The sequence below is a fragment of the Vipera ursinii genome (genome assembly GCF_947247035.1).
Source record: "Vipera ursinii genome assembly, chromosome: Z".
Taxonomy (NCBI): Eukaryota; Metazoa; Chordata; class Lepidosauria; order Squamata; family Viperidae; genus Vipera; species Vipera ursinii.
Genome location: NC_139517.1, coordinates 17892200 through 18168650, shown reverse-complemented (window position 1 = coordinate 18168650; position 276451 = coordinate 17892200). Strand labels below are relative to the sequence as shown.

The 276451-nt window shown below is 43.6% G+C and overlaps 6 protein-coding genes and 1 long non-coding RNA gene across 17 annotated transcripts; 4 read left to right on the top strand and 3 right to left on the bottom strand.

Annotated features, from left to right (window-relative positions):
• Positions 1 to 12829: 12829 nt before the first annotated feature.
• On the bottom strand, positions 12830 to 69278 carry ALDH16A1 (aldehyde dehydrogenase 16 family member A1). Of its 6 annotated transcripts, none has more exons than XM_083376539.1 (18): positions 68379 to 69278; positions 65288 to 65673; positions 61021 to 61123; positions 60198 to 60324; positions 58071 to 58249; positions 55334 to 55411; positions 52620 to 52804; positions 50114 to 50266; positions 48912 to 49109; positions 48132 to 48230; positions 42736 to 42872; positions 40865 to 40970; positions 40621 to 40787; positions 37769 to 37936; positions 32292 to 32496; positions 30395 to 30580; positions 20369 to 20494; positions 12830 to 13105 (listed from the first exon to the last, which is right to left on the bottom strand). In XM_083376539.1, exons 1-18 carry the CDS (start codon positions 69217 to 69219, stop codon positions 12932 to 12934), a joined length of 3618 nt encoding a protein of 1205 aa, XP_083232665.1. In that variant the 5' UTR covers positions 69220 to 69278; the 3' UTR covers positions 12830 to 12931. The 6 variants fall into 6 exon arrangements, 4 of the variants coding, with proteins under 4 accessions (XP_083232665.1, XP_083232667.1, XP_083232666.1 ...); XR_014494118.1 differs by having other exon boundaries at positions 12997 to 13105; positions 32390 to 32496; XM_083376541.1 differs by lacking the exon at positions 50114 to 50266.
• A 5164-nt stretch (positions 69279 to 74442) lies between these two features.
• On the top strand, positions 74443 to 96812 carry PIH1D1 (PIH1 domain containing 1). Of its 3 annotated transcripts, XR_014494126.1 has the most exons (12): positions 74443 to 74555; positions 77317 to 77459; positions 78580 to 78689; positions 83656 to 83722; positions 84868 to 85053; positions 87832 to 87893; positions 89014 to 89098; positions 89255 to 89351; positions 91051 to 91141; positions 91273 to 91416; positions 92071 to 92228; positions 96538 to 96812. XR_014494126.1 is itself a non-coding variant. In XM_083376624.1 (11 exons), the coding sequence occupies exons 3-11, from the start codon at positions 78606 to 78608 to the stop codon at positions 96583 to 96585; spliced, it is 864 nt and encodes a 287-aa protein (XP_083232750.1). In that variant the 5' UTR covers positions 74447 to 74555; positions 77317 to 77459; positions 78580 to 78605; the 3' UTR covers positions 96586 to 96812. The 3 variants fall into 3 exon arrangements, 2 of the variants coding, with proteins under 2 accessions (XP_083232750.1, XP_083232751.1); XM_083376624.1 differs by lacking the exon at positions 92071 to 92228 and having other exon boundaries at positions 74447 to 74555; XM_083376625.1 differs by lacking the exon at positions 92071 to 92228 and having other exon boundaries at positions 74452 to 74555; positions 77408 to 77459.
• A 1598-nt stretch (positions 96813 to 98410) lies between these two features.
• Positions 98411 to 99941, top strand: LOC310648341. The gene is made up of 3 exons (XR_014494073.1): positions 98411 to 98702; positions 99507 to 99598; positions 99693 to 99941. It is a non-coding gene; the product is annotated as an uncharacterized lncRNA (long non-coding RNA).
• Positions 99942 to 120540: 20599 nt separating this feature from the next.
• Positions 120541 to 178041, top strand: SLC17A7 (solute carrier family 17 member 7; the record flags this gene model as incomplete). Its single annotated transcript, XM_083376585.1, has 12 exons — positions 120541 to 120791; positions 158117 to 158369; positions 159191 to 159309; positions 160035 to 160149; positions 163330 to 163417; positions 164226 to 164312; positions 165916 to 166058; positions 167068 to 167217; positions 168276 to 168408; positions 170357 to 170467; positions 174568 to 174695; positions 177694 to 178041. The coding sequence occupies exons 1-12, from the start codon at positions 120730 to 120732 to the stop codon at positions 178039 to 178041; spliced, it is 1737 nt and encodes a 578-aa protein (XP_083232711.1). The 5' UTR covers positions 120541 to 120729.
• An 11740-nt stretch (positions 178042 to 189781) lies between these two features.
• On the top strand, positions 189782 to 198171 carry RPL13A (ribosomal protein L13a). The gene is made up of 8 exons (XM_083376732.1): positions 189782 to 189899; positions 191912 to 191984; positions 192848 to 192913; positions 195150 to 195251; positions 196068 to 196153; positions 196367 to 196426; positions 197507 to 197629; positions 198039 to 198171. The coding sequence occupies exons 1-8, from the start codon at positions 189885 to 189887 to the stop codon at positions 198123 to 198125; spliced, it is 612 nt and encodes a 203-aa protein (XP_083232858.1). The 5' UTR covers positions 189782 to 189884; the 3' UTR covers positions 198126 to 198171.
• Positions 198172 to 201581: 3410 nt separating this feature from the next.
• Positions 201582 to 231721, bottom strand: DHDH (dihydrodiol dehydrogenase). Of its 3 annotated transcripts, none has more exons than XM_083376618.1 (7): positions 231150 to 231721; positions 218847 to 218954; positions 214246 to 214409; positions 207944 to 208196; positions 207217 to 207368; positions 204383 to 204533; positions 201582 to 201733 (listed from the first exon to the last, which is right to left on the bottom strand). In XM_083376618.1, exons 1-7 carry the CDS (start codon positions 231175 to 231177, stop codon positions 201615 to 201617), a joined length of 975 nt encoding a protein of 324 aa, XP_083232744.1. In that variant the 5' UTR covers positions 231178 to 231721; the 3' UTR covers positions 201582 to 201614. The 3 variants fall into 3 exon arrangements, with proteins under 3 accessions (XP_083232744.1, XP_083232742.1, XP_083232743.1); XM_083376616.1 differs by lacking the exon at positions 231150 to 231721 and adding an exon at positions 223250 to 223374 and having other exon boundaries at positions 207217 to 207341; positions 218847 to 218935; XM_083376617.1 differs by lacking the exon at positions 231150 to 231721 and having other exon boundaries at positions 218847 to 219354.
• A 236-nt stretch (positions 231722 to 231957) lies between these two features.
• Positions 231958 to 271424, bottom strand: LOC310648631 (tubby protein homolog). 2 transcript variants are annotated; one of them, XM_083376580.1, is made up of 16 exons: positions 271324 to 271424; positions 270874 to 270920; positions 266975 to 267010; positions 260653 to 260704; positions 258751 to 258907; positions 254748 to 254873; positions 250432 to 250539; positions 248193 to 248387; positions 245750 to 245932; positions 245137 to 245279; positions 243901 to 244083; positions 241804 to 241916; positions 237607 to 237721; positions 236548 to 236646; positions 236293 to 236464; positions 231958 to 232873 (listed from the first exon to the last, which is right to left on the bottom strand). In XM_083376580.1, exons 3-16 carry the CDS (start codon positions 267004 to 267006, stop codon positions 232740 to 232742), a joined length of 1812 nt encoding a protein of 603 aa, XP_083232706.1. In that variant the 5' UTR covers positions 267007 to 267010; positions 270874 to 270920; positions 271324 to 271424; the 3' UTR covers positions 231958 to 232739. The 2 variants fall into 2 exon arrangements, with proteins under 2 accessions (XP_083232706.1, XP_083232705.1); XM_083376579.1 differs by lacking the exon at positions 271324 to 271424 and adding an exon at positions 271071 to 271311.
• Between the last annotated feature and the right edge of the window lie 5027 nt (positions 271425 to 276451).

The window sequence follows — 276451 nt, the reverse complement described above, 5'->3', positions numbered from 1 at the left end:
TTGTCAGTCAAGAACTACCTATAATCTTCTCTGTGGTGCTCAAAAAAGTGAGGGGAAAATATAGTGACCAAAAAAGAGTATTAAAACTATTGAAATAAATTACTAAAATATAGACTACAGTATTGGCATAATTGCCTTGAGTGCCCCCTTTCAGCCTTCAAAATACACCAGTTTGAAGACGTCTGCATGTGCCAAAGGATTTGATTTTCTAAATGCTGAAATTGATCTGGAAAACTATTTCCCTTGTTGTTATTAGCTGCAAAGCCGTGTCCGACCCATCGCGACCCTATGTACAACGTTCCTCCAGGCCTTCCTGTCCTCTACCATCTTCTGGAGTCCATTTAAGCTCACGCCTACTGCTTCAGTGACTCCATCCAGCCACCTCATTCTCTGTCGTCCCCTTCTTCTATTGCCCTCAACCTTTCCCAGCATTAGGCTCTTCTCCAGTGAGTCCTTCCTTCTCATTAGGTGGCCAAAATATTTGAGTTTTAGCTTCAGGATCTGGCCTTCTAAAGAGCAGTCAGGGTTGATCTCCTCTAGGACTGACTGGTTTGATCGCCTTGCAGTCCAAGGGACTCGCAGGAGTCTTCTCCAGCACCATAGTTCAAAGGTCTCAATTCTTTGGCGCTCAGCCTTTTTTATGGTCCAACTTTCACTGCCATACATTGCAACTGGGAAGACCATAGCCTTGACTATATGCACTTTTGTTGACAGGGTGATGTCTCTGCTTTTTAGTGTGCTGTCTAGATTTGCCATGGCTTTCCTCCCAGGAGCAAACGTCTTTTAATTTCTTGGCTACAGTCCCCATCTGCAGTGATCTTGGAGCCCAGGAAAATAAAATCTGTCACTACCTCCATTTCTTCCCCATCTATTTGCCAGGAATTGAGAGGGCCAGATGCCATGATCTTGGTTTTCTTAATGTTAAGTTTCAACCCAACTTTTGCACTCTCCTTCTTCACCCGCAACACGAGGCTCTTTAGTTCTTCTTTACTTTCTGCCATTAGAGTGGTATCATCTGCATATCTTAGGTTGTTGATATTTCTCCCGGCAATCTTAATTCCAACTTTTGATTCATCTAGCCCTGCCTTTCTCATGATGTGCTTTGCATATAAGTTAAATAGGCAGGGTGACAGTATACAGCCTTGCCGTACTCCTTTCCCAATTTTGAACCAACCAGTGGTTCCGTGTCCAGTTCTCACTGTTGCTTCTTGGCCCACATATAGGTTTCTCAAGAGACAAATAAGATGGTCTGGTATGCCCATCTCTTTAAGAACTTAACACAGTTTGTTATGATCCACACAATCAAAGGCTTTAGCATAGTCAATGAAGCAGAAGTAGATATTTTTCTGGAACTCTCTAGCTTTCTCCATGATCCAGCGTATGTTGGTAATTTGATCTCTAGTTCCTCTGCCTCTTCAAAATCCTGCCTGTACTTCTGGTAGTTCTCAATCCACATACTGCTGGAGTCTAGCTTGTAGGATTTTAAGCATAACTTTACTAGCATGAGAAATGAGTGCAATAGTGCGATAGTTTGAACATTCTTTGGCACTGCCTTTCTTTGGAATTGGAATGTAAACTGACCTTTTCCAATCCTGTGGCCACTGTTGAGTATTCCAAATTTGCTGGCAAATTAAGTGTAGCACTTTTACTGCATTGTCTTTTAAGATTTTGAATAGCTCAGCTGGAATACTGTCACCTCCACTAGCTTTGTTGTCGCTCAGCTTTTCTAAGGCTCACTTCACTTCACATTCTAGGATGTCTGGCTCGAGGTCAGTGACCACCTCATTGTGATTATCAGGGACATTATGCTCATTCTTGTATAGTTCTTCTGTGTAATTTTGCCACCTCTTCTTAATCTCTTCTGCCTCTGTTAGGTCCCTGCCATTTTGGTCCTTTATCATGCCCATTTTTGCATGAAATGTTCCCTTCATCTCTCCAATTTTCTTGAAAAGATCTCTGGTCCTCCCTATTCTGTTTTCTTCTATTTCTTTGCACTGTTCATTTAAGAAGGCATTCTTATCTCTTGTAGCTATTCTCTGGAATTCTGCATTCAATTGGGCATATCTTTCTTAGTCTCCCTTCCCTTATATAGATTTATATTTATGATATCATCCATATCAACTCAGCTACTGGAGTTAGCATTATACATTAATCTGTTTTGAACTTCTCACCCTAAAAAAGGAGTGCATCCCTTGAATAACACAAACAATTTGTAAGTAAAGTTCATTATTTGTTAGAAGAGAGGCTGCCAAACGCGTTCTGCCAAATCCAGAGAGTGAATAATAGGGTCAGTGGGAAGGCCCCCACTTTTTAAATCTCTCTCCTTCTGCTGTTAAACTGAAATCCTTCAGACCTATCCAGTATCCTTAAGGCAAAGCATCTGCTCCTTGACAAGTTGGGATAGACTCAACCTCTCGAAACAATGTAAGAAGAGAGCTGTGTTACCCTGGGGTGGCCCAAAATCAGAACAATTAGAATTATGTACAATTAGAATAATCCTAATCAGAAACATGTAGAATTGTACAGTTATGTACAGGTGGTCCTCGACTTACGGCCATAATTGAGCCCAAAATCTATGTTGCTAAGTGAGTGGTTCAGTGAGTTTCACCCCATTTTGCGACCTTTCTTGCCACCGGTGTTAGGTGAACTGCTGTAAGTAGTATCACGGTTGTTAAGGGAATCCCCATTGACTTTGCTTGGCAAATGGTTGCAAATGGTGATTGCGTGACCCCAGGATACTGCAACCGTCATAAATAGGAGTTAGTTGCCAATCATCTCAGGTGTGATCACATGACCCTAGGGATGCTGCAACGGTTGTATGAAGGAAAAAACCCCGGTTATAAGTCACTTTTCCCAGCGCCATTGTAACTTCGAACAAACTCTAAACGAACTGTTGTAAGTTGAGGACTACATTTAGAATTAGAGGATAGAGAATCCTGCATTGGTCTAGCCCAGGTTTGCTCAACCTTTAGCAACTTAAAGATTTGTGTACTTTAACTCCCAGAATTCCCCAGCCAGCATGCGGTGAGCCCAACAGCGCTAAAAGTGATGGACTATTATGCTACCTTTTGTGATCCTGCAATAAGATTAATGGGGAAGCTGCAGTTCTCTGCCACTGTTTCATTTCTTAATTTTTGGAGTGTTTGAAATGAAAGGCAAACATTTCCACTGTGGTCCCAAGGTACGGAAAAAAACAACAGGGTACCAAATGGAACAAAACACACAGTTTTGATTAGGGAAAAACCCGGCATTGGCGCTCTAGCACAGTTTGCCTGTTCATGAGGATATGATCTGCTGTGTCCTGACCCTGACACAAGGGCGAACTTCATTCCCTGAGATTAGAGCAGGGCTCTTCAAACTTGGCAATTTTAAGCCCTGTGGACTTCAACTCCCAGAATTCCTCAGCCAGCAGGGGAAATTGAAGTTTGGAAATCCCTGGATGAGGCTTAGCTCAGTTTTCCTTAGCAGCTTTTTCAATTGGCTGGACTTCAGGAAATCTAAATTACCATCCTAGTTTGTTAGGCAGCATCCTATACGATACGATACCCTGCTTATGTACATGTAGCCCTCAACATTTAAACCCAAAATTTCTGTTGCTAAGTGAGACATTTGTTAAGTGAGTTTTATGACCTTTCTTGCCACAGTTTTAAAGTGAATCACTGCACTTCTTAAATCAGTAACTCGGTTGTTAAGTGAACCTGGATTCCCCGTGGACTTTGCCTGTGAGAAGGTCACAAAAGGTGATCATATGACCCTGCGACATTGCAATTGTCATAAATATGAGTCGGTTGCCAAGCCTCTGAATTTTGATCACATGACTCTGGGAATGCTGTAATGCTTGTAAGTGTGAAAAACGGTCATAAGTCACTTTTTTCAGTGATGTAACTGCAAATGGTCATTAAATGAAGTGTTGTAAGTCGAGGACTACTTGTAAAGGATGCTGGGCTTGGGGAAACTGCTCCTTGTGCAAATAAGGAACTAGACAATGATTAAAGACAATTTTGGCTTTGAACGGCCTAATTTCTTTCCATTCCACATTTAATTTAACTTTGCTGTAGGCTATGCCTACTCACTTTGTGATAAATCGCTAATAATGAAACAAGCCCAATAAAGTTAGCAGTTGCAAGCTGAATCCTGTAACTAGAGCTTATGGCAATGTAGCAATCTTGATTTATGCATGCCTATTATGCAGCCACCTGATGAGAAGGAAGGACTCACTGGAGAAGAGCCTCATGCTGGGAAAGGTTGAGGGCAAGAGAAGAAGGGGACGACAGAGAATGAGATGGCTGGATGGAGTCACTGAAGCAGTAGGCGTGAGCCTAAATGGACTCCAGAAGATGGTAGAGGACAGGAAGGCCTGGAGGAACGTTGTCCATGGGGTCGCGATGGGTCGGACACGACTTCTCAACTAACAACAACAACATTATGCAGCCGGTATGTATTAACCCACAGATGCATCTCACTGGCATTTGTGGGGATTCCAAACACTTATGTATATGTACCTATAACACTAAGGAGATTCTCAATCATGCAGATCATGGTTATCCAAAGGTGCTTTTCCAAAAGAAAACTGGACTTCCTTGGTTTTTTTGTTTGAAAATGTTTTGCTTCGCAGCCAAGAAGCTTCTTCAGAACTGAAGAACTTTCAGAAACTGAAGAAGCTTCTCGGATCGAAGAAAAACAAACAACAAAAAGGTCCGGTTGTCTTTTGGAAAAGGGCCTTTGGGACTTAAGAATCACCTTCTTTGATAGAACTGGAATTCAGGGAGCTGTAATTTCAGTACTTGCATTGCCCATGAGAATCAAAATGGAATCAGTGGCCAAACAGTGAAGAGGAAATAAAAGATTTTGAATTTAATTTAATAAAGTTTTCCATAAGATCAACCAGCACCTGGCAAGGCATGAGGGAATGGGTCTTTACAGCAGTGCATTCCTGCTCTAAATAGATTATTATATAGATAGGAAAAAAGACAAAGAACTTCAAGGCATTGTTTACCTTAAAGAATCTTTTATTATACTCGCGTAGCTTCGGTGCTTACATATTAGAAGCCAAGATTTGAATTCTCCTCCCCTGAACACATCAAACACAATTCCCTCCCTTAATTTAACGTCATTAATCACATTCTCCAATTTGTTTAAAATGCAAACTTTCCCTCCTGTTTAACAACCCGCCAAATTCTTATCTTCTCTTATGACAAACAGTCTTGAGATACATTCTCCCTACTCCCCCCCCAGCGTCCACTAATTCTAGCTCTAAAAATAATATATGAGTTAAAGGAAGGCTACATCTCCCTATGTTGTCAAGCAAGAACATCTGATGTTAGCAGCATTGACATCTGCCCCCCCCCCCGTAGGATAGACCCTGTAGCGTAATTAAAAGCCCACGTTAGGGATTGCCTTTCGGTTTGTTGGGGTGTTTCTCATAAAACCTTTTGATGAGTCGGTCGGCTTTCACATCGCTAGATTTCACCCAAGTGGCTTCAGACAACGAGTATCCATCCCTTCCATTGTACTAGGTACTGCAATGTCCCTTTAAAAATTCTAGAATCGAGAATACGCTTTACTTCAGAGTGGGTTTGACCCACCACTACGAGGGGCCCGGGTGCCTTCTTAGAGGGAGGTCTTAAAGTGGATTCTCAAAAAGGTTTCAACAAGCTGCAATGAAAAACAGGGTGAATTCTCCCTAAAAGCTTAAGGGAGTTTCAATTCTACTGTGACTGGGTTGATGATCCTTACGATGGGGAAAGGCCCCAAGAATTTTGGTCCTAATTTCTTACTGGGTAATTTTAGGCGTAAATATTTGGTTGACAGATAAACCTTCTCCCCAACTTGGAATGTTCTTTGAGGGGCTCTCTTTGTATCTGCCTGCTTTTTATAAGTCTCAGAAGTCTTTTTCAAAGCAGTTTGCGTGTTTTTCCAAACTTCTTCCCACCTTCTCACCCATTGATCAAGTGTCTGGGAAGTGGAGGGCAACTGAGGGTATTCAGGCATTGGGCTGAATTCTTTTCCTGTGGCTACCCTGAAAGGCGTGTAGCCGGTGCTGCTGTGAACAGAATTATTGTAAGCCACCTCTGCGAAAGGGAGGAGGTCTGCCCAGTTTATGACCACAACTGAACCCAACATTTCTGTTGCTAAGTGAAACATTTGTTAAGTGACTTTTGCCCCATTTTATGACTTTTCTTGCCTCAGTCGTTGAGTGAATCGCTACAGTTGTTAAATTAGTAACGTGGTTGTTAAGTGAATCCGGCTTCCCCACTGACTTTGCTCGTCAGAAGGTTGCAGAAGGGGATCACATGACTCCGGGACGCTGCAACCGCCATAAATATGAGTCAGTTGCCAAGCCTCTGATTTTTTGATCACGTGACCATGGGGATGCTGCAGTGGTTGTAAGTGTGAAAAAATGCCCTACGTCACTTTTTCCTGGTGCCGTTGTCACTTTGAGTGGTCACTAAATGAACTGTTGTAAGTTGAGGACTACCTGTACAACTAAGATAACAACAATGTGTTCTGCAGAGTTGAGGTTAAGGACAGTGGCTTTTACAAGAAAATTATGTGGAAGGGCAATATTTTGAAAGCTTTTTACAGTTCCCAATCATAGCTAATGATAGGCTGAGCACATCTTTTCTTAGAAATGAACAGGGCCATTAACCACAACATGTTCCCTCTCGCTCTGATTGTGCTCCAGCAGATAGCACCTGCATGAAGCATGAAGTTCTCCAACTGAGATGAGAGAGTTCTGTTTTACCAAGCCGGAAACTCTAGGAAAAAAACAAAAACAAAAGAAACCCCAAAGCCAAATACAGTCTATCAGAGTGGCCCACAGAATGTGCACCGACAGACACCCAGTGGGAAAGTATGAGTGGGTGCTTGTTCTCAAAGGCCAAGAGTGGTGAATCAGATGAAATCAGCTTGAGTAGCATTCTTCTCAACCTGGCTGCCTTTTTCCATCTGCCCTGGCGTGATAGGTCCTTACGAATGTCACGTTAATCTCATACTCAGTACACCCTATAAGCAGCTTCTCAAGCTTGGCAACTTTCAGACATGTGGACTTCAGCTCCCAGAATCCTCTAGCCAACAAGTTGCCATGCTTGAGACTTGCTACTCTATAGCTGTTCCCAGTGCTTTTTTTGTAAAAGAAAAAGGTGCCGGAACTCACACGTCATACAACCCGCCTTGCCTACCCTACAAGGTTCCATCCAAAAAAGGTGCTGGAACTCCGTTCTGAGCGTTCTATGAGAAAAAAAAGCCCTGGCTATTCCAGAGTTAAAGTGGGGATTTTCATCATCTTTAAGAATAGGTTTTGCCATAGGAATGATCTCCCCATAAAAACAGCCACCTCTTTCCTCTTCTCTTGTTGCCTTCAGCATATTCCTACGCTCAGGGCTTTTTTTCTCATAGAACGCTCAGAACGGAGTTCCGGCACCTTTTTTGGATGGAACCTTGTAGGGTAGGCAAGGCGGGTTGTATGACATGTGTGAGTTCCGGCACCTTTTTCTTTTACAAAAAAAGCACTGCGCTACGCTCCTAGTGTATACAGCAAACCTCCTGCCAGCTGTCCCAAAAGTGCTTTTTCAAAAGGCAACTGGACTTTTTATTTTTTATTTTCCTTGAAGACGTTTGGCTTCTCAGAACTGAAGGAAAGGAAGAAACATCTACAAGGGAAAAGTCTGTGGTGTTGTTTTTTTTTGTTGTTTGTGTGTTGGCTTTCAATCATACTTTTGGAAAAATCTGTTTACCTGACAGTACGCCTTGTACGGTTCTGAAGCCAGGTGTGTTCTCCTTGTCTAGGTTTGTATCAGCCCATAGGACATAAATGATTTAGTGGCTGATCAGACACAAGTCCTGGGGTGAGGATTTGGTGTAGATGCTGGCTGGGGAATTCTGGAAATTGAAGTCCATCTTAAAGTTGTCAAGGTTCAAAAAACAACAACCCTGATTTAGGCTCTAAAAATTAGATCACTTAAGCATTCAAGAAAAAAGAAAAACCAAAATTAAAATAGATGGGTTTATTTCTGTACTTTTGTAATCTTACCACTATGGACCAGAAATATATATAATTTTGCCTGAAGATAGTATATTTGGAATAAAAGTGTTTTCTTTTTAGGCATCAGAAATTGTTCTGGTTTTTAAACTGAGAATGGCATAAAGATGGGGAAATATGAATAGCATTTATGGCTGGATTGAGCTTTCAGATTCTTGAAGGTTTAGATTTTCCTTTTCAAGAAAGAAAATGTAAATTTATTTATTTATTTATTTTATTTTAATTCCATTTATATCCCGCCCTTCTCCGAAGACTCAGGGCGGCTTACAAGAAATGTGTATGTAAATCCATGCTAATATTCAAAAGGAAGTATGTATCAATGTATCTATGCAAATATCCTGGACCTAAGAAGTTTTTAAATTGCCATACCATCATTTTGACTTTAAACAGCACCCAGAATTTTTCCTTTCCTTTATTCCATGATTTAAGATGACTTCAGATTCGTAATATATTTCAGCAGGGTTATTAGTGGTGTTCACAAAAATGCATAGCTGCAGCTTGCAATAGGTGTAGAGCAATGTAATGTTAAGTAATAATCTCAATTAATGTAGGCAACTAAAAAGAGCCAGTTTAGTGCACTGGTTAAAGGCACTAAAGGTTTCTTAGAAACCAGGAAATTGTGAGTTCTAGTCCTGCTTTAGGCATGAAGCTTGCTGGGTGACTTTGGACCAGTCACTTACTTTTAGCCCTTACATGCAGGTAATAGCTAAATCACATCTGAAATATTTCCAAGTGTACAGCACATATACTAAAACTGGAACGATACAGAGAAGATTAGCGTGAAATATTGCCAAGAAAACTGCAGACCTTGTCCAGGTAATCATCAGGAGTTGACCCTGACTCAAAGGCATATAGTTAGATAGATATAGATAGATATAGATATATATTTTATTTTATTTATTTTAATTCCATTTATATCCCGCCCTTCTCCGAAGACTCAGGGCGGCTTACAAGCTTAGCAGTAGCCTTCATTCTATGCATATGCCTGCTTATTAGGGCTTTCACCCCCCCCCCAGCGCCATTATTACAAAGTCAGCTTAATTGCCCCCAACAATCTGGGTCCTCATTTTACCTACCTCGGAAGGATGGAAGGCTGAGTCAACCTTGAGCCTGGTGGGATGCGAACCTGCACTAATTGCAGGCAGCTGGTGTATATGGAAATAGTATAGATATAGATATATAGATATATACACACAGAGACAAAATACCCAACTAAAGCATAGCAGAATGGTTGTATCCAATTACAAGAACTCAAACACCTGCAAATGGCTCAACCTTTTTACATTTACATTGCTGATTGGGTGACATTTGAGTTCATAACATGGACTTTAACCATACCGTCTGGTTCACATGTAATTATAAGCCCAGACCCCTAGCTTACTGGAAACAAACCAGGTGTTGCAAACCAGTGACTTGCTCCTGCTTGGCAGCATCTGCTTGTGGAATCAGCTAAATTAGAACAAAATTACTGTCTGTAGTTGGCTTAGTGTTACTTCGATGTGGGGATTCTTATCTTGCTCTTTCTTTGACAAACCAGAGCTGTCGATGAAAAGAAAAACCTCGCACTTTCTGGGCAAATTGAGTGGGTGGGTCCGTTGTGTCCTACCTACATACCTTTCATCTTGGACTTCAGACCCTCCTCCCTCATGTACCCATCAAGTTAATTTCACATACTACTTGGCTCTTGAGAGAGAGAGAGAAAAAAGGTTCTCTGTTTTATCCTCAGTTTACACATGAGTGATGAGTTGAGATTAAAAGTAATTAAATAAATAAATATGCTAGAAGCAGTAAGAGTCCCCCACACACACACTTTAAGCCATACTTAAGAAGCCAATCTGTCATTGCCCTGTCATCAATCTGTTAAAAAAAAGTATTAAAGCTTTTTGGATTAAAATGTGGTGGAATATTCAAAAGATTTTTAAGAGAAAGATAAAATTTTCTCCACAATTGTTTTTATTGGGTATTGTTATAGATTGTGATACTAAAGAAACAAATTTGATGTTGAATTTGATAACAGCAGCAAGGGTCTTGGTAGGTCAATATTGGAAGATAGTTTGCCTGCTATAGAAAATTGGTCACTTAAGGTGTCAAATTTGGCAGAAATGGCTAAGATTTCTGCTTATTTGAAGGATCATTCACAAGAAAGATACATTTCGGTCTGGAGAAGATGGATAGATTATATTTAGAATAAATATGGGACTAAAAAGTTTCATCTAGCTTATGAATGAATTATAGAATGATATTATTAATATTAGTATGTTTTATGGTATTTTTATTAGTTTTTATTATATTTTATTATTAGTATTGTTTAATAATATGGATATTATCTTGTTTTTATGTTTATTATTATTATGTTTACTTTTATTTTGTTTGTGTTCATGTTAAAGGGGAGTTAAAGTGTGTTAGGAACTTGGTTACATATATAGTTGGTTAATGTTATTTAGATTTTGATTGTTATTTTTGTAACCCTGTATTCAGTTCTGGGAAGTGGGGGAAGGGGAGGGGGGGTTTGGGGGTGGGTTTGTATTGTAACTTTTATAAAACCTTTTAATAATAATAAAAAAAACTTCTGGTGCCCCAAATAGACAGCAAAGGATGATGTCTAAAACAAACTTTAAAAGCTGGGGCTTTCTACCTACTGTCTGAAATATCAAGGCTTCTGGGCAGTGAAGATAAGTAGGTAAGATCAACAGAAGAGAATATTTGCAGCTCTGGGCTGAACTATTGAATCCTTGGTGCTGTCTGAGCTTGGCTGTTTTCTCGTAGACATTTCGTTACCCAACTAAGTAACATCATCACATTACCTAGTGGGATAATGAAACATATACAAGAAAAGAACCAAGCTCAGAGAGAGCACCAAGGTCTCCACAGGTGTAAGTACTAGAAATATGGAAAAAATAATAAAATTTAAACTGAAAAAAAAAATAACACTGCAATATGGCCTTAAGTTAATGTACACCCCCTGGTCAGTCTAATCCAGTGTTTTCTCAATCTTGGCAACTTTAGGATATGTGGACTTCAACTCCCAGAACTCCTCAGCCAGCATGACAGCAGATCCTCAACATTTTAAGTAACATTATTAGTGAGCGTAATTATTTGTTCTCTGTTTATATACAGTAACTTGCCTTACCTGTTCTGGTGGAGGTGTGGTTTTTCTCCTTGATAGTTCTTCGGTTAGGGTATTGTTTTCTGCCGGATTGGTATTAAACCCTGCTTACCTGGTCTTGGCTGCTGGAGAGGATGTGTTCCTATCTCTTTCCTGCTTAACTTTTTTTATTGTCTCTTTTGAATGGTGCATAAATGTGTTTGTATGTCTAATGATGGCTGAATGCCTATGGAGATTCTCAGTCATCCAGATCATAGTTATCCCAAAGGTGCGTTTTGGCAAGGCAACTCGACTTTCTTGTTTTTCTTTGAAGACATTTCACTTCTCACCCCCACTTACTTGCATTGATGATGCTACCTAGTTTAGTAACGAAACCTCAGCAAACAACCAAGCCTAGAGAGCACCAAGCACTCCACAGTTCAACCCTGAGCTATGTATATTCCCTTCCATTGGAGTTGATGTTCTTATCTGATACTGTTTTCTATCTTATTTTAATTGTGAAGTGGCTCACAGTTATTCTGGAGTTCAAAGACCTCGACATTTGATGAACAAGTGAAGAGAGATATCACAGATGACAACCTAGAACTTTCTGCACACAATAAATCATATTACCACTGAACTATGTCCCTCTCTCTCCCTTCCCTAAGCTGAGCAATGGAAAAAAAAGTTTACAAATAATATTGAGTTGCGCTGAATAGGAAATGGCAATTTTTGTTACAAAAAAAGGCAATAATCTTCCGTCTTTTCCAACTTGGCTCTCTTTTAAGTTATAACTAACTCAGTTGCAATTAGACTAAACTTGGATAAGAGACACACATTTAACAAATTAATCCAGCTTCTGAAATATCTCATTTGGCAATCCTAAATCTGACCTTTTTTTTACTGGGTAACCGTCTATTCCTGGACTAAGCAATGCGAGACACATTGGAGCTTCTGACGACTACACTTTTCCATAGACCTTGCAGGCTCCTCTCAGCACAGTTGCCAACAGGTGTTGCCCAGTGAGAAAAGTGTGAATACTGTACTGTAAGCCATAAAATGGGAGAGTTGCAAATTCTACAAAAAGAAAGAAACCCTGTAAAATTACCTGATAAATCCACCAGAATCCCCTTTCAAAAATCCACTTTGCAGCTCCATCACCTGTACAATAATCATCCTATCTATTCCCCTCCCTCCCTCTGCCACATCCTGCTATAAATTCCATGTCACTTTCGCCCATTATTTCTTAACCTTGACAACTTTTAAGATGCGTGGACTTCAACTTCCAGAATTCCTCAGCCAGCATGGGGAACGGCTGGCTTAGAATTCTGGGAATTGAAGTCCACACTTTGCCTCGGTTGAGAAACGCTGCTTTAGCCATCCATGCATCTGACGAAGTTATGTGCAACTCTGAACAGCTTAGGCATTTATTTATTACAGTGGTCTGAAAAAGGTGCTAGGAAATTCCTTGTGATTTTTTTTGGCTACTATGGCTCTTCCTACAGCCTAGGGTGGCCCTTCTCCTTTCAAAAGAATTGAGGGTAGCCCCACCCGGCAGAACAGTTACCTAACATGACACTTAACCTGGGGATGGATGAGGATATATGAGAGGGAGGCTCTGTTGTCTCACTGGGAATGTGAATTTGCTAAGGGAAAATACCCAGAAAGAACCACCAATTCCATTCAAAACGGCTCGATACCAGTTTAAACAAAATGGAGAAATGCTCTTTTATTATCAACAATAGGGGTGGGTTTTGGTTTTTGTTTTTTACCCTGCCCCCCCCTCCCAATTACTTCCCTGAAGCTCAGTTGGCAAATATGTCACCCATAGGCATCCAGACACTTTTACACTGGGTGGCCTGGTAAAGAAATTCTTCTCCTGATTCTTCGTGATCACTCCAACAATGTTTATCAATTCCGTAATTCACCCATGTCCTCTTCAGATTCCCAGCAGAAGCCCATTCCACAAGGCCGGAACCCTGTTGGTGAAAGAATCAACATTATTATGATGCCATTGTATGTTTATTTACCTGACAACAGATGGCTACAAAAAGAGACATGGTAGTGAGTGGCCTGTCGGTTAGGAGATACCCACTTCAACAACCTCCTACAAGACGGACTTTAAAAGAGCCTTGGCGGAGCAGTGGGCTAATGCCTCCTTAAGTAACACCAGCTGCCTGCAATTAGTGCAGGTTCGCATCCCACCAGGCTCAAGGTTGACTCAGCCTTCCATCCTTCCGAGGTAGGTAAAATGAGGACCCAGATTGTTGGGGGCAATTAAGCTGACTTTGTAATAATGCCACTTGGGGGTGTGTGTGAAAGCCCTAATAAGCAGGCATATACATAGAATGAAGGCTATTGCTAAGCACATTGTGCTTTAGATTGTAAGCCGCCCTGAGTCTTCAGAGAAGGGCGGGATATAAATGGGATTTAAAAAAAAAAAAGGACGGTCCAAACATAGCAAAAGAAAACACTGTTGAAGTTGTTTGGATATTAATGCCATCTAGATGAATAGAACAATAAAGTGATAAAGCAAATAGAGCTGTACTGATTTAGGCCCGAGACTTTCAAAACCTTTGCATCGTTACAGTAGTGGCCAAAATTGTGGAAACCTTTTGGGAAAAGTGTACAGTAGAAATGCCACCTTTGGTTAAGTTTCCACCAATTTTTTTCTTCTAATTTCTTTATAACTGTAGCCTTGTTCACTTAATAATACTATTTTACATCGCTTTCTGGGCAACCAGTCAACTCTTTGCACCATTACTTTAATTTTATTACGTTTTACAAGCTCACTAAATGAAAGAACTTGATAGCGATCACATAACACACTGACAAATGTCCTCCTCTCAGCTTCAATACATGACATCAGTAACTGGATCCCAGTGTGATCTGATTGGCTCATTGCCAAAACAAGATGACACCTGATTGGCTCTCTAAACACTTGTGGCTCATTGGCTACAATCAGATGAAGGAAAGCTACCCGTTATCAACCTAAACAAGTTGTGCTTCCTTTTTCTGGTTATTTGGCTATAACTTTTCATAGAATACAGTACAGATAATTGAACAAACTATGTTGATTACATTCTTGATTAAATTATCTTTCCATTGATATATAATTTTATGGTACTACTTCCCCCCCCCCCAAAAAAGTGGTGTTATTAGCCATCAAACCTCAAAAATGCACTTTTCCCAAAAGTTTTTCACAATTTTGGCCACTACTGTAGTGTCCAGAGTCATCTTCTAGGGGAGAAGGGTGGCATAAAATTTTAATAAATAAATAGAATTTTATATATAAATTTAATAAAAAAATTTCTCCTCTTCCTCCTGTTTGTTCTGGAATGTTTATACCTCTTCCTTGTAGGATCCTCCCTGATGCATAGCATTTGATTCATGGCAAACACTTTTTTAAAAGTTTCTTGAATAGGCCTTACTCTGTGAGTATTCTCAAACATTGTCTCTCAGCTAGTGTCAGTATCATAAATGCGTTTCAACCTTTTCTCCCTTCAGGGTTAGAAAAAAACAAACCTGAAATAGCATAAGGGAATTCTTTTAATAAAAATTATGATAAAAGATTAATGAGTAAACAGAAGTTTATATTATTCTCCACAGCTAGGAGAAGCAGAGATGGTCAAATTGATTCTTTTACCCAAAGAGGAGAATATATTTAATTTTGTTTCTATTTGGAAATTGCTTCTGGATTTTGAGCTGGCAATGAAAAAAAAAAAGAAACTTTGATTTTGTCTTTGCTTATTAGATAGGTTTGTTATTATAGAAATGGCTAGTATATACTGCTGTGTAAAAGTAAAACGTTGAGGTTATAATGTTGTTTTCTACTGTGCTAAAAAGAGAGTTGGAAGTCGGTGCCTTGTTCTTTACTTTTTACTCTTTACACCGTGTTTTTTTTCTTTTTCCTTCCCCCTCCTCCTAGTTTTCTATTACTTTTCTGAATTTCCTTTTGTATTTTATATTTTGATGAACTAATAAAAAATGTGATAAAAAATAAATAAATCTGATGCAACCTTTTCGAACATGAGTGGCTTATGGTGCTTTCTGAGCCTGGCTGTTTTGTTTCGTTACCCAAACTAGGTAATATCACCCATACTAGCCAGACCAGACATGTCAAACACAAGGCCCGGGGGCCAGATCCGGCCTGCGAAGTGGTTTTATGTGGCCCGCGAAGCCATCCTGGAAACAGTGAGGGAACGGCCCCCACTGCCTTGGCCCTGGCCCAGAGACCCTCCTTCTGCCAGAGACCCTCAGATCTGTCCCACTCCTGCCCAGGCCCCCATAGGCACCCTTCATGCGAACGTTGTAGACCTGGCCACGCCCACCCAGTAGGCCATATGCACTTTAGCCACGCCCACCCAGTAGGCCACGCCCACCCAGGCCACACACACCCGCCCCCCCCGAGGGCAACCGCAATGCTGATGCGGCCCTCAATGAAACTGAGTTTGACACCCCTGAGCCAGACTAATGATAGACTAGGTCAGGGGTAGGCAACCTTGGCTCTTTTATGACTCGTGGACTTCAACTCCCAGAATTCCTGAGCCAGCCACGCCTACCCCTGGACTAGGTAATGAAACGTCTGCAAGAAAACAACCAAGCTCAGAGAGTATCAAAGACCCTCTCATTTCAATCCTGAGCTACGTATATTTTCCATTATTGGTCATCTAACATGGATGCATTGTTTTCATATTATCGATTGCCAAGGAAAGGATCGAGTACAGTGGCTCCTGCTAAGTAAAGATATAATGTCACCTAACACTTTATGAAGGAAGAGGAAGAGACGGCTGGTAATTTAAAACAGATTCCATTTTAAAAGACAAGACTTGGCTCACAACCCTGAAAACGGTGGCTCGGGAACACCCAGTTTTCTTCTGCGACTATCTAATACAGTGTGTCTCAACCTTCTGAAGTTTAAGATGCTAGCTGGGGAATTCTGGGAATTGAAGTCCATACATCTTAAGAGTTCACAAGGTTAAGAAAAACAAGGAGAGAAAAGTATCTTGGCTGCTTCCAGGTTAAGGGGGACCTTGTCGGAATACCTTGAGTTGGATTGCCACTTATATTTCTCACAGGGATCACGAAGCAGCATGACCAAAGATTTTCATTCATTCAAGACATTGAACCAAGGTTTAGTTCGGGCAAGGAATCTAAAATGGAAGCTGTTTATAAATTATGCTTGTCATTCTAAGCCTAGCATTTATTCCTGGTCTACTGTCATCCCTATGCATCTCTTATTGAACAAAGCAAAAATAGCTTAAAAAGATATCCCTCCTTAATCTGTCCTTTTTTTGCTCTTCATTCAAACCCCTAAAGATCGTGTCTCCAAATGCCAAACCACATACAAGCCCCCAGAAAAACTCATCTCCCATCAGGGGACTTAGTGACTTAAAAAAAAAAGAAAGACACATATCTTGCATGATATTCCACAACTATCCCCTACAAAACCCAACAAATATCAATCCTCACAATGCTACCAAAATATGCACCCGCAAAAGAAAAACAAAAATGACAGACCTATCCCCCAATAATCCCCACAAAAGCAGAAACCCCCCCCCCATATGCTTCAAACTCAGAAGCAGACTCACACCAACTATAAATAAGAGGTAAACCTCAAAAATGCTCATTTCCAAAAAATTCCACAGCACGCAGGCAAAATCGACTAATGCGTGGAGAAAAACCAACAACCCTTCACCGTATAAAAACCTTATTGTTCTTAACTTGTCTAGTATTTATTTTATTTTATTTTATTTTAATTCCATTTATATCCCGCCCTTCTCCGAAGACTCAGGGCGGCTTACAAGCTTAGCAGTAGCCTTCATTCTATGTATATGCCTGCTTATTAGGGCTTTCACACACACACACACCCAAGCGGCATTATTACAAAGTCAGCTTAATTGCCCCCAACAATCTGGGTCCTCATTTTACCTACCTCGGAAGGATGGAAGGCTGAGTCAACCTTGAGCCTGGTGGGACTCGAACCTGCACTAATTGCAGGCAGCTGGTGTTGTTACTTAAGGAGGCATTAGCCCACTGCTCCACCAAGGCTCTAGTATACTTGGGATACCACCTGAGAACTGACAGAAGAAAACCGAGAGAAAATAAAAGTAGTCATTGGCTGAACAAACCAGGGCTTTTTTAATCGGCTTGCTGGGAAGGCTGACTTTGGCTTGCTCAACAAACCAGCTGTGGAACTCAGCTACATTTGAAGATGGACAGGGCACAGTGCAGTACAAGTAGTCCTTGACTTACAGCAGTTCATTTAGTGACTGTTTTCAAAGTTACAACGGCGCTGAAAAAAAGTGACTTATGACCGATTTTCACACTTTACAACTGTTGCGGCATCCCCAGGGATCAAAATTCAAAAGCTTGTCGACTGGCTGACGTTTATGATGGTTGCAGTGTCTGGGGGGGGGGGGGGTCCCGTGATCAGCTTTTGTGACCTTCTGGCAAGCAAAGTCAATGGGAGAAGCCAGATTCACTTACCCACTGTGTTACTAATTTAACAACCGCGGCGATTCACTTAAGAACCGTGGCAAGGAAGGTTGTAAAATGGGGCAAAACTCACTTAACAAAATGCCTCGCTTAGCTGCAGAAATTTTGGGCTCAAAATTTAGGCCTCAGTTGTGGCCGTCGGTCGAGAACTCCCTGTAGTGGGATTTCCTGGAGTCCAGTGACCCCAGGACCTGTTTGAACAGGTTGCCTTTGAGTCATTTGCTTTTCAGGAAGGAACCCATGGTAATTTTTCGAGTTTTCTCACAACAAAATACAAACCCTGTAGTATCAGCATTTAGAGTTGCAAGGCACTGACAAATGGGGAATCCCAATATTACGGCTTTAAGGGTAGGAGAAGCCATCCCTTCCTGCTCCCTGGGCTACGTCTTGAAGGCAGAAAGAGCCTCTCATTACGATTTCATTAGACAGCAGTTCTAGCCTTTAACTTTCATTGCCAAAGCTAAACGTTAAGGCTCAGAAAGAAGGTTAAGAAAGGAGCAACAGCAATGGCGTGCTTATAAAGTCAAAATTTGCTAGTAGTAATAACAACAACTTAAGAAAACAGAATAGGCTTGGGCATGGTGGAGCAGTGGGCTAATGCCTCCTTAAGTAACACCAGCCGCCTGTAATTAGTGCAGGTTCGCATCCCACCAGGCTCAAGGTTGACTCAGCCTTCCATCCTTCCGAGGTAGGTAAAATGAGGACCCAGATTGTTGGGGGCAATTAAGCTGACTGTGTAATAATGCCGCTTGGGGTGTGTATGAAAGCCCTAACAAGCAGGCATATACATAGAATGAAGGCTACTGCTAAGCTTGTAAGCCACCCTGAGTCTTCGGAGAAGGGCGGGATATAAATGGAATTAAAATAAAAAATAAATGTTTCATGTAATTTTTAAATAGGGTTTGTGCCCCTACAGAAGGCTGTACAGTTGGCAAACTCAAGAACTGAGAACAACGTGCATTTCAGAGTGGGCAGCCATATAAATTCTATAAACAAACAAACAAACAAACACATAGTTTTCATAGTTGAAAACTGTCAACCTGCATTCCCAATTTCTCTTTAGAGAAAAGAACATACCGAGCTTTGCTTCTGCTCAGAAACCATGTCTGGGCTTTGTGCTCGAGACAAAAAATAAAATAAAAAATGAACTCTTGACTTTGGGGTCTTGTTGATTAATATAATTTGTTGTTATAGAAATGGCTAGTACTTAAGTTGGTAAAAACCTGAGGCTGTAGTTCTGTATTTTACTGCACTGTGGCCAACAGCAGGACAACTCACCACACTCACCACACTAATATTTATTTATTTACCGTATTTTCCGGCGTATAAGACGACTTTTTAACCCATGAAAATCACCTCAAAAGTTGGGGGGTCGTCTTATACGCCCAGTCGCCTTATACGCCGGAAAATCAGTGGGTGGCGTCTGGCGGGAGCCGGCAGGGCAGTCCTGCGTGCGCGTGCGTTTGCAGGACTTCCCTGCCAGCTCGCTCTTCCCTCTTGAGGCAGCTGCTGCCTCAGGAGGGAAGAGCCGGCTCGCTCTTCCCTCTTGAGGCAGCAGCTGCCTCAAGAGGGAAGAGCGTCGGACGGGAGCCGGCAGGGAAGTCCTGCTCCTGTCTGACGCTGCGCTTCCGCCGGGCAGTGCTGGCCGAGACGAGCCAGCAGGCAGCCGCCGTGAGCGCGGCGCTGAGGGGCAGCAGCCCCACGCGCAGCAGCAGCCGCCAGCTCAGCAACAGGTCCGAGCGCAGGAGCCGCACCGCCAGGCTGCCCAGGAAAAGCAGCCACACCGAGAGGCTGCACGCCCAGTCCAGCTCCATGAGGGGCAGGGCGGGAAGCCGGCTGGGAAGAGGGACCGGGAGCCCGGGCCGAGCACGCCACGGCCGACGGTGAGAGGGAAGCGGCACATGAAAAAGAGGCTGCGGGCGGAGCTGCCCCGCCCTGCGCCGAATGGGAGAAGTTCAAGGCCTGGGGGGGGAAAGCAGGAGGGGCGCCGGCCGTGGCGGGGTGGCGGCTGCCCTCCGGCGCTGCCTGCCGCCCGGGAAATGCTGCGTCTCGGGGGCCAGCAGAAGCGCGGGAGCAGTGGGAGGGCCAGCGGGGCCAGTCGGGCCTTCGCCTCCTCTGCGACGGACAGGGAGGGCAGGGCATGTAAGTATTTTCCGGCGTATAAGACAAAAAACCTTGAAAAACTTCTTAAAAGTAGGGGGTCGTCTTATACGCCGGGTCGTCTTATACGCCGGTATTTATTTTTGGGACTTATATGCTGCCTTATCTCCCGAAGGACTCAGGGCGGCCAACAACAATAAAAAATACAATAATATAAAAGTTAAAAAAGAATTAAACTAGCAGCCCCAATAACAAAATTAAAAACATTTTAAAAATCCCTGTCGTCAGTCCAGGTCAGCCTGATGGAAAAGGAATATTTTAAGGCCGTGGCGAAAGGACCGGAGATCCGGGGCCATCCGGAGCTCAAGGGGAAGTTGGTTCCACAGGGCTGGCGCTCCCACAGAAAGAAAGAAGAAAAGGTAGAACAGAATCATTAAGAAGGAAGGATACAAAAAGAGGGACAAAATGAAATGGGAATGACAAAAATTAAAATATTTTTTAAACTATTTAAAATAATTAAATTGAAATGTTGAATTGTCCCACGGCAAGTTGACTGCGATGAGCTGTGCCACAGCACGATGGCCACGGTGAGTTGGTTGTGGCAAATTGGCCCAACCCGTCCCACAGCCTGCAAGGACACTCACCTCTTTAGAGCCGAAGTACCACATGGCTTGGACATCATGATGCTCAGATAAACTTCGACTCAAATAATCCCGGGAGCCAGAGATGATATTCACCACCCCAGCAGGCACGTCAGAGGTGTCGAATACCTGTTAACAATAAAGAGGGATGGGAAAGTGGATGCCATTAACCACCTATATGATAGGAAAATAAGCCAATATGCTCTCTTTACAGGGTAACACCTATCCTTGAATGTGTAGCTGTCATGCTTTAAAGATGATTCATGTTGTGACTGTTTTTTGGTATCGGGGGGGGGGGGGGAAAGCTGCCACAGAAACCTAGCTGCAAAAAATGAAAACACAATGACTGCTATAATGCCATATTGACAAACATTTGAGATTTCTAGACTGAGCCTAAGTGAGCCCGTATCTACCATTTTTAGTACCATGTTCCTCATGCGCGTATGAACCCTCAACTTGTTTCCTACCGATAGTCCTTGACCTATGACCACAGTGGAGCCCCAAATTTCTGTTGCTGAGACATTTGTTAAGTGAGTTTTGTCCCATTTTACAACCTTTCTTGCCACAGTTGTTAAGTGAATCACTGCAATCGTTAAGCATGCTTGTCAAGTGAATCTGGTATCCCCATTAACTTTGCTTGTCAGAAGTTTATAAATGTGCGCCAGGTGCTGAGCGTCTAAATTCTGATCATGTGGCCCACGATCACGTGACCCTGGGGATGCTGCAACAGTTGTAAGTTTGAAAAACGGTCATAAGTCACGTTTTTCAGTGCCGTTTTTAACTTTGAAGGGTCACTAAACAAACTGTTGTAAGTCGAGGACCACCTGTACGTTCTTTGATAAATGGAAGAGAAACAGTGTGTGTGTGTGGGGGGGGGGAAGCCTCATTTTAGCCAAAATTGACAGATTTGCTTCTTGCATATTGTTTCTTCCTTACTGCTTCTCCCCAAATTATTCATAAGTTCACACAGAAATAAAAATAAATAAAACACTCAAAAACCCAGTAGATTTTTCTTTCCATCAACACATCTCTATCAGAGCCATTAGGTTTCTAGGAAAGGTCACTCCAAAACAAAGCATGACTACCTGTTTGGGGCACTGACAGTTACAATGTAGGATGTCACTAACTTAACAACGGCGGTGAGTCGCGTAAGAACTGGGGCAAGAAAGGTTGTAAAATGAGGCAAACTTAACAATTGTCTTGCTTAGTAACAGAAATTGTGGGGTCAGTTGTGGTCGTACGTCGACAACTACTTGTATCTGCAGGACAGACCCTAAGTCGGAGATACCTGTCCCATGCTATAAAATTCTTGCTGCAGTACATTATTGTTCAAAACAATCGTGTTTTTTTTTGGATAAATTGAGAAGTCTTTCTTTAGAAATCAACATCTCTTGTCAACTTTATTAAAAACAGCAGAAGAACACTCATATACTGCCATAAATGTCAGGATGATTTGTAATACAGCAGAGCTTTGGGCTTTCAATGATCTAACAAAGATGAAAAAAGGCAATTCCTCCCATCTCCTCCCCTTAAACTAAAGTGTTTGAAGAAGATCTCTGGGGAGAAAAACCAGGAGCGTACTCATTATACTAGTGAGTTTGGTTCTCCTATTAGTAATAAATTCTGTCGCAGAGCAGGAGCTCAGTCAATTAATCATTTAATTTAATCAATTTATAAAGCTACCCATCTCAAGAAGTGATTCTGGATGGTGAACATTATCAAGTAGAAATAAAAACAATTACATCATAAAGACAAACATTCAAATACATAGCAACTAAGTAAAACACCAGTCAACAGAGCTAATATAACCAGGAGATGGATCCTTCCACACTCTCGGGGCCTAGTAAATCTGTAGTTCAATTTTGATAAATTTTGGCCCAACGGTGCTTTTTCAAGAGGCAACTGGACTTTGTTTTTCCTCTGAAGACATTTTGCTTCTCATCCAAGAAGCTTCACGCAACACAGTCCTTTCAGCAGTTCCAAGATGGCTCCACACCCATTTGCACTACTTAGGTGACCCTGAGGACACAGATAAACCTCCAAATGGCCTCAACGACTCTCTAAATTAGGGATGTCAAACTCAATTTCATTGAGGGCCTCATCAGCATTGCCGTTACCTTCAGGGGGCCGGGTGGGTGTGGCCAGGGTGGGAGCAGCCTACTGGGTGGGCGTGGCTGGAATTCGTGTGGCCTACTGGGTGGGCATGGCCAGCTCTACATCATTCGCGTCAAGGGTACCTATGGGGGCCTGGGCAGGAGTGGGACAGATGTGAGGGTCTCTGGCAGACAGAGATGGGACCGGGGCAAGTGCCAAGGCACGGTCCACTGGAGGAGCCTCACTGTTCCTCTCAGGCCATGCGGGAGGGGCTGGACGGTGGCACGGAGATCAAATGCCCAGCCCAGTCCTCAAACACCCACGGCACTAAGCTCAGCCTCACTTACCCAAGGGGGTGCCCAGCTGCACTTACCTCCTCCTCAAGGCTGCTTCTGCTATGCTTGTTCTCCTTAGCCAGGTTGCTCATGATGGGTACGAGAGCAAAGTCAAGAGGGAGACCCACTCCCTCTCCATGTGAGGAGACCTGGCTTTGTATCCAAAGCTTCCTTAGCAATAGGATGGGAGACCCCAGGAGGAGAGGCCAAGGGGATGGTGAAAGGGCAGCAGGGAAGGACTAAAGCAGGACTTCCCTCAGACCCTCCCTCTCCTTCCTTCCTTCCTTCCTTCCTTCCTTCCTTCCTTCCTTCCTTCCTTCCTTCCTTCCTTCCTTCGAGTGGTGGGAAAATATTTGAGATGAGGGAGGGAGAAAAACAGGCAAGAAACACAGCTGGAGAAGTGTCATCCTTCATGAGGAATGAAGAAATGCACCATCGCCTGGAAGTGGCCAGGACATGGCACTCGCCTACTTCACATATCCGGCTTGGTGGGCTCTGGGGGAGGGGATGCCATGAGCAGCATGAGAGTCGACGTTACCTGCGCAGTGCTGCCCAGCCCCCAGCCTGCCTGGTTTTGGCAGGCAGCGGGGTGCTCTCCTCACAGTGCAGAGAGGCTGAGCCGGGTGGCGTGAATCTGAAGAAAAGTGCAATGCTGCCCAGTCCCTAGCCTGCCCGAAGTAGGCAGGGCCATGTGCTTGCCACTTCCAAGCAATGGTGCATTTCTTCATTCCTCACAAAGGGTGATACCTCCCCAGTGTGCGCCCAGGGGGCGGGATTGACACGGCAGGGGCTGGTCCCTTGATGTGTCCAGATGGCCTTGTGGAGCTAAGACTGAATGTGTTTCAGCATAGATGGCCACCACAAAATTGTACATTGGCTCCCGGCCAGCCTGGGCCAGGGCCAAGGCAACAGGGGCTGGTTCCTCACTGTTTCCAGGATGGGTTCACGGGCCACATGAAACCACTTTGTGGGCCGCATCTGGCCCTCAGGCCTTGTGTTTGACATGTCTGCTCTAAATGAATGCAAACGACCAGCTGTCTGCAAGGAATATAAATCTTTCCATTCCCCACCATCCTCAGAGCTGAAGAAGTTTCTTGCATGAGAAGTAAAATGTCTTCAAAGAAAAAAAACAAGAAAGTCCAGTTGCCTCTTGAAAAAAGCACCTTTGGGACAACCATGACCTGGATGACTGAGAATCTCCATAGACCAGGGGTGTCAAACTCAATTTCATTGAGGGCCGCATCAGCATTGCTGTTGCCCTCAGGGGTCCGGGTGGGTATGGCCTACTGGATGGGCGTGGCCTACTGGGCGGGCGTGGCCAGAGTGCGTATGGCCTACTGGGTGGGCGTGGCCAACTCTACATCGTTCGCATCAAGGGTGCCTATGGGGGCCTGGGCAGGAGTGGGACAGATCTGAGGGTCTCTGGCGGAAGGAGGGTCTCTGGGCCATGGCCAAGCAGTGGGGGCCGTTCCCTCACTTTTTCCAGGATGGCTTCGCAGGCCACATGAAACCACTTCGCGGGCCGCATCCAGTCCCCAGGCCTTGTGTTTGACATGTCTGCCATAGACGATAAATTTTGGCATTCTTGAACCAGAATTCTGCACTTGGTTCAGGTTGGTGGGTCTTTTTAGTGAAAGAAAAAAGTAGCTTTTTCAGTCCTGACAGTTGTCCACCCTTGGTTTTAAGAATCAATATTGCAATCTAATGCTTGTCTTCTCAACTGTCAGACATATTTTATTCAAAGTAGCTTATTTTGAGCAGGTAGGGATGGACAGACAAGATGATTCCTGTTATAAGGATTAAGAATTTTAGTTCCAAGGGCTCCCTTCTCCTATTTGAACGACTGCATTGTCATCCCCTGCATTGTCACGCGGTGGCTCAGTGGGTTAGGACGCTGAGCTTGTCGATCAGAAGGTCGGCAGTTTGGCGGGTCGAATCCCGAGTGCCACGTAACAGAGTGAGCGCCTGTTACTCGTCCCAGCTTCTGCCAACCTAGCAGTTCGAAAGCACGTAAAAATGCAAGTAGAAAAATAGGGACCACTACGGTGGGAAGGTAACAGCGTTCCGTGCACCTTTGGCGTCTAGTCATGCCAGCCACATGACCACGGAGACGTCCTCGGACAAGCGCCGGCTCTTCGGCTTTGAAACGGAGATGAGCACTGGCCCCTGGAGTCGGAAACGACTAGCACACATGTGCGGGGGGAACCTTTACCTTTTACCTTTACCTATTGTCATCCCACAGAGAGAATCTAGCAAGTCAGTAGTTTTCCATCCATGCTATTCTGACAACAGGTGATTCTGCTTAATAAGTGTACAAAACAACTGGACAAAACAATGCTACGGCTTTGCTAACTTCAGATTGGGAACGGGAGCTTGTAAAGTAACATTGTGCTCTTTACTGTCGACTTTCTCTGTCCCATCTTTAGATCTTTGTACGTTTTCCCAGTAGACGTAGCACATCCTGCCATCTCGAGCAGCTTAAGACTTAACTATTTGTAATTGGAAACCCTTAACATTTTTCTCACCGTTATAACCCAGAAAGCCGTACTATCTATGATGAACTCTACGAAATGAAAAGAGGCACCAAACCCTCCACACGATGAGATGGGGAAGCAAATGATAAAATAAGCAAGCCTGACTGCCATCTTTAAACAGCTCCACTTGAACGTTGGAAGTTTGAATATGGATTTCAGAAAGCAAACAATTGGATTTATAGAAAACGTAATACCAAGTCCACCATTACAGATTTCTGTACATGTAATGAATTCCCTCAGCTGGTGTCCTCCAGCTATGCCAGACTACAACTTTCATCTATCTTTGCATGGAGCATGGCGTGAAAAGCATATAGGAACCTCTCTGTTTAGGGTTCCAGTTATTTTACTTTTATTGCATCCATTCCCAAAGGCCCTAGAACTACCCATCTGCAAGGAATATCTCTCTCACATTCTTTTGACCAATCCCTTAGTCCAAGAAACAATATTGACATAATTAGGTCAAGAGTTCTGAAGCTCCTTGGCTCTGCTTATTATTTTGCAATTCTAGAGAAGACCAGTTTTTGGGAAATACAGATCCAAAGTCAGCCAACAATCTGCTTGTTACTATAACCAGCAAAACAAAGTGAATCATACAGTTTTCCTAAGATCCTAAAGTAGGCCACACACATCTATTTGTGTTTTCTATCCAAAATCTAGGAGAGATGGAAGCTGAGGCATGATAATCTTATGGATTTAAGTAGTTTATAAACCTAGTAAAGATTATAACTTCACCAAGGTTTTTCCTTGTGAAGAGTAGAGAGAAATCTTTAACATTTTCTTCTTCCTCCTCTCTATCTTAATATATATATATTTAATACTGTTTTAATTTAGGCTTGCTTTATTATTTTTATAAGAGCCATTTATTCCTGTTCTTCATTGACAGTATTTTCCAATAAAAAGCAGGGGTCATTTAAAACTTGTCAACTTTAAGACTGTGGACTGCAACTCCCACAATTCTCTAGCCAGTGTGGGAATAAAAAGAATGCCAAGTTTGGAGACCCCTGCAATAAAGAATTGACTTATTATCTTCTAATGCAGGGGTGTCAAACTCAATTTCATTGAGGGCCGCATCAGCATTGCAGTTGCCCTCAGGGGGGCGGGTGGGCGTGGCCTACTGGGTGGGTGTGGCCAGAGTGCGTATGGCCTACTGGGTGGGCGTGGCCAGCTCTACATCGTTTGCATCAAGGGTGCCAATGGGGGCCTGGGCAGGAGTGGGACAGATCTGAGGGTCTCTGGCAGGAGGAGGGTCTCTGGGCCAGGGCCAAGGCAGTGGGGGTCCTTCCCTCACTGTTTCCAGGATGGCTTCGCGGGCCACATGAAACCACTTTGCGGGCCGGATCTGGCCCCCGGGCCTTGTGTTTGACATGTCTGTTCTAATGGGACCAAAACTCTCATCGTTCCTAACCAGCATGAAGAATGACGAGGAATGGCAGTCTAAAACATACGAAAGGGCAATTGCAACTGATACAGGTAGTCCTTGAGTTACGACCTCAATTGAGCCCAACATTTTTGTTGCTAAGAGAAACATTTGTTAAGTGAGAATTGCCCTCCTTTTATGACTTTTCTTGACACAGTTGCTATGATGAATCACTTAAGTTGTTAAATCAGTAACATGGTTACTAAAGTGAATCTGGCTTCCCCATTAACTTTGCTTATCAGAAGGTTGGCAAAAGGTGATCACGTGACTTCAGGACATTTCAACGATCATCAGATCGATGCCGGTTGCCAAGCGGCTGAATTCTGATCATGTGGCCCTGGGGAAGCTGCAACGGTCGTAAGTGTGGTCATAAGCCACTTTTTCCCCCAGTGTTGTTGTAACTTCAAATGCTTACTAAAAGAAATGGTTGTAATCGAGGACTTCCTGTACTCTGTACAGTTTGCAATCATCTACAAATTTAGCCAGCTCAGGGCTTAATCCGAAATCAAGAGCCTTTATCAAGAATTTAAAAAGCAATAGTTCCCAGCATAGGGATCCTCAAGGGACTCCATGTTTTTTCTCCTCTGAGAAAAATGCCTGCTTATTCCTACTCTTTGTTCTCTCTTCTTTAAGCAGTTGGTAGGTCTTAAAGAAACACTTCGTCTCATCCCATAGACACTATGTTTACTCAAGAGTCATCGATGAAAAACTCTGAAGGGCTTTTGAGAATCCAAGTACAGCATCTTGTTTCTATTCACATATTTGTTGACACTCTAAAAATCTGCCAAAATTTGTTCCAGCACTGATTTGAGCAACAAATTACCTATTTTTTGCTAGCTCAGCAATTTTACATGAGTTCTTCAAGAACTCTTGGATGGATACATTTAGGCCTCAGTGTGTTGTTGAAAATGTGAGAAAATATAGGCTAACTATGGGGTGTGTGTGAGGTGTTACCCCCCGTTGATAGGGCTCGTAACTTGGGCGTCCTCCTGGATTCACGGCTCAGTTTGGAAGATCATATAGGAGCCGTGACCAGGGGGGGCTTTTGCCCAGGTTCGCCTGGTGCGCCAGTTGCGGCCCTATCTGGACCGAGATGCCCTACGCACAGTCACTCATGCGCTCGTGACCTCCCAGTTAGACTACTGCAACGCTCTCTACATGGGGCTGCCCTTGAGGACCGCTCGGAGGCTTCAACTGGTGCAGAATGCAGCCGCGCGAGTTGTGATGGGAGTTTCCCGATACTCCCGTGTAACGCCTCTTCTCCGCGAGCTGCATTGGCTTCCAGTTGCCCTCCGGGTGAGATTCAAGGTGCTGGTGATGACCTATAAAGCCCTAAATGGCATGGGCCCGGATTATCTGAGGGAGCACCTGCTGCCAGCATCAACTTCCCATCGTCCTGTGCGCTCCCATAGGGAGGGCCTCCTTAGGGTGCCGCCGGTCAGGGAGTGCTGGCGGGTGATCCCCAGAGGGAGGGCGTTCTCTGTGGGCGCGCCTGTCCTATGGAATGACTTACCTGTGGAACTCGGAACTGCCCCCGACCCTCGTTCGTTTCGTCGGGACCTGAAAACTTCGTTCTTTGATCTATCTGGCCTGGACTGAGGGGTTTTAAGTTTTAAACTTTGTTTTAATTTGTTGGGCTAGTAATTAATGTAATTTATTTTAATTCTATTTCTATTTTAACTTTTATATTGTTTTTTAAACTTTGCCCTGTAAACCGCCCTGAGTCCTTCGGGAATAGGGCGGTATATAAAACTAATTAAATAAATTAAATAAAATAAATAAATAAAATGGCAGAAAGCAGATACATAATTTGAGACCCTGCCTTAAAGGAAGGGAGGATAAACCTATACGTTGTTAAGAAATCATGTGTGACTCTAATATAGTTGTTCCTTAACTTTAAGAATTCTGGACTTCCACTCCCAGAATTCCCTAGCCAGCATGCTGGCTGGGGAATTCTGGGAGTTGAAGTCCTCACCTCTTAAAGTTGCCAAGGTTGTGATACATTGCTAATAGCTATGATATCTGATTCCCTACTCCTATCACCTCAATTCCTTCCATTTTATTAAACCACCTAAGTTCCTTGCTTTTATTAATTGCGTAATAAATTACAAATATATTTGTCTATCTATTAACACTATGACAGGATAAGGGCATGTATACAATTGTCTTCTTATGCAACTTCCCGAAGACAGACTTAAGCTCTTCCCATGTGAGGAATTTTGCATTCTTGGGGTACCACAGAAGCCATTCTGCCTGTTCCTTCCAGACTCAAAAGGAAAAAAAAATGTAGACATTCCTAAAGCAAATTAAAATAACAACCCGCATAAGGATAATAATAACTACAACTTCTTTGGCTCAATTTTTAGCTTCTCCTCCACCCCCAGTACAGAGAAAACAACAAGAAAGGTTTCTGTCAACAATGTCTCCAAAAGACTTTTAGACATAGACATGTAATAAATAAATTTCCTTTTTCATATCATTCTTGTAACCTGTCATTTTAAAATCCACATTAAAACCAGCTTCTGTCTTGTTCAATAAAGTTAGTTTCTCTTCTATAACCTCTTTTGAACCTAGCTTTATGACAGCAGACAATTTTAAGAGTTTCTCAGTGCAATGTTCTCAAAACTCCATGAATTCTTCTTCAAAAGGTAAAAATATTTTGCTCCATTCTGTACAGTGGATCTCTCTTTAATTATAAACTTTAGTTCTTTCTGGTTCCTTCTAGTGGTCCAAGCTTCAAAGTCCCGTCTTATCTTTCCCCCCCCTAATCAACAGCATTTTCTGATGGGAACATTTCTTATACTTTCAAAAATAAACATATTTACAATCCAGAGGAAGGATTCTTGTAATTCATTTCAAAATCTTATTTAAAATCCATCTGGCCCTAGTCTGTTTATAAATTTCCAAATCAAACTTCTACTTGCCGTTTTTTCCGAGCTAAGATTATTTTGGAGTTCTTAAACTTGCATAAAACTTACATTAATCACATTTGTATGACTTTAATTTTATGTTTTTGTCAGGTTCTGATAAAATGTCAACACCCCAGAGCAGTGATGGCGAACCTTTTAGAGACTGAGTGTCCAAACTGCAACCCAAAACCCACTTATGTATTGTTGGGTGCTGGGTGGGCGTGGCCCATTGGGTGGGTGTGGCCCATTGGGTGGACGTGGCTGCGGTGGTAATAGCAGACTGGGTGGGACTAAAAAGTTCAATCAATCAATTCCAACTTTGTGAGATCTTCCCCCCCCCCTGAGAAGTTGAAATTGATTGATTGAACCTTTTTTTTTGTGCACACGGTGGCGGAGGCCTAAAGCGAAAAGGTTTTATAAAACCCAGCTGAAGGCCTAGGACTGGGGCGACCGCGCGCGTGCCCACAGAGAGGGCTCTGCGTGCCACCTGTAGCATGCGTGCCATAGGTTCGCCACCATGGCCCCAGAGTCTTGCCAAGTGGCCGACATGTACTTTTTTTTTTTTTGCTAAATAAATAAATATTCCATGAGCAGGGGGAAAAATACTTAAAAGAGAAATAGGTGGTACACTCCGTGGAGTAATTGAGGTTCACACATGAGGGCAGGCATACGTCACGTGTATGTTCATTCATGCCTTTTTTAATGATCTTCAAAATAGGTCAGAAACATTCAGAAAATACCTGAATCAAGTCCAGGGCAGGCAAAGGGTATCGCTCACTGGGAATAATCACAATGCAGTTGCCACGTGTAATTGCTGCAGCAAACAAGCTGACAAAACTGAGGAGGGGGTAATCGTCTGGACAGGCAATTCCCACGACACCAAGAGGTTCTCGAAAGTGAATGCAGGCACCGTATAGAGTGGTTTCCTGTAGCAGAAAAAGGCACAAGCAAAAAAATTTCAAAGTTTATAAAGAGAATAAAAGTTCTCCCATTAACAAAATCTTCACCTGAAAGCTTCTAATTGCCGGCCTCCATTTCCTTTCCAAATCAATCTGCTGAAATATCTATATGGAAGAGCCTTGGTGGCGCAGTGGTTAGAATGCAGTATTGCAGGCTAACTCTGCCGACTGCCAGCAGTTCGATCCTGGCCGGCTCAAGCATTCCATCCTTCCCAGTTTGGTAAAATGAGGACCCAGGTTGTTGGGAGAAAGAAATATGTTGACTCTGTAGACCCCTTACAAGCACTGTGAAGTGGTATATAAGTCTTAAGTGCTATTGCTAGTTCTTTGATTTTCATTTTCATACACATTTTTCTTTTCTTTTCTTTTTTTTTTCTTATGAGGACTTCCAAATCCAAAAGAGAGTCACCAGACCCCTACAGCCCCAATGTTAATCTTGCAAGGCAGGCCAGACAAGAAGCACACCCAAAGTACTAGCTATGACTGTATAATAAAGTTACATTGCCAGACTCCTTCCAGTCTGAGAATCCATCTCTCTCTGCTTACCTGTCAAATTGAAGAACCTCGGGAGGGTCCCTTCTGAGATGTTTGCCTCACCCTCTCATTGCTTCTGTGGACTCAGCTGCCTCTTATCTAATATTGCCTAGTCTGTAGCTCTTCCTCCTGTCTCCCAAGCATATTCCTATATACCCTCAGTCAGTGGGGCCATTATCTGCAGAGGGGAGTCTTAGCCCTGCCTAGGGTATGCATAGAAGCCTCCACATGACCTGAGTGTGTCCTTTGGGGCATTTTAGCTTGGGAAAGTCCTCTATGGTGGCAATTGCCCCCAGCAAGGTCACCTCTTTGCTGGTGTTCACATGCAAATACAGGGCACTCTGCAAGAAGAGTGTCTTCGTGTGGAGCCACTATTTTTCAGTACTTTTAAGAATACCTACGATGTAAAGAGGGAAACTGTCAACCTGCCAAGAAGACCAGACAGAAAACGTAACAGGATGAGCTAATTGTACTTTATTGCGAGGCTACATTAACACAACCTTGCAAGCCTGAAAGTACAATTCTCCCAACTTTTTTTAAAAAGCCTAATTATTTATGGCAGATCTTTTCTAAGTTTCTTTCCTTGTCCATTATTCGGTTGCAGGCTCCTCCCGATTATTCCCTAGGCATGTGGGGGCGGGGCTCATTCCGTTACAGGAATAGAATCATATAAATTAAAGACGACACTTTCCAGGAACTTTGATTAGATTTCCCAGAATTGTTCTGGAAGGTTATATGACTCAGGTGATACGACTCAGATTGATCGACTTGCCTACCTACTACCATTATGGGCAACTCTGACTGGCATTAACTTTCACAACTGTCTTCACTTTTGCATTCTTCAGATATAGGGACCGTGTCCCAGAAATCCTTAGCCATGATAGCCATTGCTGCGGCTTCTGTGGATCGAATTCCACATATCTGAAGGGCACCATAGTTGGAGAAAGTTAATTCTAGAATCTTGAGCAAAGATACCTGTTTGTTATTTTTTTATAGCTGGGGTTGAACCCAATGCCTTCTGCTCACAAAGCTAATTCTTGGGCACACATCTCAGATCCTTCCATACATTCAGCCACATTCCATCCATCAACAGTTACAGAGTGCAAACTGTATGTATCTAAGGACAAGGCCTTGCTATTCTCACCTGCACAACTCCACCACATTTGTCAGAGCAAGCTGCCCAATAAAATAGTCGCCGCACACTATTATCCACCTCCATCAAAGCTCTCTCTTTTTCTATACCCATTAATGATTCCAGCTGTGATGCAATCTCAGCTCGACGGAGTTCCAGGTTTTCAGCCAGGTAGTACAAGATCTGTGCCCGGGCATGTGCCGTTTTCTTCGCCCATCTGTCATGAGACCAACCCAAAGTTAGAAAGGAAAGCTAGCAACGTCGTTCATAGAATAACCCTTCTTGAGAATGTATAACCAACTTTATTGCAACAAGAAAAAAAGATATTTAGTCCAGAATGCCAACTTTGGGGCAGCGCGGTGGCTCAGCAGTTAAGAAGCTGGGCTTGTCAGCTGGAAAGCTAGCAGCCCAGGTTCAAGACCCATGTGGCAGGGTGAGCTCCTGTCCTCACCTCAGCTCCTGCCAACCTAGCAATTTGAAAACATGCAAATATGAGTAGATAAATAGGTACCACTACAGTAGGAAGGTAACAGTACTCCGTGACGTCATGTGGTCGACATGATCGTGGAAATGTCTTCGGACAGTGCTGGCTCAATGGTCTTGAAATGGAGATGAGCGCTGCCCTCTAGAATTGGGAACGACCAGCAGAGTAAAATCCGCAAGGGACTCCTTACTTTATGCCAACTTCCACAGCAGCTAGGTGAACCGCCCCCAAAAGCAGAAAAAGGCAAGGGAATGTCAATCAACCAATCAATTCGGCCAATTTGCTACCCTAGGAATCATTTTGCTAAGCTTGTAAGCCGCCCTGAGTCTTCGGAGAAGGGCGGGATATAAATGGAATTAAAATAAAATAAAATAAAAAAATTTTTCAGGACATGTGAACTAAAACCAGCCTTTTCTAAATGCAAACTCCAGGAGTAAGAGTAACGTTTGCTACTTTAGCAGTAGCAAGAGCAAACCTAGAGATAAGCAAAGAGGGAACCGCAAGCTGGGGAATTCTGATAGTTGAAGTCCATACATCTTAAAGCTGCCATGTCTGGGAAACATGGATCTGTATCAATTTATTTATTTGTCAAATTTTGAAACCGTCCATGGTCGCTCAGAGAGGGTCTCGGGGCAGTGTACAAGTGAACTATTAAAATCTAAAAAGAGCATATAAAATCGGCAAGAAGCAAGAACGTTAAAAAATTTAAAGGTTAAAGGTTAATTAAGGCTGGGCAGAGGACACTCAAGGCCACTTAGTCAACCCCATGGCTGTGTGCTCCTCTGTGAGCCCCAAGCGAGGTGGAAGAGACATGTTTTCACATCTTTCTAGAAAGAAAGGAGGGGGGTATCCATATGTTGGGGGGAATGGCAGAGAAGACTCTCCTCCTGGACCCCGCCAGTTGAAATTCTTCAGCTGATGGGGTGCACAGCATACTGTACCTTTGCTGCCTGACTGGGGAGAATGGGCTGATGTAATGGAGAAAAAGACAGTTCCATAGGTAATATGGACCCGTCCAAGTAGGGCTTTAAAGGTCATAACCGGTTACTTTGAAATGCACCTGGAACCAAATTGGCACCCAATGAACCTTGCGCAGCAAAGGGGGTTACAAGCACCATTCTTTCGGTGCCCAAGATTGCTCGTGTGGTTGCCTTCTGCGCCTTCTGGTTACTGTTCCAGGGTAGCCCCACCTAGAGCAATTGCAACAGTCCAGACAGGAGACATCCAGGGCACGGAATGAGACAACTCGCCGCAGCCAACTTCCTGCGGTCAAGTTGCCATGGTCAACTCACCGTAGGAGAACTCGCCGCGAGTCAATTCAACAATTCAATTTAATTCTTTACAATAATTAAACATTATTTTATTTTTTGTCATTCAGCTTTCATTTTGTCCCTCCTTTGGCATCCTTTCTTTAATGATTCTATTTCAGTATTTTTTTCAATATCAACTTGTCCTGTGGCGAGTTGGCCATGGTGAGTTGTCCTAGACCAGTGATGGCGAACCTTTTAGAGACTGAGTGCCCCAAAACTGCCCCCACCCCATCCTGCCTGTTCTGCCCCCCCACCCCCCCACAGGGCCACTTACCACCTCCACAGCCCACCGCAGATCGGCCACGCCCTCTGCCCATGCCCCGCACCATCAACTGCGCACGATGGGGCATGAGGGCGGAGTCTTGTCCCCGCTGCCCAGCTGCCATGTTCTTGGCTGCTCTGCTCTGCGCGGGCTGTGCTTGGGGGTGACTCTCCTCTGGGGGGGGCTGCTGGCGAGGAGGGGGCGCTGGGGGGAGATGGGGCGACGGCGCGTGCACCCACAGAGGGGGCTCTGAATGCCACCTCTGGCACGCGTGCCATAGGTTTCTACCACTGTCCTAGACCCACCAGGCCATGAACAACCAAGCGATAAGTATCCCATCCAACTGCAATGCATTTGCAGATTCTCTGGCACCACAGCTGGAGCAGATCTTTGCTTGAAACCCGGACACCCTTCTCTAATCTGGATGCCTTCCAGATGTGCATGAATTTTGACTCTCATTCCCCTCGGATAGTTGGGGAAAGCTAGGCTGGAGCCAATGATTTGGCTCACCAAAAGGCAAAAGTACATCTTCAGGGTTCTGCATTAAAGGACAGATATATCGAGGCAAGCATGGAAGATATTTGGAAGGGGGGAAAAATCACACCCAGAAGCTGAAAGTCTCTCTAGCGTATTGCACAAGACAGCAGCAAAATAAAATAGCACTTTTGCCAAAATATACAAGTAACTTTTCCAAACGTCCACCACCCATCCCTTTCACTCTGTCAGGATTCAGATGATGAAATTGTACTTGGGTTAAAAAAAAATCAGAACCCATCACAAATGTGTGCTCAAGTAGCAGTCTGCAGGACATAAGGAAGGAAACGCACGGATAGTCCTCGACTTACAGCAGTTCATTTGGTGACCATTCAAAGTTACAACGGCACTGGAAAAAGTGACTTATGACCGGTTTTCGCACTAATGACTATTGCAGCATCCCTGTGATCACGTGATTAAAATTCAGAGGATTGGCAACTGGTTCCTATTTATGACAGTTGCAGCGTCCCGGGGTCATGTGATCACCTGTTGCGACCTTCTGACAAGCAAAGGGAAAACTAGGGAAGCTGGATCCACATAACAACTGTGTTACTAACTTAACAACCGCAGTGATCCACTTAACAACTGTGGCAAGAAAAGTAAAAAAAATGGGGTAAAATTCACCTAATAATTGTCTTGCTTAGTAACAAAAAAAATTGGGCTCAATTGTGGTCATAAATCAAGGACCACGTGTATTAGAGGATTAGTTAGCATCTAATGTCCTCTGCTGGTGGGTCTTGAAAAAAAAATTGGCCAAGCTTTAGACCACTGCTCCTATAAACCAAATTAATTTATACACATCGATTCATAAATGAAACATCCGGCAATGCTTCTAATTCAATGTAATCTCTTTACATGATAACTATCCAAAGATATTATTTGGCATGTGTAACAAATCTCAGTGTTAAATCCTTGTGGAATTTTTGATATAGTTTCCCCCTCCCTTGGGCTCAAGATTTTCTGAGATATAACTTTATTCCTTACACTAAACAGGAGCGCTGGACTGGACACTCTACACATTGTTTCTCAAACTTGGCAAGTTTAAGGTGAGTGGACTTCAACTCCCAGAATTCCACAGCCAGTAATGCTGGCTGAGGAATTCTGGGAGTTGAAGTCTATAAATTTTAAAATTGCCAAGTTCGAGAAACACTACCCAGAAAAATCTGTTCTAATTTTGTGGAGCTATATAACAACAACAACAACAACAACAAAGTTGGAAGGGACCTTAGAGGTCATCTAGTCCAACCCCCTGCTCAGGCAGGAAACCCTATACCATTTCAGACAAATGGCTGTCCAGTCTCTTCTTAAAAACTTCCAGTGTTGGAGCATTCACAGCTTCTGGAGGCAGGTTGTTCCACTGATTAATTGTTCTAATTGTCAGGAAATTTCTCCTTAGTTCTAGGTTGCTTCTCTCCTTGATTAGTTTCCATCCGTTCCTTCTTGTCCTGCCTTCGGCCACTTTGGAGAAGAGGTTGACTCCCTCTTCTTTGTGGCAACGCCTGAGATATTGGAACACTGCTATCATGTCACCCCTCACCCTTCTCTTCGTTAAACTACACATACCCAATTCCAGAAACCTGTATGTTTTAGCCTCCAGTCCCCCAATCATCTTTGTTGCTCTTCTCTGTACCCTTTCTAGAGTCTCGACATCTTTTTTACATCGTGGTGACCAAAACTGGATGCAGTATTCCAAGTGTGGCCTTACCAAGGCATTGTAAAGTGGGTATTAACACTTCATGTGATCTTGATTCTATTCCTCTGTTAATGCAGCCTATCATTGTGTTGACTTTTTTGGCAGCTACAGCACACTGCTAGCTCATATTTAAGTAATTGTCCACTAGGACTCCAAGATCCCTCTCACAGTTACTACTACTGAGCAAGGTACCACCTATACCAGGGGTAGGCAACCTTGGCTCTTTTATGACTCGTGGACTTCAACTCCCAGAATTCCTGAGCCAGCTATAGTGGCTCAGGAATTCTGGGAGTTGAAGTCCATGAGTCATAAAAGAGCCAAGGTTGCCTACCCGACCTATACTATACCTGTGCATTTGGTTTTTCTTGCCTAAATGTAGAACCTTATTTTTTTCACCATTGAATTTCATTTTGTTAGATAGCTCCCAATGTTCAAGTCTGTCAAGATCCTTCTGTATCTTAAGCCTGTCTTCTGGAGTGTTGGCTATTCCTGCCAGCTTGGTGTTGTCTGCAAATTTGATGAGTTCCCCATCTATCCCCTCATCCAAATCATTGATGAAGATGTTGAAGAGCACTGGGCCCAGAACAGAGCCCTTAATTTAACTATTAAGGCAAAACAAAATGTTAATTAACACAGAACATGGAACATTGTAGGGAGCTTGTCTTGTAGTATGCAGCTGTGAGTGTGCCGATAAACCACAGACACCTCTGTCTATAGATAGCCCTCAACTTACTGAATTTGGAATTAAAGTCATAAGTCGTGGCAGTGGTTAAGCAGGTCACACCAGATTTTACATTTTTCTGGTGGCAGTTATTAAGTGAATGCCATGGTCCTTAAGTGAACACAGTAGTCATTAATTAAATCTGTTTTACCCAATGGTCATTTCTTGCAGAAAACCGGAAGTAAATGCTGGAAATGGGCAAGAACTGCTGGAAATTGTGGTCATGTGACCATGGGACGCTGCAAACTACCGAAAATGCAAGCTGGTTGCCAAAGGTCCAAATGTGATGCATGCATAGCTATTTAATTCTGGAACCAAGTCATAAGTACCTTTTGGGTGGTAGGGGCGCGCGCTGTAATTTCAAATGGTCGCTAAGCAACTGGTCATTAAGCAAGGGCTGCTTGTATGTTTGGTAGCTTACAATCACAGAAGAACCCCCAAGTCCCTGGGTTAGATGGTACGCTAAATGAAAGGTCAGGACTCACCCAGGGGCTGCTTTGTGAGCGGCTTCCACTGCATTATGGATGTCTTTCACATTCCCATCGGCCACACAGGCCATTGCTTTGCCCGCGTGATCAAGGATGGCTCGGGAACTCAAGGAATCTGGCCTCTTCTGAGCACCACCGTAGTACAGCTTGTAGGTTCGGTCCACACTGCGGGTGAGAGGGAGGGAGGGAGGGAGGGAGGAAGGGAGGGAAGGAAGGAAGGAAGGAAGGAAGGGAGGGAGGGAGGGAGGGAGGAAGGACGGACTATAATAGAGCCTTTGCCTCTTGTTCTTTTGAATCCATTTCAAAAGAAAGGCAACAAACTCTGGGTGCATGGATTTTACAGATAGGTGTAGACTTCCCAAGGACGAGATTCTCTAGAACGCAGTAAGCTGCAAAGGGGTTTGGTAAGTGAAAATGTCTGGATATTAGACATAGTCCTTCTATTAAGGTTAGTTCTTTATATTCAAAGGCTGCAAAAATCCCCTATTTCCTCAAGACTGAGGTACCAACGAGGCCTATGAATCCTGATTATTTAATAAGAAGGGAAAGGCTGTCTACCTATGCTGAAATGCACCGTATCGTTGCCGGGCGTAAGAGAAACCAGCCCTCTTATTGATCATAGGGATGGTTCACATTCATACTCACTCCAAGGTTCAAACCCCTGCTCCCTCACCAAGCTTACTTATTGACCTGGGCCCCATTATTGTTTTTAGAGTTTAGCTAAAGGTAGGGGAACTCTGTACATTGAACTTTGGAAGAAGGATTAGGCGTTGGGCAAAGAATCAGAATAGATACTTAGGTTTAAATGCTGATGAACCCTTGATCCTAACCACTTTTCAAAAACTCATTAATGAGCTGCACTCCAAAACTAGGAAGTGGCTCCATCTTAAACAAAACTCAACGGTAAAGATCCTTTCCTGTGTTTTTTTTCTTAAGCCTCATTGTAAATTTCCATTCTTGCTGAAAAGTGAATTAGGATACATATCCCAGGTTTTGGCACGGTTGTAAAGCTTCAGCAATTCTGGATAAAATGCTATGGTCATTTTATCCATAGCATTCCCCATAAAAGTGCACCCTAGAGATAAAAGGGGGGGGGGGGACTGACATCTTTATTGTAGTGTTTAAGGTGTTAGACTAGAAGCCAGGAGACTGTGAGTTCTAGTCCCACATTTGACATGAAAGCTGAGCCAATCACCAGGAAACTGTGAGTTCTAGTCCTCCCAGAGGCATGTACTTCTTCTCTCAGCCCAATCTACCTACCAAAGTTGTTGCTGTGAGAAAATAAAAGGCAGGAGCCCAATGCACACCACCATGAGCTGTATAAAAAACTAGGCAAAATATACATCTGATAATAATAATATGCAAACATCAAATTAGCACATACGCTCATTAGTTTAGTCACCCTTTTAACATTCCCCACAATGCAAGGCTTTTGACAGGAGTGTTCAGGGGCTGCCCTGTGTAACAACTCGCCGCAGGATAATTCACTATGGGATTAGTTCTTTTTATTAATCATCATCAAAGCATTACAAAATACTTTGGTAGTCATAGAAATGATTTCCTTTGATACAACAGCTAAAATAATTTTGATGAAAACATAGTCAACAAAAACAAAAATGGATGATCTGAAACTTGAGCTGGCCACGAACAAGGAGTGTATATCGGAGATGGTGACCCTTTGAGAGCTGTATGCCATGAAATTTCATTTTGATGTATGCCAATTGGTGTACATTTAAAGTGACAATAAAGATTATTATTATTTTTTATTTTTTTATTTTTTTTTAATCCCATTTATATCCCGCCCTTCTCCGAAGACTCAGGGCGGCTTACAATTTAAAGCACAAACCAATGTGCTTAGCAATAGCCTTCATTCTATGTATATGCCTGCTTTTTATAAAACTTTTATTCATAAAACATGAAACTCAGTCAACTGAACACTCAAATTGACTGGCACTAATGGTTGACACGGGTTGCTGCCAGCATCCTAGGTATCAACCAGGTATCTGCTTAAAATGAAAGATGTTCCGAGTAGCGCAGTTTTTTGTAGCTCTGCTGGAGTTATTGCAGGAAGCTGCAATTTCTTGATGTGTTTTGCAAAGTTTTTGGACATAGTTCCCAGTGCCCCGATGACAATGGGCAGGGATAGGAAACCTCGGCTCTTTTATGACTCATGGACTTCAACTCCCAGAATTCCTGAGCCACCCTGGCTCAGGAATTTTGGGAGTTGAAGTCCATGAGTTATAAAAGAGCCGAGGCTGCCTACCCCTGACAATGGGTATCACTGTTACATGTTTCATCCATAATTGCACAGTTTCGATGGCCAGGTCACAGTATTTCGTAATTTTTTCCAGTTCTTTTTCTTCGACTCTGGCATCTCCTGGTACAGCGATATCAATCAACTGTATGCTTCGGTTCTCTACAACTGTGATATCTGGCATGTTGTGTTCCAAATGGCGATCTGTCTGTATTCGGAAGTCCCACAAGATCTTCACCCTCTCATTCTCGACAACTTTTTCCACCCTATGTTCCCACGACTTTTCGGACACAGGCAAGTCGTATTTTTTACACAATGCCCAGTGGATTAGTTTAGCAACTCGCTCATGTCTAGCTTTGTGTTGTTGTTGTTGTTGTTGCTCATGTCTAGTTTTGTGTTGTTGTTATTATTATTATTATTATTATTATAAAAGGAACTATGTGAATGCCACGGTGAGTTGTACCATTCTGTTCTGAGATACTGTAGCTGAGTAACATCATCAAGTCCGATTCTCTTTTTTTAAAAAAAAATCCTTGCTACAAAGTGTGTGAAGTCGTTTTCTGAGAAAATCAGACACTTTCATACTTATTCTTACCTTGGAATGTCTTCATTCAGCTCAGAAACTAGAGAGCACGGAGTCTTATCCCCAGGAATCACTGGGAGATCACTCTTTGGTGAGGTAGCAAAGATTTTGTAATTCAGGTCCACACTACAAATGCGCGGTTGAAGTTCCCAGATTGGTCTCACATATTCATAAAGTGCCTGGACAGAAAGAATTCAGAATGAAACTTGGAGATGTGCTGGGATCCCTCCCGTCAGCCAGTTTCTTCCTCACTAACCTCTTTGCCTCCGTTCCGTCCATGGCCACTTTCCTTGTACCCTCCAAAGGCAGCTGCGGCATCTAACATATTGTGGCTGTTGATCCAGACTGTTCCAACCTGCAAACTAAGAATACAGAAGGAAAAAAAAAGAGGGTGTGAAATATCAAGTATCGCGACACAAAAAGTTAAACACTTTTGCTCTTTCTGTATTCTTGGGAGACACTTGCGGACAGATACCCAATGTCCTTGAAGGTGTTACAAGCCTGCACAGTAGAACCAACTGGACTGCTTCAGCTTATAAATACATGTGTAGGTGAAAGCTGCCTTTTTATAAAACATGCCATACAAGTAAAAATAAATAAAATTAGCCTAGTGGGGAATATTCTGATTTGGAACCTTTTGATGTGATACTTTCAGGAAATGAAATAGGACAGAGCTTTTCAACCTTTTCACCCATTGTACCACTTTTAGGATATGGCAACATCCGAGTACCACCAGTCGCCTAGCAAGGTGTCAAAAACGTGATGACCAAAAAAAAAAAAAAAAAAGGAAAAAAGTGATGAAATAGTTAGTCCTCAGCTTACAACAGTTCGCTAAGTGACTGTTCGAAGTTACAATGGCACTGAAAAAAGGGCCCCCCAAGCCACAGCCGAGCAAGACACCTGCCTGCCCGCCAGGCAGCGCTGTTCCTCCTGTCCAAGGTTTTCATTGTTGTGAGCATTTCTGTTGAGGATTGGTAGCAGGGGTGGGGTGGGGTGTGTTTGGTTTTTATTTCCCCCCCTCTGCTGGGTGGTTGCACCAGGGTTTGGTCACTTCACATGACCCTGGGACATTGTGACCATCATAAATATGAATCAGTTGCCAAGCATCTGAATGTAAATCACATGACCGTGGGGATGCTGCAAGATTCCAGCTGATCGGCGCTGCTTCTGGGCTCAGCAGAAGCGCCAGGATCAGCACCGAGCTCCAGCTGGAGCCTGGCGCTGATCCTGGCGCTTCCGCTGAGCCCTGACAGCCCTGCAACTCCAGCCGTCTCTCGCTCAGGCTTGTGTGGTGCTGCCACCGGTTCATCTCATTCCCCTCCCCCGCCACCACTTTTCTAGGATGGTCGCGTACCACCTGCCAGGTGCCAATGTACCACAGGTGGTACCCGTATCACTGGTTGAAAAGCCCTGAAATAGGAGGACACATTCAGAAACATCATGATGGTGATTTGAGTCTTCCATCTCAGCATTCAGTCACCTGATCCTACAAGGGGTTACATTTAAGAAAGCTTAGGGGATTGGTAATTTTCTGTAGAATCACAGCTGCTTCCCTGGGATGAACATTTCTGGCCTTATTGGATACTGAAGCTCTTGTATTACAGGTAGTCCTTGGCTTACAACCACAATTGAGCCCAACGTTTCTGTTTTTAAGTAAGACCTTTGTTAAGTGAGTTTCGCCCCATTTTGTGACCTTTCTTGCCACAGTTGCCAAGGGAATCCCTGCAGCCGGTAAGTTCGTAACCCGGTTGGTTAAGTAAATATGGCTTCCCTATTGACTTTGCTTGTCAAAAGTTTGTGTAAAAGCGATCTGATAATCCAGCAATAAGTCACAAGCATGAACCGGTTGCCAAACGTCTGAATTTTGATCACATGTCCATGGGGATGCTGCAAAGGCGAACTGTGAAAAATGATTGTAAGTCACTCTCTTTTCAGTGCTGTTGTAACTTTGAACGTTCACTAAATGAATTGTTGTAAGTTGAGGGCTACCTGTACGGGGGGGGGGAGAGAAACCAATGATTTAGATTTCTGTGATCGGGAACTGAATGGTAGAATCCAGATGGAGCAGGGATCCAGATAAGAGATCGGGACACCTTAACGAAGATCAGGCTGCACTTATAGTGGTACCTGTGGGCAACTTCGAGTGCTAAGGAAAGAATTTCGGTCCACACACTAGCAGCCAGTCCATGAGGTGTGCTGTTCCCCAAAGCCACCGCTTCCTTGGTTGTCCGGAAAGTCAGGGATACCAGAACAGGTCCAAAGATCTGGAAAAGAAAATGCCTTAGATCAGACATGTCAAACACAAGGCCCGGGGGCCAGATCCGGCCCGTGAAGTGGTTTCATACGGCCGACAAAGCCATCCTGGAAACAGTGAGGGGACGGCCCCCACTGCCTTGGCCCTGGCCCAGAGACCCTCCTTCTGCCAGAGACCCTCAGATCTGTCCCACTCCTGCCCAGGCCCCCATAGACACCCTTGATGCGAACGATGTAGAGCTGGCCACGCCCACCCAGTAGGCCATATGCACTCTAGCCACGCCCATCCAGTAGGCCACGCCCACCCTGGCCACACCCACCCGGCCCCCTGAGGGCAACCGCAATGCTGATGCGGCCCTCACTGAAATTGAGTTTGACACCCCTGCCTTAGATCATTTTCAAAAGATGAGAATTCATTACCTCATAAACTCTGCCAAGGAAGCAAAGTTTGGCTGAGAAAAGCAGAAGCTGCTGCACGGCAGACACGGCAGATTAGTATGAATAGTTCAATTTAAACATTTTGTGTAGGATGAAAAGCACCACTTCCTTCAATTTTTTTTTAGGCTGGGAATGAGCAACCTGGAGCCCCCAAGGCCACAAAAATATCCTGGAAGACTCCAGAGTCCCTTCACCACAATAACCAAAATCTGGTGGAATGGAAAATACAGGGAACGTAGACAAAGATGTAGCATACAGGTAGTCAACTTACAGCAGTTCATTTATGGATTGTTCGAAGGTACAACGGCAATGAAAAAAAGTGACCTATAGCCATTTTTCAGACTTAATAACCATTGCAGCATCCCCATGGTCACGTGATCAAAATTCAGGCAGTTGGCAGCTGACTCGGGTTTATAACTGTTGCAGTGACCAAGGGACAGGTGGTCCCCTTTTATGACCTTCTAAAAAGCAAAGTCAATGGGAAAGCCAGATTCGCTTAACAAACGTGTTACTAACGTAAACAACTGCAGTGATTCATTTAACAACTGTGCCAAGATAGGTCATAAAATAGGCAAAACTCACTTAGCAGCTGTCGAGGACTGCCTGTACAGTTAAAGCACGTTTGTTATAAAGGTGATCCTCGATTTCAAACTGTAATGGAGCGGTCATGATAGCTATAAATTTTGCAACTGCTGCAGGCATCCAATGAAGTAATGTTTCGTTACGGCTCTGGTTTTGCTGAAAAGTGACAGTAATTGCCGGCCGGTTTTCGGCGAAACCACCATAAAACACGGTGCCCAGTTCTGGGATGCTATTTGCGAAGTCGTGTCCGACTCATCGTGACCCCATGGACAACGTTCCTCTACCATCTTCTGGAGTCCATTTAAGCTCACGCCTACTGCTTCAGTGACTCCATCCAGCCACCTCATTCTCTGTCATCCCTTTCTTCTATTGCCCTCAATCTTTCCCAGCATTAGGCTCTTCTCCAGTGAGTCCTTCCTTCTCATTAAGTGGCCAAAGTATTTGAGCTTTAGCTTCAGGATCTGGCCTTCTAAAGAGCAGTCGGGGTTGATCTCCTCTAGGACTGACCGATTTGATCACCTTGCAGTCCAAGGGACTCGCAGGAGTCTTCTCCAGCACCATAGTTCAAAGGACTCAATTCTTTGGCGCTCAGCCTTTCTTATGGGATGCTATATAAACACCAATAAATGCAGCGTGGTTGCTAAGTACCTGAGGTCTGGTCACATGAGTTTGGAGGGGGAGCAACCATTGGGATTTTAAACCCAGGTCGCAAGTAGCCCCCACGTTGGCCTGTGTAACTCCAAACAATTCAGTTGTTAAGTCGAGAACTACCCGTTGTTACAAAATGAAGAAACAAAGCTAAATGTCCATCTCTTATACCCCAAAAAAGGCAGTGGGTGGGGAACAGGAGGCCCTTCTCCATGCATGTGATCATCGGTATCACCACTCACTGCACCCTTATTATCTAAAGCCACTTTCCCGTTACGTAGTGCACCTAAGTATCTTCTTTATATTAGGCACAAATTTGTTAAACTTTGCTAACGTAAGAGTTACTGTGGGTCCCCCCCCCCCTCTATTTAATTCACCCTGCTGTATTAAAAGTCCTGGACAAGATCAAGCTCTTTCTCTCTTTCAATCACAATTTGGTGTCGCGAGAGGGCCCCCTGTTAGTTCATCATGGCATAGCTTCCTTGGATGGATGCCAAGGATGGAAGAGAGTAACAACTGTTATGAACCTAACAACTGTGCAAAGGGTTCAGGAGGGATGCTTTGCACAGTGCAGTAAGCAAAGCATCCTCCCTTAATGCTTTTAAAAAAAACAGCCACATCCTCTGAAAGGCAGGGAGTGACTAGAGGCAGGCCTCAACGTACGACCAGAGTTAAGCCCAAAATTTCTGTTGCTAAGCGAGACGTTTGTTAAATGAATTTTGCCCCATTTTACGACCTATCTTGCCACAGAAGATAAATGAATCATTGCAGCTGTTACGTTAGCAACCTGGTTGGTAAGTAAATCTGGCTTCCCCATTGACTTTGCTTGGCAGAAGGTCACAAAAGGGGATCACGTGAACCCTGATCCCCTAATGCAGGGGTAGGCAACGTTGGCTCTTATATGACTCGTGGACTTCAACTCCCAGAATTCCTGAGCCAGCATGGCTGAGCTTGAAAACCTCCCCCTTTCCCCTCAGCATGGCTGGCTCAGGAATTTTGGGAGTTGCAAGAAGTCCATGAGTCATAAAGCGGCCTAGGCCAGGGGTAGGCAACCTTGGCTCTTTTATGACTCGTGGACTTCAACTCCCAGAATTCCTGAGCCAGCATAAAAGAGCCAAGATTGCCTACCCCTGCCCCAATGCAACTGTCATATATATGAGTCAGTTTTCAAGCCTCTGAATTTAACAATAATAATAATAATAATAATAATGGAGAATGAGAGGGTGAAGATCTTGTGGGACTTTCGAATACAGACAGATCGCCATTTGGAACACAACACGCCAGATATCGCAGTTGTAGAGAACCAAAGCATACAGCTGATTGATATCGCTATACCAGAAGATGCCACAGTCGTAGAAAAAGAACTGGGAAAAATTACGAAATATCGCGACCTGGCCATCGAAACTGCGCGATTATGGATGAAACGTGTAACAGTGATACCCATTGTCATCGGGGCACTGGGACCTATGTCCAAAAACTTTGCAAAATACATCAAGAAACTGCAGCTTCCTGCAATAACTCTAGCAACGCTACAAAAAACTGCGTTACTTGGAACATCTTACATTTTAAGGAGGTACCTGGTTGATACCTAGGATGCTGGCAGCAATCCGTGTCAACCATCAGTGCCAGTCAATTTGAATGTTCAGTTGATTGGTGGTGATGCTGTCTAACCCACATTTTTCTATCTTATCAAGTAGTAGGTTGTGATCTACCTTATCAAATGCCTTACTGAAGTCCAAGTAAATTATATCCACAGCATTCCTCTGGTCCACTAATTTTGTCACTTGGTCAAAGAATGCAATAAGATTTGTCTGTCATGATCTGTTTTTGACAAACCCATGTTGGCTTTTGGTAATGACTTTGTTTGCCTCTAGGAGGTGTTCGCTGATTCGTTGTTTGATTATCTTTTCCAGAATCTTCCCAGGTATTGAGGTCAGGCTGATAGGCCTGTAGTTTTCTGGATTCATTCCCCCTCCCCCCCTTTTTTTTTGAAGATGGGAACTACATTACCGTAGTTCTTTTCCAGTCCTCTGGTAGTTCCCCAGTGCTCCAGGATCTTTGAAAGATTTTTTAGTTAATTTTTTAGTTTAATTTTGATCACATGACCCACAGGGATGCTGCAACGGTCGTAAATGTGGAAAACGGTCAGGTCACTTTTGCCAGTGTCGTTGTAACTTTGAACAGTCACTAAATGAACTATTGTAAGTTGAGGACTACCTGTATTTCAGAGCTTTTCCCCAATTGTCTATCTGTGTATGTCTATCAGTTATCAGCAAAATAAAAATGCCTACACACGTATGTGGGAAAATTTGGGAACAAGCACATGGAATCTTTTGGAGGATGGGGCTGCTTTAACATTTTGAGGAAGGGTATTTATTGGCATTCCTTCCTAATACTTTATATAGACATAATAATCAGCAAACGTCAAACCTAGCGTAGCACTAATCTTTTTTCAGTCTTCTATCTGCAAACCTAAATGTTGCTACTTTAAGACATCTATTTATTCAACTTAATATGACTTTTAAAACAGCCATATCATTTCTCAGGCAGGCACAGAAACTTGTAAAGGAACAGGAGAACTTTTGCATGAGGTCTGAAGCATTTTCAAAGCCCTACTTTTGACCCCCACCATTTACTACAGCTTTCTTCAACCTGCCAGCCTTCAGGAGCTTACAGAAGTTACAATCCAAAAGTACATACAGAGGGAAGAGAGAAGACAAAGAGAGGCAGAAAGAATGGAGAAAAGGTAGGATACTGTTAACGTTGCCCATGTTTAAATGGTCACAGGCTAAGTTCAGAATGGCGGCCTCATCTACCAAGGTGCCTTCCACCAAATGCCTCAGAATTTCCAATTCAACATCGTCTCAGGGTCAGTGGGCATTAAAACAATTACATTAACAATTAAAGCAAGAGAGGTCTAACGTGTCTGAAAATAGCAGGTGAGGGAAAGAAAGATGGATTAAAACTAGTTTAAAAGAAATCTAGCATATAGCCAGACATAGTTACCTGAAGAGGGAACAGCTCCTTGCATTGGCTCAGTGCTGTCTTTCTTTCTTTCTTTCTTTCTTTCTTTCTTTCTTTCTTTCTTTCTTTCTTTCTTTCTTTCTTTCTTTCTTTCTCTTTCTTTCTTTTTCTTTCTTTCTTTCTCTCTTTCTTTCTTTCTTTTTCTTTCTTTCTCTTTCTCCCTTGCTTCATCTATCTGTCTGTCTACGCACCTTATCTATCTATCTATCTATCTATCTATCTATCTATCTATCTATCTATCTATCTATCTATCTATCTATCATCTATCTATCTATCTATCTATCTATCTATCTATCTATCTATCTATCATCTATCTATCTAATTTATCTATCTCACCTTTATTAATTTTAATCACAAGAACAACCCTGTGAAGTGGACTGGGCTAAGAGAAAGTGACTGGCCCAAAGTCACCCAGGTGGCTTTCATGATCAAGGCAGGATTAGCACTCACAATCTCCCGGTTTCTGGCCTAGAGCCTTAACTACTGGACCCCACTGGCTCTCATTATTCCATTTATTACCAGCATTAATTTCTAGTGATTAAATCACCTATCAGAAATGCTTTCTCATCTCCTCCTACCTCTTCCCGGACGCAACGGGAGGTCGGATACACGCCGGTGATTAAGGTTGGAGGGTAAAACAATCGACTTGATGGGAGGGATGCCCAGGCCTGGAAAACCTAAAAAAACAATAACTACTTTTGAATTATGTTGACAGTCATCGGTCACAGAATTCCTAATCTGGATTCCTATGCAGAGCAGGGGGTTGGGTTCAATATCTATATGGTCCCTTCTCTGCTATGCTTCTAGTTCAGGGTTGAACTCTAGGATTCTTGTGCTCCCTCTGAGCTTGGTTGTTTTCTTGCAGACATTTCATTATCCAACTATTCCTTAACAAGTGACAAAAAAACCTCAAGGCCATAATTTTCACAAATCACAACAGATGTTCCACAGACATGTTTTACAATGGTTTTTTACACAACAGTAGGCTTATTTCTATTTACATCTTTGTGAGCAATGCGGTTTGGCTCTGGAATAAATTCCATATCTAATACCATTTACGGAAATGGACCCCCCATTTTTTTTAAGACATTGCCATCAACTATGTGTGAGATGACTTTTCCATCAAATACACATTAATAAATTTATTCCCTAAAGATATTTTTATTACACATAAAAAGCTGATTTTCCTGAAGCCAAGTTTAATGCTGTTCAACTGCAATGGTAAAAAAATGTGAATTAAGTACTTTTAATAATTTAGATAATCAATAATTTTAATGGTTAAATATTAAAAATCAATTGTGCGGGGGCGGGGGTTGGCCATAAGACCGATCTGTCTGGCATGACTTCTTCCCATTTACCTCAGCCCCCTCATTCCGAGCTTCTTCCACCAGGCTCTCAATGAAATTTCGCTGTTTCTCGCTGGCCAACGGTCCCACATCTGTGATTTTGTCCAGAGAGTCTCCTAAGCGAAGCTGCCCCATTCGGTGCTTCAGGCGTTGAATAAAGTCTTTGGCAATGGATTCCTGAAGGAACAGCTGAGCCCCAGCACTGTGGATCTGAGAAGGGGAAGGAAAAGCCGCCCACAGGGTTAATTAATTCAATCCTTGGCTGCAGGATTTTGAAGCCGAGATTCTGCTCGAGTAAGAATAAAACTCACTGCCTGGTTCATCAAAAAATGTTTCAGCTTAAGAACGTGTGGATAAACAATTACAAAAATAATGTGATTCCCACATTGATTCTTTGCCCATTTTGGAAATGTTTGGAATTTGTTTCGCTTTGGTGTGTTGTATCGGATGAACACTGCAGTTTATTCCATAAACTATAGCTAAGCAAACCCTGACTTGGTCAATGCAGAATTCTTGTATTATTGTCTATTTCTGACACCATTCAAAGGGTTAGGTATGACCTACAAAATCCCGTATGCCTGGGAAGCAGACTATTTCCAACTATTTGAGACTGGCCGGACTTTAATCTCTTGCTATCTTTGCAGACAAGCTTGGAGTTAATGCCAGAGAGATCCTTTTCAAGTATCCCTGCCCTTTCTTTCTTCTCTTTCCGCTAACTGGAAAAATGTTGAAGTTCTAACAGTAGGAGTCATTAATTTATTTTTAAAATTGTTGTGTTCTTGCTTGATCTTTTAATTATATGTCTAGTCCAGGGGTAGGCAACCTCGGCTCTTTTATGACTCATGGACTTCAACTCCCAGAATTCCTGAGTCAGCTGAGTCAGTCCCTATCTAAAAAAATAAAAATAAACGCAACTGTAATTGGCTAAATAGGTGCAACTCAATGGGGCAGCTGATGTGGACATCCAAAGTTTTATATGTGTGTGCCAGAATTTTCAGACAATTCTGGACAAAGATTTACTATATCATAATGTCAAAATCTCATACTCTGCCAAAGAAGAAATACAAAGAATAGAGTTTTTTTTTAATATTTCCCTCTTTTGCAGTGGTTGGATGAGCAACCATTCAGCAGCCTGAAAAAAAGAGGGAAATGTTAAGAAACAACCATTCCCCAGGTCTCTTCTTCATCCGATCCTATCTTTGGTAAAAGCATACCTGTCCTCGATTTAGCCAGATGGCATCCACCACTGCGTCAACAGCACTATCCAAGTCAGCTGAGTCAAAGACAAGGAAAGGCAACTTCCCCCCAAGTTGGAGACAAAGCTTCTTGCCGCTGCCAGCTGTGGCTCGACGCAGACAACGGCCCACCTGTACCAACAACACATTCCCCATCACACCAATCGAATCGTATTCAAAATGGACATTGACCATCCCTCCCACACCAGCCCGAAGTCCCATTCCCCATGTCAAATTCTTGTGCTAGTTGGAATAAGGGAGGATGGACATGTCACTGATCATGGAGTAAGCAGGAGACTGAAGGTCTTGCACTACGCCACAGGTAGGCCACCTCGGCTCTTTTATGACTCATGGACTTCAACTCCCAGAATTCCTGAGTCAGCTATGCTGACTCAGGAATTCTGGGAGTTGAAGTCCATGAGTCATAAAAGAGCCGAGGTTGCCTACCCCTGCACTACACTATCAAAAGAACATGAAATGCAGTGGATGATGGGTAAACACAAGAAAGCTGGAGTGAAGTAGGTGCAGGTGGTCCTCGACGTATGACCCTAACCTAGCCCAAAATGCCTGCTGCTAAGTGAGACATTTGTTAAGTGAGTTTTGCCCCATTTAACGACCTTTCTTGCCACATTTGTTAAGTGTGTCACTGCAGATGTTAAATTAGTAGCAATAGCAATAGCACTTAGCCTTCTATACTGCTTCGCAGTCGTTCACAGCCCCCTCTAAGCCGTTTATAGAGTCAGCCTATTGCCCCCAACAATCTGGGTCCTCATTTTACTGACCTCGGAAGGATGGAAGGCTGAGTCAACCTTGAGCCGGTAAGACTCTAACTGCAGAACTGCTGGCAGCCAGCAGTCAGCAGAAGTAGCTGCAGAGTACCGCATTCTAACCACTGCACCACTTCGGCTCCTTATCATGATTATTAAGTGAACCTGGCTTCCCTATTGATTTTGCTTGTCAGAAGGTCAGAAAAGGTGATGACATGACCCAGGACGTTGCAGCCATCACAAACATGAGTCAGTTGCCAAGCATTCGAATTTTGATCGCTGACCATGGGGATGCCGCAACGGTCATAAGTGTAAAATAAGTCACTTTTTCCAATGCTGTTGTAACTTCGGTCATTAAATGAACTGTTGTAAGTTGAGGACTACCTGTATTTATTGAGGGAAGAAGCAAAGAAGTTTGAAGCTCTTGCTTCCTAAGGTGAAATGCAGCTAAGTGATCCCTCAGAAAGCAGATCTAAAAATTAAGAGTGCACATTCTTTACTGTGACCATCTCCAACCGGACTACAGCTCCCATAATTCCAATGAACTAACTGGAATCCTGGGAGCTGCAGACCATCTAGTAGAGGGGTCTTCAAACTTGGCAACTTTAAGACTTGTGGACTTCAACTCCCAGAATTCCTCAGGGGGGACTGAAGAATTCTGGGAGTTGAAGTCCACAAGTTTTAAAGTTGCCAAGTTTGAAGATCCCTGATCTAATATGAAGCCTCAGGACAGGAAGTCCATTCTACCACTGCTGGAGACACAGAAACAGATTGCTGAACTTCCCATTAGGTAAACTGAAGAAACAAAGGGGGCTTTTGAAAATTTCCCTTAAAATTTGGCAGCCAGAGGGATTGGTTGGAAAAACTCTTTGAATTTAATTGGACTAACAATTTCCCAAGGGTGGGACTGTTCTTTAGCAATGATAGTAGCATCATCGCTGCACAAAATCCAGCGGGCTAATTCCTTCATTTCTTCTTTTTGTGAATTTAACAGAAATACAGGAAATCAAAGGCGGCTTATACCAGGGGTGTCAAACTGCCAGCCCGCAGGCCAAATGCGTCACGATGAAACCGTGCTCACCCCATTGCTGGCAATGGGAAAAAAAAACTCCAATCGTGTGACGTTGCGAGTTTCACATGTCTGCCTTATACAGTGAAAAATGCATCTATACAAAACCTTTTTTCTATTTTGTTGCTCAGCCTTCCCTAACCTGAGCATTTTCTGGTAAATGAACTTCAGGTCCCAGATTACTCTAGCCAACATAGCCACCTCACTACTGAGAATTTAGGGAGCTGAAGCCCGTATATAATTGGAGGCCATCCAAACTGGAGAAAACCACCATTATAAATAAGTATTCCAAGAAGGCTCCACACCCATTTGCACTACTGAGGTGACCCTAAGGACGAACCAACAAAGTTCCAGGTGGCCTCAACGACTCTCTAAAAGAAGGCAAATGACCAGCTGTCTGCAAGGAGTATAAATCCTTCCATTGCCCACCATCCCAGATGGAGTTGAAGAAGCTTCTTGCATGAGAGGTGAAACGTCTTCAAAGAAAAAACAAGAAAGTCCAGTTACTTCCTGAAAAAAAGCACCTGTGGGCTTAGCCTACATACCAAATATGTTACCCTCAAGACTGGCAAAAAAACACACAAAACCCCCTGATTTTCCCTTCTGAGCCTCTTCCTAAGTGCCTGGATGGAGAAGAGATGGGCTTTACCTTGGCAGTTCCAGCAAAGGCCACTTTGTCAATGCCTGGGTCGAGTGCCAAGGCTTCTCCCAGCCCCTGATTGCCAGTGACGACATTGAAGACTCCTGGGGGGAGCCCAGCTTGGGCACAGGCCTCGGCCAAGAACAGGGCAGCCAACCCGGTATTGCTGGCTGGCTTTAAGATCGCCGTGTTTCCTGTTGGCAAAGCATGCAATGGAGAGTTAGGGATGGAAAAGAGAAAAGGCAGGTTTAAAAAAAAGCTAGAGAAATATATATATATATATATATATATATATATATATATATATATATATGTATGTATGTATGTATGTATGTATGTATGTATATATATATATATATATATATATATATATATATATATATATATATATGTGTGTGTGTGTGTGTGTGTGTGTGTGTGTGTGTGTGTGTGTCATATGTTAACTATTAGAGCTAACAAAGCTAACAAAGCGAGAGAACCTGTGGCTCAAGAGGTAAAAACACTGCCTAATGTGCAATCAGCCCAGGTTCAAATCTCAGAAGGGTATGACTGACTGATGAAGACTAATGAGTCAGAAATGCATCTCAGCCTCCCTTAATTCTTTGTTAGTAATTTATACATATATATATATCACAGGAAGGCCTTGACTTACAACAGTTCGTTTAGTGACCATCCCGTTTTACAACGTCACTGTAAGAAATGTCTTAGGGCCAGTTTTCACACGACTGTTGCAGCATCCCCATGGCCATATCATGAAAATTCAGACAGCTGGCAACCCACTCATATTTACGACGGCTGCAGTGTCTCAAGAGTCACGTGATCCCCTTTTGAGACCTCCCGAAAACCAGATTCACTTAGTAACCACGTTACTAACTTAAGAACTACTACGATTCACCGATCAACTGTGGCAAGAAATGGGGCCAAACTCACTTAGCAAATGTCTCACTTAGCAAGATATATTTTGAGCTCAACTGTGGTCGTAAGTTGAGGACTGCCTGTATTCCCAGTCACTTGGGGAAAACTCAAGGACGTTAGGCGGGGAAAAGCCGAAGACGACAAAGGGGGAGTCAACGAGTTCCATTTTTTTCATGACAGAAGACAGAAATTGTGAGGCGCCAGATTTAGACTTGGTAAGGCCCCTAAGCTATCTAGGCTTCCTTCTTAAAATATTACACCAGAAGTTCTCACAAAAATGGACTTTGGGTTTTCACAAACAACTGAAGCTGTAGCGTGCTCAGCTTGTGATTATAACTGGTACTGGGTCAGCAGAATCAAGACAAGAAAGTATTTTCTTGTAAATAAGGACAATTTGAAAAAGACAGTTGAGGCAGGCAAAACATGGAACCAGACTTCTTTTTTCCGTCTCAAAGTTCAGTCTTGGGTAGGTGGAGAATGAACTGAAAAAGAAGATGGAAGAAAGTTCCTTGGCTCTTAATAACCCATGAAGAGCATTCTTATCAAGGTGACACCTAGCTCAGAAGACCGGTATTAGCCACGTATATCAGGTACGATAAGCCAGGGACAGATGAATAACAAATAAAAAATTAGATTTTGTGAGTTTTTATATGTACCCCAGAGGTCTCCAACCTTTTGGGTACCAGGGATCGGTTCCGTGGAGACAGGTTTTTCCGCAGACCGGAGGGTGTGTGGTTTTGTGTGCTGCCTGCGTCCCACAGATGGGGCTTTGCTTGTTTGTGCGGACCGGTTGCTGGCATGCTGCGGCCCGGGGTTAGAGACCCCTGATCTACACAACATATACTATTCAAAGTACCCAGTTTATAATTCCAGTTTGTTGGTGATGGTGCCTGAGTCAAGAATTCAGTGTAAGAAGTCCATGCAATTTTCTTGGCAATATGTCTTCAGTTTGTCACTGCCTTCTTCTCAAGTCTGAGAAAGAGTAAGTGACCTAACGTCATCCAGCTGGCTTTGTGTCCAAGGCAAGATTTGACCTCACAAACGTCTGGTTTCTGGCCCGATGCTTTTAACCTCTACACGAAACTGACTCTCAACTCCAGGTTACAGTATTTCCTTGAAAAGCACAGCAGGGAATCAAGATATGTTACAGGTCCCCTCTCTTAAGGAGGTCCAACTAGTGGGACCAAGAAGAAGGGCCTTCTCGGTGGTGGCTCCCTCCCTGTGGAACATCATCCCTGTGGAGGCAAGATTGGCCCTCACCTTGCGACCCTTTTAAAAGGCCCTGAAGACACGGTTTTGCAGTGGGCCTGGGGTCCCCAAGGCAATACGAAGCCTATCCAGGGGTTTGTTTGACTGTTGTCATGGGGTGGGGGGAGGGGAAGAGTTCATTGGGTTTTCATTTGGGGATTGTAGTTCTGTAACCCACCGTGAGGGAGTTGGGCAGCCATATAAATTTTCTTAATAAAAATAATAAAAACAGATATATTTTACCTATACTGCTAACCCAACTTTCTTCCGAAGAAGCAATGACAGGGCTCAACTTTCTCTGCATAATTTTACTCTCAGATTAACCCCGTGAGACGCTCAGTGACTTCTGCGTCTGGGTGGATCTCAAGACTCACTATACCTTGTATTTAGCTCTGGGAAGTCGGGGAGGGGGAGGGAGGGAGGTGTTGGGGAGGGTTGGGAAGAGGGGAGGGGGTTGGGAGGGGTTTTGTTTTGTTTTGTTATAAATAAAATGTACTGTAAAACTTTTCAATTAAAAAAAAAAAGACTCACTTGGGTGAGTTGGAACCATTTTTACATACCCACGGCCAGGGCCGAGCACAACTTCCACGTCAGCGTCAGCAGAGGAAAGCTTTGAGGAGTAAGAATAGCAACTATACCTAGAGAGAGACACAAGTTTCATCAGAAACTGTTTCCATGGCTGCATTCAGTATCTACAGCAATCCTCTTTAGGGCAGAGCTTTTCAACCAGTGGTACGGGTACCACCTGTGATACATTGGTACCTGGCAGTTGGTACGCGACCATCCTAGAAAAGTGGTAGCAAGGAAGGGGAATGGCAGCACCCCATAAGCCTGAGAAGGGGGTTGGACTAGAAGACCTCAAAGGTCCCTCCCATCTCTATTATGGCAACCCTCAACAGAAATGCTCACAACAATGAAAACCTCGGACAGGAGGAAGAACGCTGTTGGGCGGGCAGGCAGGTGTCTTGCTCGGCTGTGGCTTGGGGGGGCACTTTTTTCAGTGCCATTGTAACTTTGAACAGTCACTAAGCAAACTGTTGTAAGTCGAGGACTACCTGTACTTCATCACTTTTTTCCTTTTTGGGGGGTCATCAAGTTTTTGACACCTTGCTAGGCGACTGGTGGTACTCGGATGTTGCCATATCCTAAAAGTGGCACAATGGGTGAAAAGGTTGAAAAGCCCCCTGCTTTAGGGGGATCCAAAATGTGCCAAATTCCCTCTGTTCTGCACTTTGGGATCTGTACAGGAAGGGCTGCAGTCCAAGATTAAAACTTTTTAGAGGTGTTTTTTCTTAAAGAAGAACCCCGTACAGTCCCTAGCTGGCAGGTGCTTTATAATAGGGTGGTGACTCCTAGCTGGACCTACGTTATTATAGCACACTGTAGTTTGTAGAATGCAAATCTTGCGGGATTCAGGGAGTTGGCTTCTTTTTTTTTTGAAATTTTAAAAAGTTTTCAATCATTTATTACATACATTTATACATTTATAACTACTCCCGAGACTAGATTGGTAACAATATCGTACAATAAAGTGACGTAATAATTCATCCTTCACATCTTCCTTGTGACAACCATCAACCGCTTAACCCAAAGCGCATCATCCATATTCAAGAGCAAAAAGATCAGTCAAATGTACCCGAAAAATGTTGCAGCCTTTACAGTACAAAAAATAAAAGAATAAAAACGATGCAAAAAGCAAATGTAATTAAACAAAGCGGTTTACTGCTGGACAATACACATACTTTTGCCTGTGACCCCAAATCTAATCACTAAGGATTAATGTGTGTGTGTGTGTGTCTCTGTGTGTGTGTGTATTGCATGACCCCATTAGCCTTTAATCACATGGAAAGAGTTATTAATATTCCTAGGCAATTCCATTACAATGCATAGGCATACCCAAATAAATTACTATGTTTAACCATTTTCTCCTCTTTTTCCTTGCTAATTTTTGCTGAAGAATTTCAAGGGCATTTCTCTATTATTATTTTTTTACTGACAAAACTTAAGATAAAATGACTGATGATGAAGGATTAGTCTAAGAAGCTGCCAGAATTTTTGGAAGTACTCATCCTGATAGAAAGCATGGGATAGCACAAAGACCGGCAGAGACTACGGTAAGGTCACCCATTTCTCCCCACCCAATAGCAATATCTAAGTAACTTTCATTCAGTGTCGCCAACTTCCCCCTCACATACCACAAAAGCAAAAGGAAGAGAGTTAGATGCAAAAAAAAGCCTCTTTCTGTACAGACATTTTATATACCAGGGCTTTTCAACCAGTGGTACGGGTACCACCTGTGGTACATTGGCCCCTGGCAGGTGGTACGTGACCATCCTAGAAAAATGGTAGCGGGGGGAGGGAATGAGCTGAACCAGTGGCAGCACCACACAAGCCTGAGCGAGAGACGGCTGGAGCTGAAGGGCTGTCAGGGCTCAGTGAAAGCACCAGGATTAGAACCAGGCTCCAGCTAGAGCTCGGTGCTGAGCCCAGAAGAAGCGCCGATCAGCTGGAACTGTTGTAAGTCGAGGACTACCTGAACTTCATCACTTTTTTCCTTTTGGGGGGGTGTGTCAGCAAGTTTTTGACACCTTGCTAGGCGACTGGTGGTACTCGCATGTTGCCATATCCTAAAAGCGGTACAACAGGTGAAAAGGTTGAAAAGCCCTGTTATATACAACCCAATCCTTAATTTCAGAAGCGTTGCAATCTTTGCAAGCAAGCCCTTCCTTTCTTCGGCCACTGCTGCATTATCGTGCATGACAAGGGCACACCGAACCGTCAGGCTCAAGTCATTTCAAGCTCCCAATGTGCCCTGTTCCTATTATGATTATTCTGGTGGTCTTTCAAGCGTCAGCAGGTCATTACAAGCTTCAGGCCCTTTTCAGGAGATCGAAACAACTTGCTGTGAACTCGTAACAAACAACTACACGGAACGCAAAAGGGAACGTTTCAACCATTTTCACACTCCTTTAGGGCGGCGGTCTCCAATGGCGATTTTAAAGACTTGTGGATTTCAACTCCCAGAATTCCCCAATCAGATCCCTGGTCTGGTGGACAGTGCTTAGAGGGGGGGGCAGATAAACTTCACGCTAGGGCAGGGGTAGGCAACCTCCGCTCTTTTATGACTCATGGACTTCAACTCCCAGAATTCCTGAGTCAGCTGACTCAGGAATTCTGGGAGTTAAAGTCCATGAGTCATAAAAGAGCCGAGGTTGCCTACCCCTGCGCTAGGGAAACCTGAATAAAGAGGAGCATGGGTGCTTTTTCCGGGCTAAGATTCCAGTCTTTCCAGCTTACCAAGTGGTTGCCAGTTGGCCATCTGTTCCTCCATCAGCTGGGCCCATCCTGCATAGTGGTAGAAGTGCCGGACAACCAAAGGGAGATCAGCTTCTTGGCTTTCCCGGATTAGGTTTCCACTGTCGAGACTCTCCAGAAGGCTGAGTAGCCGCTGATGTTTCTGGATGGTCCTGGCGACACTGTGGGAAGAGGCAACTTCAGAGAAAGCACAGCTGGACTGAACGGCTGCACGCTGCACTTCCAGCTGAGAGGAGTAGGCTATAGTACATTAAGAAAGAAACCAACTCTTCTACAGGCGGTCCTCGACTTACGACAAGCTGTTTACAACCGTTCAAAGGAACAGCAGACCTCGACAGGGCTACTTTGTTGTTGTTGTTAGCTGCAAAGTCGTGTCCGACCCATCGCGACCCTATGGACAACGTTCCTCCAGGCCTTCCTGTCCTCTACCATCTTCTGGAGTCCATTTAAGCTCACGCCTACTGCTTCAGTGACTCCATCCAGCCACCTCATTCTCTGTCATCCCCTTCTTCTATTGCCCTCAACCTTTCCCAGCATTAGTGATGTCCCGGTGCCTGGAGGCGGTTCGGGTCTGGAAGGGGAGAAACAGGCTTCGTCTCAATCCCGCCAAGACCGAGTGGCTGTGCGTATCGGCGTCCCGGGTTAACCATGTTATTCCACCTCTAATGATGGGGGGTGAGGTGTTACCCCCTGTTGATAGGGCTCGCAACTTGGGCGTCCTCCTGGATTCACGGCTCAATTTTGAAGATCACATAGGAGCCGTGACCAGGGGGGCTTTTGCACAGGTTCGCCTGGTGCGCCAGTTGCGTCCCTATCTGGACCGAGATGCCCTACGCACAGTCACTCATGCGCTTGTGACCTCCCGTTTGGACTACTGTAACGCTCTCTACATGGGGCTGCCCTTGAAGACCACTCGGAGGCTTCAACTGGTGCAGAATGAGGCCGCGCGAGTTGTAATGGGGGTTTCCCGATACTCCCATGTAACACCTCTACTCCGCGAGCTGCATTGGCTTCCGGTTGCCCTCCGGGTGAAATTCAAGGTGCTGGTTATCACCTATAAAGCCCTACATGGCCTGGGTCCGGGATATTTGAGGGAACACTTGCTGCCGGCATCAAACGCCCTTCGCCCAGTGCGCTCCCACAGGGAGGGTCTGCTCAGGGTTCCGCCGGTGAGAGATTGCCGGCGGGTGACACCCAGGGATAGGGCCTTCTCAGTGGGAGCGCCTGCCCTCTGGAACCAGCTGCCGGTGGAGCTGAGGACTGCCCCCGACCTCCGATCATTCCGCCGGGGCCTGAAGACCTGGCTTTTTCAGCTCTCGGGCCCAGACTGAGGAAGAATTTTTAATTTGGGGTTTTTTAACTGACTACAGGGTTAATTTAATACTTTTTAATTTGTTCTTAATTTTTGTATTTTGGATTTTTAATTCCCTGTAAACCGCCCTGAGTCCTCAGGGAATAGGGCGGTATATAAATATAACTAAATAAATAAATAAATAAATAATCTCCGTTTCAAAGCTGAAGAGCCAGCGCTTGTCCGAGGACGTTTCCGTGGTCATGTGGCCGGCATGACTAGACGCCAAAGGCGCAAGGAACGCTGTTACCTTCCCACCGTAGTGGTCCCTATTTTTCTACTTGCATTTTTATGTGCTTTCGAACTGCTAGGTTGGCAGAAGCTGGGATGAGTAACAGGCGCTCACTCTGCTACGCGGCACTCGGGATTCGACCCGCCAAACTGCCGACCTTCTGATCGACAAGCTCAGCGTCCTAACCCAGTGAGCCACTGCGTCCCTTCAGTTTATGCTGTTATGTAAAAGTAAAAAGTTGAGGTTTGATGTTACTGTCTTATTCTATCGCACCAAAGGGAGTCGGAAGTCAATGCCTCTTTTTTTCTTTTCTCTCTTCTTTTCCTCACTCTTCTTTTCCCTTTTCCCTCCCCTATTTTTCCTATTTGCTTTTGTATTTTTGTGTTTTATATTATAAACCAATAAAAAGAGAAGAAAGCTAAACAGCTGCCTCGCTTAGCAGCAGAACGTTGGGGGCGCAATTGTGGTCGTAAGTAGAGGACCATCTGTAAGTCGCCAAGATTACCCTCTTGTGACCGCCACTTACTTGTAAAGGTGTCGGGCTCGAACATGGCTGGGAATTAGGCTCCAACTTTCATAGGCTACTTTAGCAACACGAACAGCTTTGTTCACATCTTCTTGCTTGCCTTGGATTGTGGTGGCCAGTGGTTCCCCTAAAGGAGAGGGTGGGGAAAAAGGTGTTTTTTTTCCCCTCCTGCAAAGTCTACCCTGAAATAACAATAGCACTTAGCATTTATATACTACTTCACAGTACTTTACATCCCTCTCTGAGCAGTTTACAGAGTCAGCCTATGGCCCCCAACGATCTGGGTCCTCATTTTACCGACCTGGGAAGGATGGAAGGCTGAGTCAACCTTGAGCCGGTCAGGATTGAACTCCTGGCAGTGGGCAGAGTCAGCCTGCAAGACTGCATTCTAACCCCTGCGCCACCACGGATTGATTGAAAGGTTCAGAAATTTTCTTAGCAATTTTGGAAAGCAGGATTTCCTATCGTTTTAAGGAATAGCGTCCGCCTTTTCTGTGAAGGGGAGGGAGAAATTAGCAGCAATCACTGCCATTTTGGGACTTGGAAGAAAGTAAAGGCCACGTGAATGGCCTACGGCATCTCTTTAGCCCCAATTTATCAACAATTTCATGGCATTATAAGCAACACAGAGAACTTACTTTTCAAGCCTCGGAGAAATTGAGTTTTCGGAGCAGAAGCATATAAAACACTAGACCGCCGTTTCTCAAGCTTAGCCAATTTAAATGAGGTGGATTTCAATTCCCCGAATTCGCTAGCCAGCAGAAATGCAGAATATACGAAGCCACCCACAAGTCACCCTCCCTTGTTCATTCGCCATCTTTACCTGTGGTAGGATTCTTGAGTGTGCTGGTCTCTCGTCCCTCTGGTTGCAGCCACTTGCCACCTATAAAGTGTCCGAATTTACGACCATGAGATTCCAGCCAGGACTGAGGAGAAAGAGGGAAGTGTCAGGTTGCAGGGGAAAGAAGAATTTACCCTATACCTATTGAGATCTGTTTTGGTACATCCCAGCGTCCTCTTCAAATAATAATGGATATTTAGCAACCTTTTCCAGAAAACAGGAGGGAACAGCAAGTTTCAGGGAAGGAAGCTATAGCTTCAAAAAGTTGCTGGACTCTTGTTAGCCCCGGTCAATAGTCAGGGCCAAGAGGAGATCCATTACTGTCCCATCTGGAGATCCACCGTTTCCCTACCCACTCATCCACTCTGATCGAGAGGAAAAGATCAGAATATTCAGCTTTTTGGCATTCAGGTAGTCCTCTACTTACAACTATTCATTAGCGACTGTCCCATGTTACAATGGCACGGAAAAAGAAGGGACTTGCTGTTAGGTAGATGACTATGGCCTAACTGGTTGGGTTGGCAATATATATAAACTATGATTGTATTGTTGTAATAGAAACTGTATTGTATCACTTTAAATGTGTGATGATTGGCCAACGCTGTTTTTCCAATGGCCATAAGAGGGAGCTAGAGACATAACTTCTTTCTCTGTTATTCTCTCTGTTACGTTTGCTGTTACTTGCTGATTATTGTGGTTTGTGGGTTTGCTACTGTTTGCTAAACCTGAAGAACTGTGTTTTGACTTACGGACTGGTAAGAAGACTCTGTATTGGATAATCCTTGGACTATTGTTATTTGCTATCATCTCTTTACTCGTGTATGACCTGGACTGATTTTTTCTTGGACTGTGCTATTGTATTATTCCACAAGTAAAACCCTTTTACACACCTCAGTGTATCTGTGTGGTTGCTGCGTAAACCAGACTACTCTCAATATCCTCTTTTTCTGTGCAAGCTCTTGTTAGCTCAAGAGGTACTCTGCACTTCCTTATCACTTGCAACCCGTCTTCAGGCTTACAAGCATCCCCAAGGTCACATGATCAAAATTCAGCTGCTTGGCACCCAGTACATATTTAGAATGGTCGCAGCATCCCAAGGTCACGCGATCACCATGTGTGACCTTCCCAGTTGGCTTCTGACACGCAGTCCATGGGGGAGGCTGAATTTGCTTAATGAGGGCATGTTTCACTTAACAACTATGGCAAAAAAAGAAGCTGTAAAATGGGGAGAGGCTCACTGAACAACTGCCCGGTGTTGTAACTTTTAACAATTGCTAAATGAACTGTTATAAATCGAGAACTACCTGTGCTATCCCGTTCATTTTCAAATCTATGCAAAGATGTTCACTGATTGATCAGCCCGTTAAGCCTAAAGGTTGAGAAACACAACTGTAGCAGGCTAGCTTAAAACTGCCAAGGAGTTGAAGGCTAAAATAATTTTTAGAGAGAAGTTAATCCTGCCGTAAGGGTTACTATGGAAGGGTGAGAGAGTGTGAGATTGTGCCATAAAAGCCATTAATTTGGCTTGAATGCCAGGATACAGAATCCAAGCACACACACACACACACACTCAGTCCAACCTACCTCACAGGGTTGTCGTGGGAAAAAAACAGGAGAAAGAAAGTTATATATATTCTTGAGTTTATAAAAAATAATAAAGTAGGGATAAATAAGTAGGGTTTCTACAGACAGAAACACAGCTGCGCCATGGGTTCACCTGTGTCTCCCATTGCGGCCAATCTCTACATGGAAAAGGTAGAAACCAAAGCCCTAAACCCCTTCAAAGGAATTCCACCCTTACGTGGATGATACTTGGGTCAAGATCAAAACACAGGAATTGGAAGCGTTCACCAAACACATCGACTCTGTGGACAGATACATCAAATTCGCCGGGGAAGATGTTAAGGAAAATAGTCTGCCCTTCCTACACATTAAGGAAGACAGAAGCTGTCAGGACCCACCCCAAACCACGTCTTAGGAAGACAAAACTCTTGGAGCCAATTCTAGTCCAAAAAGAAATCTTTACTAGGACATGCTTGGCTGTGGGAATACAAGACAGGATCTAATATTGTTCTACAAATTGAAACCTTATGAAGAGTTCCCTGTTCAACCCCCCTTCCCTAACCCCATTTGGTCAGCCCCCCATCATTTACCTCGTGTCATCCCTTTCGTGGGAAAAGGAACTTTGGATTTTATGGTTATTGCTCTTTTCCTTCAAAAGGAGACACAAGTCAGATGCCTCCTATCCTAGCCCTCCCTTTTGTTCACCCAGTTCAAAAGGCTTCTCTGAATCTTTGAAATGCCTAAGGCAGGCTGAATCCTCATTCGTTCCTTCCTCCTCGGGATCCATGGAATATTGTTTTAAACATACATTTATGAATATGATATAAATGGATTCTGACAGAAGCCTTAACACTGAAGTTTACAGAACACCCCCCCCCACACACACAGATCAATATTTTACATTTTGATTCTCACCACCCCACTGGAGCACAAAATGGGAGTTATCAATTATCTACATTTAGGCAGGAAAAATCAAATGCACAGGTATAGTATAGGTGGTACCTTGCTCAATAGTAGCAACTGTGAGAGGGATCTCGGAGCCCTAGTAGACAATCACTTCAATATGAGCCAGCAGTGTGCTGCAGCTGCCAAAAAAGCCAACACAGTGCTAGGCTGCATTAACAAGAGGGATAGAATCAAGATCAAGTGAAGTACTAATACCACTTTACAATGCTTTGGTAAGGCCACACCTGGAATACTGCATCCAGTTTTGGTCACCACAATGTAAAAAAGGTGTTGAGACTCTAGAAAGAGTGCAGAGAACAAAGATGATCAGGGGACTGGAGGCTAAAACATATAAAGAACAGTTGTTGGAATTGGGTATGTTTAGTTTAATGAAGAGAAGGACGAGGGGGGACATGATAGCAGTGTTCCAGTATCTCAGGGGCTGCCACAAAGAAGAGGGAGTCAAGCTATTCTCCAAAGCACCTGAAGGCAGGACAAGAAGCAATGGATAGAAACTAGTCAAGGAGAGAAGCAACCTAGAACTAAGGAGAAACTTCCTGACAGTTAGAACAATTAACCAGTGGAACAACCTGCCTCCAGAAGTGGTGAATGCTCCAACACTGGAAGTTTTTAAGAAGAGACTGGACAGCCATTTGTCTGAAATGGTATAGGGTTTCCTGCCTGAGCAGGGGGTTGGACCAGATGACCTCCAAGGTCCCTTCCAACTTATTATTATTATAACCCTACACCACCGAGCTGAAGGTCTGCCTACCAGCAAAGATGTGAAAGAAAAAGAATAAAATGTATCAAGGAAGCCCTCAGAACGTGTGGCGATCTCAAGTGGGCATTCATCAAATCCCCCCCCAAAAACCCAGCAGACCGTAACAGACAAAGAAAACCATAAATGAAGCAACGTAGTCATTCCATACGTTGCAGGAATATCGGAACAGCTCAGGAGGATCTTCAACCAACACAACATACACGCACACTTCAAACCCACGAATACACTAAGGCAGAAGCTTGTCCACCCAAAGGATAGAACACCCCCACACAAACTGAGCAACGTGGTATATGCAGTACAACGCAGCAAGCAGAGCACAAACAACCACTTTGTGAACGCATGGCAAAACATGGGAGAACAAACCCATCAGGACAAGAGTCAGCAGTCCGATCTGCATCTAAAGGACAAAGGCCACTCTTTCGAAGACAGCAAAGTCCACATTTTGGACAGAGAGGACCGCTGGCTTGAAAGAGGGGTCCAAGGGGCCATCTAGGTCAAAACTGAACAGCCCTCTCTCCAGAGGGGGAGGGACCCGACATCATCTATCTCCAGTCTACAACACAGTCCTTTCAGCAGTTCCAAGGCGGCTCCACACCCATTTGCACCACTCAGGTGACCCTGAAGACACAGATAAGCCTCCAGTGGCCTCAGTGACTCTAAAAGAATGCAAACGGCCAGCTGTCTGCAAGGAGTATAAATCCTTCCATTCCCCACCATCCAGTCAAGAGCTAAAGAAGCTTCTTGGATGAGAAGCGAAACGTCTTCAAAGAAAAAACAAGTCCAGTTGCCTCGTGAAAAAGCATCTTTGGGATAACTACGACCTGGATGACCGAGAATCTTCATAAGACATTTAGGGGTAAATACATAGTCTCTTTCCCCACCCCACTCCCCCCAAATAACCTCCACAGGAAGAGATTTAAGCTAATGAGATACGAAAGGCTGCTCTAAAGCATGGGCAACCTTTAGCAGCAGAGGTTCCTGAACCCGGCTCTCTTTACAAGATCCCTCTTTTGCGTCTTTGTAGACATCTCTGTTTCGATTCTCTTCCTTTACGTGCCCAGGCCCATTCATCTCCTTGTCTTCTTCCCCTGCTCCCTTCTCCTTCTGGCTCTTGTTCCACATTTGCCGAATCCAAGCCATCTCAGCTCCCCAAAGTTGCCGGTCTTTCTCCCGTTGGGCTTTCTCTTCTTCCCACAGCCCTTGAAATATCTTTTCTCTCTCTCTGAAATGTGTCCGGATATCCCGCACCAGCTCGTCAAATTTGTCATCCCAGGGTCTCTTCCGCCTGTTCCGGAGCTGAGCCAACTTCTCGCGCGTACTCAGCAGACTCCGTGGCCTGGAAAAAGCTGGTGGAAGGGAGGAATGAGATGATATTACTCAAGTTGCAGAGATGAAGACCAAAGCTATGAAGACGGGAGCTCTTCAGACAGGAGAACCAGCCTCTGACATACACACACCAATAAAGCAGCATGTTCTTTCATCATTCACATCAGACATGTCAAACACAAGGCCCGGGGGCCAGATCCGGCCTGCGAAGTGGTTTCATGCGGCCCGCGAAGCCATCCTGGAAACAGTGAGGGAACGGCCCCCACTGCCTTGGCCCTGGCCCAGAGACCCTCCTCCTGCCAGAGACCCTCAGATCTGTCCCACTCCTGCCCAGGCCCCCATAGGCACCCTTGATGCGAACGATGTAGAGCTGGCCATGCCCGCCCAGTAGGCCATACGCACTCTAGCCACGCCCACCCAGTAGGCCACGCCCACCCAGGCCACACCCACCCGGCCCCCTGAGGGCAACCGCAATGCTGATGCGGCCCTCAATGAAATTGAGTTTGACACCCCTGATTCACATAGACAAAGTGAGATTCAAAGAATCAAGAGGGGAGATCCGTAACATCCACAAGGAACTCTGATGAAGAAACATCAAAAGAGAAAAAAAAATATCCCTAAAACCCATATAATACAGTGAATATTAAATGTCTGGGGCAAAAAAGCAAAAACAAAACCCACAATACAGGAGGGAGTATTGTTGGAAAAAAGCAATAGGAAAAGGACACTGAATTTAAGGACAGGTAGTCCTCGACTTACGACCACAATTGAGCCCAAAATTCATCTGGCTAAGTGAGAAATTTGTTAAGCAGGTTTTGTCCCATTTTATGACTTTTCTTGTCACGTTTGTTAAGTGAACCACTGCAGTTGTTAAATTAGCAACAGGGATGTTACGTGAATCAGGTTTCCCCACTGACTTTGCTTGTTAGAAGGTTGCGAAAGGCGATCACATGACCCCGGGAACACTGCAACCGTCCTAAGTATGAGCCAGTTGCCACGTGCCTGAATTTTGATCATGTGATCACATGGGGATGGCGTATCGGTCGTAAGTGTGAAAGATGGTCATAAATCACTTTTCCAGTGCCGTTGTAACTTCGAAAGGTCACTAAGTGAACTGTTGTTAAGTCAAGGACTACCTGTATCAGTTCCTATTATCCTTTCCTGTCGGTCCCAACATGCCACCATAAAATGTTAAACATGGCACATTAAAATTCAATGTACAACAAATGTAAAGGTTGCAGGAATTGGGGATGTCTAGTTTAATGAAGAGAAGGACGTAGCAGTGTTCCAGTATCTCAGGGGCTGCCACAAAGAAGAGGGAGTCAAGCTATTCTCCAAAGCGCCCCGAAGGCAGGACAAGAAGCAACGGATGGAAACTAATCAAGGAGAGAAGCAACCTAGAGCTAAGGAGAAATTTCCTGACAGTTAGAACAATTAATCAGTGGAACAACTTGGCTCTAGAAGTTGCTCCAACACTGGAGGTTTTTAAGAAGAGACTGGATAGCCATTTATCTGAAATGGTGTAGGCAGGGTTTTCTGCGTGGAGACCGGGTTTTCTGCGTGAAGACCTCCCTTAAGGGGAATAAAAGGTAAAGGTTCGCCCGCACATGCGTGCCAGTCGTTTCCAACTCTAGGGGCCGGTGCTCATCTCCGTTTCAAAGCCGAAGAGCCAGCGCTTGTCTGAGGACGTCTCCATGGTCATGTGGCCGGCATGACTAGACGCCAAAGGCGCACGGAACGCTGTTACCTTCCCACCGTAGTGGTCCCTATTTTCCTACTTGCATTTTTACGTGCTTTCGAACTGCTAGGTTGGCAGAAGCTGGGACAAGTAACAGGCGCTCACTCTGCTACGCGGCACTTGGGATTCGACCCACCAAACTGCTGACCTTCTGATCGACAAGATCAGCGTTTTAACCCACTGAGCCACCGCATCCCCTAAGGGGAATAAAGCATCAAACTATTTGGCCATTCAGTCAACTACAAATCAGACCCAAGAGAAGACATTGTTAGCATTCTAGCCCAAACATGACAAAAGTAATGGTGAAACAGTTCAATCAGGCTTTTAAACAGCAATTCGCTTGCTTATCTCCAACAGTGAGCATCTGAAAATTTTAACTGGGAAACCCAGCAAACCAGCAGCACTTGTTGGAAATTAGAGATACGAATCTGAGCAGATCAGGAAATTGAGGTTAGTGGGTTCCAATTCTAAGCTCACATCCAGGGGGAAATCAGTTCCACTGAACTCAAGGGGACGTGGCTCAGTGGATTAGGACACTGAGCTATTCGATCAGAAGGTCGGTAGTTTGGCGGGTCGAATCCCGAGTGCCGTGTAGCAGAGTGAGCGCCTGTTAATCATCCCAGCTTCTGCTAACCTAGCAGTTCGAAAGCACGTAAAAATGCAAGTAGAAAAATAGGGACCACTACGGTGGGAAGGTAACAGCGTTCCGTGCGCCTTTGGCGTCTAGTCATGCCGGCCACATGACCACGGAGACGTCCTCAGAGAAGTGCTGGCTCTTCAGCTTTGAAACGGAGATGAGCACCGGCCCCTAGAGTCGGAAACGACTGGCACACATGTGCGGGGGAACCTTTACCTTTACCTTTAAGGAGATCAGAGATGAAGGAGTTGCTGACCCTGAAATCCATTCACTCTCTGATGTCTGGATAAACCGGTCTGGATTTCCCTCTCCCCCATACCCGGGATTGTACTGCTCCCTTTTCTACTCACCTCTTCGCTTTAGCCCGGTTCTCCAGGGGGCGTCCAGATGTTCAGGGATCTCCTGTTGGAGCAGAGGCTTCTCCACCACCCTGGATCTGCCCGGGATCTCCCCCGGAGACTTTTCCTGAGCAGGGTAGAGGTAAGCCCCATCTGCTGCCTCGCCTCCCCCACGGGGGTCGGCCTCTTCACGTGGGGGGCTCTTCTCCTCCTTGATCAGGCCAGCGGCCAACTGACGGTGGAGGATGGAGGGCTCCGCATAGATCACGCCCCCGACAGCCGTTTGAGAAGAGGACGACGAACAGGCGGGGACGCCGGCAGGCTCGCCGGGCGGCTCCAGATCGCTGCCGTCGGTGACGGAGGCCTGGGTCCAGGCGTACTCGTCCTCCGGGGGCTGCGGATCCGGATCGAGCTCCGGATCGCTTTCCTCCTTGACGACCACCTGGCACCACGGAGCGCCGTCCCCGCCGCCGCCACGGGCGCTGCCTCCGCCGCCGCCGCCCAGGATGGCGTCGAGTTCGCGAAAGAAGCGGCAGCGCTGTCGGGCGACGCCGTCTTGCAGCTTGGCTTGCTTGTAACTTTTCTTGAGGTCTTTGCCTTTCGTCCGGCATTGATCCTCGTCGCGGAAATAGCCCTTCTCGGCCATGCGCTCCGAGATCCACTGGTAGACGTCGGCATTCCGGTGGCACCGGTTGAGCTGCGCCTGGATGGATTCCTCGCCCCACAAGGCGAGGAAATCCAGGGTCTCCCCGTGACTCCAAGTGGCCGCCCGAGTTCGAGGCACTTTAGGGCGATCCGTCGACCTCGGGCCCAGGAAGGAAGAAGAAGAAGAAGAAGGGGAAGGCGAGGACATCCCGGGACGGGAAAAGAAAGCGGGTTGGGTGGGTGGGTGGCAGGGAGCAGAAGGACCAAATCAAAAGGAAAGACGGGCGTCGGGGAGGGGGGGCGTGGAGAAGGATCTGAGGATCTGCCACCTCTATTTAATTAATAAAAAAAAATCCAATCCCGGTGCACGCCGGGATATAAACCCACCCCCCTCCCTAACCCAGAAGACCGAGCGAGGCGGAGTAAGAGGGGCGGGTACCTCCGCGGTAGCACGTAACCCGAGGTGGGACTTTACTACGCAACTATTGGCCGACGAGCCCGTGGTATGCATATGAACCTGATTTAAATCGGGACTCTGGAGCCGTCTGCGCCGGCGCGATGGAGGGGGGGTGGGGGTGGTATAATTTGCTTTGTACCCCCGGCCCTCGGAAACTGTTACCTCCCTGGGAACTCGGGAGTCAAAGCCGGTTCTCACGTTCTAGGGCAGGGGTCTTCAAACTTGGCCCTTTTATGACTTGTGGACTTCAACTCCCAGAATTCCTCAGCCAGCTTTGCTGGCTGAGGAATTCTGGGAGTTGAAGTCCACAAGTCATAAAAGGGCCAAGTTTGAAGACCCCTGTTTCTAGGGGGTGGGTGGGTGGGTTGCTTTTTCCTTCTACTCCTGATTTTTTTTGGCCCGGCCTCTGAAGGTTCCCCCTTCTTCCCCCGTTGAATCTAAATCCGGGTCTGTTTTGAAAGAGAGGACACGCGGGCGGCGTTAAACCCTGGATTGAATCGCAGTAGTTATCCCGGATTTCTCTACCGAAAGGGACCGCCAAAGCAAAATGAAAGTCCCTATCAGCGATTGGAAATTCGGAGGTGGCGAAGCGGGGATGACATTGGTCTAGAGCAGCGTTTCCCAACTTTAGGAACTTGAAGATGCGTGGACTTCAACTCCCAGAATTCCCCAGCCAGCTATGCTGCCTGGGGAATTCTGGGAGTTGAAGTCCACGCATCTTCAAGTTCCTAAGGTTGGGAAACGCTGCTCTAGAGAAGAGCAACTCCGCCAAGAAAAGTTTCTTTCACACACTCCATTTCTCCCGCCCGATTGCTCCGGAGAGCCTCACATTCGCACAGACCGTTTGCAAGAAACCCTCGTCCTACTCTGTTGAAGTTTGGTTCGTTCAGGTCCCGAAGCTTTCGGACGACGCTGATTTACAGATGTAAGGTTAAATCCGGCGATTATAGTCCCGATTGTGGGCTGGGACTATATTCACACACCATCTTCAGCCGCAAACCTAAGTTTAAGGCTAAAGCTAGCTAATGTTGGGAGCGCGGTTTCAACCCGGCCAGGCGGAAGTTGCCAAAAACGCAGCCGCGTTAAGTCCCGATGTAGCAACAGCAAAAATTTATTTATTTATTTTATTTTAATTCCATTTATATCCCGCCCTTCTCCGAAGACTCAGGGCGGCTTACAAGTTTAGCAGTAGCCTTCATTCTATGTATATGCCTGCTTGTTAGGGCTTTCACACACACACACCCAGCGGCATTATTACAAAGTCAGCTTAATTGCCCCCAACAACAGGGAAGTTACTACGGGTCCTAACGCTTGGGCTGAAACTCTTGGCGGTTGTGATTTTCTCCCAGAAAGGCACATTTCCTCGATGCAAATCTCCTTGGCTAAGGGAGAGGCTACGTTTGCCGATTAAAAACTAGGTGGAGAGAACCGAAGCAGAAGCGCTGCCGGTCGTATTTACGAGTGGCGCAAAACCCCGCCCGAGCGTCCCAACCAATAGCGCCTCGTCTTTTGAAGCGCTTAAATAACGTGCTATATACCTCGAAGACCCGCGGGAGTGACACGTCCTGAACCTGGATTATCAGTAAAGGCCTTCGTACCCGAGCAGGAGCTCAGCCAGCCAAGCTTGCTGCCCTAGAGGGAGCGAAGGTCAGGGACAGAGGCGGGGGGGGGGGAGAAGACAAAAAAAGGCTAAAATATGGGGTAAAAAAAGCCTTTTGGGGACTGTTTTTTTGGGCGGGGAGGGAGGAATCAAGATAGAGCAGGGGTCTTCAAACTTGGCCCTTTTATGACTTGTGGACTTCAACTCCCAGAATTCCTCAGCCAGCATGCCTGGCTGAGGAATTCTGGGGGTTGAAGTCCACAAGTCATAAAAGGGCCAAGTTTGAAGACCCCTGAGATAGAGCAACGTCTCTGCGGGCTCGCTTTGGAACCCCCTCCTTTGCCAAACTTGGCTACCGGCCGCCGCAAACCACAATGGCTTAACGACGGCTTGTTGAGTTCTTTCCCCCGCGCTGAGCGCCAATAGCATTGTGGTTTAGCGCGACGCGGGAATCCCAAGCTACTTTCCTTCGGAGCCTACAGATCACGTTCCTCTTTACGCTCACTGGATCCTGCGCTCTCTCCGCCGGCGGCGGTAGGTGGGGTTGGGGTTGTGCTCAGACGTGAGAGGGAATCCTTTCCAGCCCCTTACCTGGGCTTCCCCCAGCGCCTCCGGGACCGGCCCGTACTCCATGGAGCTGTAGAGATCGTACACTGAAGGGGTCCCTCGGCTGCTTTCCGTCGCCGAAGAGCCGGCCATTGACTCCTGTTTTAATTGCTCGGGCTTGACAGCAAAAAAGCAGCAACCCTCCAACGGAGCAGCATCCCCGCCGCTTTCATAAAAGAGGCACTTCCGACCTCCCAACTATCATAGAGTTCAGTTACTTGCAAAGAAGGGTCGAGACGTAAGGCTGTATAGACTGAGGGCGGAACATACCGACTATAGAGATAGAAAATAACTCTACAAATCATTGAGGTCCGTAACATAGTGAAACAGCGCACGCATTCCTCCCCCAATTGATACTAGATGGCTTGGTAATTTTTCAAAATGATGTGCTCCGAATAAAAGCAAACATACGCCGTCGAAACCTGAAGGTCCAGTTTAGGGATCATCATGAATAAAATCCATCTATGTGGTCACTAAGGCGTCGACAGCGTCTTAATAATAATAATGATGATGATAATAATAAATTGGAAGGGACCTAGTCATCTAGTCCAACCCCCTGCTAAGGCAGGAAACCCTATACCATTTCAGACAAATGGCTGTCCAGTCTCTTCTTAAAAACTTCCAGTGTTGGAGCATTCACCACTTCTGGAGGCAGGTTGTTCCACTGGTTAGTTGTTCTAACTGTCAGGAAGTTTCTCCTTAGTTCTAGGTTGCTTCTCTCCTTGACTAGTTTCCATCCGTTGCTTCTTGTCCTGCTTTCAGGTGCTTGGGAGAATAGCTTGGCTCCCTCTTCTTTGTGGCAGCCCCTGAGATATTGGAACACTGCTATCATGTCACCCCTCACCCTTCCCTTCGTTAAACTACACATACCCAATTCCAGCAACCGTTCCCTATATGTTTTAGCCTCCAGTCCCCCAATCATCTTTGTTGCTCTTCTCTGTACCCTTTCTAGAGTCTCGACATCTTTTTTACATCGTGGTGACCAAAACTGGATGCAGTATTCCAAGGAATTGTAAAGTGGTATTAGTACTTCACGTGATCTTGATTCTATCCCTCTGTTAATGCAGCCTAGCAGTGTGTTGGCTTTTTTGGCAGCTGCACCTTAATGGCACCTTAATGGCACCTAACCGATCAACCAAAAAACGAGAAGCAGAGAAAACAGTATTTTACAAATCTGCAACAGTGTGTACAAGCCAAGTATATTCTGCATCTTGAAACATCCATCCTCTTTCTAGTTAATCCTTTATACCAGTGTTTTTCAATGTCGGAAGAATTTCTAGGTTCATTTCCAGCTGGGGAAAGCCAACGATGAAGAAATTTAAGGACAGCAGCTAAGGCAAAAAAAAAAAATGACAGAGAAGTGACTTCAGCGTTCTTGCCTTGCAAGGTGGTCTCCCAGTCCTGGGTTGTGATTTTTATATGCTGTTTCTGCCCTAGGGCTGTGGGTTTGCTGGTTCCTTCTTTTGTGTTTTAATGGTTGTCCAATGTTCCCTTTCTTATCTTAAGTGATATTGTCAGGGAAAATAAATTAATACTTCCCTATCAGAGGGCGATGAACCGTGGTTCATTTGATGCATGGTAAACATCAGGTAAAAATAAACAAAACCGAGGCATATTCTACTGTATATAAAACTTTAATTGGAAAGCAAAAGAAAACTCCTAACTGACTACATCCTCTCATCAGACAGAATACAAAGAGAAGAGAAAAAGTAAAAAAGTAAAGTGAGAAAACTTTTGTAGACATGCGCACTTAATAGCAGTTCTAGGCATGAAACCATAACATGGCTGGACATGTGACAATCACCTTGGTTGCATTGATAAGATTACAATGCAGCTGGCAGAGAAACAGAGTGAGACGTGCGGAGCTGACAAACAGAAAAGAAACGCAGTGACAGATATTTCTTTTGTCCAGTTTCTATTTTGGGAGTTAATCCCATCAGAGGCAGGGCAAGGAGTTCTTGGCTTTGCTATATGATTTTCCGAATTGCTGGCTTGCCTCAGGCAAGCGTGGGTTTGGCAACATTTTATGAGGTGTCACAGAAGTTCAACAAAAGGCTTTTACAGAAAATAAAAGTGTGTCTGCATGTTTTTCTAATTTTTATTTTTTAAAAATTTTAATTCCATTTATATCCCGCCCTTCTCCGAAGACTCAGGGCGGCTTACAAGCTTAGCAGTAGCCTTCATTCTATGTATATGCCTGCTTATTAGGGCTTTCACACACACCCCAAGTGGCATTATTACAAAGTCAGCTTAATTGCCCCCAACAATCTGGGTCCTCATTTTACCTACCTCGGAAGGATGGAAGGCTGAGTCAACCTTGATGAGAATATGGGAGTTTTGTCAGGGTGAATCTTCCAACATCAACATTGGCAACTTGAAGATATGTGCACTTCAGCTCCCAGAATTTCCCAGCCAACAGAGTTGGAAGCGCTGGGGAATTCGGTTAGCTGAAGTCTAGACTTCTTAAAGTTAAGACTTCTTAAATTTGCCAAGGTTAAAAACCACTGCTTTATATTATTATAATTAAGCCAATTCGTTTCCTAAACAAATAGCGCTTTAAAGTGCTACCCTGGTCAGGTAAAACGGAGGCAAGGGCTATCAGATATTGAGATAAAATCCAAGGCCAAAGCAATGCCAGGTGAACATAGACGTTGAAATATCGATCCTTTTCAAATCAAGGAGTTTTGTCTTGCCATTGCTTGTACAGGCTCACTTCTCTAAGTTTCTACGTCTATGCTTATCTTGAAGTCTATAAAAACAACTCCCTGCTGCGCGCAACGTAACGAACGGGGAGTTTCTCCAAGTTGGGAGGTGCGTCTTTCCGTCCCGGCTCTCGGTGAATAGAGAGGGTGAAATTCGTTGGTCAGAGCCTCGTACCAAGGTGTGAGTGCGCGTGTTATAATTTAATAACCACCCCCAAAAAACCTCGAAAGCAGAGGAAATTTCTCTCCACGGCATATTTTTTTGCTGTACAGCGTGTGAGTAAAAAAAAAATGGAGCCCCGGCGTATTTTTTAAAAAAATGTTATTTTTTTGCTCTTCTCGATTGGGATTATTTTCCTTATCCCATATCTGTAAAGCAGGAGGTCTTCAAACTTGGCCCTTTTATGACTTGTGGACTTCAACTCCCAGAATTCCTCAGCCAGGCATGCTGGCTGAGGAATTCTGGGAGTTGAAGTCCACAAGTCATAAAAGGGCCACGTTTGAAGACCCCTGCTGTAAAGGATACCGCAAAGATTAGAGAGTGGAGCCATGGCTTACTTCTCCATTAAATGTGGGCTGGAAAGCAATGTTGTCCTTAAGAGTTAACAATTTCAAAGTGATAAAATTACAGGGGTGTGTGTGTGTGTGTGTGTGTGTGTGTGTGTGTGTCAACTGTACAAGTAGCTCTTGGTTAGTGTGAGTTCCAATAGTGCAAAATTTGACCTAATAAGTAATGTGATTTATATGTGGATAGCAAGGTCACCCTTTTTATAAAAGACTGGAAAACTTTCATGGACTTTTTGGGGAAAATGGACCAAAATGAACTGGTAATATATAATTTGGAAAGGCAAAAGTGGTGATAATTATGTTTGTAACCACCAAATTATGTTTGTAAAGAAAATCAGAAGTCACTTCTTTAGATATTTTTACTTCCCTGGTCTAGACTTCTACTCTTTGTCACTTTTTCTTTGATCTTTTAAAATCTTTTTCTTTTTTCTGATTCCTTATGTAATTTTTTAATCCATATTTTTTTCCTTAATAAAGACTATATTTAAATAATTGATACCAGGTCCTGTTTGCTGTCTGCCAATATATTAACATTAACACAATATATGAATATGTTGGGGGTACTGTGAGTATAGTAGTAAAAAGGTAAAAATGTCCTAGAAAACCACTTGGGTGAGAGCTTATGAATGTAAATTTTTTGAATATTTTTCATTCTGCCTTTATATCTAATACTCCTCCTTCCCCTTATTTTCTCTATAACAACAATCCTGTGAGGGTTGGGCTGAGAGAGTGATTGGCTCACACAGGCAATTTTCATGCCTAAGAAAGATCTAGAACTCAATGAAATGAAATGAAATGAACCTTTATTGTCAAAGTACAACTATGTGTACATTGCGATTAGCTGAGCCTCCCTTTGTGCTCCCACCCCCCAACACACAGTGACAACAAACCATCTTACTACACCATGTGAACCAAGTACACAACCAATCTCCTCTAGGCCAACACTAACCACTCTAGACCAAAGACACTATATTTTCTTACCTGTTTTAACATTATTTGGGGATAAATGAGAATCTTAAGATTTCCTATTTTCCAGAGAAATATCATTCAAATAGTGCAAATTTGAACAATTCAGCCATTTTGTGGGATGAATTAAGTGCACTAATTGAGACTTGCCTATATTCATTTCCATAGGATGTCAGTTGCTCTAAGCCAGAGGGGTCAAATTGCCGACCCGTGGGCTGGATGCATCATGGCAAAACCGTGCCCACCCCATTGCTGGCAATGAAAAAAAAAGTCACGATATGTCACGACATGTCACTTGACGTTGCAAGCTTGACACCCCTATTCTAAGCTCAATGAGGATTGTAAGATTTGACTGCTTTAGTCTCAGCACTCATTTGAGGTCAAAGGTGGGTTGGTAAAAGCCAAACTAAGAATGGAGTTGTAATAAAAGGGGTAGTCGCAGCAAAAGGAAGAAATTTCAAATAGGAGTAATCTATTATAGCCAGATTATAATGTAGTTTTTCTTCTATTTATTTAGGTTGCTAGGCAATTATTGGCTAATTGTTTATTCTAGTCTACACTGCTTGGATATTATAAGACTGAAGAAAGAAAACAGATTTTTCTGATTTTCTTGGAGGGAAGGGGGAGGTTGATGCCATAAATAATGGACTTAAAAAACAAGGCCAATGGAATCAGAACAATTGTGGTGGTACAGTAGTTAGAATGGAGTATTGCAGGCTAATTCTGCCCACTCCCAGGAGTTCGATCCTGACTAGCTGAAGGTTGACTCATGAGGACCCAGATTGTTGGGGGCAATATGCTGACTCTGTAAACTGCTTAGAGAGGGCTGTAAAGCACTATGAAATGGTATATAATGCTATTGCTATTGCTATCAGTTGAAGCCTGGTTTGGGTGGTACAAGGAGTCTACCAGTTTAATATGCCGGGATCTTCTATGGCTTTCTTATATGGACTGCAATTGCAGTTATAATATTAATTTGGTAACTTTTCTATGAGGTGGCTGCATTGGTCTTCAGTGGCAGAAGTAAAAAAGGGCCTTGTGCTATCTTAAAAACAAAAATATATCATTTATTCATTTATTCTTCTTTAAGAGGCTGTAAACCTCTTTGTTATCTTCCATAAAGGTAAAGGTAAAGGTTCCCCCGCACATGCATGCTAGTCGTTTCCAACTCTAGGGGCCGGTGCTCATCTCCGTTTCAAAGCCGAAGAGCCAGCGCTTGTCCGAGGACGTCTCTGTGGTCATGTGGCCGGCATGACTAGACGCCAAAGGCGCACGGAACGCTGTTGCCTTCCCACCGGAGTGGTCCCTATTTTTCTACTTGCATTTTTATGTGCTTTCGAAGTTATCTTCCATAGTGTTTATCAAAACTTTCAGCATTTCTGCCTTTCCCCCCCCCCCCCCTTTCAGTTTGTCCAGTCCTCGGAGACTGCCTGGACAAGTCCCTGGAGTTTTCTTGGCAAAGTTTTGCAAAAGTAGTTTGCCATTGCTTCTTTCATAGGGCTGAGAGAAAGTGAGTGGCCCAACATCGCCCAGCTGGCTTCGTGCCCAAGGTAAGATTAGATCTCTCCGCCTTTGGGGTTCTAGCCTGATATCTTAATCATTCCACTAGACCAGGGGTCAGCAACCGGAAAAAGGAAAAGAGCCATTCGGAACCGGTTCCATTACACAAACAAAAAAGTGGGAGCCACAAAAAGTGCGCTCGTGTGTGTCTACGCACGCGCAAAAAACATTTTGTGCATGCGCAAACTGGCAGGCACATGCACGGCGACGGGTCTCCCCTTTGGAGAGGTGCGCGCGCACCTCCGCCCGAACGGGCAGTGGCGCCGCTCGTTTGGAAAGCTGCCGCGGCCTGTTTGCAGGCTGCTGCGGGGCAGCTTTCCAAACGGACGGCGCCACTGGCTGTTCGGGCGGAGGTGCATGCCTCTGGTTTGGAGAGCTGCGCGCGCACCTCTCGGTACGGGCGGTGGCGCCGTCCATTTGGAAAGCTGCCGCGGTAGCTTTGCAAACGGGCCGCAGCAGCTTTCCAAACGAGCGACGCCACTGCCCGTTCGGGCGGAGGTGCGTGCGAACCTCTCCAAAGGTTTGGAGAGGTGCACGTGCACCACTGCACATTCGGAGAGGTGCGCGCGCACCACTGCCCATTCGGAGAGGTGCATGCGCACTTGGCGACGGAGCCGCAGGAGACGGCTCAAAGAGCCGCATGCGGCTCCGGAGCCGCGGGTTGCCGACCCGTGCACTAGACTGACTCTGCCTTGTTACTCTGCTGCTATTCCATGGAAAAAACATGGCGGCTGTGTTCTAGACCTCTCAGTTCATGAGAAGGGAAGGATGGATAAGCAATGGCTTTTTCTTGGGAGTCCACCCTAATAGACTTGCCTCTGCTGCACCTTTCGAAGGTTTGAGCAACATGCATAAGCACCGTACATAATTGTCTTTCAGCCTTAGGCAATTTTCTTCCTGACCCTAGGCCTCAATGCAGTTTCCCCCCCCCCCCAATCTGATACTGTTTGAGTGGCCTATTAAATTTGGATAGCAACACCACTAGTTTTGCACTGCTATGGTTATAATAGTCCAACACATCTTGACAGATCCCAAATGGGAAAATCTGGTATAATCTGTCTGTCTCTTTTCTTCTCAATTTTGGTTCTTAACCCTTGCTTCATTTTGCAGACTCTATTGGGCCCACCAGTTTCAGCATGACATCCGTTACAGATAAGTCCTTGTTATCGGCTGAGCTACAAGGAGAAGAGGAAGAAGAATTCAATCGCCTTCTACTTCAGGTGCGTTGAGGGCAGTTTCTCTCAAATTTAAGATACATGTTGGGTTTTTTGTTTTTTTGCAACAGAAGCAGTACTCCTGCCATAAGATAGCAGAATGAGGTTATAGAAGGAGTGTCCGATCCAGAAGGGAGCAGGAACAAGGCAGAGTTCATGCTAGAACAAAAAAAGCCGCCCCCCCCGTCTTGATTTAATAAAATATTTAATATTCCCGTAAACTAAATCCATCCAGTTTAATATGCTCCCTCCTTATGTATCCAGCTATTTCTCCCCTCTTGTCACATTAAATTGAAAGAGTGACTTCATAATTTGATGTTTTTGGGCGGCTGAAGGCTGAAGAGTGGGTATGGCTGGCATATTGTAGGAGGTTGAGGCTTTTTGGCTTTGACGTTCCTATTTTATAGTTCATCTGACATTTTTTAATTTTTTTCCCCTCTTCAAAAGAAGAGCATACCATCATTTTTTCAACAACCTAAGTCAGAGGAGATTAGGAGCTCCCAAAAGTGATTATGGAAGCCATAGGTGGTCTCCCGGGCCATAAATATTGCAACTATCCACTTCTTTTGACGGACAGCCAATGGGGGAGGGGCTGCCTCTGAACCATCTCTGCCGGTATATAGATAAGGCTGTGCGGCTCTGTCAGAAATAATTTTGGGAAAGATGTCTTTATTTCTTGTTCAAGGCTATTGCTTTCAGTGCTGTCAGAAATTTGATAGAACTATGGTTTTAAATTAAATTATACATCCATAGTTAATTTTTTTTAATCCCATTTATATCCCGCCCTTCTCCGAAGACTCAGGGCGGCTTACAATCTAAAGCACAAATCAATGTGCTTAGCAATAGCCTTCATTCTATGTATATGCCTGCTTATTAGCCCCCCCCCCCAAAGCGGCATTATTACAAAGTCAGCTTATTGCCCCCAACAATCTGGGTCCTCATTTTACCTACCTCGGAAGGATGGAAGGCTGAGTCAACCTTGAGCCTGATGGGACTCGAACCTGCACTAATTGCAGGCAGCTGGTGTTACTTAAGGAGGCATTAGCCCACAGCTCCACCAAGGCAGTGGAGCCAGACACACAGCAGTAAAGCCATCATGATCCTATAAATGTATGTTGTTACTCTGAGTTGGTTTTCATAAAAGCAATTTAAACTTGTTAGTTAATCAGAGATAATAGACAGATCTCTCTCTGCATTTTTATGAAGGGGCTAAAATGTGCTTAAATGTCATTCCTAATTCTAGTTTTTATTAAGGTTACTTTTCTCAGTAGTAATCGCTGTAAATTGTATTTATTAAACTTTTTTTTGCCTATACCTAGGTGATGTTGATATCAATTTAGCATATGTATGCAGTTTTACAAATAGTTGGTAATGTTGGGAGGAAGCTGGAACTCCACTGTAATTGGTATCAGAGCCCTTGTGTGATGTCCAATGACACTGCTCGTTTATTATGATGCACAATGATAGCTTTTCTACACATGGCACGTACCAAAAGTGTTGATCTACACCAGGCACGCCAAACTCACGACGTCACATGACGTCGCGCGATGTATCAGGACTTTTTCCCCATTGCCAGCAATGGGGTGGGCACAGTTTCGATGTGATACATCTGGCCCGTGGGCCGGCAACTTGACATGCCTGATCTACACTTTCCAAAATTCCAGGTTAATGTGGCTTTGTCCTCTTTTTGTCTTTTTTTCCACGTTGCCCTTGCAGGTGTGACTGATTTAGTCTGTCAGATCACTCCTAGAGAATGAGATGAATAATAACAACAACAACAACAACAACTATTATTATTATTATTATTATTATTATTATTATTATTATTATTATTATTATTATTATTGATCATCACATAGTCAGCCAGATGTTCAGAGTGGATTTGGCATTTTTGTCTACCTATTGAGTCCTTACCAAGGACCTGGGATAGGCAGATGTGGATGTTTGATGGTATTACAGATATTGTCGCAGGATGGAAGCAGTTCCTAGTAAGGCCACCTTTTGCAGTTGACTAATGGCGAATTTGTCAATGCCAATGGTGTTCAAGTGGTGCTCCAGTTGTTTTGGGATTGCACCCAAGGCGCCTATTACTATTGGTACTACCCTTGCTTGCCTTTGCCACAGTCTTTCTATTTGTAGGTCTTTGTATTTTGTTATCTTCTCTAGTTAGGCACTCCAGGCACTGCCACGTCGACTATCCAGACTTTTTTGTCTTTCTTAGCGACAATTGTTAAGTCTGGGGTGTTATGTTGCAGGTGCTTGTCTGTTTGAATTCTGAAGTCCCAGAGCAGTTTAACTTTATCATTTTCTATGACTTTCTCTATTTTATGATCCCACCAGTTCTTGCTTGCAGGCAAATGATACTTCTTGCAGATCTTCCAATGCTGCATTGTTGCTACTTTGTCATGCCTCTGCTTGTAGTCAGTCTGTGCGATCTTCTTGCAGCAGCTTACCAGGTGGTCCACTGTTTCTTCAGCTTCTTTGCATAGGCGGCATTTACTGTCTGTTGCTGTCTTCTCAATTTTGACTTGGTATGCATTTGTCCTTAAGGCTTTGTCTTGTGCAGCCAGAATTAGTCCCTCGGTCTCTTTCTTCAATTTTCCTGCTCTTAACCATTGCCAGGTCTTGTTATTATCTGCTATCTCAGCTATTTTTTTAATGTACCAGCCATGTAGTGCTTTGTCTTCCCATGCTTCTGTTCTTCATTTGGTCTTTCTTGTAGGCCAGTTTGGTCTCTCCAGTAGTCAGGAAGCCTTCCTGATATACTAATTTCAGTGCATCTTCATCATTGTCCTTCAGATATTCTTCCAAAGCCATTTTTTCTTCTTCAACCATCTGACGTACTTGCAGCATTCCACACCCACCTATTTGCCTTGGTGGATAGAGTCTGTCAATGTCACTGTGTGGCTGAAGGGCATGATTCATTGTCATTATTTTTCTGGTCTTCCTATCCATTGCTTTTAGTTCTGCTTGAGTCCAGTCCACTATTCCAGCTGTGCATCTAATAACTGGAATTGCCCAGGTGTTGATTGCCTTCATGGTATTTCCTCCATTGAGTTTGGACTTTAAAATCTTCTTCAATCTCTTGATGAAGATCTGCTTCCAGAACTGCACTGTTTCTTCCTTGTCAGCTACTGACTCATTGCAGTTTCTCCATTGATGGATTGGTAGAAACGTTTCTGATTGGATTGAAATTGGAGGGTCTGTCTAAAATGTGCAATTCGAGCTTCGTATCTACTGATTTTCCTGGCTATAGCTGTTACTTGCTGCTTTATTATTTCCAGTGCTTCCTTGATCTTCCTTGTTTCTAAGTGGTATTTCTTGATTAGGTATTCTTTGGTCTTCTTGTTCTTCAGCTTCTTTTCTTTCATCTGTTTTAGCTTGCTTGCATGAGATCTTAACTTGCTGGTCTTATTTTCTAGACTAACCTCCCATTTTTGTGGTGCACTGCTTGTTTGTTTTTCTTTGTCGATTTTGCTTCCCAGGTATTCAGTTATAACTGCAGCTGTGGTTTGTTGGTTTGTTTCTTGCAGTGAATTGATATTACAGTATTTGCATCTTTTAATGCTTGTGCTAGCTGTTTCTTTGGAACAAGCTTCAATGCAGCCTTATTCTGTTGTTTTTGGGCTGTTCTGGATGCTCAGTTATTCTTTGTTTCAATTCTTTTATTTCTTTAGTTAGAGGGTTTTGTTCTTCCTGAGGAAGAGGTGCCTGGTTTCCAAATGAGAACAGTTGTATATCTCTGCTGGATTCCTTCACTGCCAACTCCCTCTGGTTTGCCTCTACATTCTGAATTACTTCTGGCAAGGCTTTGATTTCTTTGCCCTGGGTAAACCTTTGCAGTTCGTCCAATTCTGTTTCTGTGAATACTTTATTTTCTATTATAAATCGACATTGATCTGCTAGTCTTTGTTCTGTTATTTCTGATTCTGGATGTTGTTCTTTCCAGAACTGGTGCATTCGTTTTAGATATCCTCTTCTTGTTGGACTTGATCTGTAATAACAGATCATTATTTCTTTGTTTTCAATCACTGTGTATTTGCAACGGGTAAAAACCTTCCAGTAGTTCTGCAGCTGCTGGCCCTGGTTGCTCATCCAACAGTCCTGAGTCCTGTAACCCATTTTTCACCAGATAATCCAGGAACTCCAATATCTAGAGCGGACCTTGTTAACCCAGGTGACATCCAAGCCACTATGGTTTTCTGAAATTTACATCTCATCATATTTTTCATGGGAAAGACACTCTTTGTCTGACTCCTCTGATGAGACCTGTCCAGTATAGTTGAACCTCTGGCATAGCTCTCATCTTCCTCAGAGTACACGAGCCCTACAACCACATAAAGATGGTGCCTCACTGGGCGATGATGATGGTGATGATTATCTCTCTATCTTGCAATGGGGCTACTCTAGGTGGCTCACAACTATAAATAAAAAGAAAGAAATAAGGATGTTTAAACAAGAGCCTTGGTGGAGCAGTGGGCTAATGCCTCCTTAAGTAACACCAGCTGCCTGCAATTAGTGCAGGTTCGCGTCCCACCAGGCTCAAGGTTGACTCAGCCTTCCATCCTTCCGAGGTAGGTAAAATGGGGACCCAGATTGTTGGGGGCAATAAGCTGACTTTGTAATAATGCCGCTTGGGGGCCCCCCGAAAGCCCTAATAAGCAGGCATATACATAGAATGAAGGCTTTTGCTAAGCACATTGATTTGTGCTTTATATTGTAAGCCGCCCTGAGTCTTCGGAGAAGGGCGGGATATAAATGGGATTTTTAAAAAAACAACAATAGTAAATAATAGAACAATAAAACAAGGAAAAAGAACACAAAGAAAATACATTGATATGACTAAAAAAAAAAGATGGGCTAGTGGGGCACAGACGGGTGGTGGGGAGCTGGAGTGTGGTTGCTGAGTGTGGTTGCTGACAGATTGAGGTATGCAGGATTTATAAACACATCCCACCATTGTCTCCCCTAGGCAGCCCAGAATATCCAGGGTTCTGTGCCTTCTCCAGCAGAATCCAAGCCCATCCGCCCCCTTCCAGGTAAAAAAAAAAAATACTGCCGCAAAAGGTGACCTGCTTAATGAAACAAAAGGAATGTGAAAAAGGTCTAAGATATTGGAGAAGATTTCTCAGACCTAGATGGAAATGAGAAACTCTTCGCCTTTCTTATCTTATTGCACATGGTTGCTCATTTCCCCAACAATTTGCTTCTTTTTCTGTTTGTTTCTCCATCCTTCCTTTATTGATTTCCAAGGGAGATGTGTGAGATAATAGGGATGTTAGGACCTGAAAGAGAATAGGAAAAGCTTATGGATAAGGGAACGATCCAGTTAGGCCTTGACCTATGGCCATAATTAAGCCCAGAGTTCTGGTCATAATTTGAGGCATCATGTGACCCGATCTGATTTTTTTTTACAGTTTTGCAGCGATTGTTAAATGCTATATGGTCTTTATGTGAATGCATTTTTCCTAGTGGGGAAACAAAAACACAACAAATTGCTGTCATGTGACTGTGGGACGCTCTAAAGGGCCATAAAAATGAGCTGATAGCCAAGTGCCCAAAATGCGATCATGTGTCTGTGGGGAGGGGATGCAACCATTGTAACTTTGAAAAGGGGCTGTCAGTAGCTCTGGAAAGGTCCATTGTAACTTCAAAGACAACCAGTCATAAACGTTTATATTTTACACTATTTCAAAAAGGGTAGACTATTACAAAAATAACTACATTATATTCCTGTCATGTAAAAAATAATAATATCGAAACGGAGAAGATTTTTAAACGCAACAAAAGAGAAGTTTTTGCAGGTGAATTTGGAAAGCTAGAAAAAATATCAGTTGCAGTTGCTATGCTGCTGTGGGTGGGACAGAGGTAGAGTAAAAAGGGTAGGGTAGGGTAGGGTTGGGATTGTTCAAATAAGCCCAATCTAGCCTGATCTGTAAGATTTTATAGGGTTTACAGAGTTTTATTGATCCTGGACAACCTGGATTTGGACGTTGCTTTATTTCCGTAGAATTAATTAGCAGTGGATGGGCTCAATTTCCACTTGCATCCCACCACATTTGAATCCTACAATAAGACAGGAAGAAATTTGGTCTGCCAAATTGCAGGAAAGATATTATCACTTTTAGTTTTGGCTGTGTGCGTGAGACATCTTCATTTGGCACCTTTTTCCCCCCCTGCCTAGGATTCTGCCTTAAAACCCACACAAGTTCTGGTGAGAAGATTTTTGTCAATGTCTGCAGATCCCAGCACCTCCCTTCGCCACCCGACCTAACCAACGAAGAGCTGGCTTGCCTCATTGAGTCAGAGAATGCCTCCACCTTCCGGATCCCCATGAGTCTGGGAGAACCCCATGCAGAAGTGGACAAGAGTGAGTGGTCAACTCATTAGAAAATTGGTTGCTGCTGAGATGAATGGTACAAACTAGGAATTTTTTTTATTATTAAACAGGTTTATATACAGTAGCTGCCCAATTCACACATAGGTGACACCCGGTGTCTTGTAACATTTATAAGCTAGGATCTGTGGTGGCACAGTGGTTAGAATGCAGTATTTTAGCTGACTCTGCACACTGCCAGGAGTTTGATCCCAACCAGCTCAAGGTCATCCGAGGTCCAAATGGGGACCCAGATTGTTGGGGGCAATTTGTTGACTCTGTAAACCACTTAGAGAGCGCGGTAAAGCACTATGAAGCAATATATAAGTCTAAGTGCTATTGCTAGTGCTATTTAAAAACCCACCAAATAATAAAAACACTATAAAAAACCACTCCCCATAGCAGCAACAACACCATCAAAACAGCCACTTGATCAGCTTCATCTCCATTAGTATTCTCCAGGTCCCCTGACAAAACCATGTTTTAGGGCCCTATCTTAGGGAGAATGATGTTCTGTAGAGAAGGCGCCATCACCGAGAAGGTCCCTTTTCATGGTCCCACCAGATGTTCATCCCTAATCAATGGGGCCTATAATAAACTCTGCCTTCCCACACTGGTGTGCTAGGTGGATGTAAAACGAATCCATATTATAGTTGTTTCCCATCTACCTAATTGAATGCCCTATTGCTCCTCAGGTCGTATCATCTGGCTGGGCTAAGGAGCAACAAAACCATCTTTGGCAATAGTGAGGATGGCACTAACAGGTAGCAAAAGTCACTCAGAATTACTTCTAAGTTGCTCCCAGACTTCTCAGTTCAGGCACTTCACAAGGGTGCAGTTGGAAATCGCAGAGAACGACAGCACCGTTGCCTAATTTTGATTGTTGTGTGGATTACTCTGCATCCTATACTCAGCAGAACATTTGCTACAGAATACAAATGCAATATTATACACGTTTCTAATCATCCTAACCGAAGAGGAAATAGTGTTGAAAAAACATAGATATACAGGTGAAACTCGAAAAATTAGAATATCATGCAAAAGTTCATTTATTTCAGTAATGCAACTTAAAAGGGGAAACTAATATATGAGATAGACTCATTACATGCAAAGCAAGATAGTTCAAGCCGTGATTTGTCATAATGTGATGATTATGGCGTACAGCTCATGAAAACCCCAAATCCACAATCTCAGAAAATTAGAATATTACATGCAATCAATAAAACAAGGAGTGTACATAGAACAGTATTGGACCTCTGAAAAGTATAAGCATGCATATGTACTCAGTACTTGGTTTGGGCCCCTTTTGCAGCAATTACTGCCTCAATGCGGTGTGGCATGGAAGCTATCAGCCTGTGGCACTGCTGAGGTGTTATGGAAGACAAGGATGCTTCAATCGCTATTGCAGAAGGGCCTTCAGCTCTTCTGCATTGTTCAGTCTCATGTCTCTCATCTTTCTCTTGGCAATGCCCCATAGATTCTCTTTGGGGTTCAGGTCAGGTGAGTTTGCTGGCCAATCAAGCACAGTAATCTCACGGTCATTGAACCAGGTTTTGGTGCTTTTGGCAGTGTGGGCAGGTGCCAAATCCTGCTGGAAAATGAAGTCAGCATCCCCATAAAGCTTGTCTGCAGAAGGAAGCATGAAGTGCTCCAAAATCTCCTGGTAGACAGCTGCGTTGACCCTGGACTTAATGAAGCACAGTGGACCAACACCAGCAGATGACATGGCTCCCCAAATCAACACAGACTGTGGAAACTTCACACTGGACTTCAAACATCTTGCAGTGTGTGCCTCTCCATTTTTCCTCCAGACTCTGGGTCCTTGGTTTCCAAATGAGATGCAAAAGTTGCTCTCATCAGAAAAGAGGACTTTGGACCACTGAGCAACAGACCAGGTCTGTTTTTCTTTAGCCCAGGTAAGACGCTTCTGACGTTGTTTGTTGTTCAGGAGCGGCTTGACAAGAGGAATACGACATTTGAAGCCCATGTCCAGGATCCGTCTGTGTGTGGTGCCTCTTGATGCACTGACTCCAGCCTCAGTCCACTCCTTGTGAAAGTCCCCAACACTTTTGAATGGCCTTTTCCTGACAATCCTCTCCAGGCTGCGGTCATCCCTGCTGCTTGTGCACCTTTTTCTTCCACATAACTTTCTATTCATGTGCTTTGATACTGCACTTCGGGAACTTCCAACTTATTTTGCAATTACCTTTTGAGGCTTTCCCTCCTTGTGGAGGGTGTCCATGATGGTTTTCTGCACAACTGTCAGGTCAGCAGTCTTCCCCATGATTGTGATTCCTACTGAACCAGACTGAGAGACCATTTAAAGGCTCAGGAACCCTTTGAAGGTGTTATGGCTTAATTAGCTGATTAGAGTGGGACACTTTGAGCCTAGAATATTGCACCTTTTCACAATATTCTAATTTTCTGAGATTGTGGATTTGGGGTTTTCATGAGCTGTACGCCATAATCATCACAATTATGACAAATCACGGCTTGAACTATCTTGCTTTGCACGTAATGAGTCTATCTCATATATTAGTTTCCCCTTTTAAGTTGCATTACTGAAATAAATGAACTTTTGCACGATGTTCTAATTTTTCGAGTTTTACCTGTACTTTTTCCCCCTGTTATTTCTGTTCTATTATTCTGTTATACGTATTTGTATCCCTTCAAGAACAACTAGGAACACAGAGCCATTTTATATGCATTGTAGACCTAAGGAAGAATCGTTCTCCATTAGGAATCAGCTTAACGTTCCCTTTGTCCTTTCAGGTGGTAATGGCTGCACAGCCTACGATGTCACCATCAACACCAACTTTTTTAATAAAATAGAGGTGAGTCTTTCCTTTTTTTTTAACGGGGGTTTGGGATCTGGAAACTCCAAAGTGGAGTCTTCCCTTCCTGTGCTCATCTGGTTGCCTTTTTCAGCTCAACGGGAAGCTGAATGCATGACCTCCAGTGGCATCAGAGATGGCGTTTGCATTTTATACTCTTGATCCTTTTATATTGTGCCTGATTTATCTCTTCTTTTTCTTCCCAATCTCTGAATCAAAAATAATCTAGGACTTTACTGAAATTTCATATACCACCACTGGAACATGTTTGTGAATTACATGCATTTGAGGGCCCTGAGTCTTTTCTATCCCTTTTTATTTTATTTTATTTTTTGCACCCACTCAGTATGGTGCATAATATGTATGCCTTGTTTACTATAAGTAGTTCAACTATAATTGAAGTCCACAAGCCTTCAAGTTGCTGGTGATGACCTATAAAGCCCTAAATGGCTTGGGTCCGGGATATTTGAGGGAACACCTGCTGCCAGCATCAAGTTCCCTTCGTCCAGTGCGCTCACACAGGGAGGGTCTTCTCAGGGTGCCGGCGGTAAAAGATTGCCGGCGGATAACACCCACAGGGAGGGCCTTCTCTGTGGGTGCGCTTGCCCTCTGGAACCAGCTGCCCGTGGAGCTTAGGACTGCCCCTGACCTGCGTTCATTCCGCCGGTACCTGAAGACCTGGCTCTTTGAGCTCTCCGGCCCAGGCTGAGAATTTTTAACTGGGGTTTTTATTTTTAGGGATAATTTAATCTTTTTAATTGTTTTTTTAACTTTTGTATTTTGTATTGGTTTGGTTTTTAAATACCCTGTAAACCGCCCTGAGTCCTTCGGGAAAGGGCGGTATATAAATCTAATAATAAAATAAAATAAATAAATTCCCAGAATTAGTTAGTGAATTCTGGGAGTTGAAGTCCACAGGTCTTCGTATTACCAAGATTGGACGTCTCCGATGTAAATGCTGGTGGGTTGCACTGGCAGTATTCACATCTGAGCGTGCACCCCAGGCGCACAGTATTTTATTGCAGAAAGAAATTTTCAAGCCATTTTTTTTAAAACACAGTTATCAGAAAAAGGAGCCTAAGCTTTCTCAACTTTCTCTCTTATCTCTGCCAATGTCAAGAGCAACCAATTTCTCAAAGAATTCTTCCTTACCATAGCCATGGAAGGACTGTCAGAGAAATACAAGATGGACATCGGCAACCAAGGTACAGAAAATAAGAATTGTAGCAAGGAGGGCCTTTGGTGGGTGGGGTGGTTCCCTGAATATAAGCAATCTTAATGGGACCCTGCAGCTTTGCCTTGCTCTTCCTTCCTTTGTACCTTTGCAACCAGCTGACATAGTTGTCTGTATTCCTTCCCAGACTGGCGGATTCTGAAGAACAGGAAATTTATGGGCTCCATATCGGAACAGAATATCCGCACTAAATCCAAGCCCATCATCCAGGAAATGCACAGCAGGTGTGCTATTTTTTGGGGGGTGGGGGTGGGGAAGGGTGGTCTCCTTTAAGCTAAACCACCTTCTTGTGCTGTTACGTTTTACACACACACACACACACACACACACACACACACCCCTTTCCCCCCCAAAAAGTGGTCTCTAGCTGTTCTAGATGTCATCTCCAAACTAGCATATTTATTTATACATGGTGTTTATATGAATATATACATTCATTCCTTCATCAAACAACAATTACAAATTCAGTGGAACAAAATGAAAGAACTAAAATGTGACAGAGATGATAGGCACATTAGTACACTTATGCACAGCTCCGTAGGAACCTCTTAAGTATGGAATGAGGTCCACAGAAATTAAGTTGGAATTAAAGCTGTAAAAGTTAGTAGCTGAGACAACTGACTCGGTTAAGATATTCCACATTTTGACAACTCTTGTTACCAAAATGGAACCTCTTACAATCAGGTTTAAAGTGGTTTACATTAAGTTTCTATGTGTTCAGGACTTAATATGACCTCCTGGAATAAGACTTTTGACCCTGAGGTCCATCCGTTCTGGTTAGACTTACTTTTGTCAATTCTGGATAGTGGTGGAACTGGCACAGCGTAACCTTGGCTTGCTTGCCCACCTATCAGGTAAGGGCAGGATAGATCTGTTAGGATTAATGGATGTATTACGTGCCATCGCATCAGCATAGATTCTTAGTGACCACATGGATAGATATTCTTCAGGAGATCTGTCTCTAACCAGATGCTTCAGGTGCTGCTGTAACTGTGTTCCTTCAACTTTCTGCTAGTCAGTCTATCTTTTCCTTCCATTTTTCCCAGCCCTACAAACATCTTTGGAGACCTGTGTTTTTATATAATGTGTCTGGAAGAATAGATTCGCAGATAGGAAGAAAATAGTGATAATGACCTTGACATTTCAGAAAACCCTTAGGTGGTATTTCAGGCCCCAGCATGGTTTGGCAAAAGGAGACTTTCATTTGTTAACCTCTTTGTAGCAACGTTGGTAGTCCTTGACTTGCAACCATTTGTTTAGCGACTGTTTGAAGTTACAGTGGCACTGAAAAAAAGCGTGACCAGTCCTTACGCTTTCAGTCACATGATCAAAATTTGGGTGCTTGGCAACTGGCAATTTACTCTAGTTGTAGCCTTCCGGGGTCTTGTGATTGCAATTTGCACCCTTCCCAGCTAGCTTCTGAGAAAGCAAAATCAGTGGGGGGAAGCCTGATTCATTTTACATGATTCACTTAACTCAGTGGTTCACTTAACAACCATGGCAAAGGAGGTTGTAAAATGGACACGAGTCACTTAATCGTGTTTCTCAACCTTTCTCAACCTTGGCAGTTTGAGGATATGTGGATTCAACTCCCAGAATTCCCCAGCTAGCCACGGGACTCAAAGTCCACACATCTTCAAGCTGCCGAGGTTGACAGACACTGAATTAAACTGTTGGGATTGTAGCATGTGGGTTTTCTTTTTCCCCGATTGCACTTAGTACACAATGAGGGGACCAACACTAATATGTTGCGGTATGGAGTACAGACATGCTGCTTACTATATAACCTGTTCCATCTCTCGTCTTCCATCCAGTTTTGCCCCGTAAAAAGCCATCTGAATTCTGTACTTGCCAGTGGTCTTTTAATCTGCCTTGGACACAGCTCTCCTTATCCAATTTAAGTCCATTTTGCTCTTTTTTCAGCTCTGCTGCAGCTCCTGAATTCACCATAGTTGCAGAGCCCTCAACCAGTCACCCAGATCGTCTAGTGGCGAAGATCTCCCTCCCTGAAATGGTAATTCCATAGTGTGAGGTTTACCAGGAAGTACCTATCTGTTCCAACTCTAGCCCAAGTGCTGGGACTGGTTGCAATTTTTTGAGTGTGTTTTACTCTTTCTCTTCCCCCCCCCCCCGCCACTACTACAGATCTCAGTGAGAAATCTTGAGCTGGACCTTGGAGAAGACCGTATTGTGTTATGGGGACATCCTGAGCTCTATCATTTGGACATTTTCATACCCTACAGCATTGTCCCTGAGGAAAGCCGGGCTCAATTCCACAAAGAAACAAAGGTGAGGAACTTAAGCATGGAAGAGACTTGGAGAAGTCCACCCCGATAAAAAAAAAACAACAAAAAACTAGCATGTCTTCATCTCCAGATTTTCAGTCCAGAAGAGGAGTTTGAATATTTACAACTTTTCTCCTTAAACTTCTCCTCCTATCTCAAAGTTATGTAATAACCCTATCACCTCTGAAGTAAAGACAAGTAGTCCCCAACTTATGATGAGAGACTTAGAGACCATTCAAAGTTATGATAGACACCCCCCCAAAAGCTGCTTACAATCCAGTTCCAAAGTTTGGATGGTTACCCTCTCCCCATGGTCACACGATACATTTTGGGCACTCAGCAGCTGGCTTGTATTTTTGGCCATTTGCAGCATCCTGTGGTCACTTGACCACAATTTATGTTTTGGCTAAAAACTAATATTTATCTCTTGTTTTCCTACAAAAAAACAACCCTGGTCCATTCCAAATAACGGGTTCAGTTAAAAACCACTGCATTCACTTTATGACCACCGTGTCAGTCACATGATGATATGCTTTATGATCTTTATGACTTACAAAGGGTCATAAGTCAAGGATTGCCTGTAGTAATTTGGTCACACTAAAAGGCAAGCCTAGTTTAGGAGGTTTTCCAGTCTGAGTCCCATTCTCCTTCATTTCAGCTGTTAGGTGCTGGCCATACAGCAGTGAAATAGATGCAGATGTATAAGAGCTCTTCAAAATATGCCAAAGGGAGGTTTTTTCCCCCTGTTTCAATTGAGATCATCGGCATGAACCTTCAAAAAGCTCTAAAAAAAGGAAGAGCTAATGTGCAGAGGGGGTATGTATGAAAGAGTCACCAAGTAACATTATATCAGTGTTTCTCAACCTTGGAAACTTGAAGGTATGTGGAGTTCAAGTTCCATGATTTCTTAGTCATTATACTGGCTAGGGAATTCTTTTTTTTAATTGAAAAGTTTTAGAATACATTTTAAAAACTCCCTCCCCCCCCCCACTTACCCTCCCTCGCCCTCCCCTCCCCCGACTTCCCAGAGCTGAATACAGGGTATTAACTTTTACAAATTTAAGCTAAAATATGCTAACTAACTAAAAACAACAACACATTAAATTCTATCACACTTTAACTCCCCTTAAACATAACTAAATAACTAACTAATAATGAATATCTAATAATACATCATATAAAACTAATACTTATTCATATGCTAAATGAAACTTTTTAGTCCCATATTTATTCTGAATATACTCGATCCATCTTCTCCATTCCACAATATATCTCTGTTGAGATTGTTCTTTCAAATATGCTGAAATCTTTGCCATTTCCGCCAGGTTTGAAACTTTCAAAGTCCACTCTTCTATAGTAGGCAGTTCCTCCTTCTTCCAATATTGCGCTACTAAAAGTCTTGCTGCCGTAATTAAATTCAACATCAATTTAGTATCTATAACAGTAGAATCTGTAATAATACCCAACAGAAATAACTGTGGAGAAAACCTTATCTTTTTCTTAAATATCTTCTGCATGTTCCACCAAATTTTAATGCAAAAAGCTTTGAGTTTTTTACAAGTCCACCATATATGATAATACGTTGCATCATCACAACCACACCTCGAATTCTTGAAGTCCACATATCTTCCAGTTGCCAACAGCAAGAAACATTGGCCTAGATCACGGGTATCAAACTTGCCACGTCACGTGATGTGTTGCGACCTATCGCCACTCTTTTTGCATTGCCGGAGCTGGGGGGGGGGCACGGCCTCCGTATGATGCAACCGGCTCATGGGCTGGCAGTTTGACACCCCTGGCCAAGATGATCAAGTTCATTGAATCTGCCTGAAAGTTACAGCACTTTCTTTCTGATTACTTGGCTAAAGGAATGTTGTAACTTTAGTGGTTCTATTTGTGTGAGACACTGAATCACAACCTAGCTGCAGATTTACCTAATGTACGCATCCAGTCTCCGACATTCATTTGTGGTTCAGTTGCTGCTTGCTCTAATTAAGAAAATGACATCTAAGCTCTCATGGGTGAGTGTGCATGCAAACTTCCATCTAATAGAGATTTATCCTCTCCGAAATCCTTTTTACTTTTTTCTTAGCACTCAAATCTTTTGTCCTTGATTGAGTAACTTGGATCTGTAACTGTTGTTTGTGGCCAGCTTGTCTGCCAGAAGCTGAGTGGATTCCATAACTAATCGCCATGGTGCCAAAATGACACTGTATACATGATGACATCATCATGAATATGCCATGATTTAGATACAAATGTTGGATGAACTGTAGCAATTGCGTAATTATATCACACACACACACGCACTTTGCCATTTGTCCCTTCTTTGCCCTTCATGGAGATACTTTGCAGGAGCGACACCTATTTTTCTCCATTACTCAGCTGATGTCTGAAGATGAAGAATTAACAGCCACCATCACTAGCAGAGGAGAGATTTAGAGAAAGAGTACTCAAAGGACCCTTTTCCTCCTCAAGATCCTGTTGTACATGTCAAGAGAGGTCATAATATGGGGCCAAATTCACTTAACAACTGTCTTGTTTAGGAACAGAAATGTTGGGCTCAGTTATGGTCGTAAATCAAGGACTACTTGTATCTTTTGCCCAAAATTTCTGTTCCTAAACAACATAGTTCTTAAGTGAATTTTGCCCCATTTTATGACCTTTCTTGACACAGTTAAGTGAATCATTGCAGTTGTTAATAACATGGCTGTTACTTGAATCTGGCTTCTCCATTGGGTTTGCATGTCAGAACAGTAGCCCCCAACCTTTTGGATACCAAGGACAGGTTCTGTGGGGAGAGGTTTTTCCACGGACTGGAGGAGGCGTGATTTTGTGTGCTGCTTCTGTGTGCGGCCCAGTTTTTGGCATGCTGTGGCCCGGTGCCAGTCCATGGACTTGGGGTTGGGGACACCTGTGTCAGAAGGTTGCAAAAGGTAAAACACATGACCTGGGGACACTGCAACTGTCATAAATACACGCCAGTTGCCAAGTGTCCAAATTCTGATCACGTGACCACAGGGGTGCTGCAATGGTTGTAAATATGAAAAAACAGTCATAAGTCACTTTTTTCAGTGCCATTGTAACTTCAAATGTCTGTAAGTCAACGACTACCTGTATAAAATCAGTTTCACCCCAGCCTATTTCCAGAGGTAGTCTGTGGGACATAAAAATTGCCCACTTCTTCTGTAGTGGAGGGTTGCTGCATGTAAATCCTTATTATGGGGAAAGTTTGATTCTCAAACCTTCAGTTTCTTAGTTTGACAGCTTTCGTTGAGCTACAAGCTTTCTTGCAAGCTCTCCTGGTGAAGAATCAGGTGGAGAACATAAATAAGCTAATCTTTCTTTTTATCAAGAGGGGCATCTGCCAGAGGTGGGTGGGAGGGGTAAGAATAGTTGTTAAAAGGTAAAGGTTCCCCCGCACATGCGTGCTAGTCGTTTCCAACTCTAGGGGCCGGTGCTCGTCTCCGTTTCAAAGCCGAAGAGCTTGTCCGAGGACGTCTCCGTGGTCATGTGGGCGGCATGACTAGACGCCAAAGGCGCACGGAACGCTGTTACCTTCCCACCGTAGTGGTCCCTATTTTTCTACTTTGCATTTTTACGTGCTTTCGAACTGCTAGGTTGGCAGAAGCTGGGACGAGTAACAGGCGCTCACTCTGTTACGCGGCACTCGGGATTCGACCCGCCAAACTGCCGACCTTCCGATCGACAAGCTCAGCGTCCTAACCCACTGAGCCACCACGTCCCTTAGAATAGTTGTTACAATTGTGCAATTGAAGCCACACCCCATGTTTACACATCAGATGCCTCCATGCCTGTAAAAGGGGCAAGGTTTCCATCAGGCAGCTGCCACCATCTTGACTTTTTAATCTCACCACAGTGGCTTCCCCTGTTTATGAAACCATTAGGAATTGGAGGTTTCGACTAAAATGTGCAGAATCAGCGATGTTTGCAGCAAAGGTTCCAGTTGCCAAAGGGCACCAAAAAAACAACACCACAATATAAGTCCAATACATTTATCTATCATAGTTTCCAGGACTGGATTACTTCCAGTTGGCAAGCTTTATCCTAGAAGCTATAATCCTCCATCAGGCTTTTTTTCTTTCTTTCTGAATCTCCTCAAGGATGCAGGTTTACTCAGAAACGGCACCTTAGTAGACCTTTACTCCAAAGGGAGCTTTTCTGCCAGGGAATTGCACAGCTGGTGTCCAAATGGAGTCAGAAGTGCTGACCAGCACTTGTGGTTTTTATATAAATAAATATAGTCAAAGTAAATAAGAGAGGCCAACGGGAGCATAGCCAGGTAAATCAACACAGCAGGAACATCATCAGGTAAATCACAGAGAGCCCACAGGGCAAAAAAGGCGGGAAATAAGGAAACGCCCCTTTTTCACTCAAGGCAACCAATCACAGCTATAAATTCCCTCTGGCCATAGCCAGCGCTCTTCAATCAGTCAGCTATATAACTGTGTTTTGACTAATTACACAACCCCCACTGTTCCAATTATAAATGTAAATATCTTGACATTTTCCTTTCAGCTGCCCTCTTGGTTTTTTTCACCTCTGCCCAACAATGCTGTCATTCTCTGTTTTGAGAGATGATTTGGAGTCTCTGGTCCCATGCCTACACCTCCCTGCCTGCAGCACTGTGCCTTCGTTGATTTCTGAAGCTTTGTCAAGACTCTTCCGTATCCTCAAAAGATGGGAGTTCCCTGATTCTAACCACTAAAATAGGCAGCCAGCTGCCTGCAACCCAGAAACATCTTTTGGTGGCTGTTAAAAAACCCCTCTCACCCCCATCATTGTGAAGTGGAACATATGAAGCCTCTTGTGTAAGCCATGAAACAGGCTTTATATAATTGATAGATTCATCCTCACTCCACTCCTTATGGCCCCCAATTCTCCTCTCTCCCACCCACCCACCCCCCCGCGCAAAAAAGAGTTTATTCCTAGGCACCCAAAGATTGCCATTCCTGGCCTGGAGCAATGCAAGTGTCGCTGTGGGTCTGCTCCTTGTTTGTGGCCTTGTTCCTTGGGCTCTTGAAAGATTACCTGTTTCAACAGATGCAGCAACAGGAAGAGCTTAAATCATCAATCACCCTCTACTTTCTCTTCCCTCTTCCAGATCCTTACTGTCTTAATGCCTGTCCAACGCCCATTGCTGTTGCCATGAGCTCTGAACAGACGGTCTGGAGGATTGATCACACTGTAGGCTGGGGATGTACATTACGGACATATGCCACAGCCCTGTACGACAAACTTCTGAGCGAAGGAACGGCTGTCTGGAGAAATAGGAATGACCTTCTTCTCCAAAGAATGATGCCGGAGTTTGGGAAGTGTCATCTCTAAGGCTCACAGGCTTTGAACCTAGAAACACACAGTAAAACATGTTGGATGTGATTCAGGATTTGTCTCCATTTTTTCCTCCTACGGTTTGTTTTCAGCTTCCTTTCCACCCACAACAGCTGTCACTTTTTCCCATTTAACTTTGCCTCCTTCTGTAACACATAATCCATGTACTCTCCCCCCCCCCTTTGCTCCTACAGTCGGCTCAACTGCAATCTGCGGCCATGATTTGTACTTGCCATCTTAATGCTAATGAAAGTTTGTTCTGCTTCAGCTGCGGAAGGAGAGAATTTTGAAGTGATTCCTGCAGGAAATCTCTTCCAGTGGGCTCCAAACATGCCGTCTTTTGAATGCGTTCCTTTCTAAAGATCATCTGGCTAGAAAAATCAGCCAAGGAGAGAATGCCCAAAGCTAGAACTTTTTGTTTTTTCCTTGTGTGCTGTCATGCCTACTCAACCGGGCAAGATCAAGCAAGCAAGAACCACACCAATTTCAGTAAGGAATATTTAATAAAAGAGCCAGTTTGGTCTAGTGCAGGGGTAGGCAACCTCGGCTCTTTTTTTTTTTTATTGAAAAGTTTTAAAGTACAGTTTTCCTTTAAAAAGCCCCCCTTCCCCCTCCCCCCTCCCCCCCCCCCACCTCCCTTCCTCTAAATCAGGGGTAGGCAACCTTGGCTCTTTTATGACTCATGGACTTCAACTCCCAGAATTCCTGAGCCAGCATGGCTCAGCTTGGAAACCTCTCCCTTTCCCCTTAGCATAGCTGACTCAGGAATTCTGGGAGTTGACGTCCATGAGTCATAAAAGAGCCAAGGTTGCCTACCCCTGGTCTAGTGGTTAAGGCACCAGATTAGAAACAAGGAGACCGTGAGTTCAATCCCAACCAATTTAGGCATGAAAGCCAACTGGGAGATTTGGGGCCACTGACACTCCGCCCAATCCACCTCACATGGTTGTTGTGGAGAAAACAAGAGGAGCAAAGAGTGTTAGGTGTGTTCACTATCTTGAGTTATTTATAAAAAGGAAGGAAGGAGAGAAAGAAAGAAAAAGATAGGTAGGCAGACAGATCGTTCTAGGTTAAATACGGAATCTTGGAAACCCTTTGAGGAATCCCTCAGTTATAGTGAATTAATTAAGACAGAGTCTCTGAATATTTTGAGTTGCTGCCTTTTCCCCGATTTCTCTCTAACTGGGCTGAATTATTTCTAAGATAACAACTGACTCACTCCTCTGTTCCTTTCACACAGATACCCCACAATCATTCCCATCTGCTTCATTTGTATCTGGATTCAGGGAAAATATTCTAACAAGCCCATCTGCATTGATGTATTCCAATCCCTTGTCTCAAATGATAACTCTGCCACCATATTTGGAAGTCCACTCAGCAGTCTTACTCTTTGTTTTACCAAATTCCAAGGTGGAGCTACTGCTGAAACTCTAGGCTTGCCTTCATCACCCTGATATTGTCCAGATGTCTTGGCCTTACAATTTCTCAAATTCCTCTGTTGCCTGAGAAATCTGCTCTTCTTTTTTGTTCTAAATTGAAACATTCTTCACAGTGTTTTTCAGCTTCAGCAATTTGAAGATGTGTGGACTTCAACTCCCAGAATTCCACACCCAGCATGGGTCATGAAATCATGGTTGGCTAGGGAATTCTGGGAGTTGTAGTCTACACATCTTAAATCTCATAATTGAGGATTTAATTGTGACAAAGATGCCCACTTCATCCTCCTGTAACACTTTCTTTTTCTGTAGCTATCCCTTCTCCTTGCAGGAATGAAGGTGTGTGTTTTCTCCTCCACCACCCGTGTGAATATCTTCTTCGCAGATGTGATATTTTCAGAACTGACTTTATAGGTTGCTGCCAAAATACTTCGCCACATTCATGGGTGCAATAATTTCTGAGCCAGTTGTGAAATCTGCATGATTGAAGCCCTTATGCAAGGTAACACTTTTCTGGCAAATTGACCAAAAGAAGAAGAAAGATTGTAGTCCTGGTTTTCAATAAAACCTGAAAGTTGATAGAGCTGTAGTGTGCTAAAGGGAGCTTTTAACAATAGGAAACTTCGATTTTTAAAAAAAATGTATACAGTAATAGCCATGAACTATATATATAGGCCTTGACCTAGTATTTGAAATCTTGTTTTCAAAAATTCTTCCCCTAATTAAAGGCAGGATAAAAATAAGTAAATAACTAAATAAATTGCAGGTTCCAAAGCAACCGTCTTAGAGGCAATGCATAGGGACCCTGTGGGCGGGGCCAAAAAGGTCAAGATGACAGGAATTTGTCTATCATAGGTGCCCTTGACTTTTATGACTCCTCACACTGATGCTTCATGCAGATTTTTGTGAGTGATTTCTGCACTGCACTCTTCTGGCTTTGGGGGAAGGAGGAGGAAGAAAAAAAAATGATTTCCCATCCTGCTGAGAATTATGGCATCTTTGTTACCTGTTTTTGAAACATTGGAGGCTCCCACGCTATGAAAGCTTGTCTTAAAGAGTAAACTGGTATGTCTAGAACAGGGATCTCAAACTGCCAGCGTGCAGGCCACCCCTGCTCCGGCAATAAAAAGTCACAACATGTCACGTGATGCAGCGAGTTTGACACCTGTGGTCTAGAGGGCTGAGCTACATTAGAATCTATATGCTAATAAACGTCATCATGACCTTTAACTGTGTGAAATGATGCATTGCAGGGCAATTATTTTTGAACCAATATGGACTAACTTTCATATGGACTAACTTTCAGAATACATCCAAAATATGGGACCCATGACTTTCAAGAGAATGAAATTTGGGAAAGTCATGGCTGCTTCAGTGCTACTGGCTGATGCTGCACTGGTGAGTTTCTGCTATGGTCATGTGATCTTCATTTTCAACACTGACAGTTTCCCAGCCAGTCTTGCAATCCCTTTCTCCCTCCTGCATCCAGCAGCAGCCAGAAGGAAGGAAGGAAGGAAGGAAGGAAGGAAGGAAGGAAGGAAGGAAGGAAGATTTCCAATGTTCCCAGCCAAATTTCCATAAGAAAACTCAATGGGGAAGCTGGCAGAAAATCAGAAGTCTCATATGCTACCACTGCAGTTGCTTTTTTGCCTGCCCTTGTTCCTTCTGTTTAGGTGAGGAAATACCTCTAAAATGATGACCTAACATTTTATTCATCTATGCTGCTTGTTGCATGCATCTTTTTAACTGGATGTGCTGGGACCTGAATCCTTAGCGTTTGATATGTAATTTTTGCATATTGTTAGAGAACAAGAGTTTCTATCTAACTTTCTCTTCATTTACAACTACTATCTCTTCTTTCCAACTTAGAGACATACAAATACAAATCTCCTCCTGTTCTCATCTTTATCCATGCTCTTCCCCACTTTCCGTACAGCTTGTTCCATCAGCACCTGTCCATCACCACCACCCCCGACTGCTCCCCTTCACACCGTCTGTCTCTCATTTTCCTTAAAACAACCTGTTTTCCATCCCTGTTGCTCATGGGAACTGGAGGGAGACGGGACGGATTTAAATTTTACTACAGGTTGCTTTTCCTCTCAATGGTTTTGGCTGGAAGTCAAATGGGGACCTTAGCCATTTTTTTTACTAGCAAGAAGAGCAAGCCCAACTAATTTAACTCTGTAGAGGGTTTTTTCCGTTGCAATGGCTCTCTCTTTTATTAATTGGATTTAGAGACTGCCCATCTGGTGGTAGAATGCAGTATTGCAGGTTAACTCTGCCCACAGCCTCGGGTTCGATCCTGTTGGGGCTCGAGGTTGACTCAGCCTTCCATCCTTCCAAGGTCAGTGAAATGAGGACCCAAATTGTTGGGGGCAATATGCTGACATTTGTAAACTGCTCAGAGAGTGCTGTAAAGAACTATGAAGCAGTATATAAGTCTAGGTGCTGCTGCTATCTCTCTTAGTTACTCTGGGCAGTGTACAATTAAAAACATAAAGCCATATAAAATATAAATTTCAATAAAAGAAGGTGGTAAAACAAGGATAGAATAATTAAAATTTAACAGCAAGGAGACAGCCTCCAAAGCACTAACCAACCTCAAGGCTGCTCCTCTGAACTCCCCCTGTGAGTTGGCAGAGCCAAGTTTGCATACTCTTCTGAAAAGCCTGCATCACCTTGGGGGGGGGACATTATATTTAAGTGTAAAAATTTCAATATGGAATCCCTGCATAGCAACATCGATGTGGAAAGCTTAGATTAGGGTCTTCATAACACAGTAATATATAGTTCAGGAGCATTTCAAGCAGATTTGACTCCAGCTGAATGGAGATAAAAGAGGTATTAGGAATGCAGAGGACTGGAGAATCAAGGCCAATCCTAATTTTTATTTGCAGAATGGGATAGAAAAGCAACCTGGCATTACCTTTCAGATGTTTTGAACAATATCTCCTACAAGCTGTTATTGGTAGAGCTGATGGAAGCTGAAGTCCAAAATATTCGGAATTTTCCCAACTGGGATAGGATCATAGGTACTCCTTTCCTCTAGCCTTCACAAGGAGTTCCAGGATATAAATGCTTCTGCATTTAGGCGGCGGACAATTCTTCCCCTGGATGATAATTTTGTCATTTCATGACTGAGAAACAGATGTGGCTGAGTCCCTGTAGTAAGACAACATCTATATTATCTCCCAACACCAGAGCAATAAATACAGTAGAATCAAGTGAATGTCCACCTACAAATTAGACCCAAGAGCATAGATGTCTTGTACAGCAGATCTAGGGGTAAAAGGTAAAGGTTCCCCCGCACATGCGTGCTAGTCGTTTCCAACTCTAGGGGCCGGTGCTCATCTCCGTTTCAAAGCTGAAGAGCCAGCGCTTGTCCGAGGATGTCTCCATGGTCATGTGGCCGGCATGACTAGACACCAAAGGCGCACGGAACGCTGTTATCTTCCCACCGTAGTGGTCCCTATTTTTCTACTTTGCATTTTTACATGCTTTCGAACTGCTAGGTTGGCAGAAGCTGGGACGAGTAACAGGCGCTCACTCTGTTACACGGCACTCGGGATTCAACCCGCCAAACTGCCGACCTTCTGATCAACAAGCTCAGCATCCTAACCCAATGTTTAATCATTGGCAGGGACAGATTGGGAAGAAGAGGTCAGAAAAGATTTCTCCTTGGAAAGCCTTTGCTAAAACTAGATTGGATGCACATCTGACCTTGTCAAAGCAATACTGGACCAAACTGATAAATAATTGGATCTAAGAGAAGAATCTTCTAAAATTCCAAGAAGGCTCAGCTCTGTTTAAGCATTGTTTAAGCTAGCATTTCTCAGCCTTGGCAAGATGTGGGACCTCAGTTCTCAGAATTCCCCAGCCAGCCATGTTGAAGGAGTTGAAAGTCCACACATCTTTGCCAAGATTGAGAAACACTGGTTTAAGCATCTAGTAGCGGTGGCTCTGGGTTAGGATGCTGAGCTTGTCGATCAGAAGGTTTGGCGGGTCAAATCCCGAGTGCCGCGTAACAGAGTGAGCGCCTGTTACTCGTCCCAGCTTCTGCCAACCTAGCAGTTCGAAAGCACGTAAAAATGCAAAGTAGAAAAATAGGGACCACTACGGTGGGAAGGTAACAGCGTTCCGTGTGCCTTTGGCGTCTAGTCATTCCGGCCACATGACCACGGAGACGTCCTCGGACAAGCGCTGGCTCTTCGGCTTTGAAACGGAGATGAGCACCAGCCCCTAGAGTTGGAAACGACTAGCATGCATGTGCGGGGGAACCTTTACCTTTAGCTAGCATTAACTAACCTTTGCAAAACCTCAGAAAATTGGATGAGTGTAACCCCTGTAGCTCGTAAATAATGATTTATAGTTTACTGCAGCTTTTCCCAGATAATTTTCCCGGATAATAAGAAGCCCAAGAATTCTGACTATTCCTAGTATTCTGGAAGACAAGTTGGAGAAGATTGATCCTGTTGAGTATACCTACCCAGTTGAACCAGTGGAGGGTCAGCGCTTTGCAGTGCTTTTTTTGTAAAAAAATAAATAAAAAAAATGGTGGAACTCACACACGTCATACAACCCGCCTTACCTACCTACCCTACAAGTTTCCATCCAAAAAAAGGTGCCGGAACTCCGTTCTGGGCATTCTATGACAAAAAAAAAAAGCCCTGGCGCTTTGTATGAATGTATCCTAACATGAACCTGGCAAGCTACGAACATGGATAGATGCCTCATAGCTTTGCTCTCCCCACCCTGATACTTTCATCGAAGCAAACAGGATGGGAGTGGAAGAGTGACGTTGATCTAGCACTGCAGAAATGTCAAGGGATCTGCCTTCTCCCCTATGCTATCCTCTTCCAACACTACTTTCACTATGAATACATTTACATCTTATTAATGCATGTGCTGCATCTCACGTTGTGGGGCATTTCATTTACCCTGCTGAGTTACTTGCTAATTACTTGGAGAGGTGTCTGGGATCTTGAGAAGGAGCGAATAGCTGCCATGGGAGGTTCTCTGGTTCAGGAAATGGGGTTGGTTGGTTCAGATCCATTTTTTTTTCTCTCTCCCTAAGAAACAAAAAAGCATCTGTTCCTTGACTCCTGCGCACTGCATTTCCCAACTTGGGCCTCCAGATTTGAGCCGAACTTCCACTACTACAGTTCCCACACAGGCTCGTTTTCTTTTGGCTCTGATGTTCTTTCCCGCATGCTGGCTCACAATACCAAATACCAGGTCGGAAAGGCCGTCTAAGTGTAATAGTGAAAAAGGAGAATTGTCAGACGTGAAAGACCAAGGCCATGGGTTAAGTTCCAATTACTGTGTTTCCCTGAAAATAAGACCTTTTTGGGGTTTTTTGCCTCCAAAAGGCATTAGGTCTTATTTTCGGGGGAATGTCTTTTTTTTTTTACCCTGTCTCGCCTCGGGGTGGCGGCACTGACAGCCCCGTCCAGCAGGAGGCCATGTGGCCGCTGCTGGCCCACTTCTTCAGGAAAGTCCTCTGCCAGCGAAACGGAGGCCAGGAAGCAACACGTCCTGAGGTAAGTGGGTGCGGGGGGTGTGGGACAGCTCCCCCACCCCACTCCACCCCTGCCCTAGCTTGATTTTTACGCATACGCCTCTCCCCATCTCGTGCAACCAGATGGTGGGATGGAATGGGTGGGGTCTTAACTAGGGCTTATTTTGGGAATAGGGCTTAGGCGCACACATAAAACTCAAGCCTGAGCGGGACTTCCGGTGGCTCCGCGGCGACGGAGGGAGCCTTCCCGGGCTGCCCGCGGCTCAGCTGGTGTTTTTCGCCCGAAACAGCGCCGATCAGCTGTTCGGGCGAATCTGAAGCCCCCTCCTCGGGAGAAGAGGAGGGGGTGAGCCCCCAGGTGGGGGTTGAGTTCTCCGGGGCCGCCTGAGCTTGGAGCTTGGGCGGCTGAAGGATTGAACTCCCCCGTAGCCTGGGCTGCTCCCAGCTGACCAGCGTCTCTGCTCCGGATTTTATGGAGCAGAGCCAGGCGTCTGCGACGATCCCTGCTTGAAGGAGAGACTATGAAAGGGAAAGAGCAGGCAGAGCAGTACAAGAGGGAAAGATGAAGAGATGAAGAAGATTTTATTTTACTCTCAAGCTTGATGGACTTTGCTTAAAACTTAAAGTGAAAGTGCGTCACAATTGTAAGTAAAAGATGGCGGCTAAACCTCCTCCTAGAACTTTTCGGAGTGCTGGAAATTCTCCGGTGCAACAACAATCATTGCTGCAGGCGTTGCATTCTCCTGATGTATTGACATCGAAGGATCTTGAAAAACATACCCAGTTAATTTTGGAGTCAATGGGTGTTAAATTTCTACAGATGGAGGAGAAATTGGAGAAATTGGAGCAGAGAATGGAAGAAAGGATGGAACAGAAACTTAGAGAAATGAAGGTAGACATTTTGTCCTCAGTGCAAAAAGTTGCTAAATGTGTGGAGGTGCTGGATGATCAAGTGCAAGACTTGATTCAAAAGAATGCTTTATTAGAAGCAAAAGTATTGGAAATTGAAGATTTAAAAGACAAAATCGACAGTGAACAGAGCTTGGCCCAATTTTACCAGATGCAGTTTGCTGTGAGAATTAGAGGCCTAAAAGAGAATATTAAGGAAGATTTAAAGCAGCTGGTTTCTGAGGCTTTTGAGGGAGTATTGAACCATCCAGCATCTGAATTAAAACAAGGTATGGACAAAGTGTTTCGTGTGAATTCGTGGATTGCTAAACAGAGAAAGTTGCCTAGAGATGTGGTGGTTTATTTTGTAAAAAGGGAAATTAGAGATGAAGTTATACAAGCTGCCTACGATACCAAAGTTGTGATTGCTGGTCAACAAGTTTTGGTTCTAAAAGAAATTCCTCCAAAGATTTTAAAGAGAAGGAAGGATTTTATATTTCTTGTGCAAGAGCTCAAGCAAAGAGGTATAAGGTTCAGATGGGAGATCCCAGCTGGGTTGAGCTTCATGTATGATGGCAAAAGGTACTGTTTGAGTAATGTGAAGCAAGCGCATGAATTTTATAATAATGTTTTGAAAGTAACCCCATCAACACTTCTGGAAGCTGCAGAGGGATCTGGAGAAGGAGAACATCAAGAGGATGAAGATGCACAGATAGACGAGAAGGGTACAGGAGGAGTTCAAGCTGCAACTCTTTTGGATGATCTTAGAGAACAGAGGGTGACGCCTGCTGCCTTAAAACGTTCAAAAAAGAAAAAAAAATAAGACCAGTAGAAATCTATGGAACTTCCACAAAATATTTATAGTTAAGTGGTAGTTGTGTTTTTAAAAAGGAAAAAAAAGAAAAAAAAGAAGAAAAAAAAAAGTTTTGGGATGCTATGTATGGTAATAGATTTTTTTTTTTTTAATTTGGAATTAATGGACAACTTACTACAGAGGAAGAGGAAGAAAGTTTTGTGGGTTAATGTGGGTTAATTTGTGTAAGAACTATTTATTAATGTGCAAATGGAATATGTTAAGGTAATAGTGAATTGTGGAAGAACATAGATGGGAATGATGCTAGTTTTCTTTTATTTTAGTTTTTTATAAATATTTAGTATTATTAAGGATTGGTTTACTATATACAAGCTAGAGAGTGATGGATTTTAGAGTTTATAATTGTTAGTATATGATTGTTTATGATTGCCTTTTAGATATATACCTTGTATTTTGCTCTGGGAAGTCGGGGGGGGGAGGGGGGAGGAGGGGAAGTGGAGGGGGGGAGGTAGGGGAGGGAGGAGGGGGAGGGGGAGGGGGAGGGGGGGAGATAGGGGGGAGGTAGGGAGGGGAGGAGGGAGGGGGAAGGGGGGTTTTTTTTAAAGGAAAATTGTATTTTATAAAACTTTTCAATAAAAAAAAACAAAAAACTCAAGCCTGAGCTTATTTTGGGGATACGTCTTATTTTCAGGGAAACATGGTAGCATTGATGATGTTACCTAGTTTGGGTAATAAGACATTTGCAAGAAAACAACCAAACTCAGAGAGTACCAAGGACCCGTCATGCCCCAATTAAATTGATCTATTGCTCATGCCTATGCACAAAAAGCTAGTCAACTAACAGTTACCTATCTGATTAGTGCTATGTTAGCATTAGATTAGGGTTAATTGAATGCTGATTCCTCTTTTGACTCCACCCCCAGGCTCTGACATTATACAAAAATACAGCTGTTGATGCTCTGGTCATTACCATTGTGGGCATTAATGGAGAGAGGAGCCAATGCCAATCTTAATTCTGTCAATTTCTAATAATTTCAGTTCTCTATTGGAAGTTCTTGCTTAACGACTGGTCTCTTTAGCAACTTAAATGATGTACTTATGACCCAATTTTGAAGTTCTGAAGGCCCTATAACTCCTACCTCATCCCCACCCCTGTGGTCAAGAGATTGCATTTTGGATGCTTGACAACTAGCTTGTGTTTATAGCCATTTGCCGCATGCCAGGGTGAGGAGACCACAATTTCCACTGGTTTTTTTGCTGGTTTTCTGTGTTTACTTCTGGTTTCCATCAAAAAATGCCTATGGGGGTATAATGGATTCATTTAACAATTGCAGTGCTTGCTTAATGATCATGGTGTTCACTTAATGACAGCCACAAAGGACCTAAAATGGATGGCGTCACATGGTAACCCTCTGGACAACTACCACGTTATGACCTTAATTCCGAGTCAGTTAAGGTCACATGTCAAGGACTGCCTGTTTTATTGTCTGTTCTACTTATTGCTATTATATTTTGCCCTAAAAAGTGGGCAGAATCTCCAAACAAAATATACTTCAATATTTAAATATACAGAGAAACACCCATGCACAGGTGTGCACTTTTGAAACATGAAGTGTAGCAAGTCCCAAAGGTGCAAGAAAAGCAAAGTCCAGCTGCCTTTTGAAGAAGCATTTTTGGGACAACCATGACCTGGATGACTGAGAATCTCCGTAGAAGTGTAGCAAGTCTCATAGGGCAGGGCTTTTCGACCAGTGGCACGGGTACCACCTCTGGTACATTGGCACCTGGCAGGTGGTATGCAACCATCCTAGAAAAGTAGTGGGGGAGGGGAATGAGCTGAACCGATGGCAGCACCGCACAAGCCTGAGCGAGAGATGGCTGGAGCTGCAGGGCTGTCAGGGCTCAGCGGAAGCGCCAGGATCAGCACCGGGCTGCAGCTGGAGCCCAGCACTGATCCCGGCGCTTCTGCTGAGCCCAGAAGAAGTGCCGATCAGCTGGAATGTTGCAGCATCTCCAGGGTCTTGTGATTTACATTCAAATGCTTGGCAACTGATTCATATTTATGACGGTCAGTGTCGCAGGGTCATGTGAAGTGACCAAAACCTGCTGCAACCACCCAGCAGATGGGGGGAATAAAAACCAAACACCCCCCCCCCACCCCACCCCCACTGCTCACAACAACGAAAACCTCGGACAGGAGGAGGAACGCCACTGGGCAGGCAGACAGGAGTCTTGCTCAGCTGTGGCTTGGGGGGCACTTTTTTCAGTGTCATTGTAACTTTGAACAGTCACTAAGCAAACTTGTAAGTTGAGGACTACCTGTATTTCACTTTTTTCCTTTTTTTGGGTCGTCAAGTTTTTGACACCTTGCTAGGCGACTGGTGGTACTTGGATGTTGCCATATCCTAAAAGTGGCACAATGGGTGAAAAGGTGGAAAAACCCTGTCACATCTGGGAAGATGATTTGTGTTTGCAGCAATTCTATTGAGGTGCAGGTAAGAGAGTCTCTATTCTCAACTCACAGACATCTCTGCATCACCAAAAGTGCAGGGTGTTGTCGATTGGTTCAAGTACATTGTTACCTGTGCTTTGTCCAGCCAGTGGCATTTCCTCTCTCAGGAACTGCTCATTTGCACCACTTCCACACTCATTCTATCCTTCCTGCTGATTTCTGAAGCAGGAGGGAGGGTGCAATGAGGATGATGCTGGCTGTGGGACTCTGATGCCCCTTTAAACATGTAAAGGTTCCCCCGCACATGCATGCTAGTCGTTTTCAACTCTAGGGGCCGGTGCTCATCTCCGTTTCAAAGCCGAAGAGCCAGCGCTTGTCCGAGGACGTCTCCGTGGTCATGTGGCCGGCATGACTAGACGCCAAAGGCGCACGGAACGCTGTTACCTTCCCACAGGAGTGGTCCCTATTTTTCTACTTGCATTTTTACATGCTTTCAAACTGCTAGGTTGGCAGAACATGTATGGCCCCACAAAGCTACTCAATACTGTTAGATGCTTAAGCACAGGAAACTAATCAACCTGGAGAAGCAAACTGGAATTAAGGAGAAACTTCCTAACAGTGAGAGCAATTAACCATAGAAACGACTTGGGTCAGAATATATGGGTGCTTCATCGCTGGAGGTTTTGAAGAGACTGGACAGCCACTTGTCTGAAATGGTATCGGGTCTCCTGCTTGAGCAGGGAGTTGGACTAGAAGACCTCCAAGGTCCCTTCCAGCTCTATTCTGATTGATTGATAGGATTCTTAGCTGATTCAAGGAGAATAAGATAAGCTATACAGGCAATCCTCGATTTATGTTCACAATTCAAATTTCTGTTGCTAAGTCTTGCCCCATTTTATGACCTTTTTTGTCACAGAGGCTAAGTGAATTCCTGAAGTGGTTAAATCAGTAACATGATTGTTAAGTGAATCTGGCTTCCCCATTGACTTTGCTTGTCAAAAAGTTGCAAAAGGGACTTCCGGTTTGCTGTTGTGGTGTAATGGGCGCAGGAAGACGGGGCTCCGTCTTCCATGTTTCATTTTGCCCCGCTGGGACCCTAAAAAGGGTTGAAAGTCGCCACGGAGAAGGAGGGGACCCTTGTTGATCGCGGGAGGGTGGCAGTCCTTCCATTTGATCTGAGGAAGCCCTCTAAACCAGCGGGGGAAAGACTGGCTACATTCGTGTGGCCAGTCAGAAGCTGCTGACAACCAAAGAAAATAAGCATTAACCAGCAATATTCGAGCATGTGGGTAGAACTGGGTGAGACCCTATCCTCTCTTTATGACAGACTTTTTCCTGGGGAAAAACTGCCCAAAGCAAAGAATCCTTCCTGATAAGAGAGGGAAGGGGAATTTACACTCCGTTCCCTCAGGAAAAGAAAAGTGGTGAATTAACTGCTTGGGGGAAAATAGAGAAAATTACAAGATTAATTTGAAGCAATACACATATTTGGAGGCTAGATACACTTTTGAGATTTCTTTTTTTTTAAGAAGAGACTTAAAAAGCTTGTAATATAAGTTTGGATGTAAAAATCTGGAAGACCATGTCAACGACATTTAGTGGTGAACTACAACACTACAATTTATTATGCCTAAAGGAAACTTGGCTGGAAGCCCAGACTCAGATAAGACTCTTGTTGTTTTCAGAAACTTTCACTTTTGAAGACTGCAGCTGGGAAAAGTGGGGGGTGGGACAAACCTTGTCTGCTTATCTGTGTGGCAGAGACAATAAACTATTTTGAAACTGGCCTGCCTGGACTATGAATATAAATACTAACTGACTTTTAGAGCTGTGTCATGGAGCTATTTCCCTATAGAAGAAACATGCATTATTGATTGAGATGATGGAATACTTTGGACTGTAAACTTTTGATTGATGAACAATTTTAAATTGCTCTTCTGTCTCTGAACAGAAAAGATGTGTTTTTCATTGGACAAAAAAGTTGAAAAAATCAAACTTTACTTATATTTGCTGAGGGGAGACTTAAGGACACACTGATAGACCAGCTGGATAATTAGGAGTTCAAATGACAATTTATTGAAACTTTTTAAATGCCTAAATAGATTGGACTATAAAGACTACATACAAAAACAAAATGGATGTTCCATACTTAGCTTCATATGGTAAAAAACCATCCATAACACCTATCCCCAATGTCCCCAGCTTGACATACCAACAAGAAAATGTTGATGAATTTTAGAAAGAAATTCTATGTTAAAATCAATACAAGAGACAATTGCCTTAACTCATGATGAGACTAAAAATAATACAAAGGAGATAAAAGAACAATTCTTTAATCTAAACCTACAAACTCAGAAAATGACTACAAAGAAGGAACTAGCAACCCAGAAAATGGAAGGAAAATCAGAGGAAGCAGATCCAAAGATGGAGGGTCTAAAGAAAGGAACCAACAGACAGATTCAGACAAATGAAGAATTAGAAGACGTAGCGATAATATCAGAAATGGAAAACATACCTTATCTGTCAAGATCTTAGAACACACTTGAGGACAGAAGAGAAGCTCATTGAATGGAAGATAAAGCTGTGGGAAATTGGAGAAGGAGGGAAGCTGTTTAATGAATATCAATGGGTTGAATGTCCTTCTAAAAATACTTTAATCAGATTTGTCTTTCTTATTCCAAACAATATACACAAAAATAGAGGAAGAATTACTTGATGATTCAAATGCATTGACTTGGAAAGTTAGTTGGCAAAGGAAGAAAGCTAGAGTAAAAGTGAAGAAAATAGAGGTTTTGACCCATTCGATGGGATATTATACTATTAATCAGATGTTTGAATGTGAATGAGAATAGATAATTGTTAGAAATAGAAGTATTATTATAACTAGAAAGACAGAATATTATATTTTGGTGTGAGAAGGGAAATAAGAAAATGCTAAGAGGATTTGAATAAGGGAAGCTTTTGGTTACCCAAATATAACTTATGAGAAATTATAAGCGATAGAGACATTTTGAACACTGATGGGAAATTATTTTTTTTAAAAGCGGGAAAAACAGGATATTAATTGAACAAACAGATATTAAGTGCAAATGCGATTGAGATATATTTTGATTAGAAAAGATATTTTAAACCAACATTATTGATATTATTAGGAAAATGTAACAAGGATGTTGATATTCAATTGTATATGTGTTAACAACAATAAGAATTGTATTTGCCTAATGTGAGAAAATGTGTACTACTGGAAGAAGAGAGGAGGCATTGGATGGTGTAATATTGGGCCTAGATTGAAGATGTTAATATGTACCATTGAATTACTAATGGACATAGGACAACATGTTGTTTATTAAGTATTTATGATTGTAAAACTAGAAAAATAATAAAATATTTTTTTAAAAGTCGCAAAAGGTGATCACGTGACCCCAGGACATTGTGACCATTATAAATACAAGCCAGTTGCCAAGTGTCCACATTTTTATCATGTGACATGATCATGTGATCATTTTTCAATGCTAATGTGAAAAAACTGTCATAAGTGACTTTTTTTTCAGTGCTATTGTAACTTCAAATGGTCACTAAACAAATGATTGTAAGTAATTCTTTTCTAGGATACAGGTAATCCTTTACTTACAACCATTTGTTTAGCAACAGTTCAAATTACAAGACATTTGTAATTTGAACAGTCTTGCTGTTATGACAGTTGCAGCATCCCAGGTTCACGTGACTGCCATTTGTAACCTTCCCAGCTGACTTCCAACAAGCAAAGTCAATGGGGAGGCAAATTCACTTAATGGTTGTGTGTTCATTTAACAACTGCAATGATTCACTCAACAATCTTGGCCAAAAAAGGCAATAAAATCAAACGCAACTTCCTTAATAACTCTTCCTTAGCAATGGTCCCAAATGTGGCTATAAGTCAAGACTACCTGTAGTGTTTCTCAACTTCAGCAACTTTAAGATGTGTGGACTTCAACTCCCAGAATTCCTCAGCCAGGCATGTTGGCTGAGGAATTCTGGGAGTTGAAGGCCATATGTCTTAGAGCAGGGGTAGGCAACCTTGGCTTTTTTATGACTCGTGGACTTCAACTCCCAGAATTCCTGAGCCAGCATGGCTCAGCATGGAAACCTCTCCCTTCCCCTCAGCATGGTTGGCTCAGGAATTCTGGGAGTTGAAGTCCACGAGTCATAAAAGAGCCAAGGTTGCCTACCGTTGACTTAGAGTTACTGAAGCTGCAAAAGCAGCGATCTAGGATACAAGATAGCAGTAGGAGTCCATTCAAACACCATTGCTTTTTGGAGAAGCCAAAGACTCCGGCTCCTACTAAGGGGTCAAAATATGGTATAATGGTGGAACGGAAGCTCTGCATGTCACCGGTCACTGGGATGGTCACTGAAAAGGCTCAAGTAGTAGCCAATGGGCAACATATTTGGGTGACGAGCTGTTGCTAGACAGAGCCACTTATGCAGAGCTTGAGGAATAAATACGCTGGGGATTTGGCATCTCTTCAGATTCACATTTGACAGTTTCCCAGGGTTTGTTCACATTCCACAGTTCATTCACATTTCATGTTGGCTGATTGCCTGTGTGCTCTCTATGATTCAGTGCAAGGGTTCTCAAATGTTGGGTTATCATGACACCTTGTCATTAAAAATGAATTCGTGCAAATGTTGCCTCCAACCGGGTAAAGTCAATCTTTTCTTTTGAGGTTCAGGCAAACAATAAATATCCCCTTTACTTTTAATAAATAAATTATAATCTATCCAGGTAGTCCTGGATAGGTAGTCCTATCCAGGTAGCCCTTATGACCACAATTCAGCCTAAAATTCCTGAGGCTAAACAAGACATTTGTTAGGTGAATTTTGCCCCATTTTACGACCCCTCTTGCCACGGTGGTTAAGTGAATCACTGCAATTGTTGCTTTAGTAATAGAGTTGTTAAGGGAATCTGACTCTCCCGTTGGCTTTGCTTGTCAGAAGGCCACAAAAGGTGATCACGTGACCCTGGGACATGGTATCTGTCATAAATATAAGTCGGTTTTAAATTTTGATCATGTGACTGTGGGGATGCGGCAATGGTTGTATGAAAAATGGCCACAAGTCCCTTTTTTCAGTGCCGTTGTAACTTTGAATGGTCACCAAGTGAACTGTTGTAAGCCGAGGACTACCTTATAGCACAAACAATCACACATTGTGATACCAAAGGGCAAGTTTTACACAGGCCCCCACAAGGAGCAAAGGCTATAATGTTAATTCTTTCTTTTCTTTCTTGTACCCAGCACAAAATAACCAATTGGGGTTTAAAAAAAGAAATAGACCATGATCGGAGAATCACCCCTCTGGGGATAACAGAAAATGTAGTCTAACACAGGGCTTTTCAACCAGTGGTACGGGTACCACCTGTGGTACATTGGCACCTGGCAGGTGGTACGCGACCATCCAAGAAAAGTAGCGGGGGAGGGGAATGAGCTGAACTGGGGGCAGCACCGCACAAGCCTGAGCCAGAGATGGCTGGAGCTGCAGGGCTGTCATGGCTCAGCAGAAGCGCCAGGATCAGTGCCGCTTTCCAGCTGATCAGCGCTTCTTCGGGACTGTCAGCTGGAGCTTGGTGCTGATCCTGGCACTTCTGCTGAGCCCTGAAGAAGCGCCAATCAGCTGGAATGTTGCAGCATCTCTTGGGTCTTGTGATTTACATTCAGATGTTTGGCAACTGACTCATATTTATGATGGTCACAGTGTCCCACGGTTATGTGAAGTGACCAAAACGTGATGCAACCACCCAGCAGACCGGAGGGGGGGAATAAAAACCACCCCATCCCCGCTGCCAATCCTCAACAGAAATGCTCACAACAATGAAAACCTCGGACAGGAGGAAGTGCGCCGCTGGGTGGGCAGGCAGGTGTCTTGCTCGGCTGTGGCTTGGGGGGCACTTTTTTCAGTGACATTGTAACTTCGAACAGTCCTTTTTTTTGTCATCAAGTTTTTGACACCTTGCTAGGTGACTGGGGGTACTCGGATGTTGTCATATCCTAAAAGTGGTACAATGGGTGAAAAGGTTGAAAAGCCCTGGTCTAACACAACTAGTTTTGTCCAAAATGAAGGGAATCTTCTCTGAATAATAGAATAAACAGAATCAGTCTCACCTAGGCTGAAGCGTTTTTTTTTTCCTCTTCACTTGTTCCCAAAACTGCTTTGTCCCCTCGGCCTTTGCTTTGCTCCCACCCAGCACCATCTGTGTCCTGTTGGGTTTCTCTTCCCTTCCAAAATCCCATTTCACCTTCACTGCTGCCAACTCCCTGACTGCTCGCGACTCAGCTGACAGCTGGTCTGTCCCCTGAGTCTGGAAAGAGGAAGAAATGAGCCAGCCTCGCACAAACCCGGACACCTTCCTGCCACCTCGGCCTGACTCTTTGCCTCATGTTTCACAGCTAAAACGAGGCTTTCGGCTCCGGTGCGTGGACCTGAATTATGCTTAGCGCTTTGTTTGAGTCTCAGGTTACAAGGGATCAGATTGCTAGCCTCAGAAGTGAAGCTATCGGCGGATTTTTAAAATAGTCTCTGGTATATGGGGATGTTTGCTGCATCGATTGGGTAAGTTTCTTAAAAAGGGATGGATGGATGGATGGATGGATGGATGGATGGATGGATGGATGGACATCTGCCACAGGAATGGCTATGGGGCAATTGATAAAAGCAGCATTGCACCAGTGCAATACAAGCTCCACCCATTTTGTACATGGATCATGACACTGCATACCTGTATGAAAGGGGAGGAGTTTTGAGGGCCTAGCCTAGAACAATGCTCCTCCTGATCTGGATCTACAAAATGGATGGAGCTTGTATTGCACTGGTATAATGCTGCTTTTATCGATTACTCCACGCCCATTTCTGTGGAAGATGTCCATCCATCCATCTTTCCATCCGTCCATCCATTTTGATTTCGGTGAAAGGACTGGATCCAACAGAGGCCAATAGATGATTGACTGATTGGTTGAAAACACACATATTTGCCACAGATTGCCCTTGTCAGGCTCCAAAAAGCAAGAAAGACACACTGAATTACTGCTAAGAAGTTTCCTTTATTGTTTTTCACCTATAGGACAAGAATCTTGCCAAAGTAGCACAAATTGCTTGCATCACCGAAGAAATACTCTTAAGAATTCCTAGCGAGCAGCTGTCTTGACCCTTTTTCTCCCAACAAATTATCTAAACATTGCTGTCTCTTGCTCCTCTGGAATATGGCCCCTCCCTCTTGGGAATCTGGACTACACCCCACCAATCCCTGAAGACACCTATTTTAGGCTTACAAATTCAGATTGCCAGTTAAGGCATTATCTATTTATTAGATTTGTTAAGGTCACTCAGCTCCAAAAAACCCCTTAATTTAACACTGATTTATTTAATAAATCACAATTTATTAAAGCTCTGGCTAAAAAAAATCCCACTGCCATAAACTACAATTTAAAACTAATATTTCTGAGTTTATTCCATATACCAAATCAAGCAAGCAAATAGTATTTTGACCTACTTGGGTGAGTCTATATGAAAAGATAAAGATAAGCTAAAGTTGAGTTCAACTTCTGATAACTTTTCCATATAATAGTGAAGTGGGTTGCTAATTTTGTTTCCACGATGTTTTTGTGACTTCCCTGTCTATTGCATCTCATTCCCCTACTGTGCTGATATCTATACAATCCAATTACCAACAAATAATGTGTGGTCTCCCCAGCATATTAGTTCTCTTCCGTCGGAGAAAAAAGCTAAAACTAAAACTCCTATAAGTATCTTATGAGTATCACTTGTTGGTTATATCTTATGGTTTATGATTTATCACTTTGTTGCTTGTATGTATACTGAGAGCTTATGCACCGAAGACAAATTCCTTATGTGTCCAATCACACTTGGCCAATCAAAAACATTCTATTCTACATTTACAATTTGGGATTTCTGGTTTAACCAAACCAAAAAATGAGGAAGGACATGATCAAAGTGTATAAAATCATGGAGAAGGTGGACAGAGAGAAGAGCTTGTCCATCCTTACTGTGTCTCAACCTTAGCAACATCAAGATGTGTGGGCCTCAACCACACTAGCTGCAGAATTCTGGAAGTTCAGGTCCACACATCTTAATATTGCTAAGGTTGATAAACACTGCTTTTAAAACATTGGTTACTTCAGTCAAGCTAATTGAAGTAACTAGCCTGTGGAATTCATCCCTTACTTGCCATAGTGATCTGTGCTGGTTTGGATGATTTTAAGGGGAATTGAATAACATTTTCAAAAAACAGATCTACTGTGTTTCCCTGAAAATAAGACCAGGTCTTATTTTTAAATTTTGCTCCGAAACACACATTATGGTTTATTTTCTGGTTAGAACTTATATTCGGGAAAATACTGTACTAAATGCGTCAGTCTGGCTGACAATCTTAACTGGGGCTTATTTTGGGGGTGGGGCTTATATTACGAGCATCCTGAAAAATCACACTTGGGTTTGTCTTCCGGTTGGGTCTTGTTTTCAGGGAAACACAGTATTCATTTTGAACATTTCCTGCCACTGTTGGAATGGAGTCAGTATCCCTTCCAGGATATGAGGAATGATTATGGGAGGTTGCTACTTCTCCACCTCCAGCTTGCAAGTACTTTGGAAGCATCTGGTTGGCCACTGTGAGAAAGAATAAAATGGCCTTGCCCTGATCCAGAAGAACTGTTGTCATGTTCACATATATTTAAAAAGAGATTGGCAATCTGTTTTTCAGAAACAGTGAGAGAACTTCAGCGGTGCAAGGAAACCCACATATGCCTCCTGTTTGCATTTCTAAATGTACAGATTCAAACTCCATCTGTAAATTCTCTACGTATGGCTGGAAAGGGCTGGATTGATTGATACTTCTTTCTTCAATACTAGAAAAAAAGTTAAGGAAAGTGGAAGTTCTGATTGGGGTCTTATCAAATGACTGGTGACTTTAGGGTTCCTCAGATGACTGTTAAGGATGAGACAGTCAATGAAAAGAGGGCATGTCCTAAAAATGGCCATCAAACCATGTTTGCATTGCAAACAGGAGCACAAACTGTAAGCAAGAATTAAGCAATGGCATTTACTTCCAAGTAAGCAGCCATAGGTCACAATTAGTACAATGTACTAATAATAATAATAAGCAAAATCCTTATTATCACCCATTCCTCTTATTCCGTTATTCTTCAGCTTGGGTCTCAAAGATGTTTTTTGTTACAGATATTTTTTGCCTTTAACAAAAAATATGTAGGAAAAATAATCCACATATTAATTCTGAAAGGTTTGTAACTAGGAGACATAAAAGCAGAAAACTTCTCAATGTGACTATTGCTGTTTATTTTTCTGGTAAAAGTTTGCATGTCTGCATTCATTTACATAGGTTGCATATATCCAGCCAGGCAGATTTTAAAAAAACTTGATTTGTTTTGTTCTCTGTATAATGCAGAAAGCCAAATCAATGCTCTTTAATAATATTATATATTTTGGGAAGAATGCCACTACATTCAAAAAGAGCCATTTTTCATTTGATATTTTTATTTTATTAACAAGATTTTTGTGGAACTGAATCAATTCATCAAGCAAAGTTGTAGCATTGACCAATTTCTCATTTCTGGAATTGTTTGAACATTTACTAAATATAAGATGGTACAGAAACTAGCAAATTAAAATGCTTATAATTGCAATTCTTCTCCCCCCTAACTTTATATGGAATAAATATATTTAAACTAACTGAACATTGGTATAAAATGAGATAAGCCTACAGATGCCATAACAACACAACTAACACAATTCTTGTAGAAGATGAGTCAAGGCAGCCTTTTCCAAATTCTCCAGATGTTTTTACTGTAGCTCTCACCAGTCTGAAGCTGTGTCTGAATAATGGATGTTCAACACAACTGGAGGACACCAGGTTGGGCCTTTGGGAAATACAGACAACTATGTCTTTCCATCCCGAACCAACCCAGTGATGCACTCGACGTGATGTCCCGTTGCCTGGAAGCGGTCCGGGTTTGGATGGGGAGAAACAGACTTCGACTCAATCCTGCCAAGACTGAGTGGCTGTGCATATCGGCATCTCAGATAAACCAGGTTGTTCCACCACTAATGATGGGGGGTGAGGTGTTACCCCCCCCATCGATAGGGCTCGCAATGTGGGCGTCCTCTTGGATTCACAGCTCAATTTTGAAGATCATATAGGAGCCGTGACCAGGGGGGCTTTTGCCCAGCTTCGTCTGATGCGCCAGTTGCGGCCCTATCTGGACCGAGATGCCCTACGCACAGTCACCCATGTGCTTGTGACCTCCCGGCTAGACTACTGCAATGCTCTCTACATGGGGCTGCCCTTGAGGACCACTCAGAAGCTTCAGCTGGTGCAGAATGCAGCTGTGCGAGTTGTTATGGGAGTTTCCCGATACTCCCATGTAACACCTCTTCTCCGTGAGCTGCATTGGCTTCCGGTTGCCCTCCGGGTGAGATTCAAGGTGCTGGTAATGACCTATAAAGCTCTAAATGGCTTGGGTCCGGATTATCTAAGGGAACACCTGCTGTCGGCATCAACTTCCCATCGTCCTGTGCGCTCCCACAGGGAGGGCCTTCTTAGGGTACCGCTGGTTAAGGAATGCCGGTGGTTTATCCCCAGGGGAAGGGCATTCTCTGTGGGCGCGCCGGCCCTTTGGAACCAGCTTCCCACAGAGCTTAGGACCGCCCCCAACTTCCGCTCATTTCGTAGGGACTTGAAAACTTGGTTTTTTGAGTTGTCTGGCCCAGACTGAGGGGTTTTAATTTTTAATTAATGGGATTTTAGTTAAGTTCGGGGATCAATTTAATCTTAGTTTTAATCGTTTTAATTGTATATGATGTATTTTTAACTTTTAATTTCCCCTGTAAACCGCCCTGAGTCCTACGGGAATAGGGCGGTATATAAATTTAAATATAAAATAAAAAAATAAAAAAATAAAATGTGCACCAATCAAACACATTTTTCATAGAATGTAAGAATGTAAAATTGAAAAGAATGGGTCTTCCTTCTGAATTGGAGCCATAGGATTTTGCTATTAAGACAGATCATCTGCATCTCTTTTGACTCTACAGCAGTGTTTCTCAACTTTGGCAACATAAAAGAAGTCTGGACTTCAACTCCCAGAATTCCCCAGCCAGCATAGAGAATTCTGGGAGATGAAGTCCACACAACATAAAAGTTCACAAGATTGAACTGCATTGGAGCATTTTGTTTCTCATGGCTAATGTGATATGACAGCCTATCAAAAGGACAAGAAAAGCATCATCCCAAGCGAGTGGGGTCTCCTGCACGTTATTCCACTCTCCAGCCCTGATCTCAAATGGGTGCTGATGCCTCATGGGAATGCCCCCTCCCCCGTTTCATCGCTTTCTTGAGGGCTTTGCTTACATTTGGATGTAGGAGAGAGAACACTCTGCCATCAACCTGCTCCCAATCTCCAGAGACGAGACTGCGAGATACAAAATTTTGCCTCCACCACCTCTCCCCCTTTTCTTCTTCCTTTACTCCTGCCTTGCCCCCCCCCCAAGTGCCGCGACTGTGCTCCAACCCAATCCCAGCTTCTTCCTGTCTCGGCTTAGTTCAGTACTTTTGAAAGATTAATGATTCTGAGCTGCTTACTCGGCCTTCTCTTGGGATGCAGCCGCAACTTGCAAGGAAGTCTTGCGTCCTGCCCAAGCTTCTCTTCTCTTCTCTTCTCTTCTCTTCTCTTCTCTTCTCTTCTTTCTTCTCTTCTCTCTCTTCTCTCCTCTCCTTTCTCTTCCCTCTTCATCTTCATCTTTTCAGCAGACCCTAATCCAGACTTCTATCGAAATAAAAGTTGTCACTTCTATTCGCTATATTAGTTTTTCTTCTTTCCAACCGCTCTTACTTTCTGCTCTCCGCCTTCCCTTTCCTTTCTCTTCTTTTGGTACCCTTTCCCTACCCAGAATCTCTTGCCCCAACCCCCCCACTTTCGGAACCTCAGTTTTTTATACTAACAACCCTCCCTCCCCATTCGCTGCCTTTCGTCTTCCCATCCATGGTCCACTCCCCTGTAATCTCTTCTATCCGCCCGTTCCCCCCCCCCCCCCCTCTCTTCCTCCTCCTCCCGACTCTCAGCTCACAGGTTCGCGATTCCCTTAATCTCACGCCGGGCGCTGTAGCGCACTCTCGCGTCGCTCTCCGTGGTGCTGAAACCCCAACCTTGGGCGGCGTCCGGGTTTTCGGGACAGGGAAAAGTTCGCGCCGACCACCTGAGCCAGCCCCGCCGCTCCCCAGATGTGCCTTGCCAGAGGCTGACCCCCTAGTGGTTAAGTGCCTGCGGAAGCGCGGGGAGAGAGCGGGACCCTCCGCAGCGTCCCACGCAGGGCGCGGGCACCAGTGCGCGGCGGCAGAGCTGCCCCCATGACGCTTCAGGCCGTGTTGGTGGATCGGGCAGGGCGCCAGGCGGCAGCGCCGTTGATGGTCGCATCCCCACGCACCGCTCCTCAAGTTGAGAGATCTCGAGGGTCCTAGAGAAAACCCGGAGACCGGTGGCGAGGAGGGGAGGAAGAAGAGCTAGGAAGGAAAGAGGAGGGAAGAAAAGAACGGGGAAATCGAGGCAAGAGGGAAAGAAGCCCACACGAAACGAGAAAAATAAATAAATAAATAAATAAATAAATAAAGGCGTCGGGCGAGAGGAACGGGTTGAGATCGCTGTGCAACCCCGTCCTCTCCCCCCAAGAAGCCTTCCTGATGTTGCGGCGGAGTCTGTGACTGTTCACCTCCGTGTCTCCAAAGGTGACAGTGGGAAAGGAGAGGGGCAGAGGCGTCCCAGCGCTTCTGACTTTTACCAAGGAAGCAAAACGTCATGGAGTTTCGAAAAGAGGAGTTTAAGAAGTTGGCCGGAAGGACCTTGGGGCAGATAAACAGGTAAGAATTTGACACTGCCTGCTGGCTTTCCTTTCTCTCTTTGAAAATGCAAACAGATTTTTTTTGGGGGGGAGGGGGGAAAGGGGGGGGTTTAAAATAAAGTTTACTGCCATCTAGGCAAAAGAGAAATAACGGGCTTTGAATTGTAAACTGTAACTATTTAAAACAGTACATGTAAATGCTCTACGTTTTCATTGAATTGTAGGGTAAACTGGAATTGAAAATGGGGGGTGTTGCAAGCCCACACTTTACAGATATTCGTATCGTCAATTACTCACTTATAGCTTATACACATTTTCCAGCTCTGAGGTTGCACTTAAACAGATACACATGCACACAGCAAGGTCTTTAAAGTAATGCCATCCCATTCAGTATTTCTTGTATGTTCTCACAATAATCACCAAGCTTGCCTCATCCGAACACTTCAGATCTGAAAAATACCGGTCTCTTGTTAATGAACTCATTCCCAGTACACAGTTTGTGGAGGGGGAAGGATGGAGGTTGAATTCAGGTCAGTTCCCTACCTCACTAGGGTGTTGTGTGCAAGTCAAATGGGGATTGTGGGAATTATATATGATCTCCTGATTTAATTAGGTGGAATTAAAATATACAAACCATATTTAATTGCATACTTATCTGAGTGCTCAGCTACTGGAGGTCAACCATGATTAACTAGCATTCTCACACAGCATAATATATATTTTCTAGTAGCTTTTCATACAGGCACCGAAGACCACAAACTGCTTTTCCTTCTCTTCCCATTTTTGCTTTATTTTTTTCATGTGTGCCCCTGCTTACAGAATCCACTTTCTATCTAAGTTATTTTTTTTAAAAAAAAAAATCTCTCCTTTGCTCTATAGCCAGATGGAATCTCTTGGCTACAAACCTGAATGCTTCAATTTATTTTGTATCACTGTGTTTGCATGCTTCAGATATATAGGGAAATCATTTTTCTAGTTCTACAAATCACATTTAAACTCTTTCATATCTCCCTTTGCTCCTATCTCCAGTATTTTAGCATTTACCAAACACTATATATTTGGTCACCAGAATGTGATGATGAGAGAAGTCACCATGATTGAAAAGAACAAGAAAGAGAAATGTTTCTATTTTTAACCTTCATCTATCCATTTCTCCACCCCACCCCATCACCCCATACAATAATGTTGCCGCCACTCAGCATTACTATTTCTGCCACCACCACCTTAATACATCCATAGATTTCCCATTATACCTAAATCTTTTTCTGGGCTGAATATTATATTTTCATTTATTTTATTACATTTGCTCAGCCTTGTATCAGTCCAGAGAATAATTTTGCTAGTAGAGGATAGACTTTAAAATAGCAAGGGGTGATATGAGCTTGTCAAATTCATCTTAGTTTCTTCAATTTGCAGGACAAGGAATTCGAAATGTTGTCAATTCCTGAATTGAAAGACAATGCACAAGAAATCAAATCGGGAAAGGAATGTTTGAATATTAAGCCCACTGAGATCAAATTCTCAACAATTTAAGTCTTGAGCAAAAAGAGGTTTTGGATAGTCACGATCCAAAATGGCCCAATTCCCGTTAAAGCAAACCCAACGTAAGATGATACATTCCTTTAGGAATGGCTCATCATCCAAATCTCCCCACATCCACTCCACTTCCTTCCAAGCAAGGCCTTCTAAAGTACTAGGAGATCAAACAAGGCTACAGTCGGTGCAGCTGAGAAGATCATTGCTATTTAAAAATAAACAAAGCAAAGCAAAGAAAAACTAAAATAAAATCCCAGCCCACCATAAAGATACAGAGGGAGGAGTCTGACTGCCACAGCAAAATTGCTTTACGTAATTGGCATGGATTCCAGTTTGAAATATGCACCGTCATAGTGGAACATAAAATATTCACCAGAGTTATAAGTGGCTAGAGAGCGCTCGCTGTGTCTCTCTCCCCCCTGCTCCTATTTCTATAAGTATATTTAAACTCACAAGGACGTATACGTCTTCCATAACTCTTCTGACTGAAATGGATAGTTGTGCAGACAACAAAATATCCCTTCCGCAAATACGGTTCCCTGGGGACAACATGAAGATTTGTAAGGCATCTCTATGAATGCATAAGAATTTGGAGTACCCAGTTCAATGAAATTAATCAGGCTCACCCTCAGCATATAGAATAACCCTTGCTGTTAAAAAAAAAGACAAGAAATCAAAGCCAAGTTTCTAAGCTAAATTTGAAAAACAAAGAGATAGAACTTTGGAATGCCAGGCAAAGATTGAATAAGGCAGGTAGAGGAATGGAACACTTCCTAGTAGCAGAAACAGATTAAATTATAGAAGAGATATGCAAATGTGCTTCTTTTGCATAATTTATTGAGGTGCAGAATCTGTTTTTCTTCAGGCTGGATTTGGATTGTCCCAGGATGGTACCAAGTCCTGAATACATGCATCTGTGCATATCATCTCTTTATAAACAGCTTTTGAACTTCAGGACCGATCAATGATCTACTACTTAAAAAACAAAACAGGGCATAGTTTGGAGCCCAGAGTCACAGCTTATGATGTCTTCCGCACAAGATGTGTGTCACTCTGACTCAGCAACAGCTGCGACAAAGACAGGATGGAGCATCCAAAGGAATGATGGGGACCCAATCCTAAGAGAATTTTTGCACCTTTGCTTAAAACTGGGGAATGGGGATGGAGGGATGACAGTAAATTCCTCATCAATATTTAAGAGTATGCCAGCTTTCATGCCAAGCAGGGTCATCAATTCCAATATTAAAACCTGTATTCAGATACTTCCTTACAGCAGACCCTAACGGGCATAATAGAGCTAGGTAAGTAATTTTACTGCAAACAGGATAGAAGACACCAATGCGCTGAAACCATGCAGTTTTACCTGTGTATTTGAGAATCACCGGTTCTCACCTCACAGCTTCAGCCCTTAGAAATTGGGAAGAAATTTTGAAAGTCAGTTCCGCTAAGCTGGTCTCCAGAAGAAGAAATTAGATGATGTAGCAGCTGAAACTTGTTGAAGAAAAAATGTATGACCTTCCCGTACTGGCAGTCACTGTATATTTTAAGAAGTTTGTCAGAATGAGGCTATGTAGTTACAAGTCTATGTTTCCTATCTTGGAAATGTCCAGATGCGTGGACTTCAGTTCCCAGAATTCCTCAACTAGCACAACCTTCATTGGAGATGCTGGGAATTAAAGTTTACTCTTTGGAAGAGGCTAAAGTTAGATACTAACAAAAAGAGCAGAAGACTGGGTTTGGGGATGGGGAAACATGAGAATGGTAGCTACAAATTTCTACTAGGAAAGGCTATGGAAGACAGAGGAGCAAGCTGTGCCCATAAAACATATTTGGCCAGAGGTGACTCAACCAGACCTATAATAAAACCTGGCAAAATAAACCATTTCCCTCAATTTTACAGGTAATGTAACAAAGAAGCAAGTGGCTAGTTGACACAGCACTCTTAGTCAAAATGGGGGTGGGTAGATTGTCATTTGGAATATTGTAGGTCACCCAGTTGCGTGTTAGCGTTTTGTGTGAACTAGACATGCTAAGCCACAAGGTTCAGCTCTCTGGGCCTAAGCATGTTACACAAACGGAGCAATTGCATTTTTGTTAAGCTGGATTTAAGGTTTACTGTGTGACTCCATCCTCGGTATCCACTGTATCCTGCAAGTAAGTTTTGTCGTATTGCTGTCTCTTGGCCATTTCTTAAATATGTTCCTCAGAGAGACAGGCTAAAAGAAAGCCAGTTAAGATTGAGAAAAAAAAACAGCCTTCAGTCCTCATCACTCCCCTTACTAGCCAAGGACTTTATATTATCTAGACACGTGGGCCCTCTGCTCCATGAGTCTTGAAGGACAAGTTTTCTTTCACCAGGGATTGACTGAGGTCCCCACGCTAAGAGGGGAAATCCCAGTTTTATTTCCCTTTCTTACCCTTACCCTTGTTCACCACCCTCTGCAAGTGTGCAACCAGGATGGTGTTTGGGTGGTGTGCAAGCGACATGGTGAAGAGGAGGGAAAGATTCATTTGAAGGACTCTTCTCCAACATTGTAACAGTGGAGTTAGATAATAAGACAACAATCGCTTAGTAGGATTGTCTTTGCAAACCAGTCGCCATGAGTTGGGTGAGTAGAGAAAAAAAATCTTTCTCTGCAGTATGGCTGTCTATCATTTTCTGCTCTATATTTTTTAATAATAATAATAATAATAATAATAATAATAATAATAATAATAATAATAATAATAATAAGAAGAAGAAGAAGAAGAAGAAGAAGAAGAAGAAGAAGAAGAAGAAAGAAGAAAGAAGAAAGAAGAAAGAAGAAAGAAGAAGTAGTTGGAAGGGACCTTGGAGGCCATCTAGTCCAACCCCCTGCTCAGGCAAGAAACCCTATACCATTTCAGACAAATGGCTGTCCAGTCTCTTCTTAAAAACTTCCAGTGTTGGAGCATTCACCACTTCTGGAGGCAGGTTGTTCCACTGGTTAGTTGTTCTAACTGTCAGGAAGTTTCTCCTTAGTTCTAGGTTGCTTCTCTCCTTGACTAGTTTCCATCCGTTGCTTCTTGTCCTGCTTTCAGGTGCTCTGGAGAATAGCTTGACTCCCTCTTCTTTGTGGCAGCCCCTGAGATATTGGAACACTGCTATCCTGTCACCCCTCACCCTTCTCTTCATTAAACTACACATACCCAATTCCAGCAACCGTTCCCTATATGTTTTAGCCTCCAGTCCCCCAATCATCTTTGTTGCTCTTCTCTGTACTCTTTCTAGAGTCTCGACATCTTTTTTACATTGTGGTGACCAAAACTGGATGCAGTATTCCACGTGTGGCCTTACCAAGGCATTGTAAAATGGTATTAGTACTTCACATGATCTTGATTCTATCCCTCTGTTAATGCAGCCTAGCACTGTGTTGGTTTTTTTGGCAGCTGCAGCACACTGCTGGCTCATATTTAGGACTCCGAGATCTCTCTCACAGCACTAGGACTCCGAGATCTCTCTCACAGTTACTACTAGATCATAGTTGTCCAGGTTAACCTAGACCACAGAGTGAAGAAGGCCACATATAAAATATACAGTACACTTGATGTATATAAATAACAAACTTCCTTTATTTTTTAATGTTCTATTATCTTGTGGGGGCCACATTACTCACTATACAGGGCCAGATGTGACCCATGGGCTGCAGGCTAGGCATACCTGATTTAAATAATAAATGCAAAAGAACTTTCTACAGGAGGCTTTTGATTTCATGATATCACCTCTCCTTCAATCAAACATTTCCATTGCTTTTACAGAATTGTGTCTCTCTCTAGTTGTACTTGAGGACTTGAGTATATTTGATTTTTTTGTTTTAAAAAAAGTAAATTAAATAAGGTGTTCTGATTTATGCCAGATTTGGACAGCCAGAGAGCCAAATTGTTCCAGCCCCTTTCAATTATTGTCTGAACCTGTGCCTTCTTTGACATTGCACCTTCTGTATGTGCTGGACTTTTCCCCACAAATTTTCACCCACGTGATTTTCTAAGGGCAATGTGGGCTACAGTTCAAATCATCTGGGAGATGCCAAGTTGGTTTTGAGTACACAGTGCTCTGAGTAACAGAAAAGATGGCCAACTCAATAGGTTGGTGCCTTCTTCAGAAGATCCAGAGAATCAAAGGTACATTCGTGTGATTGTTTGTCAGGAGATGAATCTCAGGTCCTTCCTGGTTCTATTATTTCATCATGTAGGAGGTAAGCAAGCTAAACTGGAAGGTGGGGATAAATGTGTCAACAGTTTGGAATCCTTGCGCTCCCACAAGAGACCTACCAGTGTATTCCCTTGACCCTTATCTAGCGCCTATTTAGCTTTGCCCATTAGTTGATTGGATTCTTGTGTATAGATCTCAGTAATAAATTTTTCAGTACTTTGAACTCAGTGAGTGTTTGGTTGTTTACACCTGGGAATCTATATTACATACAAACATCCTTGTTATGCCTGATCTTTAAGAATTCAAGATTCCCCAAAGAATTCCATGAATCCCAGTTTGGTGGTTAGAATTGTTTCTATTGGCATACCCTCATCTTAACAAGGCAAAAAACCTTTTTTAAATACTAATTTTAATGAGCATTACAATTAAAGGAACTATTGCAAACTAAAAAAAATATAGGAATAAAAAGATAAAAATAGAAAGTTCAGAAAAGGTAGAGTGAAATAATATGTTTGTGTGTGTGTGTGTGTAAATTTTTTGGATTGCTAACAAAGAATTAAAGGGAGACTAATATGGCCATTTCAAACTCATTTGTTCTCATCAGTCAGCCATACCCTTCTGAGATTCGAACCTGGGCCAATTGCACATTAGGCAATTGTTCTAACCTCTAGGCCACAGGCTCTTTCTCGCTTTGTTAGCTGAGAGGCAAGGGAGATATGTGTTAAGTGTTTGTTAAGTATTTTAGAATACCTTGCTAGGCTGAAACAGGCAATAAGATTTGTCCCGTGTTTTGGGCCTAGCAAGGTATTCTAAAATACTTAACAAACACTTAACACACACACATATATATACACACACACACATACATACACATATATATGTTATATAAATCTGTAAAGCCTCCTTATCAGTACTAGAGAAAACAATATATCCCTTTTCGTCTTGATCAAATAAACCAACCTCATATTCTTTCCCTTTATGTTTAACAATCTTAATCCTTAATCTTCTCAAATAAAGTAATGGAACTTGATTTATTATGACTTCCTTCCCCCCCCTCACAAAATTCTTTACAACTTTAACAGGTCTCTTTTGTAAATCCAATCTAAGAAAATTATCCAAATCCCTCATTTGGTTTGGTAAAATATTAACTAGTTTCATTTATGTATCCAGTGCAGCAGCTCCTTCCACATCATTCTCATGGACTGTAACCAAGATTTAAGCACAAACAAAATCATTGTAAAGCAGAAGGCCACTTCTTTCATCAAAATCTTTTATAATTCTCCTCAAAGCATCACAATTTCGTATTCTATATTCTACAATCATTTCTGTTAGAGTTGGTGTGATGTAGAAAGTGAGGCATTGGATCCAGTGGGTGATTGGGGGTGGGGGGAGGGGGCAGTCATTTTGTTTCCTAACTTACAGTGTTGTTCTTAGGGGGGAAATAAGCCTAGGTACTGTGCACTATGCATTTATATTTATATATTTATATTTATTAAATTTTTATACTGCCCTTCTCCCGAAGGACTCAGGGCGGTGTACAGGGCAATAAACATTAAAAAACAAAGTACAAAAGTTAAAAACAATTAAATGATTTATGCCCGATATATACAATAGTTAAAACCATATTAAAACCCAACCCCAAACCCATAAGACCAGGCCGGCTTGCTCAAATAAATAGGTTTTTAGATCCCGCCGGAAGGAGCGAAGGTCGGGGGCAATCTGGAGCTCAACCGGCAAGTGGTTCCACAGGTCTGGCGTGCCCACAGAGAATGTATGTCTTAGATATAAGACATACCAAATAAAAGTACTAATGCTATTAAATATGAGAGCTGGTCTGGTGAGTGGTTAAAGCATCAGGCCAGAAACCAGGAGATGGTGAATTCTAGTCCCACCTTAGGCACATACTGTAGTCAGCTGGGTGATCTTGGGCCAGCCCCTCCCTCTCAGCTCTAGGAAGAAAGCAATGGAAGGCCATTTCTGAAATCTTGCCAGGAAAACTGCAGGGCCTAATCCATGCAGTCACCAGGAGTCAAAACTAATTTGAAGGCGTGTGTGTGCCTGCACACACACACACACACACACACACACACACACACGGAATAAATAATAAGCTCTGAACCAAATTTTAAAACCAGCACTCCCTGAAGTAGTAAACACACAAAACTGTAACACCTAAAATAGATTTAACCCTGTTTGAGGGGAAAAAGGAAAACCATTTTGGTCCTACATTTATGTATGATACTGGCCCCATATATTATGTGAAGCTTTCAGGTGTCCATTGCTCTCCTGAAGGATCCTGGGAAACGGAGGTTAGTTAGGGATCTGAAAAAATCTTTGCTATCATTTGTGCCCTGTGATTCTCTGCCCTTCTTGCCTTCAATTAATGCAGACTGCAGACCTGGCTCAGACACACAGAGTTTCAAAGTGATTTCAATCATTAGTAAATATATTTCTGAGCTTTCAGCAGTTGGAACAAAAGGTTTGGCGGTATAGCTCTCCTCTGCCAGCTACGATTTCGGACTGGTGCTTGTAGCATTTTGTACACACGAGCAGAGAATAAGACAGCTGGCCCCAGTGCTAATCCCCTGTCTAGCATCCGGCATAAAATCTTTTCATAGATGTTGTTTGGATTTCCTGCCCCCAATAGCCTAACCCTTATATAATGTGTTCCTGGATGTGTGCATTTTGGATGTCTGTGTCTGAGACTGACTGACGGTGTGTTTAGAGATACCCTAAAATTTGGCAACATTGGATCTGGACGTGGGGGCAGGAACTGGATTTGGAAAGTAAATCCTCAGAAGGGGAAAATAAGTGGGAATTCATCCTGTCTGGTTCTAGTACAAAAGAAAGATTATTACGTGGGGAAGTTGTGTGTTTTCAGTTATGCAGGGCCATGCAGCTAAGAACGAATGGACTTACAGTATGACGTTAAGCGAAGTTGGCTCTAGAAGTTGTGGTAGCCCTATTTCTCACCGCATTTGATTGTGATTATCACTTACCAAAAAGTGGAAAATGGTTTTTCCTCTGTGGCTTACTGTGGCATTTACCTGTCTGACAAGGTGAGGTTGCAATCCCACGATTCAGAAAATGGGCCTAATGTATTATGTTGTGTTGTGTATGTTTTGTTTGTTTGTTTCCTATTACTTTATAAGCAATAATAAGTACTGGGTGGCAGACATACATAACATTCTTTCTTCCTCCTATTAGTCTTGGTGACACAGTGATTAAGGTGGAGGACAACCGCACTGAGCTTCTATTCTGGGGGGGGGGGAAGGTTGGAGTAACCTCGTCAGTGCTTTTTTTGTAAAAGAAAAAGGTGCCGGAACTCACACATATCATACAACCCGCCTTGCCTACCCTACAAAGTTCCATCCAAAAAAGGTGCCAGAACTCCGTTCTGAGCGTTCTATGAGAAAAAAAGCCCTGAACCTCGTTATCCTTGTGGGATCATTCACACAAGAATCTCAAAGGTGCTTTTTCAAGAGGCAACTAGACTTTCTTTTTTTTTTCCTTTGAAGGCGTTTGGCTTCTCATCCAAGAAGCTGAAGAAGCTTCCTGGATGAGAAGCGAAATGCCTTCAAAGGAAAACAAGAAAGTCCAGTTGTCTCTTGAAAAAGCACCTTTGGGACAACCATAACCTGGATGACATTCAGACAAGAAGCACAACCAGGAGTGCTTGCTCTGTTTTTATTGTAAGGGCTAGATTAACAGAGAAACTCAAATACTTTGGCCACCTAATGAGAAGGAAGGACTCACTGGAGAAGAGCCTAATTCTGGGAAAGGTTGAGGGCAAGAGAAGAACGAGATGACAGAGAATGAGGTGGCTAGATGGAGTCACTGAAGCAGTAGGCATGAGATTAAATGGACTCCAGAAGATGGTAGAGGACAGGAAGGCCTGGAGGAACGTTGTCCATAGGGTTGCGATGGGTCGGATACGGCTTCGCAAATAACAACAACATTAACAGACTCTGTTAGGCATATGGTGATAGCCTACATAGTTGGGTTGAAAATATATAAACTATGATGTTGTGACTTTAAGATGTTAATTGGCCAATGGGTGTGTACGTGTTCTCATGGCCATAAGAGGGAGCTAGGAACGTAGCTTCTCTCTCTCTGAATTCACTGCTCTCTCTACTATTACTGTTTTGCTGTACTGTTGGTTTACTACTGTGATAAACCTGAACTGTGTATTTGACCTCTGGACCGGTAAGAAGACTTTGTATTTGGAATACTCCTTGGACTGTTACTATTGTGTATGACCTGGACTGTTTTTCTTTTTGACCGTGCATTTTTGTTTTTACACCACCTCAAAAGTAAAGTACTTTTTGCTTTCACAACTCAGTGTACTCTTGGGGTTACTGTGTGACTCTTACTGCTCTCAGTACCCTTCCTTGTCTGTGCAACTCCTTGGTAGCACAAGGAGACCTCTGCACAACAATTCCTAACAGAATCTTGCAAGGCCAAGAGTATTTCTGCCTAGTTCTTGTGGGCAGAGACATCTGTACCTGCCCATTGTCCCGTCTGCAGCTCTTCTTCCTGTCTCCCAAGGCCATTCCCACATACCATTCCACACTCTGACCTTCACAGAGATGGTCAAATAATCGAATGATCAGTTGCACTGGCACAGTTTTGGTTTTTCTTTTGATTTGTAATGGCTCAATTGGTTGCATAAACAGCCCCTTTGGGTAGTTTATGATAGAACATATCATGCGAATCCAGAAACCAGTTTGAATTAAACTTTCAAGATGTGATGAATTCAGGCATTAAGGAGTAAAACACTAGGGCTGTGCATATTTCTTAAGAAAGAACGTTCCAAATTTCACAGGTGTAAAGCAGCTCTATTTATTTCAGCAGTTCCTTTTTCATATTAGTGGGGGGGAAGGATGACTGCTTTAAGAGTTGTAATACTTTTTTTTCTTTAACTTGCATGGAATAAAAAAGTTCCAAGGCATTGGTTGTTCTTTGATCCCTTGACAAACCTATTAATTTTTATGGACAAGGCAGCAACGTCATAAACTAGAGGGGAAAAACCCCATTATTTTACTCCCCAACTGTAGCAAAATTTAGAAATAAACACATCCTCCTAATAAGCAGAATTAATAGTATGGTGAATGATTGGGAATAATTATTGAGAACAAATGTTACATCACCTAGATTATTTCATAATAGTTAATCCTAAATTAATTTGTGCTTAATGTAAAAGAGGCCTGTTTCTAAAAGCAAAAGTTTTAGATAAATAGAAATACAATTTCCTTTCCTCAGAACTGTATTGTTTCAATATATAAATGTGCAGTTTACTCTATTTTCAGTATCTTATTCTGTCTGTCTGTCTGTCTGTCTGTCTGTCTGTCTGTCTGTCTGTCTCTATCTATCTATCTATCTATCTATCTATCTATCTATCTATCCATCCATTTATCTATCTATCTATCTATCTATCTATCTATCTATCTATCCATCCATCCATCCATCCATCCATCCATCCATCCATCCATCCATCCATCCATCCATCCATCTATCTATCTATCTATCTATCTATCTATCTATCTATCTATCTATCTATCTATCTATCAATCAATCTATCTATCTATCTATCTATCTATCTATCTATCTATCTATCTATCTATCTATCTATCATCTATCGAAACTGATGTATCTTTTACTAATCTTGATTATTTTGATTTATTTCCTTGATGTTTGTTTGTTTATTCTGTTATCTAAAATGACGTCCCGAGTAAGAAGGATGGTTTTACTTAATTTAAAAGTACAAAAGGAAAAAAAAGGAAAGGAACTGGATGATGACTGGATTTGCACAAATAGGCTAAGCCATAATCTGGTTTATTGGGTTTCAGCTTAGGATGCCCTGTGAGACAAGTCATTGTGGTTAGTGAGCATAGTACGGTAGCTACACATTTTATTCCCCTATGTCTCCCTGCATGCTCTTTTCTCTGTATCTTTCAACTTCATTCAATCCTAAAGTCAAGTGCAGCATTTTAATATTAGCACGTCCCATTCCTAAAGGTGCACGCACACACACACATATACACACAAAGCCAAATCATTAGCACACCATATTGCCCATCTGTTGATGCCGCCCACAAACGAAGGCTTTGTTTGTTTCTGTTCGTGAGCTTTTATTTGAAGTGACATGTCATTGGCTCCTGGCCAACCTTCCCTTGCTTCATTTCACATGCAGAGGAACTCTTGGAAGAATTGTCAGCGGATTCTTGTTGCAGATCAGCTCCTGTCTTATCAAAGTTGCTTAATAGCCGAGCTTTCAAGGCTAGCTTGTTGACGAGCCTTTGGCAAAGATTGGCTATGGGAACTGTGAGGTTCATTCTTATCTTACTCAACTTATTGTGGTAGTCTTGCAGAAGCGTCTTGGCAAAGAGTATTGATCTGCTGTGAAACTTGGCTTTTGCAAATCTTGATCAGTATTATGTCATTTCAGAAACCTCACGGAGGAAAGACACCACGAGTTGAATCCACAGTTAGTTTTTCGTTCTCAGCTCTCAGATTCATTGAAATCTTTCTGCACAGCTCCTTCAGCTATGATTCAACCCAACCTCAACATATCACAGAACAGGGCTTAAAGGTGCCCTTATTAATTTGGTACAACTGATTTCAACTAGCTTGTTCTATGACTGGGTTTCAGATTTCATGCTAAATTTTACTGTAAAAGCTACAAGTAGAAGGATTGATGAAGCATCAAGAAACAAGGAAACTACTTAATAAGATTCAGTGGGATGTGGGTGCTTAATAAGATTCAGTGGGATGTGGGTGGTGCATCCATGCTGGCTGTTTTTGGTTTCTCGGTGGCGTTTGATACCTTCATCATGTTATACTTCTGAGCAGGCTTCGGGGATTGGGAGTGGCTGACATTGTGTTGCCCTGATTTTTTTTTCCTTCCTCTGGTCTGGCTCCAGCTGGGTGTTGATTTAGAGCAGGGGTAGGCAACCTTGGCTCTTTTATGACTCGTGGACTTCAACTCTCAGAATTCCTGAGCCAGCTGGCTCAACAATTCTGGGAGTTGAAGTCCACAAGTCATAAAAGAGCCAAGGTTGCCTACCCCTGATTTAGAGGAAGGGAGGCCTAATCCACAGTGTTGTGTAGTGGGTTCTGGAGAGCAGGAATGACGCCGAGACGATGAGTACAGCATGGCCAATCTTTATTAGGTGGAAGTGACTGTACTGAGGAATAGGGGTTACCTGCCCTCCTTTTATACCTGGCCAGGTGAGCAGCCGGCCAATCGGTTTGAACCTCTGTTTCCCGCCGAAACTGGGTTCCCGCCAAAACAGTTACAGTTCAACGCCCCCTGGTGGTGACTGCTATGTAAGTGTGTATGTGTTCTCTTCACCTGGATACATAACACACAGCTCCGGCTTTCTGGAGTGTTTCACAAGGCTCGACAAGTTCCCCACTCCTGTCCGGGCTATCTAAGGGAACACCTGCTGCCGGCATCATCTTCCCATCTTCCTGTGCACCCCCACAGGGAGGGCTTTCTCAGGGTACCGCCGGTTAATGAATGCCGGCAGGTTATTCCCAGGGGAAGGGCGTTCTCTGTGGGTGCGCCTGCCCTATGGAACCAACTACCCACGGAACTTAGGACTGCCCCCGACCTTCGCTCATTTCGCCGGGACCTGAAAACTTGGCTCTTTGATCTGTTTGGTCCAGACTGTGGGGTTTTTAATTTAAATGGGTTTTAGATTTACTCTTGGGGCTTCAATTTAATTTAATTGTTTTAATTGATTTTAATTTTTGTATTTCATGGTTTTAACTGCCCTGTAAACCGCCCTGAGTCCTACGGGAATAGGGCGGTATACAAATTCAATAAAATAAATAAAATAAATATATCAAGCCAATGATGATGATGTTATCCATTCAGTTGAGTCTGACTCTTGACGTTTCTATGGGCCAGGTCTCTCTCTCTCTCCACATCTTCCAATCTTGCGTTACTTCTTTGAGATTTCTTATGCTCTGCCTGGTGTCAGCTTTGATAGTGTCCAGCCACCGTGTTGATGGCCTGGTTTCCTTTTACTGCTAACTCTTCCAAACAGAATTGTTTTCTCCAGTGAATTCCCCACACGACATGGCCAAAGGGAGATGCAATTTCATTTTCACAAATCCACTTTGGGCTGACCATCGTGATGCCACAGAGGCTCCGTGTGTGGAAACTGTGGGGATTTGGCTAGGGAAGAAAAAGGCCTCAACCCAATTAAGGCAAGGCCTAGGGTCTTTGAGTTTTAGGGCCCTTGGTTCTGAGGACAGTCTCTCTCTTTTTCTCCTTGGGGCTACAGTATCCAAAACAAAACCGGTGCCCGACATGGGATCTCTCATTCAAAAAGGAAATCCAGGAAGATTTTTACACAACTTTTGTGTTGTTTGCCAAGGCTGACTTTCCCTGATTGATAGGCTCTGCTTATAGCCACGCATGCCTTAGTTGTCTCCCATGTAAACTATTGCAATGCAGTCTACAAGGAGCTGCCCCTGAAGAGCATCCAAAAGCTGCAGCCAATTCAAACGACAGTGACACAGACAGTTGAAAGCGCTCCTTGGGATGTTCAAAGGTAGTCCTTAATTTATAACTATTTCTTTAGCAATTGTTCAAAGTTATGGCACTGAAAAAAAGTGATTTACGACTGGTCCTTGCACTTACAACATCCCCATAGTCACACGATCAAAATTCCGGCACTTGACCACTGGCATGTATTTATGACGGTTGCAGCAGTCCAGAGTTATGTGATGGCCATTTGCAATCTTCCCAGCCATCTTCCAATAAGCAAAGTTAATGGGAGAAGCTGGATTCATTTGACAACCATGCAGAAAAGGTCATAAAATGAGGCATGACTCACTTAACGACTGCCTTTTTAGCAGTGCAGATTCTGCTCCCAATTTTGGTCATAAGTCAGGGACTAACTGCATGTTTCTAGGTGCAATTAAAGGTGCTAGTGATCACCCATAAAGCTCTTTGTAGGATGGGGCTGGGTTATTTGTGGGACTGCCTCTCTCAGTCACTTCTTCCTGTTCCATTGTAACTAGCAGGAAAGCCATGATATGTTCCCATTAATTAAGCATTGCCATTTGGTGGGACCCTGGAAACCAGCTTTTTCTGTCATTTTCCCTGCCCTTTGGAACGTCATTCGCCCAGACTCATCTGCCAGCCTTTTGCAAGGCCTTGAAAACATAGCTCTGTACCCAGGTTGTGAGAATCAGATGGTCAAGTAAAATCCATGATATGGTTATGTTACTTGTTATTGGTTAGTTTTTACGATGGCTACCAGCTAGGTATTGCATGTTGTGATCAACTTAACACTGTTGTGAGCTGTCCCAAGTTATTATCTGAGTTGGGTGGTCACATACATTGAATTCTGTGAATTTAGCCATTGTGGTTTGTAACTGAGGATTTATTGCCTAACCCAACATTCCCAACCTATGGCCTGGGGAGCGCTGATGGTCAGTGAAGATGACACCAATTGTCCCTGTTGTGGGCACCTATATAGCTAAATCTATCTAAATCTCGATCTCTCTCTCTCTGCTCATAGCAGGGACAACTGATAGATGATAGATAGATAGATAGATAGATAGATAGATAGATAGATAGATAGATAGATAGATAGATATGTTGTTGTTAGTTGCGAAGTCATGTCCGACCCATCGCGACCCCATGGACAACTTTCCTCCAGGCCTTCCTGTCCTCTACCATCTTCGGGAGTCCATTTAGGCTCACGCCTACTGCTTCAGTGACTCCATCCAGCCACCTCATTCTCTGTCGTCCCCTTCTTCTCTTGCCCTCAACCTTTCCCAGCATTAGGCTCTTCTCCAGTGAGTCCTTCCTTCTCATTAGGTGGCCAAAGTATTTGAGTTTCAACTTCAGGATCTGGCCTTCTAAAGAGCAGTCAGGATTGATCTCCTCTACGACTGATTGGTTTGAACGACTTGCAGTCCAAGGGACTCACAGGAGTCTTCTCCAGCACCAGAGTTCAAAGGCTTCAATTCTTTGGCGCTCAGCCTTTCTTATGGTCCAGCTTTCACTGCCATACATTGCAACTGGGAAAACCATGGACTTGACTATACACACTTTTGTTGGCAGGATGATGTCTCTGCTTTTTAGTATGCTGTCTAGATTTGCCATAGCTTTCCTCCCCAGGAGGATAGATAGATAGATAGATAGATAGATAGATAGATAGATAGATAGATAGATAGATAGATAGATAGATAGATAGATAGATAGATAGATAGATTAGATAGATAGATAGATAGATAGATAGATAGATAGATAGATAGATAGATAGATAGATAGATAGATAGATAGATAGATGATAGATAGATAGATAGATAGATAGACAGACAGACAGACAGACAGACAGACAGACAGATAGATAGATAGATAGATAGATAGATAATCTTATTCATTTCATTCATTCATCCAACCAACCAACCCTACTATTACACCTTTTGGAATAAGCAATATTTTGCATAGTGCAGAAAAAGAGTAAGAAATAGCAAGCAACATAAAAATACGTTAAAAGAGAAGCTAAACTGAATTTATGTAATAATATTTGCTATATCTCTCTGTACCTTTATATCCTTCCCAACTGTTTTTGTGGCTTCTGCCACAGCCAACACCTACTTGCCTTTTGACCTTAAAGGTCTCACCGCTTTCTTTTCGAGGATCTAATTAGCTTATCAAACTATTTTTTATTTAATGTCAACATCTCAGAGACATCCTCCTGCACAGTCAAACACGCCAAGTGTTCACAGGTGCCAGGCATATGGCTACCAAGATTTGCAGTGGGTAACCTGAGACGGCAGCAAAAAGATACAGAAAACATTTTTGTTACCATCTAATGCAGGGGTCCTCAAACTTGGCCCTTTTATGACTTGTGGACTTCAACTCCCAGAATTCTTCAGCCAGGCATGCTGGCTGAGGAATTCTGGGAGTTGAAGTCCACAAGTCATAAAAGGGCCAAGTTTGAGGACCCCTGATCTAATGGTTATCCAGAGTTTTGCAATCAAAAGCTGTTGGTGTAGAGCGGAAGGAAGGAAGGTGATCTTGGCAGAAATATGAAGAGATCGTTATTTAGAGAAAGGGTGTGGAAACATTTTTTTAGCCAGGAGAAACAAGATAAGATTTTGAAGTGGCTCAGGCAGATGCCTCCTCAATTCACTGGGGTATAAGAATGGGGCCAGGGGAAGTGAAGGATAACTAGACTTGCAAGATTGTGTTATTAATAATCTCACTAAAAGTAGTTGTAGCTTTTCTGCAAAATTGATTTCCTCACCTGGTCTACCTAGCAGGGCTGATAGACCGTGTTCAAAGAACTTCATAGTTTTTGGTATCAGAGGTGGAAAAATGCAGAAGTATAATTTCTCTAAAGAGACAGTAATATTGTAGTAAACAAATAATCGTTGGCTACATTCTTTTAGCTAATAGGTCCTGTTTGTTCATTTCTGATGGCTGCATTTTATAAAGAAAAAGAGTTCAGAATCCAACTGGTTTTCCCAAGGGACAATCAGATGTTCTGGGAATTGCCCAAACAAGCTATGAATATAATAAACTTTTCCAGCAGTTCTTATTAAGAGAATACAGTCTGTAAATAAGGAAATTCCTTTATACCAGTTTAGCTATTTGTTGGTCTATACGCCCAAATTTCACTTAATCCTCTTTAAAGCCAAGAAGCTTTTAATCTTAGTATATTTTTCAAGAATTCATATTGCCTCTAAAAATATTTTTCTCAAGTTGCTTCATACACAAAAACATACCTTTAAAAATAGTTATATACTCTCTCTCTCTTCTCTCTCTCTCTCTCTCTCTCTCTCTCTCTCTCTCTCTCTCTCTCTCTCTCTCACACACACACACACACACACACACACACACACACACCACCCAGGCGGTTGATTACTGTTCACATTCTTCACTGGAGAGGCTTCACTGTGCAATGAATTGATTCAGGCTGATCAATTCAGTTCAATATAAGTGAGGGAATACCATTAAAAATCCAAGTCACGTTTCAATTAAAAGCATTTGCAAATTAAAAAAAGATCAAAACTCACTAGAAAGAAACCAGACAGAAGCCAAATATCTTTTCCTTGGGAGCGATAGCGCTTATTTCAGACGTAGAGTAGATACTGCTCTCCAGTTGTAGATTGTTTGCAGCTTATTGTCATAGAAATAACGCTATAAAATCATAGACACATCAAATATAAGACTAAAAACTTAATATATAAAAATAGAACAATCAGATTAACCTAACAGTCACACAACCCCACCTTGGGTCTAAAGACTCTGCAGTATTTACCTTTTTTCAAAGGATAAGGGGGCGGGGTGTGTGTGCAATCCTAGCCTTGAGAGGAAAGCTATTTCAGGGCTTTTCAATTTTTTCACCCATTATACCACTTTTAGGATATGGCAACATCCGAGTACCACCAGTCGCCTAGCAAGGTGTCAAAAACTTGACCAAAAAAAAAAAGGAAAAAAGTGATGAAGTACAGGTAGTCCTCGACTTACAACAGTTCGCTTAGTGACTGTTTGAAGTTACAATGGCACTGAAAAAAGTGCCCCTCAAGCCACCGGCGAGCAAGACACCTGCCTGCCCGCCCAGCGGCGCTCTTCCTCCTGTCCGAGGTTTTCATTGTTGTGAGCATTTCTGTTGAGGATTGGCAGTGGGGGTGGGGTGGGGAGTGTTTGGTTTTTATTCTCCCCCCCCCCGTCTGCTGGATGGTTGCAGCAGGTTTTGGTCACTTCACATGACTCTGGGACACTGTGACCGTCATAAATATGAATCAGTTGCCAAGCATCTGAATGTAAATCACAAGACCCTGGAGATGCTGCAACATTCCAGCTGATCAGCGCTTCTTCTGGGCTCAGAAGCACCAGGATCAGCGCCGAGCTCCAGCTGGAGCCTGGAGCTGATCCTGGTGCTTCCGCTGAGCCCTGACAGCCCCGAAGAAGCGCTGATCCTGGCGCTTTCGCTGAGCCCTGCAGCTCCAGCCGTCTCTCACTCAGGCGTGTGCGGTGCTGCCACCGGTTCAGCTCATTCCCCTCCCCCGCGACCACTTTTCTAGGATGGTCGTGTACCACCTGCCAGGTGCCAATGTACCACAGGTGGTACCCGTACCACTGGTTGAAAAGCCCTGAGCTATATGACCAAGATAGGTTAGCTACCAGGAAGATCAGCCTCTGAACCCCCAACTTCCTGGTTTCCCAAAGGAAGGGAATCAAAACATGTCCTTGTGAACATCTTTCAGGTCTGAGAAGGTGATCTTCATTGATGAGCAAGAATCAGATCAATGCCAATTCAATCCAATTGATTTAGTCAGTCCAAGGATATTTAACCTCGGCAACTTGAAGACTTGTGACCTTCAACTCCCAGAATTCCCCATGCTGGCTGGACATCCCTGGATCAGTCAGTCAATTGCTGTGTTCCCACAACTGTAACAAGATTGCCAGGTTTTAGCATGTTGTATGACCTCTATCACTGTGGTCTGTCAACCATGATTTAGTGTGAAGTGCAAATCCAATTTATTGTGAATAAACTGAAACAGTGTAAATTGCAAACCATGTCCAAGATTGTAAGCTTCCGCCTTCTCCTCCTCCTCCTCCTCCTCCTCCTCCTCCTCCTCCTCCTCCTCCTCCTCCTCCTCCTCCTCCTCTTTCTTCTAGGACAGATCCGAGCAAATCTCCAAATAATATATAAAAGATCTCCAATGATAGCTGAAGACAATGCCCTTACTCATCTATAAAAAGGGTCTGAGGAGTCGTATTTCTTCATATTTCACTTACTGCAAGTTTCCAGGAAACTTGTCCCCGTGTCTAAAGAATTTAGGAGAATTAAACACATCATGATTTTTTTTAAAAAAAAAAAGAAGAAAAAGTGAGGAGTGTTTAGTTCCATGAAATATAGATGAAGAAGGAAGCATTTAGTACCAGAATGAGATGAATTATTCACCTAGGCCTGGAGCAAGTTTAAAAGGCATCCTGCAGTTCTCGGCTACCTCTGTTACCCAGCATGACAGGGAAGCCTGCAGGACAAAGCAGAGGAGCCCCGGGCGCTTAGACAGGAGACTTGGACTGGCATTTCATGGGATCCTTTTGCACAACATGCTTAGCAGTGGCTAACCGAACCAGGGTTTGTTTTTTCCCAATTAACCCAATTTTCAGAACTCGAATAAGGTACAGAATCATAACTTGCATCATACAGATCCCAGGCTATATGGTACGCTAATATACTTCGTACTTTGGCTAGTTCGTAGTTCAGTGTGTTATGAACACACAGCATTTTGGCTCCGATGCTACCTGCTGTCTTGCCAAAACAAACTACAGATAGTCCTCAACTTACAACAGTTCATTCAGTGCCGAAGTTACAATGGCACTGGAAAAAGTGACTGATGACCACTTTCCACACTTATGACTATTGCAGCATCCCCCATAGTCATGTGACTTACATTCGGATGCTTGACAACTGACTCATATTTACAACGGTTGCCGTGTCCCGAGGTCACCTGCTCGTCTTTTACAACCTTCTGGCAAGCAAAGTCAAGGGGGAAGCCAGATCCACTTAACTGTTTTACCAATTTAACAACCGCAGAGATTCTCCAAAGCACCTGAAAGCAGGACAAGAAGCAATGGATGGAAACTAGTCAAGGAGAGAAGCAACCTAGAATTAAGGAGAAACTTCCTGACAGTTAGAACAATTAACCAGTGGAACAACCTGCCTCCAGAGGTGGTGAATGCTCCAACACTGGAGGTTTTTAAGAAGAGACTGGACAGCCATTTGCCTGAAATGGTATAGGCTTTCCTGCCTGAGCAGGGGGTTGGACTAGATGACCTCCAAAGGTCCCTTCCAACTTCTTCTTCTTCTTCTTCTTCTTCTTCTTCTTTTTCTTCTTATTATTATTATTATTATTATTATTATTATTATTATTATTATCATTATCATTATCATTATCATTATCATGATTATTATTACCTGCAGCAAGAAAAGTCGTAAAATGGGGCAAAACCCACTTAACAAATGATTCACTTAGCAACAGAAATTTTGGGCTCAACTGTTGCCGTAAGTCGAGGACCACCTATATTCACAGCAACTCATATCATGGCAGGTTTTTCAAACTGATATCTTTTGACTCATCAAAAAAACTTAAAAAGGTTAAAATTTGAATGGGAAATCACTAGGAAATCCTAAAATTGGGAAATGGAAAAACTTTCCAGTAGAAGATGATCACAAGGCGCTTCCAGGTTTTCAAGATAATGAATGCATGGATGTATTCATTAGTCATCAGGAATTGAGCTTGACTTGAGGGAAATTTTACCTTTTGGCGTAAAATAATTACAAGAGCTTCAGTTGGGGGGTGGGGGCGGTTTAATCTTGCTGCTACTTAGAATCTTTTCTTCACCACATTTGATAATGAACAGATCAAATATACCTGCAGCAGGAAATTAAGGAGCAGACACAGGAAGTTTTGAATTATACAGGTCGAATGGAAGACACTTGAACAAAAACCTTAAGATAAATAGAATGGTATCCCAAAAGTGATTTTTCAAATGGCAACTGTTTTTTCTTGAAGACGTTTTGCTTCAAGCTGAAGAAGCTTCTTAAACATCTTCAAGGAAAAACAAAAAAAGTCCAGCTGCCTTTGGAAAATGCACCTTTGGGACAACCATGACCTGGATGACTGAGAATCTCCGTAGACATTAGTGTGGTATATTTCACACTACATGACAGAATATGTATTTTTCCACTATTTTATATGTGCAAGCAAAAATACCAGAAAGTTGAAACAAAATTAACTTCTTGTTGCCTGGTACATTTCTGGTGAAAATGCTAGGCTTCGGTCTGAAAGATCTCTGAGAAAATTCAGTGCCTGCTAAACTCTTGTAATCTATGAAGGAGCGGAAGACAAGATGGCTCAGCCTTTTCACTCTTAAGAACACAAAAAGAATCAACGTGAAAGAGCAATCTTAATAGCGGAGAAGAATGGAGTCTCATGAACCAGTTCCAGCATTCTGGAATGGCTGCATCCCCCCATTTCTGAAAGGCCACTTTGTCAAAGACGATTGGTGGGGTTTCCTTTGGTGCACCTCAACTTTTATTCTCCATGTTCACTTGTCACCTTCTCTTTTTGTGTCACGCCCAGCAGAATGCAGACGACAAAAGTTCACCCACAACGTCTGCCAGTGACAGCTTCTTAGCAAAAGGCTTCTGGGAAGGAGGGGAGCTAAACACGGTTGCATGCATACGTTATGCATCCTGCGTTATTCTCAGGGTTGTTTTTTTACTGCATATTCGCTAGACAACATGTATGAGGGTAGGGTGGGAAATGGGAGCGTCGGAGGCTTTGGCCACAGTGATGATGATATGCTGAGGTTTAACACTACTTCCATATGTTCCCACCCGCAATCTTGTTCTACATACACATTCCTAGTCTGCTAGGATCAGAATTGCCTGACATTTTGGCGTTTGAAGGCACCATCTTGCAAAAAACAGGATACAGCAGAAGGTACTCAGCTGTAAGAAAGAAAGAAAAAAATGGAAGAAAGATTTGCCTTATTTAATTTGCATCCCTCTTTATCTCTCTGTTCTATTTTAGAAGTTTTATGTGTGAAATGTGACAAAGTGCCATTTTTGGCACCTGTTCCACTAGCGCTGCGAAAGGAAAAGAGGGAGGATGAAAATAACATTGATGAAACAACCACACGCCCTAAATTGTTACCTTTGGCCATTTTGCAAAAGATTAAAAAAAACTCTTTAATTCACCCAGCCCCAAAATGTTTATTCAATCTTCCAAAAGATGAGAAATATAATGAACAACAGCACCAACGTGGAAGAAGAAGGCAAAGGTGGAGAAGGATTCCCAGAATTCTGGTCCCACAGCACTTACGCTAGCATATCCTGCTGTATAGATAATCACATTGGGGAACATTTGGGACTTGGAAATCTGAAGCTAAACCAAATGCCATGGGGTGAAATAATATTCAAGGTTTTTTTCCCCAAAATAAAATACAGATGGATTTGTAAGCTGTTGTGGTTCAGGGTCAGCCTGTGGGTTCGGCAGTTGGGTTGGACGACTCAGAGGAGGAGGAGGAGGAGGGAGGTGTTGAAGAGCTTGCTGATGAGAGCCCCCAGCCAGGCCCCTCCCACCTGGTCACGATGGAGACCCAGCTGTGTGAGCCTGACAGCGTGGATGAAGATGACCCACAGCTGGCCCTGTTCAAGGACGCCCGACGCAGGAGGCAGTCAATCAGGAGTAAACAGAGGAAGGCAATGGGGCACCTCGGAAGGAGGCAGAGAGAAGCCACGCCCTGAACTGTATAAAGGGGAATGCGTGGGAGGGCTGGTTTGCTGAAGGCAACCGCTTGAATAGTTCCTGTTTCATAGCTCCTGTTTCATGGTTGGTGTCTTGTTTTGCTCTGTTTTATGTTAATAAATTTGACAGGCTTAATTCCAGCCTCTTGCCGTTTGTAAAGGGGTTGTCCCTGCCTTTTCTGCAGGGCCGGTAGCAGGCTGGTACAGAACATAAGCCTCACTAGTTATCCTAGATCGGGGAGACTTGAAAACGTGCGATTAATGAAGATAGGTACTGACAAAACAGGAATGAAAGGAAGTGGCGTGAAAATGGTATAACAGAATAAGAGAGTTGGAAGGGATCTTGAATGTCTTCAAGCCCAACCCCCCTGCTCAGGCAGGAGACCCTATTTCCATTTCAGACAAATGGTTGTCCAATCTCTTCTTAAAATTCTCCAGTGTTGGAGCACCCACAATTTTTGGAGGCAAGTTGTTCCACTGATTAATTGTTCTAAAAGTCAGGAAATTTCTCCTTAGTTCTAGGTTGCTTCTCTCCTTGATTAGTTTCCATCCGTTGCTTCTTGTCCTGCCTTCAGATGCTTTGGAGAATAGCTTGACTCCCTCTTTGTAGCAACCCCTGAGATATTGGAACACTGCTATCATGTCACCCCTCGTCCTTCTCTTCATTAAATTAGACATACCCAATTCCAGCAACGGTTCTTTATAAATTTTAGCCCTCAGTCCCCTAATCATTTTAGCCTTCAGTCTTTTAGGTAAAGGTAAAGGTTCCCCCGCACATGCGTGCTAGTCGTTTCCAACTCTAGGGGCCAGTGCTCATCTCCATTTCAAAGCCAAAGAGCCAGCGCTTGTCCGAGGATGTCTCTGTGGTCATGTGGCCGGCATGACTAGATGCCAAAGGTGCACAGAACGCTGTTACCTTCCCACCGTAGTGGTCCCTATTTTTCTACTTGCATTTTTACGTGCTTTCGAACTGCTGGGTTGGCAGAAGCTGGGACGAGTAACAGGCGCTCACTCTGCTATGTGGCACTTGGGATTTGACGTGCCAAACGGCCGATTTTCTGATCGACAAGCTCAGCGTCCTAACCCACTGAGCCACCACGTCCCTTAATGGTCTTTTAGAAAGTTCAAATGCTGGTGAAAAAAATAATCTTCTGATCAGTTTACAGAATTTAAAGAGCAACTGGAGAAATATGAAATGCTTGGGTTATGCATTGGTGATAGTTAGAATTTCCAACTCAAGTTAACTTGCATATTTGCAAAAAATATATATGATAAACTTAGGAAGTTTAATGCCTATCAGTTTGGAAGTCAAACAAATCCAGTCAAAAGTAAGATAATTTCTTTATATTCAGGATAATGTTTAGGTATCCAGAAACATATATATTTGTAAGAACAAGTATCAAAGAATTTGAAAACTGATCCCCAAAAGGTTTGTATGTAAGCTGAGAATGTCCCAAAAGTTATTGATTATATGTGCCATCAAGTTGGTGATTCCTTGGGAGTATATAGACAGATCTCCAGTTATTGCCAAACTAATTTTTCAGGTGACAGATAAGGAGAATTATTAAATGCAGCATGTCAGAACTATTTAATTAAATCAAATTAAAAGGAAATGAAACAAAATCCAATATAGGTTTTGTTGTAGCCCAACTATTTTTTTGACAAGTATTCTCTCTGAATTACACTAATTTTCTTATTTCTACTGAAACCTTGATATAGAATAAAACAAATCTTCCAAGTTGAAGGATAAGCACTGATAGAAGTTTTTAAGTAACACCCAATATGACATTATCATGCAAATGATGTAAATACTGTCATTTGCATCAGTCCCAGAAGTGGGACTGGGAATTCTGGGAGTTGAAGTCCATAAATCTTTGAGTTGCCAAGGTTGAGAAACACCATCTTAGATTGAGAAGTAAGAAAACATCCTCGACAAAAGTATCTCTAGACCAAGGGGAGGCAACCTTGGCTCTTTTATGACTCGTGGACTTCAACACCCAGAATTCCTGAGCCAGCATGGCCAGCTCAGGAATTCTGGGAGTTGAAGTCCACAAGTCATAAAAGAACCAAGATTACCTACCCCTGCTAGACCATTTCCAAAAATATTGGCAGGAAAGCTGCATGGATTTGTTTATGATATCCCTAGGAACCAAGTTTGACTTGGAGGACCATAAGAATAACAGATTTTTCTCCTATACAGGTAGTCCTTGACTTACAACAGTTTGTTTAGTGACCATTCGAAGTTACACTGAAAAAAGTGATTTATGACCATTTTTCACACTTAAGATTGTTGCGTAGTGGGTTCTGGAGAGCAGGAAGGACGCCGAGATGATGAATACAGCATGGCAGATCTTTATTAGGTGGAAGTGACTGTACTGGGGAATAGGGGTTACCTGCCCTCCTTTTATACCTGGCCAGGTGAGCAGCCGGCCAATGGGTTTGAACCTCTGTTTCCCGCTGAAACTGGGTTCCGCCAAAACAGTTACAGTTCAACGCCCCCTGGTGGTGACTGCTTTGTAAGTGTGTATGTGTTCTCTTCACCTGGATACATAACAAAGACCATTGCAGCATCCCCACGGTATGTGATTTACATTTGGATGCTTGGCAACTAGTTCATATTTATAACAGTCACAGTGTCCCGGGGTCATGGTCATGTGACCATCTTTGGCGATCTTCTGACAAGCAAAGTCAATGGGAAAGCCAGATTCACTTAATAACCCTGTTACTAATTTAACAACTGCAGTGACAACTGCCACTTAACAAATGTGGCAAGAAAGGTCGTAAAATGGGACAAAACTCACTTACAAAAATTCTCACTTAGCAACATAAATTCTGAGCTCAGTTTTGGTTGTAAGTCAAGGACTACCTGTGTTCATTCTACTTTCAGTCCAATTTCTTTCAATCCACTTCCCTCCCAAGAGCCAGCCTTGAGACTCCCAAATACTGCCTCTCCCACATTCTTCATCCCTTGTAACTTCTTCACAAATTGTGTTGGTAGTTCATATCCTTTCTGATGTCCTCTGCCATGTGCACAAATGAATAGACTTCAGCATTAAAGTGCATATTAAAAAGTCACACATCTTTTGCTAAGCAGTTTCTCACCAGTCATCATTCTCGCTTATTTTTGAGTCTACAAATGTCTTGAGAGCAATTTTTTCTATGTGCTCTCATCACATTCTCACCCATCACTTATGTCATCTAGCAGAATTATTATCCCCCAGGATTACACTCATTCAAAATGTTGCACAAGTTGTACCCAAATCCATCTTCCCCCCCCCCATTATTTGCCTTCATTGGAAAGTAATGTACAACTGCTACAAAACTACGGATTCCTACTGTCATATGCATCTATAATAACCTCCTGGGTGATATCAATTCCTAATTTCTGACATAGGTTTAAGCACTTTCTTTCATATTGAAACCTACATCTTCACTTCTCTGCATTTATTAATCAGTTTCTTTCCACAAGGTCAGAACACTTTGATTTAGTTCTATTAGATCCTTCTCCTTTCTCTTTCTTTTAGATGCACAAAGATGCTTTTTTCCATTCCTGCCCTTTGTTAATTCATATCCTTTACTATTTATTCTATGCTATGGCAAATCTAGACAGCATACTAAAAAGCAGAGACATCTCCCTGCCAACAAAAGTGCGTATAGTCAAGGCCATGGTCTTCCCTGTTGCAATGTATGGCAGTGAAAGTTGGACCATAAGAAAGGCTGAGCACCAAAGAATTGAGGCCTTTGAACTATGGTGCTGGAGAAGACTCCTGCGAGTCCCTTGGACTGCAAGGCTATCAAACAGGTCAGTCCTAGAAGAGATCAACCCTGATTGCTCTTTAGAAGGCCAGATCCTGAAGTTGAAACTCAAATACTTTGGCCACCTAATGAGAAGGAAGGACTCACTGGAGAAGAGCCTAATGCTGGGAAAGGTTGAGGGCAAGAGAAGAAGGGGACGACAGAGAATGAGGTGGCTGGATGGAGTCACTGAAGCAGTAGGCGTGAGCCTAAATGGACTCCAGAAGATGGTAGAGGACAGGAAGGCCTGGAGGAACGTAGTCCATGGGGTCATGATGGGTCAGACACAACTTCGCAACTAACAACAACAACTATTTATTCCTCTTATTGTACAAGCTACAGCATCTGTATCCTGAAGTCATCACTAGATGGGACCGTAGTTGTTGACTTTCACACCTATTGTTCCTTCGGTCAATAGAGGTTTTCAAATATAGGTAGTCCTTGTCTGACAGGCACATTTGAGCCCCAGATTTCTGTTGCTAAGCAAGCCGGTTGTTAAGGAAATTTTGCCCCCATTTTATGACCTTTCTTGCCATAGTTGTTAACTGAATCAATGCAGTGGTTAAGTTGGTAACAATGCGGTTGAGAGCGGGCAACTAAATTTCATTTTTGATGTGTGCCGTTGTGCCCACAGTAAAAAATGACAATAAAGACTATCTTACTCTTATTCTCCAGTTGCAACCATTCATTTAGTATTCATAGTCATTCAAAACTACAACAGCTTTGGGGAGGGAAAAGAGAATTACAGCCAGCCCTCACATTTATGACTGACACAGCATCCCACAGTTACGTGGTCAACATTTGGATGCCCCTATTCAGACAGAACTGAAGAAGCTTCTTGGGTGAGAAGTGAAAAGTCTTCAAGGAAAAACAAAGCCCAGTTGCCTCTTGAAAAAAACACCTTTGGGACAACCATGACCTGGATGACTGAGACTCTTCATAGGCATGGCAAAAAGGGTCATAAAAATCAGGCACAACTCAGTAGCTGCCTTGCTTAACCATGTAAATTCTGGTCCCAATTGTGGTTGTGAGTTGAGGACTCCCTGTCGTGCTAGCTTCTTTGGTTGGGCATGCCGACTTTTATAGGAAGATGAAGTTTTTGTACATAGCAGAATAGGAAATGCTTGTATCCGAACCCTCTCTAGACCCACTAGAAGCAAATTAGCACTTTGGAGAACATTCAATAAGATACCAACTTACAGCATTGCCTTGAAGTTCAAAACCACAGACTAATATCCCACCTTTCCTGTGTGAAACGTTAGCGACGAACGTTTTGAGTTATTTCTTTGAGGGTCTTTTGATTGTTAGACATAAAGACGTCAGTTAAATGGACAAACATGGATGTGTTTTCCCCAGCCTGGTGCATCTGGGATACATTTGGATCCTTAGGTCCAGAACTTCTGGAGGTCACTAGATAAGAAAAGATTTGATGAGTTCATAAAAGGCCTGAGCAGCATCAAAGCTATTGTGGCTGAAGCTGTAGTAGGAATTCTGAGATTGTCTCTGGAGGACAATCCATCAAAATTCGTAAGATTTACTTTCGAGGAAACCACCCTGAAAATCAAGTATTGCCAGTCTGTGCTGGATCTTCTGGATGATTATAGAAATACTCAGCCTCTGTGATTGTTTCTGCTCTCCCCTGTGGTTAGTATCTAGTGCCTAGACTGGATATTATAAGGCGGAAGAGAAGCAAGATCCTACAGTCTGAGAAGCTTATGGTACTATTCAAGGTCACGGCAAAGCTGCTGGCAGAGGACAGCACAGCCAGGGATATTTAAAACCGTTCCTCCTAAGCTGCCAGCCGGCTCCACCACCTAGAGCTGACGTCAGCACAAGGGATCATATCCAGAGTTGTGCAAAATCCGGAGGTAGGCAGCATGCTCTTTTGCAAAGGGCAGAGAATAGAGCCCAGCCAGCAGAAGTAAATCTTCCTCGGGACAGGCAGAAAGAAATATGGAGGAAAATACTGGAATCCTGGAATATGAGCATTTTAAAAGTTCACTTGAGCCCAGCGCCAGGGATTAGCATCTGAAGGACCTGCCAGGGTCTGCCACAACCAACCTGGTTGTCCATGGAGATTCTCAGTCATCCAGGTCGTGGTTATCTCAAAGGTGTTTTTTCAAGAGGCGACTGGACTTCCTTGTTTTTCTTTGAAGAGGTTTCGCTTCTCACCAATAGCCCTCTCTCAACAGATACGACATCATCTATCTCCAGTCTACAACACCGTCCTTTCATCAGCTCCAAGAGGGCTCCACGCCCATTTGCGTCACTCAGGCGGCCTTGAGGACACAGATAAACCTCCAAGTGGCCTCAGTGACTCTCCAGAAGAATGCAAATGACCAGCTCTCTGCAAGGAGTATAAATCCTTCCATTTCCCCACCATCCAATCAAAGCTGGAGAAGCTTCTTGGATGAGAAGCGAAATGTCTTCAGAGAAAAACAAGGAAGTCCAGTTGCCTCTTGAAAAAGCAGCTTTGGGACAACCAACCTGTCCATGCAGTAAATGTCCACAACTCTTCTTGGTTAAAATCCTGTATACCCATCTCTGAAATGACTGAGAATATCCCAGCATGAGACTTGTTCTGTCTACTGCCAGCCTCTACCCTACCTGTCTTACCTATGTTCTGACTCACTGCCAATTGGTGCTGTCCTGATTTGTCTGGGGAAGTATGTGGATAAGTGAAGGGACTGGTTGAGCCTTCCAGTTTGGCTGCCCTCCCTCTTGGGTGACAGCCAATAATCCTGTGGCAGTGCAAAAACAAATGGGGTGAATCTGTCTACCAGGCTTTATCCACCATCTTCATGGGCTCTTCCTCCTTTACCCCGATCTGTTGAAACGCAGGCTAAATAAAGTTTTTTAGAGAACAGCTCTCAGGGCATTTGTACACGGCTGAATTGAAGCACTTTCTACCCATCCTTGAGTGGGTGAACCACTCATTCAATTGAAAACTCTTGCCTCCTCCTCCTGTCTCTGTTGCCTCCATAGCTGTATGTAAGCAGTGGTCAAAAAAGTCAAGATGGTGGCAATTAAAAGTCTTCTCCCTCCCTCTCTCTCTCTCTCTTTGCACGTGGTTTGTGCAATGCTCATAAAAAAAAACAGGCACAACATTGATTGTACTGTCAGAGCCATCATCTTGATCTTTTGGACCAGATCTGTGGTCACTCCTGATGGCCTCCGTATCGAGGTTCTGCAGTAACTCGGTTTCCCTCAAGGTAATGGTTGTCAAAAACCAAATAGATTTTATAGGTAGGCCTCGAGTTACAACTACAATTGGGACAGGAACTTCCATTGCCAAGTGATGCAGTTGTTAAGGGAGCTGCACCTGATTTTACGATCCTTCTTTTTTTTTTTTTTTGGTCATGGTTGCTAAGCTAATCTGGCTTCCGACATTAACTTTGCTTGTCAGAGGGACCCTAAGAAGGTTTTGAATGGCCATCAAGTGACCTCGGGATGCTGCAACCATTGTAAGTACAGGTCAGTTGCCAAATGCCTGGATTTCGATCACATGGCCCTGGGGGAGTCTTGCGAAAGGAATAACCAATAACCAATCAGAATAGAGCTGGAAGGGACCTTGGGAGGTCTTCTAGTCCAACCCCCTGCTCAAGCAGGAGACCCTATACCAGACATGTCAAACACAAGGCCCGGGGGCCGGATCCGGCCCGCAAAGTGGTTTCATGCGGCCCGCGAAGCCACCCTGGAAACAGTGAGGGAACGGCCCCCACTGCCTTGGCCCTGGCCCAGAGACCCTCCTCCTGCCAGCGACCCTCAGATCCGTCCCACTCCTGCCCAGGCCCCCATAGGCACCCTTGATATGAACGATGTAGAGCTGGCCACGCCTACCCAGTAGGCCACGCCCACCCTGGCCATACCCACCTGGCCCCCTGAGGGCAACCGCAATGCTGATGCGGCCCTCAATGAAATTGAGTTTGACACCCTTGCCCTATACCATTTCAGACAAGTGACTGTCCAGTCTCTTCTTAAAAAACCCCAGTGATGAAGCACCCACGACTTCTGAAGGCAAGCACCCACAAATTGTGACAGTCATAACTTCAAGGACTGGTCACAAATCACTTTTTTCAGTGCCGTCGTATCTATGAATGGTTGTTAAACAAATGGTTGTAATTAGAGGGCTACCTGTACTGTGCACAGCTTGAGGTTGCTCTTGGGTGGCATCGGAAAAAGGGAGAAAATAATATGGTTTTTTTTCCCTCAGTTCCACTTAATTATGGTACAAATATTTTTTTTTTCTTCACCGCATCTTTGCCTTTCTCTCACATCTCGTTCATGACTGAGACAGCCTTAAGTTTTTGCCAGCTGTGTCAGCATTAAAGTAGTATTTTCCTCGTTATTCCACCAAGAGAGAGACTTTTTGAACAGGGCTCCTTCCTAAGAATTTTAATGCAAAATTTGCCTTTGTTACAATTTGTTCAAGGTTAGGTCCTTTCTACCTAAGACAGATTGATTAAAGGGGAAGTAACAGTGACAATTTGCTGGCAAGGAGAGGATAGCAGCTATTCCCAAAAAAAAAAGAAAATCTTCAGATTTAGCAACAGCAATAGCATTTAAACTTATATACCGCTTCACAATTCTTCGCAGCACTCTCAAAACATTTTACAGAGTCAGCATATTACCCACAACAATCTGCGTCCTCATTTTACCGACCTCGAAAGGATGGAAGGCTGAGTCAACCTTGAGCCGGTCAGGATCGAACTGCTGGAGTGAGCAATAAGTTGACTTATGGTTGTCTTATATAACATATCAATTCTTCAACAGGTCCTCTGAAATCCCCCCCCCCAAGTTCATAGTTTATAGATAAACATTGAAACAGGAATATAACATTGATTATTATAACATCCTGCGCATCTCTATAATATTAATCAATATATAAAAATATTGGGAAATCAATATTTTCCCAAAAAAGTATTGAATAAAATAATGTCCAGTATTTTGTATCCATGTCAAATAGCCTTTTTGACCACAGCCAGAAATTAAAGGCAGCAAAGACCACCCATATTTTTCAAAATTCCTTACAAAAGCTCTGCATTGCTTTTGTGTAGGACAACAAACAGCTACAATCATAATTTCTTAGAAAAACAGCGCAGCGAAATGTTCAAGTGGCATTTTTTTAGACCTAGGTAGAATGTACTTTGTTCAGGTATGCTCCCCTAATTTTTAGAAAAGTAGAGAGGTACCATTATACCGTACTGACAGGAATTCATGGGTTAAGTTTTGTGTGTTTGACTTTTGTTGAAAGATATGGGAGAGAAATTCATAAAACGAGTGGTTGTGTTATCTGTGGAAAAAATTACAGTGCCACTGGTATTTCTCCCAGTGTAGTCAACTCAGCCAATCCGTGAACAGATTCTCTTCTAGGGGGTGGGAGTAGAAGAGTGATGTCAGACCTTAGAAACAGGATGCATCGCCATTGGCCATCACAGCTTGGAATTCTGAGATTCGCAGTCCAATCTCTATAAAGGTCTCCATTTTTTATATATATAGGTGGTCCTCGATTTAAACAGCCCACTTAGTGACCAAAGTTACAACGGTACTGGAAAAAGTGATTTATGGCTGTTTTTACACAAACAACCATTGCAGAATCCCAGAATCCCATGTGATCAAATTTCAGACCCTTGGCAATTGACTCAATATTTATGAAAATTGCAGTATCCTGGGATTGTGTGATCCCCTTTTGCGACCTTCTAACAAGCAAAGTCAATGGGGAAGCCAGATTCACTCAACCATGTTACTAATTGAACACCTGCAGTGATTCGTGTAACAAGTGTGGCAAGAAAGGTTGTAAAATGGAGCAAGATTCACTTTACAACTGCCTCGCTTAGCAACAGAAATTTTGGGATCAGTTGCTGTCGTAGGCTGAGGACCACCTGTATTGATGGCAAGTGTACTGCATGTACCTGGAAATTTCAACTAAGAGTTCAGAGTTAAAAATCTGGAAAGGCAAAGGGGTGTTTTATAAATCCACAAATCCCATGTCCCATTTCTTTTGCACTAGTATTTGATGCATCTCAACTAGTTTCACAGGTTTAATAAATAATTCAGCAACTAATGAAAGGAACAGAGAATGATAGAAATAGAGGCCAGAAGTAGAAACGGAGGTGGAATTTTACTAAACGTACCAAATTAGCACTTCCTGAGTGAGACAAAAATACAGTTGTTCTTTGATATTCACACCTCTCTGAATTCTGCAATAGTGTTCTTACTTTTTTAAGGCATGCAGAATGTGCCTTAAATGTAGGGAAACGATGCATATATTTGCAAACACGGCATTAAAATGCATTTGTATTCAACCACATAGTATATGACCATACCAAGAAAATTGGTAGGCAGGATACAAAAATACAATACAATACAAGCTACTGCTAAGTTGTAAGCCACCCTGAGTCTTCGGAGAAAGGCGGGATATAAATGTAATAAAAATAAAATAAATAAAATAAATAATGAGAAAAAGGCACAGGGAAATATGTACGATTTGGGGGGGTAGGGGCAGCCCAAAGGAAAAGGATAGGGAAAAAAAACCAGGCAGAAATGGAATGCAATGAATTTAAGGTTGAGAAAATGAACGCGGGCCATTCTGTCCATCTGGTCTCATAAGCACTGGGGAGTTTCAGATAGATGTAGAAAATTTCCTTGGCGCCAGAACCGGAAACGTTACCGTTGCAGTCCTGTGAGGCAGACGAAGGCTGGAAAGGTACGGAAGACTTAGAAGAAAGGCAGGGAGGATTTGGGGATGAGGGAAGAGAGGGTCAGGAAAAGCAGGATTGGGAAGAAGGACCGTGTTCCTTGGTTGCTAAGCAAGAGAAAGAATACTTGGGCCTGGAGCCGAGACGGAGCTCGCAGCCCATCTGCATCGGCTCTGCTCAGAACAGCTTCTGCGTGGGTTGCACCCGCCTCTCCACCAGGCTGACAAGACGGTATGGAAGAGCAGGAAGAGGCTGGTGACGGACAAGGACTTGGGAGGGCTCCAAGCTTCTCTACAATCCTTGGCAGGAGAGAAGAACTTTTGCAATTCCTTCTCGCAGCCGCCTAGTTACAGGTCACTCTGCTTTCAAGTGAAGCAGAGTCCATTAATTCTTCAGTACAGGTTGGGAAGTAGGCCAAACTCCCCTTTCCATTCATTAGACCAGGATGGGCCTGTAAGGCAGTCCCAGGGCCACCAGAAGACCACCACCCCCAAACTTGGTAGTACCCCTAGTACTGCTAAAAATTGATAACGGGATAACAGAAGGAAGGGACCTTGGAGGCCTTCTAGCCCAACTCCCAGTTCAGGCAGGAAGCCCCCTACACCATTTCAGACAAAATGGCTGTCTAATCTTTTCTTAAAAACCTTCAGTGTCAGAGCACCCACAACTTCTGGAGGCAAGTCGTTCCACAGATTAAATTGTTCTAATTGTCAGGAGATTTCTCCTCAGTTCTAGGTTGCTTCTCTCCTGGATTAGTTCCTTGATGAGAGGCTTTCTTGCCCATCGGAGATAAGACGTACATGAAAGTTGCCAAGACCAAAAATAGATTTAGTTTAGGGTTTTTGTTTTTCTAAAATAACTGTACCACATTTTCCCTAGGAAAGGAAATATACTGACCTGCCCGTGTATATCCCCTTCCCTATAGTTATGGGACAGTCCAACCCTCCTGGCATCATTAGCCTGCCTCCTGTGGTAGGACCTCTTCCCATGCTAAGTGCATCTGCCAGTCACGAAACAGTGCTCTTCCCTACATTATTGATTTCGTTTTATTGATTTTATGTCTGGTATTATCCAAGATAAATCTCTTATTTTGCATATATGAAAGCAATTGAGCTTTTCTCTATTTTGTTGCTCACCAACTCACAAGAGTCAGTGAATTCTGATGAGCACCAGGAAGGCATAAATTGAATCTCTGCCTTCCCTTGTATTTGCAAGGGAAGAAGGTCAAAATATAATTCCTTACTTGGTAAAAAAAAATAGAAACTTGTAAAACACATAGCTATATTGCAGGAAGTTTGAGAGAGAGAGAGAGAGAGAGAGAGAGAGAGAGAGAGAGAGAGAGAGAGAGAGAGAGAGAGAGAGAGAGAGAGAGAGAGAGAGAGAGAGAGAGAGAGAGATCAAATGACAAGAAGTAGATGGAGGCCACACCTGCATGATGGAAGCCCTCCATGTTTTTGTGTGTGTTGCAATGCACAATGTGTGTTAAAAAAAAGACAGGACTTTGGTTGTGCAGTTGCATCCAGCTGTATGCCTTAGAATCAGTTAATGAAGTGATTTTTCAAGAAATAGATAAAATAAAAAGAATAAGGCCAGAAAAATACGGAACTCCTTTGCTGCCATCTAACAGTCATGTGGGTCTCTGCAGCCCAGAGATGGAGGCTTTAATGAAGAATGCCTGGGCAACCTTATTATATGTTAAATATGAGCCTTCTGCTATAATACCTGTATTTTTATATCATCCCTGACAAGAAATTCGTCTTTAACACTGAATCTGAAGAAGAGTACTGTCATACTGGCACCACATCCACAGGGAGAAAATTAAGCAGTGGGGTACCACAAGGTTCTGTCTCAGGCCCAGTATTATTCAATATTTTCATAAATGACTTAGATGAGGGAATTGAAGGGGAGCTCCTCAAATTTGCAGATGACACTAAACTGCCAACACCCCAGAAGACAAACTCAGGATCCAAAAAGATCTTGACAAACTTGAACAATGGGTCCTATCCAACAAAATGAGTTTCAACATGGAGAAAAGCAAAGTTTTACATTTAGGTAAGAAAAATCAGGGGATGCGGTGGCTCAGTGGTTTAGGACGCTGAGCTTGTCGATCAGAAGGTCGGCAGTTTGGCGGGTTGAATCCCGAGTGCCGCGTAACAGAGTGAGCGCCTGTTACTCGTCCCAGCTTCTGCCAACCTAGCAGTTCGAAAGCACATAAAAATGCAAGTAGAAAAATAGGGACCACTACGGTGGGAAGGTAACAGCGTTCCATGCGCCTTTGGCGTCCAGTCATGCCGGCCACATGACCACGGACACGTCCTCAGACAAGTGCTGGCTCTTCAGCTTTGAAACAGAGATGAGCACCGGCCCCTAGAGTCGGAAACGACTAGCACGCATGTGCAGGGGAACCTTTACCTTTACCTTTTTAATAAAAATCAAAGATACAAGTACAGACTGGGCAAGACCTGGCTTAAAAACAGTAACTGTGAGAGGGACCTTGGGAGTCCTAGTGGACGATCACTTAACCATGAGCCAGCAGTTTTCAGCAGCAGCCAAAAAAGCTAATACAATCCTGGGTTGTATAAACAGAGGCATAGAATCAAGACCACACAAAGTATTAGTACTGCTTTATAAAAACCCTAGTAAGACCACACCTGGAATACTGCAGCCAATTTTGGTCACAAAAAAGATGTTGAGAGTCTGGAAAAAGTTCAGAGAAGACCAACCTGGATGATTAAAGGCCTGGAGACTAAAACATACAAAGAACAGCTGCTGAACTTGGATTTGGCTATGTTAAGTTGTGGGCTCTGGAGAGCAGGAATCATGACACGAGGCTGAGTACAGAATAACTGACACTTTTATTCTTGCTGGAACTGTACTGAAGCTTGGGCTGCAACCAGCCATAATATATAGTTTAACCCCTAGGCGGCATCCAATAGGTTTGAACCCATGCTTGCCACCTTGGGTTGACCAATTGCAGGACCGGAGATGGCCTGTCTGGGTTGCTGGAGAGCTGTTAGCTCCTCCAGCAACGCACGTGGGGTAACAGCACAAGCCCAATACATAACAGGCTAGTCTAAAGAAAAGAAGAAATATGGGAGACATGATAGTAGAATTCCAGTATTTGACAGGCTGCCACAAAGAAGAGCACGTTACTTTCCAAAGCACCAAAGGGCAGGACAAGAAACAATGGTTGGAAACTGATCAAAGAGAGAGAAGCAATCTGGAATTGAGAAGAAACTTCCTAACAGTGAGGACAATTAACCAGTGGAACAGCTTGCCTCCAGAAATTGTGGGCACTCCATCACTGGAGAGGCTAGACAGTCACTTGTCTGAGATGGTATAGGTCAGGGGTAGGCAACTTTGGCTCTTTTATGACTCATGGACTTCAACTCCCAGAATTCCTGAGTCAGCATAGCTGACTCAGGAATTCTGAGAGTTGAAGTCCATGAGTCATAAAAGAGCCGAGGTTGCCTACCCCTGGTATAGGTCCTCCTGCTTGAGCAAGAGGGGGCTGGACTAGAAGACCTCCACGGTCCTTTCCAGCTTTATGCTATTCTAATCGAATCAAATCTGTCTAGATTTTTCATTGAAAATAATACAGGTAAGTCCTTGACCTAGGACCACAATTGGGACCAAAATTTTGGTTGCTAGGGCAAGGTGGTTGTTAAGTGAATCACTGCCACTGGCCCAAAAGCAGTCACCAGCCTTCAGGCTTAAGTGAAGACTAGAAGTCCTGATTTCCTGGGGTTCAGCCCATCACCTTTACCACTACATCAAACGGCTAATTCTGTCACATACACCCATTTTTTGTTCCCACCCTGCCTGCCGTCTCCACCCCCAGAATTCTAGAACGGAAGCAGCCCGGCGGGGAGATCATCGAGCTGACAGAAGAGGGGCGGCCTGTTGCAGTGACCGAGAAGACCCAGCCCGTCATAGACTGCACCTGCTTTGGCCTGCCTCGCCGTTACATCATTGCCATCCTCTGCGGTCTGGGTTTCTGCATCAGCTTTGGCATCCGATGCAACCTGGGCGTGGCCATTGTCAGCATGGTTAATAATAACACCGTCTACGAAGGGGATAAAGTCATTGTGAAGGTGAGGCTGTTTCCGTCCTCCGTTAATGGAAAGTAACTTGTGTTTTGGTTCAGGGTTTTTTGTTGTTGTTGTTTCTTGTTTTTTGTAGGGAGGCATTCATCTCAAACAGACATTCTGCACCTTTTTTAGAATTCTGCAGGATGCATCGGCTCAACAGACGAAGACGAAGCTCTAGAAGTCCGAGAAGCCTGAGTTTATAAAAATACAAGCCACCACTCACATAGGAAACAAAATGTACACACTTCTTAACAGATGCTTCATTTCTAAAAATAAACATCAGGAAGAGAGGAAAAAAAACCTGCCAATCAGTGGTGGGATTCAGCCGGTTCGCACCACTTTGGCAGAACCGGTAGCTAATTTTTTTGTTGTCCAGGCCCAGAATGGACTTCCGGAAGCGGCATCCACGCAGAGACCCGGTGGTTCGCATATTTGAATCCCACCACTGCTGACTATCACTTACGGGTTTTCCCTAAGCCTGGGCGTTCTGGTGTCAGGTCTCAGAGGAAAGCACTCTTCACATTCTCAAAAGCACTCTTTTCAGCCTCCGTTCAGGTTAATATGTGCTGTCAGCTGTGCACGTACTGTAAATAAGTTGAACTGCTGGACTTAAAATGGTCCACGTACAATTTCATTTACCTGAAATGATTTTCTGCAAGTCTTTCTCTTCCTTTTTTCTTTTCTGCAGAATGCGATAAACTGTCTCAGTTGCATTTCTCCAAGTTGCTCCAAGTCCTATCTAGGAGGTATTATAGGTGCTTCCAATCAGGAAATGCCTACTCATGTGTCCCCCTGTCTTTTGTTTCTTATCCTTTCCTGCTTAGAAAGCTGAGTTCAACTGGGATCCAGAGACAGTAGGCATGATCCACGGGTCATTCTTCTGGGGTTACATCGTCACTCAGATCCCAGGGGGGTTCATAGCACAGAAATTTGCAGCTAACAGGTAAATGTTTTGAGGGGGAAAGTAGAATATATGTTTGTGTGTAGATCAGCTAGGGCAGAGGTCTCCAACCTTTTGGGCACCAGGGACCAGTTCCGTGGAGAGAGGTTTTTCCGCAGACCGGAGGGGGCGTGGTTTTGTGTGCTGCCTGCATCCTGTGGATGGGACTTTGCTTGTTTGTGCACCCCAGTTGCTGGCATGCCATGGCCCAGTACTGGTCCACGGACTGGAGGTTGGGGACCCCTGAGCTAGGGAATCTTCGGCCATCAAAATGTTGGTGTCTTGGTCTTCTGCTACTCATCACCATTGGCCATCCTGTCTGGGCTAATGAAAGTTAAGAGACCAGCAACTCTTGAAAATGCCATTAAATTGGGTCTCAGTTGATCTGAGCGTATAGACCCAGACCAAGATTATAGTTGAACAGTTATGATTCAAGCTGCATGTTCTTTTCTAAAGATGCCAATTTGAATCATACAGGTGGTTGACTGCTTTGATTAAAGGAAAAAATATATAAGTACTTTTGTTTCTACTTGGAAATCGCTTCTGGACTTTGTGCTTGGAGTGGGAAAAAATGAAACTTTGATTTTGGGTTTTACTGATTAGATGATTAGTGAAAAGAGCCACTCTAAACACTTTCATAGGAGAACGATGCAATAGAAATTCCATGCACAAAGTAAACAATGCTGTTAGCTACTACTTCTGCTAACACCCTCTTCTACTGGTTGTAGGGTTTTTGGCTTTGCCATTGTGGCAACCTCTACTTTGAACATGCTGATTCCCTCAGCTGCTCGGGTCCATTTTGGCTGTGTGATGTTTGTGAGGATCCTACAAGGGCTTGTTGAGGTAAGGCTGATCGCTTCACATGTTTATTTTTTTTTATTTTATTTTAATCCCATTTATATCCCGCCCTTCTCCGAAGACTCAGGGTGGCTTACAATCTAAGCACAAATCAAATGTGCTTAGCAATAGCCTTCATTCTATGTATATGCCTGCTTATTAGGGCTTTCGCCCCCCCAAGCAGCATTATTACAAAGTCAGCTTATTGCCCCCAACAATCTGGGTCCTCAATTTACCTACCTCAGAAGGATGGAAGGCTGAGTCAACCTTGAGCCTGGTGGGATGCGAACCTGCAATAATTGCAGGCAGCTGGTGTTATTTAAGGAGGCATTAGCCCACTGCTCCACCAAGGCTCTTATTTTGCTTTTGTAGCCACAAAGTTGACATGGGAATGGATAGGAGTTGCAGAAGATAAGCTTTCCCAATATCCCTAAGTGTTCCTCTTCACAGGGGTGTCAAACTGCCGGCCCGCGGGCCGGATGCATCATGTGGAAGCCGCACCCACCCCATTGCCAGCAATGGCAATACCGTCCCAATACGTTGCATGACGTCACGTGACGTCGCGAGTTTGACATATCTGGATTAAAAGATGACCCTTGTTCTTTCTTTCAACCCCACAATTCTGTGATTCTGTGAGCTTCTTCCACTTTACAGTAAATAAAGCCTGGCTGAATCTCCAGGGTATTGCAAGAATCCAATAAAAATAAACATTGGTCGTGAGCACTTTTATTGCTAACAGTAATAAACATTGAGAGATATTCAATTGGCTAAAAGTATCAACATCTAAACAGTTATCTACAGGTGTAAGAAAAACATCAAATCATGCCGTGCTATTGCCCTCAATGGGATAAATCCTGTTTTGCCCTACAAAGAGGTTCTTGATCTGCCTAACAATAATATTCCCTTACAGCAGCTCCATACAAGGTGCTTGCTTCTTGTATTTTTATCAGTTTTCCTCAGCCTGATGTGTTGGGCTTATAGCCTGCCACCATGACAAAAGTCCATGCCAAGCAAGCGCTATGGAAAGTGAAGATCAAGACAACCAAGGGGCAACAAACTGAAGAAGGCTGATTGATATCTCAGCTGTAGGATCAGCCCAATCATCAGATTGTCTAGAGGTGACAGATAGAGGGGACAGAAGAGTGAAGTTGGAAGACACAGCTCTGAATGCTAAATGGCCTGTCATAAGCCCCTGAATTGGTTGGCTGCTTGTAGGCATACTTTAGATTCTGTTCTCACATCTAATATGTTCTCAACTCAGAGTTGAAAAGAGATTCACTTCAGAGAGATCCATACTTGGAATGGGAGAAAGATTCCATTGTTCTTTATATATTGTTGTTGTTTTTGTTGTTAGCTGCGAAGTCGTGTCCGACCCATCGCAACCCTATGGACAACGTTCCTCCAGGCCTTCCTGTCCTCTACCATCTTCTGGAGTTCATTTAAGCTTATGCCTACTGCTTCAGTGACTCCATCCAGCCACCTCATTCTCTGTCGTCCCTTTCTTCTCTTGCCCTCAATCTTTCCCAGCATGAGGCTCTTCTCCAGTGAGTCCTTCCTTCTCATTAGGTGGCCAAAGTATTTTAGTTTTAGCTTCAGGATCTGGCCTTCTAAAGAGCAGTCAGGGTTGATCTCCTCTAGGACTGACCGGTTTGATCGCCTTGCAGTCCAAGGGACTCGCAGGAGTCTTCTCCAGCACCATAGTTCAAAGGCCTCAATTCTTTGGCGCTCAGCCTTTCTTATGGTCCAACTTTCACTGCCATACATTGCAACTGGGAAGACCATAGCCTTGACTATACGCACTTTTGTTGACAGGGCAATGTCTCTGCATTTTAGTGTGCTATCTAGATTTATATATAGAATTTATTAATTTTTATAGGGTTAGGGTATAAGGTGGGGTCGGGATTAGAGTTGGGGTTAGGGTTAGGGTTGGGTGTTTTGTAAATAACATTTTCAATATTTAGCAAACAGCATAATGTCTGGATACATGTATTTAACTAACAATAATAGATATAGTTAATTATCATAAACAATATGTTAATTAATCACTCAATAGCCTTCTTCTTGCTAATATATATTCAAAATTACATACCACGTTCCTTTCTCTCTGACTCATTTTTCTAGCCATTGATAGAAATTATCCCATGTTCTAAAGTACACTGAGTCTTTTTTCTCTTTAATCTTTAAAGCCAATCTATCCATTTCTGCACACTCTAGAACTTTCTTAATTAGTACTTGTTCTTCATCTTAGCAAGCAGAGTTGGGCTTGCCCTATTCAGTCATTTTATTATTTTATTTTATTTCATTTCATTTCATTTCATTTCATTATTATTTTATTATTTTGTTTTATTTTATTTTTCTATAGCTGTCTAATTAGAAACTCAGGGCAACTTTAAGAGAAATAAAAAAATAAGCCATCTCACATAGGAGCCAACTTCTCACAGTCCCACAACCAGAATAATTAAAACGACCCCACAAGGCTCCTGAGAGAAAAGCCAAATCTTTAGAGCCTTTCAAAAGACAGGCTGGTCGTCCGAACAATCCCAGACTTGGGGGAAGTAACTCTCCCAATAACCTAAGCCAGTTTAGAAGGATGCAATTTATTGATGCTATCAAAGGCCACTCAGAGATCAGGGAGGTCCAGAATGGATCCTTCCCCCACCTCCCATCCCAGTCTTTTCCTAGATTATCATGGGAGATCAGTGCCAATTTGGTACTCTGCCTTGATTCAGAAGCAGATCCAGATATCCACTTCCTCCAGAGTTTTCTGAAGCCTCAGAATGGCCACCTTCTCAACAATCTTCCCCAAGGCAAGTGGGAGACAGGTCAGAAATTATCCAATATGGTACAGTCTTCTTGGAAGGTCTTCTCGAGAAGAGGACAGCCAGCCAGCCATCTCTCTCAAGGACGAATTTACCACTGCTTGGACCCTCCAACTCATGATTTCCTGGGGAGACATTGACCAACTAAAGGACATGGATCTAATGCACAGGTGATCACACTGACCACTCTCAGGATCCTATCTACTTTCTCAGGGTCGACAGGCTTAATACTTCTATGAAATTTTGTCCCGTCTCCATGTATCTTATCACTTTCTTACAGAACAGTCTGAATGGGAAAGAGCTAAGAAACCAATGAATCTAATTTCTGCCCTTCCTCTTTATATTATTCTCTGCCCTTCACCTCCAGGGAGTCACCTACCCAGCATGCCATGGTATTTGGAGCAAATGGGCGCCCCCTCTGGAACGTAGCCGCCTGGCCACAACAGCTTTTTGTGGTAAGATAACCTTGTTTCTTAAAGCTGACAGTTGTTGACTTCTGGAAAGTTGAATCTTTGATCGAGACCCAATATTTTACAAGCTTAGCAACTTTAAGATATATAGGGACTTCAACTCCCAGAATTCCTCAGGCAGCATGATGGCCGAGGAATTCTGGGAGTTGGAGTCCACTTACAACTTACATTTGCCAAGTTGGAAAAACACTGATCTAGCCTTTGTGCAAAACTCTAGATCAAAACACTTCACTAGAGTTTTCCCTCTCATCCCATGGGTCGAATCATCACAGGACTGGTTTATGAACTCACTAAAAATGGCTGCTAAGTTGCTTTCACATTTTTGACTTATTGTTGCTGAGGCATTGTTTTCCATAATAATCTAGTAATAAAATTAAAATAGTGGTTGCTCCAAGCATTCAGCACAGTATCATGATATCCATCAGCGCTCATATTCGTAGGCAACGTATTTCTATAAGGTTTACTTGGAAACAATATAGTCTCACGCAGCTGTAAATATTATTAATAGTTTTATTTTGGAGCTTCTGCCCTTCTTGTTTCCTTTCCAGTTCAATTAGCGTTGCTGGTAAATTATTCAGGAGTTACACCTTAATTTCACCATTATTTATTAGCTCCCGTTCCTCTTGCGGGTAGGGTTTTATTGTCTGTTTTTCTCTCTCATGTAAAAATCACGACCACGACTAAGAATGGCATTTTCAAATCAAAGAGAAACTGTGGCATCAGTTCAAAGGCTGATGGGAATGAGGAATCCTGGCTTGTATATTTAGCTAATGTTTCCTACGTAACTTTCCAGGTTCTTATGCAGGGGCGGTGGTGGCAATGCCTCTTGCTGGGATTCTAGTTCAATATTCAGGATGGAGCTCTGTGTTCTACGTGTATGGTAAGTGAACTGGCACAAAAGCGATGGCTGCCATATTGGGCCGTTCTTCACTGGGACTTAACCAGAGCCCAAATATGCTTTAGCAGATTTTTTTTATCCTCCACGTCTCTGTGCCATTGCTTTCATCTCCTTCCCAGCCCAATAAGATCGCCGTAAGCCATCTCCTTCTGTGCTATCCAGATGTTAAAGTACAGGTGGTCCTTGACTTATGACTAATTGCTTAGCAGCCAGTTACGACAGACACCCTCCCCAAAAGGAACTTACAACCTGGAATTCAAGTTCTGATGGCCAGCTTCGACCCCCACCCCCACCCCCTCAAGGTGATGTGACCACATTTTGGGCAATCAGCAACCAGCCTGCATTTATGGCCGTTTGCAGAATTCCGGAGTCACGTGACCGTGGTTTAAAACATTTTTTGCAGGAAAAGGGCTTTAATTTCCAGTTTCTGGAAAAAAATAAAAATAAAAAAATCCCAAAGTGAACAACGGGTTGGCTTAGTGAATATGGCACTTGCTTAACAGCCACCACAAAAGAGGTTGTAAAATCAGGCACGGTCACATAATGACCTGCTTAACAACTGGGCTTAATTGTGGTTGTAAGTTGAGGACTATCTGTTGTAAATGTTTCCACTTATTCCACCACCGTCTGCAGAAAGCATCCAGGTCTGTTACATTTTGCCACCACCCATCAACTTGGCAAGAAGTCAGATCACTGGAATGATGGGAAACATAAGCAATTGAAGCCAAATAAGGATCGGCGATCAGAGTCACAAATTTCATGCTGAGTTAGTTATCCCCTGACTTAAAAGCGGTGACGAGCACGTGCACCCAAGAGTGGGGAAAATCATAGATTGGTCACCATACTACAAAAAAGATGGTGAGAGACTTTGGCAAAAGTTCAGAGAAGAGCAACTAAGATGATCAAAGGCCTGGGACTAAAACATACGAAGAATGGCTGCAGGACTTGGGTTTGGCTAGTCTAGATGAAAGAGGAAATAGGGGTGACAAGATAGCAGTACTCCAGTATTTGAGGGGCTGCCACAAAGAAGAGGGGGGTCACATTATTCTCCAAAGCACCAGAGGGCAGGACGAGAAACAATGGTTGGAAACCATTTGTCTGAAATGGTATAGGGTTTCCTGCCTGAGCAGGGGGTTGGACTAGATGACCTCCAAGGTCCCTTCCAACTTATTATTAATTATTATTATTATTATTATTATTATTATTATTATTATTATTATTATTATTATTATTATTATTATTATTATTATTATTATTATTATCTGAGAGAGAGAGCAACCTGGAATTAAGGAGACAATTCCTAACAGTGAGGACAATTAACCAGTGGAACAGCTTGCCTTCTGGAGTTGTGGGTACTTCATCACTGGAGGTTTTTAAGGAGACTGGACAGTCACTTGTCTGAAATGGTAGATGTTCTCCTGCTTGAGCAGGGGGCTGGACTAGAAGACCTCCAAGGTCCCTTCCAGATTCTATTCTATTCTATTCTATTCTGTTCTGTTCTGTTCTGTTCTGTTCTGTTCTGTTCTGTTCTGTTCTGTTCTATTTCTATCCTCTCACCGGTTATTCTGCACTTCTGTCTTTGCAGGGAGCTTTGGTATTTTCTGGTATTTATTCTGGCTGATGGTTTCCTATGAGAGTCCGGCCAAGCATCCCACCATCACGGAGGAAGAGAGGAAGTACATAGAGGAAACCATCGGAGAGAGCTCCACCCTGATGAATCCCCTGATAGTCAGTATTTGTATATATCTGTAAGTTAGCTCAGGGCTTTTCAACCAGTGGTACGGGTACCACGTGTGGTACGTTGGCACCTGGCAGGTGGTACGTGACCATCCTAGAAAAGTGGTAGCAGGGGGGGGGGGGAAATGAGCTGAACCGGTGGCAGCACCGCACAAGCCTGAGCAAGAGACGGCTAAAGCTGCAGGGCTGTCAGGGCTCAGCGGAAGCGCCAGGATCAGCACTGGGCTCCAGCTGGAACTTGGCACTGATCCTGGCGCTTCTGCTGAGCTTAGAAGAAGCACCAATCAGCTGGAATGTTGCAGCATCTCCAGGGTCTTGTGATTTACATTCAGATGCTTGGCGACTGATTCATATTTATGACGGTCACAGTGTCCTAGGGTCACGTGAAGTGACCAAAACCTGCTGCAACCACCCAGCAGAGGGGGGGGAATAAAAACCAAACACCCCCTAACCCCACCCCCGCTGCCAATCCTCAACAGAAATGTCACAAACAATGAAAACCTGGGACAAGAGGAAGAGCGCCGCCGGGCAGGCAGGCAGGTGTCTTGCTCAGCTGTGGCTTGGGGGGGGGACTTTTTTTCAGTGCCATTGTAACTTCGAACAGTCACTAAGCGAACTGTTGTAAGTCGAGGACTACCTGTACTTCATCATTTTTTCCCTTTTTTTTTCTTGGTCATCAAGTTTTTGATACCTTGCTAGGCGACTGGTGGTACTCAGATGTCGGCATATCCTAAAAGTGGTACAATGGGTGAAAAGGTTGAAAAGCCCTGAGTTAGCCAGCTCCTCTGTGGCGCTTCAAAATGCTCCAGGCAATTTTACCTTCATTTATTAAATTGCTTGCTTAATATAGTGTGTCCTACAGCTCTTGGCTTCCCACCCTGGGTGGATATATTCCCAGCGAGCACGTCTGTTGACTGTCCCATCTGGAACGTATAGAAATCATAAAACAGCCCATCTAGAAGGTATCAGATAACAAGAGGTCTTTGCTCCTTCTCTGCAGAAATTCAAAGCTCCCTGGCGCCGGTTCTTCACATCCATGCCGGTGTATGCCATAATTGTAGCCAATTTTTGCAGAAGCTGGACATTTTATTTGCTCTTAATCAGCCAGCCAGCCTATTTTGAAGAAGTCTTTGGCTTTGAAATCAGTAAGGTAAGAAAAGGCTTTTTTTTACTGGTTTGTGTTATGTGTGTGCACAGGGATACACTAATAGCTTTACTGCAGGCATTACCAGCACCTGGGCATATTCTGCAAGGGAGATGCTTATCCTCATTGGCCGTAGAAACTGGGAGCCTCTCTAAATTTTAGAACTGTAAACCATTTTGGTTTACACTTTGATTAAAGACCATGGATAATGCCTTTTAGGCGTGTAGTGTATAAACCATATCAATCAATATCCACTATTAGAAAAATTTAGATAGAGCAAGATTTGGGAAAGTGCCAAATTGTTATTATTTCTTAAAACGTGTTTTCGCGGCTGGAAAGTGGAATTGGAGTTATTTTTTTAAAAAAATAATAATAATTGCATAATGTCATAAATCTATTTCTGAAAAAGAAATGGGAGTTAGATACTGTCTCCCTCCAGGCCTTTCATCTTCTAAGGCGGGGGTCCCCAACCCCTGGGCTGTGGCCCACTACTGGGCCGTGGCCTATTCGCAACCGGGCCGTGCAACAGGTGGGCCGGTACACGCGCACAGCTGCACTTGTGTGAGCGGCCCAGCCGGGCGGTAAACCGATGCTCTGAAGCTCCAAAAGTGGAGCAGTGAGAGCAGAGGCTGAGTGAGGAGAGCACACCCTGCTGAGCTTCGCTGACTGACCCAAGGCTACCTGCGCAAGACTCCGGATCTGCGTTTGGAGCATCAGGCAGCCTCAGTGTGTCTGAAGGAGCATGAGACTGCGCCCCCCCCCCCAACCAGGGGTTTCTCTTCTCCGGGACAAAAGCTTTTGTAAATGGATGAAAGGCTTCGGGGGAGCGATTTCTTCGGGCCTTCCATCCAGCTTTTGGCACAGAGAAGCCTGAAGGAGCACGAAAGGCTCGCCCCTAAGGCTTCTCTTTTCTCTTTGTGTGAGGAGTTCCCCAGCCGGGCCGCCCAGCCTCCAAGGTTGGGGAACGCTGTTCTAAGGGATACCTGGATTTGCTCAGCTGTCTTTTAATTAGTACCTTCTGGTCTCTGGGATGCTGATTGTTTCTCTTCACTTTTGACACACAGGTGGGGATGCTTTCTGCTTTGCCCCACTTGGTTATGACCATCATTGTACCCATTGGAGGCCAAATTGCCGACTTCTTGCGCTCGCGAAGACTTATGACTACCACCAATGTCCGCAAGATGATGAACTGTGGGGGTGAGTGAGAAAGGCATCACTGTCATACAACAAGTGGTGGGGACAAGGGTTAGGATTGAGCAGCTACCTCTAGAGCCAGGGGTAGGCTACCTTGGCTCTTTGATGACTCGTGGACTTCAACTCCCAGAATTCCTGAGCCAGCACGGCTCAACTTGGCAACCTCTCTTTTCCCTCAGCATGGCTGGCTCAGGAATTCTGGGAGTTGAAGTCCACGAGTCATCAAAGAGCCAAGGTTGCCTACCCCTGGCTCTAGAGAGTATCTTTCTCTTTTCTTTCCTTTTTTTAAAAGAAAAATGAGATCGATAAGATACCCAGATCGAAAGAATGAGTACTGAGAGTCATTTGGCAATCAACAAAAGGCACTTGAATTCTTTAAAGCAGGGGTCTCCAAAATTGGCAACTTTAAGATCTGGGGACTTCCCCAGTTCTGGGAGTTGAAGTCCACAAGTCTTAAAAGCTGCCAGGTTTGGAGACCCCTGCTTTAGAGGAAGGAATGCTGTAGGACAGGGATAGGTAACCTCAGCTCTTTTATGACTCATGGACTTCAACTCCCAGAATTCCTGAGTCAGTTGACTCAGGAATTCTGGGAGTTGAAGTCCATGAGTCATAAAAGAGCCGAGGTTGCCTACCCCTGCTGTAGGATCACACTGTATTTCTTAAAATACAAAGGGGCAGCCTATGGAGTCAAGGTGATGCTATGTATCTGATCCCATCATCCCTAGCTGATATCAACCACGGTCAGCAGTTATGAGTTTTAATTCATAACTTAGTTTTAATTCATAACACAGGTCCTCCAAACCCAAAAACTTTGCAGACAATTCAGAGAAATCCTGTTTTCCTCTTTAATGAGGAAGAAAGATAGGTTTCCAGCACTCACAGAATAAAATCTCTGTTACATTTTTGCATCTGGCTTTAACGAAGTCCACGCTGGGTTTCCAACAGCCTGAGCTTAACCAGAGTGAAAGGCCTTGTACATCTTGTCTGTTCTTTCCTGAGGGGGATTTTCTCCGACAACTTGCCAGAAACCTCCAAACTCCCGTATGTGTGAAAGAACAGCTTTCTTTAAAAAAAAAAAGCACACCAAGACTTGGTACATCCTCCTCCAGGTGGGTTGGAATTACAATGCCTCAAATCCTCAGCCAACATAGTTATGGCCCTCCCGATGAGAACACTGGGAACTGTAGTCCACCTCATCTGAAGAGCACTGTTACAGGGAAGCTTCAGAAAACCTCCTTCCAGAATGGTCTGAAATGATCTCAGAATCTCAAAGTATTAAAATGACTGGCATAGTGCAGAATTTATCATTGGGTTTATTGATTATGTGCCATCAGGTCAATGTCAGCTCTTAAGAGACCACCCAGATAGATTTTCTCCACGATGATCTCACCTGTCTCTCACCTGGTCTTATGCCAATGATGATTATTGGTTTTAAACTGGGTTCTTATATTGCATACTAAGCCATTGTCAATGCTGCAAACATTGGATGTTTTTGCTCTGACAATATAAGAGGCAGCCTTTTCCTTTAAAACTGTTTTGCTTTGAATTAAATGAAGCTGGCCGGGTGGGGAGGGAGGAGAATGCTAAGCCGGTTGTTTTAATAAGATAAGGAATGGCACGCTATAGAAAGGAAGTGAAGCTTTGCATGTTAAACTAATTGGAGAATGTGATTTATGACGTTTAAACTAAGGGAGGGAATTGTGTTTGATACGATGTGTTCAGGGGAGGAGAATTCAGATTCTGGCATCCATCCATGAGTGCCGATGCTTCGTTCTCATTACTATAGACTTTTTAGAATAAACAATGCCTGAATGTTCTTTGATCTGTCTTTTTAGTCGGAACCATGACATCCATAACACGATTTCTTTAGTTTTAGTCTCATGAGATGTTTGAATACAGCTAACATTATTTGTAACCCATAGTTACATGTGTGGTTCTCATTTCTCGTCAGGGTTTGGCATGGAAGCCACATTGCTCTTAGTAGTTGGTTATTCCCACAGCAGAGGGGTGGCGATTTCCTTTCTCGTCCTGGCTGTGGGTTTCAGTGGCTTTGCTATCTCAGGTAAGCTCTTGGACAGTTGGGCTGACTTTGAGGCATGGTTAGGTTCTATGGTAAATTATCTACTCCTTTCCCATGTTTACCCGGATAGGAGCCCAATATGAGTGGGTCAAAAGCTTTGCCCAGACTTCTTCAACCTGACTTGGGATGATTTCAAGGATGGAAAAGATGCCAAAGCACTACAAGTAGTGCTTGACGTAGAACCATTTCTTTAGCAAGTGTTCGAAGTTACAACAGCACCAAAGAAAGTAACTTATGACTAGTCCTCACGCTTACAACCATTGCAACATCCCCAGAGTCACATGGTCGAATTCAGGCACTTGGCAACCAGCATGTATGTACAACAATTGCAGTATTCCCTGGGTCACGTGACTGCCACTTGTGACCTTTCAAGCCACTTCTCTGACAAGCAAAGTCAACGAGGAAAGGCAGATTTGATTAACCTCGGCGTGACTCCCTTAACAACTGCAGAGATTCACTTAAATGGCAAAAAAGGTCATAGAATCAGGCATGACTCACTTAGCAGCCGCTTTGCTTAGTAACAGAAAATCTGGTCCCATTTGTGGTTGTAAGTGAAGGACTATCTGTATACGGTAAAGTATAAGTGTTGTTATCCCACCCTACATGTTTTGGGATGAACAAGATAAGATAACCTTTATTGTCATTTTTTTTTACTGTGGACACAAAGGCACACATCAAAAATGAAATTTAGTTGCCCACTCTCAAGGTGGAACACATACATGACACACACCTAACCATACTATATACAACATATGTATAGACCCACACCCCTACATATATATAACAAATAAATGTTAAATACTGTCCATCTTGAATATATAACGGAAGGATGAAAGTTGAGAGTTCACAAGGTTAATGCTGTATGGAATGAAACTATGGCTGAACCTGGATGTTCTGCTACGGATACCACGAAGCCCCCTCCTCCCAGAAGGTAACAAGGAAAACAGGTCGTGAAGAGGATGTGGTGTGTCCCAGATAATATTACGGACCCTGTTCAAGCAACGCTTCTGTGCTATGTCCTGGATGGGAGGGAGGGAACTGCCAATGATCTTTTCGGCCATCCTCACCACTCTCTGCACCGCCTTCCTGTCTGAAGCAGTGATGCTTCCAAACCAGACTGTGATGCTGTATGACAGGATGCTCTCGATCGTCCCCCTGTAGAAAGTGGTCAGGACAGGGGAAGGAAGATGAGCTTTTCTCAGGCGACGCAGAAAATGCAGGCGCTGCTGTGCCCGCTTCAGCAGTGTTTCACTGTTGAGCGACCAAGCCAGCCTACTCATTAGCTGCACACCCAGGAATTTGATGCTGGTAACCAATTCCACAGGTGAATCATTTATGCACAGAGAAGTGTGGCTGTGTCTGCCTTTTCTGAAATCGACAATGACCTCTTTGGTTTTTCCGGTATTTAAAACTAGGCTGTTTTCCTTACACCAGTTCACCAACCCCTCCACCTCCTTGCGATAAGCTTCCACCTTGTCATCATGTCACAATAGCCCCCTCCTTCCTCAACTTCCTGTATCATCACTAGCGCCACTTTGCCACCATCCCTTTCCTCATTTTTGCTCTCCCCTTGCCAGTTTCCAACTGTCTCTTACTCTGCTGTATTGCCTCGAAATAACGCAAGGAGAGAAATGGAGTTCGCTCTGCTCTGTCCCTCAGACCCATAAGTCGTTTCTCATGGGCCTACTTTCCGGGAAACATTTTGTGTTGCCTCATTCTGTTAAAAAAAAACACCATTGTTCATTGGCTTAGATCAGGGGTAGGCAACCTTGGCTCTTTTATGACTCGTGGACTTCAACTCCCAGAATTCCTGAGTCAGCATGGCTCAACTCGAAAACCTCTCCCTTTCCCCTCAGCATGGCTGGCTCAGGAATTCTGGGAGTTGAAGTCCACGAGTCATAAAAAAGCCAAGGTTGCCTACTCCTGGCTTGGCTCATGCTGGCTGTAGAATTCAGAGAACTGAAGTCCACGTATCTTAAAGTTGCCCAGGTTGAAAAACTCTCTTGTTGTTGTTAGTTGCGAAGTCGTGTCCAACCCATCGCGACCCCATGGACAACTTTCCTCCAGGCCTTCCTGTCCTCTACCATCTTCTGGAGTCCATTTAAGCTCACGCCTACTGCTTCAGTGACTCCATCCAGCCACCTCATTCTCTGTCATCCCCTTCTTCTATTGCCCTCAATCTTTCCCAGCATTAGGCTCTTCTCCAGTGAGTCCTTCCTTCTCATTAGGTGGCCAAAGTATTTGAGTTTTAGCTTCAGGATCTGGCCTTCTAAAGAGCAGTCAGGGTTGATCTCCTCTAGGACTGACCGGTTTGATCGCCTTGCAGTCCAAGGAACTCGCAGGAGTCTTCTCCAGAACCATAGTTCAAAGGCTTCAATTCTTTGGCGCTCAGCCTTTCTTATGGTCCAGCTTTTACTGCCATACATTGCAACTGGGAAGACCATAGCCTTGACTATACGCACTTTTGTTGACAGGGTAATGTCTCTGCTTTTTAGTGTGCTGTCTAGATTTGCCATGACTTTCCTCCCAGGAGCAAGCGTCTTTTAATTTCTTGGCTACAGTCCCCATCTGCAGTGATCTTGGAGCCCAGGAAAATAAAATCTGTCACTACCTCCATTTCTTCCCCATCTATTTGCCAGGAATTGAGAGGGCCGGATGCCATGATCTTGGTTTTCTTAATGTTTAGTTTCAACCCAAGTTTTGCACTCTCCTTCTTCACCCACAACAAGAGGCTCTTTAGTTCCTCTTCACTTTCTGCCATTAGAGTGGTATCATCTTAGCCACTAGCTAAAAACAAGAAAGCACAAAAGGGGGGGAACAAACCAAAAAGAATATGAGAACCTAATATGAGGCTAATCCTAGTAAATTCCTGAAGGTTAACTCAACTCAAGTCTAGCAAAGGCAGGTGTGCGTGATGCATCAAAAGAACAGGTTTCCTGTACCATAATCTGAAGTGAATCCACTTCTACTTTTCATTGTACGCGTGCAACTTACTATCTATTGGTGGAAGGTTTCATACCTCAAGGTGCCACAGCTTTCAGTGTGCTTCAAAGTGCATTTATAGAGAGAGATGCGGAGCATCATAATATGAGGGTTTGCAGTATTAAGACGCAAACCACGTCTTTCCTCCCGTCAGATGTCTAGGGAAATTCACCGCATCCTTAAATGTTAGGTTTATTTTTTTGAAGAAAGTAGAGAGAGCCTTCTGGTTTGGTTTGGTTTTCTGTTCCAAAACAGAAGGTTTTCCTGCTTAGCCCCATGAAGCTTTTTCAGTTGGTTGGGAGTTGAGTCTTGGGCCACTGTGATGTAGTCATGGCTATCAACTGCCCTCTGTCAAGCCTTAAGAGGCATTTCCTACACAAGCCCACCCAAACTAAGTTATGCTGAGGACATCTTAGACCTCAGAATTACGGAGCTGGAAATGATACACTTCGGCTAGTCTTCATCCCTTGTCAATCACATAAAATGTCCTCTTGCATTGTTCCACTATCACCATCTAGTAGCTGAACCACGTTCTGCTTGTGTTAAAATGAACTAATTATTTAATGGCTCCCATAATTAGTTTGCATAACATGCTTGTCCTAGCATAGGGGTAGGCAACCTTGGCTCTTTTATGACTCATGGACTTCAACTCCCAGAGTTCCTGAGTCAGCTATGCTGACTCAGGAATTCTGGGAGTTGAAGTCCATGAGTCATAAAAGAGCCAAGGTTGCCTACCCCTGTCCTAGCAGATCAATAGAAATGCAATGAATTTTGCAGATTTGATTATGCACCTTAAAATGCTTTCCTTTCCCCCCCACCCCCCACCCCTTTAAATCCTCCCTGTCCCTTCATCCATCCTGGTCCAATCAGCTGAAGCTAGATGGTGCTATGGATGTCTTCTCCAATCTGATTACGGAAACTGAAGTGCAACTCCTCTAGATGGCTGATTGTATTATTAGACTGAAGAAGACCATAGTAACATTAACAGTTCTCTTATTAAACTGCAATTTAAATGCAGTCTAATTATATAAATTTATAAATTATATAAATTTTCAGGGAGTGTATCGTACTCATTTCACTTTTATCTCCTCCACTTCCAGGATTCAATGTCAACCATTTAGATATTGCCCCCCGATATGCCAGTATCTTGATGGGCATCTCCAATGGCGTGGGGACCCTGTCAGGCATGGTGTGCCCAATCATTGTTGGAGCAATGACTAAACATAAGGTAAGAAATGGTTTCTAGAAAGTGGAAAGTTTTTATTCTATGTACTTCTTATCCTCACAATTCTTATTTTGGTGTAAAATGTATGTAGGGCTTTTTGTACATACGGCCTTTCCCCACTTTTATTTAAGTATGACCTAAAATGTGCAGGTAACATCTTTGGACATTGCTTTCATTCCATCTTCATCTCTTGAGTCAGATAAGATTAAGTTGCCCTTAAGCGTAAAGGCATGTCCTACATCAGGCGTTGTTACCCATTGTTTTTGGATGGACATCAGGTGACTGGCAGTATCTGTCGGATAAGGAATGACAGATTTCATGCTCATTTAATTTTCTGCGGAATGGATGCAGAGAACTTTAATTTGCCATAGGAAAAGAGCCTTACAGCGAGAGGTTATGATGGTCATGCATAAAGTTAAGTCACAAGATAGCTTACCGTACTTGGCTTTGGTCTACAAGTAGTCCTCGACTTACAAGTACCCATTTAGCCACCATTCAAAGGTACAACAGCACTGAAAAAACATGACATGACCATTTTTCACACTTACGACTGTTTCTGACAAGCAAAGCAGGCAGGGGAAGCCAGATCCACTGAACAACTGCCCCATTCACCTAAATGCAGTGATTCGCTTAACTAACAACTGCGGCTAAAATGGTCATAAAATGAGGTGCAACTGACTTAACAACTGCCTCACTTAGCAATGGAAGTTTTAGGGTCAACTGTGATTGCAAGTCAAGTATTACCTGTATTATGTTAGTAAAAGGAACCTTTACTGCTCCTTTTAGTTCTTTGCATTTTATAACTTTTGTTATGGAGCTGCACAAAATATTGGTCCTCCACTCTGACTGGTTCTAGAAACAATGAAGGGGTGCTTTATGTAACCTTAAGTTTTTACTTTCTGAATATTTATATCTAGATATGTGTAGATCCTATAAATTATCAGTTCTACTTGGTTGTAACTAACCTGATCCTTTTCTCCTTCAAAGCTGCACTGTATGCTATGATGACTTAATTATTAGTAAGAAAAGGGGATTTTCAGAGGGAGGGCGTCCACTGTGGGTTGAAAAATGCAGGTAATCCCCAAGTTGCGAGCGTTCCCTTAGCAAACGTTCGAAGTTACGCGATAAAGCGCCCCCTAGTGCTTACGAGCAAATCTCGAAATTACGAATATTGCGGCATCATGGCAGGCGTTCACCCTTACAAGCGACCATAGTGGCACTGCAATATTCACCCTGGTTATTCCTTCCCTCCCCACCCCCGCCCCGGGTCTCCCTAGGCCAGGGGTTGGCAACCTCGGCTCTTTTATGACTCGTGGACTTCAACTCCCAGAATTCCTGAGCCAGCATAGCTGGCTCAGGAATTCTGGGAGTTGAAGTCCACGAGTCATAAAAGAGCCGAGGTTGCCGACCCCTGTCCTAGACCTAGCACGTATGAACTAGTCCAGGAGGTTAGTGTCGATGAATTCAATAAATGGTGGGCAGGCGTGCTGTGAAACACAGCTGTTGGAACCACCTTTGGTCTGGTGCAGGGGTAGGCAACCTCGGCTCTTTTATGACTCATGGACTTCAACAACCAGAATTCCTGAGTCAGCTATGCTGACTCAGGAATTCTGGGAGTTGAAGTCCATGAGTCATAAAAGAGCCGAGGTTGCCTACGCCTGCCCTAGGCGCTAGGCCTTCAATACTCACCCTGCGAAGATCGAGATCCTTTGCTTTCCTGGCTGCCCCAGGCCTTTGGGGCGTTCACAGAGAATGGAAGCCTAAGGTAATGCAAGATCACACGAATTTAGGGAGGCGAGATCTCACGTTACTGATCTCGCGTGATCTCATAGTGCTTTAGGCCTCTGTTCTCTGCGGCAGAGAACGGAACCGAAGCCAGGCGATGCTTCCGCGTGCCTCCGGAGGTTTGATCCGGGCACCGGAGCTCTTTTCCAAGCTGCCACCGCCCGTGCCTAAAACCAGGGATTGCTTCTGTGGTCCTCTGGAGGCCCGATCCAGCTACCCGAGGCCTTTTCCAGGCCGCTGCCGCCTGGATCTGAGGCTGGGACATGCCTCAGATCTGGGCGGCAGCAGCCTGGAAAAGGCCTCTGGCACTCGGACTGGGCATCCGGAGGGCCACGGAAGCATCTCCCAGCCTCAGTTCCAGGCAGCAGCAGTCTGGAAAAGGCCTCCGACACCCAGAGGCACGCAGAAGCATCTGCCAGGCCCGGGGTACTTGCGAGACCACCTGCTGCCATTGTCAACCTCCCATCGCCCGGTTCGCTCCCACAGGGTCAGCCTCCTCAAGGTGCCGTTGGCCAGGCAATGCCGGCAGGCGACCCCCAGGGGGACAGCCTTCTCTGTGGGCACGCCGACCCTCTGGAATGAACTGCCCCTGGAGCTGCGGACGGCCCCTGACCTTCGGTCCTTCCGCCGTGACCTGAAAACCTGGTTGTTCCAACAAGCGGGACTGGACTGACTACGGTTTTAATTAGGCTTTTTACTGGGTTAAATTGCCTTGTATTTATTGCATCTGTTGTTTAATTCTTTTTAAAAAAAATGTACTTTATGGTTTTTTAAAAAAATTTATGGTTGTGAGCCGCCCTGAGTCCTCAGGGAGAAGGGTGGCATATAAATTTAATAAAATCAAATCAATCAAATCAGATACAGGGGGCAGCAGGAACCAGATCTTTTCAAGATCTTTTCAAGGTGAATCCGGCGGGGCATGAAGAGAGTGGGAAGCATGAAGTATCTTAGTTGGCCAGGGAGGCCTTGGGGGCCTGTTACATCACTAGGCCCTCCGTGGCCTTCCCCACCCTGAGATACCTCATCTTCACTTAATGAGCCGTTTTAACGAGCAGGGAACAATCTCGTGTGAGGTATGAGATTCACTCCTCCTAGTTTTCGAGTTACAAATGGAATGGGCAGGCTCCATTACATTCGTAACATGAGAACTACCTGTATGGGCACGGGATATCCCTCAAATAAGCTCTGAATGATGGGATGTTTATATTTTCCACAGACACGAGAAGAATGGCAGTATGTTTTCCTCATTGCCTCTCTCGTCCATTATGGTGGTGTCATCTTCTATGGGATTTTTGCTTCTGGGGAGAAGCAACCCTGGGCTGAGCCAGAAGAATTGACTGAAGAGAAATGTGGCTTCATCAACGAGGATGAACTGGCTGATGAGGAAGATGAAGTTGCCCGCGTGGGAGTAGGAGCAGGCGGCAGCGGTTATGGGGCCACTAAAAGTACCAGTTTCGCCAATGGAGGTTGGACGGCTGACTGGGACAAAAAGGAGGAATATATACAGGAGCCTGGGAAAGATTCCTATATGTATGGCGTGCCAGAACAACGGGACTTGTCGTAGAGAACCCCATCCTCCACCCTGATGTGGTGATGGGGCCTTAGTTACAATCCACTGGAGTGAGGAGAAGGCCTCTTCTCTATCTTCCATTATTTTACCATCCCGTCCTACAACCTCCATCCCATTTCTGATATGTTGGCAATCAATGTCTGGACCCACTGAAAATTGCCCTTCCCAGCGGTCTGCTACACCTCGGTAATGATCCACAAGCACTTACTTTCAAACCTTTACTCTTCCTTGGGTACAGGCCACTGTACCTCCACATTGTCCAGGCTGATGCTCTTTCAACCAAGGGGTTGAGTTAAATTCCACACACCCATTGCTCCTGAGTCTACCCCACAGTCCTGGACTGAAAAGCTTTGGGATCACAGCAAAGACACTGTAACATCATCTACTGAGTATGAAATGAAAACATAGCTTATGAATAGTCCCCTCCCTTCACGTGCAAAAGACCCCAGTTTTAATCCCTAGACCAAGTGGACCATAGGAAACAAGTTGACATTTTGGTTTCCCCTCTGGACTTCTACTAATTAGGAAGTGGGTTGGCACTAACTCCAGCTGTTTAGTCTCTAACTTGGGTAGCCTTGTGCATCTCATCCTTTCAGTATCTTAAACTTTGCCTTAGACCCTTCTGATTCTTAGAAATAAATTAGACCATGTTATCCTGGGGACTTTAATACTTTAGGGATATTCCATCTCCCTCAACATCTTATGCCTTTAGCACCTATGCACCAGCCATCATCCTGAACTGAAGACAAGGGAACTTGTTCACAGTATTAGGATAATAGCTTGTTCCCATATTTTTTTAAAAAAATAGTCCACTTTTCTGCTGTAATCTATAGGCCTCCAACCTGCACCCAGGCATTTCCAAATACTGTATTATGCATTTCAGCATTTTTTTTCCTGAGCTGTAAATGATTTTTATGCTTAATGGGTTGATATTTTCTTGGTGTATGCTGTAAATCACTTTCTGTGTAACAATATCAAATTATCTCTCTCCCCCTCCCCCACCTTTCTTCTCTTGGTAGCTTTAAAAATATCCTGTACTTGTTGGCTATATTCTCTCTTTGCCCAATCCACCTCTTGGAATTTCCTCATATTCTTTTGTTGCAGGTTTTTTTTAATGTATAGCACTTCAGACTTATTTAATGCACTTTATATTCAAACAAGGATAAAAATCTAGGCTTTCTTCAACACCGAAAATTTCAGATGGCAATATTATACTATTCTTTAATAATAATTTTATTAAAAATTGCAACTTTGACAATAAGAACTTCTACCAACTAAAAAAGAAAAATAGAATGTGCAGAAAAAAATAGAAAAAGAATATAGTAAAGAAGAAAAGAAATATATAAAGAAAAATGTATCACCTCTTAAAATACAACAAGTGATCTCTTCTTCCCATATCCCATCTCTTATGTATAAACATTTTTTTTTAGAATCTCATTATTTCAGTCCAGATCAGAAATAATCCATTAAGTGTTACCAGAGATAACAACCTATCTATTTTTTTAGCCTGGATCAAATAAACCAACTTTATATTCCTTCCTTGAATTCTTAACAATCTTAATCTTTAGCCCTTTCAAATAATGTCCAATTTTTTTTTGTCTTTTTCTTTTGCAGTTTGACACCCCTGCTAATGTAACCTTCAAAGACTCATTCTATCATTTTTTTCCAAGAATTCAAAACCAAAAGTATTTCCCTACAGGAGGAATTCTTATAATTAATTCCAAAATCTTATTTCAAATCCATCTGGACCCTTAGTCCATTGTAACTTTCTAAAAAAAAATCAGTCTTAATCACAATTTTGCTATTTATTTCAGAAAAAAAGCCCTTGTATTGTATTACAAGTTTGTTATAAAACTTGTATTTAAAATTTCTTCCTCTGTGGATTTAAGCAAACTCATCTGTTGCTGTAAAATCTGTTAATCCAGGTTCCTAATAGATGAAAACCGGTTAACAAGCAATTTCCAAAAGTAATTAGAAAAGGAAGTTCTCAAACCCTATTTCCTTAAAGCCACTGACCATGGGTTGAGCAAGGAAGCTATTCCCACTAGGGACCAGTCTTGCAGTGTCCTCAACTGTCTGGAGCATTTATGGGCCATCTCAAGTCATTTCTTCATCCAGAGAGGAATTACAAAGAGTCTGTTTATTTACCGGCTCTTCATTCTGCTGTGGTTGTTGATTCTTTTGCCATTTCTTCCCCAGGAGGCAACATTCTACTCTAAAACACTAAAATATTTCAGAGCAGAACAGAATAATAGAGTTGGAAGGGACCTTGGAGGTCTTCTAGACCAACTCCCTGCTCAAGCAAGAGACCGTCTACCATTCCAGACAAGTGGCTGTCCAGTCTCTTCTTAAAAGCCTCCAGTGATGGAGCACCCACAACTACTGAAGGCAACCTATTCCACTGGTTAATTGTTCTCACTGTTAGGAAATTTCTCCTTAACTCTAGGTTGCTTCTCTCCTTGATTAATTTTCATCCATTGTCTTGCTTTCTGGTGCTTTCAAAGAATAGGCACCAATACAAGGCTAACCAAGTATTATCCCATAAGCGTTTATTTATCATAGTCCTCCATCAGGGTTGTGGTTATTATAATTCCTTGTTCTTTTACAAGAAACTAGCATAGTCCCTTCATATAAATTGAGCCGATTGCTCTCCCAGATTCTTATTTAAGCCAGCCACATACCCACACGATGCTTTAACAAATATTAACAAGCTTCTAATTCACTTGTGAATGGGTATAAACTATTTCCAATTCTGTTCTAACCTTTAGATTGGACTGTTGCTTTCAATCCTATGGGCTTCTCTTAAAACAAGCCTACTGTACTTGGACTGTTTCCTTCTCCATGCATGTAAAAAAATATCCTTACAACATTCTTATTTGATAAGTTTAGGCTGAGAAACACAATCATGGAGAACCGGCTTTAAGTCTCCATTCAAGTATGGAAACCCACTGGATGAATTTGGGTCAGCCCTATTCAGCTGAACCTACCTCATACAATTGTGGCAGGGATAAAAACAGGGGTTCCTTGGCCATTGTATGTTACTTTCAGTTTCCTGAAGGAAAGCGGGGTGTAAACAGGGACCTGAATGAGGTCTAATTAGCCAAACTCAGTTAAACACGTTATACATCACATTATGCCAGCTCTTAAAAGACACACTCCCTATCTGAAATCTTTGCTCAATCTGCAGATGTAGCACTTATGCACTAAGAGCACATATCAATTGACAGTATAAACTCTTAGCTTAACTCTTCGCAGGTGCAACAGAGTGAGGATGGTGATCAAATTAATTTTCAGGGTATACCACTTTCCTTCTGCCACCTTGGCTTCTAGTGAAGCACAAGCAATTGTTATATTGCTTTCCTACCCCATTAGGGAAATTTACAAAAAAAAATGTTTAATTTTTGTAGCACAGCGCATTAGAATTACCCTAAATGTTGCTTTAGGGTATAAAAAGCCTGGATTATTTTGAGAAAGCTTCTGTATATAATAATCTTCAAGATCTATTTAAAAATAAGAATAATTATATCGTGGCCTACCTCACAAGATTCTTGTGAATGAAAAAGGATTGTAAAGCACTCTGCACTCTTATGCCCAGAATTACTACGATTATCACGTTGAGGACAGACGAGGAGATAGTACTCCACCCCATAACACAAACACACCTAACACAAAATATACATATATTAGCTTACCACAACTAAGTTGCAAAAATTTTGAAAACCACTAGATGATCATAAAGTGAAAGTGAAAAACTTTGATAACTGCTGGAAAGTCATTTGGGGTTTTCTCTTTTGCTGCCATCTAGTGACTCTGAGTAATTCTGCAACCCAGATGTAACCCTGCACATAAGCACAGCCCACCTTTTTTAATGTCAGAAACTGGTTTGCAATAAAGCATTAAGTTTGTTTGGAAAGTTCTCAGGCAACCTCACACCATACGCACTGTTGTTTTTCCAATTTCGGGAAAGCTATTCCAACAATAACAAAATGATGGATGGGGTCCATGAAGCTCTCCTCCTCTCCTCTCCTCTCCTCTCCTTTAAACTCTCAATTCTCCTTCCTGCTTCTCTCCAGTAGTTCTCTCTGTGGGTTGGTTGGTCTATCTGGTGTTTGCATCTGTACATGTAGCCTCCCTCATTGGATAATGCCCCCTCCCTCAAGCTGGAAAGAAATATCTTGTTCTTGTGTAAATATATAAATATTATTTATGAAACTGAAAATGGCTTGGAAAAGAATGTGCATGCCATTGTTGACTTGGGTGCTGGGAGATGTCTTTCTGTCCTCTCTTTACAAACCATAGAGATGCTTCCTACGTTGTAGGAATTCCCACGTAGCCAGCCTGACTTAATTCACCAATCCAAGCTTCCTCTAATACAGTGAGCCCCAATCTTTTGGGCAGCAGGCACCGGTTCCGTGGAGAAAGGTTTTTCCGTGGACCGGAGGGAGCGTGGTTTTGCGTGCTGCCTGCATCCTACAGATAGGACTTCACTTGTCTGCGAGGTCCAGTTGCTGACATGCCATGGACTGGTGCCGGTCTATGGACCATGGGTTGGGGACCCCTGCTCTAATATATCTTCTCTTCTTAAGATGTACCTATTCCACTTTCCTGGAATTCCAAAAAACAGTTGCAATGCAACCAGAAAGGCACTTCTAGTGGAAGATGACCACAACATGATTGCAATGGGAACTCCAAAAGTGGTAGTTGTACTTATTTATTCACAATTTTTTTATATCATTGCCAGAATGGATGGCCTCTCCTAGGTTTTCTTGTTTCCCATCAGCAGAGTCTTACAATCACTTTGCTTAGTCATAATTATTTTTATTACTGCATTTCCCTTAAATATGGCCAGCCAGTCTGGTTGGGTTAGGGCAGGGGTAGGCCACCTCGGCTCTTTTATGACTCATGGAGTCATAGCTGACTCAGGAATTCTGGGAGTTGAAGTCCATGAGTCATAAAAGAGCCGAGGTGGCCTACCCCTGGGTTAGGGGACTTCTCTGCTATTAAGGGGCCTGAATCTCTGCCACCAAATCTGATAGCACCTCTAACACTAACAAGACTCAGAATTTAAAATGAGTCAAGGGGGCTCCCGCTGAGGTGCCTGCACACGAGAGGCCTGAATTCTGAATCAGTCATTCTGTTGTAGAAAGAAGAGACTCACGCCAGCTCTTCAGGAAAGGAAAGGTTTATTGCGCAGGTTCAGAAGGCTTAAACAAAGCAAAAGGTCTGAACCCTGAAAGGCTCATGAGCAGACATATTTATACACCTCTAATTCCTAGTTATACATTGTTATACATTGTTACTTATGTGGTTAATATTCTACACATTCTTATCCGAAGACAGTTTCCAGAAGAAAATTACATGAAGTACGTGTAGTTTCACAGACAGGATGGCATCCCAATTATCATCTGCGTTAAGGACAAGACTATGTTTGCTTAAACAAGGACTTTAGTACATTCCTCTTTAAGACAGTCACCGGGGGAATAAGTGCAGTTACGCTAACAGGATCATGGCTTCCTTGATTAGCGTCTGTTCTAAGGACAAGAATACATTTGTTTCACAATTATTTTAGTACATTTCCTCTTTAATTCCTAGAGTAGTGGCTTGCTTTGAGACAGCAAGGAGGTGGGTGAGGGACAGACATCTCCAGATGCTCCTACTCAAAGCATCCCTTGCTGATTCCGTGTGACCAAGTCTTTTTTTTTTTAAAGGAAAAGATGTAGGTCAGGTTTTTCCTCTCCTGCTCCCCGCCATCCCTAGTGTTGGCAACATTATTTGCAGACTGGCATGATGTAAGGAAGGGCACTGAGTTTGCACGCGGCTGGCCAGCTGCAGTAGGATTAGTCCAGGAATAGACAGTTGGCCAAAGGATTAAAGAGGATGGGCGGGGAACAGAAGGTAAGACTCGGGACAGAAGAGAAAGGAAGTGTTGAAAATAAACTACAGGTAGTCCTCAATTTACGACCATAATTGAGCCCAATTTTTCTATTGTTAAGCAAGACAGTTGCTAAATGGGTTTTGCCCCATTTTACAACTTTTCTTGCCACGGTTGTTAAGTCAAGCACTACAGTTGTGAAGTGAGGAACACCATTATTAAGTGAATTTGGTCTCCTCGTTGACTTGTCAAGATGTCACAAAAGCGATCACATGACCTCAAGACACTGTGACTGTCATCAATACGAGTCAGTTGCCAAGCGTCCGAACTTTGATCACGTGACCATGGAGGTGCTCAACGATCATGTGAAAATCAATCATAAGTCACTTTTTTCCACTGACGTTGTAACTTCAAACAGTCACTAAATGAGTGGTTGTAAGTCAAGAACTACCTGTAATCTATAGTAGCCATCCCCAACCTTTCTTGCTCTGCGGCCTGGTGGCAGCAGGGAAAAACAGATGGTCTCACGCACGTGTGTGCCACTTGCGCAAATGCAGCTTTGCATGCTTGCACACTTGCCCGCCTCTTGTGCAGTCCGCTTCCCGACGGGCCATGGCCTGGCATTAGGCCACGGCCCAAGGGTTGGGGACGCCTGGTCTATAGTAAACATCTTCATCTTCAGCTCCTCTTCCTACAACCAAAGTTGGGACTAGAATTTCCATCGCTAAGTAATTTGGTTGTTAAGTGAGTCATCACATGACCACGCCTGATTTTATGACCCTTTTTGCTGCGGTTGTTTAAGCGAATCTGGATTCCCTTGTTGACTTTGCTTCTTGGAAGCCTCCTGGGAAGGTCACAAATGGTGATCGTGTGATCCTGGGACATTGCAACCATTGTAAAAACATGCACCAAACACCTGAATCACGATCACATGACTGCGGGGAGACTGTGATAGTCATAAGTGCCAGGACTGGTTGTAAGTTACTTTTTTCAGTACTTCTTGTCATTTCAGTCACTCAATGAATACTCATAAGCTGAGGACTACCTGTATTTGCAGCAGCAAGCCTGTAACCTGTGTCCTGCAAGGAGCGTCTGGAAACAGCAAATTAAAAAGAATGGCTGTAATCTGAAAAGGATATTCCACATCCCAGAATGGATCCCGTCATTCCCCAGAAGCCTAACAGGACCCACAAGTTGCTGATTACACATTAAGACAGTGGTGGCGAACCTATGGCACACGTGCCAGAGGCGGCACTCAGAGCCCTCTCTGTGGGCATGCTCGCCATGCCCCGGAGATGGCAACTGTCCCTCTTCAACCAGCCGCCTGCTAACTCACTGAGGTCCCACATGGCCGGATGCATCCCGGCACGGCTGGTTTCCCTCTCCTCCATCCCTGCCCACCCCCCACAGGTGTCCCTCCCCACCAGCAACATTGAATCTGCCATGACCACAACCATGCCCACCCAGTGGGCCACGCCCACCCGGCACCCGGTGATAAATAAGTGGGTCTTGGGTTGCAGTTTGGGCACTCAAGTCTCTAAAACAGGGGTGTCAAACTCAATTTCATTGAGGGCCGCATCAGCATTGCGGTTGCCCTCAGGGGGCTGGGTGGGTGTGGCCTACTGGGTGGGCATGGCTAAAGTGCGTATGGCCTACTGGGTGGGCCTGGTCAGCTCTACATCGTTCACATCAAGGGTGCCTATGGGGGCCTGGGCAGGAGTGGGACAGATCTGAGGGTCTCTGGGCCAGGGCCAAGGCAGTGGGGGCCGTTCCCTCACTGTTTCCAGGATGGCTTCACGGGCCGCATGAAACCACTTCACGGGCCGGATCTGGGCCCCGGGCCTTGTGTTTCACATGTCTGCTCTAAAAGGTTCGTCATCACTGCATTAAGATCTCCCAGTCTAACAATCCGTGGGATTCTGCCATGCTTTGTAGCTGGCAGCTTCAAAATCTTACCTGGCTGTCCATTCAGACAACCCCTCCCCAAATAGGATGGGGAATGCCACACATTTTAGCTGTGATGACCGTGGCAGTACACAAAATAGCAAGTTAATCCTGGAGACATCTGTAGGAAAGGAAAGGAAAGGAAAGGAAAGGAAAGGAGAGGAGAGGAGAGGAGAGGAGAGGAGAGGAGAGGAGAGGAGAGGAGAGGAGAGGAGAGGAGAGGAGAGGAGAGGAGAGGAGAGGAGAGGAGAGGAAAGGAAAGGAAAGGAAAGGAAAGGAAAGGAAAGGAAAGGAAAGGAAAGGAAAGGAAAGGAAAGGAAAGGAATGGAAAGGAAAGCATTATGATGCCTGGGATAAAATTGAACATCTCAGTGTATTACCATTATATTATAAATTAGGCTCTAGGTCTCTATCCTCTTCAAGGGGCATCAACAGAAAGTGTATCTAATCTTTGTAAGCCAAGATCAGGTGCAAAGAGATCAGATTCACAGGGGACACTAAGCAGCAGAAAGAAAGGACCAAGAGTTGTCAGAACCAAGGACCAAATTGGCTGGTCTAGGGAAGCAAAGAATCAGACATGACAAGTCAAAGAGAAATGGAGGTCCAGGAATCTATAATTTCATAGAACATGGTTTACCCATGAGTGATTCTTGATGACCCCTAACTTCTAGCACTCCGCATTTCATTGTGTTACTTATTGGGGAGTCAAGACGTTTCTGAAAGACCAAGGTCTCAGCTGATGGCTTCTGCTCAAACTCCCAACCAAAACAAGAGACTTAAACAGGGAGCAAGGGATACTCATCCAGCCCTTCTTTTTCCTCCTCCAATGCGGATTCACCCAAGAAAATTATCTTAATCTCTTGGCTCCCTTCTAAGGAAAACAGGGGCTTCCAGGGATATGAAGTTACACCAACAGACAAAAATAATACAAGTGAGTAAAAAAATATGTAAAAGGTGAGCAGCAATTAAAGCGTTGGATCCCCAATTGGATCATAGTCCTATAGGAAGTAAGCAGCCCCCCCTTCCCCACAGAGAATGAAAAATTTGGGGGAATATTAAAAGAGGCAGGATAGAATATTTCCCCCAAAAGGAGAAATGGAGAAAAAAATCTCAACAAAGGCAGAAAGCAGCCCCAGTCTTCCTGCTACAGGAAAAAAACCTCAAGCAAAAAACATGAAGAGGCCAATCTTTAGGAGATTTTGTAATCCTTCAGAAAGACTGGGTCACCCTATTCATAAGCAAAATGCCTTCAGCCCCAATTTCCACAGAATGCTGGAGCTGATGGGATTAGAAAAACAAAGACTCTTATAATCTACTATTCTCTAAAACAGACGTCTTCAAACTTGGCCCTTTTATGACTTGTGGACTTCAACTCCCAGAATTCCTCAGCCAGGCATGTGGGCTGAGGAATTCTGGGAGTTGAAGTCCACAAATCATAAAAGGGCCAAGTTTGAAGACCCCTGCTCTAAAAGAATGCAAATGACCAGCTGTCTGCAAGGAATATCAATCCTTCCCTTCCCCACCATCCAGTCAGAGCTGAAGAAGCTTCTTGGATGAGAATCGAAATGTCTTCAAAGAAAAAACAAAGTCCAGTTGCCTCCTGAAAAAGCACCTTTGGGACAACTATGACCTGGATGACTGAGAATTTCCATAGACACTCCTAAAATCTACATTCCCCACCCAGGTCCAAGAACAGGGTATGACTTCCCAGCCACAATGGGAGTCAGGCCACAATAATTAGAATACTAAAAGGGTACTGTAAGGTTTTACACTTAGCCTCACAATTGCCCCAGCGTTACTCAGGAATTTAAAAGAGCCAAAAGAAACTCCTGAGCTGAGGTTTCAGCAAACAAACAACTTTTATTTTGATCCAAACAGAGTTTGGGTGGCCACATCTCTCTTCGTGGCTGGTAGAGAGATGAAGGCAACAACCAGGAAAGATGTCTTCCACCTTTTATACCCCTTCAGAACAAAGAGATCTGGTCTTGGTACTAGGAACCAAAAGGTACAGAAAAATAATTCCTAGTTGATGACTCATACACAACCCAGGCTCCACCACAGCTCTTTTCCCCCCTCCCCTTTAACATGAGGCTTTTACTTTTCCAAAATACATAAAGCATCTGACTACAAAATAATGATTACAAAATAACAAAACAATTACATAATAACAATACAAATATCAATATAAAATGGTTACTAATGGTTACTATATAAAATAGCTGCTAATGTCAAACTTATACTAATATCATAAGCACAATAAAATCCCTTCACTTATCATTCCAATACATCTGAAACACATTGCTTGGGAACAACTGTTCTAGACCCTTCATATTTTTCAGTTGAGCATGGCAGCCAAGAATTTAAAGCAGGGGTCTTCAAACTTGGCCCTTTTATGACTGGTGGACTTCAACTCCCAGAATTCCTCAGCCAGGAATGCTAGCTGAGGAATTCTGGGAGTTGAAGTCCACCAGTCATGAAAGGGCCAAGTTTGAAGACCCCTGATTTAAAGGCTCCAGATGTGCCCATTGTCATAATATTAGCAGAATTCAATAGCTGGATGGATTTATTTGTATTTTGCCTGCATTATTTGTATAAATAACCTAAGATAGTAAATACTTAATACTCCTTCCTCTTCCTGTTTTCCCCTTAACAATAACCCTGTGAAGTAAGTTGGGCTGAGAGAGAGACTTGTCCAAAGCCACCCAGGTGGATTTCATGCTTAAGGTGGTACTAGAATTCAGTATCTCCTGGTTTCAACCTTGAACTGGCTCCGCTCCAAACTGGCTCCAAATCGCCTTTATTACTAACTCTGTCATAGTTTACATAAAAGTGCAGTAAATTTGTTATTGCTTTCTCTCCCCACAAAAACCCCCCTGGAATGTCTGCAGCAAAACAGGGCAAATTATGGAAAGCTTCACCCCACAGTGACATTATGCACAAGTCCCTGCTTAACATATGCCTACTTTGCATTGCTGCTGCAACTGCTCTTGCTTATGCAGTGACATCATCTTACACTCACACCAAAAGCATGCTGTGATTGTCATTTGCAATAGCAGCATCTGAACACGTTTTCATGGAAAAGCAAGTACATATATAGTCTTCAAAAGTAGCAAAACACGGAAATGTAACTTAGGAGCATTGATTGGTTACTTGAATTACAGCCCTCAACTCCCCTTGTTGCTATGCTGAATTTAGCTAAATATCTTGCAACCTTTTTCTGACCGAGGTCACAGGTTCCTTGCAAAAGCACCTAAGTTTCCAGCACCATGTTTGTGGTTAGCTACAAAGGAGACATATGTGGTTAGATGTATCAGAGCTCTGTGCTTGACTAAATAGGTGCGAGAGACAGATGAACTCGTGGTTTGGCATTTTCCATTTCCTTGTTCTTTTCTAACTAACACACGCGTTTTCTTTATGCCTCACTTTTATGTCCTGCCTTCACTTTATGTCCTGTCTCACTTTATGCCCTGCCTCACCTTAGCTCACTTATATCACTGGGTAGTCATTGCGAAGAGAAAGGAAACATTTGTACTACGTCCCAAACTATGTGAGTTGTAAGTCAGTTGGAATTCCCAAGGGAAAAACGGAATATAAATAGAACAATAATTGAAAGACTTTTCCCAGCATGGCAGCTACACGTACTACTTCCGCCCTGAGTTCGAGCTCTCTTCCGGTCAGTCCTGTGGCGCCCTACCTTATTACCGTACTACTTCCTGTCAAGTTTTGAACTGAAAACCTTCCAAGCCAAGGGAACTTTCAAACCGCCTAGGAAAGAAGGCGCTCATCATAGAGAAGGGGGGGGGGGAAATTGTAGAGCGACACCATTTCCAGACCCTTGAACGGAAGAAGGCCGCTTGTCTTTACCGGTAGCACCGGCTTCGCTCCTCTGTCGTCTTTGACTTAGGCTGTACGTCATATCCGCCCCTGTGGTGCTTAACATGTCTTAAACCGGCCGGAAAAAGGCAACCCCGTGGATGTGAAGAGGCGGAGTCTTTTCCCCTGTGGCCGCCGAGGAGCCGCCATGACGGAGCCGAAGGTGCGCGGGGCTTGAGCGCCTTTTTTTGTTTGTTGGTTTGTTTTATTGGCGGGGCGGGCGGCGGGGCTTGAACGGCGTCCCTTTTCATCTGCTGTCGGGCTTCCCGGAGCCAGGCGGTTGTCGGGATAGAAGGGAGCGGGATCACGTGGAGAAGAGCTGGGCCTGGAGGGATGGGGAAGAGGGAAGGGATTGGGGTTAGCGTGGCTAAGGATGAATTAAGACTCCCGCTCTGCGTGGCTTTCCTTCATGGCAAATTATATATATATATATATATATATATATATATATATATATATATATATATATATATATATATATATATATATATATATATATATATATATATATATATATATATATATATATATATAAATGTATGTATATCTATATAGAGATATAGATTATATATATATAGAATGTATGTGTATATCTATATATCTATAGAGATATAGATTATATGTATATATATATATATATATATATATATATATATATATATAGAGAGAGAGAGAGAGAGAGAGAGAGATATTAGATAGATATATAGATATATAGATAATAAATAGAGAAGGAAAGATAATAAATAGAGAAACTGCCTAATATATAATCAGCCCAGGTACGAATCTCAAGATAAAAAAGGGTATGACTGACTGATGAGAACATAAGAAGTTCGAAATGATCATATCAGCCTCCCTAAATTCTTTATTAGCAATTTGAATAATTTACACACGCACAAATAAATAAATGTTTCTCTCCCCAACACCACTTCAGTCTGATTTGGTATTTAAAGAAGGCTAAATCTTAGGTGCTCGATCAGCGTTGACACGTGTAGTTTCCTTCTGACGACGAGGAGAGAGACTCGGGTTAATGGTGCACTAAGGCGCATCAGCCAGACGGCCAAGAATGATCCACACCAGCCTTTATACCAAGTTGGTGCCTTACAAGGGACGTCAATCCAGCATCATAGCCAAAGCCTTGGGGTGGGGGGGGGAGAAAAAAATATGATGTGTTTTAATTGACTGCATCAGGAAAGGTATTAGAAGCCGGGAAAGCTGCTTTCTAGCGCTAGAAGGAAATCATTTGTAGTTTAATCCACGATCTGGGGCGAAGCAAGAAGAAATCGATGAAATCTGGACACGCCGTGAAAAGGGAGATTTTATTCGCACCATTGATGTTACCTAAGTTAGGGTAAATGAAACGTCTGCAAGAAAACAAGCAGAGAGCACCGAGGACCCCTCATTTTATTAAGAAAAATCCACATTTTATGATGATCAGAAGGTTGCTAAAAAGCGGCAGATCAGAAGCTTTTTTTTAACTTCCAACACTTATTCCTCCTCTCCCCCCCCCCTTGGTTTTTCATTTTCAATTGAGCCTTAAAATTGTATGCCTGCTGAGTGTGTTCCTTGTTCTGAATGCCAGAAAGCTGGGTTTTTATGCATAGCTGTAGCTTTATTTTCTGCTAAGCAGGGGGCGATTGTACATACCTGAGACTATAACAGAATTGCTCAGTTGTGATAGCTTTAGTGGAAAGGTATTGTGAACGAGAGAGAAAGAGAAGAATGTGGAATAGATGAGAGAAAACTGCAAAAAAAAAACCACGTTAGTAACAGTTTTGTAGGAAATGAGTGTTAAGGCTGTGAAAGGTACTCTTGTGGCTTTGGAAAAGCTGAGCCAAATTCCTGCGCTGTGCAGCAGGGGAACAATGTTGGTAAGCACATTGATTTGTGCTTTAGATTGTAAGCCGCCCTGAGTCTTCGGAGAAGGGCGGGATATAAATGGGAATAAAAAAAATGTTGGCTGGCTGGTGTTAGCCTTGCTAAGTAGAAGTTGTGATGCTTTTTGGATTGGGGAAACACTGTTTCTTCATCCTTATCATGTCTAGAGCTATGCAATGATTTTCTCATAATTGCTAAATTATTTAAACCATTGTGGTTTGAGAAGAGCATTTTGTTTCATCCTAGAAATACTCCTTTATATATGTCAATAAGCCCCATTTAAAAGCTTCTCTTTTCCAGGTATTGGTGATTGACGGACGTGGCCATTTGCTGGGTCGCCTCGCAGCCATTGTGGCTAAGCAAGTGTTGCTGGGTAAGGTTTGATCTGTGCGTGGGACAATTTGTGTCACTCATCCCAATGTATGGAGGGCGTATTGTATCTTGGCGAGGATGAGGCAAGGCAAGGACTTTACTAACTGTATATAGAGATGCTTTTTGATATTTGAATCTTGCAAATATTGAAGCAAATTCTGAGGCTATTTGTATTTTTTTTCTGAGCATAAACTAAAGGAAAATAATTTTTAAAAACTTAATATTGGTATTTTGATAGAAATTTCCATCTAGAAAAGTAGATACTCTTTTGCCTACTCCGGCTGTGTAGGATTTTACTTCCTTAAAGTGTTTGGTCTTAATATAGATTGCATTTTCAAGCACATTTATCATTTTTGCATTAATTTAGATTTTTGGTCTGATAAATCCCTGGCTAGTCATAATGTATGCAGTTTTCTGTACTACCAGGTAGTTTTAATGGAACTTAATAGTATCCTTTAAAGTCAAGGTCAGTTCCTGGAAACTTTGTGGAGTTGTCTATACCTTTTCTCGACAGCTGTATGGAAGAAATTTGTCCTTTTTTTTTTTTCTTCCATGGGTGCCCTTTCAGTTTTCCAATTTGCCCTTCAGACCTGGAATTTTATGGAGGTGTCTCTTACGCAAAGCATTAGCCTGTTCAACCCAATTTGGTGCTAAATTCACTGAAGCTTAGTTAGATTTTCCCAACCATCCTTACGTGAATGAATTTATTCATCTGTGGATTGAAAAGCAACGAGAGCGTGAAGTAGTAAGACTTCTGAGAATACAAGCGTACAATTTGTAACAGATGCTAGACATCGCTCTTTGAAACTTTATTGTCCAATCTGTATTCTGTGTTAGAAGACATACTCTGATCTTTTCCTTCAGGGCGCAAAGTTGTGGTTGTACGATGTGAAGGGATTAACATATCTGGCAACTTCTACCGAAACAAGTGTAAGTAAAACTGAGGCTTCCAAATGTCGTGTCAAAGTAATTTGGGGAAGATCTTTTTTTTTTTCAAGCTACCCAGTAACTAGGAAAGTAGATTACTTAGCTTTGGCAATTAGGGCGAGTTCCTAATCTTAAGGCACATGTTTAAAACAATGACCCAGAATTCTAGAACAATCATGTTTTCCTTAAAGCTAGTTCTACTTTGGCATAAAAGCAGCAAGACTCTACAGTCTTGAGACGTAGTGGTAGCGGTTTCAAATGCTTGGAGTTAAATATTTAAAGGTCCTGAGACACCCCCCCTAAGGGAGAAAGAGCATCAACAAAAGGAATGAATAAGCTTCTGGGAGGTTGTTATTGGTCATGTTTTCCCCAGAAAATGCAGTATAATCATATTGGCAAGCATTGCATAGGGCAGGGGTAGGCAACCTCGGCTCTTTTATGACTCATGGACTTCAACTCCCAGAATTCCTGAGCCAGCATGGAGTTGAAGTCCATGAGTCATAAAAGAGCCGAGGTTGTCTACCCCTGGCATAGGGAGCCTTCCTTCCATTTTAATTAATACTTGGCAACACAGCTAGGGGGCAGCATGTGGAAGAATTGTGCCAGTAGGTCATCTTTGTGGTAGAAGTCTAAACATTTTGCACTGTTGAGCTGCATAAGCTGGCTAGGTTGTTACTTTCTTAATGTCGTTTCACTGCTGAGAAGCTTGAGAAAAACGTAGGGGTGGGCAGGGGAAAAAAAAAGCCTTAATACTGGAGGCTGCTCTTCCAACCTTTGTTTGGGAGCTTTGACGTGTTACTTTGGCATATGTACATTGCATCAAGATGTGGATGCTTTTAAATAACCATTTCCCCACTCTGCACAAAAGAAAAGACTAGATAAGAACGGGTGGCACAGAGTGAGAATGCAGTATGATGAATACCAACAATGGTGGCTGAGAAACGGTCAGTGATGATGCCTTAACCACCTTTAATTCGAGTGTCATGGCCATGAGACAACTCTACATGCACTACCATCTGAGACCACCAGCCTATTCTTTCACAGCCTTCTTTGCTCTGTAACTATCCGTACGATATGCATAGGCTCTGAAGGAGTCAAGAGAACTGCCGGCATCCCATCCCTTCATTTTGCCATGTTGAATTTAAGGCACTGTGGCACCCGGTTGCTTGGGACGAGAAGCACGATGTAGGGATAACTTATTCATTTATTCCATTCATATAAACAATCCCATCAGAAGCAATCCCTCAGAAATGTACCTCTCCTGTTGCTGCACCTGGACTGTAGGGTTTGAACCCCTCTTCCCCTTAACCTCTGCATGGATCAAGCCTGTTGCCATCTAGGGAAGTCCTAGTAGTGAAAGAGCCATGTTTTAAAAGGGCTTCCCTAGATGGCAACAGGCTTGGTCCATGCAGAGGTTAGGGGAAGAGGGCTTCAAATCCACAGTCCAGCTTCAGCGACAGGAGAGGTACATTTCTGAGGTCTCACAAAATGATAACGGTTTTTAACAAGGGGACCTGGGGCATTCCTGCTGCTCTAGATCTAAGAAGATGAGCGGATGTAACTGGAGAGAGAGAGAGAGCTGTCCCACGGGTAACTCTGTGCCAGGGAAGGCTTTTTTTCCCCATTGCCGACCAACATCTTGAATTCTACCTGGAGGCCAATTGGAAACCAGTGCAGCTTGCTAGGAAAGATTGAGGGCAATAGAAGAAGGGGAGGACAGAGAATGAAGTGGCTGGATGGAGTCACTGAAGCAGTAGGCGTGAGCTTAAATGGACTCCAGAAGATGGTAGAGGACAGGAAGGCCTGGAGGAACGTTGTCCATGGGGTCGCGATGGGTCGGACACGACTTCGCAGCTAACAGCAACAACAAAGCAGCTTGCAAAGGAGTTGCCCGAGTGCACCTATTACTATATTAAAAAGTTTAATAATAAAGTGTCTAAGGGTAAGTCAGGGATTCCAGAGTCCATACCTCTTACCGTTTGCACAAGAACCTGAACGCTTTCTTGTGGCTGGGAGGCTCCTGCATTCCGAAGGTAGCTCTTCATAATTGCAGTAAATGATTTTGTTTGTAAGTGTGGGGATTTGGTTCCTCCATTTAGGAACTGTCTCATTAATCGGAACCAAGACGCTAAGCACATGAATGAACTGTATCATCTATGGGGGTTCAGCTCACACTGATCTTTCTGATCTAGTCTAAGCCTCTCTCCCCCCCCCTCTCTCTCTCTCTCTGTTCTCACAGTGAAATACCTTGCTTTCCTCCGCAAGCGGATGAACACCAACCCGTCCCGTGGCCCGTACCACTTCCGTGCTCCCAGTCGAATTTTCTGGAGAACAGTTCGAGGTGAGTGTGGCTTTCTCCTTGAAAATGGAAGTAATCCCTTGCAAAGAATAAGTTACTTTTTCAAAACATCTGCGCACATTTGCAGAATGCGTCGTACTCGCGACTCAGTGGCTGTCCGCATGCGCCTTTTGTGTGTGTGCATCTTGAGCGAGATTGGCATCCCTTAACCCGCTCTTTCCAGATTGTGATCAACGTCCCTGTGGTCTGGCAGTTAAAACAGTTGTAGTTCAAAACACCTTGAAGGATCTAATTAGCAAAGACTGTTGAATTTGGGATGGGGCAAAGTTATAAAGGACGCGGTGGCTCAGTGGGTTAGATCAGATGGTCGGCAGTTTGGCGGGTCGAATCCCGAGTGCCGTGTAACAGAGTGAGCGCCTGTTACTCGTCCCAGCTTCTGCCAACCTAGCAGTTCGAAAACACGTAAAAATGCAATTAAAAAAATAGGGACCACTACGGTGGGAAGGTAACAGCGTTCCGTGCGCCTTTGGCGTCTAGTCATGCCGGCCACATGACCACAGAGACGTCCTCGGACAAGCGCTGGCTCTTCGGCTTTGAAACGGAGATGAGCACCGGCCCCTAGAGTCAGAAACGACTAGCACGCATGTGCGGGGGAACCTTTACCTTTACCTTTAAAGTTATTTTTAATCCAGGTTACTTTCGCTTATGTTTGCTCAGTGAGCTAATTTTGGTCCTTCATTCTGCTCGGCATTGCAGTTGTTGTTTCAAAGAGATCTGACGCTTTTCCTGTATATATCTTGGGGTCTCTCTGCTAACTGTGCTTTTCCCATCTTTTTTTTTTTTCCCTCGCTCCACTAGGAATGCTCCCTCACAAAACCAAACGTGGTCAGGCTGCCTTAGAGAGGCTGAAGGTTTTCGATGGCATCCCTCCACCTTATGATAAGGTAATTTCCTTTCTGATGTGCAGGAGAAATCATCTTCGACTCCTTGGCTTCCTGTTCTGTCAATGATGTTCTTTTTTTACCTACATTGTTTGACTTGAGATGTGAGAAAAAGAAAAAATACCTAACACTGAGGCAGATCTGAGCATCCGTACCGGTGCTCAGAGCTGCTTTCGTTGTGCAAGTATCGCTAACAGGGCATCTTTTATCCTGCAGCGGAAGAGAATGGTGGTGCCTGCTGCTCTGAAAGTGGTCCGCCTCAAACCCACACGTAAGGTAATGTTTGTTATTGTTAAGAATTGACAGGAGGGATTTAGTGCGTGATTTCTTTGTTTGACAGTCTGTTGCCATTAAAATTCTAAATTAAGGAGGACCCCTAGCTTCCTATTTTTTAAGCGTGCAAATATGTTTTCAGAAGCTCCGTTTCTCTGGCTAAAAGAATTGAGCTAAGAAGAGGCCATCTGAGGCCTGGGAGACCCCCACAGTTGCTTAGATGATAGCAAGCAAGAAGGCTGACATTACTGGATGTCCATCCAGATAACGATTTCCGCCTGAAAATGTAGTAATAGCTCTTATACACCGCTGCATAGTGCTTTACAGCACTGTCTTGGTGGTTTATAAAGGTCAGCATATTGCCCCCCGCCCCCCCAACAATGTGGGTCCTCACTTTACTGACTTGGAACGGATGGAAGGCTGAGTCAAACTTGAGCCAGTCAGGATCGAACTCCTGACTGTGGGCAGAGTCAGCCTGCAATACTTCGTTCTGGCCACTTCACCACCATGGCTCTTAACAGTAGTAGAGGTATAGTATAGTATGGTATTTTGACCTACAGCATCACTCTTAGATTTTTGATGATTGGGAATCTTGGCCTTACTAGCTGGCTGGGGGATAATACATCTGCTCCATTTCTTAAGTGTACTGATTTAAACCGGTCTGTGATGATGACATTCCACCATAGTTCGAGTTTCAAGACCATGAGACGACGTTTCATGCACTACCATCTGAGACCTGCCTTTTGCAAAACATTCTGTGAGATTTGGGGGTAGGGTGGGGGGTCCTCTGAGTGATGGAGAACAAGAGTTCTGATTCTGCTGAGGTAGCCATGGTAGTTTAGAGGGCCAGTCCGTTAAGATCCCGCAGAGGTGGAAGACGGGTTGGGAAGGACTCTGTTAAAGGAAGGACAGAGCTAAGCTAAAGGCTGAGTTGTCTGTCTGGTTTGGGTAGGTGTGGAGTACTAGGAATAGCATTAATAAGAATCTTGAGAAAACAAAATTTACTGAGCAAGAGTAGAAGGTGTAAAAATTGGTGCAGCGCCAAGACTGGTCACAAAAGCGCTGCGTTTTTCTTCCACACAGTTTGCTTTTTTGGGCCGCCTTGCCCATGAGGTTGGGTGGAAGTACCAGGCCATCACAGCCACCCTGGAAGAGAAGCGCAAAGAGAAGGCCAAGGTTCATTACACAAAGAAGAAACAGCTTATGGTGAGTTCACCTTAGGTTATAATTGTAGTCACGGGTGTTCTGTCTAGACTAGACTTAGCAGGGAGATGGCTGTCTTTTTCCCCCCGCCCCAAATCTTGCATGTCAAAGGCTGAGTGGAGAAATGCTTATGCTTGGAAGTAAATTAAAAATTAAAGTAAATTAAAAATGATGGGGAAGAACAATAACTTTAGATTCTCCACCAAGAGAAACTACTAATTGTCCAGTAGGTGGTAAAGAAAAAATTATAAGGTGAATCTGAATAAATTATTCTGTGACTGATTCCCTGATAGTTTGTCTAAGCAGATTGTGTAATTTCCCAACATTGGATTTCTTCTATTCTAACGCTTACCTGCCTGTTAATATCTTCTTGTTGTACTGAGTTCCTCTTCTTTTTCTTTCTCCTTTTTAGAAACTCCGAAAGCAAGCAGAGAAAAATGTGGAGAGCAAAATTGCTAAATACACCGATGTCCTGAAGCAATATGGTATCTTGATTTAAATGAAGGCCTAGGGTTCAGTTCACAATAAAGAATACAATTTACAGACTTGTGGTGTTGTTTTAAGTTTTATTCTTCTTCGAAGGAATATTTCAGGTACTTTTCCCTCTTAGCAACGGCTCCAGTCGATGGGAATGAATACAGGTAGTCTTTGACTTATGACCACAACTGAGCCCAAAATTTCAGTTGCTAAATGAGACATTTGTTGAGTAAGCTTTGTTCCATTTCACGACTTTTCTTGCCACGGTTGTTAAGTGAATCACTGCAGGTGTTAATAACACGTTAAGTGAATCTGGTTTCCCCATTCACTTTGCTTGTCAGAAGGTCATAAAAGGGGATCGCCTGAGCCCAGGACACTGCAACCGTCATAAATATGAGTCAGTTGCCAAGTGTCTGAATTTTGATCACATGACCACGGGGACACTGCAGTGGTCATGAGTATGAAAAATGGTCATAAACCACTTTTCCCAGTGCCGTTGTAACTGAATGGTCACTGTTGTAAGTTGAAGAATACCTGTACTTCATTTCCTGAGAGTTAGATTTTTTTTAGATTTATTTTCAAGGAAGTAAACAGTTATGGGCACCTGTTCTGAGCAACTCACAGTAAAATTAAAATTATTTTGCAAAGTACAAGATTGAATGCTGATAGTGCGTTCATTGTGGGTGCATAGCTGGATCACAGAAGCAAGTCCTCCAAATGAGTTTTGCTAGTTAAATAACTAACAGTCATCCGTTCAAACTGTCTGTTGCTAGCAGCAGTATTTGCTACTTCTTAGTTATTGATTTAGGCAGCTCGGTGGAAGCTTCATCTGGCTTTCCTTCTCGCCGAATGCATTGGGGGCACTGTTGTGATTCAATGTCAGCCTGTGCTCCCAGCAGCTGAGTCTGATGAATCGGAAGAGGAGGAGGAGGGGTTTGGAGACCCTTTGGTGTCAAAGGGAGGCTCTGATGCACTACAGGACTCTCAGCCTGGCCCCTCTAGTCATGTTCCTCATGAGGCTCAGCTGTGTGAGTACGAGGTGTCGGACTCAGAAGATTCATAGCTGAATCTGTTCAGAGACGTTAGAAGCAGAAGGTAATCCAGCAGAGCAGAGCAGAAAAAATGAGGCAACTCAGTGAGAGGAGGAGAAGGTACTGAGAAGCCATGCCTTGGGACTGATAATAAAAGGGGAAGGTGTGGGAGGGGCTGGTTGCTGAAGGTAACCGTTTGGAGACATTCTAAGGGAATCCTGGTCTGTTCTTGATACTTCTGATTAACTCTTGTTTGATATTTTGATTCATTTATTGAAGGAAATATTCTGTTGCTTTTTTGTTTGAACTGTAAGTAAATTTGGGTTGGGTTTTTCCAGCCTATTGACTGTAAAAAGGACAAAGGGGTTGTCCCTGACACACAAACAGGGCCAGTCGTAGGCTGGAACAGTACAGGCACTATGCTGTCTACCTGACCCATTCACATTTTGACGATGCGGTGGTTCGCAGTTGGAGCAAGTTTAAAGTATGTGCTTCGAATCGAAAGTTTGTACTTTTGCATCTTCAGACTTGACTTTGAAAGCTAGCAAGCTTTCCCGTTCCCCAGCATCTCAAAATACTTGTGTGTGGGGGGAAAAAGGGCCAGAGACTTCCAAGAGTGTCAGCAATCTCATCTCACAACGTCTTCCGTTGTGGAAAAATGCTGAAATCTTTTATGAACTAACGAGAATGTTACATTGTTACCGGAAATCCTTCAAGAGTTGATGTAAAAATATTGCCAAACTGCTTATTTCGCTGATACACAAGATCTAATCCCAAATTACGTCATTGCAAGATGAAGGCCACTGTCATGCCTCCATCTGAGGAGGAAATGGAGCTGGAACAGGACCCTATGGAGGCCGAGGGAGAAGTGTCTGTGGCTTCAGGTTTGGAACGGGAGACAGCTCAGGAAATGAGCAAGGCCCACCCCCACCTGATCCTAGAGCAGGGGTAGGCAACCTTGGCTCTTATGACTCATGGACTTCAACTCCCAGAATTCCTCAGTCAGCTATGCTGTCTGAGGAATTCTGGGAGTTGAAGTCCATGAGTCAAAAGAGCCAAGGTTGCCTACCCCTGTCAGAGCAAGGAGAGCGGAGAGGAGGAGGAGGGAACAACATAGGCAGGCTCAATTACTCGGGAAGAGAGCATCCGCCCCACTCTACAAGGCACATTTGGGGATTGAGATTTAAGGAGATGCTGTGGGGTGGGGCATTTGTTGGGAACAAACGTTGAATCCCGGGAGGGTTGTGTATTGTTGCTCTTGTTCTATGCCAGCGATGACGAACCTTTTAGACACTGAGTGCCCAAACTCCAACCCAAAACCCAGTTATTTATCGCAAAGTGCCAGGGCTGCATCAGCATTGTGGTGCCCTCAGGGGGGAGGGTCAGGGGGCATGGCCAACTGAGTGGGCATAGCTGCAGTGGTCACGGCAGACTGGTGAGCGTGGCTGGGGCCAGTCCCTCGCCGTCTCCGGGGCATCCCAGGGGGGTGGCAACGCTGCTTGCTCACTCGCTTCCTGCCCTGTCACTTCCAAAGGCCATGTGCTCGCTACTCTGGCGAATTCTGGGGCAATGGTGTGCGTGCTCACAGAGAAGGCTCTGAGCGCCACCTCTGGCACGCGTGCCATAGGCTCGCCACCAATGTTCTATTGCCTTCTGTTTGGAAAACCTGGACACCTTGACTACCGGACTGGCTGACCAGGTGGATTGAATGTTTTACGACCTCGGACTGGATTTCGGATTCTCTCTTTGAAAACTGCTCAGGCAAGCTGGGATTCAAACGGACTCGTTAAGTTTATTTTTGCTTGTTTGTTATCTCTATGGTCTTGAGTACGTTCTTATATTAATCAGGCTGCATTGAAATTGCTTTCAGCCAGAGTCGGCTGAGAGGGGTGTCTGTGTGTGTGTGTTTTGTTTTGTTGTAACAGAGTGAGCGCCTGTTACTCATCCCAGCTTCTGCCAACCTAGCAGTTCGAAAGCACATTTAAAAAATGCAAGTAGAAACATAGGGACCACTACAGTGGGAAGGTAACAGCGTTCCGTGCGCCTTTGGCGTCCAGTCATGCCGGCCACATGACCATGGAGACGTCCTCGGACAAGTGCTGGCTCTTCGGCTTTGAAACGGAGATGAGCACCAGCCCCTAGAGTCAGAAATAACTAGCACGCATGTGCGGGGTTACCTTTACCTATTGAAATTGCTTTCAGCCAGAGTCGGCTGAAAGGGGTGTGTGTGTGTGTGTGTGTGTGTGTGTGTTGGAGGCTTACCAGCAAACGGAGCGTTTGGAGGAAATCAGCAATTAAAAGAACTGATTGCATTGCCTTTGTGCTGTGCCCTGGGTCATCACAGCCCCTTTGTATACAATTGTGGACCCATCATTACCATACGTGGTCAGCGTAGGTTGGTAGATACAGTTTTAAATTAATTAACGCAACCATTGTGTAGAGGCAGCTTTGGGTAGAATTGAAATTTTTATTAGCCGGTCTCAATTTGACACATGGCGGTCCTGTTCGTAGATTACGCCCACCTGTTTTCGTGCTTCATCCATGATGCAGGCAATTTTTTCACTCTCTTCTAAAGGCATGATGGGACTTTCCTTCAAACCTGCATGCAAGATACAACCTGAATTAGCAAGAAATAAATTAGACCCTACACAAACTTGCGGTTTGCCCCATATTGCTGTAAAATAATAACTCTCCTCAGCCTCAGTTTTGCGTAGAAGCTTTTGTGTTCTCTGTCTCTTTCCTAGAGTTTAATCCTGGTGTGAACTATAAAAAGCTTTCTCCTTTGCTTCAGATGGGAACATCTTAACTTGTTAGGCACAAGATCATTAGATCTTGTGGCCAACCTGAGAAGTAATTGAAATTGTCTTCTGAAGTAGGAATCGCTTTTATAGCAGGTTTTGAGTAATTAAGTAGAAATTCAGCAGATGTAAGCTAACCGTCTATGGAGATTCTCAGTCATCCAGGTCATACCTGTCCCAAAGAGGCTTTTTTTTTTTCCCCACGAGGCCAACTGGACTTTCTTGTTTTTCTTTGAAGCTCTGAGCTGAAGAAGCTTCTTCGATGAGAAGTGAAACATCTTCAAAGAAAAAAGTCCAGTTGCCTGGGGGGGGGGGGGAGAAGCATCTTTGATTCAACAGAGGCAATACTCCATGGCATTGAGGGAAGACCTAGTTTCAGTGCAAAAAGATAGTCAAGGCAGAAAAGTACTTCAAATGGGGAAAGTGGGAATACAGAAAGAAAATTGAGGTCCCCTGCTCAAATAATAGGTTTTGGTGAAGAGAAGCAGATAACCACTTTATGGCGTATATTCAGCAATTGAAGCTGAAGATGAATATTTTGCCAAATTGCGGTCAGTCATAAAGTTATTTGTTAAGTTTATTTGCCACCATCTCACTGTGGGGCTACTCTGGGTGGCGAGTACAGGTAGCCTTTGACTTATAACAGTTCTTTTAATGGTCGAAGTTACGACGGCACTTTACTAATGACTATTTTTCACACTGAACAATCATTGCAGAATCCCCATGATTATGTGATCAAAACTCAGATGTTTGGCAGCTGACTCGCCTTTAAGACAAGTTGCAGTATCCTGTGGTCGACCCGACAAGGAAAATCAATGGGGATGCCACAGTCACTTAGCAATCGTGTTACTAACTTAACAGTTGCAATGATTCGCTTAACAACTCCGGCAAGAAAGGTCGTGAAGTGGAGCAAAACTCACTTAACATGTCTAGCCTAGCAACAGAAATTTTGGGCCCAGTTGTGGTCATAAGTCAAGGACTATCTGTACTTGAACAGTAAAAGTGTTGAATTGTCCTTCACAGTCTCTAGACTTATTGAAAATCTCTGGAATGCGAGGAAGTTTTCAAATTAGATTTCTGCCAGATAGAGTAGGGAAAATTAACAAAAATATATTAGCTGATTACAAGAAACCCTTGGAAACTGTTACTTGTGCTAAAGGAGATGTTGCAAGATATCGACGGAGAGTGTGTGTGAACCAATTGCACATAAATACCATGCACCCAAATTTGCAGGAAGATGTATTTTACGTCCATCTGTATGTATATACCATCTTTACTGATGATTAGGGGACTGGAGGCTAAAACGTAAGGAACAGTTGCTGGAATTGTGTATGTCTAGTTTAATGAAGGGACGCTTGGTTAGGACGCTGAGCTTGTCGATCAGAAGGTCGGCAGTTTGGCGGGTCGAATCCCGAGTGCCGCATAACAGAGTGAGCGCCTGTTACTCATCCCAGCTTCTGCCAACCTAGCAGTTCGAAAGCACGTAAAAATGCAAGTAGAAAAATAGGGACCACTACGGTGGGAAGTTAACAGCATTCCGTGCGCCTTTGGCGTCTAGTCATGTCGGCCACAGGACCACGGAGACATCCTCGGACAAGCGCTGGCTTTTCGGCTTTGAAACGGAGATGAGCACCGGCCCCTAGAGTCGGAAACGACTAGCACGCATGTGCGGGGGAACCTTTACCTTTACCTAGTTTAATGAAGAGAAGGACGAGGGGGGGACATGATAGCAATGTTCCAATATCTCAGGGGCTGCCACAAAGAAGAGGGAGTCAAGCTATTCTCCAAAGCGCCTGAAGGAAGGACAAGAAGCAACGGATGGAAACTAATCAAGGAGAGAAGTAACCTAGAACTAAGGAGAAACTTCCTGACTGTTAGAACAATTAACCAGTGGAACAACCTGCCTCCAGAAGCGGTGAATGCTGCAACACTGGAAGTTTTTAAGAAGAGACTGGACAGCCATTTGTTTGAAATGGTATAGGGTTCTGAGCAGGGGGTTGGACTAGATGACCTCCAAGGTCCCTTCCAACTTTATTGTTATTATTATTTACTGCGGTATTAGTTGACCTAATGAGAAGGAAGGACTCACTGGAGAAGAGCCTAATGCTGGGAAAGATTGAGGGCAAGAGAAGAAGGGGACGACAGAGAATGAGGGGGCTGGATGGAGTCACTGAAGCAGTAGGCGTGAGTTTAAATGGCAGGAAGGCCTGGAGGAAAGTTGTCCATGGGGTCGTGATGGGTCGGACACGGCTTTGCAACTAACAACAACAACAAATTAGTTGACAACTACAATTTCACCAGAGATGTCACAGCTTTTATAAGTGATAGAAGAGTTGAGAGTAAAATAATATGCTAGAGATGCAGTGTTAAAAAAAAAGAAGAAGAATGGATCAATCAAAGGAGAACTTCTGGGTTAAATAGACCACCAACACCACCCACTACTTAATTACCATTTTCCAGACACTCTCGGACGTGTTCAATTTGATATCGAAACCCAATATTGTGCTTAAAGTAGAGGGGCTCAGGAGAAGACGGCAAGGGCCATTCCCACCGGTTCCCTTTCAGAAACATGATTGTAGGGCTGTTCATGTTGTCCGGAATCTAGGAAGAAAAGTAAGATGGTCTTTCCAATGACAAAATTGAAATCAAGTTATCTCTACTTTGCAGGTGGCAGTCAGTAACATTTATAACCCAGCCTATACCAACCAGAGGTTATTCGATTAATATACATTGTGATTGTATTGCAATTTGAAACACACACACACACACACTGTTGTATACTAAAACACTAAACCCATAATTATGCATATCCAAAACATCCAATTAATTTATTGAGCTACAACACAAAAATCATATCGCCAGGGCTTTTTTTGTCATAGAACGCTCAGAACAGAGTTCCGGCACCTTTTTTGGATGGAACCTTGTAGGGTAGGCAAGGCGGGTTGTATGACATGTATGAGTTCTGGCACCTTTTTCTTTTACAAAAAAAGCACTGCATATCGCCCTACTAGGAATTAATGTGCTCAATTTATCCATCGGTTAACTTGATAGTGTGAGAAGTAGATACTCTGGTTGTTGGTGACCGAGCTGCTAAGACTCAGGATGTGACAGTGAGGTCTTAGATGCTCAAGGAATCTACATCTTGAAGCAGTCTTTTTTTTAACTGTATTTTAATCTATATCAAACTGTTGGTCCCTATAAAGTCATAGTTGTTTGGCAAGCTAAAACTGGCTATTTCCCCAATATTCAATTAAATTAAGCCAAGCAAAGAGCACATTATGATACAATGTGTGGTTGACTCAGCCTTCCATCCTTCCGAGGTAGGTAAAATGAGGACCCAGATTGTTGGGGGCAATTAAGCTGACTTTGTAATAATGCCGCTTGGGGTGTGTGTGAAAGCCCTAATAAGCAGGCATATACATAGAATGAAGGGTACTGCTAAGCTTGTAAGCCGCCCTGAGTCTTCGGAGAAGGGCGGGATATAAATGGAATAAAAAAAAATAAAAAAAAATAATTGAAAATGGACAGTTCGCTAAATGAGTATCCCAATAGTGTTGCTGTGTATGGGCTAAAAGAATTTCTTATGAATGAAGGCAAATATATGTGTCCCGGGTTGCAAGATCCAATCTGGGTCAGTCACCAGGATCAGAGGTTTAGTCTTCTGCCCATCCTCAGGGAACTTCTCTCTACTGGAGTGTGTGCTTTGGGCTATTCTATGTGTTGACTTTACGTGGTGCCTTCCTATTGTTTGATGTGTTGACGGCTGGCAATTGGCTGTTGTTTCCTTATGTTACCAAGTCCTCGGCTCCTAGGTACCTTATAGGTAAAGGTAAAGGTTCCCCCGCACATGCGTGCTAGTCATTTTCAACTCTAGGGGCCGGTGCTCATCTCCGTTTCAAAGCCGAAGAGCCAGCACTTGTCTGAGGACGTCTCCGTGGTCATGTGGCCTGCATGACTAGATGCCAAAGGTGCACGGAACGCTGTTGCCTTCCCACCGTAGTGGTCCCTATTTTTCTACTTGCATTTTTACGTGCTTTCAAACTGCTAGGTTGGCAGAAGCTGGGACGAGTAACAGGCGCTCACTCTGCTACGCGACACTCGGGATTTGACCCGCCAAACTGCCAACCTTCTGATCGACAAGCTCAGCGTCCTAACCCACTGAGCCACCGCGTCCCCATTAGGTACCTTATAAGCTGGTGGTAAATCAGCATTCCTGTTGACTGACAAGGGGCCTGTTTCCCAGGCTTCAGTCATTTCCCTGTATCTGCACGGCTAACAATTTTAGTAGCTGTGAAATTGAATGTATGTCCTTGTTCGTTGCAACGTGAGGCTACCAATGAGATTTTCTGCTTTATGGTTCACATTCAGTGCCCACGTTCCTATCTATTGCTCACGCTTAAAATCTCCCTGGATTCTTCTGCTGTCTTGAAATTCGTGGGGTCCTTGGTGCTCTCTCTGCTCTCTGAGCACCAATGAGGTAGCCTTGTTTGGGTAATGAAACATCTGCCAGAAAACAACCAAGCTCAGAGAGCACCAAGGACAACCCCCCCCATTCAATCTCAAGCTACAAATATTCTCCTTTATTGCTCTCAAAAATTCTAAAGCAAATCCCTCATTTGGTTAGAAAATTCACTTGGCATTCTTAAGCAGGAAAGAAGTACACATAGACCTGCACAGTTTCAGTCACGTGCAGGCCATAAGGTGAGTCAACCTGTGACTGGACCCAGTTTAACAACTTTTCCTTTTTTTGGTGACAGTCCTTAAGTATGATGTGGGACCAAAAATCAAATCTATCCAAGGCACAGTGACAGAGTGTCAAAACAGCCTATAATGAAGATTTTGCTGATTTCCTGTCTGCGACAAACGAAGGAAAAAAAATTATATTTGCAACTTTGGTATATGTTTGTAATCTTCCTGTTAAGATTCCAGATTTTATAATCTTATGTTTTGTATTTTACATTTGTGTTCCTTTTTAATAAAATATGTTGTAGATACGCCATACGACAAATAGATGAAAGATAGATAGATAGATAGATAGATAGATAGATAGATAGATAGATAGATAGATAGACAGACAGATAGACAGACAGACAGACAGACAGACAGACGGACGGACAGACGGACAGACAGACAGATAGTGTGGCAACTGACTACCCATCCTTTTTTAAATCCCTCATCTGTCTGCACTCAGTTCTGAATTGTCCCATCTCCACAGCAGCATTTGAAATCTGACTCTGGTGAAGGATGTTCTTGACGTTTACTGTGTCCATCCCTTAGCAAATACCTTGATGCTGCCTTCCGTTCCTCCAATCGTTGCCTCTCCTGGCAGATCGATCATCATGGTGACATTAAGCACAGCCTGACGGTTCTCTGAATAGTTGAGGATGATGGAAACGGTTTCGTCCACTCCTGAAAGGCACAGAAAAGATTGCCTGCCTAAACCATCTCCCTCAGGATCTATGACAATTCGCCGTGGCCAACTCACCACAGCCAACTTGTTGCTAGACAAAAGTTACACTAATAACGAAGAAATAGTGGAATAGAATCATTAAAGAAAGGATGCAAAAGGAGGGACAGAACGAAATGTGATCGACAAAAATTAAAATAATTTTTTTATTGTAAATAATGAAATTAAATTGTTAAGTTTTTCCACAGTGAGTTGTCCCACGGCAAGTTGGCTGTGGCGAGTTGTCCCGTTGCCCTCCCTCAAGCCAGTTGGACTAGATCAGGGGTCCCCAAGCCCCGGTCCATGGACCAGTACCTGGGCCACGGCATGCCAGCAACCGGTCTGCACAAATAAGCAAAGCCCCCATCCATGGGATCCAGGCAGAACACAAAACCACACACTCTCCGGTCTGTGGAAAAACCTTTCTCCACAGAACCAGTCCCTGGTGCCCCAAAGGCTGGGGACCTCTGGACTAGAAGACCTCCAAGGTCCCTTCTGATAAAAGAGTCCACCAAGCCACATTTACTTTAACTCTTTTCCTGCAGGAGCAGGTTTAGACATTTACCTGTTTCATGCAGCAATCCTGAGGCCAGAACTGACTGGGGCATTTCAGGCCCAAAAACCATAGAGGCAAACTGGATGCAGTAGCAGCCCAAATCCAGGATGACACCTCCGCCCAGTTTCTTGTCCAGCAGCCTTGGAATATTGTCCATCCGAACAGCTAGTTGAGCTCGGAGCACTTTTAAATTCCCAAGAGATTTCTGGCACACGGCACTACGGATTTGTTCAGACACCGGGAAGAATCTGGTCCAGAAGCCCTTAAAGAGACGAAGGCCTTTCAGATTGGAAGGTATCTTTTACTTCAAGGGAAGTAGCATTGGATACAGACCAGCTGTCTGTATATTTTTAGTCTAAGTAAATCAAGTTTCTAGTCCTTGGGAGAGTGCTAAGACCAAACAGAACTTTGATCTCATCAGGTAGCAAAATTCCACTGATCTGTACGGATGGTCCCTGATTTGCAACCATTCGTTCAGCAATCATTTGAAGTAACAACAGCACCAAAAATGGAGATTGATGGCCAGTCCTCACACTTACAACCATCCCAATAATCCCTACATTCACCTGATCAAAATTTGGATAATTGGCAGCCGGCATATATTAAGAATGGTTGCAGCATCCTGGGCTCATGCAATTGCTGTGATGGACCAGTATGTAACCATCTGGCCAGAGCATATACTTAAGAACTGTGTTAGAGTATTTAGCATTAACATCAACATTAACATTACAGGGTTAATGTTGTATCCTTAGCAGAACTGTACAGTATGTAGCATTTACAGGGATAAATGCTATTTCCTTAAGAGATGGCTTCTGGGAAATGTAGTCTATTTCTTAGTAATTCCTATACCTATAGCTTATCTAGAACACTGGAAGGAGTTTCAGAGTTTATTGCAGGACATCCTGTTATGTGCCAGGTTGTAAAAACTTTTGTCTGATGAACCATGCTGTAACCACGCGAATAGCTGAGATGGAGAATTATTCCTTTTTACCTACGAAATTTTCTGCAAAATGTGACTCATTGCTTAAGGCTTCTGGACAATAAAATGTCTGTTATACAATTAATTTTCGTTGAATAAAACTTTATGGTTTCTAGCACAATTGCCATTTGTGACCTTCCCAGACAGCCTCTGACATGTAAACTCAATGGGAAAAGTTGCATCCACTTAATGATCAAGCCATTCACTTAACAAGTACAGTGATTCACTTAAAAATGGCAAAAAAGGGTCATCAAATCGGGTGCCACTTGCTCAACAGCCGTGTCCCCATGGTCATGTGATCAAAATTAGTCCACTTGGCAACTGGTTGATATTTATAAAGGTGCCCTGGAATCGTGGGGTCAACTTTGGTAACCTTCTTATAAACAAAGTCAATGGGGGAGCCAGATGCACTTAACAAACTTGTTACACACTTAACAACTGCAGTGATTCACTTAACAACTGTATCAAAAAAAGGTCGTAAAATGGGGCAAAGTTTACTTAAGAAATGTCTCATTTAGCAACAGAAAATCTGGGTCTCAATTGTGGTTGTAAATCGAGGACTACCTATAGAGCTCTCCTCTGTTCTGTACAGGGGAATGACTTCTATTTAATATTTAATCTTTTTTTAAAAAAATGAAAGAAAAGACACCAACCAGTGGATTGTAAGCCAAGAAACACCAAACCAAAAAGTCAGGGTACGCTACCACAGGGTTGGTATATTTTTTATGGGCAGTCAGTCCTCGACTTACGACCACAACTGACCCCAAAATTTCTGTTGTTAGGCGAGACAGTTACTAAGTGAGTTTTGCCCCATTTTATAACCTTTCTTGGCATGGTTGCCAAGTGAACCACTGCAGTTGTTAATAACACGGTCATTAAGCGAATCTGGCTTCCCCATTGACTTTGCTTGTCAGAAGGTCATAAAAAAAGGTGATCGCAGGACCCCGGCACACACACTGCAACCGTTATAAATATGAGTGAGTTGCCAAGCGTCTGAATTTTGATCAAGTGACCACGGGGATGCTGCAAAGGTCATGAGTGTGGAAAAAAACGATCACAACATGAGTCACCTTTTTTAGTGCTGTTGTAAGTTTGAACAGTCACTAAATGAACTGTTGTAAGTTGAGGACTACCCATACTTGATCTTTATGCATTTCTCAGCCTAATTCCCCCTTGCAGGGTTGTTAAAAGGATAAAAGGAGATGCATAGAATTGTCACAGAATTTCCTAGATAGCTTCCAGTGGAAACACATTTTTAGATGCTCTCTGCCAAGAAGTTTTCCTCAACCTAACATGGCTTAAAGAATGGATAATGCTTAGAGATAAAAGACTATTGTACCTAGTGGTGAATGACCTACAAATCGGTTGGCATGGCTTTCTGTGGTATGGAAAGAATAAAATACATAAGATACTTTCAAAACCATTTTATAAGGAATGCACTTCTTTCAGAATGGGAAAAAATAAAAGAAAAAATTGCTATTAAGGTACCTGAATGGCTTTCAACAATGGAAGCTTTTGCTTACCCAAATTTTATTAACTACAATAAAGTTATGACTTATAAAGATATTTTGGACAATGAAGGAAAATTGAAAGGCAGACAAGATTTAGAAGAACAAGGCATTGATCTAGCATGGTGGCCATATCTGCAAATTCAAACGAGATATGAAAAAGATGTTAAAACAACGGGATTTTATAAAGAACAGACAGAATTTGATCAGATACTGTTAAAAACAGATGAAAAGTTGATTAAGAAACTCTATAGATTTCTGTTAAAGATGGAGGAAGAACAAGTAAAAGAAACAATGATAACATGGGCAAAGTATTTTGTATATGATATAGAATTAGAAGATTGGCAAAAGTTATGGGAAAGAAATATTAAATTAACTAAAGCAGTGCCATATAAAGAAAACTTATATAAAATGTTTTACCGATGGCATATGACACCAGTTCCTCAAGCTTGGCAACTTTAAGATGTGGGGAATGCAACTCCCAACATTCCCCAGGCAATATGGGAGTTGACGTCTGCACATCCTAAAATTGCTAGACTTGAGAAACATTTCTTTAGATTTTTCAGTCATTAAAAAAGTAGGAATGTGGGGGTTTTTTTATCTCGGGAAGTGGGAATGTAAGGCTAAAGTTCAAGTGGCATTGCGTGGGGAAGAATGAGAGTGGGAGTAAGAGCAGAAACTGATTAGGGAGTGCAAAAACTGGATTAGCTTAATATAACACCCTTCCACCAACACTACAAAAAGAGGCGTGGGGGGGAGGTTAATCACATGGGTTTGGGGAATTGCAGCCCAGACTGGTAAACAAGCATGATTGCTGCCCTGAAAAGTCACTTATAAAACCTGTTGGATTGCACATTGCACATGCCATACTTGGCAAACCTCAAGCACTGGCTTGTTCCTCTCAGACGTTTGCCGGTTCCTTGCCAACTTGGTTAGGATTTTTTGGGTCTGGGTATAAGCTGGGAGCGATCGAAGTATTAAAGTAAAAATTTTCCCCTGAGTCAGAAGGAGAGAAAAAGATCTTAGACTCCCTTATGGCTGATCATGGGAGGCAGAAGGAAATGAGAGGGGCTGATGCCGTTCTTATGTGAATTAGGACAGCTTCCTTTTCTGAACTGCCCTCAGTTGGAGAAAACTAGATGGTGTGGGACTTTTCAACCAGTGGTACGGGTACCACCTGTGGTACATTGGCACCTGGCAGGTGGTATGCGACCATCCTAGAAAAGTGGTAGCGGGGGAGCGGGAATGAGCTGAACCGGTGGCAGCACCGCACAAGCCTGAGCGAGAGACGGCCGGAGCTGCAGGGCTGTCAGGGCTCAGCGGAAGCGCCAGGATCAGTGCCAGGCTCCAGCTGGAGCTCGGCGGTGATCCTGGCGCTTCTGCTGAGCCCAGAAGAAGCGCCGATCGGCTGGAATGTTGCAGCATCTCCAGGGTCTTGTGAATAATAATAATAATAATAATAATAATAATAATAATAATAATAATAATAACAACAACAACAACAACAACAACAACAATAATAATAATAATAATAATAATAATAATAATAAAGTTGGAAGGGACCTTGGAGGTCATCTAGTCCAACCTCCTGCTCAGGCAGGAAACCATATACCATTTCAGACAAATGGCTGTCCAGTCTCTTCTTAAAAACTTCCAGTGTTGGAGCATTCACCACCTCTGGAGGCAGGTAGTTCCACTGGTTAATTGTTCTAACTGTCAGGAAGTTTCTCCTTAGTTCTAGGTTGCTTTACATTCAGATGCTTGACTGATTCATATTTATGACGGTCACAGTGTCCCAGGATCATGTGAAGTGACCAAAACCTGCTGCAACCATCAAGCCGACGGGGGGGGGGGGAATAAAAACCAAACACTCCCCCACTCCATCCCCGCTGCCAATCCTCAACAGAAATGCTCACAACAGTGAAAACCTCGGACAGGAGGAAGAGCGCCGCTGGGCAGGCAGGCAGGTGTCTTGCTTGGCTGCGGCTTGGGGGGCACTTTTTTCAGGGCCATTGTAACTTCGAACAGCCACTAAGCGAACTGTTGTAAGTCGAGGACTACCTTTACTTCATCACTTTTTTTCCTTTTTTGGGGAGGGTCATCAAGTTTTTGACACCTTGCTAGGTGACTGGTGGTACTCAGATGTTGCCATATCCTAAAAGTGGTACAATGGGTGAAAAGGTTGAAAAGCCCTGGCTTAAGGTTTTGGACTACGTGGAGCAGGGAGACACAGGCAAACTTTTTCTCATTCTGTCCTCCCTGCCTGACTATCTTGAGAGGCATCCACATTTTAATCCTCTGTTTTCCATCGCTGAATTAATTATCTTTCTCTGCTTTTTTACTTTGACGTGGCCCACTGATTGTATGCACGACAGCTCATCCCTAAACTAAAACTAGTGTTGAAGAAAAGAAGAGAATAATTTCGACGTAACCATGCTTCTATAGAGAGCTAATTAACAAAAGAAAAGCAAAATAAACACCTAGAACGGTATTAGTGAAATGATATAATTTCAAAAGCAATAAGCCCCATTTTTAAAAGGGAGAAAAAGAGTCTGAAAATTATATTAGTTGTAATACAATCCCAAACACAGAGTTAGATTGCACGAAGAAAGTATTGCTTGCTCCTTTGGTGAAAAAAATATATATCAAAAGTTGACAAACAACGCGCAGCATGGCAACAATCGTTTGCTATAAATGGGTGGGATATAGACTTTCATCCTAGTATTATATGGAGAATCTGCTAAGGTCACCCCTTGCCTATAAAATCCACAGTTCTTGACACCTTGACTCTAACTGTAATGGATACAGCCAAGAAGAATCTGCAACAGTGTGTTAATCATAATGACAATCCTGACAATCCTGGGCCAAAAAAATGAGATAACTAGAACAATATCAGATCAGATGTTTAATATTCTAGCTCGCATCTCCAGTAACAAAGCAATCATAACCAGTTTTCCCCACCCATTGTCACCATGATTCAAATTGGTAGACAGGTAGTCCTCGACGTATGACCACAACTGAGCCCAAAATTCCTGTTGCTAAGCGAGGTTGTTGTTAGGTGAACTTTGCCCCATTTTGCAACCTTTCTTGCCACCGTTGTTAAGTGAATCGCTGCAGTTGTTAAATTAGCAACATAGTTGTTAAGCAAATCTGGCTCCCCCATTGACTTGTAAGAAGATCGCAAAAGGGGATCACATGACCAAGTCACACTGTGACCGTCATAAATATGAGTCAATTGCCAAGAGTCTGAATTTGGATCACATGACCACGGGGGAGTCGTAAGTGTGAAAAACAGTCATAAGTCACTTTTTTTCAGTGCTGTTGTAACTTAGAACAGTCACGAAATGAACTGTTGCAAGTCGAGGACTACCTGTGTTTTCAGTATTCAATATAATGCATGTTTAGGTTTATAAAATAAACCGAACGGTGTCTCAGGGCGAACACAAAGACATACAGTATCACAACTGTTGTTAGTGATTTGTGCATCAACAAAACAAACCTTTTAAAAATGCAGCAGGGAAGGAAGTCGGGCGACTGGCATTGTGAATAATAAATCCCTCCCTGATTACAATAGACTAAGATTTCTATTTTTTTTTTTAAAAAAAACTTAGTTTTTCTAGAGCTATAAAGTGGCAAAAAATGTTCTGGAATACATGCTTCAAAACCAGTGTGACTCTTTTTGTGCACTTCTGATGGCTTCTAAGCTATCGTGTCGGTGCGTTTACACCACATGCTAAAATTGAAATTCAAAGAAACCCCACAGGAGCTTAGCACAATGTGTGAAGCCAGCTAGAGCTTGATTCCTAAAAGCTCGCATCTCCTACCTCCATGAGGAACACGTCGTTCTCCCGAGCTGTTCGTATCATCTCCCGTACTTCGCGGGCATTCATGCCCATTGGTTTTTCACAGAGAACGCTCTTTTTAGCCCGGAGGAAGAGGGTGGTGTGAGAAAGATGCTGGGTGTTGAGAGAACCCACGTAGATCACATCTGGAGGGGGAAGCAGAAGACACCTCAGCAAATGAACAGAAAACGGAAGAGAGGTAAAGGGGGAGACCAGGATTTCATTGGAGCCTGGGAATCTTCTTATGATCTTCTTATGATCTTATTATTATTATCCTTATCCTATTATTATATTATTATATATATATATCCCCTTCATGGATTACTGCCTTGTCGTGGCGAAGGGGCTTGCGTAATTCAATGAAGCTATGAGCTATGCCGTGCAGGGCCACCCAAGACGGACAGGTCATAGCAGAGAGTTCTGACAAAACGTGATCCACTGGAGAAGGAAATGGCAACCCACTCCAGTATCTTTGCCATGAAAACCCTATGGACAGTACCAAAAGGCAAAACGATATGATGCTGGAAGATGAGCCCCTCAGGTCGGAAGGCGTCCAATATGCTACTGGGGAAGAGCAGAGGGCTAGTACTAGTAGCGCCAGAAAGAATGAAGCGACTGGGCCAAAGCCGAAAGGACGCTCAGCTGTGGATGTGTCTGGTGGTGAAAGGAAAGTCCGATGCTGTAAAGATTTTTTCTCCATAGGAACCTGGAATGTAAGATCCATGAATCAAGGAAAGCTGGACGTGGTCAAACAAGAGATGACAAGACTAAACATTGACATCTTAGGTATCAGCGAACTAAAATGGACAGGAATGGGTGAATTTAATTCAGATGACCATCAGGTATACTACTGTGGGCAAGAATCCCTCAGAAGAAATGGAGTAGCCTTCATAGTCAATAAAACAATAGGAAAAGCAATACTGGGATACAATCCTCAAAATGACAGAATGATCTCAGTTCGAATCCAAGGCAAACCATTCAATATCACAGTAGTCCAAGTCTATGTCCCAACCACCGGTGCTGAAGAGGATGAAATTGACCGGTTCTATGAAGCCCTACAGCACCTTATAGAACTAACACCAAAAAATGATGTCCTTATCATCATGGGGGATTGGAATGCTAAAGTAGGAAGCCAAAAGATAACTGGAATAACAGGCAAGTTTGGCCTTGGAGTACAAAATGAAGCAGGGCACAGGCTGATAGAATTTTGTCAAGAGAATACGATGGTCATAGCAAACACTCTTTTCCAACAACCCAAGAGACGGCTTTACACATGGACATCACCAGACGGTCAACACAGAAATCAGATTGACTATATGCTCTGCAGCCAAAGATGGAGAAGCTCTATACAGTCAGTAAAAACAAGACCAGGAGCTGACTGTGGCTCAGACCATGAGCTTCTTGTTGCAAAGTTTAGGCTTAAATTAAAGAAAGTAGGGAAAAGCGCTAGGCCAGTCAGGTATGAATTAAATCATATCCCTGTTGAATATACAGTAGAGGTGACAAATAGATTTAAGGAATTAGATCTGATAGACAGAGTGCCTGAAGAACTATGGACAGAGGTTCGCAACATTGTACAAGAGGTAGCAACCAAAACCATCCCAAAGAAAAAGAAATGCAAGAAAGCAAAATGGCTGTCTGAGGAAGCTTTGCAAATAGCTGAGGAAAGGAGGGAAGCGAAAGGCAAGGGAGAAAAAGAAAGATATGCCCAATTAAATGCAGAATTCCAAAGAATAGCTAGAAGAGATAAGAATGCCTTCTTAAATGAACAATGCAAAGAAATAGAAGAAAACAATAAAATAGGGAGGACCAGAGATCTTTTCAAGAAAATTGGAGAGATGAAAGGAACGTTTCATGCAAAAATGGGCATGATAAAGGACCAAAATGGCAGGGACCTAACAGAGGCAGAAGAGATTAAGAAGAGGTGGCAAAATTACACAGAAGAACTATACAAGAATGAGCTTAACGTCCCTGATAATCACAATGAGGTGGTCACTGACCTCGAGCCAGACATCCTAGAATGTGAAGTGAAGTGGGCCTTAGAAAAGCTGAGCAACAACAAAGCTAGTGGAGGTGACAGTATTCCAGCTGAGCTATTCAAAATCTTAAAAGACGATGCAGTAAAAGTGCTACACTCAATTTGCAAGCAAATTTGGAAAACTCAACAGTGACCACAGGATTGGAAAAGATCAGTTTACATTCCAATTCCAAAGAAAGGCAGTGCCAAAGAATGTTCAAACTATCGCACCATTGCACTCATTTCTCATGCTAGTAAAGTTATGCTTAAAATTCTACAAGCTAGACTCCAGCAGTATGTGGATCGAGAACTACCAGAAGTACAGGCAGGATTTCGAAGAGGCAGAGGAACTAGAGATCAAATTGCTAACATACGCTGGATCATGGAGAAAGCTAGAGAGTTCCAGAAAAACATCTACTTCTACTTCATTGACTATGCTAAAGCCTTTGATTGTGTGGATCATAACAAACTCTGGCAAGTCCTTAAAGAGATGGGCATACCAGATCATCTTATTTGTCTCTTGAGAAATCTATATGCGGGCCAAGAAGCAACAGTGAGAACTGGACATGGAACCACTGATTGGTTCAAAATTGGGAAAGGAGTCCGGCAAGGCTGTATACTGTCGCCTTGCCTATTTAACTTATATGCAGAGCACATCATGAGAAAGGCAGGGCTAGATGAATCAAAAGTTGGAATTAAGATTGCCGGAAGAAACATCAACAACCTAAGATATGCAGATGATACCACTCTAATGGCAGAAAGTGAAGAAGAACTAAAGAGCCTCTTGTTGCGGGTGAAGAAGGAGAGTGCAAAACTTGGGTTGAAACTAAACATTAAGAAAACCAAGATCATGGCATCTGGCCCTCTCAATTCCTGGCAAATAGATGGGGAAGAAATGGAGGTAGTGACAGATTTTATTTTCCTGGGCTCCAAGATCACTGCAGATGGGGACTGTAGCCAAGAAATTAAAAGACGCTCCTTGGGAGGAAAGCCATGACAAATCTAGACAGCACACTAAAAAGCAGAGACATCACCCTGTCAACAAAAGTGCATATAGTCAAGGCTATGGTCTTCCCAGTTGCAATGTATGGCAGTGAAAGCTGGACCATAAGAAAGGCTGAGCACCAAAGAATTGAAGCCTTTGAACTCTGGTGCTGGAGAAGACTCCTGCAAGTCCCTTGGACTGCAAGGCGATCAAACCAGTCAGTCCTAGAGGAAATCAACCCTGACTGCTCTTTAGAAGGCCAGATCCTGAAGCTAAAACTCAAATACTTTGGCCACCTAATGAGAAGGAAGGACTCACTGGAGAAGAGCCTAATGCTGGGAAAGATTGAGGGCAATAGAAGAAGGGGACGACAGAGAATGAGGTGGCTGAATGGAGTCATTGAAGCAGTAGGCGTGAGCTTAGATGGACTCCAGAAGATGGTAGAGGACAGGAAGGCCTGGAGGAACATTGTCCATAGGGTCGCGATGGGTCGGACACGACTTCGCAACCAACAACAACAACAATATATATATCCGAGTGCTGCATAACAGTGTGAGCGCCTGTTACTCCTCCCAGCTTCTGCCAACCTAGCAGTTCAAAAGTACGTAAAAATGCAAGTAGAAAAATAGGGACCACTACGATGGGAAGGTAACAGCGTTCCGTGCGCCTTTGGCGTCTCGTCATGCTGGCCACATGACCACGGAGATGTCCTCGGACAAGAGCGGGCTCTTCGGCTTTGAAACAGAGATGAGTACCGGCCCCTAGAGTTGGAAACGACTAGCACGCATGTGCGGAGGAACCTTTACCATATATATATATGTTAAATGTTTGTTAAGCATTCAGAATACACTTGCTTAGTCCCAGACATGGGACAAATCTTATTTCCTGTTTCAGCCTAGCCCAAGGCCATTTACAGGCAGTAGCCACAGCAGTGGCAGCTCATATTTGTGTAAATTTTTTGGCTTGCTAACAAAGAATTAAAGGGAGGCTGATATGGTCATTTCAAACTCATTTGTTCTCATCAGTCCGCCACACCCTTCTGAGATTCGAACCTGGGCTGTGTATGTCTTCCTGTAGTGTATGCCTTTAAAGCATACACAGAAATGTCAGCACAGCAGGGGGCTGGACAGCTCCAGGCTATAACCGCTTTGGTGGAAAAGCCTGAATAGAGCGAGTCGTTGACAGCCCCAGGGCATGGTCAGCTCTGGCGGGAAGCCAGGGTTTAAATCCATTGGCCACCTGCACTGGCGGGAAGCCCAGGTTTAAATCTATTGGTCACCATTCACCTGGGCAGGTATAAAGAGACGCCAGGTAACCCCTTTGCCCCAGCTTCATTTCTGACTCAATAAAGTAATACTACCCAGCTCAAGTGTCCGTCTCTCCGTACAACCACGCGACTTTGCACTTCCTATACTGATTCCTCCTAATTTCAAGTCTCAAATCCCCTCAGGGGAGAGGATCTATGGAGATTCATTCCAGGTCATAGTTATCAAGAGAGAGTATTTCACTTGCTCTCTTCCACAACCCTGCCCTGCCAGTTTTGGAACTGATTTTCTGTCCCCAAGGTCTAATTCAGCTCACCCACATCAGGATCCTGTGCAAGTTCCTCATAAGAGCCATAGGCCCTGCAAATGCCATGTCGTCTGGCATATTCCTGGGCACGCTTGAGACTGCTAGAAGCAATAGCAGCTATCTGGGAAAAAAGAAGCAGCAGCCACATTACACAAAGTTGGACACTGTATTTTATTCTCACAAAATTAACCCTCCTTGTACTTAGCGGAAGGGGTTGAAGGGTGATAAATTTTCAATTCATCCTGGCACTTGATGAAAGGGGAATCTGCATCCTAGGAATTGTGGACTTGCATTATGGATAGGTAGGTACGGAATAGCCCATTGAGGTGCACAGAAGTTTGGAGGCACAAATGTGTTATCAAATATAGATATAGCCAATTTTATTTTTCATTTCAGTATTCGTGTTTGATTTCACTACAGGTAGTCCTCAAGTAGCAACCACAACTGAGCTCAAAATTTCAGTTGCTAAGTGAGACATTTGTTAAGTGAATTTTGCTGTTTTGTTATTTTTCTTGCTACCGTTAAGTGAATCACTGCAGTTGTTAAGGGAGTAACGTGGTTGTTAGGTGAATCTGGCTTCCTCATTGACTTGGTTTGTCAGAAGGTTAAAAAAGTGACCACGTGACCCTGGAACACGGCGACATCATAAACACGCGTCAGTTGCTAAGCGTCTGGATTTTGATCACATGACCGTGAGGATGCTACAACAGTCACAAGTGTGAAAAATCGTCATCACTTTTTTTCAGAGCCATGGTAACTTCGAATTGTGACCAAATGAACTGTTTAGTGACCAAGTACAGGTAGTCCTTGACTTAAACAGTTCATTTAAGCCAGGGATAGGCAACCTCGGCTCTTTTATGACTCGTGGACTTCAACTCCCAGAATTCCTGAGCCAGCATGGCTCAGCATGGCAACCTCTCCCTTTCTCCTCAGCATGGCTGGCTCAGGAATTCTGGGAGTTGAAGTCCATGAGTCATAAAAGAGCCAAGGTTGCCTACCCCTGGTTTAAGCAATCCCAACCATACCACCCATTTGCTCTTCTTGCTGGCATTAATAAGAAGTGGTCCAAATTATACAGATGGTTTTGCTCCATCCAAATTAGTTAACTCATTTTTCCCCCTGAGGATGCAAGGAAAAAAATCTGAGAGGGTGAATACAATTTGTTTGTTTTTCTTTATAGATGCCTTGAGAAAGGAGTGGTACCATAGCTTGATAATTAGCACTGTCTCAGCTTATTGTTTTTTTTAATCTTAATGAGATTCCTATCTGAGCTTCAAAGCAATAAAGTTGTTTGCTGCTAGCTCTCCAGAGGAAAGAGAAGCATTTGAGTATTTTCCCAGAAAGAGTGAGTGAGTGAGGATGAGAAAATTTTAGCTTACATTAGCATACTTCAGGGTGCAATCTAGGACTATTGCCTTATTTGCTTGCTGAGGGGAGCTTTGACTCAATTAAGTGCTGATTTGCTCTAATTCAAAGTAATGAAAGGCCAGGCGGCAACATGGAGTTGTACTGGAGATATGAAGACCATCAACCATTCCATCCCGTCCTTCTTTAAAGTAACTTGCTTCCCTTCAGTCTATAATCCGCAAAAAATGCTAAGTAGGGGAAGGTTTAGCTTTGGAGAAAGGGAGTGGCACCCCTGCCTTACAGACTTTTTTAAAAAAAATTCTCGATAATTTCTGCAAACCTCAAGAGGATTTCTGGATGGAGAGATGGTGGCACAGTGGTTAGAATGCAGTTTTGTTGTTGCTAGCTGCAAAGTCGTGTCCGACTCATCGCGACCCCATGGACAACGTTCCTCCAGGCCTTCCTGTCCTCTACCATCTTCTGGAGTCCATTTAGGCTCACATCTACTGCTTCAGTGACTCCATCCAGCCGCCTCATTCTCTGTCGTCCCCTTCTTCTCTTGCCCTCAACCTTTCCCAGCATTAGGCTCTTCTCCAGTGAGTCCTTCCTTCTCATTAAGTGGCCAAAGTATTTGAGTTTCAGCTTCAGGATCTGGCCTGCTAAAGATCAGTCATAGTTGATCTCCTCCAGGACTGACCGGTTTGATTGTCTTGCAGTCCAAGGGACTCGCAGGAGTCTTCTCCAGCACCATAGCTCAAAGGCCTCAGTTCTTTGGCGCTCAGCCTTTCTTAAGGTCCAACTTACAGAGCCATACATTGCAACTGGGAAAACCATGGCCTTGACTATATGCACTTTTGTTGGCAGGATGATGTCTCTGCTTTTTAGTGTGCTGTCTAGATTTGCCATAGCTTTCCTCCCCAGGAGCAAGTGTCTTTTAATTTCTTGACTGCAGTCCCCATCTGCAGTGAACTTGGAGCCTGTCACTACCTCCATTTCTTCCCCATCTATTTGCCAGGAATTGAGAGGGCCGGATGCCATGATCTTGGTTTTCTTAATGTTGAGTTTCAAGCCCACTTTTGCACTCTCCTTCTTCACCCACATCAAGAGGCTCTTTAGTTCTTCTTCACTTTCTGCCATTAGAGTGGTATCATCTGCAGTTGTTAAGGGAGTAACATGGTGGAGCAGTGGGCTAATGCCTCCTTAAGTAACACCAGCTGCCTGCAATTAGTGCAGGTTCGCATCCCACCAGGCTCAAGGTTGACTCAGCCTTCCATCCTTCCGAGGTAGGTAAAATGAGGACCCAGATTGTTGGGGGCAATTAAGCTGACTTTGTAATAATGCCGCTTGGGGGGTGTATGAAAGCCCTAATAAGCAGGCATATAGATAGAATGAAGGCTACTGCTTAGCTTGTAAGCCGCCCTGAGTCTTCGGAGAAGGGCGGTATATAAATGGAATTTAAAAAAAAAAATCTTAAGCTGTTGATATTTCTCCCGGCAATCTTAATTCCAACATTTGATTCATCTAGCTCTGTCTTTCCCCATGATGTGCTCTGCATATAAGTTAAATAGGCAGGGCGACAGTATGCAGCCTTGCCGGAAGTAGTGCAGGCTAATTCTGCTGACTGCCAACTGCCAGCAGTTCAGCAGTTCAAGGCTCACCGTGTCAAGTTTGACTCAGCCTTCCATCCTTCCTGGGTCAGTAAAATGAGGACCCAGATTGTTGGAGGCAATATGCTGACTCTGTAAACCGCTTAGAGAGGGATAAAGCACCATGAAGCAGTATATAAGTCTAAGTCCTATTGCTACTGCTATTTGGGTGATGCCAACTGTAGCAAACTTGCTCCTAGCCGGATAAGATAAGATAACCTTTACTGACATTTTTTACTATGCGCACACTGGTCCACATTAAAAATTACACCCATACATATATATACATATTAATTTAAATCACTGTCCATTTTGAATACACAGCGGAAAGAAGAAACTTGAGAGTTCATAGGGTCAATACTATATGGAACAAAGCTGTGACTGAATCTGGATGTTCTGCTTTGCATACCACGAAGCCTCCTCCCAGAAGGTAACAAAGAAAACAGGTCATGAAGAGAATGTGTAGCGTCCCAGATAATCCTGCGGACCTTGCTCAAGCATCACTTATACAGTATGCTGTGTCCTGGATAGAAAGAAGTGAACTGCCAATAAATAATCTTTTCTACCATCCTCACCACTCTCTACACTGCCTTCCTGTCTGAAGCAGTAATGCTTCCAGATCAGACAGTAATGCAATATGACAAGATGCTCTTGACTGTTTCTGTGTAGAAAGTGTTAAGGACAGGGGAAGGAAGGTGTATTTTTCTCAGGCGACCCAGAAAATGCAGATGCTCCTGTGCCCACTTCACTAGTGTCTCACTGTTGAGCAACCAAGCTAGTCTACTCATTAGCTGCACACCCAGAAACTTGATGCTGATAACCACCTCCACAGGTGAATCAGGGGTATGTGGCTGTACCTGCCTTTTCTAAAATCAACAATGACCATTGGATAGTTGAGTTTCAGGGCTGAGGAAACCCAGCTATTCTTTTAGCATGTTCAATCAGGATAATATATCAGCCCTAGTCTAGGTGTACGCTACTGTACACACACACGAGTCTCTTAAGGAGACACAGAAAACTACAAATATACAAATACCGGTATAAGTGTTCAGTGACAGCCCTTAAGAGCAGTCAGGAGAGAGTCCACCGGTGGTTGACTCCTGTTGTTGATTTTGTTTTGGGAAGCAGGAATACAGCACTGGAAAAATGGAAATGTGGGTGGCTGCCTTATATAAAATCAGCACACTGATCTTATTTATGCAGCTCCGTCAACCCCAGTTGGCCACTGCAATCCCAGGTTCCTGGAAGGCCCCTCTCATGCTTGCTTCAAGATCCCAGAGGCTGAAAACTCTTTATACTAAATTCAGCTATTCATCTAGTTCTACATTTCTAACAGCAGGCAAACTTTTAAGGTGCACCAGCCTTTTTAGAAGAAAACCAACTGTCTCCCCATACCAGCACACTTGCACACTCTCTCACACATTCTCAGCACATGATACAACCTTGTGATCTGCTGGCAGAGTTTTCAAGGCCACAATGAAGTCATGGGAAATCTTCCCAGCCGAGCAGATTCCCCAGCAGAGAGGCATGGAAGATTTTGGGTGTCTTGATGGCTAACAGAATAGATGTTTCTATTCTGCTTTTTCCCCCCTCTGTGAAGAATCTGGATTAGCAGCTGCCTACATTTAGGAACCTATGCTTTGGAAAAGGGGCAGGGTTGCTCTGGGGCTGGGAGACGCCCTGCGTGGCTGCTTCTCTCTGTGTTTGGGGTGGAGTACCAAACCTGAATTTGCAGGGAGAATGTGTGCATGGCAAAGATAGGAAACCCTACTTGAGTGAATTAAACTCGGGACTCCTCCCTAGAAAATTGTCCCCCAAGCAGGTCCGTAGGGCAAAATACTTCAATCATTTCAATTTCGACTTAAAATATTTCCCTGGGGGGGATTTACTGGCTGATGCATTGTCTAGAATGCCCCAATACAAAAGCCGCCATGAGGACATTGTTACCTGTATCATTCTCTCTCCACAATCAACGGCACTGACCAAGCAGTGTAACAAGCACGCGAGGCTGAACGTGCGAACGCAATGGTGGAACAATACATCAGATGTTATGTTAATTATCAACAGACTAATTGGGTTGATCTCCTGCCTTTTGCCGAAGTGGCATACAACAATACGGTGCACAGTAGTACTGGACTTACTCAATTGAATATAGCAACCAGCCGTGAGTTCATTCCTATGCCTGAATATATGCCGATCCATTCATGCTCGGATGAAAAGCCAGCAAAAGTCCTTGAGTGGATCCAATCAGCTCAAGGAAATCTCCCCAAAACTTAGCAGTAAACTGTACTCCCCTGTCAATGTCACACTCTTGACCGTTTTGTTGACCCAGATTTAGGGGACAATATTAATTGTGGTTGAAACTCAACATTAAGAAAACCAAAATCATGGCATCTGGCACTCTCAATTCCTGGCAAATATATGGGGAAGAAATGGAGGTAGTGACAGATTTTATTTTCCTGGGCTTCAAGATCACCGCAGATGGGGACTGCAGCCAAGAAATTAAAAGACGCTTGCTCCTGGGGAGGATAGCTATGGCAAATTTAGACAGCATACTAAAAAGCACAGACATCACCCTGCCAACAAAAATGCATATAGTCAAGGCCATGGTTTTCCCAGTTGCAATGTAATGGCTGTGAAAGTTGGACCATAAGAAAGGCTGAGTGCCAAAGAATTGAGGCCTTTGAACTATGGTGCTGGAGAAGACTCCTGCGAGTCCCTTGGACTGCAAGGCGATCAAACCGGTCAGTCCTAGAGGAGATCAACCCTGACTGCTCTTTAGAAGGCCAGATCCTGAAGCTAAAACTCAAATACTTTGGCCACCTAATGAGAAGGAAGGACTCACTGGAGAAGAGCCTAACGGTGGGAAAGGTTGAGGGCAAGAGAAGAAGGGGACGACAGAGAACGAGGTGGCTGGATGGAGTCACTGAAGCAGTAGGCGTGAGCTTAAATGGACTTCAGAAGATGGTAGAGGACAGGAAGGCCTGAAGGAACATTGTCCAGGGGGTCGCGAGGGGTCGGACACAACTTCACAAGTAACAACAACAGCAATGTAACAACACCGCCCTGAGTCCTTCGGGAGAAGGGCGGTATAAAAATTTAATAAAACTTAAACTTAAACTTAAACAATCAATTGTGAATACGTGCAGATGGCCCCGCGCTCTCTGGCCACTTGCAGAACCACGAATGCAAGGTCATAAAAGGACAGCAAAGGAAACACGCAATATCCCAACCCACCCGGGAACATACGATGTCTTAGGGAAACACCTAAACCACCCAAATGGGACCATATGGTGTCTTGGGGGAACACCCAAAATGGAGCATTTTAGCTACTTCTGCTTTCTTCCTTCTTATCTACAGTGTGCCGGCCTTAAAGGGCGAAGTCTTTATCTTATGTGTGTCAGCTTTGCTGGGTGAATTGCTTATGTAATCAAAGTAGGTATAAAAATAAGGCTTTTCTGATATTTGGGGCTTTTTCTCTTTTTGGAGGAGCCGGTCTTTGTTCAGCTAAATAAAAACGTAAAGCTTGAAAGCAACTTCTGGTTTCCTGTATTTTTTATCAAGCAAAACCTCAGAACCTGCACAGCATTTTCGATACATTCTATCCAATAAACCTGTCCTTAGAGCTGGGGTAGGCAACCTCGGCACATTTATGACTCATGGACTTCAACTCCCAGAATTCCTCAGTCAACATAGCTGACTCCGGTATTCTGGGAGTTGAAGTCCATGAGTCATAAAAGAGCCGAGGTTGCCTACCCCTGCCTTAGAGGGAAACTCAAGCCTCAGAGTTCTGTTTTAATTAGCCTCATCTATCGCAACCAAGGGACGCGGTGGCTCAGTGGGTTAGGACGCTGAGCTCGTCAATCAGAAGGTCGGCAGTTTGGCGGGTCGAATCCCAAGTGCCACGGAGCAGAGTGAGCGCCTGTTATTCGTCCCAGCTTCTGCCAACCTAGCAGTTCGAAAGCACGTAAAAATGCAAGTAGAAAAATAGGGACCACTCCGATGGGAAGGTAACAGCGTTCCGTGCGCCTTTGGCGTCTAGTCATGCCGGCCACATGACCACAGAGACGTCCTCGGACAAGCGCTGGCTCTTCGGTTTTGAAACGGAGATGAGCACCAGCCCCTAGAGTCGAAAACGACTAGCACGCATGTGCAGGGGAACCTTTACTTTTACCTTATCGCAACCATGACAGTCGTGTGATCCACCTCTTGCGATCTTCTGACAAGCAAAGTCAACGAGGAAGCCGGATTCACTTTACAACCATGTCCTAACTTAACTCCAGCAATTCACGACAACTGTGGCAAAGGAAGATCGTAAAACGGGGTCAAAATTCACTTAACAACCGTCTTGTCGAGCGAGAGACGTTTTGGGCTCAATTACGATCGTTAAGTCGAGGACTACCTGTATCAAGTTTCATTCATCATGTTATGCAGTAGGGCAAAGATGTAAATGTCTCTGGATTATGCTTTAAAGCAGCCTGGGCATGGAGCTAGGATCAATGAAGATAAGATCAACGTTAAAAGGAAGCAAGGTTTGTCTAAAAAACCACCTCCGTCCTGAAAACCAGTATTCCGAGATGCAAGTGTGGGGAGGACAATTGGGAGTCAAATGAGGCGGGCAGGCTTTGGCACTCTGAATATGCCCTGAGGAAAACTTTTCCTGTTTAACTTTGTATGTGCCAGCGCTGATTTCTGTAACTCAAAAAATATTCTCGGATTAACTCCAGAAGCCTGAGCAGAGGGTGGGAGGGAGAATTAAAGCAGTCAGGGGTGTGGAATGAGAACAAGCACTCCTACACGCGAGTATTGTTACTTGTGTGTGTGTGTGTGTGCACAAGGATTGTTACTTGGGTGTTTGTTACATTTATTTGCCACCTATCTCGCAATGGGGCAGCTTCCCACACTCAAAGTGGATAAAGGAAAAGAAGTGGAAATATAACAGCGGCAACATAATGGAAGAACAGAATAAATAGCGAAAGAGAAAACCGTGAGGATACAGTGATATAAAAATAAAAGATTAGGTGGCTGGGGAAGCAAAGAGCCAGGGAGGAGGTGAGATTTGCTGTCAATCTATTAGCCACCCCCAGTATGATGCTACCTCACTTGGATCCCCAGCCCAACCAGCAGAGACAGGTCTTCAGGCTCTTATTACAGATAGTCCTCGTTTAGTGACCATTCAAAGTCACAACAGCGTTGAGAAAAGTGAGGTATAACCATTTTTCTCACAGTTATGCCTTTTCCAGCATCCCCGCGATCATGTGATCAAAGTTCAGATCCTTGGCAAAAACTGGTTCGCCTTTATGGCCGTCGCTGTGTCCCAAGGTCATGTGATCATCTTTTGGGATCTTCCGACAAGCAAAGTCAATTGCGGGGTGGGGTGGGGGAGCCAGATTTCGCTGAACAACCAGGTTACTCGCTTACCAACTGCAGTGATTCACTTAACCACCGAGGCAAGAAAGGTCGTAAAAATGGGGCAAAATTCACGTAACGAATGTCTCACTTAGGAGCAGAAACTTTGGGCTCAAGGGTAGCCATTGAGGATTTATGCATTTATTAGATGCAGGACCCCATTGTGTGTTGTATTCGTGTATTACATCCAGAAAGGAATCTTTTTAAAAAATGTTTTCATGAGCTAAATACCACCCAGTTTTGCTGTAAGCTCCGGTAAGCAAGACATTAGTATACCATTTCCAGAGGTGTGGATTTCAACTCCCAGAATTCCCCAGCCAGCATGCATTCTGAGAGTTGAGGTCTAGACATTTCGAAATTGCCAAAGTTGAGAAACACGGTAGTGGAAGTTGAGAACTATTACAGTAGGACTAGTGCAGTAGAAAGCACTACACGTGAGAAACACAGGAGTAGAAGTAGAGCACGTACGTGGTAGAACACTGCAGTAGAAGTTGCCAAGGCTGAGAACCCCTGCAGAGAAACACTATTCATCCACTCCTCCTTTAACATTAGCTATATTATAAACCTCTTTTTAGATATTGCTTTCCCACTTTCAAGCTGAAAAGTGCAGATGGCAACCGCAATAGCATTTACAGTACGCTTGTTATACTGCCCTACAGCACGTTACTGCGTTCTCTTGGCAATTTAAAAGGTAAAAAGCATTATTTGCATATGGCCCCCAACAAACTGGGTCCTCATTTTACCGAGCTCAGAAAGATGGAAGACTTAATCCACCTTGAGCCCTGTCAGAATCAAACACAGGCTGCGGGCAGAGTTTGCTCACAATACTGCACTTTAGTCCAGGGTTTTTCAACCTTTTCACCCATTGTACCGCTTTTAGGATATGGCAACATCCGAGTTGCCATAGCAAGGTGTCAAAAACTTGATGACCCCCCCAAAAGGAAAAAAGTGATGAAGTACGAGTAGTCCTCGACTTACAACAGTTCACTTAGTGGCTGTTCAAAGTTACAATGGCACTGAAAAAGTGCCCCCCAAGCCACAGCCGAGCAAGTCACCTGCCTGCCAGCCTGGCGGCGCTCTTCCTCCTGTCTGAGGTTTTCATTGTTGTGAGCATTTCTGTTGAGGATTGGCGGGGGGTGGGTGGGTTGGTTTTTATTCCTCCCCACCTCTGCTGGATGGTTGCAGCAGGTTTTGGTCACTTCACATGACCCTGGGACACTGTGACCATCATAAATATGAATCAGTTGCCAAGCATCTGAATGTAAATCAGAAGACTCTGGAGATGCTGAAACATTCCAGCTGATTGGCGCTTCTTCTGGGCTCAGAAACGTCAGGATCAGTACTGAGCTCCAGCTGGAACCTGGCGCTGATCCTGGCGCTTCCACTGAGCCCTGACAGCCCCAAAGAAGCGCTGATCCTGGCGCTTCTGCTGAGCTCTGACAGCCCTGCAGCTCCAGCCGTCTCTCGCTGAGGCTTGTGCGGTGCTGCCACCGGTTCAGCTCATTCCCGCTCCCCCGCTACCACTTTTCTAGGATGGTCGCGTACTGTTCTGTACCAGCCTGCTACCGGCCCTGCAGCAAAAGCAGGGACAACCCCTTTACAAACGGCAAGATGCTGGAATAAAGCCTGCCAAATTTATTAACATAAAACAGAGCAAAACAAGACACCAACCATGAAACAGGAGCTATGAAACAGGAACTATCCAAGCGGTTGCCTTCAGCAAACCAGCCCTCCCACACATTCCCCTTAAATACAGTTCAGGGCGTGGCCTCTCTCTGCCTCCTTCCGAGGTACCCCATTGCCTTCCTCTGTTTACTCCTGATTGACTGCCTCCTGCGTCGGGCGTCCTTGAACAGGGCCAGCTGTGGGTCATCTTCATCCACGCTGTCAGGCTCACACAGCTGGGTCTGCGTCGTGACCAGATGAGAGGGGCCTGGCTGGGGGCTCTCATCAAGCTGTCCAATCCCCTCAGCAAGCTCTTCAACACCCCCCTCCTCCTCCTCTGAGTCGTCCGACCCAACTGCCGAACCCACAGGCTGACCCTGAATCACAACACGTACCACCTGCCAGATGCCAATGTACCACAGGTGGTACCCGTACCACTGGTTGAAAAGCCTTGCTTTAGTCACTGTATCCCCCAGCGCTCCGTTTTCTTTTACCCTTCTTCAACCAAATGTCTCCGAGATGTAATGGATTCTTCTTCCCCCTTTCAGTGAATTATCTTGCAGAAAACATACGATTGGTTGGAAACTTGATTCTAACATCTTATTTGACGAACAGCAATAGTGCTTCTTTGGGTTTTTTGTCTTTCCCATTTATGTTCTATAGGACCAAGGATTTCACTTGGGACCAATACCCTGCAAAGCCTATGACCTCTTGGTATTGGTACTCATGTGCCTGCAAGCAACTTTCTTGCAGCCCAATTCACCCCTACCACAACTGATTTTTTAAAAAGCCATACAGTTAAAATAAAAAATAAATCTGGACTGAGAAACTCCCGATGACCACTAGATGGAAACAAAGGGATATAGGAACTCCTAACCCTTTGCTTCCATCTAGTGGTCATCTAGTTACTTGGTTCATCCAGCCTAGATCAGGCAGCTCTAAACATTTCCACCAGCCCAAAATGAATCTAGACAGATACTAAACTGCAAAATGATTTGATTGCTATAAATTCGACATTTGGTATGAAAACAGTGGTTGTGAATTAAAGCCATGATTAAAACAAACAACCCTGGTTTAGAAGGATGGATGACTGCAATTGCTATTGCTCTCTTTTAAAGGATTAATCTGGCTGGGAGCATAAATGCCTTACTGAACAGCAGTAATTTTGTCTTTGGTTTGTGGACATGTTTCTTTGTCCCTTCCCATCCATGCTACTCATTGGAATTGGGTGGCATCCAAATGAAATAAATACTTGCCACGGCAAGTTAATTCAGTGATAATTACTACTTTCCTCTCCCTTATTATGTTTGCCACCTTCTCATTTTAAATTTTAAAAAAGTGCCATGCCATTTATTTTTCTTTAGTAAAAACCCACTGTGTCACTGTGTTGTTTTTTTCATAAATGCAACAAGCCCGAGGGGAAAAAAAATCTGACCATTTTGTTAAATATTTGTAAATGTTTCTGTCTGGAACTGTACATGTATTTCTAGGGTCATAAGCAAGTTTATTCAATAACATTTCCTATTGTCAAAGGCAACAAAATTAAATTAGTAAAGCTCGCTAAGCTCAAGTTCAGCAAAAAGCAAGAAATAAATATATACAGTTCTTCAGTTACTGAATGCAATCCAGATCCAGTGACCTATTGAGTTCCGCTATAATTTAAGGATAATTTCTATACAAAAACACACAATTGCTTACATTTGCGGAGACATAAAACAAAACAGTAACTCCCGAATGTCTGGTTTCATACCACCTGTTAAGTCAAAACTAAACAAAGCACAAAACGGCGTTGTGTGTTGTGTGAAGCAGGTTGGTGGGAAGCAGCCTACAGAACATTAAGCTCTAAAGTCATTTTTCAAACAATGGTTGGATTCACACTAGAGTTTCAGATATCACAGCTGCCCTGGTTCACACATCCAGCTACCTTAAATTGTAGTTCCCAGGAGCTGATTTCAGACAACACACTAAATCAAAAATCAAATCAGCCTTCTTAAGGTTTAATGTCATGCATCGGCCAGGCCAATCGTACTTAAAAGCAGGGGTCTTCAAACTTGGCCCTTTTATGACTTGTGGACTTCAATTCCCAGAATTCCTCAGCCAGCGTGCCTGGCTGAGGAATTCTGGGAGTTGAAGTCCACAAGTCATAAAAGGGCCAAGTTTGAAGACCCCTGCTTAAAAGATTCTTATTGACAGCGCTTTTTTTGTAAAAAAAAAAAGGTGCCGGAACTCACACATGTCATACAACCCGCCTTGCCTACCCTACAAGGTTCCATCCAAAAAAGGTGCCGGAACTCCGTTCTGAGCGTTCTATGAGAAAAAAAGCCCTGCTTATTGACATCAATAAGACAAAGGTAGCAATTAATGCAATGGATCTCTTTGAAGCATTCATCCTCTCATCCTGCTTCAACATCTTTCTTGACAACTAGAAACATGTCTAAACCAATTGCTGGTTGCATCCAACCATCCTTCTTCGTTTTCTCAGGAGGGCCAATAGCGTGCTCTGGTTACACATATGGGAAGAAGTTAGAAAGCCACTTTGGTCTATTAGTTTAGGTGCTGATCTGGAAAGTAGGAGACGGTGGGTTCTAGTCCTGCCTTAGGCATGAAAGCCAGCTGGATGACCTTGAGCCAATCACTCTCTTTCAGCCCAACCCACCTCACAGGGTTGTTGTTATGGGGAAAAAATAGGAGAAAGAAGGGATTTTAGATGCATTTGCTGCCTTGAGTTACTTACAAAGTAACAAAAGGCACGATAAAAATCAAGTAAATAAATAAGCAAGCGAGCAAGCTCCAGGAAATGCAGCACACTTCAGGATCCAGCTGCACGATTCACCGAAAACAATGGGGCACATTTGCACCGATAAACCTCCACCTAATTCAGGGGTTTGCAACCTTGGCTCTTTTATGACTCGTGGACTTCAGCTCCCAGAATTTCTGAGCCAGCCGTGTTGAAGTCCACGAGTCATAAAAGAGCCAAGGTTGCCTACCCCTGACCTAACTCTTTCAGTGTAATTGTGAGTCCTTAAAAACCTAGAGGCAATTTTGAATATTTTCCATTTCATGCAATGGTAGAGCTTCCAGACATGATCCTGGAAAGAATTCTACCCCTTCCCAGAAAGAAGTGAACGGGGAGTTTGGTCTCTTGAGTTAAGTTTTATTTGCAATTTGATAAAGAAGGGAAGATGTGTTGGGGTGGCAGCTTCAGTCCACTGTTTCAATATAGCTGCTCCTTCCCATTCGTTTGGCTGCCCCTCCCTTTGATCTGAAATAATTCAGCTGGCAGAACTGGCTGTTTATTAACGGGTGTTTGTTCAATAATGGAGCTATCTACCACATCTGGCAAGATGGTTGCGTTGTTTTGTTTTGCTTTTTTTTGTGTGTGTGTTCCTGAATTCGTTTTGGAGGGGGAAGAGAGGGCAAGAGAGGGGCAGGACACGTCTGAACAAGAGTAGCAATGTTCCAAGACGATGTGGCATCAGAGGAAACAGGCGGGCTAGAATAGAAAAATCCAAGCGCACGAAAAATCAAAATGGAAAATGGAAGAGAAATCAAAGGGCTTAGAGGAATGATGACGAACGTTTGGCAGGGAAAGTTAGTTGGCATGGAAATGAGGAGGAGCCACGGGAAAATATGTGCCAGTTTGAATGTAACAGATCACGTGGAAATCCAGCCTAACAACAAAACAAAAAAAACAAAATGGGAAGGACAAAGATGAGCAATACTGGCAATGTAAGGAACGGTGTCTGATTTTACGGGGCAGCAGAAAGCCATTCTGGAGCAAAGCCACAGGATTTGGGCGTAAAAAAAAAAAAATCTGCTTGGGCTGGCCCCTTTTCTACTCGCAGGCAAGCTTCCCATCAAAACTGGACAGACAGATGGCAAAAGCCTGAAGTGCACAGAGAGGGAATCGGTAATCCATGGTGAAGACGTCAGCGGCCACCCGGCCAAACTGGAGCACGATGTAGTCAGCTGCAAACCAAGGAGAGGAAAGACCACACTGAGGCAAAAGAAAAGATCCACCAAAAACTTCATTTCGTCGCCCCTTACGCCTGCCTACCTCCTAAGCCAACTTGGCCCTTTTATGACTCGTGGACTTCAACTCCCAGAATTCCTCAGCCAGGCACAGCTGGCTGAGGAATTCTGGGAGTTGAAGTCCACGAGTCATAAAAGGGCCAGGTTTGAAGACCCCTCTCCTAAGCCTTCCTCCAAAAAAAAAAGATTCCCCAAGGGCTTCCTTCCCTGATGATTGAGCAGATCCAATTCTTCCCCAAGCTTGTCCTGGGTTGTCCGTCTTTCATTCTGCTCTTGGGGCTTGACGAAGAGCAATATGGAAACCCGCACGCAGGACTGAGGCTGTGTTCGTGGCACCGGTTCACACCAAGATCAAACTTGCGTTATCGGAACTCTTATCTCAATTTAGAAACTAGGGCGGTGTGGTGGATGAATGGTTAAGACGCTGGGCTTGTCGGCTCGAAAGCCGACAGCCCAGGTTTGAAACCCAAGTGCCAGGCCATAGGGTGAGCTCTCATCCTTGCCACGGCTCCCGCCAACTTGGCAGTTCAGAAGCATGCAGATGCGAATGGATAGATAGGTATCAGTTCGGTGGGAAGGCAACAACATTCTGTGACATCATGCTGGCCACATCACTGTGGAAATGTCTTTGGACAGCGCTGGCTCAGTGGCCTTGAAATGGAGAGGAGCACTGGCCCCTAGAGTTGGCAGTGACTAGAGGGGTAAAATCTACCTGTTAGAAAATCATTTGGCCAGCACCGTGGTGGCGAACCTACGGCACGTGTGCCACAAGTGGCACTCAGAGCCCTCTCTGTGGGCACGTGCGCCGTCGCCCCAGTCCTAGGCCTTCAGCTGGGTTTTATAAAACCTTTTTGCTTTAGGCTGCCACAGGCAAAAAAAAAAGGTTCAATCGATCAATCAGTTTCAACTTCTTGCGAGAAAAAAAAAAGATCTTGCAAAGTTGGAATTGCTTGATTGAACTTTTTAGTCCTGCCCAGTCTGCCATTACCACGGCAGCCACGCCCACCCGATGGGCCACACCCACCCAATAGACCACGCCCACCCGGCACCCGAGAATACATAAGTCGGTTGGGGGCTGCATTTTGGGTACTCGGTCTCTAAAAGGTTCGCCATCACTGGCGCAGCACATACAGTAATGGCTAAAATTGTAGAAACCTTTTGGGAAAAGTGTATTTTTTGAGGTTTGATGGCTAATAACACCACTTTTTTTTTGGAATAATACCATAAAATTATACATCAATGGAAAGATAATTTAATCGGGAATGTAAAGCAACAAAGTTTGTTCAATTATCTCTACTGTATTCTATGAAAAGTGATAGCCAAATAACCAGAAAAAGGCAGCACAGCTTGCTTAGGTTGGTATCAGGTAGCTTTCCTTCATCTGATTGTAGCCAATGAGCATGACTGTTTAGAGAGCCAATCAGGTGTCATCTTGTTTTGGCAATGAGCCAATCAGATCACAGTAGGATTCAGTTATTGATGTCATTGTACTGAAGCTGAGAGGAGGACATTTGTCAGTGTGTTATGTCAGGGCTTTTCAACCAGTGGTACGGGTACCACCTGTGGTACATTGGCACCTGGCAGGTGGTACGCAACCATCCTAGAAAAGTGGTAGCGGGGGAGGGGAATGAGCTGAACCGGTAGCAGCACCGCACAAGCCTGAGTGAGAGATGGCTGGAGCTGCAGGGCTGTCAGGGCTCAGCGGAAGCACCAGGATAAGCGCTGGGCTCCAGCTGATCCTGGCGCTTCTGATCATCTGGAGCCTGGCACTGATCCTGGCACTTCTGCTGAGCCCCGAAGAAACGCTGATCAACTGAAGCCTGGCGCTGATCCTGGGGCTTACAACAGTCACTAAGCAAACAGTTGTAAGTTGTACTACTTTTAGGATATAGCAATATCCTAAAATATCTGAGTACCACCAATTGCCTAACAAGGTGTCAAAAACTTGATGACTTCATACTTCATCACTTTTTTCCTTTTTTTTTCTTTTGGTCATCAAGTTTTTGACACCTTGCTAGGCGACTGGTGGTACTTGGATGTTGCCATATCCTAAAAGTGGTACAACGGGTGAAAAAGTTGAAAAGCCCTGTGTTATGTGATCGCTATCAAGTTGGTTGGGGTTTTTTGTGTGTTCTTTCCTTTAGTGAGCTTGTAAAATGTAATAAAATTAAAGTAATGGTGCAAAGAGTTGACTGGTTACCCAGAAAGCGATGTAAAATAGTATTATTAAGTGAACAAGGCTACAGTTATAAAGAAATTAGAAGAAAAATCGGTGGAAACTTAACCAAAGGTGGCATTTCTACTGTACACTTTTTCCCAGAAGGTTTCCACAATTTTGGCCGCTACTGTACTGAGGAAGAAAAATTATCTAGATTGGACCAAAGCAACCAAGAGATACTCAGTGGGAGAGTTTAGTATTGAAAAGGATGATGCTGGTGCTTGTTCGTATTCTGTTCATATTCTCCATCTACAGGAATCTTTTGACATTTGTGACAGAAGATAGCTATGGTGGCTACCTGTTGTTACTAACTTTACACCCCATGACTATCTCATTTTCTTCTTGGGCTTTCTAAATTGGTGGCCACTGCTAAGTTCAGTGGAAGCAAATTCTACCATTTTAAGTATATGGGAGAGCATCTGCCCTGAATCATCCACTGTTAGGTTTCACAGAATAACCGCAATTTCCAGAATCATGTGAGAGGGCAAAAATAATCTTCCCATCTATTTTCTTCATCTACTGTACATCATGGAGAATTTTATACCCATTTCATGCTCATCGACTTTATTTGTCCTCCCCAGATATAAACATCTGAGGGAACTGCTTAATCCTTGGGTTATTTTGCTTGCCCTGTTTTGCCTGTTTTTCAGCTCTACCAAAATTCCTTTTGGTGATGGAGAGGTGTAGCCACCAGAACTACTTCCATTTTCTAAATGAGATTGGTTGTCCATAAAGTTTTTACAATAGTTGGGTTTCTATTTCCTATTTGCCTTTAAGAAAGAATTTGCCTTTTTTTCGTCACTGCTGTATACTGAAGTGTCTACTAAGTTAAAACACCACAATCTGTGATCCCGCTCTTGCCAACTCTAATCTGATTCACATATCTGTAAATTTACAGAGGATTTGCTCCACTATACAAAACTACACATTACACTTCCTTATGCTGGTGCTCAGGCTAACCGTTGCGGTATCCCTCTTCGTTCTAATCACCTTAAATAATGTCATGTTTGTCAGCTAAACTGGCCACAATAGATTGATTTATTTAGAAGTCAGTCTCACTAAATGGGACATCTGGTGGATAGCTTAGCCTCAGTTTGCGAAACCTTCTGCACTCTCCTGAACCTTGCCCACTACTCACGGTTGTCTTCTGAGATGATTTGGAAGTTCTTGACGGAAGCCTGCGTGACCCGCCCGTGGAAGTTGAGTACGTATGACTGGGTCTCCTCGTTCCAAGCAGGCACTTTGTTCTGGAGTTTGATCAGGTTTTGCATGTTCCGGTTCTGGTATCTCAACAGTAAGGTTTCATGTTCCTGTAGGCAGAGAAGCGCAAACATTACGGAGTTCCTGGGCTGATGTTTTTTGTTCAGAAATAGTAGCGATGAGAACCACTCACATTTTTAGGTTGGATGCAGATCCTCTCGTTCTCTGAATTCATTCCAGGAATTATCACGGTCATTTTCCGTGGACCTCTGAAACCCAAAACATTGGTCTCCTGCAAGGAGATGGAAACAGGGATGGGAAGTTAAGTCAGAAATCTATTGACCTCTGCTTTTAATTCAGAGTAACAGAATAACAGGGTTGGAAAGCACCTTGGAGGTCTTCTATCTAGTCCCACTCCCTGCTCAAGCAGGAGACCCCATACCATTCCAGACAAGTGGCTGTCTAATCCCTTCTTAAAAGCTCCCAGTGATGTAGCACCCACAATCTCTGAAGGCAAGTCGTTCCACTGGTTAATTGTTCTCACTGTTAGGAGATTTCTCCTTAGTTCTAGATTGCTTCTCCCCTTGATTAGTTTCCATCCATTGGTTCTTGTTTTGCCTATGGATAATTTAGAGAAGACGCTTGCTCCTGGGGAGGAAAGCCATGGCAAATCTAGACAGCCCACTAAAAAGCAGAGACATCACCCTGCCAACAAAAGCGTGTATAGTCAAGGCTATGGTCTTCCCAGTTGCAATGTATGGCTGTGAAAGTTGACCCATAAGAAAGGCTGAGCGCCAAAGAATTGAAGCCTTTGAACTATGGTGCTGGAGAAGTCTCCTGCGGGTCCCTTGGACTGCAAGGCGATCAAACCGGTCAGTCCTAGAGGAGATCAATCCTGACTGCTCTTTAGAAGGCCAGATCCTGAAGTTGAAACTCAAATACTTTGGCCACCTAATGAGAAGGAAGGACTCACTGGAGAAGAGCCTAATGGTGGGAAAGGTTGTCAAATCTAGGGGCCAATGGTAATCACCTGACCTGGGACACAGCAACCACCATAACACACGCCAGTTGCTAAGTGCCCAGATTCTGATCATGTGATCGAAAGGATGCTGTGTGAGAACTGGTCAGAAGTCACTTTTTTCTGAGTCATTTTCACTTCAAACGGTTGTTAAATGAACACTCGGGAATTGAGGATTACCTGTATATAAGGGGCGTATCAGTTCCCCCACTTTGCCAACTCTGCGATACTTACATAGCAAATGGCAACTAACTCCTGCCGTAGGTGGGCAGTTTCTGGAACAAAAGGTTTCTTTTCTGGATTGATTCCATTGTCAAATACAGTGAACTTGGTCCCAAGCATGTTAGATCTGGAAAGCAGGCAAAAAAAATAAACGGATGTTTTCTTCCTTTAAGCATCTTAAGAGCCCGCCGTATTTTCCTCAATCATCCCTCCTGTCCTGCCCTCATGTTAATTAAGGAAGAACCCAAAGCTAGGACGAAAACTACAGAGAAGCACCCATAAAGTGCATAAAAAGCAAATTAAGAACACCAAGAGATTCTAGAAACTGTAGCGTTCTTATGAGCACAATTCTTCAACACGGAAACCTGTATTAACTATGGAGGAAGGCTGGGTAATGAAAATGTACACAATAAGAGCACAGGGAATGAGTCCTTTATATTTAGATCCCCCCTCAAATTAGGATGCATCTTCCATAGAGGTAGAATAGGGTGCCTGGAAGAGTTTTCAGGAGCGTGCTTTTTACATTATGATCTATCTCTTTTCAGGCACACCCTAGGGCAGGGGTAGGCAACCTCGGCTCTTTTATGACTCATGGACTTCAACTCCCAGAATTCCTGAGTCAGCTGACTCAGGAATTCTGGGAGTTGAAGTCCATGAGTCATAAAAGAGCCGAGGTTGCCTATCCTTGCCCCTAGGGCAGTGTTTCTCAACCCTAGCAACTGGAAGATAGGTGGGCTGCAACTCCGAGAATTTTGGGGAGTTGGAAGTCCACACATCTTCAATCCGCCAAGGTTGAGAAACACTGCCCTAAGGTCTTCATGTGCTTCTGACCTCAACATCAGACAAAACTGTTCTTAGTTTTCAGCAAATATACTCAAAAGAGAGTTCCAGATGTCCCTACAGTTGCATAGAATACTGTAGTTAAAACGCTAAACTTGCAAATGGGAAATCTAGACTTCTCTTCGCAAGATGATACCACTCTAAGGGCAGGAAGGGAACAAGAACTAAAGAGCCTCTTGTTGCGGGTGAAGAAGGAGAGTGCAAAACTTGGCTTGAAACTTAACATTAAGAAAACCAAGATCATGGCATCCGGCCCTCTCAATTCCTGGCAAATAGTTGGGGGAGAAATGGAGGTAGTGACAGATTTTATTTTCCTGGGCTCCAGGATCACTGCAGATGGGGACTGTAGCCAAGAAATTAAAAGACGCTTGCTCCTGGGGAGGAAAGCCATGGCAAATCTAGACAGCACACTAAAAAGCAGAGACATCACCCTGTCAACAAAAGTGTGTATAGTCAAGGCTATGGTCTTCCCAGTTGCAATGTATGGCAGTGAAAGCTGGACCATAAAAAAGGCTGAGCGCCAAAGAATTGAGGCCTTTGAGCTATGGTGCTGGAGAAGACTCCTGCGAGTCCCTTGGACTGCGAGGCGATCCAACCGGTCAGTCCTAGAGGAGATCAACCCTGACTGCTCTTTAGAAGGCCAGATCCTGAATCTGAAACTCAAATACTTTGGCCACCTAATGAGAAGGAAGGACTCACTGGAGAAGAGCCTAATGCTGGGAAAGGTTGAGGGCAATAGAAGAAGGGGATGACAGAGAATGAGGTGGCTGGATGGAGTCACTGAAGCAGTAAGCGTGAGCCTAAATGGACTCCAGAAGATGGTAGAGGACAGGAAGGCCTGGAGGAACGTTGTCCATGGGGTCGCAATGGGTCGGACACGACTTCGCAGCTAACAACAACAACAAGACTTCTCTTCATGGGAAAACACCCTCCCTCGGCTAGTAAACAAAGAATCCTTGGCCATTCCCTTTTCTTCCAGTCAAATCCTCTCAGCTTCAGAATAGAATAGAATAGAATAGAATAGAATAGAATAGAATAGAATAGAAGAGAATAGAATAGAAGAGAAGAGAAGAGAAGAGAAGAGAAGAGAAGAGAAGAGAAGAGAAGAGAAGAGAAGAGAAGAGAAGAGAAGAGAAGAAGCTGGAAGGGACCTTGGAGGTCTTCTAGTCCAGCCCCCAGCTCAAGCAGGAGGAACTATACCATCTCAGACAAGTGACAAGACAAGTCTAGTCTCTTCTTAAAAATCTCCAGTGATGGAGCGCCCACAATTTCTGGAGGCAAGCTGTTCCACTGGTTAATTATCCTCACTGTCAGGAAGTTTCTCTTTAATTCCAGGTTGCTTCTCTCTTTGATCAGTTTCCAACCATTGTTTCTTGTCCTGCCCTCCGGTGTTTTGGAGAATAATGTGACCCCCCTCTTCTTTGTGGCAGCCCCTCAAATACTGGAACACTGCTATCATGTCTCCCCCATTTCTTCTTTTCTTTAGACTAGCCAAACCCAAGTCCTGCAGCCGTTCTTCGTACGTGTTAGTCTCCAGGCCTTTAATCATCTTAGTTGCTCTTCTCTGATTTTTTTCCAAACTCTCAACATCTTTTCTGGGATATGGTGACCAAAACTGGCTGCAATATTCCAAGTGTGGTCTTACTAGGGTTTTATAAAGCGGTACCAATACTTCTCCAGTTGCAATGTATGGTAGTGAAAGTTGGACCATAAGAAAGGCTGAGCGCCAAAGAATTGAGGCCTTTGAACATTGGTGCTGGAGAAGACTCCTGCGAGTCCCTTGGACTGCAAGGCGATCAAACCGGTCAGTCCTAGAGGAGATCAATCCTGACTGCTCTTTAGAAGGCCAGATCCTGAAGCTAAAACTCAAGTACTTTGGCCACCTAATGAGAAGGAAGGACTCCCTGGAGAAGAGCCTAATGCTGGGGAAGATCGAGGGCAATAGAAGAAGGGGACGACAGAGAATGAGGTGGCTGGATGGAGTCACTGAAGCAGTAGGCGTGAGCTTAAATGGACTCCAGAAGATGGTAGAGGACAGGAAGGCCTGGAGGAATGTTGTCCATAGGGTCGCGATGGGTCGGACACGACTTCGCAGCTAACAACAACAACAACAACACCAATACTTCACAGTATGTTGATTCTATGCCTCTGCTTATACAACCCAGGATTGTATTGGCTTTTTTGGCTGCTGCTGCACACTGCTGGCTCATAGTCAAGTGATTGTCCACTAGGACTCCAAGGTCCCTCTCACAGTTACTGTTTTTAAGCCAGGTCTTGCCCAATCTGTAATTGTACCTTTGATTTTTCCTGCCTAAATGTAAAACTTTGCTTTTCTCCATAGGAGGATGCATGCTGACTATAGTGCAGACATGACAAACACAAGGCCCGGAGGCCGGATCCAGCCCGCGAAGTGGTTTTGTGTGGCCCCCAAAGCCATCCTGGAAACAGTGAGGGAACGGCCCCCACTGCCTTGGCCCTGGCCCAGAGACCCTCCTTCTGCCAGAGACCCCCAGATCTGTCCCACTCCTGCCCAGGCCCCCATAGGCACCCTTGATGCCAATTATGTAGAGCTGGCCATGCCCACCCAGTAGGCCATACGCATTCCAGCCACGCCCACCCAGTAGGCCACGCCCACCCTGGCCATACCCACCTGGCCCCCCCAAGGGCAACCACAATGCTGATGTGGCCCTCAATGAAATTGAGTTTGACACCCCTGCTATAGTGGAAAATGTTTGACTGAGACACTGCAAAGTTCAGACATTCAAGCAACGGCTGCAATTTTTCCCCCCATCACTGTTGTAACTTTGAATGGTGGCTGCCCATGACAATCACTAAGTGAACTCTACCTATATTGGAGAATAATGTCACCAAATGGTCTGCTAGGAAATGCATGGTTTGGGTCCAGCATGTCTATTATGCACCTCAGTGATGTCAAAATGGTGGGCGCAACTGGGTGAACAAAGCTCCGCCCTTCTTTAATGGGCATCACATTTCAACAGCCTAGTCACCCTCCCCATTTCAATGACCGTGACCCCTCCTGCCACCATGGAGACCATTTTGTAGAAGCAACTGTAACACGCTCTAATATTTAAGAGTGTTCACTGAAAATACTCAAGATAATTATGTTCATTACCCCATAAGTAAAACAATGGGAGTGACGTGCAACTGACTTACTGAAGATCATAGAGATTCTAACACTTGGCAAAGGGGTAGAGTATTAGATTTCAACTACCACAATCCCCCATCCTGGTCATTCTGGTTAGGAATTCTGGGGGTTCCATTCAATATCCATTGGAGAAAGCTGAACCACCGGATGTAGGTCTATCGGCTACTCACACCTGCTTTTAATAGGCTCCAAACCAGACACACCTGACTTTTCCAATGAAGCTTTCTCCACCTCGTGACAGATCGATCGGATCTAAGGAAATAAGGTAATTTGAAGTCTTGCTTTTTTTCCTCTTCCTCCCAGACATGAGGAACCGCTGAAAGAGAACGCCCAGCTGTTAGGGAGAATCATTCCTGGTTGCCTTTTTAATTGCCATCACTGCTGTTTTGATATGGTTGAATGCCAAAGAGATCAAAAATGAAAATGGTCATAATAGCCAATTCACCCCTATAAAACTAACTGTTGCTCAGGTTGGATTCGTACACCATAGTAAAACAGTTTGCTCAGTCGCACTTGTTTTATTGTGTGAAACACTGCTGCCGGGGTTCGTCCATAGCAGCCTTTCCAGAGCAGGGTGTCCTCCAAACATATGGATTCTTAATTTGGCCATCGGTGACAGTTCTGAGTGCTGAAATCCACCCTAAGTACAGTATATTTCAGCAGGAACAAAAAAAATCCCTTCTGTTTTTGGCAGCATTCAGACAACCCACCTGCTTCCTGAAAGTAAGTTCAAAGGAGACCGCTTCGTGAATTAAACTGAATCAAAATATTTTAATATCAGCCTCAATAAGGTGATAGAAGGCAATAGAGGTGAAGACTCTCTCAAACGAGTGACTTCGAGGACACATCCTTCCATGTTTTTTGTTTTTTTTTAATTAATAAAACAGAAGCATTTTGATACCTTCCTGTTTTTCAATTTCCAGTTGGCTCTTGTTCTGAACCGGTTCTATCGTATTAGCTTTTTCAAAATCAGTTAAGGATGGCCAGATACAGCCATCTCCTTTGACTGACAACCATTGCAACAGTCAATGAATTCAGCATTGTTAGCATTCTTGCAGGTGTTGTGAGCTTCTAGCAAATGCATTGTCACTTCAAATATGTGAGATTGATCGGTCTTTAAGAACTGTAGGCACTTTCAAAGACCAAACAAGTGTGATAGGTAAAGGTAAAGATAAAGGTTCCCCCGCACATGCATGCTAGTCGTTTCCAACTCTAGGGGCCGGTGCTCATCTCCGTTTCAAAGCCAAAGAGCCAGCGCTTGTCCGAGGACGTCTCCGTGGTCATGTGGCCGGCATGACTAGACGCCAAAGGCGCACGGAACGCTGTTACCTTCCCGCCGTAGTGGTCCCTATTTTCCTACTTGCATTTTTTTACGTGCTTTCGAACTGCTAGGTTGGCAGAAGCTGGGACGAGTAACAGGCGCTCACTCTGCTATGCGGCACTTGGGATTTGACCCGCCAAACTGCCGATCTTCTGTTCGACAACTTCAGCGTCCTAACCCACTGAGCCACCACGTCCCTTGCAACAAGTGTGATGGATACCTTGAAAGACTTTTTTTTTTAATATTTCAACATTCCTAGACCTGACAGTTGTTTGCAAGCTGAATCCTTTACAGAGCATCTAACAAATATTTTTTAAATAGCATAATTTATTAACCATATATGGGTAGTCCTCACTTAACAATAGTAACTGGGACCGGAATGTCTGTCGCTAAGCAATAAAGTAATAAAACGGGACATTCTATGAATAACGCCACTTAACAATGGCAATGTTGGCAATCCCTGGTTACCGTGGTTAAGCAATTCCCTGTAAATTGCTAAGCAAGGACCTCATGTGATCTCAGCCTGACTTTCTGTCAGCTTCCCTGTTAACTCTGCTTGTCGAAAGCTGGAAGGTCACAAATAACAATTATGTGACTGTGGGATGCTGTAATGGTCAGAAATCTGGGCTGGTTTGTGAAGTGCCCAGATCATGATTGTGTGACTGTGGGGATGCTGCGCTAGCTGGAATTTTGAAGGCTGGTCAAAAGTACCACCACTTCATTGAATGAGCGGTTGATTAAGTGAGGACTACTTGTGCTATAGGATGGAATGGACGCTTCTTGTGAAAGGGATCACAAGACTGGGCTTCTTTTCAATTGGGTTTGTTTCGAGGCCTTCATCTCCAAACAGTAGTTAGCAGAAACTTTGCTCTTTCTGGGATGCCAATTCAAACCCATTTTTCAGAATCATGTATTTTTAACTGTGTGTGTGTGTGTGTGTGTGTTTAAGTACGGCACCATTCTTTGCTTTTTCCGATACCTTTTTCCCGTTTTCCACCTCAAGGTGTAAGTAGTAGAAGGGGAAAATGCCCTTGTCCATCCCTTTCCGGTCTCGTGTGATGCGACACTGGATCGTGTGGCCCTGGGGGGCAGGTTGCAAAACAAAGGCTTCAATGTCATCCACTTTGAGTGATGAGGGAGTGCTTGGTTCCTCCTTTGGGGACTGCCAGGGAGAAGAAGAGGCAAGCTATAATAAAATCCGAGAGCCGGTTTGCACTACAACCTTCTTGCTTTTCCACCCATAAAATGCCGGCTATTGCAAATCTACAGGAACCCTCCCTGTTCTCTAAGGCAGGGCTTTTCAACCTTTTCACCCATTGTACCACTTTTAGGATATGACAACATCTGAGGACCACCAGTTGCCTAGTAAGGTGTCAAAAACTTGACCCCCCCCCAAAAAGGAAAAAAGTGATGAAGTACAGGTAGTCCTCGACTTACAACAGTTCGCTTAGTGTCTGTTCGAAGTTACAATGGCATTGAAAAAAGTGCCCCCCCAAGCCACAGCTGAGCAAGACACCTGCCTGCCCGCCCAGCGGCGCTCTTCCTCCTGTCCGAGGTTTTCATTGTTGTGAGCATTTCTGTTGAGGATTGGCAGCGGGAATGGGGGGGTGTTCGGTTTTTATTTCCCAACATCTGCTGGGTGGTTGCAGCAGGTTTTGGTCACTTCCCATGACCCTGGGACACTGTGACCGTCACAAATATGAATCAGTTGCCAAGCATCTGAATGTAAATCACAAGACCCTGGGGATGCTGCAGCATTCCAGCTGATCGGCGCTTTTTCTGGGCTCAGCAGAAGCACCAGGATCAGCGCCGAGCTCCAGCTGGAGCCTGGCGCTGATCCTGGCACTTCCGCTGAGCCCTGACAGCCCTGAAGCGCTGATCCTGGCGCTTCCGCTGAGCCCTGACAGCCCTGCAGCTCCAGCCGTACCACTGGTTGAAAAGCCCTGCTCTAAGGATTAGATGTTGGTAAAAGGTGCTCTCATTTTCTGCTTTCTCCTGAAAGGGTTAAAATACAGTGTGAAAATACATGCCACGCTAGAGAAACTGTAAGCGGGAGATGCAGTGGGTGGGGGCCAGGAGAAAGGTCTTCAAAGGAAGAAGAATCAGAAGAAAATCTCTTTCTGCTAAGTAATGATAAATGTGCATTAGATGAAACGATAAAAAGATTTCCCAAGGGGTGTCTAAAATACGTCCAAGTTTTATTTTAGCCCCTTACCGCAGATAAGTCCATTTCTTCTTGAATGTACATGACACTCCTGAGAATGTCTTGGTTGTCATCTTTGAAGTCTTCATCGTCATCATCTTCATCATTTTCTTCCTCTTCCTCACTCTGACTCCTCCTTCCATTAGTGAGAGACCCTGGAAAAATCAAGGAGAACTGCAAAAGTTGGGCAAAGGAAAAGAGTCATCCTTTCCCTGTGCCCTTTCTTGTTTTTAATTCCATTCCAACAGACAACAAAGGTCAAGCCAGCAATCCTGACTCCTGATGTTTGCCTTCCTGTCTGAAAACATGTGAATCCGGGTCCCCAGATTTTGATCATTTGTTTATATTTCTTTCAATGCTTTTCATTACCAGCACAATTGCTAAATGGTTTAAAACCATAAAATCGTGACAAATTTGAGAGATTAAAACCAGGGCAAGAAGGACAATTGCAAAAATAATAAAAATAAAAATAAAAATGGTGCCGGGCTTATTTTCTGAAATCACACAGAACAGGACTCAAGTTCCAAAGTCACACGATGCGACAAACTTGCAAAGCAAATTAAGTGTGTTTGTTTGAGCGCCTCTTTCCATCCGCTACTCCCACCCATGCAGAAAGTCCACTAACCTCGGTGCCTCAGCCTCCTGTCCCGGGGCTTCTTCATAGGTGAAGAGGGTACAGTCAGCTCCTGAGAGTATTCCCCGTCACTTTCGGAGTTGCTTTGGAGCACAGTGATGTTATACATGTCTCCAATGGCCTTTTTGGACTCTGCAGACTTCGAGTCTTCTCTGGGAAGATCATTCTTCAAAACTAAATTAAACAAGATGTGAAATCTATCTCTTCTCCTTCCGCCCAGATTATTCTGACGCCATATTTTTATATGTTTACTACCTTAGAGTCTTTTACCTTACCCCTCAGATATGTGTTTAAAAAAAGAGAGAGAGAAAGGAGTCCCTGAGGATTTTACTCCGCTAGTCACTGCAGACTGTAGGGGGCAGTACTCATCTCCATTTCAAGGACATTGAACCAGCGCTGTCCAAAGACATTTCTGTGGTCATGTGGCCAGCATGATGTCATGGAGGGCTGTTACATTCCCACCGAAGCGCTACCTGTTTATCTACCAATATTTGCATGCTTTCAAAGTGCTAGGCTGGCTGTTGGGTATTATTACAGATTGTACTGTCATAGATACTAAATTGATGTTGAATTTAATTACGACAGCAAGACTTTTAGTAGCGCAATATTGGAAGAAGGAGGAACTGTCTACTATAGAAGAGTGGACTTTGAAAGTTTCAAACCTGGAGGAAATGGCAAAGATTTCAGCATATTTGAAAGAACAATCGCAACAGAGATATATTGTGGAATGGAGAAGATGGATTGAATATATTCAGAATAAATATGGGACTAAAAAGTTTCATTTAGCATTTGAATAAGTATAAGTTTTATATGATGTATTACTAGTTATTTATTATTGTTAGTAATTTAGTTATGTTTAAGGGGAGTTAAAGTGCGATAGAATTTAATAAGTCTTTTTTTAGTTATTTAGCATATTTTAGCTTAAGTTTGCAAAGTTAATACCCTGTATTCAGCTCTGGGAAGTCGGGGGGGGGAAGGGAGGGTAAGGGGGAGGGGAGGGGGAGGGAGTTTATGTTTTTAAAAAATGTATTTTAAAACTTTTCAATAAATATATATATATATATAAAAACTGCTAGGCTGGCAGGAGCTGAGGCGAGGACGGGAGCTCACCCCATCCCATGGTGCTCGGCTGTTCAACCTGGGCTGCCGGATTTCCAGCCAACAAGCCCAGAGTCTTAACTGCTGAGCCCACCTTGCCACCTCCTATACATACGCATAAACATGTAGTTTTAAAGAAACACCTTCTTTCCTCGCTACAATTAGAGAATCCGTGAAAGGTATGCATTGTTGCATTTCCACTGTCAGGAATCAAGAGTCTCCAATAGTGTACATCAGTGATGGTGAACCTTTTAGAGACTGAGTGCCCAAAGTGCAACCCAAAAACCACTTATTTATTGCGGGGTGCTGGGTGGGCGTGGCTGTGGTGGTCATGGCAGATTGGGTGGGTATGGCCAAGGTGGGTGCGGTCACCTCAATGTTGCTCATGGGGAGGAACGCCTGTGGGGGGGGGTGGGCAGGGTTGGGGAGATCCAGGGGGTCTCTGGCAGGCGGGGCGGTAGGCAGGAGGCTCCTCCTGTGGGGTGAGGTGAGGCAAGGCAGGGGTGCCATTGCCATGGAGCAAGGCAAGGGCTGGGGTGGCTGCTGCCTGACACCATCAGCCCCTGCACACAGAAGCCAGCGAGCGCATGGGGGCTGACGGTGTCTGTCAGCAGCCACAGCCTGCTGGCCCCTCGACCGGCACACTTTGGGGCTCTGCAGCCCGCCACCAGCAGTTCAAAGAAGCCGCCTCTGAGCTGGATGGCCGGCCGACAGCTGAGGAGGCAATGCAGTGGGTCGTGCCCTGGAAAAGGAGAGCATGCGAGGCCAGGAGGGATGGGACAGGGGGTGGGAATCAGCCGTGCCGGGATGCATCCGGCCACATGGGGCCTCAGCGAGTTAGCAGGCGGCCGGTTGAAGAGGGACAGTTGCCATCACCGGGGCATGGCGCATGCGTCCACAGAAAGCGCTCTGAGTGCCGCCTGTGGCACGCGTGCCGTAGGTTCACCACCACTGGTGTACATGATAGTGTAAAATCTTAGCACTGGGAGATACTATTTAGGTCATTGAATCCAAGTGCCTACTACTTAGTGGAGGCCACAAAGTGCAGTTATCTCCCAGAAAAGGCTTTGCTTTGCTTTGCTGCATCAACAAAGAGGATACCACGATGTCCCTCGGTAACTGGCTCCATTGTTTAACTGTTCTGCCTAGTATTTCATCTCAATTTGCCTTGCTACAACGTAAGATCATTCATTTCAAGTACACCAGTTCTCTGCACCCATTTATTCACAGCAGGAAGCACAGACTGCCAACACTCATTCCCATTTCATTTCATACGCGTAGAGTTTCTTTCTCCCCCAACCCCCTTGGATTCTTACCTATATCACAGAAGTCTCACCTTCCATATCCATGACAACGGATGCAACCTTCTGTACTGGGGTTAACCTTTCCTTTTTTGATTTGGTTGCCTGGAACACGTGCTCAGGAGCCTCCTCTTCCATACCCACCATGGGAGACGGAGTGTCATATCTTGGGGATAAGCTTTCTCTCTTTGTTCTGGCAGTCTGGCCACGCCGTTGAGGATTTGGTCGTCCTGTGGATGTTCAAAGATGACATCATATCCAGGGTAAGAAGTGTATTAAGTCTCAAGAGTCAGAAACAAAACTGGAGGGAGGAAAAAAAATCTTTTGATGGTCAGACGCCATTCATACTTTCGGACTGATGAAGATGTAAACGGGATTGTGAAACAAGGCACTAACGTGGCCATGTCCGGAAAGAGTTCCGTCCATAATTTTATTGCGCGTCCCCTCACAGACACACTTCTGCTACTGAACAAATAGCTATTCAACAAAGGATGAAAAGCTGTAATAGTAATATTTAAAACACTGAAGATGTAAACGGGATGTGAAACAAGGCACTAACGTGGCCATGTCCGGAAAGAGTTCCATCCATAATTTTATTGTGCGTCCCCTCACAGACACACTTCTGCTACTGAACAAATAGCTATACAACGAAGGATGAAAAGCTGTAATAGTAGTATTTAAAACACTGAAGATGTAAACGGGATGTGAAACAAGGCACTAACGTGGCCATGTCCGGAAAGAGTTCCATCCATAATTTTATTGTGCGTCCCCTCACAGACACACTTCTGCTACTGAACAAATAGCTATACAACGAAGGATGAAAAGCTGTAATAGTAATATTTAAAACACTGAAGATGTAAACGGGATGTGAAACAAGGCACTAACATGGCCATGTCCGGAAAGAGTTCCGTCCATAATTTTATTGCACATCCCCTCACAGACACACTTCTGCTACTGAACAAATAGTTATTCAACAAAGGATGAAAAGCTGTAATGGTAATATTTGAAACACTGATAAGAAGGGAATCCTGGAGAGGGGAAGGGTATCCGGATATCGTTCTCTTCCTTTTTCTAACGCAGTCTTCATTTTTTCTGCCATTCCTTTCGTTATTTTTTTTCACGTTAACAGAATCAAATGTGTGGGGAGAAAGGCAAAATGCCTATAGCAGGGATAGGCAACCTTGGCTCTTTTATGACTCGTGGACTTCAACTCCCAGAATTCCTCAGCCAGCCATTCTGAGGGGAAAGGGAGAGGTTTCCAAGCTGAGCCATGCTGGCTCAGGAATTCTGGGAGTTGAAGTCCACGAGTCAGAAAAGAGCCCAGGGGTAGGCAACCTTGGCTCTTTTATGACTTGTGGACTTCAACTCCCAGAATTCCTGAGCCAGCCATTCTGAGGGGAAAGGGAGAGGTTTCCAAGCTGAGCCATGCTGGCTCAGGAATTCTGGGAGTTGAAGTCCACGAGTCATAAAAGAGCCAAGGTTGCCTACCCCTGCCCTAGCCTATAGCAATGTTTCTCAGCTTCAATCATTTTGATACGTGTGGACTTGAACTCTCAGAATTCCCCTGTCAGGAAGCCTGGCTGGAGAATTCTGGGAGTTGAAGTTCACACATATTAAAATGGACAAGGCTGAGAAATGCTGAGCTACACAGTATCTTCCAATGAGTAGTATTAAGAGCTGTTGAGAGGGACCCTCCTTATTATACAGTAGCTAAGGATTGTCTACCTGAAATCAAACTTAAGTCATGAATTTAACTTCCACTAATTATGAGCTGGCTCTACATTAAATCTGGAGCAAGCCTAAAAGCAGAATTGAACAATTAACACAATAATTTAACCATTAACCATTAAATCCTAGAGCTGATATCTTTGAAGTTGGCTAATCCAGGGACAATTCATTACTAGCCTTCCTTCCCAATTCCTGCTAAAAAGGAAGAACTAGGACAGGCAGAAGGAAGCTGCTTTTAACAAAAGGCACAATAGCTCTGGAAAACCTCTATGGTGCCGAGAAAAATTTGGAAATCCAGGTGAGGAACATTGAGACGGAGGTCCATCGATACCATCATGCTTAGCATCATATCTGTTACATGGCTTCCACTTTTGGTCACCCTGGTTCAGGAAGGAGGAATTCATTCCTTGTCCGGCGCATACAAGCTTGACTTGTTGACCCAACTTTGTTGCCTGGCAACCAAGCGCTTCACTCCAAAGGCAGTAGCTTAGCAACAGAGAATGGCATCATAGCGATCCCAGCAACTCCTCCCTTTCCTGGCCTCACCTTCTCTTTGTTTGACCTGCCAGCCATTCTTGGGAATGGATTCCTTCTTGTTGATAGGCTGGGTTTCTTCCAAAATGGCCACCTCCAGCTCTGCCTCATCAGAAAAATCTAGTCAGAGAGGGGAAAAGAAAGGCAGGAGCACAAATAAATGGTATGAGGATCCATGGTCATTTCTGAAAAAGCACCGTCCAGACTACACCTGGTAACTTTCCTCAACATAACAGCTTTCAGATGGGCTGGATTATAATCCAATATATTTTGAAAACGTACTATTTTATACTGGTGGGATGAGAATGAACCTTCCCCATCATAAATACACCACCTGTGGCCCAGACAGTGTATATATTTTTCCTCTCCAGGAAATCAGACCTGTCCTCTCTCTCTCTGCTTTCCCAGATTCTGTTGCCTATTCTGTCTCTCTCTGTCACCTCCTCTTTGAATGACACACGTGTGTGTGTGTGTGTGTGTGTGTGTGTGTGTGTGTGTGTGTGTGTAAGAGAGAGAGAGAGAGAGAGAGATTATGACAGGCTTGAGAGAGAGATATTATGACAGGCTTGCCCAGACAATGTATACATCTTTCCTCTCCAGGAAATCAGACCTGTCCTCCATGCTTTCCCAGATTCTGTTGCCTATTCTGTCTCTCTCTGTCACCTCCTCTTTGAATGACACACGTGTGTGTGTGTGTGTGTGTGTGTGTGTGTAAGAGAGAGAGAGAGAGAGAGAGATTATGACAGGCTTGAGAGAGAGATATTATGACAGGCTTGCCCAGACAATGTATATATCTTTCCTCTCCAGGAAATCAGACCTGTCCTCCATGCTTTCCCAGATTCTGTTGCCTATTCTGTCTCTCTCTGTCACCTCCTCTTTGAATGACACACGTGTGTGTGTGTGTGTGTGTGTGTGTGTGTGTGTGTGTAAGAGAGAGAGAGATTATGACAGGCTTGAGAGAGAGATATTATGACAGGCTTGCCCAGACAATGTATATATCTTTCCTCTCCAGGAAATCAGACCTGTCCTCCATGCTTTCCCAGATTCTGTTGCCTATTCTGTCTCTCTCTGTCACCTCCTCTTTGAATGACACACGTGTGTGTGTGTGTGTGTGTGTGTGTGTGTAAGAGAGAGAGAGAGAGAGAGAGAGATTATGACAGGCTTGAGAGAGAGATATTATGACAGGCTTGCCCAGACAATGTATATATCTTTCCTCTCCAGGAAATCAGACCTGTCCTCCATGCTTTCCCAGATTCTGTTGCCTATTCTGTCTCTCTCTGTCACCTCCTCTTTGAATGACACACGTGTGTGTGTGTGTGTGTGTGTGTGTGTAAGAGAGAGAGAGATTATGACAGGCTTGAGAGAGAGATATTATGACAGGCTTGCCCAGACAATGTATATATCTTTCCTCTCGAGGAAATCAGACCTGTCCTCCATGCTTTCCCAGATTCTGTTGCCTATTCTGTCTCTCTCTGTCACCTCCTCTTTGAATGACACACGTGTGTGTGTGTGTGTGTGTGTGTGTGTGTGTGTGTGTGTAAGAGAGAGAGAGAGAGAGAGAGATTATGACAGGCTTGAGAGAGAGATATTATGACAGGCTTGCCCAGACAATGTATATATCTTTCCTCTCCAGGAAATCAGACCTGTCCTCCATGCTTTCCCAGATTCTGTTGCCTATTCTGTCTCTCTCTGTCACCTCCTCTTTGAATGACACACGTGTGTGTGTGTGTGTGTGTGTGTGTGTGTGTGTGTAAGAGAGAGAGAGAGAGAGAGAGATTATGACAGGCTTGAGAGAGAGATATTATGACAGGCTTGCCCAGACAATGTATATATCTTTCCTCTCCAGGAAATCAGACCTGTCCTCCATGCTTTCCCAGATTCTGTTGCCTATTCTGTCTCTCTCTGTCACCTCCTCTTTGAATGACACACGTGTGTGTGTGTGTGTGTGTGTGTGTGTGTAAGAGAGAGAGAGAGAGAGAGAGATTATGACAGGCTTGAGAGAGAGATATTATGACAGGCTTGCCCAGACAATGTATATATCTTTCCTCTCCAGGAAATCAGACCTGTCCTCCATGCTTTCCCAGATTCTGTTGCCTATTCTGTCTCTCTCTGTCACCTCCTCTTTGAATGACACACGTGTGTGTGTGTGTGTGTGTGTGTGTGTGTGTGTGTGTAAGAGAGAGAGAGAGAGAGAGAGATTATGACAGGCTTGAGAGAGAGATATTATGACAGGCTTGCCCAGACAATGTATATATCTTTCCTCTCAAGGAAATCAGACCTGCCCCCCATGCTTTCGCAGATTCTATTGCCTATTCTGTCTCTCTCTGTCACCTCCTCGTGTGTGTGTGTGTGTGTGTGTGTGTGTGAGAGAGAGAGAGAGAGAGAGAGATTCACATAGATATTATGATAGGCTTGACAATTTGGTTCACACACATTTTATTAAACAGTGATGTCTTGTTATTGATGTCTTGTTATTGATTGATTTAATTTAGATGGTTTCCTAACATGCTTACTCTAAGGACAGAAGCTGGTAAGGCAGGAACTATCAATGAGGACCCAGATTGTTGGGGGCAATAAGCTGACTTTGTAATAATGCCGCTTGGGGGGGCCCCCCCGAAAGCCCTAATAAGCAGGCATATACATAGAATGACGGCTATTGCTAAGCACATTGGTTTGTGCTTAAATTGTAAGCCGCCCTGAGTCTTTGGAGAAGGACGGGATATAAATGGGATTAAAATAAATAAATAAAATTCTCAGGCCAGACAGAGTCATTATGTTAACACGGAGGAGGAGTCTCCAACGCTCAAGGCTGAGAAAAGAACAACGGAAAGTCAGCACTGAAAAAAATACAGAGTAACAGAGTTGGAAGGGACCTTGGAGGTCTTCTAGTCCAAGCCTCTTTTGACCAATTCTCAAACTTACGACCATTGCAGTAGCCCAACGGTCACATGATCAAACTTCGGGTGCTTGGCAACTGACATGTTCTTACAACGGTTGCGGCATCCCGGGGTGTTCTTGTGGTGCAACCTTCCTGAGGAGCTTCTGACATGTAAACTCAATGGGGAAGGCAGATTCACCGCCTAATTCCCATCACAATTGTAGCGATTCACTTAACAGGCATGACAAAAAGGCCATGAAATGGGGCCTGATTCACTCAGCAAAGTGTCTTGCTTAGGAACAGAAATTTTGGGCTCAGTTGTGGTCATAGGTCTGACGTGAAGGGATGGGAAGAAAAGACCTGGGATTTAAACCCTGGGACTGACCTTTATATAAGGCTCAATTCTTGCATGTTTGCGTATACCCTTTTTCTCATCTGCAACACGGCAGCTAAAGTAACCTTACTGAAGCTGAGAAACTCCTCTGTGAGCTACTTTACAAAATTGGGAAGTTGCGTTGCCGGAAAACTGGGCTGTATTTTCATGCCTGGCACAAACCGACGCTGGCCCACAAACTTCCCAGCTTAATTTTAGTTTAGTCTACCATCTTGTACTGAGCCAGTTCAATTATATGACACTCACTCTCTCTATCTCTCTTTTTTCTGGTTTATATTATATACCTACTTAATTTTAAAAATCTAGGAATCACATTTGATGTGGGGAAATGGGGTGGGTTAAAATCAAAAGTCTAATAATTAAAAGTCATGGTATTTCAATCCAATTTTCACCCGCAATGCACTTTTAGAAGCTTTTTGGGTGACCCAGCCCACACACCTTTGGAGAGTGAGCTTTTAGCTCCACCAAAGTTGTGTGCAATGGAAGTGCTAGGAAGATCCTGCTCTATTTTAGACGTTTGTTGTTAGCTAGCCGCTTGCTGAATTTGCTGAAGTTTCTCATCACACAAGGCACATACCGTATTCCATGCCCAAATCAAAAACTGCAGGATGGAGCTTATCTCAGAAGCCCTGAGTCCTTCGGGAGAAGGGCGGTATACAAATTAAATTAATAATAATAATAATAATATTGATATCTTCTGGTGCCTTATTCCCAAGTAAGGAGATATTTCAGGGATGACAGCACATCCCCGTAATTCATTTTTCTTTAAAGGGAAGTCACAGGTAGCTTGTGGGCTTTCTGCGAGACCACCCATTTACCCACCCATATATACAAGCTGATCTTCCTATAATTTTATCTTGGTCTCACCTGCCTTGAGAAGTTTTTATTTTTTTTAACCAAAGATGGCACAGAGAGCAAGTTGGGGGGGAAAAGAAACAAAATGAATAAAAAAAAGATTGCTTTGGATTGCTGGAAACTTTGGCAGCTCAAACTGGAGGGTCTCGTAGAAGAACAACGTAGCACATCTGGAATTGGTGCCTCAGAATTTTGGGTTACCTGGTCCAGCTGCTTGGCTTTCCCCCTGGCCACTGTGTGACCGGCTCATCTGGATAGAGCTACCCCACATATGGACACCAAGGTGAGCCTCTGGAACAGACTCCACAAGAAAAGGGTTGTTTGCACCTTTGGAGAGACAAACAATTTGTACATTAAAAGGAGTAATTTGTGCTCACTAAAAAATTTCCAACCTGATTCCTAGTCTCATTTATCCATCCTCTCTTCTATTTACCTGAGACAAATTGCTCCAGTACCAATGTCTATGGAAATTTGTAGTCATTCATGTCATGGTTGTCCCAAAGATGCTTTTTCAGGAGGCAACTAGACTTTCTTGATTTTTCTTTGAAGACGTTTCACTTCTCATCCGAGAAGCTTCTTCAGCTCTGACTGGATGGTGGGGAATGGAAGGATTTATACTCCTTGCAGACAGCTGGTCATTTGCCTTCTTTTAGAGCAGGGGTCTTCAAACTTGGCCCTTTTATGACTTGTGGACTTCGACTCCCAGAATTCCTCAGCCAGCAAAGCTGGCTGAGGAATTCTGGGAGTCGAAGTCCACAAGTCATAAAAGGGCCAAGTTTGAAGACTCCTGTTTTAGAGAGTCGTTGAGGCTGTTGTAGGCTGGAGATAGATGGTGTCGTGGCCCTCCCCCCCCCCCCGTCGAGAGAGGGCTGTTCAATTTTGACATAGATGGCCTCTTTGACCCCTCTTTCAAACCAGCAGTGTCCTCTCTGTCCAGACCCATTTGTACTACTCAGGTGACCCTGATAGCACAGATAAACCTCCAGGTGGCCTTCAAAGAAGAACTAAGAAAGTCCAGTTGCCTTGTGAAAAAGGGGGCTTTGGGATATGGTTCTGTGAGAGAACCCGTAGACTGCATCAGCGATGGTGAATCTTTTGGGCTTGGTGTGTCAAATTTTTTTTGAAATGCCTAACCTGACTCTGCTGTCCTGTCATTGCCTCCCCACCTTCGGAAACAAAAAGAGAAACAATTCTTTACATATACATTTATTTAAAAAAGCATACAGCCCGGTCATGTGGTGCTATGCGTTATATAAACAAATGTCCAATAATTACAAAAACGAAATACAAGTAAAAAAAAAAACAACTCATTTTCAGAGGGTCCAGAGGCTGCTTTTGGCATGGCCTCTGCAGCTTCCCAAAATTATGCAAAAATGGGATGTGATATCAAAAATAGCCGTGGAATGGTAGGGTACCACCCAAAATTTTATTGCATGTCGTAGGTTTGTCACCACCGGAATAGATCAGGGCTTTTCAACTTTTTCACCCATTGTACCACTTTTAGGATATGGCAACATCCGAGTACACCAGTTGCCTTGCAAGGTGTCAAAAACTTGATGACCAAAAAAAAAAAGGAAAAAAGTGATGAAGCACAGGTAGTCCTCGGCTTACAACAGTTCGCTTAGTGACTGTTCAAAGTTACAATGGCATTGAAAAAAGTGCCCCCCCCAAGCCACAGCCGAGCAAGACACCTGCCTGCCTGCCCGGCGGTGCTCTTCCTCCTGTCCGAGGTTTTCATTGTTGTGAGCATTTCTGTTGAAGATTGGCAGCGGGGGTGGGGTGGAGGGTGTTTGGTTTTTATTCCCCCCCCCCTTCTGCTGGGTGGTTGCAGCAGGTTTTGGTCACTTCACATGACCCTGCGACACTGTGCCCGTCATAAATATGAATCAGTTGCCAAGCATCTGAATGGAAATCACAAGACCCTGGAGATGCTGCAACATTCCAGCTGATCAGCGCTTCTTCTGGGCTCAGCAAAAGCGCCAGGATCAGCGCCAAGCTCCAGCTGGAGCCTGGCGCTGATCCTGGCGCTTCCGCTGAGCCCTGACAGCCCTGCAACTCCAGCCATCTCTCGCTCAGGCTTGTGTGGTGCTGCCACCGGTTCAGCTCCTTCCCTCCCCCCGCTACCATTTTTCTAGGATGGTCGCATGCCACCTGCCAGGTGCCAATGTACCACAGGTGGTACCCGTACCACTGGTTGAAAAGCCCTGGACTAAATCATCCTAATAAGATTGCTGATTGGGCCAAATAGACCTGTTGAAATAATACTGGGCTCCAGATCAGCAACCTGTCCCTTTACAGTAGAGGTGCCCAGTCTTGGCAACTTTATGCTGGCTGGGGAATTCTGGGCGTTGAAGTCCACAAGTTTTAAAAGTTGTCAAGATTAGACAACTCTTGCTTTACAGCTTTCTGTTCCTTAGGGACATGGCAGAACCTGAAAGAAGGGCAGAGCTACCCTATCTGGGCTATGACCATGACAGAGCAGCAAAGAATTAACATTTGGTGTCTCTTGCCTGCTATCTAGAGGTCATCCAGATTTTTGCAGGGAAGATATGGTAACTCTAATGAAAACTTTCAGTTGCCATTCAGTTTGTGGGAACGAACTCTACTTCCCTCTTGCACTTTTGCCCTTTAGGTATAACTTAACAATTGTTCATTCCGCTTTCAACATATACTTCAGCCTTTGATAAATTCATTTTCAGAGCCATACTCCTCAGTGCATCACACAATCTCATTTTTCACTGCAGACCATTTGGGTTTTTAGCCAGCTACATATCTGTGGTGGCATCCAAACATACGTGCAATATCCAGGTCCCTGTCAGCAGACGTGTAATATTTCCACAAACAAGGAGAAATCGCACATCTTTGTCTTCTGTTCGGCAATGAACCATTTGCAAACATTGGATTTATTTTCCCATAAGCACGCCTTCCATTCGTATACCACACTCACTGCATTCAGCAATCAACCTTCAACTCGATATTTGTGTAAAATATCTCATAAATTGAAGCGTATTAATTTTGTCACACACTTCCTTTAAATCAGTATATAGATAACCATCACTTTGTTCACATTCATTCATATTTTTCACTCCTCAATGATACACTGCAAAGCAAAAAATCTGATCTGCGTAGGCTTTGGCAGGGAAAAAAACTGCACTACACTTTCCCCGTTTCACACACAGTAACTTTCTGTACCCTTTTAATCAGATCTCTGCCGCACCACACATTTAGCAAACTTGTCTGCCTGTAGTTTGGACATTCATTCTTACTATTTTTCCCTTTGAAAACCAGGGGGAGTCTGGCAGCACTTTTTCTGGCTAACAAATTTTATTAAAAGGCATAAGCTTTCATGAACTGCCAATCACAGCATCCGATGCAATGAATGATTTGACTGGTTTGCGATTTGATTGGGATGAGGGGATGGGAGGAGATTCCAAATTTAGCCCTACATCGGAAGTACTGTATGGATCTGATGAAGTGAACTGCAGCTCACAAAACTGCAGCTTTTAATAACGTGTGTCAGAAAATAAACTACCAGATTCCTCCTGATTTTTGGCTACCATAGATTACCTTTCTCAACCTTGGCATCATTTAAGATGTGTGGACCAACTCCCTGAATTCCCCAGTCAAAAGTAACAAATTAGCAAACCTGTGTAATTCTTAATTCAAAGAAAATATCCAAAGGATGCCAAATCCAAACTCTTTAAGACTAGTCTGGAAAATGATCAATATGTCATAACGTGCATTTTTCTGAAGTTGCTGTTGCTCTTTCTTCACTTGTTCTTTCATTCTGTTTATCCTTGAAATGCATCCACTCTGCCAACAGTCACCTTAAGTGGCAAAAGAGGAAAGCTATGGCAAATTTGTGACACAGATTACACACAGGCCAGGGGTAGGCAACCTTGGCTCTTTTATGACTCTGTGGACTTCAACTCCCAGAATTCCTGAGCCAGCATGGCTGGATCAGGAATTCTGGGAGTTGAAGTCCACGAGTCATAAAGGAGCCAAGGTTGCCTACCCCTGACATAGGCCAATTTGGGAGTAACAAATGAGTAACAGTGATATTATTATTCAGAAAGCACAAAAGACCTACCTGCAAATCTGCAGATTTGAGTACACCAATGTTGACCAAGCCTTGCCCACTGAAAGAGAAGTTAGCAGTTCTGAAAGAAGAGAGCATAAGACTGGAAAGAACAAGGATACTCACTATTCCCCAGACTGTGTTCACTGCAAGATTCCATGAGTGGGATGCGTTCCTCGGCTTTCTGCCTCCCCCGGCACCCCTTCACCTTGGTGTCTGTATTGGCCTGAACCATAAGTGGCTCCTGGCGCTTTCGGCGTTGCTTCTTTTCAATGATACGGCGCTGAAAAGGAGTTCAAGAGAGGTTGCAAGCAAGGAAAAGTTGCCGTCTGTTTGCTTACAAAGAGGCACACGTAATTCATTTTTAAATGTCTGTTCTGACACTCAGTGGCAAATGAGCTTTCCAGGGCAGCCTTTATTTTTATTTTTCATTCCCTACTGTTATTCTGAAAGTGCAAGGTCCACTTTTTCGACTGAATATTGGTCCATTGGTTGCGACAGGGATTGACTGACCTGCTTGTTCCCCAAGCCTAACACTGTGGGCTGAGAGTGAGTGAGCTGTCCAGACTTGCATTGGATAGTGAGATGGGCAGCATTATAAACTTAATAAATAAATGCAACCTACTTTCAGCTCTGTAGGATTCATTTCTGACCAGAAACAAGTAGAACTGTTTTTAGCCAGGAAGCAATTGCATAGGAATGAATGTACTATGACTTGCTGCCGCCTTCTTCTCCTTTTCCTTCTCCTCCTCCTCCTCCTCCTCCTCCTCCTCCTCCTCCTCCTCCTCCTCCTCCTCCTCCTCCTCTCTTTTCTCCTCCAAATTTCCATTGCAAAGCGAGAGAGAGAGAGCTGTTAAGTGAATTTTGCCCCGTTTTACAACCTTTCTGGACACAGTTGTTAAGTGAACCACTGGAGCTGTTGAGTTGGTAACAAGGTTGTTAAGTGAGCCTGGCTTCCCCGCTGACTTTGCTTGTCAGAAGGTCGCAAAAGCTGATCACAGGACTCCAGGACACCGCATCTGTCGTAAGTACGAATCAGCTGCCAGGTGTTCGAATTGTTATAATGACAATAACAAGTGTGAAAAATAATACTATGTCACTTTTTTTCAGTGCCATTATAAATAACTTTGAACAGTCACTAAATGAACTGTTGTAAGTTGAGGACTACCTGTAGTCCTCAAGCTATTCTCCAAAGTGCCCGAAGGCAGGACAAGAAGCAACGGATGGAAACTAATCAAGGAGAGAAGCAACCTGGAACTAAGGAGAAACTTCCTGACTGTTAGAACAATTAACCAGTGGAACCACCTGCCTCCAGAAGTGGTGAATGCTCCAACACTGGAAGTTTTTAAGAGGAGACTGGACAGCCATTTGTCTGAAATGGTATAGTTTCCTGCCTGAGCAGGGGGTTGGATTAGATGACCTCCAAGGTCCCTTCCAATTTTTTTGTTGTTGTTATTTAGATTTAATTTTAAAATAAAATAAAAGCTGAACATTCACAAAGGGCTCGGCTATATTTTCCAGGGATGTACCTCAATCCACCTGGTTGAGAAGATGCCTCGTTGAGTCTCTTTCACTCCCTAGCTCTGAACTAAAATGTTTCTTACTGAGATGGGGTAAGATGTGGTATTATTTTTATTAAGGGTGTTGTTCTTCACATTAATTGTGTTATTTATATATCAGCTTTCCTCTCAAAAGAACCCAGAATCTTCGAGACGGCACACTTCTACAAGGTGGGAGCCCAAACACCATGCAACAAACCTCTTCGCACAAAGAGAAGAGCGGGCTTGTGTTTTTCAAACACCCACTACAAGCAACACGATGGAAGGACAGAGTTTAGAGTTCCGTATCTTACCTGCAGTTTTCCTACGGACAACATCATGTCCCTTATGTGTCAATTGCTCCACACTGCTTTTAGCCTCCCCACCTCATCTCTCACTGCATAAGATGTTTCTTCACACCAAGAGCCATTTCTTCTCATCCCAATACCACCACAGAATTGGAAAAAGTCTTTTCCCCAGCACAAAATACCTGGAATTCGAGTTTCTGCTTCCGGATCAATGCTGCCTCACCACTGCCATTGCTAGAAGGAAAAGAGGTGCCAGTGTTAAGAGGTGAACTGGGGAAGGCACGGAGGCGGCGATACAGATTGTGGTACATTTTGAGATGTGGCATCACTCTGCCAGCGCCAGGGCAGCCCCATCCGCTGACAGGTGGGCCCCCAGGATTACCTGCTCCCCAGAGATTCTGAATGTCATGGCATTACAGGGACTTTGTGACCTCACAAAAGCTTTCAAGGGCATCCAGGTCTGGGTTGGGAAAAAGGTTTTTGTGCTGAGACATCGCTTCCCCCGCAGCGTTCACCCCCACCCAAAGCTCATTAATTGAGCACTATTTTCCATTCTGTTTTCCAAACCAGTGTCCTTCAGACATCCGATGCTACCGTACCAATCACATCCAGTCAGCATGATTAACCATGATGGCTGGAAGATATAGGAGTTGTGGTCTATATCTTCAGATACAAGATCAGCAAAGGCCGATTCAATGCATCATGTTTTAAATCCCGTTTAAGCATGTTTAAGCCACTAAATATTGTATTGTTGGGTACAATTAACAATCTTGCATTCTTTGGTGTCATGACGGAGCTACATTAAGGAGCCATGGACATTAGATGTTAAATCAGCTACCCCAGGATCTTCCCCCAAGCTTTAATCTGATCCACATCAGCTAAATGAATCTCTTGTAGTGTTATAACATCTATCATTATGTTATGTTATGTTATGTTATGTTATGTTATGTTATGTTATGTTATGTTATGTTATGTTATGTTATGTTATGTTGTTATGTATTGGTATTGGTATTGTATTGTATTGTATTGTATTGTATTGTATTGTATTATATTATATTATATTATATTATATTTATTTATTATTTATTATTACATTTATATACCGCCCTTTCCCTGAGGACTCAGGGCGGTTTACAGGGAATTAAAAAACCAGCAATACAAAAGTTAAAACCAATTTAAAAAAGATTAAACTAACCCAGTGCAATTAAAACCCCGATTAAAATAAATTACTCCTCAGCCTGGGCCCGAGAGCTCAAAGAGCCAGGTCTTCAGGCCCCGGTGGAATGACCGGAGGTCGGGAGCAGTCCTCAGCTCCACTGGCAGCTGGTTCCAGAGGGCAGGCGCCCCCACTGAGAAGGCCCTATCCCTGGGTATCACCCGCCGGCAATCTCTTACCGGTGGGACCCTGAGCAGACCCTCCCTGTGGGAGCGCACTGGGCGAAGGGCATTTGATGCCGGCAGCAGGTGTTCCCTCAAATACCCCGGACCCAGGCCATGTAGGGCTTTATAGGTAATAACCAGCACCTTGAATTTCACCCGGAGGGCAACCGGAAGCCAATGCAGCTCGCGGAGTAGAGGTGTTACATGGGAGTATCGGGAGACTCCCATTACAACTCGCGCGGCCGCATTCTGCACCAGTTGAAGCCTCCGAGTGGTCTTCAAGCGCAGCCCCATGTAGAGAGCGTTACAGTAGTCCAAACGGGGGGTCACGAACGCATGAGTAACTGTGCGTAGGGCATCTCGGTCCAGATAGGGACGCAACTGGCGCACCAGGCCAACCTGTGCAAAAGCCCCCCTGGTCACAGCTCCTATGTGGTCTTCAAAATTGAGTCATGAATCCAGGAGGATGCCCAAGTTGCGAGCCCTATCAACGGGGGGTAACATCTCACCCCCCATCATTAGAGGTGGAATAGTCTGGTTAGCCCGAGATGCCGATATGCACAGCCACTCAGTCTTGGCAGGATTGAGACAAAGCCTGTTTCTCCCCATCCAGACCTGAACTGCCTCCAGGCACCGGGACATCACGGCGAGGGCATCACTGGGTTGGTTCGGGGTGGAAAGAAAAAGTTGGGTATCATCAGTGTACTGATGATACCCCACCCCGAAACCACGAATGATCTCGCCCAGTGGCTTCATATAGATGTTGAACAGGAGAGGCGAGAGAACCGACCCCTGAGGGACTCCACAAATGAGAGGCCTCTGGGCGGATCTCTGCCCTCCCGTCAACACCGACTGCGAGCGGCCCTGGAGGTAGGAGGAGAACCACGGTAAAACGGTGCCTCCCACTCCCAACCCCCTGAGACGCCGCAGAAGGATACCATGGTCGATGGTATCGAAAGCCGCTGAGAGATCTAATAGGACCAGGACAGAGGAGCAACCCCTGTCCCTTGCCCTCCAGAGATCATTCACCAGCGCGACCAATGCCGTCTCCGTGCTGTGTCCGGGTCTGAAACCCGATTGGTATGGGTCCAGATAATCAGTTTCCTCCAGGAACAGAGGAAGCTGATGCGCCACCACACTCTAAACAACCTTCGCCAAAAAGCGAAGGTTGGAGACTGGACGAAAGTTATTTAAAACAGCCGGGTCCAAAGCAGGCTTCTTGAGGAGGGGTCTCACCACCGCCTCCTTCAAGGCGGCAGGGAAGACACCCTCCTTCAAAGAAGCAGTTATTACTGCATGGAACCAGCCTCGTGTTCCCTCCCGAGCCGCATAAGCTAGCCAGGAGGGGCACGGATCCAACAAACAGGTGGTGGTGCTCAGTCTCCCCATGATCCTGTCCACATCATCAGGGGAAACAGGGTCGAACTCAGTCCAGATAACGTGCTCAAGACCGCCCGATTCCTCCACATCAGACTCTGCCCAGTCAGAGTCCAGACCAGTCCGGATCTGAGCGATTTTGTCCATCAGATGATGACTAAACTCCTCGGCTCGTCCCCGCAAGGGATCCTCTCTCACCTCCTGGTTATTATATTATATTATATTATATTATATTATATTATATTATATTATATTATATTATATTATATTATATTATATTATTATATTATTATATTATATTATATTATATTATATTATATTATATTATATTATATTATATTATATTATATATTGAAATACTTCAGTTTATCACTCAGTTGATAAGGGGTAGTTGCTGATAAGATGATAATCACTACCACCCTGTGGCAATGAGCTCAAATTCAAAAGAGGTAGCATAGCCTTCTGAGCTTTGTCTTTGACTTATGGTTTGCTCATAGACAATGGTAGACAAAGGCTAACTACATGAAACATGAATATCACCACCTCTTTTGCTTGTGGGGATTGGGGAGAAAGAGATTCCAACACTGGCACCTCCATCAGCCTCATCCACTTCAACATTGTCTGGTGACATCACTGTTTCCTCAAGCGAAGTAGTCATGGTATGCCTCCTTGCAGGAAATATTCTTCCCCTGCCTTGACCAACAAAGCTTGGCATTGAGCCTTGGTGGAGCAGTGGGCTAATGCCTCCTTAAGTAACACCAGCTGCCTGCAATTAGTGCAGGTTCGAGTCCCACCAGGCTCAAGGTTGACTCAGCCTTCCATCCTTCCGAGGTAGGTAAAATGAGGACCCAGATTGTTGGGGGCAATTAAGCTGACTTTGTAATAATGCCGCTTGGGGTGTGTGTGAAAGCCCTAATAAGCAGGCATATACATAGAATGAAGGCTAATGCTAAGCTTGTAAGCCGCCCTGAGTCTTCGGAGAAGGGCGGGATATAAATGGAATTAAAATAAATAAATAAATTATTATTATATTATATTATATACAATTCTATGGTTCTACATTATGGTGATTTTATTATGGTTTTATCTTAATATATTATCTCCTATCTTGTATTGTCCACATATTATTATTTTAGACACATACATATACACACATTTACATTTATTTGCTGACACTTTAATTAAACTAAATTTTCATATCAGTCATTGCACGATCTCTGTAGATACCATACGCTAAATAAATGAATAAAAGCCATTTTCAAGGACCACTCCCGTCTTGAGAGATATCGCCTCAAAGACAGAGGCAACCTTTTCTATACAGTATTGCATATTCAAGCTGCCATTCTTTCTCCACCAGGGTCATCTCAGAAGCCCCACAAAAGTTCAGGCCTCAAAGTCCTTTTGACAGTCAAACTAGTGTAAAATCAAAATATATACAAAGTACTGAGACGCCCCCAAAGCAGAAGGCTACTATTCTAGAAAGAACAAAAATAATGAGATGTGCCATCCTAAAGCATCACTGAAGGCTAGACCAGGCTGGGATATTAAGTTTAGATTAAAAGTTCAATAATATGAGCTTCTAATGTCACAACTGAAGTAGAAGGCAAAGTATAATTGTCTTATGTGGAGACAATTTATTTATTTATTCAGTCTATAGGCTGACTGAATCCCAACAACTCCAGAGAGTTTATAATTAAAAAGTAAAAAACAACAACAAATATATAAACTAAAACAATCTAATATAACAGGGCCTCAACCATTTCTATCTCCCTGAGCCTGGGAGAATAAACAGGTTTGCTTCTCAACTGTCATCAGAATGGGAGCCATGTTGATTTCTCAGAGAAAATCATTCTATGGGCAAGCACCATGACAGAGAAGACACCAGAAGAAATTTCTAATCAAGGGGATCTGGAGCGGGCCCCATCCTGCTTGATCTCACCAGATGGACAGAAATAACAAAGGCAGGCAGATCCTGAGATTAAAAAGGCCTTATGCCACGAAGCATCTAAATGTAGAGGTGCCCTATCAAAATAGTGGCATGTGATTTTTTTTAATACGCAGATAAGTCACGGAAGTTACAATCAAAGCCCACCAAAGCAAAAATGCATTCTGATATTATCTTTTTTTTCCCCCTGTGTGAACTTCCTTCCCTTCCATCTTCCAAAGAAGTTTCCACCGTTTCTAGGAATAGCAGAGACTTTTTAGTTGTGGCCCTGAGATGGTGAGAGGCCTAGCCAAATTCTACTTTTTGGCCTTGGGGGGGAGGGGGGGGGAAACCTGTCCAACCACTTTGCTCACTAGATGATGTGAGGCCAAGCTTGCCTCACAAAGTTGTTCGGAGGATGAAAGCCAGGAAGTGGAATCACTCGCTCTGCTTTTAATCCTTAGAGCAGTTATTTCTCAACCTTGGCATTTCGAGATGTGTCGACTTCAAGTCCCAGAAGCTTGCTGACTGGGGAATTCTGGGAGTTGAAGTCCACATGTCTGAAAGTTGCCAGGGATGAGAATCACTGCCTTAGAGAGAAGAGACAGAAATGTAATGAATATATATACAGTATACGAGGCCCATCTTATCTCTTCTACTGTTTATATGGAGCTACTTACTGATGTACTAGAAAAAAAGTGCAGTCTTCATTTTGACCATCCATCCATTGGCCCACTATTGCTCCCAAACGGATGCAAATTCCAGCCTCCACATCAGAATGGATCTTCTCGAACCCATCCCCAAGCCAATCACTTCACACTGGCAATCCCATCAGGTTTTCACTCCAGTATTAATTCCAATTCTTTTTTTTTTTTTAAGTGGAACATTCTTCCTATTTGAAGCCTGTTCTGAGTGGCTGGTAGGTTCATGTCTGATACAAGGGCCAGCCAATCAGTGCTATGGATAGCCTTCTTCTGAGAAAAAGCAAACAGGAAGTATGTCCTTTGCATTTTGAGTTGGTCACAATATGGACGGCAAATAAAATGAAAATTCTGATGCTAAAATAGGAGTAGCTATTTAAAAATAAAAATAAAGACTCAATCCTTCAAAGAGACTTCCAATGGAAAATCTCAGCCTTGCTCACAGGTGTGACACGACCCACCTAGGCTTTCCTTCCCAAAACGTTAAGTACAGCTAGTCGTTGCTTAACAATGATAACTGGGACCAGAATTTCTATCATTAAACAATGCAGTTGTAACATGCAATGTCACATGACCATACTGCTTAGTTAGTATAAAGGCAGTTCTGGCAATGCCCAGTTACCACTGTTAAGCGAATCATAGGTTGTTAAGCAAGCACCTCATGATTGTGACTTCTGACTTCCTGCTGGCTTTCCCATTGGTTTTGCTAGTAGTGGGAAGCTGGCAGATAATGTCAGAAATTGTGATCATGCAACCATGGGACAATAAGAAACCTGGGCCAGTTGTCTATCACATGGATCATAGTCATGTGATCTTGGGGGGGGGGGGCTGTGATGACTAGACTTTCAAGAACCCCTGTAAATATCACTTTTTCAGTCCTGTTGTAAGTCCAAATGGTTGCTAAATGAGTGGTTGTTAAATCAGGACCACCTTAGCACATAGGCTGAGGTAGGCTACCAAATTTAGACAGAAAGCCTCAACTCTTCGCTGCCCATTACTGGTTGTTTATATTTGTATACACAGCATAAAATAGGGCTAGACTCTAGTACTCTTTTCCATTGGAAGTTTGAACAGATTTAAACATCCATTCCCATGTCACTGTTGTGTTGTCATCTTCCTTACCTTCCAGGAGTGGATGTAGTTGAGGATTCCATTATGCTGGAGGGGAAAAAATCAGTACAGAAGAATCAAATCACAAACATTAAAATGGCTTTCCCCATGCTAAATCAGGTCCTAATCATACAGTGAAATTAATTATTAGAGTCTTCTGTCTTTATCATAAATATTGTGCTCCTATCTCAAGCAGGCCACATCTATAGAACTCCAAGCCATTTTAATCTAAATATAGGTCTATAGCAGACATGTCAAACTCTTGACATCACGTGACGTCGCACAACGTATCGGGACGGTTTTGCCATTGCCGGCAATGGGCTGGGCGCGGCTTCCACATGATGCATCTAGCCCGCAGGCTGGCAGTTTGACACCCCTGGTCTATAGTATTACATTTGGGCTACAAAAATCCTACAGATCATTAGATGACAGCAATGTGATCTCTAATGTTATGTTCAGAATCTGGGGGATTTCATGCATGTAAAAATGATAAGCTTACATGCCAAGGTTGTGACCTTGTCTTTTTTTATTTATTTTTATCATTTAAAAGTAGAGGTAGTGCTCAACTTACAACCATTCATTTAGTAACCTTTTGAAGTTACAACCCACACTGAAAAAAGTGAGTTATACCTGATTTTTCACATGACTATTGCAGTATCCCCGTGATCACATGGTCAAAATTCAGACACTTGGCAACGGGCATGTATTTATGACTCTTGTAGTGTCCCGGGGTCGTGCGATCATCTTTTGTGACATTCTGACGAGCAAAGTCAATGGGAAAGCCAGATTCACTTAACAGCCACATCATTAACTTAACAACTGCGGTGGTTCACTTAACAACTGTGGCAAGAAAGGTCATAAAATGGAGCAAAACTCACTTAATAACTGCCTTGCTTAGCAACAGAAATTTTGGGCTCAATTGTGGTTATAAGTCAAGGACTACCTATATAGCCTGCAAAGGCCATCAGTAAAAGGTTGAATGCCTTTCTTAATAAGTGAAGAGAGAGAATGGGCTCTAAAAGTGAAAGTATTCCCACTGCTGAGAACTTGGTAACTTTACCTTATTCAAGCTGCCAACATTTTGATAATGTATGGGAAATTAATTTAACTCTCTTTTCTCATAGGTATATATTATTAAATAGGGACGCGGTGGCTCAGTGGGTTAGGATGCTGAGCTTGTCGATCAGAAGGTCGGCAGTTTGGCGGGTCGAATCCCGAGTGCCGCGTAAGAGAGTGAGCGCCTGTTACTCATCCCAGCTTCTGCCAACCTAGCAGTTCGAAAGCACGTAAAAATGCAAGTAGAAAACTAGGGACCACTACGGTGGGAAGGTAGCAGCGTTCCGGGCGCCTTTGGAGTCTAGTCATGCCGGCCACATGACTACAGAGATGTCCTCGAACAAGCACTGGCTCTTCAGCTTTGAAACGGAGATGAGCACCGGCCCCTAGAGTCGGAAACGACTAGCACGCATATGCGGGGGAACCTTTACCTTTAATATATTATTAAATGAACCATGATCCTAGCAAGAGTGATGCCTGGAGAACATTTTTGGCCCAGAAAGGCTGCCATAAGAGATTTTAAGGGGTTTAGGGAGGCAGGGAGAATGAATTAAAATAATGATTTAGGCAAAAAAAAACCTCAGGGCAGAAAATTTCAATCAAATGCTTTCTCATTAATTTAGCAGCTGTCCCAGAAAATGGCTGAGATCTACAGATGGTTTCCAATACTGTAAAAGACCTTCTCATGATGAATAAAGAATTCAGGATGGAGAAAAGCACACTGTGACATTTCTTTCCTGGGCTGGGTAAATAGTGACTTGATATGGGAAAGTGGAGGAAGAGGCAATTATTTTTTGCTTCAGTGCTTTTCCTAACTTAGCCAGTCAAGCCCAAAGACCTATTTTTTACCCTCAGCAATCACAGTAGATCTTAAATGTTAGAAAGATTTACAAAGCTGCCTTATGCTGTGTCAGACTTGGTTATCAAGCTTAGCATTGTTAACACTACATATGGGTTTTCCCCCCACAGGCATCTAGCTGCCCCACAAACATGTTCGGGCAACACTTTGTTGCTGTTCTGACCCTTGACTCTTCCTTCATCTTCTCTCCACCAGTGCCTCAACTTATTCTTGGTTTTATAGCATTTGATTTTCCATTTTACTCTGGCACCAACCAAAGGCATCCTTCTATAGCAGTGTTTCTCAACCTCAACAACTTTAAGATGTGTGGATTTCAACTCCCAGAATTCCTCAGCCAGCTGTGCTTGAGAAGTCCACACATCGTAAAATTGCCCAGGTTGAGAAACACTATTATAGAGGACCCATTACCATGGAAGGATGTCAGGTGACTGAGGCCCAGGCAATAGAGACATGATAGGAGTTCACCACAGGGGCAGCTGATTACATGATGGTACACTTTTCCACTAGATCAAGAATTAAGGAGGAATATTTCAACTCACAAAGAGAGAAAATCATATCAAGAGCTCAACAACATTGCAGACAATGGTCCTATCTATACCTACTTAGAGAAATCTAAGATTGTATTTGTTGATAATATTCAATCAATTATCTCTAGTCTTGGAGAATCACCACAAAGGCAGTATAGTTCATATTGAAGCTTGAAGAATCAACAGCCTAATTCATTCATATATATATATAAAAAACTCCCTTTTTACGACCTTGTAATCCCTTAATTTGGGGTAGAATCAGGGTGACTGGGTGGTTGGATGGATGGAAAGATGAATAAATCCATCCATACCTATAAAGGTAAAAGGTAAAGGTTCCCCCGCACATGCGTGCTAGTCGTTTCCGACTCTAGGGGCCGGTGCTCATCTCCGTTTCAAAGCCGAAGAGCCAGCGCTTGTCCAAGGACGTCTCCATTGTCATGTGGCCGGCATGACTAGACGCCAAAGGCGCACGGAACGCTGTTACCTTCCCACCGGAGTGGTCCCTATTTTTCTACTTGCATTTTTACGTGCTTTCGAACTGCTAGGTTGGCAGAAGCTGGGACGAGTAACAGGCACTCACTCTGCTACGTGGCACTCAGGATTCGACCCACCAAACTGCCGACCTTCTGATCGACAAGCTCAGCATCCTAACCCACTGAGCCACCGTGTCTCTTTCCATACCTATACACAACATTAAAATACATATACACATATACATATACAATACATATGTATACATACATACACACTCACACATGTACATTTCCTGGTGTAGGACATTACTGCAATTACATTTGTTCTGAAGTTATGGATGATTAGAAAGCAGTTGGGAACATATTATTAGATCTCTTGGATAATTTCCAGAAGAAATTACAAAAGTTTCTAATCCCCAGTGTCCAAAACCAATTAAAAAAGGCTTGCCTCCTCCTAAATGAGATTGCTGATAATATATATATATATATATATATATATATATATATATATATATATATATATATATATATATATATATATATCTCCTTAATAACTATAAAGATTGGGTAGATAAAAACTAGACAGGAATTCTGCTGTGCTCCAAAGCGCCCTTATTCTTACTGTGCTGTGAGTCCCTTTGCCTGAGTCACAGGTTTTGTATCTGATTCCACTTGTAGGTCTTGGGATTTGAGTAAAAAAAAACTCAGCAGATTCTACATGCTTGAAATCTGCCCATTTCTGTCCTAGATGGCAGAGTTCACAACAGCGCAACCGCGTATTGCCTTTAGAAGTCTTTTAAAAAACATGACCTTAGGAGACTAAGAGTGTGGATTAAAAGCGTGAAGGCATGGTAATACCAAGGCTGTCCATTTCAGGCATCTGTGCTTATCCCAAGACAGACAGGGCATTAGAGATTAACATAAATAAACCTCCCCCAGGCACACACACACACACACACACACAAATTTATAGAGAGAATGTTCTCTGTAACTTACATCTTGTGTCTCGGAGACGGCTGCACTAAAATAGGCTCCAACTGCAACTGGAAGCGGGGAGGGAAAAAAACAAAACAGATATTTAAGAATATCTTGCAAAGTACCGTAGTTTTCTTAGCACCTTTAAAGTGCGGCCCAGCAGTTTTAGCTCCGGCTCCCGAAAGTGTCTCTGTTTTAAATCACTGGGCTCTACTCACTTCTCTCTGAAGCAAGGAGTCTTTTGCTTTCTCCTTTTTTTTTTCCTTTTTCTTTTTTTTTGTGCCTGGGTTACAAAGCTTCAGAATCCATTACTGCTCTCTGTGCTCCCCGTCACTTTTGACGGCACGCTACAAAACACGTTTCCAATATTTGTATCCCACCGTTTGCCAGGGAATGCCAACAAAAGCTAAGTGAGCAACACAACAGAACGCTATTCAACACCAAAAGAAGTCAGCCTGCCTTTTTGCTTACCCGCTTTCTACGGTATCCAGTATATCCCAGTTCTCAAATCACAAACATCCAAGTTAGATCTTGCCCGCCCTCCCATTCCCCCCACCCTCTCTTTCTCTCCCTTCTTCTTTCTCTCGCTCAGTTCTGACGTTGCCTTCAAATTGCAGCTGGCTCAGTGGGAGGGCAGTTGACGGTCCCTCCTCCTCCTCCTCCCTCCTCCTCCTCCTCTTCTCCCACCAAAACCGGCATCGCATTCTCTCTTGCTTAATCAGCTTTGTCTGTCTTAAGTCTCCAGGTTCTGTGGCTGGCATAGTCTTCTTTATGGAGACTTTGTAGTTTGTTTATATAAAGGTCTACTGGAGGCTGTGCCAGTAGGCACATGCTCCTCTACCATGTTCGCATATACTTAAAACCAGTGCTTTTTTTGTAAAAGAAAAAGGTGCCGGAACTCACACACACACACGTCATACAACCCTCCTTGCCTACCCTACAAGGTTCCATCCAAAAAAGGTGCCGGAACTCCGTTCTGAACGTTCTATGACAAAAAAAAAAGCCCTGCTTAAAACTGAGAAAGCGGGTATGTGAGTGATTAGCTTCAGAAATCCATGTGGGTACGTTTATATTTAGATAATTAGGTCCCCCAATGTCCATGGCTGTGCATAAGATCTTAGTTATGCAAGTAATGGGAAAAGACAATTGTGGGTGGGTGTTCTGTCACCCACGCGTGAGCATATTAATTGCCTTTCTCTATGAAGGTGGTGTGTAAGATTACTGAGCCCCCCCCCCCCCAAAAAAGGGAGAGGTATTTAATCTGCCCACACAACCAGATGCAGAAATTATGTGGAAATGAGCGTGTGTGAACACAAAGCATCATACAGTTGTTAAGCATTATACGATGCCCATATAGGCAGTTTTGCATAATTGGCCATTCTGTGACTTGGATTCAGATTGAATTTTCATTCAGCCAGGCTGGTACAACTCAACAGCCCATTTTGTTCTTCCTGTAGAAACTTCTGCAGACTTAGCAAAATATTACACGCTGGATCAAGGAATCCCACTGGCTGTGATGGAAGGGAGGAATTGGAGGCATCTTCTGTGACATAAATTTGCTCCTACAAAGAATTTCCATTCAGTTTTCAGACATTCCTTCCCAGCTCAGTAGCTGACCTAATTCAGGACTCTCCTGATGTTCTGTATATCACTGGCTGTCATGGCAGAATAACAGAATAACAGAGTTGGGAGGGACCTTTGAGGTCTTCTAGTTCAGCCCCTGCTCAAGCAGGAAATCCTATACCATTTCAGACAAATCCTTTTCCAATCTCTTCTTATAAACCTCCAGTGTTGGATCACCCATAACTTCTGAAGGCAAGTCGTTCCACTAGATTAATTCTTTTAACTGTCAGGAAATTTTGCCTTAGTTCTAGGTTGTTCTCTTCTTGATTAATTTCCATCCATTGCTTCTTATAAATTGGGCTCCTCTTTTTTGTGGCAACCTCTTAGATATTGGAACACTGCTATCATGTCACCCCTAGTCCTTCTTTTCATTAAACTAGACAAATCCAATTCCTGCAACTGTTTTTTTTATATATTTTAGCCTTCAGTCCTCTAATCATCTTTGTTGCTCTTCTCTGCACTCTAGAAAGTCTCAATACCTTTTTTTATATTGTGGCAACCAAAACTGGATGCAATATTCCACATGCTGTCTTACCAAGGCATTATAAAGTGGTATTAACACTTTACATGATCTTGATTCTCGTTAATGCAGCCTAGGACTGTATTGGCTTTTTTGGCCTACAGCTCATATTTAAATGTCTGTCCAGTAGAACTCCAAGATCTCTCTCACAGTTACTACTGTTGAGCCAGTTACTACTTATTCTATACCTGTGCATTTGGTTTTTCTTGCCTAAATGTAAAACCTTACTTTTCCCTATATTGAATTTCATTTTGTTAAATAGGGACCATTGTTCAAGTCTGTCAAGATCCTTCTGTTTCCTGAGCCTATCTTATTCACTATTCCTGCCAGTTTGGTGTCATCTGCAAATCTGATGAGTTGATGGTGATTGACTTTGGCTTAATCCAGTGTTTCTCAACCTAGGCAATTTTAAGATGCGTGGACTTCAATTCCCAGAATTCCCTAACCAATCATTCCCTAGCCAGGAATCTTGGGAGCTGAAGTCCACACAATTTAAAAGTTGCCAAATTTGGAAAACACTGGTTTAATCTATTTGGTAATCACAACAAATGGTAGCTCCTAGCTAAACCTGTCCAATTTTTTTTAAAAAACAAACAAGCTTCAGTGTCAGGTTGATTAATACTTGGATGGGACACCCACCATGAAATCCGAGAGTGGCATACTCTAATAAGGAGTTGAACAAAAATCTCAGAAGACAGCAATGGCAACAAATTTCATGGCCATTAAAACAATATGTTTCTCTGATATGACAAGGAACCAAGCTTGTCTGAAAGGAACTTTAATATGAAAGTCTCTAGTCATCTACAGTTTTGTATCCTGTTATCATAAGCTGGTAGTCTACTTGTTCAACTGTATTTCATCAAGAGAGACACATCTTTCCTTTTTTACAGTGATATTGTTGGATTGAACTACAACCTCATCATTCTGTCCCAATCATTATCTCTAAGAGGCTCCAAAACAGAGACTTAAGATCCCCGTATTCTTGTCTAAAATCTGATATTCAGAAGCATCATCTTTGAATATGTGAATTTCCTCTTAGTATTCCTGCCTAAGATGTATTGATCAATGCAGTTTCAATTCATTTATTTAACCCTTTAAAAAAAATCTGTAGTAACTACTAATTACTTAGATACTGCATTTAGATTTACTGAGCTTCACCCTGTTATGTACTACATATTTTTTGTTAGCCCGACTGCTGAGCTCTTTAATTAGGAAAACCCAAATTCTAGAAATGAATAAGCAAAAAGAAAGCTTATCTAACTACTTTCTTAATCTTAATAACTTTACAAATTGTTACCAGTTGGGCTCACATTATACCTTAGGATCATGTGTTTTGTTCTTTGTCTTAGTGTAATGTTCAAACCCACTATGGTTCGTAAACTGAATTTATGACTTGATGTTATGTGTGAATTCAACTACTAGGCTCATTTCAAGAAATTATGCTTTTTAAAAAAACAAAAACATATCTTAGTACATTACATGATAAGATAAACACCAAGTCATAAGTCTTTACAAACAGAGTGTCCCATATGTACTGAAACTTAAACAGAAAAATATTTCTTTTTTTACCTTTTATTAACTTACTTTCTCTGGAGATTTCAGCCTTTTTGACATGCTAATATCATCTTCCCAGTGGAGCATGGCCATTGCACTTTTTTATCCTATAATCCTAAAAATGTATTTGCCAATATATTTTTGCAAAGCAGCCTTTGCTGTTTTTTTTAAATCCCTCAAGGAATAGATCTGCTCAAGTTTAAAAGTTGCTACTTCACTTAACTTTCTCCTTGCTAATTAATATTTTTATTTCAACAACTCACTGAAGCTGCTTTATCACTTGTATATGTAATGTGAAGGGCTACGCTGCCAAACAGGTTACTGTTTTCTTATTGAACAATGGGTAACCATGACAGTGCCAGCCAGCTACAAAGGATTAAAAATGGTGTTCTGTTCTGGAATGATAAATTCCAGAATGTTTAGACAATGATTTTCACAATTCCCTTAAGGAAGTCTCCCACAACTGTTACTTCCTGTAATCTGGCATTATCCAGATGGACCATTTCGCAATTTCCATCAATCCTGGCCAGTATAGTTGTTGTCACCAGGTTGGAAAAAAAAAGTATTCTAGAAAACCAATTTTAGCATAGCACCTTATTTCAATGGCTCTTATTTGTGCTAAATTTTTTTTGGTTTATATCATTTGTCTACCAAAAATCCCGTCAAGTTTATTCTCATTTTGGTTCCTTCATTTTTGATTCTCCCTCCCCTGAAACAAACTGCTCTTATCTGGTTATCCAGGCCAGCTTACTAAACTCCTTAATCACCTTCTCATAGCTGTGACTGATCCTTACATTCCTCTCTTCCATCTTGTGCTTCTCAATTGCTTTTTGCTGTCTGCTTTTTCAGTGGATTATTTGCAGATATAAAATAAAATAGAATGCTGATATAATTTTTCTTATCTAGATAGTCCTCAACTTACAACAGTTCACTTAGTGTCCATTCAACTTTACAATGGGACTGAAAAAAGCAACATATGACCATTTTTCACAGTTACCACCATTGCCACATCCCCATGATCACGTGATCAAAATTGAGTTGGCAAGTGAGTCATATTTATGACAGTCGCAGTGTCCCGTCTCATATGATCATCTTTTGTGACCTTATGACAAGCAAAGTCAATGGGGAAGTCAGATTCACTTAATTGTGTTACTAACAACTGCAGTGATTCACTTAACAGCTGTGGCAAGAAAGGTTGCAAAAGAGCCTTGGTGGAGCAGTGGGCTAATGCCTCCTTAAGTAACACCAGCTGCCTGCAATTAGTGCAGGTTCGCATCCCACCAGGCTCAAGGTTGACTCAGCCTTCCATCCTTCCGAGGTAGGTAAAATGAGGACCCAGATTGTTGGGGGCAATAAGCTGACTTTGTAATAATGCCGCTTGGGGGTGTGTGTGAAAGCCCTAATAAGCAGGCATATACATAGACTGAAGGCTATTGCTAAGCACATTGATTTGTGCTTTAAATTGTAAGCCGCCCTGAGTCTTTGGAGAAGGGCGGGATATAAATGGGATTAAAAAAAATGGGGCAAAATTCATTTAACAAATGTCTCACATAGCAACATAAATTTTGGGCTCAATTGTGGTCTTAAGTCAAGGACTACTTGTACTGTATTTTTCTAACCTTTTAATATTCCTGCCCACACAATCCCCTGCACCAAACAGCCCACCAAAACATTTGGACAGCAATCCACTTGGAGGCCTGCCTGGGACTGCAGAAGTAGAAGCAGATTGTAAAATCTAATTTCCAGGTCCCGTTTTAAAACTGGACCCCATTGTTTCTCAAATGTTGGCAGTTTTCTGTGAACTTCAGTGCCTAGAATTCTCCAACCTGCCATGGGGAATTCTGGGTATTGAAGTCCACACATCTTAAAGCTGCCCAGTTTGAGAAACATTGAAATATCAAT

Excerpts from the sequence above, each read along its gene's own strand:
- ALDH16A1 (XM_083376539.1), bottom strand. The coding sequence starts at position 69,219 with ATGTCCTCGCCTTCCCCTTCTTCTTCTTCTTCTTCCTTCCTGGGCCCG. Across the intron at positions 60,325-61,020 it reads ACTCAAGAATCCTACCACAG|GGGAACCACTGGCCACCACA; the intron begins GTAAAGATGGCG and ends CCTCTCCTTTAG. Across the intron at positions 50,267-52,619 it reads CCTTTGCTGGAACTGCCAAG|GTGGGCCGTTGTCTGCGTCG; the intron begins GTAAAGCCCATC and ends TTGTTGGTACAG.
- PIH1D1 (XM_083376624.1), top strand. The coding sequence starts at position 78,606 with ATGACATCCGTTACAGATAAGTCCTTGTTATCGGCTGAGCTACAAGGA. Across the intron at positions 85,054-87,831 it reads CCATGCAGAAGTGGACAAGA|GTGGTAATGGCTGCACAGCC; the intron begins GTGAGTGGTCAA and ends TTGTCCTTTCAG. Across the intron at positions 89,352-91,050 it reads ATCCAGGAAATGCACAGCAG|CTCTGCTGCAGCTCCTGAAT; the intron begins GTGTGCTATTTT and ends CTCTTTTTTCAG.
- RPL13A (XM_083376732.1), top strand. Across the intron at positions 196,154-196,366 it reads TCCCTCCACCTTATGATAAG|CGGAAGAGAATGGTGGTGCC; the intron begins GTAATTTCCTTT and ends TTTATCCTGCAG. Across the intron at positions 196,427-197,506 it reads GCCTCAAACCCACACGTAAG|TTTGCTTTTTTGGGCCGCCT; the intron begins GTAATGTTTGTT and ends TCTTCCACACAG.
- DHDH (XM_083376616.1), bottom strand. The coding sequence starts at position 223,359 with ATGCCTCTCTGCTGGGGAATCTGCTCGGCTGGGAAGATTTCCCATGAC. Across the intron at positions 218,936-223,249 it reads GTATCATGTGCTGAGAATGT|TCTCAAGCGTGCCCAGGAAT; the intron begins GTGAGAGAGTGT and ends TGCTTCTAGCAG. Across the intron at positions 207,342-207,943 it reads AGGATTGCTGCATGAAACAG|GAGTGGACGAAACCGTTTCC; the intron begins GTAAATGTCTAA and ends TGTGCCTTTCAG.
- LOC310648631 (XM_083376580.1), bottom strand. The coding sequence starts at position 267,006 with ATGGAATCCTCAACTACATCCACTCCTGGAAG. Across the intron at positions 248,388-250,431 it reads GCAGGTCAAACAAAGAGAAG|GACGACCAAATCCTCAACGG; the intron begins GTGAGGCCAGGA and ends GAACATCCACAG. Across the intron at positions 232,874-236,292 it reads AATCATCTCAGAAGACAACC|CTGACTACATCGTGCTCCAG; the intron begins GTGAGTAGTGGG and ends CTTGGTTTGCAG.